Source organism: Capricornis sumatraensis, chromosome 10, assembly GCF_032405125.1.
Source record: "Capricornis sumatraensis isolate serow.1 chromosome 10, serow.2, whole genome shotgun sequence".
Lineage (NCBI taxonomy): Eukaryota > Metazoa > Chordata > Mammalia > Artiodactyla > Bovidae > Capricornis > Capricornis sumatraensis.
Genome location: NC_091078.1, coordinates 25328776 through 25572568, shown reverse-complemented (window position 1 = coordinate 25572568; position 243793 = coordinate 25328776). Strand labels below are relative to the sequence as shown.

Here is a 243793-nt window from a genome sequence, read left to right as displayed (position 1 = left end):
GAGGTTAGAGCCAAGGATCCAGGCCGCAAGGCCGTCCGGCGCGGGCAGGGGTCCCGGCAGCCCAGCCCCCGGAGCCGGGCAGCCCAGACTTGGCCTCGGCCAACGCGCCGCCGCCGCCTATCAGCGGAGCGTAGGGGCGGGGCTGGCTGGCTCCGCGGCGGCTCCGCAGGCGGGCGGGGAAGGGTGGGGGGGACCGACCGCCGCGCAGCTCCGGCCGCCGCGCGCAGACACCGGGCCCGGCTCCCGAGGGCGCCAGCGCGGCCCCGGGGAGTGCGAGGAGCCGGAGGGCGCGCGGCCTGCCGTTGGCCGCCTGGTCCGCCACCCTCGGGACCCACCCGCCCCCGACGTGGGGTCCAAGCCCCCGGGAAGATGGTGTCCTGGATCATCTCCAGAGCCGTGGTGTAAGTGTCGCTCACGGCGCCCCTCCGCCCCCACGCGAGGCCCGGGAGGCCGGGGGTGGCGGCAGGGGCCGGGAGGAGAAGGGAAGGCCCGGGCCTGGGCGGGGTGGGCTGGCCCGGCCTCGGGCCTGCCCGGGGTCTGGGAGCCCTCGGCCTCCTCACCCTAGTCCACGTCGCTGCGGGGCTCCCTGCGTCGGCCGAGGGCCCGGCTGCTGCGGTGCGGCCGGACTGCGTGCGGCTCGTCGGCCCTGCTCCCGCGGCGCTGGGTGGGCAGGCGCGCAGGGCAGGCGGCGCGCGCTCCCTGCTCCCTCTCCCCGCGCTGCGCGGCACCGCCCTGCGGGCCCGGGAGCGGCGCGCCTCGCGGCGGCGCCCTGCGCAGGCTCCGCAGAAGCTAAGCGCGGGAGGCTCGGCGATCCTCCTGAGGATTTCGTGGCAGCGCCGAGCCTTTGTATCGTGCGTTGCGGGTCTCCCAGGGCCGCTGATTGCCTCTCGGTCACGTGTGGTAGGAGGAGAGATTTGTCTAAAAATCCGAGACCGCTCCCAGCTCAGATCCCTAGGAAGGGTCTCAGTTGCCCCGAGATTTACAGCTTATCGAGAAAGGAGCTCATTATTGAATGGTGACACTCGCCTGCTCGAACGGATCCCAGAATTTGGCCCTGTCGTGGTGGATATATTTGCAAAGGGATTGAGAGATTGCAGGTGCCTGTTGCCTTTGTTCAGATTATCCATTCATTTCATTGTGCTTTTAGCACTAAGTTACAGGCCCATAAGAAAAAAATCCGTTGAGTTGTGGGGTTTACTCTGTAAAGGTTGGACTACAATTTAAACTGATTTCCTCCAATCCTTCCTGACTTAACCCCCACCTGGAACACGGGAAGTCACGAAGTAAACAGCAGTGACGTAGTTATAGCCAGGGGCCCATGTATTCATTAATCATGATCTCTGTAGGAGTATTATCTCTGTATCTTTCTGAAATGTTTTCAGGTGGCAGGCCTCTCCGATTAGCTTTATAATGTGGAAAAAAAGAACATTGCCAGATTGCTCATTTATTTCTCAGTCAGAATTAGCTAATTTTTCTGTTGTTTTGTGTTTTGGTTTCTTTTGGGTTTGTTTTGTTTTTTTCTTTGAGAGTGAATCAATCGCTTAGTAGCCCTGTTTAACTTTCTTTACAGTAGCATTCAAGATGTGTCATTTGATGGTCTGAATGCAGTTTTTTTCTTCCTCGGTATAGTTTTTAATTTTAAGCTTCAGAGGATTCATCTGTACAAAACTAAAATTCAAGAAATAATACCACACATGTCTTAAGGTTTTGTTTTTTACTTTTTTTTTTTTTTTTTGCCTTTTGGGGCTTTCTTTTGAGTCTTCGTTTTCATAACACAGACATAACTTTCCTAACCTAGTAGATGTCTATCAATTGTTGTGTCAGTGCCTGGAAAATCAAGTATCCAGTTAAGATATTGTCACGTTGTTTTGTTTTTGTTTTTATTCTCGGGGTTCCTTAACCAGTTCTTTGACAGAAAATTGTGAAGCACTCATTTAATTTACATTCATCAAAGTCAGATTTTTGTTTTTGATCATTAATTATGAGTATGAATGTCTTCTATGTGCTATCTAGAACACAAGGGTTAATAATGTATGACCAATCTTAATGGAACTGACGGTTGCAATACCAGATACCTGCAGGACAGGGTGAAGTCTTCTGAGTTACACCCAGAACTATAGGGTTTAGACAAGGAAAGGATTGCATCTGGTTGGAGAATCAGAAAAAGCAAGGGAGATTACATTTGAGATGGGCCTTCAAAGACGGACTAACTTTAGACAGCCAAAGATGAAAACGGAGAGGATTCCAGATAAACTGGTCACTGTGAGCCAAAGAACCGAGAAGGGAAAGCCCGGGTTACTGAGGACTTAGAGACGGGAGAGAGAGAAAGCTGGAAAGGTAGGCTGGGGCCCGTTTTCAAGGAATATTCGCACGGAGAAGTGATAATTATTATTAGGCAGCCATGGATTTGCTTTAGAAGATTCTGTGCCTTAGGTAAGATGGTTGTGAATGGTGAGACTTTGAAGATGGGAGACCCCTTAAGGAGTTCCCTAACTGGAGAGAGGATTAAAGCCTGCAGTGCTAGAATTTACAGAATTAAAAGTGCAAGGCAAAGGAAAGGGAGATAATAGTGAGGGAGAAAAGGTCATGAGAATGTATTTATCAAGTGTCAGGAAGTTTCTCTCTTGAGCCCTTGAACTATTAGCATATTAAAAAGCACACTTGCCAGGGAATATAAGCATCATTATATTTTGTCCCTCTGTTCCTCAGTTTCCCTTTCTCTAAGCACTGAACGTTTTCTACTCCCTTGATCACACGTAAGAGTAAGTACATGAAGGATCAACCCCAGGGTTTATACAAAGTTGGAAACCTTTTCACACTCGCAGATAGAATTTACTGCATTCTTTCTAATCCTCAGGAACAGCCAGCTAGTCCTGAACCTAAAGAAGGATCAGAGAGTTCTCTCCATATGAATCTTGGGCAATATGAACCTTGGGCGATATGAACAAGGAACACAAGGACCCTCTTTAACCTGAGCTCCCTGAGTGCGTGAGCACTTTCTCCCTAGCCCGGTGGCAGACCCTTACTAGGAAGAGCACCGACTTGGTAATCAGCCCTGGATGCCAGTTAATAGACCTGGGCAACATACTAAATCTGTGTTTCATCGTCTTAGAAATGATTATAATATTTACTACTTAAAACTGTTGTCAATATTTAATTTAACTAAAAAACACGAACTGTGCCTGACATTTGTTATGCGCTTGAACTTAGTATATAGATAGAGTTTTTTGTTTTTATGAGAGAGAGAAGTTAGATGGTGTAGCAAGAAATATCATTGGACTGTCGTCGTCTTTAATATTATCATTGAAAACCTGGAATTTAGAACTAGCTTTGGTTGTATTAACCAGATACATGACCTTTAGTCAGTTCTCACTGATTATAGACCTCTGTTTCTTACTCTGTAGAGGTAGAAGGATCTGGTAATCTCCAAAATGTTTTGTATAGCTGTAGCATTCTGTGATGCTGTAAGGATTTTCATTTTTTTCCAATCTGTTTAAAATTAGCTTGCTTTATTTTTACAGGCAAAATTGAAAGGTTAGTTAGCAATTATTAAGGGATAGTAATCTGAGACTACCAAATGATATTATATGTAATATAATACGTGATACCCATAACCTTCTAAAACATGATTCTTAGAGGTTGAGGGAAGTCCCATTTTTCTGATTTGTGTCTACAGCATACCTGGTCATTATGATCAGGACTGAACACAGATTGTCTGAATTCAAATATCAGCTGTGCCATTTAGTATTGGCTGTTGCTTACCCCATTGGATTAAATGTGTTCACATACATAATGTTCATTCTCCTCCATCAGGTAGATAGTAAGTTTTCAGTAATGTTAGTATGAGTTATTATGAGAACAAGAAAGAACATATTCACCTACAGTCTCAGCATACTGAACATTTATTTTCAGTTTACATTTTTCTTTGTCTTTCTGTGTAGGTTACATAGTGGTAATTAACAGTATAGTAAAAGTAATTTTTACACTGCCATTTATTGTTATATGATAAGCATCTCCTACATTGCCCTGAAATCTTATATCTTCCATTTGCTCAGGCCACTATTGATAATTTTCATAGCCATTCTTTGATCTTTTAATTACCCTTTTAGATCATTTCTAGTATTTCATTATCATGGGTAATGCTATAATGTAATTATAATGCTGAATTGGACATCATTTATGTATACTTTTTAAGTAAATATCCAAGAGGAGTATTTCTGAGTCAAAGGTTATAAATATTTTTGTGACTTTTGATGTCAATTTCCAAATTAGTATCCAAAAAATTATTAATACTTTACACTACCACCAGCAAGATGTGAGTACTGTCTCGATCACAGTGTAGCCAGATTGGGAAGGTTTAATTTTTTTTATGTTTTCCTGCGATTCATGGGGTCGCAAAGAGTCGGACACAACTGAGCAACTGAACTGAATGAATATAACATTGTTTTCTTCTGCATTTTTCTTATTAGCATTAATATTTGTCCTAATATTTATAATTATGTCATATACAAATAATCTATGCACTTTACCCATTAATCTCTTGGCTATTTAATAATTTACTAGTTTGTCTGAACTCCTTCGATTCAGTTCAGTTCAGTCCAGTCGCTCAGTCGTGTCCGACTCTCTGCAATCCCATGAACTGCAGCATGCCAGGCCTCCCTGTCCACCACCAACCCCCACAGTTCAAAGTCACATCTGTCGAGTCCGTGATGCCATCCAGCCATCTCATCCTCCGTCCTCCCCTTTTCCTCCTACCCCCAATCCCTCCCAGCATCAGAGTCTTTTCCAATGAGTCACCTCTTCGCATGAGGTGGCCACAGTACTCGAGCTTCAGCTTTAGCATCATTCCTTCCAGAGAACACCCAGGACTGATCTCCTTGCAGTCCAAGGGACCCTCAAGAGTCTTCTCCAACACCACAGTTCAAAAGCATCAATTCTTCGGTGCTCAGCTTTCTTCACAGTCCAACTCTCACATCCATACATGACCACTGGAAAAACCATAGCCTTGACTAGATGAACCTTTGTTGGCAAAGTAATGTCTCTCCTTTTTAACATGCTATCTACGTTGGTCATAACTTTCCTTCCAAGGAATAAGCGTCTTTTAATTTCATGGCTGCAGTCACCATCTGCAGTGATTTTGGAGCCCCAAAAAATAAAGTCTGACACTGTTTCCACTGTTTCCCCATCTATTTCCCATGAAGTGATGGGACCAGATGCCATGATCTTCGTTTTCTGAATGGTGAGCTTTAAGCCAACTGTTTCGCTCTCCTCTTTCACTCTTCATTACCTAATAAATTAACCTTAAGTCCTATATGATGCAAGTGCGTTTCAAAATCTAACTATACTTCTGTTTAGATATTTTAAATTATCCAGAGAGTTCATAGTTTTAATGCAGTTTAGAGTTCAACTTGTTCATTTTTTATTTTGTGATTTTTTCACTTCTAAATATAAAATATTTACTCCAAATATTTAATTAGTACTATTTTCTCGTATAGAATTTTTAGATAAATTTAGAAACTTCCCTTTAAAGTCCATAAATCTGCATTTCCCTTTTTATATCTTAACACATTTTAATTTTCCTTTTACTATAATTTTGTTATCTGGCAGTAGTAGTAAAACCTCAGTTCTCTTTCTTTAATTGGTCCTCTTCCATTGTATTTAGTGAGTATCTTTAGAGTCTAAATTACATACCTTAAAAACCATACTCCAGCGGTTGTTTCCAACATCATCCGTTTTCCCTCTCCACTTTATCTTTCTTGTCAGTATGCAAACATACTATTATTGCTCCCATCTTAAGGAAAAAAAAAACCTCTCTCTCAATCTGCTCTACTTTCCATCTCATTTACCTATTTCTCTTCCTCTCATTAAAGCAAAAAACTCAAAAGAACAGTCTACATACACCTTCACCACTCATCCTTTGGGTCGCTCTTGAACCCATACCAATTAGGCTCTGCCATCAACTCCTCCACTAAAATTACCCTTCCGTAGGTTGGCAGTGGCCTCCACAGGGCCGAAAGTGTCGGTCCTTTTCTGACTTATCAGCCGCTTTTGATACAATTGCTCTTCCTCTCCTTGAAATGCTTCCTTCACTTGGATTCCGAGAAACCTTGCTTGCATTGTTTTCATCTTAACACACTGGCCACTCCCTACTTGGTCTGCCTTGCCACATTCCTCCACATGCCCTGAATTATTAAAATTGATGTGTCCAGAGGCTAAGCCTTTTTCTTTTCTATCCACACTCCTTTGAGGGCTTTTGTTAATTTACACCTTCAACCCAGAGGTCTGCTAAACTCATGATCATATGTATTTTTAACTGCTTGAGTCTGCATGGAAACATCTGTTGGGTTGGCCAAAAAGTTTGTTCTGTGAAACATTACAGAAAAACCCAAACAAACTTTTTGACCAACCCAACAGAAGTCATCTTGAACTTAAGCTATCCAAAACTGAACCCCTGAATTGCCTTTTTGATCTGACTTTGGCAGCCTGCCCAGCTCAATTTTTGACAATTCAGTGCTTCATTAGTTCAGGCTAAAAAACTTGGCATCATCCTTGATTTTTCTTTTTCTATTGTTCTCTACATTGAATACTACAGTAAATCGCGTTGACTCCTTCAAGATCTATGCAGCATTCAGCCAATTCTCATCACCTTTACTTAACATTACTCTAGTCCAAGCCTGTTTCATTCCTGAAATGTATTATGATAGAAGCAACCTGCTTCTACTCTTTGTATGTATGTATATTTGTTAAGATTATGACAGGATTAATGAAAAACAGCTTGAGTAATTTTTAAATCATTGGGAACTTTGAGGGCAGTCACAGTTTACTAGTGATTTTTCTTCCTTTTGGTAGAATCTCAATAGTAGCTAAAATGACTGTTGTTGTTTATTTGCTAAGTCATGTCCAACTCTTTTGCGACCCTATGGACCGTAGCCCACTAGGCTCCTCTGTCCATGGGATTTCCCAGGCAAGAATACTGGCGTAGGTTGCCATTTCCTTCTCTAGGTGCTCTTCCTGACCCACGTGTACTGCATTACAGGCAGCTTCTTTACCACTGAGCTACCAGGGAATTCCAATGGCTAAAATAATTTCTTTCAATTAAGTTAAGGTAGATTTTAATAATTACTTTATTTACCAGTTTTGATGAGTTCATCATGTAAATAGCTTAAATGTTCCTGAGTGATGTCTAAAAGAATAGGATACTTTGCTTTTAGGTAATGAGAAATAAGGAAAATAGGAGCAATGATATTTTCAAAGAAATTTGAAAAGCTAAATATCTTAAACATGTAATTTTCTGTGAATGCCCTCCAACAGGTCATTTTTGCTGTCTTCCTTAATTAAGACAGAAAACACATCCTAAACGTTTGGGTCTTCTTTTCATCGCACAGGCCAAAACTTCCAACAAGATTCCTTTGTCAGCCTTCATTTCAGAAACAATTTGCTTTTGTTCACTTTTTGTCACTGCTGCTATATTAGCTATTTCTTTTTCCACTGGATTTTTTTTTTTTTAATTTTGTCCCTGCCACATGGCATTTGGGATCTTAGTTTCCCAACCAGGGATCGAATCTGTGCCACCTGCATTGGAAACACAGTGTCTTAACCACTGGACCTCCACTGTGGTTTTTTTTTTAAATAATTTTAGCACAGAGATTTTTATATTCTCTTTTTCTAGTATAGATTTAAATGTTTAAATAAACAATATATGTGCTTAGTCATTCAGTCATGTCTGACTCTTTGTGACCTCGTAAACTAGAGCCCACCAGGCTCCTCTGTCCATGGGGATTCTCCAGGCAAGAATACTGGAATGGGTTGACATGCCCTCTTCCAGAGGATCTTCCCAACCCAGGGATCAAACCCAGATCTCCCACATTGCTGGTAGATTCTTTACCATCTGAGCCATCAGGGAAGCCCAAATAACCTGTATATTACAATAATAATAGTATAAATGGGTAACTTAAATATCGTAAATATGATATTACTGTTTTGGTCATCACATGGAGAAGATTACTGCTGAGTCTCTGTTAGAGGAACATGAGCTTATTTCTGTCATTGGTCATGCATTTGCCTTAAACTGCCGCTTTTGTTGAAGTTAAATGACAAGTTAAAGATAAAAATTATTATAAGTGTCTTTATGTTTACAAAACTGTCTGTTAATAGGTTAAGCATAGTTATCCCTATTACTGAAGCAAATTTACCAGGTTCAGGTATGTTGGAATTAACAAAAGCCAATATAACTAAAATTCAGGTGAAACGTCCTACTAAGATACTACTGTGGTCAGAGATGACGGTTGCAGTTGGAATGGAATTATTTAACAATGGCTAGAGAGTATTTTAAGTAAAGATCAGACTAGCTAATGTTAAAATAGACAGCTCTTTATATTGATATTCAAAGTATTTACTATTTCACTGGAAAGTGAAAGTGAAGTCGCTCAGTTGTGTCCCACTCTTTGCGACCCCATGGACTGTAGCCTGCCAGGTTTCTCTGTCCGTGGGATTCTCCAGGCAAGAAAACTGGAGTGGGTTGCCATTTCCTGCTCCATATTTCACTGGAAGATCCTTTAAATATGTCAGAGTTTCTTAAGCTAGCACGGTTGAAATTTTGGACTGGATAGTTCTTTCTTGTAGGGGGCTGTCCTGTGCATTGTAGAAGGTTTAGCAGCATCCCTGGCCTCTAGTCACAAGATGCCAGTAGCACCTCCCACAGATAGAACAGCCAAAAATATCTCCAGATGTTGCGTGGTTCTATTGGAGTGATGCTATGCAAGATACAATGCCCTCAGCATCCCCATCTGAAAATGGCTTTGTTGTTTACTATTTCCTGCTTCTGTGGGAGAAAGTATAAGCCATAATGATATGGAAATTCATAAAGCATCTTGGGATATCTTTTAAGAATTTTCTAGATAAAATACTGTTGCTGATGATTCTCATATTTTTTATACTATTTCAGAATTAATTTCTATTTCAGAATGTACAGAGAATTTCCCCAAATTGATGACAATTGTTGGTGCAGCACACTTTGAAAATAATTTTTGTAATCTCTTATTCTGCATACCAACTCTCATAGTCCTTATTTTCTAAATTTATAAATGAAATGTGGTTTACAAATTCCAGTTTTCCTGGCCTCGAAGTTGTTGGCATACTGGGATTTGAATGCAGAGTCAAGGGTTACCAGCATGTTGCTTTCTTTACTATTAACAGTCTCATCAACTCTGCAAAAGCAGAACTACATAAAAAAAGAAAAATCATGAAAACAAAAGTCATAAGAAAAATCTAAACCCAATAGACTTGTGCTGGCCAGTAATTCAGAATTTAATTTCAGAATGTATTCAAATGTTTCACTGCAGAGAGCATTAAAATTTTCAAGTAATAATATACCCATTTTACCACTTTTTGAAAGAATTATTCTCACCCATAAGTAAACCCAAGTATTCAGCTGTGGAAAATTTCCTTAACCTTTTATGTCACATTTCTGAGTTATGTATTATATATAGTTTGCTATGACTTTTACAGCAAAGTACCACCAAGCTGGATAGCTTAAACAACAGAACATCATTGTGTCAACAGGGTTCTTCCTTCTGCGGGCTGATGGAGAGAGAATTTGTTGCATGTCTCTCTCCTAGCTTCTACCCTGATCTCTGCTTTCATCTTCATCTGGCATTCTCCTTTTGTGCCTGTTTCTGTGTCCAAATTTCCCATTTTTATAAGGATACAAGTCATATAGGATTAGAGCCCACCCTAATTACCTCATTTTAACTAGATTACCTCTGCAAAGACTCTGTCTCCAGATAAGGTCACCATATCTTTTAAGGGGGACACAATTCAACCCGTTAACAATCTCTTTTATAAAAACAGGAAAACTAGTATATGGCAAGGAATAATTTGAGGGATTGGATTAGAAAAGTAGGGGTAAACAAATCTAACAAAATAGCTGTCTATACATAATTTGAGTTGTCACATGAGAGAAGGAATACTGATTTTTCTACTTTAACTGTGAGATGCAAGGCTAGAGCAATAAATCGATGCTATAGGGAAAATAATTTTAATCAATGTAAGGGAAAACTCTGACACCTGGTGTTGTTCAGCATTGAGACTTTAGTGTCAGCATGAAAGGAAGAATAGAAAGCATGAAAGGAAGAATAGAAAGCTAGTTATGGATCTTGATTATATTATTTGTATGCTTCCTAGAGAGAATCATAGATAAATTACTGTGAAGCATTTTCTATTTAATAAAACTACCTAGATATTTAAATGAACACATTAACCTTGTATTGGGCTTCCCTGGTGACTCAGCTGGTAAAGAATCCGCCTGCAATGCAAGAGACCTGGGTTCAATCCCTGGGTTGGGAAGATCCCCTGGTGGAGGGAAAGGGTACCCACTCCAGCATTCTGGCCTAGAGAATTCCATGGACTCTAGTGCATGGGGTCGCAAAGAGTTAGACACAACTGAGCGACTAAGCATACACACACATTAACCTTGTATTACAACAAAATAAAGAATAATTAAGAAGCAGCATTGTTTGGCATTTACAAAACAGCGTGATTAGATACTGAATAAGAACTGAATAAGTTACATGCTAAAGCTTCTGCTGACATGACACTTTTTCATTATCAAACTGTAATCACCAATCTTAAGGGCTCCCAACCAAAAGAGTAAAGTGGATAAACTGACTTTAGTCTGGGGAGACACTATAATGCTGGTACCAAAACCAAAGAACACCAAAAAGAAAAAGAAAGTTACAAACCAATATACTTGATGAATATAGATTCAGAAGTTCTAAACAAAATATTAGCAAACTAAATCCAACAATACATAAAAAAGACCATACACTATGACCAAGTGGGATTCATCCCAAATTCATAACGATGGTTCAGTATATGCAATTCAGTGTAATACACCACATTCAGTTCAGTCGCTCAGTCGTGTCCAACTATTTGCAACCCCATGAATCGCAGCACGCCAGGCCTCCCTGTCCATCACCAACTCCCAGAGTTCACTCAAACTCACGTCCATCGAGTTGGTGATACCATCCAACCATCTCACCCTCTTGTCGTCCCATTCTCCTCCTGCCCCCAGTCCCTCCCAGCATCAGAGTCTTTTCCAATGAGTCAACTCTTCTCATGGGGTGGCCAAAGTACTGGAGTTTCAGCTTTAGCATCATTCCTTCCAAAGAAACCCCAGGGCTGATCTCCTTCAAAATGGACTGGTTGGATCTCCTTGCAGTCCAAGGGACTCTCAAGAGTCTTCTCCAACACCACAGTTCACAAGCATCAATTCTTTGGTGCTCAGCCTTCTTCACAGTTCAACCCTCACATCCATACATGACCACTGGAAAAACCATAGCCTTGACTAGACGGACCTTTGTTGATGATGTAATGTCTCCGCTTTTGAATATGCTATCTAGGTTGGTCATAACTTTCCTTCCAAGGAGTAAGCGTCTTTTAATTTCGTGGCTGCAGTCACCATCTGCAGTGAATTCGGAAGCCCAAAAAATAAAGTCTGACACTGTTTCCCCATCTATTTCCCATGAAGTGATGGGACCGGATGCCATGATCTTCGTTTTCTGAATGTTGAACTTTAAGCCAACTTTTTCACTCTCCTCTTTCACTTTCATCAAGAGGCTTTTTAGCTCCTCTTCACTTTCTGCCATAAGCATGGTATCATCTGCATATCTGAGGTGATTGATATTTCTCCCAGCAATCTTGATTCCAGCTTGTGTTTCTTCCAGCCCAGTGTTTCTCTTGATGTACTCTGCATATAAGTTAAATAAGCAGGGTGACAATATGCAGCCTTGACGTACTCCTTTTCCTATTTGGAACCAATCTGTTGTTTCTTGTCCAGTTCTAACTGTTGCTTCCTGACCTGCCTACAGATTTCTCAAGAGGCAGGTCAGGTGGTCTGGTATTCCCATCTCTCAGAATTTTCCACAGTTTATTGTGATCCACACAGTCAGAGGCTTTGGCATAGTCAGTAAAGCAGAAATAGATGTTTTTCTGGAACTCTCTTGCTTTTTTCCATGATCCAGCAGATGTTGGCAATTTGATTTCTGGTTCCTCTGCCTTTTCTAAAACCAACTTGAACATCAGGAAGTTCATGGTTCATGTATTGCTGAAGCCTGGCTTGGAGAATTTTGAGCATTAATTTACTAGCATGTGAGATGAGTGCAATTGTGTGGTAGTTTGAGCATTCTTTGGCATTGCCTTTCTTTGGGATTGGAATGAAAACTGACCTTTTCCAGTCCTGTGGCCACTGCTGAGTTGTCCAAATTTGCTGGCATATTGAGTGCAGCTCTTTCACAGCATCATCTTTCAGGATTTGAAACAGCTCAACTTGAATTCCATCACCTCCACTAGCTTTGTTCGTAGTGATGCTTCCTAAGGCCCACTTGACTTCACATTCCAGGATGTCTGGCTCTAGGTGAGTGATCACACCATCGTGATTATCCAGGTCGTGAAGATCTTTTTTGTACAGTTCCTCTGTGTTCTTGCCACCTCTTAATATCTTCTGCTTCTGTTAGGTCCATACCATTTCTGTCCTTTATTGCAAGCCCATCTTTGCATGAAATGTTCCCTGAGTATCTCTAGTTTTCTTGAAGAGATCTCTAGTCTTTCCCATTCTGTTCTTTTCCTCTATTTCTTTGCATTGATCACTGAGGAAGGCTTTCTTATCTCTTCTTGCTATTCTTTGGAACTCTGCATTCAGATGCTTATATCTTTCCTATTCTCCTTTGCCTTTTGCTTCTCTTCTTTTCACAGCTATTTGTAAGGCCTCCCCAGACAGCCATTGTGCTTTTTTGCATTTCTTTTCCATGGGGATGGTCTTGATCCCTGTCTCCTGTACAGTGTCAGGAACCTCATTCCATAGTTCATCAGGCACTCTATCTATCAGATCTAGGCCCTTAAATCTATTTCTCACTTCCACTGTATAATCATAAGGAATTTGATTTAGGTGTCAAATCTTACTGTGCTTTAAACTGAAATAACTCATCTCAAACAAAGATCACTTAAACATAGGTGGTAAGCCATTCTAAGAGTAATAGTTATAATAAAAAGAGACCTTGCTTACCTTGAATGACTGAGAAGTACCAAGAAAATGCTGAACATGATATAACCTATAAGCTAAAATTGTCACTGCCTATTTAAATATGTAAAGGAGAAGAGGGCGGCAGAGGATGAGATGGTTAAATAGCATCCCTGACTCAGTGGACTTGAATGTGAGCAAGCTCCGGGAGATAGTAGAGGACAGAGGACCTGGCTTGCTGCAGTCCCTGGGGTCGCAAAGAGTCAGACCTGACTTAGTGACTGAACAGCAAGAACAAGTCTAAACTGTGCTGAGAGGAGGAACTCTTTGGGGAAGGACAGCATTCCGTTTCTTCCTTTGAAGAATTCCGTTTGGCTCCCCAACTTCAAAGTCCGTCATTACTTCCCTTGTCCTCACTTTTATATTTTTCTCACCTTTTTGTCTGGTTGTAATCCTTTTCCCTCTCTCTCGATAGTGGTAAGGAGAAAATGGAATGGTCTCTGTTGTGTGCCGAGATACAATAATTTAAAAGGCTATAAATATCTATAGTCTCCAAACCAACAGAGAAAGGAGGTTAGAGGATTATAAAAGACCAGAATAAAAAGGACAGGAGGTGAGAGACACATGGACAAAAAAAGATAGTAGAAATGGGTTCAACTATATAGATAAAGATAATAAACATAAAAAGATTCTATTTTTTCTATTAAAAGGGACGGTAACAATGGAAAAAACCTATGAAGTTATAAAATGTGGTTGAAAGATGAAGGATCTAAATAAATGGATAGCTCTTATTAATGAATCAATATTAGTTGATGGTTATTAATTCTTCCAAAATAGAATTCCCTGGAATTCCAGGAAGAATTTGCTGTTTTTGCTTTCATGGAACTTGATAGACTAATCCATAGTTCATGGGGGAAGAACAGAAGCTCAGGAATCAGTAAGACAGCAACAAAAAACAAGGAAGGAAAACTTGTTGTATTACATTTCAAGATATATTTTAATGTTGTAGTAATTGGGACACTGTAGTATTGGTACAGTGCTTGACAGCACTTAAGGAAACTCAAGCAAGAATCCACAAACTAACCTGGCATATAAGGAAATCTGATATGACAGTATTCAAAATACTGATATGACAGTATTCAAAATCACTGGGCAAGGAAGGATAATTAGTGTTGAAAAGAGGAATGTGATTACAGCCTTCAGTTCAGTCGCTCAGATGTGTCCAACTCTTTGTGACTCCATGGACTGCAGCATGACAGGCTTCCCTGTCTATCACCAACTCCTAGAGCTTGCTCAAACTCATGCCCATTGAGTCGGTGATGTCATCCAACCATCTCATCCTCTATCATCCCCTTCTCCTCCTGCCTTCAATCTTTCCCAGCATCAGGGTCTTTTCAAATGAGTCAGGTGACCAAAGTATTGGAGTTTCAGCTTCAGCATCAGTCCTTCCAGTGAATATTCAGGACTGATTTCCTTTAGGATGGACTGGTTGGACCTCCTTACAGTCCAAGGGACTCTCACAAGTCTTCTCCAACACCACAGTTCAAAAACATCAATTCTTCGACCCTCAGCTTTCTTTATAGTCCAACTCTCACATCATACATGACTACTGGAAGAACCATAGCTTTGAATATCTGGACCTTTGTTGGCAAAGTAATATGTCTGCTTTTTAATATGCTGTCTAGGTTCATCATAACTTTTCTTCCAAGTAGCAAGCATCTTTTAATTTCATGGCTGCAGTGACTTTGGACCCCAAGAAAATAAAGTCTGTTATAGTTTCCATTGTTTCCCCACCTATTTGCCATGAAGTGATGGGACCAGATGCCATGATCTTAGTTTTCTGAAAGTTGAGTTTTAAGCCAGCTTTTTCACTGTCCTCTTTGACTTTCACCAAGAGGCTCTTTAGTTCCTCTTCACTTTCTGCCATAAGGATGGTATCATCTGCATATCTGAGGTTATTGATATTTTTCCCAGAAATCGTGATTCCAGCTTGTGCTTCATCCAGCCTGGCATTTTGCATGATGTACTCCGCATATAAGTTAAATAAGCAGGGTGACAATATACAGCCTTGATGTACTCCTTTCCCGATTTGGAACCAGTCTGTTGTTCCCTGTCCAGTTCCAACTGTTGCTTCTTGACCTACATATAGATTACTCAGGAGGCAGGTCAGGTGGTCTGGTATTCCCATCTCTTTCAGAATTTTCCATGATTTGTTGTGATCCACAGAGTCAAAGGCTTTGGCATAGTCAATAAAGCAGAAGTAGATGTTTTTCTGGAGCTCTCTTGCTTTTTCAATGATCCAACAAATGTTGGCAATTTGATCTCTGTTTCCTCTTCGTTTTGTAATCCAGCTTGAACATCTGGAAGTTCACAGTTCACATACTGTTAAAGCCTGGCTTGGAGAATTTTGAGTATTACTTTGCTAGCGTATGTGATGAGTGCAGTTGTGCGGTAGTTTGAGCATTCTTTGACATTGCCTTTCTTTGGGATTGGAGTGAAAACTGACCTTTTCCAGTCCTGTGGTCACTGCTGAGTTCTGCAAATTTACTGGCATATTGAGTGCAGCACTTTCACAGCATCATCTTTCAGGATTTGAAATAGCTCAACTGGAATTCCATCACCTCCACTAGCTCTGTTCTTAGTGATGCTTCCTAAGACCCACTTGACTTTGCATTCCAGGATGTCTGGCTCTAGGTGAGTGATCACACCATCATGATTATCTTGGTCGTGAAGCTCTTTTTTGTACAGTTCTTCTGTGTATTCTTGCCACGTCTTCTTAATATCTTCTGCTTCTGTTAGATCCATACCGTTTCTGTTCTTTATTGTGCCCATCTTTGCATGAAATATTCCCTGAGTATCTCTAGTTTTCTTGAAGAGATTTCTAATCTCTCCCATTCTACTGTTTTCCTCTATTTCTTTGCATTGATCACTGAGGAAGGCTTTCTTATCTCTCCTTACTGTTCTTTGAAACTGCATTCAGATGGGTATATCTTTCCTTTTATCCTTTGCCTTTAGCTTCTCCTCTTTTTCTCAGCTATTTGTAACGCCTCCCCAGACAGCCATTTTGCCTTTTTGCATTTCTTTTTCATAGGGATGGTCTTGATCACTGCCTCCTGTACACGTAAGACTACAGCCTTACTTCACAGCAAACTCAAAAATAAACTATCAGCGGATACTTGCTGAGATGTGAAAAGTAAAACATTTATGACATAACAATATAGGTGCTGCTATTACCCTCATTTTGCCTTTGAGAAATGTGAGGGTTAAGGACATGAGATAACTTGCCCAAGGTGATAACATACTAAGAGGCAGAGCTAAGTGGCAGTCTGGCTCTAGAACCAGACCTTAACCAACAGGCTATCCCACCTCCCTGAAATATAATGTCCATCTGTTACTTTTAAAATTTCACATCAGCATTTTTGGGGATAGAATTTACATATAATAATTTCAGTGACTTTTGTAAAATAATTTACTCTTGCATCACCACCCTTACACTCTTGCATCACCTCCCCTACCACCAATGCAAAGACTGATTTTACATTCTCAGCAATGGTAGCTGAATTTTCACTGCATTGGAAATAAATTTGTCTTTGCCAATCTATGTGGGAAAAAAAAAAAACAGCTAATTATATTAAATAAACTTCTCAGGATATGGAATTTTTAAAACTCAGTTTAGAAACTAATATTGCTATTTTTTAATTTCTCAATAGCTTGAAGCCAGGGAAGGAAGGTGTGATGGAAGAAGCCTGTACTAGAATTATGGCCCAACATAGGCAAAAATTGCAGACAGTTTTGTAATAGATGTAACTCACAAAGTATGATATTGGGATGGTGTAGAAATTCTTTAAAATCAATAAGAAATAGTCTAAAAGGAAGATGTACAGTTGAACCAGTAGCAAAGCCGGGAAAGCAGCATACAAAACTCATTAGTTTTCAAAGAAATGTAAATTAAGACCACATTGGAATTCCATTTCATGCTTTCTAGCTTGCAAAAATTAAGAAGTCTGAAAATACCAGGTGTTAGCAAGGATGGGTAGTGCAACGGGATCTTATATTTGTGATGCCAGTAAGAAAGTAAGATGCTTCAACTGTTTTGGAAAACAATTTGGCCCTAAGTCATAGTATTAATCATACCCTATAACCAGAAATTCTACAACTAGGTAGTATTTGGCATGGAAATCAGGAGACATTTGCAAGGATATTTATAGGAAAGTTCTTAAAGCAAAAATCTACCAAAGGAACTTCCCTGGTGGTCCAGTGGCCAAGACTCCACGCTCCCAATGCAGGGGACCCAGGTTTAATTCCTGGTCTGGAAACTTGGTTCCAAATGCCACAACTAGGAGTTTGTGTGCTGCAACTAAAAAATCTTGTGTTAATCGTATCACAGCTAAGACCCAGCGAACCAAATAAATACAGTTTTTTAAAAACCTACCAAGAATACTAATTTACATGGACATGAGAATGGGTAAATAAATCTTGGTCTGTTTACATAATGGAATATTACTCAGCAAGAAAAGTGAATGAGATACGTATTACAAGCATCAATATGGATGAATATTTGGAAAGCTAAAGTGTGTTCTTTTGGGGGGAAAGCCAGATATGATTGCTTTTAGTGTGATACCATTTTAAAGTGTCTAGCATGTGCCCTGCTCAGTCACTTCAATCATATCTGACTCTTTGCGACCGTTTGGAATGTAGCCCGCCAGGCTCCTTCATTCTTGGGGATTTTCCAGCCAAGAATACTGGAGTGGGTTGCCATGCCCTCCTCCAGGGAATCTTCCCAACGCAAGGATCTAACCAGCATCTCTGCATTGGCAGGCAGGTTCTTTACCACTAGCGCCACCTGAGAAGCCCAAAACTAAACAATATATAGAGATATATACATATATGGCAAGTCTGTTTTTCAAAAAAGAGAATAATAAACACAAATTTTAGGATAAGGGTTAACTCAGTAACCTGAGAGAAAGGGAGTCTGGGACAATTGTGTTGGTGGTATTCTACCTTGAAGCTGAATGACTGATTCACTTCATTATGCTCCTAACTTAGAACTATACGTCATATATTGTCTTTATAACAACTATTACATTTTTTAAAATGCTAAGGGAATTCCCTGGTGGTCCAGTGGTTAGGGCTCCACCCTTTCACTGCCAAGGACTCAAGTTCAGTTCCTGGTCCAGGAACTAAGATCCCACAAGCTGCGTGACACAGCCAAAAAAAAAAAATAGCATAATACTTACAGTGAGTCAGGACCAAGGTATCTACGGTAACTAAAGAGACAAGCTAAAGACAACACAGAGCAGATACCGACAGAAAGGAGATTCTGCCCCTGTCCCAGCCCATATGCTTCTGGCTGGTGTTGAGGCCAGTTTCAGTGCTAAGCCAGGCCCCAGATGGAGGGAGGGAGGGAACTGCACCTGTCATGAAGAATGTGTGAACAAAAGGCCAGAACCTCTGTGAAATCGCCAGGCAGGCTGTATCTAGTCCTTCCCTGCCCCCCCCCACCCCCAAAATTGGTATGAGTCCAGTGAACATGCCAAGTTCCTTATATATTCAAAGGATTTTTGAGCTTCTAAAAGTAGGTATGTAGACTTAAGAGGTTCCCCCCCAACACTATTTTCAGATAAAAGTATTTTTCTTGTCTGTCCATTTGATATATGGCTATAAAAAGTAATTTGGTGTCTAAAAAAAAAAATGTGCCAATCAATATGGCTTCACATAACTACTTCCAGATTAAGATAGACCTAAGAGTATTGATATCGAAATGTAGAATAATTTTCTTAACAGCTGCTGCTTTGTGTTCTTAATGATGTTACTTCTCTGTTTTGATAGTTTATCTGGTCAAAAAATGTTGCATTGCTTGAAGTTCCCTTATCCCTACACGAGAACAATACAGCTTTCGGTTACGTGTTTTAGAGGCGTTCTCCACTACCACACAGCAGAGACAATAGTCCTAGAATCTGGAGTGGGTTTGAACTTATCTATGGGCACTAACATGTAATATTCACATTTTTTATCATTGCGTCGCTCTGATTCCTTATGCATCCTGAGCGTTATTTATAGAAGAGGGGGAAATGGAAAATATTAGAGTTGTATGTTTTCCATGTGGTCAGCATTGCTCTGGTGGTGATCTGGCTGAAACATCTGTCACCCGCTGATGGCCAGGATTTATCTGGCTTGCTAGGCTGTCCCCTTGCTCCTTTGTCATTCATGTGCTGTGCTCACTTGTTCGATAGAGAAGGACATTCAGAGCCTTACAGCACCTCAGGAACCCTATGAGACATTCGCTTGTAGATATGTAGATTATGTGGAGATTTCTAGTTTGAAATTGCAAAGCAAATAAATCTACTAGATTTAACTGTAGAAATTATCCATATTCTTGCACTACCCCAGTAGTCACCCAGAAACATCAATAGGATTGCCAGCTAGTTTAACACTTGTTTTAAATGTGAAGAATGTTAGCCTCTTTGAGGAATCTTGGAGGATTTCATAAGAATGGTTTAAGAAGGGGAAATTAGAAAATGAATCAGCAATCAGCTTGTACAAGAAAAGGAGTACTGCCCAAAGCCCAAGTGCATACTGGTCGAATAAAGGAAGTGGGTGAGTTTGGAATGTTTCTTGTTAAAGATGACTGGAAAGCAACAAGGTTCTGCTGTATAGCGCAGGGAACTGTATTCAGTATCCTGTGATAAACCCTAGTGGAAGAGAATATGGAAAAGAATTACGTGTTTAAGTGAATCACTTTGTTGTACAGTAGAATTTAACAAATTGCAAATCAATTACACTTCAATAAAATAATTCATTTTTGAAAGACTGGAATTCATAGGATAAAATGGAACTTCTAATATAAACAAGAAAAGGTTTGGAAACTGAGATTTTTTTTTTAAAAAAGCATGTTAGTCTGCAAATGGGCTCGTAACTAAGTGACCATTTATTCCTTTTACTCCTAACCGGACTCTTGTTCTATTATTGTTTTGTCAGTCAGAGTCTTAAGTTTTGCTAGCATTTAATCCTTTAATAAAGGGACAAAATTTCCTAACATTACTCACTCTTTAAAAAGGAATTTTGTATGATGGGGTATTTTAAAATTACAGCTTTGTACCAGAAAAGCAACTCAACAGATTTACAAATGTTGAAAATTGATGACATCATTAAATTTGAGAAACGTGGTTGATAGTGATAACTCACCTCTTAAAATCTTAATAAAATGATTTTCACTAATACACGCACACTGCTATATGTAAGACAGATAGCCAACAAGGACATACTATATAGCACAGGGAACCCTACCCAATATTCTGTGATATGATATGAGATATGATGTAATAAGATATGAGCAAAGAACCTATTGACAGAAAAGATGAATATATGTATATGTATAAATGAATCACTTTGCTGTACACCTGAAACTAACAACATTTTAAATCAACTATACTTCAATAAAATTAAAATATTTAAAAATTTATTTTCACTGTAACTGAACACATGATAAATTGAGTATCTGTTTTCATATAGATGATTTATTTATTTATTTTTTATATAGATGATTTAGACTCTTCAGTTAAAATAAGATCTCACCAAGCACTATAGTAGTTTTAAAACACCTTTCCCAGAGCCCAGTCTCAAAGATTGTAATAATGGATCTGGGGTGGGGTTGGATATCCTTATTTTCTTAAAGCTCCCCAAGTGATTGGAATGTGCAACCAGGTTCAAAAACCATTATAGTAGAGGTTATGAGATAGAAAACCTAATTGTGATTTTTTTGAGAAATAGTGTCAGGAAACACAGAATTGAGCTACTGGAATACCATTGCCATTTTAGAACAAGGAAACAAAAATTGTAAAATATCCTTAGTTTAGTTTTCAATGATTTGATGATTTTGACAATCTGAGTACCTAGGAAATATCTGCAACATTAGTGGCCTATAAAAAAGTAATCTTTCCAAAGCTGGTCTTTTCAGATTGAGTTACAGAAGTATTAGAGGAAAGGAATGCAGTGGCAGGAATATCTGGATTTTATTACAGCATTGTCTGTCGTGCTTCAAGAAATTCAACTTGGAAATGCATTTCCTATTTCCAGTTAGTATGTGAATGAAGTCTACCAAACAGCAAAATATCACATTTGTCAGCTTGACTAAATTGCACATTTGCCTCAGCATGCACATCTATGCTGCCTTAAAAAGATCATCTGTAAGATTTGTCAGTATGGAGCTTCGTTTATTTTTAGTGAAACTCATATCGAAATCATTCCTTGCCTTTAAAAGTTTCCACAGCATTAATATCATATATTAGAATATGGTATACATCTTGGTTTTTAAAAAAAGGTATGCATGCTCAGTCGCTCAGTCGCGTCTGACTCTTTGTGACCCGATGGACTGTTTTTTTAAAAAAGAAAAACAGGTAATGAAAATCTGGAGAGGGTGAGAAGGAAGCATCCAAGCAGATTTAATCTTTCATAGCAACCTTTCATAGGGTTGAAATGCTAGCCTTTCCTAATCCTGTTCCTAAAGGATTAGTGTAGCCCCAACATTTCTAAGTTAAAATTTTATTTGTTCCTTCAGTTTTATTGTCTGTTAAATTTAAGCAAAATGTAATTTAGGGTTTTTACATTAAATTTCATGTATTTTAAGATTTCACTTTTGTATACTTTTCCTGTCACTCTTTCTCTAATAATAGTACAGAAAGATGTTTGGATTATCAGACATTATCACTAATTATTTCTGGTCAGTGGATCTGGGGCTGAGTTTTAGATTTCTACTTTCTTCTTTTTAGTAATGTTTGCATAATTAATATAAATCATTTCTACTAAAAACAGGTTTTTAATTGAAGCAGCGTTGATTTACGACCTCTCATGTTTCCATCATTATATTTCTTCTTCTGTCTATACTACAGCATGCTCACCACCAGAAATTTAATTTCCATCATATGGTTGACCTGTTTTAGCCATTTCGCCCTCCCCTTTCTTCGCCTCTGGTAACCTCTGCACTGTGCTCTGTATCTACATTATTTTTTTTGTTCATTTGTTTGTTTATTTGGGGGTTTTTGTTTTTTATATTTGACATGAGTGAAATCATACGGTGTTTGTCTTTGTCGTTACTTAGCATAATGCCTTTAAGGTCCATCGATGTCACATATGGCAAGATTTGATCTTTTGTTATGGCTTCTAAACATTTATTCTGTATCTTGGCTGTTGTAAGTAATGCTGTCCACCAACTCGTGGACCTAAAGTAAGGTCGCTTTAACAGTTTGATCCCCAAGTCTAACAGATTACTAACCCTAACCCATCTCCTTTAGGTAAGACCTCAGCTCCTCACTTCCATCTGTCTGGGCACATTCAAGGGCACAGGATGCTACACGTATAGTCAGAGCCACCAACTGCAGCCCTGCAATCCTCTTGCTCCAACTGATGCTGCCTTCCTCTGTGTCGTCTTATGCCCACCAGTGCCCCCCAGCCATGCACCAGGCAGATATGATTCTCCCTTGACTTCCAGTCTGTGCTCACTGCCACCAGGGCCGCCTGGAGTTGCTTGCTGCTTCCAGTTATCTATTGCTACATAACAAACCACCCCCAAAACTTAGTGACTTTAAAAACAAATAAGTTTTATCTCTCAGTTTTGTTCTACACAAAAAAGAACACAGGCTTTCCTTAACCTTTCTAAAGTTAAGATGATAGGGCAAGCTTCTTTTATTTGCAACAATGTTTTAAGCTGTTTCATGCATTAGAAGCTTTTTGGTGCATTGCAAATTTTTTTTCCAGTACTAGTGGACCTAAAGTCTTAAATGTAGTAGTGGGATAAAAAAGTTTGCAGGTGTCATCTTTAGTATTTAACCGACAGCTTTTTTCCTTGTATGCAAATCATACTTTATTTTTCTCCTTTTCTCTTAAACTGACTCAAGCTCTAGGATGATTTGATTAAGTTGACTCAGTTTGGTCAGTAAGAAAGTAAAATTGGTTCTAAGTTAAGAGGAGAATAGGCTATTTGTCGGTTTTTAGGTGATCGTGACTCATACTAGTAAAAGTAGCTAACTTTCAGTTTACTGAAAAGGTTGTCTTGATTGTTAAAGATTAAATTTCTCAAGAAACAATTTTACTTAATCAAGTTTAAACATTTGGGTGGAGAAGAGAGTGTGTTTTCTAGAAGTGATTTTCTCTGAGTGACAAATATGGGCACGCAGTTTGTTGTGATGCTATCTATATCTAGCAAACAATATTTGGAAGGGTTTCATTTTGTGAATCTTGTTTTTCTGTGGCTGATATGTATGTGTGTTTTTTAAAAAATACTCGAATTTGTCCAACTCCTCTTTTGTGCCTCTTCCCTGAGGAAAGCTCAGTGGTATTTAAAGTACAGTTCAGTACATTGCTCTGGAATCTAAAACAAAACGCTAGAGGAAAAACATAAAAGGTAAATCTTTGGCAATCAACCAATAAGAAAAACATTCCATGAAAACAAAAATTTAAAGAAGCAAATACATTTTAAATATGTTGAGAGGAGATGCTCTCCACAAAACTGAGATGAAGCAAACATAAGGAAAACAACCACCAATCCAAATGAACGTGACTTTGGGAAATATGGCCATTTTTGCATGTATTTTGACATTAAGACTTCCGCTACTGAAGGAAGACTTGTTACTGCTTTTTTGACTTTATGATTTAATAAACTGTGATTAAAAGATAACTTTGTGTGTCAAATGGAGAATTTAAATTGCTGATGAATGTTTAACTCAGTGATGATGACGTTCAGTCTACCAAAAGAAAATGCTACTGCTGTTATAATTTTCTAATCCTAAGTGGCCACTGCAGTTTTTTAAGGCCATGAAAGTGGAAAATTCTGAAAGAGATAGGCATACCAGACCACCTGACTTGCCTGTTAAGAAACGTGTGTGCAGGTCAGGAAGCAACAGTTAGAACTGGACATGGAACAACAGACTGGTTCCAAATAGGAAAAGGAGTATGTCAAGGCTGTCTATTGTCACCCTGCTTATTTAACTTCTTTGCGGAGTACATAATGGAGAAGGCAATGGCACCCCACTCCAGTACTCTTGCCTGGAAAACCCCATGGGCGGAGGAGCCTGGTAGGCTGCAGTCCATGGGGTCTCAAAAAGTCGGACACGACTGAGTGACTTCACTTTCACTTTTCACTTTCATGCATTGGAGAAGGAAATGGCAACCCACTCCAGTGTTCTTGCCTGGAGAATCCCAGGGACAGGGGAGCCTGGTGGGCTGCCATCTATGGGGTTGCACAGAGTCAGACAGCCTCTGTGAGAAGTTGGCATTTGAGCAAGGACTTGAAGGAGGTGAAGGTATTAGCCCCGCAGAAACTGAGCTTCCCAGGAAGGGAGTTGACCAGGTGCAAGCTCCAGACTGGGGCTGCCCAGCGCCGAGAGGCCAGTGTAGCTGATCAGACTGGGGCTCTGCCCAGCGCCCAGAGGCCACTTTGGCTGGGCCAGAGCAACAGTGCAGCCAGTTATGTAGACCATTGTCAACAAAACCAGAATTTACTCTTGAATGAGATGAGTTTTGACCAGAGGAACAAGATTTTATTTTAAAAGATCTCTCTATCATGGAGCATCTACTACTAGCGGGGCAAAAATGGAAGCTTGGAGACCAGTTAGGAGGCTCTTAATAAACCTGTGAAGGACGGGTGGTGCCTGGGACCAGGTTGGTAATAATCATCAGATTCTGGGTTGGTTTTGAAGATTATTAAATGCAGAGGTTTGTTTGACAGAGTGTGTATATTCAAACTGATGAAACTGGATGAGTCTACCTAAGGATTGAGTATATCTAGAGAAGAGAAGAAAGTTGACAGGTTATTCCTAAAATGTATGTGAAAATGCAAAGGGTGGACAGTCCTGAAATAGAAGAGCAAAGAATAGAAGAACCAAGTCGAATGACACATTTAATCGGATATTAATAGTAGGATGAGTTGAACAGATAAAGTTTATAAAGGTATAGCAATTAAGACAAGGTGGAATTAGAGCAAGGATGGACACATAGGCCAGTGAAAGAGCTTAGGGTCTAAAAAAAAGTCCTATACATCTATTTTGGGTACTTGTTTTATGACAAAAGGTAGTACTTACAGAGCAGTGAGGAAAGGTTGTTATCTACAATACTGTGGTGTTTCCATGCCAACTGGATATCCATATATCTATACAAACATAACCACTAACTCAGACCGACACAAAAATATTAATTCCAACCTGATAACAGAAAAAGTAAAACAGTAATATTTCTAGAACATAGTTTAGAAAAATGTCTTTGTGACTTTGTAATAAGGAAACTCAATCTTAAACAGAGCACAAAAAGTGTTAGTCATAAAGATATCTAATAATGATAAACTGAAACAGACTAAAATACTTTTTTTTAATCAAAAGACATCATTAAGACAGTTTAAAAAAAGACAAAGTGGGAGGAGAACATTCATAACGTATGAAAGTGAACATTGGTTCATATTCAGATGTACAAAGAAAACTGGACAAGAGACTTTACACCAAAAACAGGGAGGGAGACCCGTGCAAACAGCCAAGAAGCCTAGGAAAAGGTGCTCTGACTTCTCTTTCTGGAAGGTGGCAACGTGATGTGATGCAGAGCCACTATTTCTGTCCCCTTGGTGTATCTTTGTAAAAAGAACTGGAGCTTCCTGGATCTTTGTCTGTACTACTTTTGTACCAGTAGATCTTTAGGATTGAATAGGAATTGAGACTGTTCAAACTTTAATCTAAAATTTGATTGGCTATATGTCTAAGAAAAATACAGACAAATTCCTGAATGTGAGATTGCTACTATTATTTTAAGGAAAGCTCTCCTATCATAAGTATCCATAAGCATGAGTAACGTCAGGCAGACTCATGCATAACCTCTTTTTTAAGAATTAGATGCTTCAGCCTTCCTGCTAGAGCTTACAGGTATAAGAGGGGGCAGTCAGAAAAATGCAGACAAGGACACTAGCCTATCGTGAAAGAAACATGATTACAGGGGAAGAAAATGCACACAAAAAGCATATTTTAATGTTTAAAGTTGTTTTTTAAGATATAACCTAAAGGTAGAGGCTACCCTGTGTGGCAGTTATTGGTTGTCATAAGAGGAAGGTCCTCATCAGATGGCACTGGGATCCAAGGTAACCAGCATGTGTTTAGCAGGGACTGGAAGTGATAAGGATAGAAAAGCATCTGTGTTTAGAATGCTCCAATGAGCAATCAGCACTCTCCTGAGATGACCCTTTCCTGTTGCTAGGCACTCATTTCTGTTTCTGGAGTGGGTGGCAACATTATGTAATGCTGAACCACATTTCCATCCTCTTTATATATATCTTTGGGAAGAAGAATTAAAGCTTCCTAATGTTTTATTTTATACTATTAAGTTTTTAAGATTGAATAGAAATTGACATCATTCAAATTTGGCCTAAAATTTGAATGGCTGTACATTTCAAGGGGAAAATCTATTTCTGAATATAAGACTAATTTTAAGAAAAGCTCTTTTACCATAAGCATCAAATAATGTTAGGAACTCTCATGTATAATCAGTAGTTTAGGTGGCTGATTTACATAATTCGCATCACGTATAGGCAACTCCCACATCTCAACTTGTGTCCTCTGGCCCCAGAAATGCCTAAGAGACTGATTTCCTTTCTTCTTATAGACTGTTCTGACTGTCCATTTTAGAACAAAGCCTCTGAAAATTTAAAGAGCAATTTAGAGTTTCATTTTCAGTGGTCTGGTGGACAAAAATGTAACTGTGATGGGCACTCCCACTGAGAACATGAAAAAATGCTAGATAAAATATTTAATAACATTTCAAAATATACTATTGATGAAAGCTATTAGGACCCTGAATATTCTTATAAATAAAATGAAAATAAAACACCAGTTGGCAACATAATCAAAAACTTTATAACCATTCAGTATTATGTAAAGAAAATGCTATTGTTATATGGAATGGCTGGAAAATACAATGTTTAATAGTGATCTCCTCTACAAATCAAAATAAATGCCTTCTGTTTTTTTAAAAATACACCACCAAACTGACTCGGAAGTATGTTATTCAGAGGCCAAAAGCCCAGCAAGGTAAAGGGAACACTAAAGCTACCTTTCACTCACAGGCATTTCCTGAAACCGGATGACCTTGTTTTGGTTTTCCTGTTCTCATGGGGCATGTTAGGACAGGAAACGCTACCGAGGATTCATCCAATATAAGTCGTATAATAGCATAAAACTAGAAACCAAAGAACTATAAAGAACTGGGCCACATTCATTCCAAAGAAGAAAAAGAAAAGGCACAGGTAGAACAAATATAAAGTACAGAATAAGATTTAAACCCTAAATGCATCAGAATTGCAATAAACATTAATGGACTAGCAGTTCTAATTAAAGACAGATTATAGGTAGCATAACAGAACAGATCTAGTTACATATTTTCAAAGGGATGTATTTAAGCAAAAACATACATACTTAATCATTTGAGGAAAAAATACTTCATGAAAATACTGTTAATATGGCTTTCATTCTTTCTTACCTTCTTTTGTAAATGTATTTCACTGTTTTTTATTGAATAATGTTAATGCTACAGAACATTTAAGAATATAATAACCATCTATCTATAATACCCTTGACCTAGAATCATCTGTTGTTAACAGTTTGTAACGGTTGGTTTATATAGACACACACATACACACACACACACACACACGTGCATACACACATACTTACATGCGCACACACACACATATACATATATTATGCAATAGTAACAGCAGTGGAAGCACAGAGTCTTAACCACTGGACAACCAGGAAGGTCCCAAAGTTATAGAGATTTTAAACTGCGGTGGTTGCCAGGGTTTGGGGGTGTTAAATAGGCAAATCACAAGGGTTTTTATAGGGTAATAGAACTATTCCTTATGACCCTATAATGGTGGATTTATGACATTAGGCTTCCCTGGTGGCTTATACGGTAAAGAATCTGCCTGTAATGCAGGAGACTCAGGTTCATTCCTTGGGGTAGGGAAGATCCCCTGGAGAAGGGAATGGCTACCCACTGCAGTATTCTTGCCTAGAGAATTTCATGGACAGAGGAGCCTGGTGAGTTGCACTGTCAGAACCCATACAACTTTACAGCACCAAGAGTGAATCTTAATATATGCAAAATTTTTTAAAGCATTTTGGAGATTGAGGAATACAGGATGGAATGCAGAATATGACAGAACTATGTTACAAATACGTTAAACAACTTTGTTGAAGGGAGTGAAGGAAAAGGGTGAGGATTTAAGTAACTTTGGAAATTACTGGGAGCTATAAGGCTAAAGTAAAAAAGAACTGCATTTACCACTGTACTTGATTTAAACTGTATCCCATGAAGGTATGGGTTAACAGTTCTGAAATCACTATATACTGGAGTCGAACACTAAACTTTTCTCACTGTTGGAATGGCAGCTACAGATAAACAAGGTGAGAAAGCTGCATGATCCACGTAGCAAAGAGGAAAGATGAGGGAGGGGGGCATTACAGGCAAGAAGCACACACTCCAGGACAAGTAGAAATACAAGAGGCACGTTGAGGACACCATGTTGAAGCAGATGGTTTATATAAGGCAGTGGTTTTCAAGTTATGCTCTCTTGACCTCCCACGTGGGCTGGTTCACAAGAGGGCAAGGAGGCCAGCTATTGAAGTCTTTAAGTAAGTCAGTACAGTAAGTGTAAAGTCGCTCAGTTGTGTCTGACTCTTTGCAACCCCATGGACTGTAGCCTATCAGGCTCCTCCATCCATGGGATTTTCCAGGCAACAGTGCTGGAGTGGATTGCCATTTCCTTCTCCAGGGGATCTTCCTGACCCAGGAATCAAACCCGGGTCTCCCACACTGCAGGCAGACGCTTTACCGTCTGAGCCACCAGGGAAGCCACAGTGAGTGTAGGAAGTACAATTAGGAAGATTGATCTAACAGTGGAGCCAGAAGCTGTGTTGGGAAACCATTCTGTAGGTAGGTTGAGATGACATGAACATAAATGTATCTTCAGCCACTGGTTTGAAAATAAAAGCAGAGGATGAATGTGTGGATGCTCACCAAGGAAAAACCAGCATTACTGGGTTACAAATTAGATAGATGTTGTAGGAGGGGAAGGAGGAGTCAAAGATCCATACACTGATAGTAACGGGTAAGGAGGGTTGCAAGGTACAGAACATACAGTTATAAGTAAATCCTAGGATGTAATGCATAGCATGGTGATATAGTTTACAGTACTGTATTGCATATTTGAAAATTGTTAAGAGAGTAGGTTTTAAATGTTCTTACAGAAAATTCTTGTAACTGTGTATGGTGACGGATGTTAACTAGACTTATTGTGGTGACCATTTTCCAGTATATGCAAATATCAAGTCATGTCGTGCATTTGAGATTACTGTGTTAAATGTCATTTATGTTGTTGTTCAGTCACCAAGTCATGTCCGACTCTTCATGACCCCATGGACTGAATATCATTTATTCATCAGTTAAAAATAGAAATAAAGGGAAAGAATTAAGTTTTTTTTTTTTTTTTAAAAAAAAGGAAGGAAAAGAAACACTGTCTTGCTGCCACATATGGACAGATGCAGAGAGGTGAGCCAGTCCAGGCTGTCAACATAACAGGACTTCTTCATTGGCAACTCAGCATGAAAGGTCTTGTAAAGTCTTCAGTTTTACAGAAGATCTTCATCATAATTATAATTTATGAATAAAATGGGTATTTTTAAGTATTTTATTTATTCATTTATTTGGCATGCACGATCTTAGTTGCTTGACCAGGGATTGAACCCACACCCCTTGCAGTGGGAAGCACAGTCTTAACTGCTGGACCGCCAGAAAAGTCCCAAAACGGATGCTTTTAAAGCATTAAAAAAAGAACCTCATATTGAATTTAAATCCAGTGGTACTAGATTATATGGGAATATGGAAAATATGTTGAGTCCACATTCTAGAGGGAAATACAAAGTGGATTGAAGTGATTAAATTGAGTATGTAAACTTTAACTGCGGTGACTGACGGTGGGATTATACCTTAGGTTGGCAGTGAGGATGAACCCATAGCAGACCTGAGAGCTGTGTTCTTGTTTACACTTCAGGTCCTAAGGTCAGCTGCTTCCTTAGAAACCACTAAGCTGGAAAGCCTCTGTGCCTTGTAGAATGCCTGTGTTAACCTGAAAAACCGTAGGCTCTGTGGCACAGCTAAAAATCCCATACCCAGAGTCTGGGGACTGGCTTCTGGTGAAGTAACATTCTCAGGGTATAGTATTGTTAGGTAAGGCAGAGACTGTTAACGATGTGGTTTCCTGGTGGTGAAGATAAAATCCCCAGCAGAAGACTTGTTATTCCTCTGACCTGGTGACACGAGTCCCAAACCAATGGTTCAGCTTTGTGAAGGGTAAGAAAGTCACCAGGATTACAGCCCATCCCCCCAAATCCCCCCGCCAATAAAATAAACTCCATATGAACTAAACATATAGAGAGATACAAATATTTACTTGCTCTCAGCATAAGAAAGGCTTATCTGATATAAATGCAGACATTTAATACAAAGGTTCACAAATGTATAACATGTTCATATTAGCAAAATTCATCAACAAAATCAGTATTAGTTAAGACATAAAATAGACCCAAAAAAGGCCTAGAACCAACAATACTCCAGTTGTAATGAGCACACCCAGCACCTATATCTTGGTTTCAGATATATTTCTCTAGTAAAAGAAATGTATTCTTGGAGAAATAGGTAATTGGAGCACTCCTTGGAGAAACAGCTAATTCTAGGAATGAGACAAGAAATATACAAGATGAACCTTGACCATCTTTTAGTATCACACAATAACAAAATGTTCAAAAAACATAAAAATGAAAACAATGATGGGGGTGTATCAAAGGGACACAAAAGTCAACTAAAAGAGATCCCAGCGACCAAATCTAGAACAATTTGAGCAACAAAATAAAGTACTATTGTGTTAGAGCCCAAAATGTATAATAAATATCCATGAGTTCATACTGATATAAATGATGGTTTAATCAATGAATAGAAGAGAATAGAAAAATTTCCCATGCCGAAGAATCACAAATAATTTATGTAAATACTCTGCCCTCATAGAGGTGGAGCATAATTCTTCATTCCTTAAGTATATAGGCTGTATATAGTCATTTCCTTCCAAAAGGTATGGTATGGGAAGTGGGGCAGTGTTTTGGCAGGGAGTATTTAGTAACCTTACCTGATAATTTCTTCTACAGCCACATGATCCAGGTTGTCATCAGTGATAAGGGTTGATCATATGTACCCTTGATAATGTCAGGAAAACGACACATTATCTTTGTGGTATTCCTCCCCAAACCCCTACCCTGGTACCAGTTGAGGGAGATTATAAAAATTACTTGACCAGCAATCTTCAGAACTATCAAATCATAAAAAATAAGGTTTGGGAAACTTTTTGGGTTGCTTGGGGTGACATGGTGATTAAATGTCATGTCACAAATGGAGTGAGATTCCAGATGGTATCCTAAAATTTGTTGTTTAGTTGCTAAGTCATGTCTGACTCTGTGATCCCATGGACTGTTGCCCATCAGGCTCCTCTGTCCATAGGATTTCAGAAACTAAGCAAATCTGAGTAAAATATGAACTTTAATTAAATATAATGTATTGTTAATAGTTCATTAACTGTGCAAATGTACCATACTACTCTAAGATTTTTTTAATATAAATATATTTATTTTAATTGGAGGTTAATTACTTACACGTGTTCCTCATCCTGAACCCCCCCTCCCTGTTCCCTCCCCGTATCATCCCTCTGGGTCATCCCAGATACCAGCCCCAAGCATCCAGTATCATGCATTGAACCTGGGCTGGCGACTTATTTCATATATGATATTATACATGTATGGTACATGAGAACTGTCTGTTCTATCATTATAATTTTTTTGTAAATCTATAGTAAAATTAAATTTGTATTTTAAAAAAGTAAATTGAAGACATTATAACATTTTAGTCCTGATTACTGTGTCTCCTAAACAAGTGCATTCTTTTGTATAGCCACATGATTAATATCACCTAAGAAAATAACAATGATAAGATATTAACAGCTAAAGTACAGTCTGTATTCAAATTGCCCAAGTTGTTCTAATAATACCTTATGTAGCTGCATTGTTGTTTTACAAAGAACAACCAGAACAAAAATAACAACAGATTTCGATCAGGGATTACACATTGCATTTAACTGGCATTTTTTTTTTCTCTGTCTCCTTAACATAAAACAGTTCTCTCATGACAAGGAATTTTTAACAACCCTTTCTTTTCAATGGACATATCAGCTGTCCTTTGTTTAATCACTTGTGTTTTTTTCTTTTTAGGGAGCAAAAAGCTGTAAAGTCAGAATTGGTGGATTCTGTACCATTTCTCAAGAGTGGGAGTAGGATCATCCAAAAGTGCTGTCCTGAAACAGTGACATTTCCTGAGAGCCAGAGAGCTTGTTGGTGCCAAACTGTCAGGCTGGTTTCCTGCTATGAGTGATGTCAGGATTAAATGAGGCGGTGGTATAGTTCTTCTGGCACATGTTTGCTTTCTTTTTTCTGTTGATGAGTTGCCCAGGATAGTATAAAGTTCCCTCCTGTCTGATTTGCTTGTACTAAGAAAGTACTTAGACATCCTCTCATCAGCTGACCACCTCCAAGAGAACACAGAGACTATCTTTAGATGCTTTCACAATGTTTAATTTTTACGTTCTGGTGGTTCGATTTTTGAGTTCTGTTATTGATTATTTGTTAAACAAAATAAGGAGACCAAACCTTCTCTAAACCTCATTAAACAAAGAGTAACACTCAGGATGCCTATGAAAAGAGGGAAAGTTCTCAACATAAATAGAAAGATTGTTCTAGCTCTAAGGAGTGGCATGAGAAAAAGAAATTATTGAACTGGAAATAACAGGCCTATTAGATGTGAACAAGTGAAATGAAGGAAGTGGTTTAAGAAATATGAAAATAGACTGTTTTGATTTCCAAATCATCACACGTTTAGTTTTAATTAAAAAGCAATGGGGACTTCACAGTGGTATCCTTATTTCTGGAATATACAGTGCCTGTCACAAAGTATGCCATCGGTGCAATCTGTTTTTGTATAATGGAGACAAATTAACAGATTATTTGAAAGGAAAATAATTCAGTTCACTTTAGACTGGTTGGAGCCCAGGAGAGAGTTGCTCTGCTTGTTTGTGAGGGCACTGTAGATGACTGCAGTATGGATCACACAGCAGATATGAATGCGCAGTGGGAGGACTTGGCAGCAATTTTAAATCTGAGTTCAATTCAGGGAAGTTCACTTGGAGGTCAGGATAGAACCCATGTTTATGGCTTTTCTTACTCATCTCCTTTTTATTTGTGTAGAGGCGTGTACTTCAAGAGAGGAAGTTTTCTCAACATATTCAGAAGTGGTTTATGTGCGATTTTTCTTCACCAGAAGCCTTTTTTAAACTTTAGATTACAGCCAAACTCTCCTTATCTTTAATGTTGATGGGGCTAATGCTGAGCTTGGGTTTTAACAGATCCTGTGTTTAAGGGGCTAAATAAAGAAATAGTTTCTCTGAGCTGAGAGTTATTCAAGAGTCAGGGGTTGGTCAGATGATGTGAGTAATTCTTAACTCCATCAAGTATAGCCACTTAACAATTTTGATAGGAATGTAGAGCATGTGAATGTTGATTAAACATGTCAATATTCCTTTTGTAGACTTTGTACACAGTCAAAAAATGGGTCTCATTTCTCCAAAGAAGACATACAGATGCCCAACAGGAACATGAAAAGATGCTCAATGTCGCTAATTAGTAGAGAAATGCAAATCAAAACTACCCTGAGGTATTCCCTCACGCTGGTCAGAATGGCCATCATTACAATATCTACAAATAACAAATGCTGGCGAGAGGGTGTGGAGAAAAGGGAACCCTCCTACACGGTTGGTTGGAATGTAAATTCATACAGTTACTATTTGTGGAGAATAGTGTGAAGTTTCCTTAGAAAACTAGAAATAGAATTACCGTATGATCTGGCAATCTCACTCCTGGGCACGTATCCAGAAAAAACTATAATCCAAAAGGATACATGCACCCCTTTGTTCATGACAGCAGTATTTACATTAGCCAAGACATGGAAGCAACCTAAATGTCCATTGACAGGTGAATGGATAAAGAAGATGTGATACACATATACAATGAAATACTACTCAGCCATAAAAAAGAATGAAGTAATACCATTTGCACCAACATGGATGAACCAACAGATTACCGTACTGAGTGAAGTAAGTCCGACAGTTAAAGACAAATATTGTATCACTCACACGTGCAATCTAGAATTTGACACGGGTGAACTCATTTACAAACCAGAAACCGGCACACAGACCAGTGGTTACCAAAGGGAAAAGGGAGGAGGGGTAAATTAGGAATTTGGGATTAGCAAATACAAACTAGTGTTTATAAAATATAATATATAAATAAGGGCCTACTATATAGAACAGGGAACTAACTATATTCACTATCTTACAATAAACCATAATGGAAAATAATATGAAAAAGAATTATATACATGTATGTATGGGTATAAAAAACTGAATCACTTTGCTGTACAGCAGAAACTGGCACACTATAAATCAACTACACTTTAATAAAAATGTTACAAAATGGGTCTCAGATATCTTTTTATATGTGACAGTAAAACGTTAGTGGGTCACAATTCACAATTACTTAGATAACTTGTGAACATTGATTTTCATTCAACTACTGATGTTGAAGATATATGCTAGGGGTTACACACTGTATGAATTACAGAGTTTTTTGGTATAGAGCAAAGAACACAGGTTTTAAAATTGGAAGTTCTATATTTTGCTTTGGCTTCGATACTTGGTGGGTACTTTATTCATAATATCATTGGTTTCTGAGCCTTATCCATAGAGATAGAACAATAATACCTATCCTGTGTATGAGTTTCTTATTTGTAGTGACAATTAGAATGGAAAAATTAGACCTGGTAAACTGGGGAATGCTGTCGATTTTAGGAAACGTTGTCTTCTTTTAGTTATGTATGGCATTCTATACAGCACTGTCCACAGGAAGCCTGGTTCCTTGAGGGCCTCAAAAGCTGGTGATTCTCTAGGATATTCTGGTTTGAGTTCAGCATTATTTTTGAATATTTTTCTTTAGTCTGAGTCTACCACACAGTCGGCCTGGTAGTTGGAGGGTGAGGTGATGGCCAGGGGAGAGAAGAGGATGATGAAATACTAGTCTGATTTGCTGTGGATTGATTTCTTCCCTTTAGTGTTATCTTTAGGTTTCCTTTTAGAGTAGAAATTAGAGCTCTGAAGTAAAGTTAGAAGTTTAGCTCTGACGACATGAAAATTCCAAGCTTCATAGCTCTTGATGACTATAATTAAAACATGTATAAAGTCTTACAAAGGAATTTTTTTTTTTACTGTGTTTTTTTTTTTTCTCCTTGGCAGTTTTAAACTTGTATCACTGGTTAAAGTATTCAGGGTTGGGGCTTTTCTCATGGGCTTTTTATTCCTGATTGTAATTTTCATACTTTCTTTAAGACCACGTGTTTTACTAAGTGGGAATTCTCTACTAGAGAATTCTTAGCAACAGATCTTAAAATTTGTATAATACAAAGTTATGTATTATTTTGCGGTAATCATGCATGAACTTCTGCTACTTGATGGCTGTTTAAACGGTAGCATAATGACTCATTTAGCAAGGATATACACAGATACATGGGTTATCACTGGACCCTGTACCAGCGGTAATCATTTGGCCATAAACAGGCACAAATTTATTATTTTCAAGGATTTACTAATTTTTACCACTTTATATAACTTTCTCCTTATAATCTCTTATCATTTATTTTAGTGTTTAAGTAAGGACGGAGTTTGGCAAAAGTCAAGATAGCCTATAGTCATTTTCACATTACTTTTAAAAATACACTTTGACCTTAGCATATGAACTGCATATTGCTTAATCATAATCAGCTTTAATCCAAAACTAAAGTAACCTAATGTCGTCACACCTTAGTTTCTTGAATTCAGAAATTCAGATTCTTTGGCCCCACTTCCAAAGATTCTCATTCCCAGTTGTTCCTTGTATCTGGACAGATTTGGGAGCTTCTAAAGTGTTCTTGCCTGGAGAATCCCAGGAACAGGGGAGCCTGTTGGGCTGCTGTCTATGGGGTTGCACGGAGTCGGACACGACTGAAGCGACTTAGCAGCAGCAGCAGCAACAAACCATTTATAGAGAGCTTTTCAAATAGTTTAAGGGTTTAGGATTCCTCCGAGGATTCTACAATCAGTGAAACTAAATTGAATTCTCTAGGACAACTTAACGCATTTGCCTCATTTATTTGCATTCATCTCTTATTTTTTGATGATCCCAAGAAAGATTTCCTCTGAGGGGAAAAATACTACTTTGAAAAAATTCAGAAAACTACTGTTATAAACTAGATTGTTTCTAAAATTCCCTCTTGTTTAAGATGCTGATTTTATCCTAAAAACTCAGAGTCTGTGTTAATGTTAGAGACCTAATCTTCAAACAGAATTGAACTATGATAAAGGGCAAAATACATTTGCCCTCTTTATCTTGCATGAAGCCTTTTATAAATATAAACTTGGTTGCCAGAATAGCCTGCCTTTTTGTTTTCACTAAATTCTGTGAATTCTTTCTACATATAGTATTTCATTGTCCTCCTGATAGAAGCACACTATAGTTTCACTTGGCTAAAAGACATATAGGCAGTGGAGTGCTGGGAATGCTTAACAACGGGAGCAAAGGGACTGATTCATATCATTTACCAATTTCCATGATGTAAATACTCCCAACAATAATAGCCTGTTTCACACTACCAGTGTGATGTCACCAAGCGTGGAGCTGGGACGAGACACCCACAGTACTATTTCCACTGCACACATAGAATAGCCATAAATAACTTCAAGAGCATAGCAAAATTGAATAAGATAATTAGGAAATGAGAAGTTTGAGTATTTACCATTTTGACTGTTCATGTGTTTTCTATATTCAAATTAGTTGACCATAAGCTATTCTGGAAATTGTTTGCATGCTTCTTTGGTGAAACTGTTTCAAAATGGGAGATTTTTTACTTTACATTTTCTACTTTATTTTTTAGATTACCTATACATTTTAAACAACAACAAAAACAGTATTTAAAAAGAAGCCCTCCAAAATATTTTAACATGTGGCTAAGTTGGGGAACCACCTATGGTTCCCAAACTCAGCTACCCAAACTAAACAATGCCTTTTTGGTTCTCTGGTACCATAGAGCTGATTTCTGTGCTTAGTCGTTGTGACCAGTACATTTTGACTATTTGTTTATGCTCTGTTGTGTTTTTTCAAATTATCTGAGAAATCATTTGCCAAATGTATATGTTAGAAAAAAAAGAAAAATTAATTAAGACTAGGAAAAAATAGCAATCAAAACAGAAAATAAAAACCTGTGAATACAAGTACTGTATAAATATGCCAATCCTAAGGCTCATCATGATTGAACAACAAATTTTGCATTATCGGCTTCCTGGCAACTAGTCGGTAGGGAAAAAAGGAGCAATATAATTCTTATCAGATAGAAGGTAGGGCATCATTTTTTCAAAGAAAGCTAAGTACTGAATTCCAAGGTAAATCTCACATATGAGATTTAATATACAGGAATACCAATATAATACACAATGCTCTTAATACTATTCCCCTGTTATTTATAGTCATGGGTTTCATATGGCAGTTTCTTATACTGTACCTCAAGAAGAAACAAGAATGTATTATTAAAAAGTAATAATAATTCCGTTGAAGTGACTTTCCCTCAAAGAAGAGACGTGTGATGTTTAAGAACATAACCTGGTAGTTGAGCTTGATCCAAATTTAGGATGACACCACCTAGAGAAATAAAGGTTTAAAACAAGGATGGCCAAAAGCAAAAAGGAAGGGCAAGTTAAATCCACTTAGCATCTGTCCTTTGTTGTGAACTCATGTTGGTGCTGTGTTGACAAGTTTCCGAGACCAGGGTCGGCAGAAAAGAGTGGAGTGAATGCGTAGCAGTTTCTCTCTTGGTCACAGGAATGAACAGCTGGGAGACCTCCGCACGTTTACTATCCTTAGGCCAGGCTATTTTATGTTCATTTCACTGGTCTCAGTCTTCAGTGTAAAGTGAATTACAGGCAGATGGGGTTTGTTTATACTCTGTGATGAGGGCCTGGAATGTTTTATTTTGCATTGCTCTTTAAGACTGTACATGGTATCTTGTTAATTATGACTGACTCTCCATAACGAGCCTGGTACATCTGTCTTTCATCATTCTGATTTTCGATTCTATGTTTTGTTTCTTTAATATTAGCTATTCCATTTTAGTTAATCTCTCTTCTCATTGAGTTTCTCCTTTAATGTGATAGAACACTATAATTAACATTTTTTGTTTTTTGGGGAGCATGATTCTGAAAGCAGTGGAATAAGGAGAATTTGCCAACTGAGCAACCCCAGGTGCCAATGAGTATGGTCATATTACGTATTGGTGTTATATGGTTTATTACCAGCAATAAGCTGTTTATTATGCTTACTTTTAACAAACTACAGTTACAATTCTATTATTAGAGCAGTAACTTGTAATACAAAGACAATTCAGGGAAAATTAAGATAGTTCTGAAATTAAATGTTAGCATCATTAACTATAATATTTGGGGATGTTTTCCTCTAAGTATCAATTTATGTACCATGTGATTGTTCTAATCAATATATTATCTAAAAAACACAGTTCATCCACTGGAAAAAATGCCTACCGACTCTCCTACTGTATTTTACTTGTTTGACTTTTGTGTTATTACATAGTCCTTAAATGGGTATTTTATACATTCCTTAAAAGAATATAAATTATGTTACTTTTCCAAAGAGCAATTTGGCAATATATATCAAAGATCTTCAAAATCTCAGCCCCTTTGACTTAGCTATTCCACTTCTACGATATGTCATTAGGAAATAAACAGTGATTTTTAAGTGTGGATTTTGCAGCGAGAATGCCTGACTTTGAATGTAGCCAATAAACTTACAAGATATTTGACACTGGATTTTTTTAAAACTTCTATAAGGCTCAGTTTTTCCATTTATAAAATAGGTATGAAAATATCACCTATCTCTAGGTGTTAGTATGAGAACTAAGTTGAAATGATATCTCAAAAGTGTTTAATATCCTGCCTAATATAAAATGTTGATAAATAATTGCTATTAGTAGTCATTATAGAAAGACTTTTAAGGATAAAATTTATGTGCTCTAAGATATCAATTGATTATGTTTAAATTATGATATTTTATAACATAATTAGAACTTTTTTTTAATATTGGTCTTTAAAATGTTAAGATAATATTGTAATATTGTAAGATTATAGAGAAACTTGAAAAGATAATGCCAAAATGTTAAGACTGGATCACTGTTAATTTTTAAAACTACGTGATATATTCTCTGACATAAATCATACCAATGTTTTCTTAGGTCTCCCAAGGCACTAGAAATAAAAACAAAAATAAACAAGTGGGACCTAATCAAGCTTACAAACTTTTGCACAGCAATGGAAACCATAAACAAAATGAAAAGACAACTACAGACAGAGAAAATATTTGCAAACAGTGCAACAGACAAGGGCTTAATCTCCAAAATATAAAAACAGCTCATGTAACTCAACAACAACAACAACAAACAACCCAATCAAAAAAATGGGCAGAAGACCTAAATAAACATTCCTCCAAAGACATACATATGGCCAATAGGCACATGAGAAGATGCTCAACACCACTAATTATTAGAGAAATGAAAATCAAAATTACACACCTGTCAGAATGGCCATCATTAAAAAGTCTACAAATAAGTGCTGGAAAGGGTGTGGAGAAAAGGCAATCATCCTCCTTCAATGCTGGTGGCAATGTAAGTTGGTGCAGCCATGATGTAAAACAGTATGGAGCTTCCTCAGAAAGCTAAAAATAGAATTATCATATGATCCAGCAATCCCACTCCAGAGCATATACCCAGACAGAACTATAATTCAAAAAGATGCATGTACCCCTATGTTCATAGCAACAGTATTCACAATAGCCAAGACATGGAAACAACCTACATGTCCATCAACAGATGAATGGATAAAGATGTAGTGCGTACATACAAGGGAATACTATTCAACCATAACAAAGAACAAAATAGCATCATTTGCAACAACATGGGTACAACTGGAGATTATCATACTAAGTGAAGTAAGTCAGAAAGAGAAAGACAAATACTATATGGTATCACTTATGTGTGGAATTTAAAACATGACACAGATGAACCCATCCAGGAAACAGAAACAGACTCAGAGAGAACAAACCTGTGGCTACCAGGAGGTCGGGGTGGAGGAAGGATGGATTGTGAGTTATAGGTTAGCAGATGCCAACTATTATATATAGAATGGATAAACAAGAGCCTACCTTATAGCACAGTAAACTGTATTCAGTATCCTTGGATAAACCATAATGAAAAGGAATATGAAAAAGAATACATGTATCTGTATAACTGAGTCATTTTGCTATACTACAGCAATTCAGTTCAGTTCAGTCGCTCAGTCCTGTCCGACTCTTGGCAACCCCATGAATCGCAGCATACCAGGCCTCCCTGTCTATCACCATCTCCCAGAGTTCACTCAGGCTCACGTCCATCGAGTCAGTGATGCCATCCAGCCATCTCATCCTCTGTCGTCCTCTTCTCCTCCTGCCCCCAATCCCTCCCAGCATCAGAGTCTTTTCCAATGAGTCAACTCTTCGCATGAGGTGGCCAAAGTACTGGAATTTCAGCTTTAGCATCATTCCCTCCAAAGAACACCCAGGGCTGATCTCCTTCAGAATGGATTGGTTGGATCTCCTTGCAGTCCAAGGGACTCTCAAGAGTCTTCTCCAACACCACAGTTCAAAAGCATCAATTCTTCAGCACTCAGCTTTCTTCACAGTCCAACTCTCACATCCATACATGACCACTGGAAAAACCATATTCTTGACTAGACGGACCTTTGTTGGCAAAGTAATGTCTGCTTTTGAATATGCTATCTAGGTTGGTCATAACTTCCCTTCCAAGGAGTAAGCGTCTTTTAATTTCATGGCTGCAATCACCATCTGCAGTGATTTTGGAGCCCCCCAAAATAAAGTCTGACACTGTTTCCACTGTTTCTCCATCTGTTTCCCATGAAGTGATGGGACCAGATGCCATGATCTTAGTTTTCTGAATGTTGAGGTTTAAGCCAACTTTTTCACTCTCCTCTTTCACTTTCATCAAGAGGCTTTTTAGTTCCTCTTCACTTTGTGCCAAAAGGGTGGTGTCATCTGCATATCTGAGGTTATTGATATTTCTCCTGGCAATCTTGATTCCAGCTTGTGCTTCTTCCAGCCTATCGTTTCTCATGATGTACTCCGCATATACGTTAAATAAGCAGGGTGACAATAATTTTTTTTAATTGAAGTATAGTTGATTTACTACAGCAATTACAACATTGTAAATCAACTATACTTCAGTTAAAAAAAAAAACTAGCTGATAGAGGGATTTGTTTTATTAACACTATTCTTTTGTGTGTGGCTTTATTTTTCATTTTTTAAATTATTTATTTTCGGCTGTGCTGGTTCTTTGTTGCTAGAAGGTGTTTTCTCTAGCTGCGGCATGCAGAGGCTACTCTTCATTGCAGTGCCCGGACTTCTCATTGTGACGGCTTCTCTTGGTGCCGAGCCTGGACTCTAGGGCATGCAGGCTTCAGCAGTTCTGACACGTGGTTTCTGGGCTCTAGAGCACAGGCTTAGTAGTTGTGGCACACAGGCTTAGTTGCTCTGCGGCATGTGGAATCTTCCTGGATTCAGGGATCAAACCCGTGTCTGCTGCATTGGCAGGCAGATTCTTTACCACTGAGCCACCAAGGAAGCCCTTTCAGTGTTTTTAAAAGAATGACAAGAGTAATAAAAAAGGAAGTTTAAATCCTTGGAATTAGTGCTTTTGTAATTTGTTTAAATGTTAAATTGATCAGTTTTTTATTAAAATATTATTGATGCATTTTTAAAAGTTTGAAAGACTTTGATATATCAGGCTTGTGAAAAGTTTTGTAAAAATTGTAACAAATACATTTATAAAAGAAAGATGGTTTATTCAGTCATGGAATTTCTTGGTGATTTTTATTGTCTTTTTAGTGCTTTTGTATATCTTCCAAAAATTATGCAATAACTTCGTTTTTAGAATCTTAATCAGAAAAGTATTTAACCAGTTTTTATATGAATTGATCCTTAACTTTTATGCTTTGATGACATTAATTCTAGTATTGAGCGCACCCTTATTCATTGCTTCTTAGATTGCCCTTTGAACATGTAATTTTCAGACAATTTTGGTGGAAGTTGGATTGTGTCTTAACATCTGTCCAGAAGATAGCTATTTCAAGTATTTTTCATATATGAAAAATGATACAAGAACCATCCTCACTACTGCATTCCCATAAATTTTATTTCCTTTTTTAAGCAGTGTTTTTCAGCATAGTCAGTGTTCATATAGGCAACTTTACCTTAATGGGAGGAAAGGGTATTATGAGTATTTTGGCAAAGTTCTCGCCTCTTTAGGCAAAAATAAGATTAAGAGGAAATAAGCAACTATTTCTTCCTGCCTCTGTAACTGAAATGATATTCATATTTATAGGTCAACTTTATTTGTAGTAAATACTCCCTTTCTAAACTGTAAGTTTATCTTGTAGGTCGCCTGCTAAAATAAACTTTATTTGCTTTTGTACACTATGTGCTCATGCTTTGGCTTTATGCCTGACCTCCCAGGTTGCAAACATCTACAGTAGAGCCCAATATTAAAGGAAATGAACCCAAAAAATAACTGAGAAAATATTACAATGTTAGTAATAAATTATCCAGTATATTCTCATTGGAGCAATAAATTATAATATGAACAGTGGTGGTCTTTAAAAATTGTCCCACTATTCACTAAGACATTTAATCTTTTCCATGTTCCAAATGAAATACATTATTGGTTTCTACTCTTTACAACATTTAGGTGTTAGGGACATAATATTTGTTCATTTGACTGGTTCTGTTCAACACAGAGGTTAAAAAAATAAAGGCAAAACACCTGTATGGATAGCACCAACTAGCACCAAATCTTACTATATGTAAGAATATTATTTTCGAAGTCAGTTATGTATACATTAATACAAACAATCTAAAATAGAGTATGCTAAAGGAAAAACGAGTAATGCTAACAAATTCTAAAATTCACAATAAAAGTAATTTAGAAGTCTCTGGAAGAGGGTGGGATCCTGATGGGAAAAAGTTAATTAAGCCAGGAAAAAAAAAAAATAGAAGAAAGAAAGGCGAGGAGGGAGGGGAGGATAAGGAGGGAAGGAGACATTGCAGGCAGGAAGCACACACTCCAGGACTGAAGTAGAAATACAAGAGGCATATTAAGGAAACCATGTTGGAACAGATGATTCATATAAGGCAGTGGTTTTCCAAATTATGTTCTGATGAGTCCCCACATGGGCCGGTTGGCAAGCAGGTGACGAGGCCAGCTCCTAAAGTCTGTAAGCAAGGCAGTACAGCAGGTGTGTTAGGAAGACTGATCTGACAGTGGAGCCAGAAGCTGTGTCGGGAAAACCATTAAGTCAGATGAGATGGCACAAGTCCAGATGTATCACCGGCCACTGGTATATAAATAAAAGAGGATGGATGCATGGGTGCTCCCCGAGGAGACACCTGAGTGACAGATTGAATGTGTGATATAGCCGGGGAAGGAGAAGTAAAAGATTCATACACTGACAGTGATGGAGAAGTTCCTGTTGAATTTAAACCCAGCTACTAGTACTAGGTTGTATGAGAATATGGAAGACAATATGTTGATTGTGTCCCGGTTGTGAAAGGAAATACAAAGTAGACTGAAATGATTAACTTGAGTATGTAAACCTTTATCTGCGATGGCTGACGGTGGGATTATACCTTAGGTTGGCAGTGAGGATGAACCCATAGCAGACCTGAGAGCTGTGTTCTCGTTTACACCTCAGGTGCTAAGTCAGCTGATTGCTTAGAAACCACTAAGGTGGAAAGCCTCTGTTCCTTGTAAGGTGCCCGTGTTAAACTGAAACGCCCTAGGTTCTGTGGCACAGCCAGAAGTCTCATAGCCAGAGTCTGGGAATTGGCTTCTGGTGAGGTAGCATTCACAGGGTAGTAGTATTAGATAACGGAGAGTATTAACGATGCGGCTTTCGGTTGGTGAGGATAAAATCCCGAGCAGGAGAAGACTTGTTATTCCTCAGACCTGGTGACATGAGCCCCAAACGCATGGTTCAGCTTTCTGAAGGATGACTCACCAGGGATTTATAGCCCATCCCCCCTCCCTCAGATAAACTATAAATGCACTAAAAATCTGTCTTTCTCTATATCTCTCATATAAAGATATATTCACTTGCTCAGTCTAAGAATGCATATTTAAATGGAAACACTTATTTGAAAGTCCTTAAATTAGTATGTTATGGGCTGAATGGTGTCCCTCTCCCAAAACTTGTATGTTGAAGTCTTAACCTCCAATAATCTCAGAATGTGACTGTATTTGGAGATAAGATCTTTAAAGAGGCAAGTAAGCTAAAATGAGGTATTCAGAGTGGGCCGTAATCCAATATGACTGGTATTCTTACAAGAAGAAGAAGGGATTAGGACACACACACAGACCAAGGCATGATATGAGGACACAGTGAGAATGTGACCACCTGCAATCCAAGAGAAAGACCTCAGGAAAAAACTAAACTAGCCCACACCTTGACCTTGGACTTCCAGCCATCAGAACTGTGAGACGATAAACAGCTGTTGTTTTAACCATCCAGCCTGTGGTATTTTGTTATGGCAGCCCTGGCAAACATAATACATTATGTATTTGAGCAAACTTCATAAACAAAATCAAAAGATAATAACCTAGAAAGATATTGGCTAACATACAAAACACACAAGGGCCTTGAATCACCTACACTCCAGTAACAATGAGCACACTTAGCACTCAGATATTAAATACCAGACAGTCTTAAATACCACTGTCCAATAAAGGAAACCAAGGCTCCATGGAGAAGTGGCTGATTCTAGGAATGCAACAGGAATTATTACATGGTATGAGCCAGGTCCATTTTATAGTGCCAGAAAGTAATTAGTAATTGCTTAAAAAAACAGCCCCTCCCAATTATAGAGGTATATCAAAGGGACGCAGGAACTAACTGAAAGATCTCCCAACGTTCAAAGCTTTGGAGTAACAAATAGATTAAAACCTAAAAAGTGTAAAATAAACATACAAGTACATATTGATGTAAATATTGAAAATGGCTGGGGAATAATAGACAAATCTCCCATGCAGAAGAATTCCAAATAATTTATATGGCTACTCCACCCTCAAGGAGGTAGAGATCAGCTCCTCACTCAAGCATGGCCTGTGCATTGTGACTTCCTTCCCAAGACTACAGCATGGAAAGCAGTGCAGGGCGGGGAGGAACCTACAATGGCAAATCGAACAGACACTGCTTCAGCCTGGTGTTCAGGGCTGCCAAAACAGTGATAAGTCACGCTACTAGTATGTGCCCTTGATATAATATGATGTGATAGAACTGTGCTTCTGTGATTTTCCTCACCAAAACCCATACCATGTCTAATCATGAGAAAAACATCAGCAAATACCTGTCGAGCAGTTTCCTACAGTGTTCAGTTCAGCCGCTCAGTCGTGTCCAACTCTTTGCAACCCCATGGACTGCAGCACACCAGGCCTCTCTGTCCATCACCAACTCCCGGAGTTCACTCAAACTCATGTCCATTGAGTTGGTGATGCCATCCAACCATCACATCCTGTGTCATCCCCTTCTCCTCCTGCCTTCAGTCATTCCCAGCATCAGGGTCTTTTCAAATGAGTCAGCTCTTCCATCAGAATACATCAAAGTATTGGCATTTCAGCTCCAACATCAGTCTTTCCAATGAATATTCAGGACTGATTTCCTCTAGGATGGACTGGTTGGATTTCCCTGCAGTCCAGGGGACTCTCCAGAGTCTTCTCCAACATCACAGTTCAAAAGCATCAATTTTTGGAGCTCAGCTTTCTTTATAGTCCAACTCTCACATTCGTACATGACTACTGGAAAAACCATAGCCTTGACTACTTTGTTGGCAAAGTAATATCTCTGCTTTTTAATATGCTGTCTAGGTTGGTCATAACTTTCCTTCCAAGAAGTAAGCGTCTTTTTTAATTTCATGGCTGCAATCACCATCTGCAGTGATTTTGGAGCCCCCCAAAAATAAAGTCTGCCACTGTTTCCCCAATTTATCTGCCATGAAGTGATGGGACTGGATGCCATGATCTTAGTTTTCTGAATGTTGAACTTTAAGCCAACTTTTTCACTCTCCTCTTTTACTTTCATCAAGAGGCTCTTTAGTTCTTCACTTTCTGCCATAAGTCTGGAGTCATCTGCATATCTGAGGTTGTTGATATTTTTCCTGGCAATCTTGATTCCAGCTTGTGCTTCATCCAGTCCAGCGTTTCTCATGATGTACTCTGCATATAAGTTAAATAAGCAGGGTGACAATATACAGCCTTGATGTACTCCTTTTCCTATTTGGAACCAGTCTGTGGTTCCATGTCCAGTTCTAACTGTTGCTTCCTGACCTGAATACAGATTTCTCAAGAGGCAGGTCAGGTGGTCTGGTATTCCAACAGTGTAGTTGATCTGTATTCCTCAAAACTGTCCAGATCATTTCCCAAGGAGTCTGAGAAATTGTTACAGCCAAGAGTCCTAAGGAGGGAAGACAACTAGCTATAAATATGCTATCTTTAATGGGATCCTGGGACAGAAAAAGGATGCTAGGTAAAAACTGTAAGAAATCTGAATAAAGTACAGACTTTGTGAAAGTCACTCAGTCATGTCTGACTCTGTAACACAATGGACTATAACCCACGGACAGGCTCCTCTGTCCATGAAATTCTCCAGGCAAGAGTACTGGAATGGGTTTCCATGCCCTTCTCCAGGGGATCTTCCTAACTCAGGGATCAAACCCAGGTCTCCCACATTGCAGGCAGATTCTTTACCATCTGAGCCACCAGGGAAGCCTGGACTTTAGTTACTAATATAGTTTAAATGATTTATTAATTATGACAAATATACCATACTCTGATACAAGGTAGTATTAATAGGACTAACTCAGTGTAGGCTATTGGGAACTATCTATACTATCTTCTCAACTTTTCTGTAAAATAAAACTAGTCTAAAACTCTATTTTAAAATAAACCAAAAAGGAAAGTAGACAACAGAATATCATACACTTCATGTATCAGAAAACCAGTGAACACTTGGGAAAAAACTCATACTTAAACTGTTAAAACATATGAGATGATTATGTATCTCTTATTTAGCTGGCAAACTTTTTTAAAAAATCATGATACACACGATTGGCAATGTATAGGAATGTAAAGTAGAACTCCTTCTCTGCAGGGCATATTTGGTAATAGGCAAAAATGTCTATACTCTTTGAAGCAGCAACATCACAACCAAGAAGTGAATATCTGTATGCACAGAAATTTTTTTTGTATTATGTGCAATAATGCAAAGACATCTGGTACAAGCTGCTCAAGCTAATATGGGAAGCACTTCCTCTAAGTTTCCACACCCCACCTGGGAACTTCTTGGAAAAAAGTTTTTTAATGACTGGTCAACCTATCTATACCTGTGATCCAAGGATAAGAAAAATGGCCTAAAAATATGAGCTCTTTATTGACATAGAACAGGAAAGTGGACTGAAGTTCTCTTATGTCCAAGACTTTCTCCTATAATCAACATCCTGGGGCTGATCAAACTAAGACCCCTACTTCCCCAGAGGGACAATCCCTGCTGGGACCAATCTGCCCTTGTTATCAGGGCCAATTTGAGCACTATCTGGTCTAAATTTTGGCTATGAAACTATGACCACAGAAAAATACAATTTTTGACAGTGTGGTCACAATATTATTTAGACTACAGAGAAAGTTTGAAGAAAATTCCTTTTTAGAATTCTTGCCCGGAGGAAATAACTCCTCCTGTGCCTTAAGAAAGGCTTCCCAGATGGCACTAGGGGTAATGAACTTGCCTGCCAATGCAGGAGACACAGGAGACACTGGTTCGATCCCTAGGTTGGGAAGATTCCCTGGAGGAGGGCTGGCAACCTGCTCCAGTAGCCTTGCCTGGAGAATCCCTGTGGACAGAGGAGCCTGGCAGGCTACAGTCTATGGGGTCGCGAAGAGTCAAACATGACTGAGTGACTAAGTACAGCACAATAGCAGAAATCTGGAAATTAACCAAAAGCCTATAAATACGGGACTGTTTAAATAAACCATGCAAATATCAATATGGAATGTAGTGAAGATATCAATACTGTCGACTAATATTTGAAGAGAAAAATTCCATGATATTTTACGTGAAAATGCCAATGTGTACTGCATCATGTCATTTCTGTGTCTATACACACACACACACACACACACACACTCCTTGGATCTAGTGAAATAATTTAATGCTATCTGTTAGAATTAAATCCTGTTAGTAATTGTCATAAAGTGCTTTGAGTTATTTTAATATATATTATAATAAATATATCAAGTATTGTTTCACAGCACTGTCATAATTAGAAATCAGAGTGAAAGACCACTTTTTCCATTATCACAAATTGTGTGTGTGTATGGAAACATTATGTCTGTTTTAGGTTTGCATCCCATGGATAAAAAATGGGATTTGCATACAGTAAAGTGTTGCCTGTGGTAATTTCTGACTCATAGGCTGAGGACAATTTTTATTTTACTTTCTGCAATTTTGCACAAATTTTGCACAAATAATTCCATTTTCCAAAATGTTCAGGATCCACAGAATATTTTTTGTGGAATAAAAGATTTTAAATGGCCTTTTTTAAAATAAATCTTTTGTTCCTATAAGCCTGTGTAAAATATTGAAACTATCCTTTGGTTTTCAAAAAATATTTTTTTCCTTTGCTTTTCTGAGTGGCTTTAGTTTATACACCAATGTTTTGTATACATTTACACCGTCATGTGTTTTCCATGTACTGTCTACTTTTCTATCAGGTGAAATTTTCATGAGCTATTAAAACCATTGTTATGTTTGATTCATCTTCTTGCACTTTTTGCTTTTAGGTTGGTGTTTGGAATGCTTTATCCTGCATATTATTCATACAAAGCTGTGAAAACGAAAAACGTGAAGGAATATGTAAGTATAGTTTTGTGAGTGATCAATTCTAGTTGAATGTTTCCACTGTATACAATACTAGAAAAACATTATTTTAGAAACAGCTGGAATAATGTTTGGGGTTAAAAATGTTACATAAATGTGATGAAGTTCGTCTTTTTTTAAAACTAATTTTGAATATAATTCCAAAGTGAAGTTTCAAAAATAGTTTGCTGTCAGTTGGCATTTAAACAAGTATGATTCCCGAATGAGTCATTGCATCTCTAGTCAACCTCCAGTAAAATAAGAGGTTGGGAAATTGTCTGTTTTTCAGTCTTATAAATGTATAGGTTTACGTGGAATATCTCTATGGCCCCAGAATCTTTTCCTTCCTTCATAGGTGTTTGTCATCTTCTAATTGATTAAATATGTAGTCACCTTATGACTACTGACAGTTACAGTCTTTTTCTCTTCTTGAATCATGGTATGCTGTGATTTCCTCTTCAGTCATCAATCTTTCTTTTCTCTTTCACTTTCCTCTTCCCCATCTTTTAGCTGTTGTTTTTTTTTTTTTTTTTACTTTCACCAATTTTTAAATGTTTATTATAATAAATTCTTCAAATATTGTTTTATGGTACTGGCATACTTTAGTTTTTAGATACAAGCACTTTTCTTCAGTTAACAAGTGCTTCTCAAGCTACTTGTGATACAGGACCACTTTGGGTTTTGTGTTGTTTTTAATAATTTCCATTATGTCATAGACCAATACTTTTAAAAATAAATTTTAAAAGTAATCACTAGAAAAATCAAGTCAAATTCCAAAAACATACAAAATACTACCCAAACTTTTATTATTAGATGTAGTAGATCTGAAATTATTGTCAATTTTATATTTAAAGCAAAACAGTAACACTCCACAACCTTGCACTAGTCCACACACAACACTTTGCCTTATGGTGTCATATTTTAATTGAAATTCTGCTTTGAAAGATAAAAACAAGACTTGCTCTTCATTTCTAAACACCACAAAAATATATGCTAGGAGTATTCAACTTGCTACTAATTAACTGTACTGGCTGATACAATCCTCATTTGAAAAGTTTATGATAGTGTGATTACACAAGATTTTTTTTTTCTGAATCTACTTTATTGTATATTTGAAGTACAGGGTGATATGTTCCTCAGCTCTTACCTGTGAAGTATTATAAACCTAGAATAACCAATAACTGGTATATCTGAGTGTCTCTGTGTATATATCTGTGAAGTATTCTCACTCCCCTCCCAAATGTACAACGTTTTTGTTGGAAAAAAATTACAAATTGAAAATGAAGTTCTCATGAGGACCTTGTCAGCAGGCACACAAATGCCATTCCTTAAATAAAAGATAAGAATATAGGAAAAGGAAATATAAAAGTATGTATGTGTTAGTCGCTCAGTTGTGGCCAACTCTGCGACCCCACAGACTGTAGCCCACCAGGCTCCTCTGTCCATGGAATCCTCCAGGAGAGAATACTGGAGTGAGTTGCCACTTCCTTCTCCAGGGGATATTCCCAACCCAGAGATTGAACCCAGGCCTCCTGCATTGAAGGTGGATTTTTTACCATCTGAACTACTAGGGAAACCCATAAAAGTATAACAAATTACAATGAAAAGAGGCCCTTATGTGTAAATTAATGATAGAAGGGCAGGAAAAACAGTATTATTCAGGGATTGACCTAAGAACCATTATGACAATATTATTACATTTCTTACTATGCGTCAATTTAATTTTGTTAATGTTTTTAAGGACTTAGAAACATAGATTTTTACTCCCTTAATACAACACTCAATTTTACTACTGCATTATTCTATAAATTTGGTGTTAGTAAGAATGGTCTAATCCTCAAATTTTAATTCTGCTTCATAAATTAAAGTAACTTAACCTATGGAAGAGAATCCATTAACATTCTTATTCAAACTGTTGCAAAAACTTTAAGACTTGACATGTGCTTATATATTTATATATACACACCTACTACATACATACATATTTGGATATATACTTCACATATTGCCTTGGACATCTTTTTAGAGATTAACTCATAAAACAAGGAAAGAATTATCTGTACATAATTTTGCTACAGTATTATGACTCTGGAACAAGTGTCTTTAACCATCCCTTTGGGAATATCGGAATCATCAGTGATTGAAGGGAAACTGGGGAAGCAAAAAGGCAGGTGGCTGGAGTTGTTTTGATGATTACATGGTAATCAAATCTGCTTCACAAATTAAGCAAGAGCTAGAGTGAAACGGAAAAACAGGCACAGGCACTGAAACGAGAAAGGCAGGAATCTGCTTTTGACACGGAAGTATGACACTACTGTAAGACCTCCTGGGGACCAAAGCGTCTGCCATCAAGTCTGCTGGAGAGACTAAGCAGAGATATCATACTAGAAAAATAACATCTTAATGTTTATGTAATTTCTACCAATTTCAAAATACTTGTGTGTATTATTATTTCCAGTTGCTACTACAACAGTTGCCACACATTTACTGGCTTAAACCAAAGCCAGTCTCAGAAGTCAGAAATCTGAAATGGATCCACAGGCCTCATTCATTTGGGAAACTAGGGGAAAATCAGTTTCCTTACCTTTGCTAGCCTCTACAGGTGGCCCATACTCCTTGGCTTACGGCTGTATTCCTCCAGCTTCAAAGCCAGAAACATGGGACTGAGACCTCCTCAAGCTGGTATCTCTCTAGTTCTCCTGAGATAAAAGAAGGTTCTGAAGTCCTCTTCCCCTAAAAAAGACTCTCATGGCTACATTGGACTCCCCTGAGTAATCCAGGCTCCTCGCCCCATCTGAGGGTCAGCCGATTAGCCACCTGAATTCCATGTGCAGCCTGATTTCTCCTCTAACACGCAACCTGACATATTCACAGGTTCCAGGGATTAAGACAGGGCCATCTTTGGAGGAGGGAGATGTTATTCTTCTGCCTAATACAATATCTCAGTGGCCCTCACTCCAATTCCATAAAGTAGTAAGGGATATTGGACTATTACAGGCTCAGTGAAGTGAATTAACTTGCCCAGGGTCACATGAATCATTAAGGAGGAAAGGTATCAGATTAGAAAATAAATGAGGGTTTTTCTCACTTGAAAAGCAAAAAAATTGAAACAGCTTTCAGCAACAACCAGCAAATATGCCTGTGATTAATTCCAAGGTGGATCTTCAGAAACCCCACTTGTATGGATATTTTCCAAGTAGAGCAGTGAAATAGCTTAACCAGTACAAGGGCAGGACCCATAAGCATCTAAACCAACTGTAAAATGATTAAAGATAAAATGAGATGTTTTTGAAAGTTCTGTGTGATCTTGGCAGTTCTTTAAATATTTCCAGCATAAATTTATTTGTGACAAAAATTTTGAGTATCATTTTCTTAGTGAACCTCACCTAAACTTAAGTCATCCAGTTTTACCCCTGATTTATAGCAATTTTATCAAAACTCTCTTCTCACAGAGTTTTCTTGTAATCCCATCCAAATCTGTTTTTTATCTGGTAGTTTCTTAATAAAAGTAACTTTCTTAAAATTTCCCTGTTATATTCTTAATAGCCTTTTATACCATCTGTAATATATTTTTTGTATGTATTTGTGTTTATTTTCCCCACCAGATAAGCTCCAAAGAGAGTTTTGTTAATTGCTATATTCCTATACCTAGAACAGTACATGTTACATAGTAGGTACTCAATATTTTTTTAATGAGTAAAGAAGGAAGAAGAGTTGACTTCTAAGTATCTAACAAATCTTAAATGGTATTTACAAGAACATGTCCCTTTCTTCAGTGGATGGATCTAGTTTCTCAGCTTTGATTCTGCTCGTTAAGAAGTACACAGACCAGTCTGACTTATCCCTAAGTCCAGTTATTCTGTGATGTTTGGTTAATACCTAAATTCTACTGATATCTACTTCAAAATTATTCTCAGAAAGCAAACATTTTTGGTTAATTTACTTCTTCCCACCCTAACTGCTACCATTGTCTTTAAGGCTGCAAATATTGTAGATTGCACCTGATAAAACAGATGCTGTATTCAAATCAAAACAAATGGAAAGAGCTGTGTATTTTGGCAATCTTCCTCTCTTCCTTTGCCTATTTTTAAAACGGAGCTTTCCTAGGATATAATTTCCTGTATAGTGTGGCAGCTATGGCCTACTTAAAGTCTTTCAGTCTTGCAGTAATTGAAATGTAAACTTACTGAAGAATTAGTATGGTTTTGCAATTTTTTTCAAGCCTAGACCGTCTCACGACTTGAAAATGGAGTGTTTACTTCCAAGTTGTGTATAATTGCTGTAGCTTTTCTAGGAAACCAGTGTTCTTATTCTAAGAATGTTGGGGAAAGTGGCAATGAAAAGACTGGGCAACAGTGCTTAGAAATCACAGACGTTTGGTCCTGAGATTTACTGTGAGCAAGAACAAAGAACAGGGGAAACTCTGGGAGATTACTTTCTGAAAGGCCCTCCAAAACCCTGTTGACGTAGTTTTTGAAAGTGACCTAATTTTTGACTGAATATTTGGGTGATATGAAGCTGAACGAATATGCCACATGCTTGTCATTTGGTAAAATCTTAAGTTGCCTACTAGTTCTGTTTGTTAGAAATTTGTCTACCAGTTATAAAGGGGAAAAATGTAGTAAAGAAACTTTGTTGTCAAACGTGTTCCCCAGGCATCTTTTCATATTTTGGACTAAAAACACTCATTTGTTTGAAGGGTTTTAATGATTTGTGAAGTATGAAAATTTAACAAATTAAAGGGATTTTTTAAATTTTATCTATTTTTAATTGAAGGATAGTTGCTTTAAAATATTGTGTTGGTTTCTGCAATGCATCAAAAAGGGTTTTTTTTTAAATTTTTTGAAAATTAGTTTTATCAGGCTGCAATCCTGTTTATTTTTTATTGTGATCTACTTTTAATTTACTTTTTGTTTTTAATCAAAGCTTTACTTATTTATACTTTTAAAATCAGACAGTTGTCCAAGGCTTATTATGTAAAACAACAGTTCCCCACCTTCCTCATCTCTATTTCTAACTTTCAAGGAAACTACTTTCAGTTCTTTTATCCAAATCCATTAGTATTTATTTATACATCTAAATACATGCTTGTATGGCTGTTTCTTAATTTTTCAGATGTATCTCATCAGTTGAGTTCCTTCTGTTAGAGATGATTTATAAGTTACCCAATGTCTCTATATACTTGCATAATTTCCAGTATCATTAGAATGTAATTTGAGTTGGATCAGTATTCAGTATTTACATTATTGAGGCTAAATTAGAAAAAAGCAATAGAGTCTAGAGATAAAGAACTAGGTTGCTTGGCTTATCACCTTGGCCCTGTGCCTTACTAGCTGTATCTTTGAATGGGTTATTTTTTTGCCTCACTTTCCTGATCTGGAAAAAAAGTACAGTCGTGGTACTTGCCTCCTCAGGTGGTTGTGAGGATTATATGAGTTAATGCAACAAAGCATTTAAATCAGTGCCTGTTATATAAGGTTTTCAGCATGGAAACACCATTTGCATCTGATGTCTACAGTAGCCTGCCATGACCATTCTTTTTCTTCACAGTAATTTGTTATTCGTTATCTTGTTTTTCTGTTTTGTTTTGTTCGCTTATTTGGCATTCTCTGTTCTCCTTGCTTATTTAGACCCAAACTCTGTGATAGATGTGTGAATTTTCTCTCAGTGCATTCTCATCCATTAGATATTCCAGACTGACTCTTAGATGCTCAGGTTTCTTAATCTCCTGTTTTCCTCTTTCTTCTTTTACTTCCTCATTTTGATGCATGCCTTTCTTCCCAAGAAGGCTTTTTGAGAGGTGTTTTTTTTTTTTTTTTTTTTTTGAGATGAAAGTAGGCTGAAAGTATTTTCCTTCAGAATTTTGTCTTTTAACTTACTGTGTTGCTGTGCAGACATCTGGCACATTTGACGTTTGGCATCTTACCTGCTTGTGGGAATTTTCTGTGTCCCTGTAGTTTAAAAATTTCAAGATGACGTGCCTTGGTATAAGCCAGTTACAGTCAATTTTGCTAAACCTTCAGTCATCCCTTTTAATCCAAGAATGCTTTGTCCTTCAGCTCTGGGAAATTTGTTTAAAATTATTTCTTTAAGGATTTTCTCCACTTCATTTTCAATAATTGTTTTGATCTGGGGTTCCTTTTATTCAGTTAGAAAGCCACTTGGACTGATTCTCTAAATTTTCTGATCTTTTTTCTTCTCTTTCCCAACTCTTTTTTTTTTTTTTTTTTTTGCTGTATTTTATGATAGAGTTCCTCAATCTTCTCTTCTCTTCTGTGTTTAATTTCCAAGGGCTTCTTTTATTCTCTGAATGTCCCTTTTTCGATAGCGTCCTCTTCCTACTGTGTTTAAAATAGCTTCCCTTTTGTCTGAGGATATGAATGATCGCTCTTTAGATGTGTTCTTTCTACATTTCGGCCTCTGTTTTTCATGTATGATTTTTCTCAAAAGTTAGGTAATCCTCAGTTCTCTACTCATATTTGAATATTATAATGAAAAGCTAATTCAAAGTCCTGAACCCATGAAGAGGCTTGCTGACTGTGATCTTCACTACAAGGGGATTTAACTAGGCATTTTATTTGTTCCTAGGACTGCCATAAGGAAGTGCCACAAACTGAGTGTCTTAAAACAATAGAATTTTATTGTCTCGCTCTTTTGGGGCCAAGATATGGGCAGGGCCACTTTCCCTCTGAAACCTGTTGACGAGAATCCTTTCTTGCCTGTTCCTAGCTTCCAGTGGTTGGCAGGAAGCAGTCCTTCCAGTGGTTGGCAGGAAGCAGTCTTTGGTGATTCTTGCCTTTCAGGGGCAGCACTTCAGTCTCTGCCTCTGTTATCCCCATGATGTTCTCCCTCATGTGTCTTTGTCTCTGAGTCTCTTTTTTTTTCTCCTTTTAAAGACACCAGTCACATTGGATTAAGGGCTCACCATACCCCAAGATGACCTCATCCTAACTAATTATATCTTTAGTGACCCTGTTTCCAAGTGGGGTCACATTCTGAGGGTTAGAACTTTGTAGTACTCTTACCAGACTACTGTAACAAAATGCCACACAATGAATAGCTTAGGCCACGTAAAGTTTTTTCTCACAGTTCTCTGGCTGCAAGTTCAAGATGAAAGTCCCATCAGGGTTGGTTTTGGGGGAGGCCTCTTTGTAGCTTACAGACATTCTATCTGTGTCCTCATATGACCTTTTCTTTCTGCGTGCAGGGAGAGAGATTTCTTTAGGGTCTCTTACTCTTCTAATGAGGTGGGGACCCATCTGTTGAAGTGGAGCCCCATCCTTTGAAGTGGGACCTCATCCTTAGGACCTTTTGAATCTTCATCACCTCCTTAAAGTTTCTATCTCCAAATACCATTACTCTGGGGGTTAGTTAGCGCTTCAGCAAGCAAATTTTAGGGGAACACAGTCTATAACAGACTTCAGCATATCTTTCTGGGGAACACATCTCAACCCATCACAGTCATTTCAAATTATCAGTGTCTATATCTTCAGGTGTTTTCTTTTGTGCCAGGCAGATTGTTCCCAGAGAAGACTCTTCCATTCTGAAAGGCACTTGGTTGCTGGCATTCTCGTGGGAAAACAAGGATTGGGGCCCTCAAATACTCAATTTATTATCTGTTACTTAATCCCTGTTGGCCCTACTCAACTGCGCCAGAGATTTGCAAATCCAACCATCGCTTTTTCCAGAGAATAAGCCTCAGGGGGAGCAAGGGGTGTCACCAGACCGCGGAGTGGGAGGCCATCCAAGGATCTACCTGTCCTCGCAGTATCCCTACAGCCATCCTCCATTTGTCCTTTTTGGCCAAGAATTGTGTTACCAATTTTTGAACCTTTTGGAAGCTCTTCAGTGTAAACTTGGGTTGCTTCTCAACTTTTCCCACCGTCCACTTACTCTTCAGTTTTTTCAGCTCTTCTGGGTCAGTTACTACTCATCCATTTCTTTCCTGGGTCCAAAAATGTTGATGCTCTTTTCTATATTCTTCCTGACTTAAGTCTTTCTGAAAAATCACTTTTCTGTTATTTTAATGAGATTTGTAGTGGGGTTACAATTAAATGTGTGTATTCTGGGATCGCAAAGAGTTGGACACAACTGAGCGACTAAACATACACACACACATTCATTCTACTATATTTACCCATATTTCCAAATTGACTTTATGAATGGGATACTTGTGGTTGATTTATATTGTCATATCAGATAATACTTGTTTTACCATTAACATTGGTTTTTAAAATGTGTTCACATAGGAAATAGGTTTGAAGTAGTAATACATATTATTTTTTTCAATCCTTAACAATTTTAAAATTTAATTTTAGCTGACATGCAATGAATACACACTTATCTTGTCTTGAGTTATAGTTGTTGACAAATCAAGTTGTGATAAAATCAGTTTCTGTTTGGGACAGTTAAGAAGAATCGCTTGGGATAGTTCATTATTTTTTTAATATTTATTTATATTTTTTATTTCAGCTGTTTGGATATACATTGTAATATTCTACCATTTACCTTTTTTAATGTAAATTAATTTTTTAAATTGGAAGATAATTGCTTTACAATATTGTGTTGGTCATTATTCTTTAACGAAGTAAATCCACTTACATTTACTTAAAGTAGGTGATGAGTATGCTTTGTAAACTTAATTTTTTGTGTTGGGATTACTTATTGTATATATAATGCATGTTAGTATGTAATTTCACTGCCTGAAGTAATGGGTCCTATTGTAATCATCAAGTGACATACTCTTCCTATGTCTTCTAAAAATAATTTCTTCAGGATCATTACAGTGTATCCTCTTTAGGAAACAAATGTTAAATTTAAATTAAGATTTATATTATTGGGGTTAAATAAAAGCCTAACACAATTCCTTCTAAACTTTAAAAATGTAGATATTTCCCTGGAGGTCCAGTGGTTAGGACTCTGGGCTTCCATTGCAGGGGGCCTGGGCATGATCCCTGATAGGCCAAAAAAAAAAAAAGGCAGCTAAAATTTAATAATGTGAATTAGAGTACTCCTTGACCTTTACAAAGTAAAATGAAAGCATTCCCACAAGTTTCACACTAAGATGGAGCTAGCAACCACAGCTGTCCAATGCAAATGCTTCATAAAACATACACAAAGAAAAAATTTCTCCCAGTAACATTTAAACCTAAGAGGCTAAGTCAGGCTTTTGCTAATATCTAGGAAGAATTTTACCAACTGCAGTGCCAATGGAAATAGATTTCAAAAATCAGGGACAGAAACTGTTGTTTCCATTAAAGGAAATGTTGTTAAATAGTAAATTGGAGGGAGGCCTAGCCACCTCCACCCTAATCCCTAGTGATGGAACAGCTTAAAATCATAAAAGCTACAGCAACCAAAAACACCAAAAAACTCAGCTGCCACCATCCTCCGTGCTGCAGGAAAACCATGTTCAGAAGCAGCCAATTCTGCCTCCCCCACATCTGTTCACAAACCATAGCCTCACTACTTTGAAGAAACCTCCCCAATAAGTTCCAAAAGAAAGAAATAATAATTGAGTACATGAGAAATTCAAAAGTGCAGTACTAGGCAAATGCAAAAATAAAAATGACAGCAATATATTTATTACAATTTATATTCTTGAATATTAACAGTTTCGAGTGCAGTAGTGTAAACTATTTATTTATTTTGAACAAGCAGGAAGAAAAACGAAGCATTCAATTCACAAACTAACAAAAATATCAGAATTAACGGAATCTGTAAAGAAAGTAGGGTAAATAAAGCAATAAAAATGCAGAAGTAAAATAAAAACAAAATCAAGAGAATTTCAATATTTCTAAGAGTTGTTCCCTTGAGTAAATCTAACAAAAAGTACAGAGGAGAGTAGAAAAAAAAATTGATAAAATAAATAGGACAGGGTTTAAGTGACAGAAAATTAAATAATGGGGGGCTTTAAATGAATGCCTAACATAGTTCTTTCTAAAATTTTAGAGTAAATTTTTTTTAATTTAAAGATGGAATGTTTTCAAATAATGTAAGACATACTGAAAAAGTAAAAAAAAAAGTGTTAATAGCTCAGTAGTATCCGACTCTTTGCAACCCCATGGAGTGTAGCCTGCCAGGCTCCTCTGTCCATGGAATTCTCCAGACAGAATAGTGGAGTGGGTTGCCATTCCCTCCTCCAAGGGGATCTTCCCAACCCAAGGACTGAACCCAGACTCCTGCGTTACAAGCAGATGTTTTACCATTGAGCCACCAGGGAAACCCTGATCTTTCCTTTTCCTTTTTAGCTACTGTTTACATTATTTAAGCAGAGATGTTTCCTCTTTTGCACAATACAGGATCTACCTTTGGAGTGTTCACATATGTACATCATCTTTCTTTCTATTATGTAACTTTAGTAATATAGTGCTTCACCAGCTACAGCTATAATCGTCATATTGTCAGCCAGATTGCCATCACGCTGTGAAAGGTCCTCCTAAAAATATAAAAGCTAGAGCTGTTCCTGAAGACTTTAGCTAAGTAAGAAAAATAAAATCTGTCAGAAAACCTCATGTAATTTTAAAAGCTCACAAGTGGTATGTTACTTCAGAAATATAATAGATTGTAAAAAGATTGAAGATAGTTTGAATAACTATAAAAATATAAAATATATAGAATTATATAGACTGATCACTTTTCTTAAACCACAGATTCAGACTCTGCAGGTAAAATTGAGAAATTCATCAAAAGGTCTTGAAAAGTCACAGAAATAGATGGAGTTAAGTAATTTTATTTGAAAATATTATATTAACTTTCAAAGGTTTCCAACAGCATCTTTTAAATAAAGGTTTAACACTTCAATGTTATTGTATTATATTCTTCTTTAAAAGATTGTCAGAATAAATTATTAGAGCCAACTGGAAACGTCTTTGCCAATGATGTGATGTTTGAATATAATTTCAACCTGCCCATCAATGTTCTTCCTTTCTCTGCAGGAAGCAGATTTAGACATACTCTTAGGGAGAAAACTCTTAAGGGCACTTCCACCTTGGGCAGGGAGAGGGTTTCCATCCAGTGGTCTGTGTCCAGATAGCTCTGGACTCTAGGATGGGACATCCTGCATGAGACTTCTGGGCAGAAGAGCCTATAGGCTGCCCTACCCTGGGTACTTTACTCAAAGCTTTTGTCTTTTCAACTGCTAGCCATAAACAATGCCTCTGAGAAGTGGGCTAAAGCTCAGTTCCTTCTATTTTTTGAGGTTCTTATTTTAAAAAATGATGATGTGCCCAAACAGTGTTATGAAAACAAGGGCTTATTTTAATTGTTTATAGCGAACAAATTATCAAACTGAGTTCATCTTGCTTCCAAACCCGAGGCTCTTTTTACATTTTCTTCATGAATGATAGATACCACCTCCTTCTAACTGGTATTTTCAGAAAAAACACCGGGTACCTCCCACTGCAATCCTTGTCACACTTAGAGGAACACTAGAATCTCCCTGGGATCTTGTTTAAAATGCAGATTCTAATTAAGTAGTTCTGGCCTGGGTTTGAGATTCTGCATTTCAAGCAGGTGCCCAGATGCCGCCAGTGCTGCTGGTCTGCACACCGCAGTTCAGGTAGCAAGAATTTTGTGCATGTTCTCAACTCTGCTTACACATTACAAATTCATAGAGCTTGCCTTCGAGACACCTTGCTGCCCTCTCTCTTCCCCGAGATGATGGAGCCTCAGAATCTACATAATTGCTTTTAATTCCCAAGTAATTCTTATCCACAGCCAAACTGAAAAGCATTGACTAAGAGAGGTATCTTACTGTATTCTGAAAAGTGAATAATTACCACATTGTGCTTTTTTAAGTTTATGTAGGCAGATGGGCATAAAATAACAGACTGTTTTAGAAACATCTGTATGTAAATGGACTAATAACTTGGAATATATTATTAAAAAAATTAAAATTTCTGGTCATACCGTGTTGCACGTGGGATCTTAGTTTGACCAGGGAGCGAATCTGCGCCCCCTGCAGTGGAAGCTCACAGTCTTAACCACTGGAAAGTCCCAAAAAATAATGTTTTAATGAAGTTAAGCATATTATACCATTGGGGGGTAAGGGTTTTGAGTTGGGTGTTCTCCTAGTTTCCATACAGGACATTTCTACATCAGTGAAGTTTCTCTTTGTAATCATCTGCCTTTCTTCCTGTGTCATTCCTCCCACCTTTTTGTTCCCCCTCACTGTGTTACTCACGGTGATCATACTGTCCTGCCCACTGTACACATCCATCCGCTCCATACCCCAAGTATCCCATGCCCTGTAACTTGCCTGTCTCTCTTCACTCAAATGTGAACCTCAGTTCTGTATGTGAGGCTGACTGCACATGCTTTTGAAGGAAAATAATTTGATAGCACAGATTCACTTGTCAGTCATGACAGATGTATTACTCCTAGAGGTTTTTTTTTTCTTCCAGTCTTTGCTTCTCTAGAAGATGCTGTTTTCCCATGTAGTATTTAGGCTGCTTCTTACTGTTTGAATGATTATTGTATGTTGGACATATGCTGCCGCTGCCGCTGCTAAGTCTCTTCAGTCATGTCCGACTCTGTGCGACCCCATAGATGGCAGCCCACCAGGCTCCCCTGTCCCCGAGATTCTCCAGGCAAGAACGCTGGAGTGGGTTGCCATTTCCTTCTCCAGTGCATGAAAGTGAAAGGGAAGTTGCTCAGTCATGTCCAACTCTTAGCGACCCCATGGACTGCAGCCTACCAGGCTCTTCCATCCACGGGATTTTCCAGGCAAGAGTACTGGAGTGGGGTGCCATTGCCTTCTCCGTGACATTATTGAGCCTATAAAGAAAGCTACAACTTGTATAAAGAAAGTGGTATCTTTTACTTGAAGAAGGAAAGTTTTCATCTACTGTGTTAGTCATAATCTTGCCAGTCATCTGGAAAAAAGAGTATACCTTTCAGTGGCTTTATTAGTTCACGTGTGGAAATAGCAAGGTAGAATTGACTGCGTAAAGATTCATGAGAAACTAGGGGACCTAGGTGCCTAAGAAGTGGTGCCAGCCATTGGGAATGTCTCAGGTTGGAAATGCAGTGGCCCAAGACTTTGGGAACACTAAAGGAATAAAGAAGGTAAGATGACAGTTTAGTGTGGAAGCATGATAATTAGGAAAGCCATCTAACCCAGTTTACTCCTTTCTGTCTGCATAGGCTCTGTCCCATGCTAAAATCCACGAGAAATTCTGTGTGGTTCTATGAAAAGTGAACTGTGTCTCTATAAATATTTATTATTCCAAATGAATCAATAAGACTTCAAATAATTGAAAAAGTGAAGTGCGAATTATCAGCCAGTGTGGATGCAGAGTTATTTTGTACCAAGAGGTCCTTCTTTCCTAAATTCTGCTCCTCGGAACAATTCCCATAAGCAGTTCCTGCTTTATCTTCTTTTCAACACTCCTTTTAAATTAATTATCATCTAGCTTTTAAACATTTCTGTGTTTTTTCCTTCTCTCAAGTTCCTCAGACTTACATGGGATCAGGGATGAGATACATGGGGCTTCTGTGACTCAAGAGCACTGAGGGAAAACCAAGGTAATCTCGTGAAAGAGTGTCCATTTCTAGTTGCAGGCTGCCTCATTTTAATTCATTTTAACACAAAATACATCTGTATAATATGAGACTTTCCTCCTCAAAACAACAGGATATTCTGTGAGGTCTTTGGCAGTGATGTCTGGAAACTGCAGGTAAACCGTGATGCAAGTTCAGCATCTGAAAGTATTAATATAACTGACTCCCAAACATCCTAGTTCCTGGCAAGCTATAGAAAGCTAAGACAGCAAGGCCATGAGGGAGGAAGCACCCCAAAGCCAGGGAAATGCAAATCAATCCTAGTCTAACATACTTACCCCAATGCATGCTCCCTCTTTTTTAAGGAAAAAGTATTTCAACCAATGTCTGTATTCACTGTGGATTGAACTTCAACTAGCTTATTTTCAAGCATGCTTCTAACTTGGCACAGCTCTGGGAAAAATCCCATAATTGAGCCATCTGGGTTGGATAAAAAAGGGCGTTTTTCTATTTGATTTCTCACATTTTGTTCCTCTTTGTTTTTAATGGGGAAAAATCATTATGAAATAACCAAATTATTGCATAATGTTACTGAAACAAGAGAAACCTTTTCAACTTGATCCTGTTTCTAAAGAAAACTCTATTAGAAGTTCTCTCTGTTGTCTCTGAAATGTGGTGTAGAATGAATCTTTTGGGTGAGCTGACTTGAGGGAATAACTAATGGTCAGAAAATAAAGTTCTCTTTGGGTGGTCTGAAATTCAGCAGTGTTTATTTCTTCTCAGAAATAAAATCCTCGGCAAGGATTTTTTTCTCCCCCAGTGAAGCATATTTTAGCATTTTATGCTCTGGATTTACTTAGTGTGGTTATAATTGAAATCATTAGGCATATGTAGTTTTTCATTTTTTCTGAAAAACCAGCATTAATTGCCTATGATTCAAATAATCTGAAATTAAGAGACACTGGAAAGTTGTTTAATATCTGATAACTTTGAAAACAACTTTGATAAAATAGACTATGTTATATGTTATGAATTTCTCTTTGCAGTCTAGAGTTATTTGTTTGAATTTTTCATCAATTCAGACCTTAACTTTAAGAAACTGTTCAGTAAAAGCCTTCCTGTGTATTTCGTTTATTAGGTACAGGGATGGCTGGGTCCTAGGAACATGATGATGAACAAGACAGTTTCAGTCCCTATTGGTTGTTAAGAAGACTCTTGAGAGTCCCTTGAACTGCAAGGAGATCAAAGCAATCAACCTTAAAGGAAATCAGTCCTGAATATTCATTGGAAGGTCACATGCGGAAGCTGAAGCTCCAGTACTTTGGCTGCCTGATGTGTGGAGCCAACTCACTGGAAAAGACCCTGATGCTGAGAAAGATTGAAGGCAGGAGGAGAAGGGGGGCAACAGAGGATGAGATAGTTGGATAGCATCATCAACTCAATCGACACAAATTTGAGCCAACTCTGGGAGATAAAGGAGGACGGGGAGCCTGGCGTGCTGCAGTCCATGGGGTGGCAAAGAGTTGGACACGATTTAGCAACTGAACAACAACAACATTGGTCAAAAGGCAGAGGCAGACGTTATACAAACCTTTACACAGATACACTGCAAGGGAAAGTAGATTAAATATGTACAAAGATTATGTATGACCTTAGGACGGGGTGGAGGCAGTTAGGAAGGCTTTCCTTTGGATATGGAAAAATGTCATTCATACAAGGCAAATGAATAATATATAGTATATTAAAATATTACTAGTTGTATGCTGGATCAAATATTGTGCTGGTAATCACTTATTATCCATTTATATGTCTTCTTTTACTCATCCTTCCCATGAAAGCTGCTTCTGCATAGGAACGCCTTGTCATCCAGGTTTATGACTATATTGTGTCAAAGCATTTTGTTTGTAATAGCCCCAGAGTACTATGTGTCAAGTTAACATATCTTTTTTGCGTTGTGCAAAACCACAGGGCTGCTTATTGTCACGCTGTTTATTTAACTAATACACTGAGCACATCATGAAAAATGCCAGTCTGGATGAATCACAAGCTGGAATCAAGACTGGTGGGAGAAACATCAACAACTTCAGATATGTGGATGATGCCACTCTAATGGCAGAAAGTGAAGAGGAGCTAGAGGCACTAAAGAACCTCTTGATGAGGGTGAAGAAGGAGCGAAAAGGCTGGCTTAAAACTCAGTATGAAAAAAACTAAGGTCATAGCATCCAGCCCCATCCGTTCATGGCAAATAGAAGGGAAAAGGTGGAAGCAGTGACAGATTTCCGCTTCTTGGGCTCTAAAATCATTGCAGATGGTGACTGCAGTCATGAGATTAGAAGATGATTGCTTCTTGGTAGGAAAGCTATGACAAACCTAGACAGTGTGTTAAAAAGCAAAGACATCATTTTGCTGGCAAAGGTCCTGTGTAGTCAATGCTTTGGTCTTCCCAGTGGTCATGTACGGTTGTGAGAGCTGGACCTTAAACAGGGCAGAGCACCAAAGAATTGATGCTTTTGAACTGTGGTGCAAGGAGATCAAACCAGTCAGTCTTAAAGGAAATCAACCCTGAATACTCATTGGAAGGACTGATGCTGAAACTAGGGCTCCAATAATTTGGTCACCTGATGGGAACAGCTGACTCATTGGAAAAGGCCTGATGCTGAGAAAGATTGAAGGCAGAAGGAGAAGGGGACGACAGAGGATGAGATGGCTGGATGGTATCACCGAAGCAATGGACATGAACTTGAGCTAACTCCAGGAGATGGTGAGGGACAGGGAGGCCTGACCTGCAGTCCATGGGGTCTCAGAGTCGGACATGACCAGGCGATGGAACAACAAATACCATTTAACATACATTATTGTTAATGTCATTGTTATCATAATACCACAATGCTCATAGCATAGCAAGAATAAGTTATGTAAAGATACAATTTGAGAAAGATCCCTTTGAGTTAATATGCCCTCACCACAGTTCTCCATAACTCTTGTGAATGTACAGCAATGAGCCTCACATCAGAACAGGATATTCCTCAGTATAAATATACCAGTCCATTGCTCTCAACTTCTGTGATGGAAATCAGGAGGGTTATTTTAGTTATAGTTTACTTTTTATTTGCTTTATTTGGATATCCTGGGATCTAAATCAATTGCATTGCAAATTCTGTCTCAGGATATTGAATCATAAAAACTTGTTTTGTTGAAAAATATTTAAAAACCATGAAATGAGGCCTACTTTTCTTTTAGCATCAGGAATAGGTACATGCATACCTATTAAATGGAGCATGGCCTTTTGATAGTAAATTTAGCCTGTGAGTACATTCATTTTACAGTATTCACTCAGGCTTAAAATATCCTAATTCCTTTGAGAGAGTAAAGCAAGAACACTATCACATGACTGTCTGGGTTTGTGAAATGCTAAGTCTTACAAAAGCCTTCTGGATTTTGAGTAATAAAGCAAGTACTGGCTTGTTAAGTAGGATAATCTAATCCATGCACTATATAAACCAGAATGTAATTTTAGATACTGTGGTTTTATATCACAGATGACTCTGTTTTCGAAAGAACTTGCCAAACTATAAGAGTATATTTTCTTAGAAAATAAATTTATTTTGATATTTAAATGATTTTAACATTTCATTTGGATAATTTTTATTTGCAAATATTTTATTTTTTAAAAACATTCATCACATTTCTCTAGTTATGAAAAATATAGTAGGGAAAGTGTGTCCCAAGATTGATAAATGATTGCCATTTTATTGTGACCACTTCAAAAGAACTTTATTACAAAATAATTAGGAAAAAGAAGGAAATTATATTATTGCTCATAAGTTAGCCCAGGTCACTAATAATTTAATAAATATTTCTTAACATTTATTTTGTGCCAGGTACTGTAATAATCACTAGGTATACTCTTGGGAAAACAAAACCAAAGTCAGCAAAATAGGCCATTGAACAACTGTTTTTCATGTAGTCTTCCCACTGACTTTTATGCATTTTGCTCTCTGAATATTTTGGCTTACCACTCAGAATATAATTATTTTAAACTTTATGCATATTTCTAATGAGCATCTGTATCTGATTTCTTGGCCTACTGAAAGTACCAAGGGATTTCTGTAAGTCACATGTACTGACATTACAGACAATAACAAATTTATACAGGTAGAGGCCGCACTAGCCAAAGGATAATAAAAGTAATTTAAAATAATATTTCTCTGGCTTTGCCCTAGTCTGCTGCATGAGAACATCAATCTTGCCTATCTTCCAGTTTCTTCTCAAATACTTTTTTTTTTTTGGCTGCCCCAGGTCTTAATTGCAGTATGTGGGATCTAGTTCTCTGTGCAAGGATCAAACTCGAGCCCCCTGCATTAGGAGCTCAGAGTCTTAGCCACTGGACCACCAGGAAAATCCCCCCAATATTTCTGAGAGTCCCCTGGGGCTATCTCAGGCAGAGTTTCTTAAAATGATACTCCTCCATTTCCAGGTCATTGTGGTAGTAGCATCCATCAGTGCCAACCAGGGCATTACCGGTGTCACAGGTTGCAGCCAACAGTACTTTGACTGATGTCCACCTAATTCTGGAACCATGACTGTTTCAGTCCCCACAGAGGTTATAGGGTAACCTTTTATATTAGGGTAGGCTAAGCTTCTGTAATTATAAGTAAGCAGGTAAGTTGCTCACTCAGTCATGTCTGACTCTTTACAACCCTTGAACTGTAGTGCGCCGGGCTCCTCTGCCATGGAATTTCCCATACAAGAATCCTAGAGTGGGTTGCCATTTCCTACTCCAGGGGATCTTCCCAACCCAAGGATCAAACCTACATTTCTTGTGTCTCCTGCATTGGAGGCAGATTCTTAAGCTGAAACAAAAATGCAGTGGCAGAGGGAATATAAGACATATTTGTCTTTAGCATAACAGTCCCGGTTAGTGTTGACTTCATCAAGAAATGTTTCTCAAGCAACCGTGTAAGAAGAAATGGGGCTCTGCCCATCTGTAATATGAGGATTCCAAGGTTACTCTGCTCCCTGCCCTCCCAGCCACAGGGCGAAAGAAGAGCCTGTGGGGAGACGCACTCACTTCTCAAAAGCCTCAGCTAATATTCTGTTGGCGGGAACTGGACACGTGGCCCTACCTTTTTCAGAAATGGGCTGAGAAGCGCTAGCTCTGGCTGGGCGACTCCCCAGCCAGCCTCTGTTATTTGCCTTTTTATGAACAGCAAGCTGTCACCTCCACCCCGTCCTGTTTCACCATCCCAGACCTTTCATTGCAGCCACCTCTCTCTGATACCCAGAGAAGCCAAGGGCATCGCTGGTCACATAATCTATTCCATCTCTACCCTAGGCAGATCCCTATTCCATCCATATAAACAAATTTCATAAACCTTTACTACTCTTTTGAAATCCACTCTCCTTCCCACCCATCCCCAGCATTAAAAATAACCTGCCCTCCTACTCCAGAGTAAAGGCAGAGGTCCTCACCTATAGAACCACTTCAGCCTCTTCCCAACATGGCCACGCTCCTTTTGATTCTATCTCAGAGGAAGATACACCCCAGCTTCTTTCTTGATCTCACTCTTCTTTCTCATCTTATTCTTATCTATCTCATACAAGATCTCATTCCCATTAAGAATTCCTGCTTCCTCATAATTTGAATCTCATTATCTCTCCAGTAAAATGTTCAATCCTTGAGGCTATAAGCATGCTTTCATTTAGCCTCATGCTATTTTTTATTCCCCCCCCCCCCATTTTTCTTTTTCAACCAGGCCTCAAAAGACTCCTTTATATTCAATTGTCACGTCTTTACTTCTTGTCTAAGCTGTTTGCAGTCTTTACAGAAAGGAGCACGCTAAGCTCTGGGTGATTTCATATTCATTCAACAATTCATATATTTACTGAGCTCCTTCTCTGCAGATACAGAGGGTTGTGCAGAACAAAATAAAAGCTTTGTCCTCTTGGAATTTACATTTTAGTAAGGAAAGGCAAGAAAAGCATTTTAGTATTTGTTAGATGTGTCTGTGATACGTGCTAAAGAGAAAAATAAGTCATGATAAGGGAGTTAGAAGGACATTGTTATTTTAAACAGGGTAGTGAAGAAAGGGCTCTCAGATAAATATTTGAGCAGAGACCTGAGGGAAGTGAGAAAGCTATCCACATGGATAACTGAAGGAAGAGCATTTCAGACAGTGAGACAGCAAGTACTAAGGCCCTGAGGCAGAAACATTTCTGCACCCAGGAAGGATAGTAAAAGGGCCTGATATGACTGAAGCAGAACAGGGGAAGGAGGGACAGAGCAGATGAGGCCAGAGAGGCAGCTGGAGCCAGAACCACAGGGCCTGGTAGGCCAAGGTAAGAATTCTGATGGGGGCCAGCAGAGGAGTTTCAGCAGAGGAATGACCATGTAGTCCAATAGTCATGTCCGGATGTGAGAGTTGGGCCATGAGGAAGGCTGAGTGCTGAATAACTGATGCTTTTGAACTGTGGTGTTGGAGAAGACTCTTGAGAGTCCCTTGGACAACAAGAACATCGAATCAGTCAATCCTAAAGGAAATCAATCCTGAATATTCATGGGAAGGATGGATGCTGAAGCTGAAGTTCCAATAGTTTGGCCGCCTGATGGGATGAGCCAGCTCACTAGAAAAGGCCATAAAGCTGGGGAAGATTGAGGACAGGAGAAGGGGGCGACAGAGAATGAAATGGTTGGATGGCACCATCGACTCAACGGACATGAATCTGAGCAAACTCCAGGAGGTGGTAAAGAACAGGGAAGCCTGGTGTGTGCAGGTCATGGGTTCACAAAGAGTTGAACATGACTTAGTGACTGAACAATAACACAATGACCTGCTCTCTAAGGAGACACTCTGAGTGATATATGCAAAAAGACCCAGAAAAGCAGAATGATCACTTAGGACACTGTGAGAATAATCTGGACAGGAGATGATCATCCTCTGGACTGGTGAGGTGTCTGTGGAAGTAGTGAGGAATGATTTTTATTGCTAATATATTTCCAAGAGTTGAGAGGCTGCACAATGCTAGGACCTACCCCCAGCCCCTCCAGTGGAGTTTCTCCTCCACATCCCACCTTTCTTTGCCTTGCTTAGGGCCCAGGAGGCTGATCCATACAGGTTGCATCATTTCTGACTTCCCTTTGGGTTTGGCTCATGAGAGACTCCTGCAGAAAATCAGAAGGCTGGCTGAGCGTGAGGTCGGTCAGATTAGGGTTCTCCCAGCTTCCTCCCTGCCACCAGGGGTTGCTGTGAGTGTCCCCCTGAGACCACGCCTTGATGGTTACCCTGTTTGGATTCCAGTAAACCTGTCCCTGTCCACCCTTCTTCACACCAGGCAAGTAATGCCAGTTCTGCTGTCGCTAGCTCAATGGTGAACCACTATTCTTTACTGGTTTTCTTGAACTTCTTCCACAACTATATGAATAGTCCCTTCAATAAACTTTCCTCAAACGCTTGTGCTCTTGACTCATACTGGGAACTAGGGCGTCTAATGCAGTAAAAACAGCAGACCGTTTTGTTTATCACTGTTATTTACTTGTTCTTCTCTCCAGTAAAATGTTAAATCCTTGAGGACAGAAGCTGTTATGTTCCTGTTTCTAGTCCCATGATGTGAAGTAGGCAGAGCTTATTACAGCTGTGTCAATGAGTATTCTATGTGATGATCCCACCTGAGTCCTTAGGAATTATCTAAATTATGTTTTATTTGAAAGATGAACCAAAAGTAGGATGTGTGTGTGTGTGTGTATCCATGTTAGTGCTCATAAGCTCCACCTTGTTAGATAATTCAATTCCCTGGGGTCAAAAAGACGTTTAAGAAAAAGTTGAGTAAAGCTTTTTGAGTTGAGTAAAGAAAAAGCTTTCTTCTTCTTCTTTTTTTTTTTTTTCTATACAATATGTCCTTGTTGGTTATCCATTTTGAATATAGCAATGTGTACATGACCTTCCCAAACTCCCTAGTTATCCCTTCCCCCGCACCCCCGGCAACCATAAGTTCTTTTTCTAAGTCCGTGAGTCTCTTTCTGTATTATAAGTAAGTTCATTTGTATCATTTCTGTCTAGAGTCCACATGTAAGGGATGTCATCCGATATTTCTCCTCCTCTGACTGGCTTCACCCAGCGTGACACTCTCTAGGGCCCTCCGCGTTGCTGCAGATGGCGTCGTTGCATTCTTTGCAATGGCCGAGTGTGTTTGTAGCTCGTCTTCTTTATCCATTCCTCTGTCGATGGGCATTTCACTTGCTTCCGTGTCTTCGCTATTGTAAGCAGTGCAGCAGTGAACACTGGGGTGCGTGTATCCTTTCGGACCATATTTTCCTCTGGATATATGCCGGGAGTGGGATTGCGGGGTCATATGGTAGCTCTATTTTTAGTTTTTTAAGGAACCTCCATACTGTTCTCCATAGTGGCTGTACCAATTTAGATTCCCACCAACAGTGTAGGAGGGTTCCCTTCTCGCCACGCCTTCTCCACCATTTGTCTGGATTTTTTGAGTAGCTTTCTTATTCATTGTCCTCATGAAGAGATCTAAACGTTGGTTTGTTGATTTTATCAATTGTTTCTGAACTGAAAAGAAATAGAATTTGTTCCCACTTTCTTAACATAAACTTTTTTTCCTGTAACTTTAAAGGTGGATTATGATATATTACAGCTGCCTGTTAAGTTACTGACTTTTATTTGCATAACATTTTAATAGCACTTATTTCTATTAGATTTGGTTTCATACAGTCATGAGATTATCAGTTGGCATTGTTTTCCTACCAGTTTTTTGGTTTTAGTACTACATTTTGTTACTGATGTTTTCTGTCCATCTAAAGAATATTTTACCGTAACATATTTTTAATTATCATTTTGTGTATTGCTCTTTTCTTTCTTCCCTTCTTTTTGACCTTGACTTCATTCTGTTATTTTCTTTGGGCTAGACCTTAAAGAGTAGGCTGAGCAGCCTTGAGGTATAGTTTTAATAAAAGGTTTGCTGAGTAATCATTTGGTGTAAAATCCCAACCAAATCCATTAATAGGAAAAAGAAAGCAGTATCTTCTCAAGGTTAACTTTCTTCATACTTGCTCACATGAATAACACACACTCACTGCATTCATTTAATTATTAACTCAATTCAACTATTGTTAAGGTCCATATTTCTCATAAGGAAAACAAAAAAATACAGAAATTTATGAGAGCAGATTGTCAAAGAATATATTCGTTAAAGATAAATTAGAACTATGGAGTTTTGCTTATATAAAATTGAGCCAATACCACAGGAAAATGACCAGGAATACACTATTAATTGTATAGTTTGCTGTTTTTTAACTAAAAGGACACAGCATTCTTTCTCTTCTTTTCTCCTTTTAAAATTTTTGGCATTATTTAATATTCTCACAACCTAAATAAATATAGTCTTTTTTTTAGAGAGATAAACATTATATATGTGAAAGCACTTATATATTTGGTGGGTTTTAAAATGAATTTGAGGAACTTCTCTGATGATCCAGTGGCTAAGACTCGGTGCTGTCAATGCAAGGGGCACAGGTTCTATCCCTGGCCAAGGAACTAGATCCCACATGCTGCAACTGAGAGACCACATGGCACAACTAATACCCGGCACAGCCAAAAATTAGCAAATAAAAATAAGTAAAATGAATTTGAAAACTGGGTAAGTACTTGACTTTACTAAAGTCAAAGTGCTTTTGCAATGTATGGGACTCTAGCAGCTCAAGTCTGTTTGAGAACTAGTATTTCAGAGAGTATCACCAAACATTAACTACCCATACTATTCAACTCTGTTGGGTAAATTATGAGTCTTTGTGGAGTGTTGTTTTTCTTTCTTATCCATTTGGAAGATCACAGCCATAATGAGGGTTGTGAAATAGTAAAATGATGAAAATACAAAATAATGAAAAAATAACAAGCATTGACTTAAATCATTTATTTTTCTGAAAGTTTCCTAAACTTCCTATGAGAGAGACCAGTTAACTTAAGCTGCCACTTTCCCAGGAAAGAAGGTGGTAAGGTTTACACTGAAATCCTTGTGCTAAGTGCAAGAGGGAGAGAGAGAGAAATGAAATGATTGATCTGACAGCAACCTCTTGTTTGAAAATCTGCCTTTTTCAGGCTTCATTGTAGACTATGGCCCTGTGCCCATTTCCCAGCTCAGCCTCTTGCACAACTTACTTATTTTGGCCCTCAGTAAAAGGAGAGGAGTTTGCCGTGTTATTTATTTTTGAACTATGCCCCATGGAGCACTGGGATTTCTTAGAGTCTCCTCAAGAGTCCTACAGTGAGTAGAATGGAAGGACCAACAAGAGCAGGGTGTGTGTTTTTTTGTAATTGTTTTACAGTTGTTTTCAATAAAGCTTCAAAAAAACTTGATCACCTGCAGGGTCCCTTCTAGTCTTATAAAAGTGCACTGTTTTGTTTCCAGGCTTTTCCCTTTCATTTCTTTTTTAGAGGATAACCTTGTGAATACAGTTGAAAGGTAAAAGTACTAAATTAATGTTTGATTTGGAAAGGCTAAATGAATGAATTTGTGTGAGAGCCTCACTTTGCTTTTAAAAGAAGGGGGCAGCAAGAGAAAGCACATAGGATTTTAACCCTGGAAAAAAATCTCCATACTGGGACAAAAAGCTTGGAATTGGCAGCAGTGAGGGAGTAAAGTAACTCATGAAAAGTGAAAAACTGAAGGGAATATTTAGTCTTTTTTTTAAATTTGAGATGATAATCATAAATCAGTTTCATTGTAGATAATGTACTATTTTGGAGAAGGAAATGGCACCCCACTCCAGTACTCTTGCCTGGAAAACCCCATGGGCGGAGGAGCCTGGTAGGCTGCAGTCCATGGGGTCTCTAAGAGTCAGACACGACTGAGCGACTTCACTTTCACCTTTCACTTTCATGCATTGGAGAAGGAAATGGCAACCCACTCCAGTGTTCTTGCCTGGAGAATCCCAGGGACAGGGGAGCCTGGTGGGCTGCTGTCTCTGGGGTCGCGCAGAGTCAGACATGACTGAAGCGACTTAGCAGCAGCAGCAATGTGCTATTTGCTTCGGGCAGTTTTTTAAGCTCTTAAGTGAAGTAAACTGGGCTTCCCAGGTGGCTCAGTGGTAAAGTATCTGCATGCAGTGCAGGAGACACAGGAGACACGGGTTCACTCCCTGGGTTGGGAAGATCTCCTAAAGAAGGAAATGGGAACCCACTCCAGTATTCTTGCCTGGGAAATCCCATGAACAGAGGAGCCTGGCAGGCTATAGTCTGTGGGGTCACGAGTCAGACACGACTGACCAACAGTACACACACATACACACACACACACACACACAGCCACACACACACACACACAAGGTAAATTACTCTTCATATGTTACAACACATTGTTTCAAAAGTTATTCATGGCTGTTATTAATTGATTTTTCCAAACAGAAAACTGTTAAAGCTACCTGAATTATAGTTTCATATTTATAAAATACCCAAAGAAGCATCTGCATTAAAACTAAATAGGTCAATTTTTAAACTAATTATAGAGACCTAATTTTTTTTTTTTGTCATCTTATTGTGATGAGAATAGGGAAGTAGTGGTTATTCTTAGACCTCACGTTCAGCAATTCCTCATTCCTTTCTGTACATGATCAAATTGGATAATAGCACCAATTTGAGAGTCAGGCAGTCTGGATTCAAATTCTGGCTAAATGAACTTGAATACCTCTCTGTACTACCAGTTCCTTATAATTACATACTTATGTAGTCTGTTTCATAATGCTATTGTGGGGGATAAGTGAATTAATACATGTGATGCTCTTAGCACAGTCTCTGGGCTATAGTCGACATGATTTTTTGTGTTAGCGGTAATTATATTATTGAGAAAGCAGAGATTTTAACTCTTACCCAAAATCTAACCTATGTGAGTGATAAAAGAGTCTGTGTGCTTAGGGAGGTGGAAAGGAATAAATTTGTGAGAATGAGTTCAAGGAAAATGAATATGGCACCATTCTGTGAGAAGGATTGCTACAAAGACACAGAGTCTCAGGGACCTTATAGGATGCTCTAGTCCAGACAAGGGGTAAAAATATCCTGAACTACTCTCTTAGTCCATTCAGAGTGCTATAACATAGACAGACGAGTTTATAAACAACAGAAATTTATTCTCACCGTTCAGGAGGCTAAGACTTCTAAGATCAAAATCCGGGTAGATTCTGCATTTGATGAGGGCCCTCTTCCTGGTTGATAGATGGCCATCTTTTTGCCGTGTCACCAGTCACATTTGTGAGGACTCATGATCTAATAACCTCCCACATTTGGAGTTAGGAGTTCAAAGTATGAATTTTGAGGGAACATAAATACTTGGTTTATTGCATCAACTCTTACAGTATTAGAGTAGAAGAAGGAAAAGGATATGTAAAAGACTACAGGCTTACATTTAGGGAAGGAGGAAGAAGATACTAACCTTAGATTTTCAAAGTGGGTGACGAGCATTATGGATGTAGCAAATCCAGGATCAGTCTTTGGTTTCCAAAGACTGATATATTGAGAAATAAAGAATGCAAAATTTAAAAGACTAATAAAGATTAAATGCGTCCATATCATACTATATGGTTTCTATAATAATTAAACAGTTAATAGTCTTCATAAAGAAGCATGGAATAAGATCTTTTAAAGAATTTTCCTCCAGTTAAGAAAAATATGTCCTATGTTTTCATTTAGGTTCCTACATTATACTGTATTAAGCCTAGAGGTTTGTTATCCTTCAATTCTTGTATCCCAGGACAACTGATGTGGTGACGTGAGGAAGTCAGACATAAAACCTGTTGAGAATTAAACCATCGCCTTCTTCATTTAATCCAACATACTATGTATGATTGGAGAAGGACATGGCAATCCACTCCAGTACTATTGCCTGGAAAATCCCATGGACAGAGGAGCCTGGTAGGCTACAGTCCATAGGGTCACAAAGAGTCGGACACGACTGAGCGACTTCACTTTCACTTTCACTATATATGATCTATACGACTCTTCAGAGTCGCAAATAATTCTGGTCCGTTATTTCATAAGTATTTTTATCATTTGCAGGTTCGATGGATGATGTACTGGATCGTCTTTGCCCTGTATACTGTAATTGAAACAGTGGCAGATCAAACAGTCGCTTGGTAAGTTCTAGCACTGAGAAATATCCATAATGTAGACTCTTACCTGGTGTCTTCCGTTCTTATCCTGCTCTTGCTGTAAACGAAGAGATTTTTTTTTATATATAGATTTTTTAAATGCCTACTTCTTTATTTAGCTATGCCATGTCTTAGTTGCAGCATGTGAGATCTTTGCTGCCTCGCGGGGGATCCTTGCTTGTGACACGTGGGCTTAGTTGCTCTGTGGCATGTGGGATCTTAGTTCCCCAAACAGGGATCAAACTCGTGTCCCCTGCAGTGCCAGGAGGATTCTTAACCACTGGACCACCAAGGAGGTCCATCCCTAACTAGATGAATTTCCTCAGTCTACCTAATTATCCACTGTACCCTTTCCTTTACCTAGTTTCGCCACAAGGACATTTCCTTCCTTGTGGAATCCCCCACGTAAAGGCAGTCCATCCTCCCGCCCACATGCTGCTTCCTCCCGCCCTTCTCCCGCGCACGTCCCAGGATCTCGGAACAGAGAAAACTTGGTTGTCATTATCTTTCTTCCACACTCTGATGACTTCACACTATTTTTTCTTTATTACTATTTCCTAAGCAAACTCCCCTTTTGAAGCCCACAGCTTCTGGTTTTAGCACTTCCCTCCCACCCTTAAAATTCTCATCCACAAACATTCAAACTGGATGACATCAAGTCCACACGGCCACCACCCACTCCCAACACCAGCTCCTTGGCTGCCCTATTCCAAACAGCATGAGGCAGAATTGAAACATGTTTCTATCCTCAAGGATCGAACATTTTGCTGAGAAGTCATACTTAGTGGAACAACCTGAATCTCTTTGTGCTATATTTCAGTAATATATTTCCAACTATACCTTGCCATCACTTGGAGAAGTCATTTTTACAAACTATAAACTTTTCCTATCTCGCCACTATCTTCAACCACCCTACTGCACAAACCCCCAACTTAAATCAGCCCAACCACACTCCTCTTTTCTTTTTTACCCAGGCTACCAACTGAGCTGAAAAGAAATCAATCAGTTGCTCATATAGGTATCAATTTGAAAGTCACCATTCCTTTTACTTGCTTTTTGGTCAGTGGCTACTTCCATTCCCTCCTGTTTCTGTTTCAAATCTTTACTGTTCTCTGCTTTAACTGTCTTTCTGACTTTGTAAGTCTCATCATATTCTCATAGCATACTAGGTCACATTGGATGGCTCAGAAAAAATAGCAGTCATGAGACTTAAATGTTCTTCACAACCAGCTTTTATGTATCAACTTCTCTGTATCTGCATCCATCTTTCTCTTCCTCCTTCTGTCCCACAGTTCATTTATCTGTTATGTTTTGGTAAAGGGGTTTGGGAAGGGTTTTTTGTTTGTTTGTTTGTTTGTTTTTTAGTGGCAGAACAGATTCTAAACCATGCTAGGTTTCTTTAAGTGTCCATGTTCTCTATTTAAATGCATCTCTATTTTTCTGGTTGCAAATGTATATATATACACTATTAAAAAGTAAACAAGGTAGAAAAAGCTTGTCATGAGAGGAAAGTCCAGAGACTCCTCTGCAACTGCACTGTGCAGAAACCCTCCACCATCCATACAGTAGTCGGTCCTCACTGCCCCCTGCTCACCTGTCTCATCAGAAGAGCCCAGATTTTTTATCATGTCTCTCAGTAGTGCGTAGACCACAGGATGCTCGTTCCCTTGTGCTGTTTTACTTAACTTTTGCTATGGCAACAAAGCACCCTAAAAGCACAATGGGTTAAAAAACAAACATTCATTTCTTGCTCAGGCTACATGAAGACAAATGGTCAGCTGCCAGCCTTGCTGAGCTCAGCTCAGTTTTAAGTGTCTTCTTGTTCATGGACCAAGCCTGAAGAAGCAGATATTCTCATGACAGAAAGCAGAATTTGAACGCAAGAGGTTGGGGGGTGTTGAAGTGAGGGAGTCAAAGGACATTTAAAGCTTTTCTTTGCATTTAACATATATTGCACTCACATTCTGTTGCCCAGAGCAGGTCACATGACTAAACCCGCGTTCCTTGCTTGAGGAAGTGTAGTCAGCCTATGGGAGAAGATGCTGAAAAACCCAAGTGGGAAGGGGCACGGGTATATAACCCTAATTTCCAGGTTACCACAATGGCAATTCCATTCTCCTTTCAAGTGAACAATTTAGGTCTGTCAAGCGCTGCAATTCTGGCCAAATGAAATTGGAGGGGATGTTTTCTGGGAGCTCTAAGAGAAGGATGTGTGCATATGAGGTAACATTGCACACTTGGAGCTTATAAATGCTTAAAAACACACCTAACGCTTGGGAGGTGTGTCCTGCTAATGCCACGACAACTAGGCTCTGCAGACAGGGTGGGTACACCTTACTGTCCTGGTGAGATGCTTTTAATGACCTCTGCCAACAAAGGTCCGTCTAGTCAAGGCTGTGGTTTTTCCAGTGGTCATGTATGAAAGTGAGAGTTGGACTATAAAGAAAGCTGAGCACAGGAGAATTGATGCTTTGAACTGTGGTGTTGGAGAAGACTCTTGAGAGTCCCTTGGACTGCAAGGAGATCCAACCAGTCCATCCTAAAGGAGATCAGTCCTGGGTATTCATTGGAAGGACTGATGCTGAGGCTGAAACTCCCCAATACTTTGGCCACCTGATACGAAGAACTGACTCATTTGAAAAGACCCTGATGCTGGGAAAGATTGAAGGCAGGAGGAGAAGGGGATGACAGAGGATGAGATGGTTGGATGGCATCACCGACTCGATGGGCATCAGTTTGAGTGAACTCCAGGAGTTGGTGATGGACAGGGAGGCCTGGCATGCTGCAGTCCCTGGGGTCGCAAAGAGTTGGACACGACTGAGCAACTGAACTGAACCTGAACTGAATGACCTCTCTGAACTACTCCAGTTAGTTGGGCAGCTTGTCTGTCTTTACCTATAGAGAGCAATCTTGGAACTTCCTTGGCAGTCCAGTGGTTAAGACTCTTCCTTCCAATGCAAGGGATGCAGGTTTGATCCCTGGTCTAAGATCCAACATCTGTGGAGGTGCAGCCAAAAAGTAAACAGTTGTTTTGTTTTTTTTTTTAATTGTACATGAATGGAACAACTTTGAACTAGAAGTTGTGAATTGCTGCGAGGGGACAGGCTGCTCTGATCTGTATAATTAGATTAATTTGTCAGTTCAAACATAGTTGTTTTCCTAATCACATTTCTTACCTGTGAAAGCGTAACACAGTGACTGAACTTTAAAAAAAAATTGTGCGTGTGATTTCCTCATTGTCTGTAGTTTATTTTCACCAGCATCCTTTTCAAATATTTTCTTCTCAGGTTCCCCCTCTACTATGAGCTTAAGATTGCTTTTGTCATATGGCTACTCTCTCCTTATACCAGAGGAGCAAGTTTAATATACAGAAAATTCCTTCATCCACTACTTTCTTCAAAGGAAAGGGTAAGATGTATAAATTATTTCCACAAATCATTTGTTAGAAATGTGTTTCATCATCACATGTTGCATGCTATAAAATGAGTGAAACTGTTATATTAGGGGGGAAAGTCCTAGTTTTCAGCTTCTTGACATTCTTTTTAAATAAAATTAATATCTACGAACTTGATTTTTTTTTTCCCCAGGAAATTGACGATTATATTGTCCAAGCAAAAGAACGAGGCTATGAAACTATGGTAAACTTTGGGCGGCAAGGTTTAAATTTAGCAGCTACTGCTGCCGTCACTGCAGCAGTGAAGGTAATTTTTTATTTACCTCTTTTTTTAATCCAGTGTCACATTGCCAGTGAACAAAGTAGGGTGGCTTTTTATTTCAGGTCATTATAAATTTTGGCACAAATTTACCTTCTGTTTAGTTTTGTAATATTAGAAAACAACAAGTAGACTATTTTAAAGATATTTTAACACGTCTTCTATAATTGTTGGATATTTTGAACTCTTAATTGATGACAGAATGAGAGATAGTAAATAAAACATACTGGAAAAATGTCATTTTGTCGTAATCTTCCTACTTTATGACCTTAAAATAGTTTTGAGTAAATAACCTTTAGTAAAGATGACCATTCTTTCTTTCTCTGTCTTTGCTGTTTTTTTCCCTCTCTCTCTCCATGGCAATATCTTGGTAGGATTTCTGGCTTACTTCTGCACCCATACTTCAACCAATTTGAGGTAACTGATTATTCAAAATAAGGCATGAAAAATTTCTGTTCTTAAAACTTAAGATTTTACTTAGCCAATTACTAATGTCATGTGTTGTGTTTTGCAAGCCAAATTATCAAAGGAATGCCTTATGTGAAAATTCGCATTATGGCTTTTGGATTTCTTTGCATGTAGTAATTAGTGTGGTTGATTTTAAATCCCATGGCATTATTGGTTTTGGTGTGTAGTATGTGGAAAGAAAATAGGTTTCAGCTTCAGAAAGTTCTGAGTGTGACTTTCCGAATAACCATCAGCCTTTTACTTAACTTCTGCTTTGTGAGGATGGCAGGGAGGAGAAAATGAGGCAGAGCAGAACTCAAGTCCTGGTCTGCTGCGTAAGAAAGTAGAGGTTTTAAAGCGGTTGCCTGCAGGGCGATGGAGAGAGGGGACCAAAAGTTTCTTGCTTTCTTTGTTATAAAATTTAGCATTATTTAGCATCACAAATCAAGTACATGTTATTTATTTACACCCCAAAGAAGATGCTTTCTGAATTTTCTATACTTAAAAGCAACATTCAACTTGACTGTGTGGTAAAAAACTAAAAACTAAATTTCAACATCTAAACAATTTTTGATGTTGAAATTTAATTTTTAGACATTTTAGAGCACTGTTTTTAGGAAACATAGACGCACACAAATCTCATTTGCCCTCTTCACTTCAACACTTAAATATGGCTTATAATCCTACCTACTCTGTGAGACTTATAACTGTTTTGTGGGATATTTATTTTATTTTGACTTACTACTTCCAACCTCTACATGAGGAACCAGAAACCCCAACAGGATTATCTTTCCTCATTCCTTCATTTATTTTTATTTTATACATACTTTGCTGCCATTGGTATTTAACATCCTATATGTTTATTTAACAGATATTTAATGTATTGACCGTCTGGGTTTGTATTTAATGCCTACTGTATGGTAGGTGCTTGGGATGCAGCAATGAACAAAACAGATACAGTCCCTACCCTTTCAGGCCACTACTGTCAAGCTGAATATCTGTATCCACTAACTGAAAATTTTATCTCATATTTGGTTGCTTAGAGCCTACCCTTTGCCCTCCACTATAAAAAAAAAGCATTATCTAGTAATTCCCTGATGATCCAGTGGTGAGGATTTCATGCTTTCACTGCAAGGGCCAGAGTTCAATCCCTGGTCAGGGACCTAATATCCCAAAGCCTCAGGGTGCAGACAAAAAATAAATAAATAAAAAATAAAATAAGCATTATCTTACTGAAACACCTTTTTGTAGAAAGATTATAAAAGTGATCCCATACCTATATTTCTCTAACTTCTTTGTGATCTATTGCTTGTCTTTATTTATACATTTAACAAATTAAAACCACCTCCCCACTTCAGAGGCAGGAAACAGCATAAAAATTATCTAAGTTACCACTGCAGAACAAACCCACTGTAACTCGAATTCACTTTGGAACTCTCTCTTTTTTGCTTGTGATCTTGTGATCCTTTTGTTATCGAGTTCACTGTGTATAGTGAACTTGATATGATGAGGCAACCCTCATCATTCTCCCGATGAGCAGAGGAATGTTGGCATCAACCATACTGGATTTTATTCATTAGAAATGGTCATTAAATATGCTGAACACAGCATAATGTTAACACTATTTGCCTCAAGTTTTACTGTGCCTGCTTTAAGGTAGGGGAAATTAGTTTCATCTCTAGAGATGTCAAGGAAAGGCACTGACTGATGGAAGATTCACTGAACCAGACATTTCCTGCTGAAGAATAAATTGAAACCGAAATAGGAAATAGGTCAAGTTTAAGGAGAAACTGCAGGAAAGCTAATAGTAAGACTTGAGAATTATTAAACTTTTTTTTTTTTTTACAATATATGGTTTGTTAAAAATATCTTTCAGACTAAAAATACTGAACTCTCAGTGTGACCTTTAAAGACTGGCAATACCCCTGGCTAGGTTTCCCAAGTTGAACCGCCTGAGCATGTTAAAGATGAAACCAGGAATCTAATCAGAACATTTATTACACCGTAAAGCAATTTTCTGAAAATGTTACTCAGTTCTGTGACCTCATTACCCGGCATCTGTTCACAAGGTCAGTGTACAAGTTTATTTTGGCTGAGCAAAGCACAAACATATGAAGGAGCTTCAAGGATTTTGCTGAGGATGTTCAATGTCCCATAGCTTTCACATGAGAAATGCCGGCGGCTTTTGTACAGACGAGCAACGCTCCTGCTGAATGAAGGACAGATGAAGAAGAGAACTGTTAGTCGTATTAAGCACCTCTTAGGATTTTCTCTAGCAGCCTTTTCTTGGTGAATTCTTTAGCAGATATTATTTTTTAAAGAAATCAATTATCACAGAAATGAGAGCCTTACAGTTAAAATTTCTGAAATCTTATTGACTGTAAATAATGATGGCTAGGTCAGAAATCCTGACATCTTGCTGTCTGTTTTAATGGCTTTCTGTTTGTGAAAGAATTTGAGAAGATTCAGCTGCTTAGTATCATCTGTATAAAAAAGAGAGCCCTTCTTCAGACAATGGAGAAGAAAGATCTTTTTTTTTTTTCTCTCTGCAGTCTAGGCAAGCACAATGTTATAATGAAAGCTGAATTCTGTAGCAGTTGAGTTGTCAGCATTTTTTAGCCCTGATTCTGTCACTAATTAGCCATGAGATTTAGGGCAGTCATCTGCACTGATCTCTCCAAGTATCCATGTTCTTACATGTAAAATGAAGGGGTAAAAACTGACTTCTAAAACTCCTACTCGAAAATGATGGTTCTCAACTGGGGGCAATTTTGGTAATGTCTGGAGAGATTTTGGGTTGTCCCAACCGAGGCAGAGGTGCTGCTACTGGCATCTTAGGGAGAGGACAAGTATGTTGCTTACAGAATGGCTTCCCAACACACAAAAAAAATTATCTAGACCAAAATCACACTAATGCTAAGGTCGAGAAACTCTGCTGTGAAAGTATGGTAAGTCAGAAAAGGCTTAAAGGATATGTAAATATGTACAGGTAATTTGCGTGATGGGTTATAGATCATCTTTCTCTTTTACATTTTTCTCTGTTACAAACATTCTTCAATAAATATATATTGCTTTAATCTTAAAACCATGAAAATATAGTACTCACTTAATGAAAATGCAGTCCATTCTTGGCTTGATCAGATTGTGTTAAATATCTATAAGGACACGGCATTTCCCTAAAAACTGCAGACAATCCTTATTCTCAGTTATAATGTAGTAAGTCAAGAATCAATAAGAAATAGAGGTTAATGACTACTCATTATTGAACAGTGTCCTGAAAATTATTCCATAAAGAATTGGTGGTATGCTTATAAGATTACAAAGCATTGCTGATTATATTTTTTAATTCTTAATTTAAAAATTCTGAGGATAGGTTGAAGATTTTATACAAAGGTGATGATAAGCACAGTAAATTCCTCCATGAGGCTTCCCTGGTGGCTCAGCGGTAAAGAATCCACCTGCAGTACTGGGGATGCAGGTTCAATCCCTGGGTCAGGAAGATCCCCTGGAGTAGGAAATGGCAACCTACTCTAGTACACTTGCTTGGGAAATCCCATGGACAGAGGGGCCTAACAGCCTACAGTCCATAGAGTTGCAAAAGTCCATGGACACAACTGAATGGCTAAACAACAACATAGTAATTTTAATATAATGTTTAACCAGGAGACAAAATATTTAAACAAAGCAGAATGGTTGGGTATAAAGAGGTTAGAATGAGTCATACATCATGGTCCGTTTTTACAGATGCCATCCATAGGCTTGGATAGACATGCACATTTTCAGGTATCAGTGAGCTTCTGTGTGGGGCCAGCTGGGGAAGCTGCTTCTGGGCCAAAGCATTCTTTGCAGAGCTTGAACCCAGCCCTCCCACCCAGCCAACCTTACCACATTCTTAGTTTCTTAAACAGATGTTCTGGGCTTATCTAAATTCAAACCCTGAGACCTCTGAGCTCCCTGAAGACAGGAACACTTCGTCTAATGATGTAAAATGTTCTACAGAATACTTTTTAATTACTTTGACTTTTGTTTTCTCATCATAACCTTTCTGTTATTTTCTCTTTGATTTTTAGGACTAAATTTAACATACACTGTGTATATATAATTCTGTAGAGAATAGGATCTAAATGCAGGATATAGAATTACCTTGTGGTTAGTAACTCCCTTCCAACTTACTAAGACTGCTGTTTCCACACATATTTTCCTCCGCAAACTAGAACCTGTCTTCATTTTTCTTATACTTTTTAACTTAATAGTGTATAAACCAAGTGCAAGAAAATAAATCAAGCATTATTAATTTAAACAAATATAAATACCTTTTAGTATTATTTTTGATAAGTGGCTATAATTTCCTGCTTGTGCCCTCAAAATGTAGAAACAGATTTTCTTTTAATGATGGGAGTAAGGGATTTAGATATTGGAAAGATGATGAAGAAATAGGTCAGAAATTCTTATATTATGTTAACAATTAAAACTTCATTATACCCTCTGTGATGACTTCTGGGATGGCAGGGTGGTAGAAGGGAGGTTCAAGTTGGAGGGGATATATGTATACTTATAGCTGATTCACATTGTTGTACAGCAGAAATCAACACACTGTAAAGCAATTATCCTTCAATTAAAAAAAATTCACTATACCATCTATGACTAATTTTGTAATATAAAGAAATTTTTGAAAAAAAATAGAAATCACTCATCTGCCTAGACATTATACTGTTTTAATTTTTTAAATATTTATCCCTGTTTAACTATAACCATACTGCACACTTGCACCCGTATTTTACATGATTTAGAATTCTGAGGTGAAGGGGAGACATTTTCTCCTAACATTTTATTGCAAACATAATTCCCTTATTAATGGACTTTTTGTGCAGAATATATTAGAGGGAATAGCTCTGCCTTTAAATGCAATTATTTTATAGTGACATCTCTTCTTTAAAGTGGTCACATTGGATACTTATAATTTATGTAGTATTTTTGAAGTTCACAGTTGTATAATAGTTTCCTCCCATGTTATTTCTATTCTGGGGTCATTAGAAAACATACAGTGAAAAGAAATGGTTTGAAATGATTATTCAAAGTGATAATGGCTGTTGAAGTGCTGTGAGTCCCTAAGGAAGGTAACAGCCTCTTTTTGCTTTTCCCTATATGGTAGCTGGCCTTTTTTTTTTTTTGAGGATTGATAATACCAGGGCTAGAGGGCTGATTACTCAAGAGCTGCATTAAAATCCTGACTGTATATAGATCACACACATCTCGGTGTTGGTCCTGGCCCACCTTTTGTGTAACCCTGAAGCAACATCCTAGTGAATGGTGTAATCTACCCCAGTAGATACCCATGACCATACTTGTGGTTTGGTACTGAACCTCTCTATATAAACTCCACTGTTTATATTCAAACATGCTGCTATCTATAGAGAACTCTGTAGCAGTCATGAGTAATGAAGGAAAAAAAAGGCTTAAAAAGAATAGTTTACTTATTACATACTCAGTATCAGCCCCGTACCAGGTATACTCAGAGAACAGAAGAAGCCTAAGATTTGTCCCTCTCTTCTATTTTCTTAAAATCTTACCCCGAAGGCAAGATATATAAAGCACAGCCACGGAACTAACGTTAATGTGAGTTCATTTGTGAGATACACCCTAAGTAATTAGTTGATGATAATCATTAAAGATACTGAAGTCTGTGGATGATGTAAAGCTAGGCTGATTCAACAGCACTTTGACTTATTTGCATGCTGAGATGTACTTTCTTGAGTGGGAGAGTTTGGGGGTTAAGAATATAGGATATTATGGATGTGTATTACCATCTGTTTGGCAATGGCAAAAAAAAGTCAAGAATTGCTGAGAGGACAGAGAACTACAATTATCGGAACAGAGAAAATTACAATTCTGTGAAAACAAGGCATGTGTTTCAGACGAGCACTGGTCACTTCCTTTCAGTGTGTGTCTGAAGTCCTTTGTCATCCTCTAATAAATAAATGATGTCTGATAAAAAGAGAGTATAATAACTTAAACCTTGTCAAGAATGTTTAAAGATATGTGGAATCCAATTACTTTTATTGAGAATATAGATCCTTTCAGTGGCTCAGACAGTAAAGAATCCATCTGCAGTCAGGAGACCCTGGTTCAGTCCCTGGGTCGGGAAGATCCCCTGGAGAAAGGAATGGCAGCCCACTCCAGTATTCTTGCCTGATGAATTCCATGGACAGAGGAGCCTGGCAGGCTACAGTCTATGGTCGCAAAGAGTCAGACATGACTGAGCGACTAACACTTTGACTTTTCACTAGACCCTTTAATTATGCTTTTTCATAAGTCAAAGACTATGGTAGAAATTACAAAGCTCAAGTGGGATATGGAAATGGTGTTCAAGTTTGACATAATAGGATATCACTAAGAGAGCTAATCTAAGACTCATGAATCAAGACATTTTTCTTCAATGTAAAATACACATTAGCAGTAACATTGGGATGTTTGTAATGCCTTAGGCTTTGAAATTTAAAGATGAACCATTATGGATGAGTTTCTACAGTACCATTATAAGTAGAGGCAATCATAAATTCATATGTGTGGGAAGAAGAAATAATAAGTATAAAAAAACCTTTAGAAGAATATTTTTAATCCATCTATAAATAAGAAATGAGTCATCTGTATGCTATGCAAATTTTCAAAGTGGGTAAATTTAGAAATTATTTTTTTCTCTTTACAAAGCTTTATACTTTGGGAGGAAATGTAGTTATGTCTGAAAAGTTCAGAAATGTTCCTTTCAAAGCTGTGCAATGATGAAAAGCATTAAGCATTCTGCAGTGATGGAGATGCTCTCTACCTGCACTGTCACTAGCCACATGTGGCTGGTGAGCATTTGAAATGTAGCTCATGCAATTAAGGAGCTGAATTTCTTCTTTCTCTCAATTTTAGTTAACTTTAAATACCCACTTGTGCCTAGTGTTAAGTACCATATTGTTAAGGCTTTAAGTCAAATTTTGTAGTAGTAGGTATGCTTTGCCAGATGGTGAATTCATTAACTGAATATCATTTCATACTCAAGATTCTTTGGCTCTTAAACTTTTTTCTTGTGGTGTTCTAGGTAAAGCCATTACCATTCCTAACTTGACTTAGCTTTGAAACAGCATCTCTTTTACTTTAAAAAAGTTCTTATGAATCATAAATATAAGCCTCAAAGTGCTAGTTCTAGGAGAGAGCAGTATTATGGATGATGTTTATAGTCAGGATAAGCTCATGATACTTTATTTATTTATTTATTTTACATTTTCAAGTTAAATTTAAAGCAGAAATGTTTGGGAGTGAAATGTACTGATGTCTACAACTTGCTTTGAAATGTATTAAAAATTGATTGATGGTTGGATAGATGGTAAATTAGTGATAAACCAGATCCAGCAAAATATAAATGATATATGGGTATCCACTGTAGAAGTCTTTCAACTTCTCTGAAAGTTTCATTATGAAATGAATCAGCTTCATGATAAAATGTTGGGGGAAGTTAAAATGCAAAAATATTAAGTATTTTAAAATGCACCTTTTTTCTTGGATCTATCGCTTCTCTGTTAAACAGAGCCAAGGAGCAATAACTGAACGTTTGCGAAGTTTCAGTATGCATGACCTAACAGCCATTCAAGGTGATGAGCCTGTGGGACAAAGACCGTACCAACCTCTCCCAGAAACAAAAAAGAAAAGTAAACCAGGCTCCGGTGAAGCAGCAGGTGTGCTGGTTTCGTTTTCACGTATTCTGTCATAATTGGGATCTTGAGTCAAGATGGGTACCAGCTGTGTGAATTTGGGTAAACTAAATTTATCTTTAGTTTGGCATCACCAACTTGATGGACGTGAGTTTGATTAAGCTCCGGGAGTTGGTGATTGGCAGGGAAGCCTGGCGTGCTGCAGTCCATGGGGTCACAAAGAGTAAGACGTGATTGAGCGACTGAACTGAACTAAAATTTATCTTTAAGCTTCTGTTTTTGTTCTCTAAATAAGGCTAGTGCTTGCCTTTTGTTGACTCTGGAGAGAATCCCACTAAGAAAGTAGCAATAGCCCCACGTGCTGCCGTGAATTTCTAGACGCAGTGAATGTGGTCATCTGCCACCACCAGCACTAGTTCTGACCTGTGCTCTCCACTCTTGTTACTCAAACTGTGTAGCGACATCTGAAGAGTTTAAACCCTCTTTACTGTAAGTGCTGTGAACAAATAAGGATATTGAACCATAAGATGAAAAGTTTTAAGCAGTGACAGAAGAGCAGTTTGCAAATAAGATTACTCCAATGGAAAAATGTCTTGAAATTATGAATTATAGACCAAAAACCCACTTGTTCTAATATAAATTATAAGCATGTCATGGTTGATATGTTCTAAAACTTTAATAAACTGTGATCTTAGAAACATGCACACAAACAAAAAGACATGGTTCTTATAGTCTTTTTTTTTTTTTTCACATGTAAGAAAATTATAGTTCAAGGCTCAAGTGAGAACTAAGATCTTCAGGACATTTCTTATTAGTGTCTTATTAGGTCCATAAACTACAGGGCTACTGGATCTTTTTATTTTTTTCCAAGTAGAAGTTTTCTTTTGAAGTACACGAAAATCCTTCTTTATAATTAAAACCAACTTGAAAAGAATAGTTCCTTCTTATAAAGAAAAACTAATGAAATTTCTCCTAAGTTCTCCCTAGAATAACTTTAAAAAATTGGTGGCTATTATCTAAAAAGTAATAAGTGCTGGCCATTGAGTAAGGTACTAATGCCTTTCAGAATGAGTAAACTTTGAACCTTGAATCATCATCCTTAATACTTTAATAATGTAAAAGTGGCTCCTAATATAAGGCATTTTCTTAATAGGCATTTAAAAAAATTAGGTATACTGACTTTGAATATGGGATCTGCTATATATATTTTGCTGACTTGGACCAGTAATCTAAGTCCTTTGTCAGTAGCTGATTCATAATTATACCTTAAAATTGGTTAAGAACTATATTCCAATTATTTAAATGAAAACAGGATTATAAATTTGAAAATCTATGATACCATTTTTATGGGATCCATCTATTAAATTTAAAATGCTGTGACTAAAATATTTTAAGATAACAAGGTGCTAATTAGTTCTGTTAAATTTTAAACTGTGAATTAAAATAACAAGAAAGTTGGGAAACAAACACTCTCATACACTTTTTATGAATGTTTAATGTATAACAATCTTGTTGGATGACAGTCTAGTAACAGTTATCAAAATGTATTCTCTACCAGCAAGAAACTTCTAGGAATAGTCATAAAGAAATAATCAGGCAAGTGTTCAAAGACATAGGTACAAAGATATATGAATGTTCATTTTATTGATGTTTATGGTAACAAAATATTGGAACAAACCAAACTCCTAAGAGAATGGTTAAGCAAAGGCTATTAGCAGTGAAAAATAATAATGTCAGTTTATATTGATACTTATTGACATGAAAACATCCAGATTGAGAGGGAAAAACAACAATAATGAAACAGTGTGTTTGTTATGATCCTGTACCATAGAGGCACAATAGACAGATGGATGAAATGGATTAATATATGTAAATTTATTTTTAAGATTTATGTATGTAGAAGATAGTCTGAAAAGGTATTATGAAAATGCTAACAGCATTTAGCTCTGAGTTGTAGGATTCTAGTGATTTTTTAAAAATTAACCCATTACTCTTAAAATCCGAAATAAAACAACTCTTCTTCTCCTTTAATTAAGGTATTCATTTTCTTATATCTTGAATTTTTTTCTATTTTATTTACTTCTAAAATTCCTCAAGAAAGAAAGCAAGTTGGTAAGTTTTTCAGTGTGGGAATTACATTTACAACTATATTTACATAAGTCTGTTTACTAGTTCATGTAATCAATACATTTATCTCAGAACACAAATAAATTCAACTATTTGAAAAAGTAGTTCCCTCTTAAAAGCTAAATGGCTTGCTCTGAGCAGTTTGAGGCTGGCTGATCAAGAGAAGTCTTGCTTTGATGAAGTTATTCTAGTTCACATGTTGTCACTGTGGGGAAAAGAGCTACCTCCAAATGCTTTTTCGTAAGAAAATAGACACCTTGAACATGATGCTCACCTCCTTAGAAAGAACACCACATTCTCATAAGTGGAAATATTTTTTCTGCAAAGAAGCTGCCACTCTCGTGTTAGTTAAAAGAGCTTCATATTCATTTTCAATATACCAGCACATAAAGGGAGTTGTTTTGTCTTGTTTTCAATGCTTTATATATTTATTTAACCCTGAAGATGACTATGCAGGTTAAATATTTTTATCCTTATTTTGTAGATGAATAAACTGAGACCTAAGGAGATTAAATTACTTGTCAAAGACCACATACTCAATGACAGAAATGAAGTATCCAAGGTTTTTCATCTAATCCTCTCTCTTTTTACTTTATAAAGAGACTACAGTTAGTGAGACACTTGGGCTGGAACAAGGACTTCAAACAATCTAGCAGGAAGGGACCTGAGAAATGCTTTAGTCAAAGAAGGCCAGTAGATGACATCCCTTCGTGCCCATGGCAGACGTTGCTAATGGATTGCAGCACTTCCCATGCTGGCTCAGAATCACACTCAACATAGCACCCCAGACAGCTCTACTGGCTCAGGGTTGGCATTCATGTATTAATAGTAACCTATTCATCTCCTGCCTGCCTCAACACCTCACCGGATAAGAAAACTGAGGCCCAGAGAGGCAAGACTCACTCAAGTTCTTACAGTAATAGGTAGCAAGGTGCTCACTCATTTCTCTTCTCGTGAATCCAGGGCTTCTTCCAGCACGATAGCTAAGGCTTCCTTCTCCCAAGTCAGACCTTCCATGCTTCTGCACTTACATTAATATGTGGAAACTGCTTCAAACATGCCTGGTCTTTGCTAAATGTTGGATCAGTATTGGCTATTATTATTATAAAGGGGTGGGAGGGAAGAGAGACTTTAAATATACCAATTCTAAGATGTGCAAGCTATGAATAAAACCTGGTCAGTCTGCATAAGCATTTGCTTGTTTCCTAAAATGGTAACAGCACTGGGTTGAAGCTGGCCAAACAGCTGCAGCCTCAGGCCTCAGGGCCCCTGGCAACACAGACTTCTCATTCTTAGGTTCTTAGTCACTGCCCCTCAGGAATGTGCATGGACAGCACCATTCTGAGGACCTTGTCCAGTCTAGATTGATGATGGAAGACGGCTGACCTTAGCATACCTTTGTTTGCCAGCAGTACCCCACCAGCTTTACCTTGCCTGGGCTTGGCAGACTTACGCAGCCAGCTCACTGGGTTCCTGTTCAGATAGGGCATCTAGATTTGGGCTTTCCTCATAATCTCAGGTCTTCTCCTTTCCCAAAGACTTAAAAATTCTTGGACAACTCTGATTAATACTATTTCCACCATGCACATCAGAATTTTCATAATGCTTATTTTCAGACTTTTAAGTGAAATAGAAAATGCATGTTTTTAGTGAAGATATTTGATTTGACTCCTTTTTGGGGGGATGCAGTTTAGTCTTAATAACTTGCTAAGTTAAGCTGGTCAACTTCAGTTCAGTTCAGTTCAGTTCAGTCACTCAGTCGTGTCCGACTCTTTGCGACCCCATGAATTGCAGCACGCCAGGCCTCCCTGTCCATCACCAACTCCCGGAGTTCACTCAGAGTCACGTCCATCGAGTCAGTGATGCCATCCAGCCATCTCATCCTCGGTCGTCCCCTTCTCCTCCTGCCCCCAATCCCTCCCAGCATCAGAGTCTTTTCCAATGAGTCAACTCTTTGCATGAGGTGGCCAAAGTACTGGAGTTTCCGCTTTAGCATCATTCCCTCCAAAGAAATCCCAGGGTTGATCTCCTTCAGAATGGACTGGTTGGATCTCCTTGCAGTCCAAGGGACTCTCAAGAGTCTTCTCCAACACCACAGTTCAAAAGCATCAGTTCTTCGGTGCTCAGCCTTCTTGACAGTCCAACTCTCACATCCATACATGACTACTGAAAAAACCATAGCCTTGACTAGATGGACCTTAGTTGGCAAAGTAATGTCTCTGCTTTTGAATATAGTGTCTAGGTTGGTCCTAACTTTTCTTCCAAAGAGTAAGCATCATTTAATTTCATGGCTGCAGTCACCATCTGCAGTGATTTTGGAGCCCCCAAAAATAAAGTCTGACACTGTTTCCCCATCTATTTCCCATGGAGTGATGGGACCAGATGCCATGATCTTCGTTTTCTGAATGTTGAGCTTTAAGCCAGCTTTTTCACTCTCCTCTTTTACTTTCATCAAGAGGCTTTTAATTCCTCTTCACTTTCTGCCATAAGGGTGGTGTCATCTGCATATCTGAGGTGATTGATATTTCTCCCGGCAATCTTGATTCCAGCTTGTGTTTCTTCTAGTCCAGCGTTTCTCATGATGTACTCTGAATATAAGTTAAATAAGCAGGGTAACAATATATAGCCATGACGTACTCCTTTTCCTATTTGGAACCAGTCTGTTGTTCCATGTCCAGTTCTAACTGTTGCTTCCTAGCCTGCATACAGATTTCTTAAGAGGCAGGTCAGGTGGTCTGGTATTCCCATCTCTTTCAGGATTTCCCACAGTTTATTGTGATCCACACAGTCAAAGGCTTTGTCATAGTCAATAAAGCAGAAATAGATGTTTTTCTGGAACTCTCTTGCTTTTTCCATGATCTAGTGGATGTTGGCTATTTGATCTCTGGTTCCTCTGCCTTTTCTAAAACCAGCTTGAACATCAGGGAGTTCACGGTTCACGTATTGCTGAAGCCTGGCTTAGAGAATTTTGAGCATTAGTTTACTAGCATGTGAGATGAGTGCAATTGTGCGGTAGTTTGAGCATTCTTTGGCATTGCCCTTCTTTGGGATTGGAATGAAAACTGACCTTTTCCAGTCCTGTGGCCACTGCTGAGTTTTCCAAATTTGTTCACCTCCTAACAAATCCCAAGCTTGGCTACTTTCTGCTCAATCCTTGGACTCCATCATTTCTGACTTGTTGTATTGCAGTAACCTCCCTGCTTCCAATCTTATCCACTTATGATTCATTCTCTAAAGTACAAGAAGACTCTTACAAAGAACCAAAACATAATCATGTCACCCTCCTGCTTAAACTGCTTCAATGCCCTCTCCCCTTTGTTCGCTGATGAAGTCCTAACTCAGCAGCATGTGGTGTATTAGCTCCCCAGCCTTGGCATCCCACTGCTTCCTGTGCTGGGTGTCTAGAATCACGAGCCTTTCAGAATTCGGCTTGGCCACCACCTCCTACAAGCAGTCTTCCCTCACAACCCACTTCTGTCTGCTGTGTGCTCCTGGAGCACCTTGTCCTTGTCTTCTATTTATCACAGTCATTACAGTCGACTCTGTCTCCTCTACTGGACTGTGTATTTCTCATGATAGAAAAGGACAGTTATGTCTTTTTAACATTGTATCCCCCATAACTTAGTATACTGCCTCACACATAGTAGTATTTTAAAAATACTTGTGGGGACTTCCCTGGTGGTCTGTTAGCTAAGAATCTGCCTGCCAGGGCAGGGGACATGGGTTTGATCCTTGCTGTGGGAAGATTCCACAAGCCATGGGTCAACCAAGCTCATGTGCCACAGCAAGAGAAGCCACTGCAATGAGAAGCCCGTGTGCCCTGTGCACCGCAACTAGAGATTAGCCCCCGCTCTGCTGCAGCCAGAGAAAGCAGTGAAGACCCAGCACAGCCAAAAATAAACAAGTTTAAATGTAAAAATTATTTTTAAAACTTGTGCAATCTGTCACTTTTCCTGAAACAATAATTAGAAAACTAAGATATTTTTAGTTGAAATTAGGCAACAATAAGATGTGTGTATATATATATATATAATTATCATTTTGAGTGAAATTCCAATGCCTAATCATATAAAATGAGAGGTAATTAAAATCGCAAGGGCCATGTTTGCCTCATCTTTTACCTTAGAGAACTTTTTGATCACAGTTGTTTCCTTTCTGATTCTTTCCTTGATTCCTTATTCTGTGTTTTACCTTTGTTTTATTATATTGGGATTGGGAATATTATATAAGCAACAGCAATAGAGAAAAATCTAGAAATGGCAATCTAAAACAATTTTTTTCTGGTTTATATAGAAGTAATAAAAAATTTTTAATAAAAATTTGACAATTTTTTTAAGAAAGAAAAAGTGAAGAAATTTAAAATCGCTTAAAAGCTCACTTTCAACAGATATTATGGTTTCATTTTTGTTTTTCCTTCGTTTCTACATTTACATTTTTTCCACTTAATACTGCACCAGGGAGTTTTTCCCAGGACTGCTGACCCTACTTCCTCTCCTGGCCACACTGGCCTCCTCACAGCTCTTCCACAGAGTTATGCTTCCCCATGAGCCAGGGCCTTTGCATGTGCTATCGCTGGTGCCTAGCACACCCTTCCTCCAACTGCTGCGGGAAAGCAAAGGATCTTGGCCTATGTAATGACTGATTCTGCTTTCAGATCCTCCCTGATTTCTAGACTAGAAGTCTGGCAGCATAAAATTGGACTTCCTTAATATATAATTATGGAGAAGGAAATGGCAACCCACCCCCGTATTCTTGCCTGGAGAATCCCAGGGACAGAGGAGCCTGGTGGGCTGCTCTTAATATGTAATTTAAAATGCTTATCTTATTATGAGACCCGGAAGCTTAATCACAACTCTTCATAGTTTGCTTAGTGATGCTCAAGTTATTCATGTCCTGTGAGAGCAGATGCAAGAAGTCCATCTTTGCCCCCTCCTGAGCCTGAGACCATCCAAAGAAGGTAGCTGTGCTCCTTACTTTTATTAAAGTAGAATTTGAAACATAATGGGGCCTTGTAAACTCACTCCTGTCTTTTTTTCTTGTCTTTTTACTTCATCCAGTGGTTCTGGGGTCTTAGTTCTCTGACCAGGGCTGGAACCTGGGCCCTTGGCAGTGAAAGCCCAGAATCCTAACCATTGGACCACTAAGGAATTTCCTCACCCCAGTCTTTGTAATCTACTTACTATTCCCCAGTTGCCTTAGATTTAGGCCCCTCTCTTGCTCCATCCAAGCAATGGTTCTCAAAGTGTAGGCCCCAAACTAGCACCGTAAGCATCACCCAGGAACTTGTTAGAAATGTAATTTTTCATCCCAATCCCAGGCCCAGCAATGTGTGTATCAGTGGGTTCTCCGAGTGACTCTAATATGTGCTGGTAAGTTTGTGCATTAGCGTAAGTTTATTGAAATTCTAATAAGCTTTGAGAACCACTGCTTCAGGAATGGGAGGGAGTATTCTTGTCCCTGTATCCCATTCTCAGGGTGCTCTCAGAATTCCTGACAATAACCAGCTTGGCTGCCTGGTTATTTGCCTGCTGGTCAATGTTAAGTCCTCTTCGCTACACATAGCATCCTGCTAGCACACCCACATGAGCTCTTACTGACCTTCCTGGTGCTGGCTGTTTTCTTTGAACTAACATCAGTCATCATAGCCTGTGGTGTTTCTAATTACTGTAGCCTGACTGGCTGGATTTTATCTTAGCAGCTGCAACAGTGTTGGTTTAACTTCTCTATCACCTGGCCCCAGTGAGTTTATCTTGCCCAAAGTTCTATTCCCTTTGGGTCTTATATGACTCCTTAAGTGCACTCTACCATGTCTGGTCTTGACAAAAGGACCCTAAGTTCCTAATTAAAGTCAAAGGTACAAATGACAGACCAAAATACATTATTGCTTAGGTAGTTTAGAATTCACAAAAAGGAGAAAGGGCAGGAAGAGACTTTTCACTATGTATCTATTTATATTCTTTGATTTTTGAGCAAGATAACTGTTAACCTATTCAAAAATATTTTTAATTATTCTGAAAAATGCCTAGTAAGAATAGGAATTGCCAGGGGAAACTTCCTGGAAGAAATGAGCCTCATCTAGACTAGTGCAAGGGGGTGAAGATCAACGGCAAAGGGCAGGGAACTCATTACAAATGAAAAAAAGGAAAGGAGTAAGCCGACAAACGCAAACTGCAGAGAACTGTGGACAGACAGGGTGAAGAGGCGGTGCTGACTGGTATCCTTTAAGCAAAACATGCTGATTTTCACAACTCATCTAGGTTACGGAATTCCACTGAGAGACGGGGATGAGAAAACAGACGAAGAAGCAGAAGGGCCATATTCAGATGATGAGATGTTAACACACAAAGGGCTACGAAGATCACAAAGCATGAAATCTGTGAAAACCGTGAAAGGCCGAAAAGAGGTGAGTCAAGTGCAGAGCTGTTTTCCTAATGATTAGTGTTAAGAGATTTCCCTGCTGCATGCTCATTTAGGATATTAATGATCCCTTAATGAAAGATTCGAATGATACAGCACGGGTTATATTTAAAATTATTTATTCCGGTCAGATGAATTAAGATCTCTGGCAATTTAGAAAATGATAATAAATTCCTAGTCTTCCACTATAAATGGAAAATAGTATTCTCATGTAGCAAAATCAGACAATTAGTGGGAGTACCCAGTACCAGCCTTCACATATATACAAAGCAGCTAACAGTATCAAGTACATAGTTTTGTTTTAAACTGAATCTATGTAGCGTTTAAATAGTAAAAGTTTATTCATAATAATATATTTTCTTCGTGCTCAGAAAGCAGTGGAGGATTTCAATGAAGGCCTCAGATCATTGTGGGCAGTGTTCATGGACATGTACCAAATAAAGTATAAATAATAACAGTTTATGTTTTTATTTATCATTAGTGTTAATAATTTGTGCATATATGTAACACAATACCAACTACATTTTGGAATATATAGATAGTGCTGTCTTTTGAGTGCACACTTAGAGGACAGTTGATTCTTTATGTCAGAAAAGCTTAAAAATTATTACTATGATGATGATTATGAAGTCCTATCTAGTTTCAAAATCTGATTCATAATGATAACACATTTCTCTTTTCAGGTGCGGTATGGGTCACTAAAATACAAAGTAAAGAAGAGACCACAAGTGTATTTTTAGCCATGTGCACATCAAGTATCCACGTCAAATTATGCTAATACATCAACTTGTTTTTCTAACATCATATATTCAGGATTTATCCATTAAAACCATTCTTTAAATTATGGTGGTGATAGGGTTTACTTTCGTCAATTTAAATAGTTTTTCTTTAACAACTACTTCCAAATCTTGACTACTAAAGGTAGTTACGCAAAAATAGATAGATAGATAGATCAGAAATAAAAGAAAATTGTGTTATCTGTTGTCAGATTCTTCAAAACATTAAGTGCCTGGGATATAAGGTGAAACACAGATTCACAGTATACTTGAAAGATGGTTCAAGCGACATCAGCCTTTGTGATCTTGTATTGTGTTTACCTCCATTTCTGTTGAAACTATCACATGAGGATAGTATTTAATAGGCCTCTGATCCAGCAGTGATAGAACAAGGGTATAATATAAGATAAAATATGTTTTATATACTCCTCAAATTTTTACTTTGTTAATACTTCTAGTTTTTCCACCATCAACTGAAAGTTTTCAAGACAACTATTTGAAAACCAGGTATCTATATAGCACTTTCATTCCTGACTAGTTTTGCACACTTGAGAATTGTTTACTTATTTTACAACTATACATTTAAGTTTTATTAACACTGTCTTGACTGTCTTGACTGTCATTTGTCATATTCTGACTTGTCAAATTTATGCCTTGAATTATATCATCTCTTTTCCTGTGGGTTTCATTAGTTATATTCATTTAATTTTAATAATAAAAAATAGAGCTCAGTGTTCACTTTCAACTGTTTCTACATATCTTTCATACAGATGAGTTCTTTAAAATTTACCAGCTTCCCGTATTTAGTTCTACATTGTAGCTGAACTTCGCATGTTTTTGTTAACAGTGGTTTCATTTTCAGCTTTTAAAAATGGTAACTTTTGTGAAATGGAATCAGAGACCAGTATAGCAGGTAGATATCTTCTAATTCATGAAATTAACCAACAGCCAATCTATTCACAAGCTTGGCACTGCCACAGGCTGCTGATTTATAAATCTGGCATTGACTCTACCCATTTGAATCACTTCACTTCTGGCTGAGATAATTTCCTGAAGATCCATGCCAATGCAAAATACAAATGTTGTTAATCTTACATATTAGAAGTTATTAGAATAGATTTTAGAAAAATACCATGTTTTTAATCCAAGAGATTTTGAGTTACCAAACTTTGAAGCTTTTTAGGCATAGATAACTATGCATTATGAACCCCAAGTCAGTATATTTCTGATGATGATTTTAGTAACCAGTAATCAAAATTGTATCATTATACAATTCTGTATGATTATACTCTTTCATATAATTTACTTGATTATTCTGTTTACCCAAAAGAAAAAAAAAATGAGAGAGATTTGTGAGATCTTTGACCTTTCTGCCTTTCAAGAAATGAAGCCAGCTGGAAGTGTATATTCAGGACCCACTCTGAGTGTTGGTAAAGAACAAAATGTTTACTCAGGAGTACCTTACTATAATTCATACATTTCTCTTCATACAAGCCTTAAAATGTCTTCCAGATTATCTCACATTCTCAATAAGTAATACCATGTAAAAACGTCATTAAATTTATTTTCCCCCAAAGTTTAATTCTATGAGTATCTTCATCTATTTTAACCTTGACTAATTCAAAATTCCTATGAATTCTGGTTATAAAATCTGGAAGGGAGTTTAACATAGATTGCCTAGGAATGCTTGACTTCCCAATATAAATGCTTCATGTGCCATGCTTGCCTTTCCTACACAAGGGCAGTGTCATCGCAAATTGCCTAACAAAGTCATGTAAGTGACTTTGTATCAAAAACATTACTTTTGGGGGCTGATTTGCACCACTTTATTTTATTTAAGTCTAATTTCAGTCTGTCTGCAATGCAGGAGACCCGGGTTCGATCCCTGGGTTGGGAAGATGCCCTGGAGAAGGGAATGGCAACCCACTCCAGTACTCTTGCCTGAAAAATCCCATGGACTGAGGAGCCTGGTGGGATATAGTCCACCGGGTCGCAAAGAGTCGGACATGACTAAGCGACTTCACTTTTACTTTCACTTTTCAGTATTACACCTATGCTTTAATTATGGTAAACTCACAAATACTGTCCTAAATTGGAGAAATTATTTATCCCTCTATACTTCTAGAGTCAAGATGTTTAACCAAGAGCAACACTAGTTTCAAAGAGATAATGCAAATCTTTCTATTTAATCACATCTCAAAGCTTCCTCTGATACATTTGTTATAACCTTATATACAGTCAGTGTCATTTCACTGTTCTATCATTTCCTTTCTGTCCTTTCATTTCTTACATTTTGCTTCTTTTCTCTTCTGTGTGTTTTAGCATGCTTTCATCTGAATTTTGTATAATAAACTTGTACGTTTTTGTTTCTTTTAAGGTGGAACAGGTCATTTTTTTGTTTCTCTGCTTTTAAGTCTAATGCTTATAAAAGAGGTGTGTTTATCCCTAGACCACAGTGCCTTGCTCCCACCACCACCATTTGGTGTATGGGCATTAGATGCTGCACAAGCCTTTAGGGCACTATTTTGGTAGCTATTAAAGTTTATCCAGAAACTGTACCTGGTGTCTCAGTTTATTGTCATTCAACTTGTTCATGAATATTAACTATTTCCAGGGTTTGTTTAGAAGGAAGAATTGTTCTGTTCTTTAGTTTACTACATTTTTTTTCTGGTGTAAAAATGAGCCAGAAATAAGCCTTATTGCTAAGTAATTATTTAAACCCACATAATCCCTGTGTAAGATTCCCTCCACACACTTCACTATATGTATGTGGATTTGGATAGAAAATGATGTTGCCAGCATTACCAGTTTTAAATACTTGACTATACAGATTGATGGAATACAATTATTAAAGTGTTTTCAGGGAACTTAATCCATATGTCACCACCAAAGATTTCTACAGTGTTATAAGGTATGTAAATATTCCAAATTTCTGTAAACATTGGTTCGATAAGAGTTTTTCTTTTTTTTTTTTTTTGGTATAACACAGTTTGTACTCTGGAATGCTTGAACTTTTGTGTTATTAAAAATAATACAACACTATCTTAAATACTAATAGTTTGTATTTTTAATTGGAATGGGCTAATTCTTTTATCTGGAAAATAAGTTAATATGTACTGAAAAGCAATTTCCTATGTTTTCTTCTGTGTAAGTTGATTCATTTACAAAGCAATTTGGTAAATTTTGAAAAGGTTATTGTGGTATGTAGTGTGTGTTTCTTAGTAAACATCACTTAAGAATAAAGCTTTCTGAAAGGAAAGGACAACTTTTTATCTCTTAATGTTTTTAAGATTATTCTTTTGGTAGTTTCCTACAGATTTAATGTATATTAACCCTTTAAACATTGACCATGAATTAACATTTTCTCTTCTAACACCTTTTAAATCTATGTACTTTAATAGTTAAGAGAAAGCAGTTTTACAAGGTTTAATCTCTTTGTAAAAGCTATCTTTAGGCCCAGTATGAGGATAATTTTACAAATGTGTTTTTTGAAAACTTTAATATAAATAAACTCATTTTACTAGTGACAGTGATAACTTGTATTTTTTTTCTGTGTCAAGCGTGTATGTTAGGTTCCATGAAATGATATTATTTATTACTCAGTGTGTCTTAATTAAATAATAGACAATATATGCACACACTTAAGATTACAAATCATAGAGCAAATTATACAAATCATATACATGCTTCGAAATATTGCCATTTGCAACAATATGGATGGATCTAGAGGAAAAGGGAAAAAGCTTTCAGGGAAAGCTGAGTCTTGTATGGTATCGCTCATAGGTGGAATCCAAAAAATAATACAAATGAGTCTATATTCAAAACAGAAGCAGACTCACAGACATAGAAAACAAATTTATGGTTCCCAAAGGGGAAAGGGGGGACATAAATTAGGAATATGGGATTAACAGATACAAACTACTATGCATAAAATAGATAAGCAGAAGAACTTACTGTATGGTTCAGGGAGCTATATTCAATATCTTGTAATAACTTACAGTAGAAAATAATCTAAAACTATATATGTGTGTCTAACTGAAAAAAATCATACATTCTAGAATGTTCATCCATAGAATTACAAAAGAAATAACTAAAATTTGGATGTTAGAAAAAGAAGATGGGAAAAAACAACTAGTTCAGAAACCCTAGTTGTGGATTTATATTGTTAGCTGTCTCAGACACAAAATATAACACAAAATTCAATTTTATGTATCCTGGAAATGTTCTGGGGTTCCATCTGTTTTAAAATCAGATGTCTGTGTGCCTCACATTTAAGCTTTGGAGAGAAAGCCTGTGTTTAAGAAAGTTTCTTTGTGATACTTCATTATGATGTGTTCAAGTATTTCCAAATGGAGTTATATTTTCATTTTTATTAGAATATATATGCTTGTGATGATCCAAAGAAGTCAGAAATTTAAATAAAAATTCAAAGAACACAATGACTGTATAAATTACAGCATTTTTGTCAGTGTTTTATTCTCCTTTTTAGTAGTTCACTGTTCTTGAAAAAGAGATTCATGGAACAAAATTCATGTCAGACTGATTCATTGTTCTCTGAAAAACATTCTGCCCTTTTACCTACCCATCAATATTTTATCCTTGAAACACTCTCCTTATGGTCTCTTTTTGGTAGTGTTTTTAAAATTGCTTTTTATAAGAAGATGCTTTGAATTGAAAATTTAAAGCGCAAGATTGATAACTGTCCATAAGTGTAGGATAGACACTGTGTTCAAAAACGCAGGAAAAGTATCCTATTTACTCTTACTTTACCTGGCAATCCCAGTTAAGGACAAGGGGAAAGAATAAAAATAAATATATGTGGTACTTTGGCACTATGTGCAAATCAAATTTTAGCACAGTTTTTTTCATTCATAAATATTCTTTGAGTGTCTGTTGTGAATGGTAGCTCTGTTATGTTTCTGCACAATGCCTCATAACAGTTAATTTAAGGACAATAATTCTTGCTTTAAAAATAACAAATTCACTGTTACCAAATGTTTGGATTGAGTATTGTTTATGCTTTAATTTATCTTAGGCTATTGAGTACTTTGGTTTCTCTCAAAGCAGGTTTTGGTGTTATAGTTTTTGTTTTTTAAATTCTTGGTTCTCTTCTTTCCCTTACCTCTTACATCTGACACATTACTAAGTTATTTTGAGTCTCTCCAAAATATATATTGAATGTGAACATTAAACTCACCTCCCCTTCATTTTCCCTAGTTTAAGTCATCATCATCTCTCACCTGGAGTACTCAGGGCATAACTTTTATTTAAGGCAGCATTTCTTGAAACTTTACTAACATTTTTTGTAGCCTTGCGAATTTTTCAAGGTGACTTTTAACCTTGAGTTCCATAAACTGTCACAGTTGCGCATCTTTTCAACTGTATCTTTGAGAATTACAGAGAAGTTTGTGAAGAGAGAAGGAAGGTAAAGAGCAGGAACAGAAAGTTTTGCACGTCAACCTTGGAAGAGAAGGTTTTCTCTTCTAAGCACTGTTTAATGCTGAAATTTAGAAAAGGTGAGTGAAAAAAGTCAGTGAAGTCAGGTTAGAGTATCTGACTGATTTATTATGTGTTGGACAGTGCTATCTCAATGTATTGTGAAAGAGTTTGAAATAAAGGTGGAGATTTTTTTCTTCCTCAAAAATGTTAGGCTTAACTTGTTACTTTAAATTTGAGTGCTGTTACAGATCATGGTGGTGCCAGGAGTCAACAGTTGGTATCTATTGATCAGAGTTCTCCAGAGAAATGAAACCAGTAGTGAACCAGAGGAGGAGCCTATGGTCCTTGCACCCCCCACCACATCCTCTGCCTGCCTTTTGTCTGTGGACAACTTTAGTCAAAGAATAAGTTTAATCAGAGAAGTGAGAAATGTGGAAACAAAGGAAAACAGTCAAAGGAGACTAAATAGTAAGAATGTAGTCACTAAGCATGGCCAAGGACCTTTAGTTCTTTCTCAAGCGCTATAGATAATATTCTGAGCCATATCCTGTGAGCTGTCTTAGAGACACTGAAACCCCAGGTGGGAGAAGTTACCTACATGATGACTAGATTGTACCCAGGACATGAGCTGCCACAATTCCAAGAACTGGCCACAAAGAAATGGGAACAAGCAGACCCTGGAACTGAAGATTAACTACCTAAAACAACCAAGATGATGCTGGTCAGACCAACGATGACCAATCTGAAGATGACTGTTAGAGAAGACTGTGCTGTTTCTGCATGTAGCTCCCCCCCCCCCACCACCCCACCCACCCCCCTCTATAAAAGCTCTCATCCCCTGCTTGTCAGGGAGGGGTTGGGGGCAAAAGTGGGCCTCTGGACAAATGTCCACCACCGACCCAGTTGCCCACATCTGAAATAAAGCAAACTTTCCTTTCCACCAGCCTGGCCTGTTTCCTGGCTTTCAGGCAACAAGCAACAAGACCCCACAAACTCTTTCAGTAACAGTAATATGTGTGTGCATATCTATATGCATTGGGCTGGCCAAAAAGTTCCTTTGGGTTTTCCTGAACGATCTTAGGAAAAACCCAAATTAATTTTTTGGACAACCCCCACAAAAAAATAGAGAGATTTTAAGGGATTGGTTCATGTAATTGTGGAGGTTGGCAAGTTCAAAATCTACAGGGCAGGATGGCTGACTAGAAACCAAGAAAAGAGTTGATGTTGCAGCTCCAGTCCAAATGCATTCTGCAGGTAGAATTCTCTCTGAAGGCCTTCAGCTAGCTGGATGAGGGCCACCCACACTATGAGGGATTATATGCTTTACTTGAGGTCTACTGATTTAAGTGTTAATCTCATCGAAAAAATACCTTTGTTATGCCCAAATCGCGAAATCTCCCAGTGACCACCAGAGCCGATATCCGATGCAAAAGCAAGAGTTTTTATTACCAAGCTCAAGCTGGGGCTCCTACCATTACCGACACAGCGGCTATAAGGAGGAGCCCCAGGTTTTGGATTACATTGCTTATATAGGGAGTGTTCATGAAAAAAAGAATTTCTAGGTAGGGGGACGTCTGATTGTTCACTTTCTTTCGAAGAGTTGTGTGTTGGTTTCTGATTGGTCCCTATTACCTAGGTAGACCACAAGTTCCTGAACGCTAAGTCAGGAGATTCTGATCTGGGATCCGATTGGCTCGTGGGTGGTGGGGTGAGATCAGGGGATTTCCAAAGGCTCTTTTCCCGGAACCTTACAAAATGGAGTTTTTCTGTTAACAAAATGGAGTAGCTTAGGTTCTTCAACCTTCACAGGAACATCTAGACCAATGCTTGAGCAAATGTCCAAGTGCAGTGATGTTATCCATTGACACATAAAATTAACCATCATAGTATCCTTAAAATTAAGTTCCAAAGGAAACTATTTACCCTAAAATATAAAGTTGTTTTTCAGAGTCAACATATAAAATTCCCAAGTCTTGCACTTTGTTAGTTTATCTTACAAAGAAAGGGACTGTTGCAGCACATGCTTATTTGAAAGAGAGAAATTATGCCTCATGAGGCTTGTGATGCCCTGTGTGTTAGATTGTGATAAATAAGATTTATATATCACTTGTTTCCACACTTTGGGAAGTATGTCTGTTTTACAGATAGGGAAACCAAGACTCAACAGTGATCAAACCCAAGCACAATAATTGTAGCTTCAGATTCTTGTGTTGTTAATTCCATTATACTTGGTTATCCTGGCTACCACAGAATATTTAAACAGCTAAGGTAGAAATGGTTCTTACCATTTCTGCATTAGATAAAAATTTCAGGTTATCAGAAGATTAGAATGGATTGAAGTTTTTTGAGTAACGTAGTTAATAGTAGATTTGGCTCTTAGGGTAACTTCGGCAAGGAGAGAAAGGATGCTTTTGAATTGAACAGGAAAAAGACCACATTTACTATCAATTATTGGTTGAGACAAACAGGAAGAGATCTGAAGAGAGGATGTCGCCCAGCCGGGAGGCGTATCCACTCAGGAAGTGCTTTCCTTCCTCACCTTCCCACCAGCATTTGTTCTGCCACTTTCTCTCTTCAAACCACACCTTGTAAAGCCTTTTATGTGCTCTGTTCACAACAAAAATTTTCGTGTTTTAACTAATAAACCTAGGTTTTAACTAATAAAACAGAAAAGGGCCAAATGACTTTTTACACAGGAGATGAATTTCATTGTCTTTTCAGTAGAAAGCAAGTACGGTGGGATACATAGCAGGCAACAGTTTCCCTATGTTCTAGGAAAGTGGAACTGAATTATTGTTAGTTTACAAAACCTCGTATAAAATTAAAGTTTGCAGGGGGCTCCCAGGGAGGGAAATTAGACAAAGAAACGAAGATTTGGGGAACTCTTTATTTTGCTATATTGAGAAGGGGTCGCGAAGAGTCGGACACGACTGAGCTGAACTGAGAAGATAACCCATTTAAAAAGCCAAAGTTTTTAAAGTGTAATTTAACATTAAGCAACGTACAGAAGAGGCTGTGGTTGTTTACCTTAGAATAACAAATCCTAAAATTAGAAAAGAATATTGAAGAGGGGGGAACCTTAATTTTGTAAACTTATTACAATAAAAGGGGTGATTCAGAAAAGCAAGCATACATAATTGTCTTTAAAAGGAAATATATCTTCCCTAGTGCAAAGTAAAGTTATATGAGATCTGGTTGATATTTGACCTGACAGTCTCAAAGCCTATTAGACTGCAGCAAGTAATAATTGCTTCCTCATTTAGGTTAGACAATGAGTTCTCTCTGCAAGCTGCTCTCCTCTAAATAGATTGTCGAGAGTAATTGAAACAAGTTATACTGGGAAGTGGAGTGACCGATTCCTCAAAGTGTGAGAGCAGAGCTATGGTAACCTCTTAAGCCTGGCCTTCATCCTGTTCCTATTTAGGGAATCTGCAGGGCAGCCCGCGAGAGAGTGCAGTCTGCAGTTCGCCAGCTTTATTGTTTAGACTTGAAGGGAAGGTCATATGCCCTCTTTGACAGAGAGGTTTATGGTCTCTCTCTAATTAGCAGCACCCTCCACCAGACAGACTGTTGGCCACATTCCAAGAGCGGGGTTTGGTAGCTGCCACTGATGAAGGAGAAAACAAGGTTATTTACCCTGTGACTGTAATTCTTGGCACAAGTCCTCTCTTTAAACTCAGACATGTTTTCCTTTTGTTCCAACTTGCCTTTGGAATCTGAGTAGGACGTGAAGGGAAGAAAATGCGACTCTATATCAATATTTAGTAGTGTAAGCAACCCTATGTTGGCCTCGAATACTTTTTACTATTCTAGGGCTGCACGGTTCAACAACATCACTTACCACCACCACCTCCCAAAAAAGGCCACACATTCAGAGCGTTGCTAGTAAACGTAAATGCTTGAGCACATGCCCACACATAACCTCAGAAAAGGAAGTTTAATTTGCAACATCTATAAAATACCGACAGTTTTACATTAGGACACTTAAATCCCAGAGGTGAAGTGTGATTGGGTTTATCTCTCACTGGAGTGTTAAAAAGAGTCCCGGGATTATATCTGGCTCGTTCTGTTTTGCCGGTTCCGACGGACGGTGGGTTAAGCTGACAGAAATGCTTTTTGGTTGATTTAAACCAGATACTCCGACTATTTTTGTCCGGTTTGCAGGCGTTGCAGCACTGCAGAAGGCAACACTGCCCCCCTCGGCCGTCCGCCAACTGAGGGCGCAGGAGCCTGGTCTCCACCAGCTTTACCCGCGGCCATAAAAACCTTTCAAGTCCCCCTTATTATTCCAGGCACATTCCAAGGGAGTTGAGTCACAGGGTTCACTTGGCTTTTCTTCTACTCTGAACTGCTTGTACCAGGTGGAATACGACATTCAACTTCGGAAATGGAATCCATACCGGTCAAAGAGCGCTTTAGGGCAAACCCCAAATGCAAGCCTACTGTTAACTTCCGCACCTGGAGTTCCCTGGCTGTGCACCTGGCGTCCCATGGCCAGACCAGGATCGCGTCGTCAATACATCAGGGTTTTTTTGGGGGGAATCCCATGCTGCTGCTAAGTCGCTTCAGTCGTGTCCGACTCTGTGCGACCCCATAGACGGCAGCCCACCAGGCTCCTCTGTCCACGGGGGGAATCCCATAGAACTGCTCTATTTCCCTTGCCGGTTTGAGAAGCTCCGAAGGTTGCACGGCCGAGGGGCAGGGGCTGGGTTGGAAACTTTTCCTTTTGGCAGTACTTTTCGGGAGAGTTTGGAGGCCTAGGCGGGGAGCCCAGGGGGCTGAGGTTCCGACGGCTTTTAAGTCAGCTTCGAGGGAAAATTCCCAGCCCCTCCCACGCGTCCGCCCAGACTCGCCGGCCGCCAGGCCCGAGCGGCCCGCGGTGGGCGAGTGCGCACATCTGGCCGCCCAGAAGCCACATCTGGAACGTTAACTCCAGCACCCAGATGTTCACGGAGCTGGGGTAGTCCAAAAGCCCAAGAGGCGGGGCTACCGCGGCTGCGGCTCCTCCCTGTAGCCCAGACAACTGGGGTCCAGACTCGGGAGACGCCCCCGGCGGGGGAGAGCAGGGCGGGCCGCGGAGGCTGGAGTTTGGTGGGGTGGCTAAGGCCGCAGGCTGGGCTCCGGGTGCTGGAGCCGCGCTGAGGGGCTGGGGGAGCGGCGTTGGTATGATGGAGGCCGGCTGGGGTTGGGACGCGGAGAACGGCCAGTGCGCGGGGAGGTGGGGGGAGGAACTGCAGGGGCCGCGCCAGTGCCTCGCCCCGCCCCGTCACCGCGGCGGCCCCACTGCGTGGGATTTTACAACCCAAGGGCCCAGGAGGTGGCGGAGGAGGGCGGGGCCGGCGGGCGCGTTTCCTGGGGGGAGGGGCGCGCTGACCGTGCTGGGGACTGAGGGCGGGCTTCCCCCTCCTTCTTGCCTCAGGTCCGACACTAAGACTGGCGTTTTCTCCTGCGGAGCGACTAGCCTCTCTCTACCTGCTCTGCACCCTCCCGGCACGGAGAGCGGCGTCCTCGCCGGTGAGGTTAGCCAGGAAGATCGCTCCTCTTCCCCACTCCCCTCACCCACCCCTAACCAGGAGAGGGAGGAGCTACACGTCCCTCTATAGAGTTTTTCCGAAACCAGAGCTGCGTGCCGGCGGCTGAGCCCCTCTTGCGTTTGTTTGCACGCAGGAGTTTTGACGTCTCGCTAAGCAACGGTGTTTGCCAAGGAGTCCGGGCTGTTTCAGAGAGCTTGCGTCTGTTGGATGCTCCAGTTTGAACAAATCGTTTCCATTGATTTATTTAACCAAGGCGAGGGCAGGCCGTGTTCTTTTTTAAAAATTGTCCTTCATCCAGGTTGTCCTTACATTTTGACCTAAGGGTGTCATAACACCCCAGGTCGTTGCGTAAATGTTTTGTGACAATTTTTAAAACCAGAGGAGGAAATATCCTAAAGGAAAAGAAAATCACGACCTACAGGAAAATGATTTTAAAAGATGTTGGTCCTTTTCCACCTGTCATCCTCAGTCATTAAGTAGTCTCTACCGAAATAATATGTCCATTCGCAGCCTTCAACCCGAGGCAAATCTCCCTCCCCCTATTTCGAGCAAAGTACGAAAACAGGTCTTCTGGTCCCACCTTAGTCACCAGCTGAAACTGAGTCAGCTCTAGCGTTTCCTCTCCCAAGAGTTGCTGACTGAGAATAAACAAAAGCATACAAGATATTAAGTGTTCAGGGTACAGTGCTCTTCCATTGCTTTGTGGCAAGTTACTCTCCCTCATGGGCTTCCCTGATGGCTCAGCCGGTGAAGAGGCCTGTAATACGGGAGACAGGGGTTCAATCCCTGTGTGGGGAAGACAGCCGAGAGGAGGAAAGGGCAACCCACTCCAATATTCCTACTTGAACAACCCGAGCTACAGTCCATACGGTAGCAAAGAGTCGGACACAACAAAGTGACTTAATTACCCACGCACACTACCTCTTGGTGCCTCAGTTTCTCCATTCCTAAAATGTCACCTGTACCTATAGAATAGAGGTGGTGTAAAGATTTAGGGTTAATGAGATAGTGCAAACCAAGTGCTTAACACAAAGCGCAATGCATAGGAAAATCTCCATGGTGACTGTTATTATGTGTTAATAGGCTCTGTTTATTAATAAAATAAGAGTTAGGCAATGGCAGTGGGATCGCTCCTTCAGTTAGTTTTTCCACAACCTGCAAAAAAGGCGGATTTTTCTTTCTCTGACCGTGACTGACCTGACTTTTCAACAGAGGACGGAACTGGAACAGAAGGGGACCATGATTCTGACTGGATGAGAGAAGTGTGCCCTCTAGTGGGCCTCCTGTTATGTTAGCAGGGACGTCCCCCAGGAGAGGAGGAGGAAGGTGGGCCTTGTGGTCAGGGCGCTAATCCCACTTTCCCTCAAAATGTCTCCCATGCAGTTTTCTGTCATCAACTTCCTTGAGAAATATTTTCCGAATAATAATGCAGCTCTCCTCCCTTCTCGTCGCCCTGGATTCCTCTCCCTCACACTCTACATCCATCTATCAGCCACTCCTGTCAGCCCTAATTTATAGATGTGGATACATCACAAACCCCATACCTTCTTACTACCTGCTACACTAGCAACGGTCCAGGTATTATTTCTTAGCAAACGTACTGCAATAAGCTCCTAACTCCTCTCCCCACTTCCACTGCTTCACCCTACATTTCATTTTTCACCCGGGAACCAATCCTTTTAAAGTAAAAATGAAATATGCTCACTCTCCTCCTGCTCAAAATCTTCTAATTGTTTCCCATCACACTTGGAATAAAACCACACTCCTAGCAATGGCCCACGTGATTTGGCTCTTGTCTGATTCTCTTACCTCATCCTCTGTCACTTTCTTTTTGCTCATTCCTTCTCCAATCACATCAGTCTTCTCACTTTTCCTCAGAAAATGTCAAACCTGCTTCTGCTTCAAGATCTTTGCATTTACTGTTTCCATTGTCTTCAACCCTAAATCTTAGCATGGCTTTTCTCCTTACCTCATTCAGGTGTCTGCTCAAATGTCACCTAAGAAAAGACCTCTTGATTATCCCATCTAGTATAGATGCAACATAGTCATAATTTTTCTCTAGCCAATTACCCTAGTTTATTTTCCTTCATATCTCTTACCAAATGTCATAAATGCTTGCCTGTTTACTTATTGTTTGTGTTATCTCTGGAGTGTATGATGCATGCAGATAGGGACTTGGTTGATGCTGTTCATAATACAGTCAGGTAATCTCCAATCGAAAAGAGTATGTCTTATAAAAGGCACCTAATAAAACACTTGTTAAATGGATAGATAAAAAGAGTCTCATACCTGGAACAGCAGGGAGGCAATCAAGTTTCCCTCAATTAGTATAAGCCTAAAAAAGTTTCATGCCTCCCTAACTTCATGACTTTCTTCCTCAGTGGCTCCTGCTCCAGGATGAAACCTAACTAAGTGGACGTTAAACCTATATGCATGTAAGTATGTGAATCAGACCACACTCACCCGGTGGAGGAGGGATGGAGAAAGAGAAAAGGAAAAAAAAAAAAATGTAAATAGTGTGGTTAATTCTGTTTACCATTTAACTCAGCAAGTGCATGCACTGAAATAAACATGAGATGGAAGACATGAATCCGTACTCTCAGTTCCTCTGTGCTTCTCATCATATGATCAATATGCTGTGCTAGACATTTAAGGGCTTCCCTGATAGCTCAGTTGGTAAAGAATCCACCTGCAATGCAGGAGACCCCTATTCAATTCCTGGGTCCGGAAGATCCGCTGGAGAAGGGATAGGCTACCCAGTCCAGTATTCTTGGGCTTCCCTTGTGGCTCAGCTGGTAAAGAACCCGCCTGTAATGCAGGAGACCTGGGTTCAATCCCTGGGTTGGGAAGATCCCCTGGAGAAGGGAAAGGCTACTCACCCCAGTATTCTGGGGTGGAGAATTCCAGGAACTGTACAATCCATGTCACAAAGAGTTGGACACTACTGAGCCACTTTCACTTTTTAGGTATTTAAAGATAAGCTGATTGTCTGAACTGCATGGCCCTCAAATGCAAGGCAGTTGGGAAGAGAGTTTGAATCCACCACAGTAGTGTGTGGCCTTGGGCAAATCACTCACCCTTTGGTGCCTCAGTTTCCCGTCTGTGAAAAGGGCCAGTGATACTGCCTCCTGAATAGGATTGTTATAGGAATTAAATAAATAATATTTGTAAATTCTTAGAGCAGTGCTTGAAATCTAGTTAGCTATATATGAATATTTTTTAAGAAAACATCTCAAATGTTCGTACTTGACTTTCTTATTTCTCAATAACCTTATAATATAAGGTATTGCTCTACTCTGATTAGTACTGGCATTTTCATTATGGTTTTAGGCCAGTAATTTTCATTTTAGCATCAAGCACAGTAATTATTTTACAGCCATTTCTACTCTAGCATTTATGCTTAGGTATAAATTCCAATTAGGCCTAAATATCCCAAACTTTGCAAAAAAGAAATTGTACCTTCAGGGGTTCACTCATTCTATTATAGTTGAATAAAAGATGTTCCTTACTTTTTAGTTTTTTAAGCTTTTCTTGGCCATCTTTTCTATAACATAATATTGTTATTTGGGAACTGAGTGTCAGTCAACTCTACAGAAAAACAAATACCAGTGCTTTTCCTAAATGTGTGTGCCAAGTCATCCCTGAACCAGGGAAACTGGGCCAGATAATCTCTAGAAGGCTTTTTAGCTCTGTTTTTCTGTGGTTTTCATGAAAATAGCTCAGAAATGAGAGGTTTAGGACTTAGCACTATGTTAACTGTGCCTGGTTGATTTGTGAATCATGGACAACATAGATGGTTTAAACTCTACTGTATTATTTGAAACAGACTAGATTCATATTCAGATTCAACAAGAACAAAATCTGTTTGAATTGAAGACAGTATGTCAATACCTTTTCAGGCTCAACATTTTACCACTCTTTCCAAGGCCTCATTCACACATATCTGCATCAAGCCCTCTTAAGAAAGAACTGGGGCCTTCCCTGGTGGTCCAGTGGCTAAGACTCAAACTCCCAATGCAGGGGGCCCAGATTTCATCCCTCATCAGGAAACTTTATCCCACATGCTGCAACTAAAGTTCGAATGCTACAACTAAAAATATATATATATATAATATCATATAATTATATATATTATTTATATAATTACATACATATATATATATCCTGCATGTTGCAAGGAAGACTGAAGATCATGAGTGTCATTAACTAAGACCAGGAATAGCCAAACAAATAAGTAAGTATTATTTTTGAAAAAGATGGATTGGAAACCCCTCCTGCCAATGTTTGTTAAAATCTCCTTGAGATTACATATGATACATTACATATGATATTACATACATATTACATTACACATGATGCATGCCTCCTGTAGTCTATACCTTAGTTATAGTACCATCATTCATATATTCATCCCTTCAATAAATAGTGACTGAAGGCTTCATATATACTAGGAATTGCGTTAGGGCTGGCCACTTGATTATCCAAGTTAGAAATCTAGGAGTCAACTTAAATACACTCCTGACCCTTGCTCCCAACATATTAGATCAGCCACCAAACTTGTGTCAGTACTACCCTCTAAATATCTCTTGAATTTTTGTTCACCTCTCTATTCACTCCCCCTGTGATGATGTTGGTAAAGCCCGGCTAAGCCCAGCTACTGTAGAAAGCAGAGCATAAGGTATTCTAGCGAGGAGGGACCAGCCCTGCATGGTGGAGTGAGGGGGAAGAAGGGCTGAGGCTAGGGAAGTTGTAATTTGATGAGATGCACTGTATTACCACACTGGTTACTGTTGTAACCACCAAAAACAACTCAGCAGGCATGGGACTTCTCCACAAGAGAAAGAGGAGGGGATTGTAACTGCTGCCATGTCTCCTGGCTCCATTTGCCATTAGTGAATGTTTACTTCTCAGAGAGCTAACTGCCCCCAATTTCTAGGCTGGGTCATCTGACCACATGGTGGATTGTAGGAGGGCAGATCCCACGCTCAAGGTGTGATACTTCATCCAGTTTCAAAAGTAGAGCAGCAACTTGGCACAGATGAGGCTCTTATCAGACAGAGAGAAGAGACAGAGGATTTGAGAAGGAACACAAGGTTTGTGTCTTAATATAAGCGAAGACTTCCGCATTTTTACTTCAAATTCTTGTAACTGCCCACTGAGTAGACTTTGCACCTGTCACTTCTTCCCTTCTAATTCATTCTTCATGCACTACCTAGACTCTTCTTCCAGATCCAAATCTTTCATCAGCTTTCCCCAGTTTATACCATGGCATGTCGGGTTCCACTGTATCCCCTGGCCTGTTTATCAGTCTTCTTATTAAAGACAATTTTATCAAAAGACTCAGACAGTCAGTCCTCTCAAGCTTTCGTTAGCGTTTATTGGGGTTTTTTTCCTGACTTAAAAATTAAAACACTGATTTTGGAAAATAATAAAAGTCTAAAAAAGGAAATAAAAATCAATTACTTTTAAGGAGAAAACAACATTTTGGAGTACTGTCTGGCCATGTTTTATCTTGGCACACATGTGCATTTTTTAAATTCTCAGGCATATATTAAATAAAGTTATACTTCAATAATTACTACGCTGCAGTTTATATTCAACCAAAAATATATGTCAAGACCACTCAAATTGTTCAAGTTTACGGCAATTTCTCATTTCTTTGTTTTATTGTCCTGTTACTTAAGTATGCTTTGAAAATGTATGTCTACATTTCAGAAATAGAGCACATTAAAAAAGCCCTCTGGGGGAAAAAAACTTTCTGTAAACATACCTTCTTTCCAATATATTTTCCTGCTTTGTTTTGAATAAAATAGCTTAATAATAAATAATAAATTAATTAATCTAAAAATCATAATGTAACTAACTCTTAACATTTGTTCTGCTACACTGAGAAAGATAATTTAAGGCAATTATAATATGCTTGTTTCCACATCATGGCCTAAAACTTTATACAAAATTTGCCCTATATTAAGGACTTAACAAAAAATTATTTTATGATTCTGTTGTGTGTGCTCATTCTCTCAGTCGTGTCCAATGCTTTGTGATCCCATGGACTGTAGCCCACCAGCCTCCTCTGTCCATGGGATTTTTCAGACAAGAATATGGGAGCAGGTTGTCATTCCCTCCTCCAGGGGATCTTCATGACCCAGGGATCAAACCTCTGTTTCCTCCTTGACACGTGGATTCTTTACTACTGAGCCACCTGTGAAGCCCTGTATGATTCTATAAATACCAATAAAACACTTTAACTTTTTAAATCAATAAATTGGTATATTAGCATCACAAATTACTGTTTTTTCCTAACCTGTCAAGTATGGACTGTCCATAGCAGTTGATGAAAGTACTGTGTGTTTTTTAAAAAAATCACTGTCAAGCCTAGATCTTGAAAGCAATAGCAGAGAAAGTTAATCTTTAAAAATCATTAAGCTTCATTAAAACTGCATCAGCATATCCACACACACAAAAAGCTACTAAATAGTGAATGCTTGTGTAATTTATTTAAATTTTAAAAGTCTAAAATTTAAGAAACTATGAAATCAAATTGAATCCATATTAGTAAGAAAACCCTTATATGAGGTTTATTAGAGCAACAGAAACAATACCATCCTAACTTTTCTAAAACTTATTTTAAACCATCACTTCAACTGAATAAAGCTTTTAGAATGCAAATAACATCACACAAAAATGATCTTAGAAAAGTGTAGTTATAATTTTGAATATTGGAACATTAAATATTTAGTCTTTATTTAATAACTGAAGTCTTTATTCCTTGAGAACATATTAATATATTTCTAAATGAAAGACATCTCTTGTCTAATGACTTGTTAGAGAATGATTCATGGTTCATTAGATAAGCATTAGATTATTTTACTTCATTCAATTAGAAAAAAAAATCTGTATGTTGGCCATGTTTCATTTCACACATGATATTATTTTCTTAACCCTTCAATTTAAGGGTATAAATTATAGAAAGCAAAGCATAACATTCTCAACTAACGTTCCAATTATATTCAAATGACTCAAACTGTAAGCATTTTTAAAATCTGTTTTCAAAAGTATATTAAAACAAAACATAATCTGATTCACATTAACTACCAGCTCATGTATACTAAAGAATCAAGTTTTTTTAGTTACAAAAGCAGATTAAATTTTTTCCCTGCTCTTAGAAACAGAGTTCTGATGTACGTAATGAATCTAAGTCAGCATTCACAAAGGCTACCTGAAATTCTATCATCTTTCAGCCCAATGTCAGGTTAACCATAATTATGCAGAAACAATTCAAAATTAGAGTTTAAATGGAAGTGTCAGCAAGTCATAACATATCACCAAAGTCATAACTTTAGATATAATATCACAGATATTATACTGTTTCCCATCAAATACAACAGATGGCAATATACAACAGACAGAGTTTCCAGAAAACTAAAGCTATCACAGCTATAAATAAGCAATGCATTATATACTGGAACACAGCAAGGCCAAAGCATTAACGCTATTAAAAAGGGAATAAGATGTGAAACAAACGTCTCTAAAATATAAAACATAAGAGATCACAAACCAAAACATGTCACTTTGCATTTATTTATAAATCTGTTTTGATAATTACTTTTATAAAGAAAACATTTATTTCTACACTGTCTCAGGCAGTGATTCTTTTTTTCTGCCTCCCTGAATACGATGCACTCTTCAAACCCTTTTCCTGACTGGCATTGTCACATCAAGATTTCTCCTTGCTGCCGCCTCCTTCTTGCTTCTCGCCCAGCTTTTTGCGCTGGTTCCCTGCGGACCTGGTGCCGCTTTTGTGAAGCGGCTGCTGAGGAGACTCCAGCGCTAGCCGTGGCGGACGGAAAGGAACGAGTCAAGACTGAGAACAACGATCTATTAATTTGAAGGTGGCGGGGCAGGATGGTTCTGTGGTGCAGTTTAAGATTAAGAGGCATACACCTCTCAGTAAACTAATGAAGGCCTATTGTGAAAGACAGGGTTTGTCAATAAGGCAGATCAGATTCCGATTTGACCGGCAGCGAGAAAGACACACCTGCACAGTTGGAGAAGGAAGATGAAGATACAACTGATGTATTCCAGCAGCAGACAGGCGGTGTCTACTAAAAAGGGAACCTGCTGTTTTACTCCAGAACTCATTTCCTCCAGACCAAGAAGACATTCTCAGATAGAAAACTACAATTTGGTTCCACCACATACTGTACTACAAACTATACTACAGTATAGTTTCTCTATTCTTTCATTTTCCCCTTCCCCATTCCTTTATTGTATATAAAGTAACTGGTGTATGTGCACAAACATATTGCTTTTTAAAAAAACTAGATTGCCAGTGGTATGTTTTGATCGACATCAAATGGAGATGGGTTGGGGAAAATTACCGATTCTGTGAAAATACCCTCTTTTCTCCATTAGTGGCATGCCCATCAGCTCTTATTTTTCTATTCCAGTAAGCTGTTTTACTCTCACTGTTTAACAAAAAAAGAACAACATAAAAATTCTTGCATACCTTGTTTGATTGGCGAATTTTAATTTTTTATTTATCATTGTAAAACCAAGGACAATTTTATAACTTTTTTGTATTTAGCTGTTACTTTTTTGTAGTTTTTGTACGTAGCTGTCACATGTAGGTTGATTTATCTTTAAGTAGGGATAAATGGCTTCCTTTATGACTAGGCTGGTAAAGAATCCACCTGCTATGCGGGAGACCTGGAATAGATTCCTGTGTTGGGAAGATCCCCTGGAGAAGGGAAAGGCTACCCTCTCCAATATTTTGGCCTGGAGAATTCTGCCGACTGTATAGTCCCTGGGGTGGCAAAGAGTTGGACACGGCTGAGCAACTTTCACTTAAATTACTCTAAAAGAAATGAATCCTAGATAGTTTTCCATTCAAGTCAATTGTCTTGTTTAAATAAGCTTCTTGTTTAAAATGAAGAAAACAAACAAAAAAGATTTCTCCTTAAGAAACATTTAGCAGGCTCTTGAGTTCCTTCTTCCTCTGCCCAACTCAGGGCTTCTGCTAGCTAGCCTGTTTCTATCCTCAGGGGCCTGTCCTCCTAGGATGAAGCGGTGGGGGAGTGGGGGGACTTGAGCTTCTGTGTTGCCTGTTTACCACCAGCCACAGGCAGGCCTTGAGGGACGGGGCTGTTTCTGCGAATGCTTCTAAGCCATACAAAACTAATGGAGTTCCACCTTAGTTTTCTCTTAGTGTAGGAGAAGTCTTACACTTCTTGCTGCCTATTCCCAGAGGAGGCAGCCACAAACCCCACTGTTCTTAGTCCAGCCTAAATCTATCTGGATGTTTCTATCACCTCCTCACACAGACCACCCCAAAAGGGGTAGAGTATGGGCACCTGCATCCAACTTCCTTCTCCTAATCCCTCCTTTCATCTCCCCTCCCTAAACTGAAGCTTTCCCTAAACTTCCCTTTTGGACTGGGAGGCTCTGCTCTTACATCACGTCTTACTTCTGTGCAAGGTGACCTTTGCCCTTTCTCTTCCCTAGGGCCACAATGGTGGACTGGCTGCAAAGGAACACAATTTATGGGAGGAATAAAAAAAAAAAATACACATCAGTTCAGCATGTTCTAGATAACCTTCATTATGCTATGGTAAATGTTATCCAACATTGCTGATAACTACACAGTTTTCAAAGCACTTGCTTATCTGTTATCTCATTACTGTCATGTTACAACAGGATGATTGGGTTCCCAGAAAACAGACTCAGAGACAGAAATTTACATGCAGGAAGTTTCTGGGGGCGAGGGCTCTCAGCAACAGCATCGCAGGCGATTGAAGGAAACAAAACTAGGCAGATAAAGAGGTTGGACTGTGATGCGTGGAACAGAAGGTTTGGCCAGTCTCACACAGAGCTCTGGAGTTGGGATAGCACTTCATATTTTTACCAAATTGAGGCAAGAGGGCTTGTCCTTTACAGTCCTGAAATTACAGTCATTGCATATGAGCTGCTTCCTGGGAAGAGGATGTGACCTTGGGTAGGGCAGCTGCTTTTAGCTACAAGCAATCCTCTAGAGGGACTAAGATGAGAACTGTTAGCCCACGAGCCCCAGGCGGCTGGAGCATGAGAGCTGCAGCCCTGAAGCGGGGCTTGGGGAATCATCAGGGCATCCACTGTATTTTACCAAAAGCGAACCTGCTTCCTGCCCCTTCTCCATATTTTATGCATGGGACCCTGGGACACTGGGAGCATAACAAGATCAAGTTCTCAGAGCCAGTGAGTAACTTGCTGTGTTAGTGGCTCAGTCATGTCCAACTTTTTGTGACACCATGGACTGTAGCCCACCAGGCTCCGCTGTCCATGGAATTCTCCATGGATACTCAGTGAGTTGAATTCCTGTATCTTGCTGGTTGAGTTCCAGCAAGAATACTGGAATGGGCTGCCATTTCCTTCTCCAGGGGATCTTCCTGACTCAGAAATCGAACCCCCGTATCCTGCATTATAGGCAGATTCTTTACCATCTGAGCCACAAAGAAAGCCCAGTGAGTAACTGATATATTTTATTTGGCCTCCAAAATAATTCTATCAGGTGTAACTTGTTAACTTCCCTTTTGCTGGCTCTCTGTGCACCAATGTCAAACAAAATATGGAGACAGAGTTATGGAGAAGAAGGAAAGACTGACTTTATTTCTTTGCCAGGCAAAGGGGGAACACAGTAGGCTAGAGCCTCAGGAACTATGCCCCCTGCCCCACTCCTGGGGAGTGTGTGTGTGTGCGCACACATGCATACCCACACACACACTCAGTTGCATCTGACTCTTTGCGACCCCACGGACTCTAGCTCATGAGCCTCCTCTGTCCATGGGATTCTCCAGGCAAGAATACTGGAGTGGGTTGCCATTCCCTTCTCCAGGGGATCTTCCCGACCCAGGGATCAAGTCTGTGTCTCCTGCACAGCAGGTGATGTGGGCCACCCTTTACTACTGGGCCACCTGGGAAGCCCACCCCTGGGGAATAGTCTCCCTATGTAGTCAAGCCTTCTTATACTGTTTATAAGGTTCCAGATGAACCAAGAACTTCCAGATGTACAAGCTGGATTTAGAAAAGGCAGAGGAACCAGAGATCAAATTGCCAATATTCATTGGTTCATGGAGAAAGCAAGGGAATTCCAGAAAAACATCTACTTCTTCTTCACTGACTATGCTAAAGCCTTTGACTCTGCGGATCACAAAAACCGGAAAATTCTTAAATTGTTGGGAATACCAAACCACCTTACCTGCCTCCTGAGAAATCTGTATGCAGGTCAAGAAGCAACGGTTAGAACCAGACATGGAGCAAAGGACTAGTTCCAAATTGGGAAAGGAGCGCAACAAGGCTGTATACTGTTACCATGTTCATTTAACTTCTGGGAAGAGTACATTATGTGAAACGCTGGGCTGGATGAAGCAGAAGCTGGAATCAAGACTGGTATGCAGATGATACCACTCTAATGGCAGGAAGTAAAGAAGAACTAAAGAGCTTCTTGATGAGGGTGATAGAGGAGAATGAAAAAGCTGGCTTAAAACTCAACATTCAAAAAACTAAAATCATGACATACGGTTCCATCACTTCATGACAAACAAAAGGGGATAAAGTGGAAGCAGTGACAAATTTTATTTTCTTGGGCTCCAAAATTTGTGTAGACAGTAACTGCACCCAGGAAATTAAAAGATGCTTGCTCCTTGGAAGAAAAGCTATGATTTACCTAGACAGCCTATTAAAAAGCAGAGATATTACTTTGCCAACAAAGATCCGTGTAGTCAAAGCTATAGTTTTTCCACTAGTCATGTATGGATGTGAGAGTTGGACCATAAAGAAAGCTGAACACTGAAAAATTGATGCTTTTGACCTGCGGGTTATAGAAGACTCTAGAGAGTCCCTTGGACTGCAAGGAGATCAAACCAGTCAATCCTAAAGGAAATGGTCCTAATTATTCTTTGGAAGGACTGATGCTAAAGCTGAAACTCCAATATTTGGCCACCTGATGTGAAGGACTGACTCATTGGAAAAGACCCTGAGGCTGGGAAAGATTGAAGGCAGGAGGAGAAGGGGACGACAGAGGATGAGATGGTTGGACGCCATCACCGACTCAGTGGACATGAGTTTGAGCAAACTCCGGGAGATGCTGAAGGACAAGGAAGCCAGATGTGCTGCAGTCCATGGGTTGCAGAGTTGAACACCACTCAGTGGAGAAGGCAATGGCACCCCACTCCAGTTCTCTTGCCTGGAAGATCCCATGGATGGGGGAGCCTGGTAGGCTGCAGTCCATGGGGTTACTGAGAGTCGGGCACGACTGAGCGACTTCACTTTCAGTTTTCACTTTCATGCATTGGAGAAGGAAATGGCAACCCACTCCAGTGTTCTTGCTTGGAGAATCCCAGGGACAGGGGAGCCTGGTGGGCTGCCGTCTATGGGGTCGCACAGAGTTGGACACGACTGAAGCGACTTAACAGCAGCAGCAGCAGCAGTGACTGAACAACAGGAATGTGTAGTCAGGCAGGCTATGTGATAAGGATCAAGGCAGTAACAGTGTTACATTCTTCTTTCTTGGCAATTTCAAAAGGGTGGGGTTGCTGACAAGATTAGTGTGTTCAGGGTCTCAGGTGGTCTGTCTTCTAATCTTTTTTCTTTTTTATTATTTATTTATTTGGCTGCATCACGTCTTAGTCGTGGGCATATGGGATATTTAGTTGTGCGATGTGGGATCTACTTCCCTGACCAGGGATCAAACCTGGCCCCCCCATGAATTGAGAGCAGAGTCTTAGCTGCTCACCAGGAAGTCACCAGTCTCCTAATTTTGATCAGCTTCTCTGGTCCCTTTAATCTTCTCTCAGGCTGTTCTAACCTTGATTAGCAACTGTTCCAATCTGCTCTTTGGAACTCAGGGAAGATCATGGAGGCCAGAGTCTTGCCTACAAGAAATGGCAGGCAAAAGATGTCCCACAAGGCCCCACTCAGCATCATGCTTATGTACAAGGCCACTGAGATTCAGAAGTTTAAATGATTCCTTCAAGTATTCAAGGCCAGCAAATCATAGAACAAAAATCTAGATCATCTAACTCCATGTTTGTGCTTTCTGTATCTCACATACTGACTTGGTCCTGCCAAAGTTGCTGCGGATAAAGTAATTTTAGAACTGGAAGAGACTTTAGAAAGCAGTCTGACCCACTCATTTCTCAGAGAAGTAAAGTAATTTGGTAAATAGTTCAAGGAAATGAGCTAGTAAATAACCTCTCTGGGCCTCAGTTTTCTTATCTGTTAAATGCGATAAGCTGCCCACTTAAAACTGAGTGGTTTAAAGATTCAAATAAGATAATGGATGAAAAAGAAACTAGAAACTGATTAAAATGGTACAGGAGTGTCAGTGTTTAGCCATTTAAACACTATGTTGGGGGTAAGAAGGGACACAGCAGAGCCAAAGCAGTACAACAGTGTAACATTTTAAGTTGGGAGTATGTTTGCACAGAAAATGAGTTTATGATTTAATAAATTCTGCTAGTTCAGATTCCTGTTAAAGCTGGACAAGTCTCCAGAAAGAAAAAAAAAAAACCACTTTCTGGCAGGTTTTAATTAGAAGGGACATCCTAGGACGTATTTGCTGTGAATAATTCTGATTGATATTCAGAATTCAAAATTACAAAACTTCCTATTCTCAGATAAATAAAATAGCACAGCTTAGTTTGCTTTGGTGTAAAGGAAACACCAAAGTTCCTTCCTCTTAACTTTGGAACTGTTTGTGACATAAAAACAAAAGATCCAAAATATTTTTGTGCTTTGTTGTGTTACGCAGGCTGAGTTCCTGAAACACCACAATTAAACAAATTTAGGTTATTCTTTATCCACGAACAATCACAACTTCTGTTGTATCGGTTGTTAGCTTGGAGCTTGAAATTTAAGAGTTTGTGAGTTGATTGTTTTTTTTCTCTTCTGGAAAAGTTACAGGTGAATTAATTTTCCATGTTTTTAACATCACAAAATAGGAAGTTCTAGTCATAAAGGTGCTCAAAACAACAATAAGAACTCTATCTAAAAAGATAAAAGGACAAAACGGATGTTATCTATTACTGCATAACAAGTCACTCCAAAACTTAAAACAATAGTTGTGTGGTGTCTTTCACAATTTCTCTAGGTCAGGGAATCTTAAACGGTTTGGACGTGTGGTTCTGGCCTGCCGTATCTCTCAAGAGGTTGTACTGGGATGTCAGCCGAAGTCTTGAGAAGGCTTGACTGAGGGTGCGAGACCCACTTCCAAATGGCTGGTAAGGTGGTGCTTGTTGTTGGTAGGAGACCTCATTTCCTTTCCCGGTAAACTCTCCAGGGTCACTTCAGTGTTCTCAGAGTATGACAGCTGGCTCCCCCAGAGTGAGAAACCCAAGAGAACAAGGTGGAAGCTTCAATGCCATCATGACCTAGCTCTAGAAATCACTCATCTTTGCCTACTGGTAACGTGGATCAGTCCTCAGCCCTGATTCAGTGTGGGAGGAAACTACCCAAAGATGTAAATTCAAGGAGGTGAGGCTCATTAGAGATGATCTTGGAGAAGTTGATGGCTGATGTGTGAATTCCAGTCATTTACATTATCATAAATCAAACATGGGCTGAGAGAGAGGTTTGACAGCTCTCTTCACCTTTCTCCAGAGGAAGAGAAATGCCATGATAGTTCAAAGAGATTTGACATGGAAAATCCAAATCCTCCTAGGCTGTTTACACTGAGAGTTTCAGTCAGAGAGAGCTGAATGATCCATCAGGGGCTTCCCAGATGGTCAATGTAGGAGACACAAGAGACAAGGGTTCAATCCCTGAGTAGGAAATGGCAACCAACTCCAGTATTCTAGCCTGAAAAATTCCATGGACAGAGGAGCCTGGTGGGCTATGGTCCAGGGGGTCACAACAGAGTTTGAGTGACTGATCACGCACCCCAGGCACACACAAATGATTCGTCTGGTTGCCGTCTCCACCCTCTGAAATGGAGCTGATCCACCCTCAGAATTCCAAGCCAAGTGTTAAAACGGTTGTATGATTTAAAAGCATGTAGGCTCACCCAGCAAAGGGAAATATCAACTGTGGTGTCTATACTCAAGCACTCATGTAAGAGAAAAGGTTCTCTCCTATCTGATAGCTCAGCTCTGCTAGAGCCATCTTACCATTGGTACCTCTTATGTCAAAAGCTTTGAGTGGGTGCTGAGAGGACCACATGCTCAAAATATCTGACTCCCCAGACCCAAATTCCAACTCTAATCTCCAATTGGAAGGCAAATAGCTATCTTGATTATGTCATGTCTGAAACCGAGCTCATAATTTCCACCCCTCTAATACTCAAATCCTATTATTCTCCTCTTAATAAATGCTACCCCACCATCACCATCCACTCAGCAGGTCAGGCAAATAACCTGAAGAATGTCCTTGAATCCTCCTTTTCCTCAATCCCTAAATCCAATTCTTCAGTACATTTTATGAGTTCTTCTCCAAAATCTACCTCAAATTCTTCCACTCTTTTCCATCTCCACCACCAGCATCACCATGAGCCCTACAGCTCTAAACAAAGTCATCTTTAATGGAATGAAACATGAGTATTCTGACTGGGGACCTCATTCTCACCCTTGGGGTCTTCTTTCCATTTTCCACTCTCCCAAGAGTGTGATATGCTAGGAAGCCATCAGTCAAACACCATGTCACTGAGCAACTGACGTCTGAGATCAGAGAGAGCCTGCCTCCTTCCCAGTTTTAACCATAGAGCTCTGAAAGATGTACCACCAATGTCAACATCACATTTTACCTTGTACTCTCAGTTAGACTTGGAAATGGGGATATAGTCTCATTCTGTTTAGTTAGGATCACTGTAAGGCAAACCAGTGATCTTGGAGCGCTGAAGTAGGTTTAATTATATTTAATTATAGTTTACACATTACAATATTCATCTTAGTTTTTTATTGTGGGGTTTGGTGAGAAGTCATGTATGGATGTGTTTTGCAGGGCATTAACCTTTTAAACAAACTAAGCCTTAACCCCCATGGGATAGAAACCGCTGGTAGAGTGAGCCGTGTGAGTCCGGGTGGGAGTCAATCTGTAACATTTTAAGTAAAAAAAAGAAAGACAGCTCTGTGTGTATGACAAATAAAAAACCACATGAAAATGATGGCAAATCTAGACCTTACCAAACATAAACACGTGTTCTTTAAAGAAAAAGATTTAAGGGCATGTGACTTTATGCTTATTGTTTTGGGGGCTGCAGGGTCAGAGGGTCATCTTGACCAAGAAGACAGTGACATGAGTCATGAAAAATTCAAGTATGTCCACATTGCGGAGGAAGTGACATGTGTAGTCACTGAACTGCTGCTGCTGCTGCTGCTGCTGCTAAGTCGCTTCAGTCATGTCCAACTCTGTGCAACTCGATGAACTGCAGCCTGACAGGCTCTTCTGTCCTTGAGATTCTCCAGGCAAGAATACTGGAGTGGGTTGCCATGTCCTCCTCCAGCGGATTTTCCCAACTCAGAAATCAAACCTGTGTTTCTTACGTCTCCTATATTGGCAGGAGGGTTCTTTACCACTAGCTTCTTTACCACTATGAGCCTGGGAAACCTCATAGTAACTGAGAGAGGAACCTAAAAGCTTCTGGTGAAATATGAATTTTTCAGGCCTTTCTTGTCTCACTCTTTATTTGGAGTTCAAAGAAGATATTGATGGTTGAATTATCTCTCCATGGATTATATATATATATACAATTAGAGGTTATAGTTTTCTTATAACTAAAAATATGAGGATCATTTTCTGTTTTTTATAAACAGAAAAAGCCTGAAGCTAGGACCAGCTCTTTTGACCATATTAATAATGAAACTTCCCTTGGGTGGAATAAATGTAAACCGAACTTACACTAAATGAGTCATTGGAATGCTCTTACATTTTTCCTTCCAAATTTTGAATTTTCCTGTGTGAGTGTTAAGAAAGGCCATTGAAGTTGTTACCAAAGACTTATCCAAATCAGAGTATGATTCAGGGTTGCTGAAAATAATTTTTTTTTTCTGTTTGTGGTCCTTATTTATCCATTGATCTAAGTAAGATGTATAGTATAGTTTACTTTTAAACTCTCCTTTGAATTTTAAACTTTTACTTTTAAACTCTCCTTTAAATTCAGTGTGTATTCTGCTATTACAAAATGAAGGGATGATTATTTACCATGAACCCATAATGATGCCATGCTTCAGTGATGCCAATGCCCAAAGCTAAATCAACATCAGAGATCTTCCTCCTAGTTCAAAACACTGTGAATATTATCTAGAACTACTTCCAGATATATTTTAAAATTCTAAAACAACAACAAAAAAAGACTTCTCAAGTAATTCCACTTTACTTTAATCTTGGAGCTCTTTAACACACTTAAAGAAGTTTTTTTTTGGTTGCACTGGATCTTCATTGCTGAGTGTGGACTTTCTTTTGTTGCTTTGAGTGGGGGCTATTCTTTAGCTGCGGTGCACAGATTTCTCATTTGCAGTGGCTTCTCTTGTTGCAGCGTGTGAGCTCTAGAGCGAGGGGGCTTCAATAGTTGTGGCGTGTGACCTTAGATGCCCCATGCATGTGGGATCTTAGTTCGTGGACCAGGAATTGAACCTATGTTCCCTGCATGGGCAGGCAGATTCTTAACCACTGGACCACCAGGGAAGTCCCAAGAGAGTATTTACTCAAGTAAATATTATAATAACACTATTTGAACTTGTAAAAAAATTTGGGCATCACAGAGCCATGAGGTGAAAGGGCAGGAACCCTGTTTATTGCTTTTTGGCCTTGGTTGATTCAACTGGGAGATTTAAAAGAAGGCCCAAAGATGGTTTCTGCCAGCCCTAGACAAATTTCTGCTGCTTTCCCACTGGGTGCCCTATATATATTACAACACACTGACCACCTCTGAGTTTCATTTTGTCTTTTCAAAGCGGAAATGATACCACCAACCTCCCACAGTTGCTCTGAGACTTAAGCAAACTAATGAATGTGACAGCACACTGTACTGTGCAAATGTAAGCCATCATTAAACTCTTCTTGTGAAGATGAGTATTTTGGGGTAGGTGCTGCCTGTTAAATAAAATATATCACTGTATTTAAAAAAACAAATACATTCTCAAAAATGTTTTTTCAGTCTTTAAATTTTAGGTTGAGTGGTTAGATAGGTGACCTCTTTTTGAAGAATTATAAAAGGAAAATGGGGGCAGGCGTTGTCCCAGAGGGAGGACATATATGTATCCATACAGCTGATTCACTTCATTGTACAGTAGAAGCTAACACATTTAAAGCAATTATACTCCAATTAAAAAATGAAAAGAAAAAGGGAAAGTGTAATCAAAAATTCAAGGAAAAGAGGCATCTTAGGATTAAATTATTAGAGAACATAAAGAATCTTGAGTCTCAAAATATAAATCAGGAAGTATCTGAGCATTATGTGAATTGGTACATCTTGAAATGTCTTATTAGATGAAAGGAAAAGTGACAACCATATCTGATTTTTAGGAGCTTTGACATTATGTTTATATTTTGATTATTTGCTACTTACGATTTGCATAGGACAGTCTGAACACTGTCAATACTTTCCTCAGCAAACCAGGCAACAAATCACCTTGACTTAATACATGTAAAAAGAGAGCTCTACCCCAGGACTGGGCGGCCACTCTGCCAGGTGTTTTTTGCTTGCTGCAGCTTTTGCTCTACCTCATCCAACACAATACTTCTCTTAGGAGTGAGCCATGTCATTGCAGACTAGTCCAAGCCAGTTTTTTATTTCTCTCCCTCAATGTACTCTCCACTCATTCCAGCACTGTTTCACACACACGTGTATGGTGTGTTATTATAGGTGTGGTTTATGCTGACAGACAACATATACTGGTAAAGATCATCAAAGGATCCATGTCCCCAGCCTTGCATTTGCTCAGAAGATTGGCTGATGAATGTCAATGCATATGTTTTAAGTTAAAATAAAATGTTTAATGTATGTATCTTTTCAAAACTTGACCTCTTGCTTCAAATGACTTTTTTTATTGATTTTTTTTGGTCATGCTGTACAACATGTTGAATCTTAGTTCCCCAACTAGGGATTGAACCTGAATCCAGCCTTAACCACTGGACCACCAGGGAAGTCCCCAAATGATTTTTTTGTTGTTAATTAGATCAGTCCTGAGTGTTCATTGGAAGGACTGATGCTAAAGCTGAAACTCCAATACTTTGGCCACCTCATGCGAAGAGTTGACTCATTGGAAAAGACTCTGATGCTGGAAGGGATTGGGGGCAGGAGGAGAAGGGGACAACAGAGGATGAGATGGCTGGATGGCATCACCAACTTGATGTACATGAGTTTGAGTAAACTCCGGGAGTTGGTGATGGACAGGGAGGCCTGGCGTGCTGCGATTCATGGGGTCGCAAAGAGTCGGATACAACTGAGCAACTGAACTGAACTGAACTGATGCAACTACCAGTCCCAGTTGTGTCAAAAAAAGAAGGCTGCTGTGTGTTTTCCCCAGGGGCCAAATCTAGGACTGATAATCTCAATCATAGAGAGAGAGATGCTGATTCCATATAGATAAGGAATTTCTAATGGTCAAAACTGTCCCCCAAAATGCTTGGTTGGTTGATAATCCTGAAAGTGGAAGGTTTTCATCAGCAGCTGATACAATGTTTCTTAATACATATTCATAATCCTCTCACCTGTTCATTGACCTATTCATCAAAAAACGTATTAAGCACACACTACATGCTCAATATCTGTTTGATACAATGGGGTATTCCCTGGTGAGATCCCCAAGGATATACAGCTTACCTTAGAGGACTCCAGGTTGGACGATAAAGGGGATGGGATAAAGAGAAGCTGAACACACTAACTTGATTTTCTACTCAGAGTATAAAGGTCCATTTGAGGGCTTATTGGAAATGCAAACTTTCATGCCCCACTTTAATCAAAATCTTCATTTTAACAAGATCTCAAGGTGATCTTTGTTTGAAAAGCACTGTTCTAGGTTTCTTTCTAACTCTGAGATAATATGTTTCTGTGACTCTATAGCCTTCTATGCCAGTAATGAAAGATCTTTGGAAGAGTGACTTCGTAAGGTTTGGAGCCATGGCGTGGCTTTCCGATATGGCAACGTGCTTTAATGATGTCACCTCAGTCTACATGTTCATTTCCAGGGCAGTCTGGAAAAGACCTAGGTCCAAATGCCTTTTTCCTAGATCGGTCTACTGGAAGCGTCTGTGCTACATCTCTATTCTCATTCAGTAGGGCAGCATCTGCCTGACTTTGGGGGTCCACATGTTGTTACGGATTAAATCAAGTGAAGAAAGAAATCTTATTTACATGTGATTCATACTAATGTTGATGATGCTCTGATATTTTACACTTATTGTAGGAAACCTAGATTTTTCTTAGTAAAAGATGGAATCAATGGGACTTCCCTAGTGGTCCAGTGGCTAAGACTCTGAGCTCTCGATGCAGGGGGCCTGGGTTTGATCCCTGGTCAGGGAACAAGTTCCCTTATGCTGCAACTGAGACTAGGCACAGTCAAAAATAAAAACATTTTTTTCTTAAAAAATATGAAATCAAGTATATGAATGTATGCAATAATCATACCTCAGAAAGTGTCATCTTCTGCTAAACACCTCTCATCTGTCATCAAAAAAAAAAAAAAATCACATGCCTTCCATGGCCAACAGCTCTAAAAGTGACATACCTCAGTTCAGTTCAGTTCAGTCGCTCAGTCATGTCCGACTCTTTGCGACGCCATGAATCTCAGCACACCAGGCCTCCCTGTCCATTACCAACTCCCGGAGTTCACCCAAACTCATGTCCATTGAGTCGGTGATGCCATCCAGCCATCTCATCCTCGGTCGTCCCTTTCTCCTCCTGCCCCCAATCCCTCCCAGCATCAAAGTCTTTTCCAATGAGTCAGCTCTTCTCATGAGGTGGCCAAAGTACTGGAGTTTCAGCTTTAGCATCATTCCTTCCAAAGAAATCCTAGGGCTGATCTTCAGAATGGACTGGTTGGATCTCCTTGCAGTCCAAGGGACTCTCAAGGGTCTTCTCCAACACCACAGTTCAAAAGTTCAAAAATCACTTCATGGGAAATAGATGGGGAAACAGTGGAAACAGTGTCAGACTTTATTTTTTGGGCTCCAAAATCAATACAGATGGTGACTGCAGCCATGAAATAAAAAGACACTTATTCCTTGGAAGAAAAGCTATGACCAACCTAGACAGCATATTAAAAAGCAGAGACATTACTTTGCCAACAAAGGTCCATCTAGTCAAGGCTATGGTTTTTCCAGTAGTCCTGTATGGATGTGAGAGTTGGACTGTGAAGAAAGCTGAGCGCTGAAGAACTGACATACCTCAACCATTCCTCACTCTCATGCCATTGTCTCCCTTACATCTTCATGCTATTCATCTGCCCTTCTGTCAGTTACTAGAGCTTTATTCTGCGTTAGGTTCTTTGCGTGTGTAGATCTCTCTGCATAAATCTTTTCCTGGGTTTCAATGAGAGTTGCTGTTCATCCCTTGGGTTTCAGTTCAGGTATTACATTTTCAAAAGGTACTTCCCCAATTCCTCTACCTGCAGAAGGTCCCCACATTATTCCCTCTCTCAGTCCATAAGTACTTTCTTTGCTGTACTTCATTGATAATCTCTGTTTTTATTAGGTTTTTGACTTGTTTATTGTCCCTTTCCCCCTACTGGATTGGGAGGTCTGTGAGGGCAGAGACTCTATTTTGCTTTTCATAGCATAGTGCAGCTCATAGTAGGCTTGCAATCAATATTTGTTGAATGAATTAATGAACACAGTAAAGTTCCTTTTTTTTTTTTTTTTTTTTCTGCTGTGCTGGGTCATCCATATGACATGCAGGTTTCTCTATTTTGCGGTGCCCCATGGCCTGTGGGACCCTACATTTGACCAGGGATCAAACCTTTGTCTCCTGCATTGGAAGGCAGATTCTTAATCACCAGACCACCAGGGAAGTCCTCAAAAGTCACTGTTTTATTTTAAAGTTTCATCTGCCTCAAATGAAGCTGTAGGCAGTTATAATCACTTGCAGAAAAATGTCACAAACACAAAATAGAATAGCTTCAAACTTTGATCACAAAAGTAAGGTAATAATGAAAGATTAATATGATGAATTTTCTTTTTTAGGTTGGAATATCTCTTTTGTCATCTGTAACCTTGATATTACTCCAGCTATGTTAATTTTTTTCTATAGTGTAATTTTTTTCTATAAGTAGATGACATCATTTTTATCCAAGTTTTAAAATTCTTTAAATCTCTCACAGTGCTATTAATCAAACACAAAGCCTATAAAATTAGCCTGGTGTTGTTTTGTCCTTTGCTGATTTCCTGATTGTAATGCTCACCCTTGGCCCATGAGCACACTCATTCAGCAGAAAATCAGTTTATTTGAAGCGTAAGAGCATCAAAATATTTCTTTTTCTTGGTTAAATCAATTCCCCTTCTGCAGAGAAACAGTATAAATGGAGCTTATATGTCAAATAAACCTGTAGATACTATTTCTCTGAGTTCTTCAAATGCTGCCTAGTTCATCTCTGAAAAATAGAGTGGGTAACATGGAGGAGACAAATGTCAAATACAGATTCAATGAGCTGATCAGCCTGGTACATCCCTTGGCTGGCAGGGCTCATCTTTCCCTTCCTCTTCACTAAGTTATACATTTTTTGAGGCTTAAGATGTTGTCCTCTTCCATGGCGATGTTGCACACATACATGCTGACTGCCTGATTGATTTATAATATTAATAATTATGTGGCCTTCCCTGGTGGTCTAGTGGTTAAGACACCGAGCTTCCACTGCATGGGGCATGGGCTCCATCCTCGGTCGGAGAACTAAGATTCCACGTGCCGCATGGCCAATATATATGTATTACTCATTATACACATGAAGTGGTTTGAACTCCATGGAAGAGTGTTCCACATAATACAAACTATTTAGGATCCAAACACAATTAACAATTCTTCTCCAAGCAAAAAACTTCCATTCCATCTGCTTCACTGAGCAACATTAAGTAATGTATAATTGTTGCAACTAATACTCTATGTTGAGTGCATAACATATGCTAGGCATTGCTCCATATGATTCACATATATTATCTTATATAATACACTATTATAGCATGCTAGCCTTGAAATGCACGTGAAAGATCAAGTGTAGAGAATGGGCCATTATATAGAACTCTGTTGTTTGTTTTTTCCCTAGCCTTGTTGAAATATAATTGACCTATAACATTGTGTTAGCTTAAAGTGATGAGCTGATACACATATATATTGGGAAATGTTTATCACAGTAAGGTTAGTTAACCCATCCTTTACCTCACAAACATTTTGCTGTTGTTATAGTGAGAACTATAGTTCTATAGTGAGAGCTACATAGAACTTGATAGTTCTATATGTTAGAACTATATAGAACTATGATGAACACATCAACGTTCTACTCTCAAAGCAGTTTTCAAATATACGGCACATATTTTTAACTATAGTCATCATTCTATACATTAGATCCCTGGAAATTGTTCTAACATGAAGTTTCACCCTTTGACAAACATTTCCCTATTTTCCCCAACCCCCAGCCTCGGGCAACCACCATTCTACTCTGTTTTTGAGTTCAATGCTTTGAATCCACATTTAAGTGAGATCTTACAGTGCTTGTCTTTCTCTGACTTATTTCAGGTTGTATAGTGCCCTCAAGGTTCATCTCTGTTGTCGCAAATGGCAAGATTGTCTTCTTCTTTATAGCTGAATAATATCTCATTAGAGAAGGAAATGGCAACTCACTCCAGTTTTCTTGCCTGGAGAATCCCCACGGATAGTGGAGTTAGCGGGCCACAGTCCATGGGGTCACAAATAGTCAGACATGACCGATTGACTAAGCACAATATCCCATTGTCTATACAGATCACATTTTCTTTATTCATTCATCCTTCACACAGGTTGTTTTCATGTCTTGGTTATTGTAAATACTGTTGCAGTTAACACATGAGCATAGATATCTTTTTGAGATAATAATTTCATCTTATTTGGACATACACCCAAAAGAAAGATTGTTGAATCAAATGGTATTTCCATTTTTAACTTTTTAAGGAACTTTCATGCTGTTTTCCACAGTGGCTGCACCAGTTTGCATTCCTGCATGCACCAGGGTTTCCTTTTCTCCACATTCTCTTCAGTATTCGTTATCTCTTTGTCTTTTTGACAATAGCCATTCTGACAGATGTGAGGTGACATTTCATTATGGTTTTAATCTTCATTTCCCTCATGATTAATGATGCTGAGCACTTTTTCATGTACCTGTTGGTCATTTGCCTGTCTTATCTAAAAAACTGTCCACTAAGGTCCTATGCCCATTTTTAAACTGGATTTTCTTTTGCCATTATATAAATTCCATATATATCATTAGGTATGTATATGGTTTGACTTTTGTTAACACGTTTAACAAAAACATGGGTTTACCCTCCTTTCCTTAGGTCTTAGTGTTGGAAAACACCTAATGCCGTGTGAGCAGGAGAGAAATTTGCCTTTACTCCTTTTCTACCTCGTGCTATTATATTACAATGCCTATAATTTCCTGATGAGGAAGCTGAGGTTCAGAAATGTTTAGATCTCTCAGCTGGTGAATGTTAAAGTCAGGCTTAGGCTGTGGCTTATCTGATTTTGGAGTCCACAGTCTTCACAAATATTCTATAAACTCCCTCTAATGTTTATTTACATTTCTGGTAATTAGTTGTGGTTTCTTTTATTAGTCCCCAAAAGTAATGTTTACTTCCTAAATAATAAAATCAAGGAAATATCTGAAAGAACATTAGGATGAGAATCTAGGGACATGTGTTGTAACCAGCACTATCCTAAACGGACAAATGGGCTACAGTCCATGGGGTTGCAAAGAGTTGGATACGATTGAGTGAGAAACACACACACATATCCTAAATGGGATGAGCCTTGAAAAGTCGCCTAACTTTGATTCTTAATGAGGTATCTGGATAGAAGAATTCTATTTCATTCCAAGGCATTTACAAATACCTTCGGTGAAAAATAGAAAGGTCAACTTGTGGCTCTGTTATATTTCATCCATACAAATACCTATATTTCTTACTTGTTGTAAACACTATGTAGATGTTATTTTACCTTTGCTAAGTAATTGTAATTTTCTAAACCAATAATTTCAGAGAATAGTAATTTAGAATAAATTATCATAAAGGAAATATTTTACAAATGTACCCGTCACTCTTGATTGTTCATATCAATTATAAATAGTGCAGTATCATACATCTAGATAAGTAACCTAGATCAGGAGTTTTTAACCTGATTGCATACTGGAAATATCTGGATATGGAATGAAGGGTAGGAATACTTTTGAAAAAAATGTGATCTTAGAGCCTCAATAGACCAATTATATCAGAATCTCTGGGGTAGGGCCTCAGTGTCAATATTTTTTAAATGCCTCCTTCTCCATGATTTTAATGTATAGCTGGAATTTACAACTGCTGATGTAGAATAAATCATTGTTTGCTGCACTACAGTATCTGATCATTGCTCAACTGCTTTGTCAAGAGCCAACTAATTCGGTAATACAATGGCTTAATGTACAATCAACTTAATTCAAAAATAATGTTTCCTTATTCTAATAGTATCATTTGAACTCACAGAAGTTTTTCATCAGCAATCTTAAATTAGTCATTATAGTTTTTTATGGCTATATTCATCTTTGAATCCTTAATAATTATAGAAGTAGAAGTGCTCCCTATCTAGGTACTTGATATAGGTGAAAGGAAGATATGCATCTGGCTGTATGAAAAAAAGAAGTTGTGGATTTGGGATTTGAGTTTTGAAGTTCCCTTTTGAATTCTAATAAGCTGTCTTATTTTGAAATCTCTATCTTAAAACTAAAACAATAATATAACTTTATATTTTTCTCCCTAATTCTTCAACAATTCTTAAATGTCAGCATTTATTTCCACAGTGAAATAAATGGGACTCAGAGGTTTTTGTTAATTTCTCTCCAGAAAATTCAGTAATAAAACTTAAATTTATATTCACTGATACTGAAAATCTCTTATCACCAAAGGACTCTGAAAGTCATGATGAAACATAGCTAGTTCTAGATCAGGACGCAAAGGAGACTCAACTCTTTGGATGGCTGATTAAAGGAATTATCTCAAATTCTACAGTCATAACATTGGAACAGTTTTGATTGTAATTTATTTATTTACATAGCCATCTGCTCTCAAGCACTGGAGGAAAGAAGGTTATTATATAATGCACAGATGAACCTGCAATTCTTTGCACCAATACATTTGAAAGGGTTATTTAGGCCCTACCTTGCTGCCCAAGTTGACCCATTCTCTGTGTGCAGAGCCACTGGCCCTGGGCCATTGGTAGAGGCCAATCTCAGAGCCATCCACTTAGGCCTCTTTTTTTTTCCTAAGGAGTGGGAAACAAGGAAAAGGCTTCTCTAACCCTCCTTCAACCGTGAACCACCTGCCAGGACACATAGAGAACCCTCTCAGTGGGAGCCACAGCACTCAAGCATGGGGCAGTATCCATTATATCCACCCTATAAAATTCAAGGCCAGGACGGAGTCTTAGGAAGAAAAGGAAAAGACAGGTGTAACCAGTGTTGCTTAAGTCCTGCTGCTGCTTTTCATCCTTGACCTCTTATTTGCAACCTTACTGTGGATTACAGAATTAAATGTAAATCAAAACATCACCTCCTCAGACTTCACTGGCGGTCCAGTGGTTAAGAATCCACCTGCCAATGAAAGGGATGCAGGTTCGACTCCTGCTCTGGGAAGATTCCACATGCCAAGGGGCAACTAAGCCTGTATGCCACAACTACTGAGGCTGCAGGCTTCAGCTACTGAAGCCTGCAAGCCTAGAGCCCACACGCTGCAACAAAGAGTAGCTCCCACTCTCAGCAGCTAGAGAAAGCCCATATCCAGCAATGAAGACCCAGCACAGTTAAAAATAAAATTAATTAATAATGAATTAATGAAAATCTTAAAAAAATCCCCTTCTTAAAGAAGGAGGCGATGCCATCCAGTTCTGACTCTTCCTATATTGATGTGCTGTGCTGAGTTGCTCAGTTGTGTCTGACTCTGCCACTCCATGGGACTATAGCCCGCCAGGCTCCTCAGTTGGTGGAACTCTCCAGGCGAGAAGACTGGAGTGGGTTGCCATGCCCTTCTCCATCTATTATGTATGTATGTGTGTGTGTGTGTATATGTATGTATGTATATATATATATAGGCTCTGTGCTGCCCATCATTTCCTTCTTATGTGCCTGTATTGAGACATGGTTCCTAGATTTCAAAGTGTTCCCATGAGAGGCAGCAAAAAGATTTCTTCTGCAGTTCAGGGTGCTGCTGAGGGGGAGCACTCCCACTCCTGTAATCCAGTGGTCTTTTTCATGGTCAGTTTTTTTCTCCACTTGAATCTGAAGTAAGCTCTGATTAGAAAGCTGATCAAAAGCAGAATGGTGGAAAACCACTTCTGGAACTACAAGGTTACTTTTGTTAATTGTGAAAAGTCTTCATTGAAGGTCAGTGGAAGGGGGGGAAAAGGCAATCTCCTCATTGAAAGTTGTAACAATGACAGCCACTGCTGATTATGTTTGACTGCTAATAATGAATTTGCTTATTGTAATACTTCACAGACACTGTACTGAATTCATATACATGTATTAGCCTGCTTGTGGCAGGTGAGATAATGTGATTATCTTTTCTATATTCAGGGGAACTGAACCTGATCTTTTAATGAATAGATACGAGAATCTTGTGCTGTATTTCTATTCAAAGGAAATCTAAGTATATTGACTCAGATAATTGTTTTTGTTTCATGCATCAGATGTATTTTATATTTATCTTTTTAACAACATATATTTTTCTTGTTTTTTAGAATCATGCAAGAGGATTTTCTGTACAATTTTAAAGGGGCAATAAAGGCCAATATATTTTTTTAATTCCTATTTAATCTGGTTTCTAAGTGTTTCTAAAGAGCTTGCTTTTTAAACACGCTTTTATAAATTTGCATACTTTCTTTTCGGCAGTCATATCCTTCAAAGCAAGGACTATGTCACGAATGTCTTTTTTACCCTAGTAGTATTTTGGCACAATGGCATACACATAATAAGTTCACAATTAATATTTATTGGTTGGTTAATTTTATGTTACAAATAAGACATATTTTATTATAATAATGAGTTTTGATGCTTCCAGACCCTAGCAAACTTTTTGAAAAGAGTAGTTTTCTTTCTGTCTCAATTTTCCCACCTGTTATTCACTCTACATCCATTGAAAGGTAGTTCCTATCCTCACCAATCCACTGAAAAAGACTTTGATAAGATCCCTAGTGACTACCTAGTTGAAAATCCCAGTGGCTACTTTAAAAAAAAATTAATTTATTTATTTTAATTGGATGATAATTACTTTACAATATTGTGATGGTTTTTGCCATACATCAACATGAATTGGCCAGCAATGGCACCTCACTCCAGTACTCTAAAATCCCATGGATGGAGAAGCCTGGTAGGCTGCAGTCCATGGGGTCCCTAAGAGTCAGACATGACTGAGCGACTTCACTTTCTCTTTTCACCTTCATGCATTGGAGAAAGAAATGGCAACCCACTCCAGTGTCCTTGCCTGGAGAATCCCAGGGATGGGGGAGCCTGGTGGGCTGCCATCTATGGGGTCGCACAGAGTCGGACACGACTGAAGCGACTTAGCAGCAGCATACATGTGTAAGCAAGGTGAAAAGACAGCCCTCAGAAAGAAAGAAAATAATAGCAAATAAAACAACTATTGAACTATGAACAACTATTGTAACTATGAACTATGAACAACTATGAAACAACAAAAGAATTATTCTTCAAGGTACACAAGCAGCTCATGCAGCTCAACACCAGAAAAGTGAACAACCCATTCAAAAAATGGGCAAAAGACCTAAACAGACATTTCTCCAAAGAAGACATACAGATGGCTAATAAACACATGAAAAGATGCTCAACAACATTCACTATTGAAAGTGAAGTCGCTCAGTCATGTCTGACTCTTTGTGACCCCATGGGCTATAGCCTACCAGGCTCCTCTGTCCATGGGATTTTCCAGGCAGTAGTCCTGGAGTGGATTGCCATTTCCTTCTCCAGGGGATCTTCCCAACCCAGGGATCGAACCCAGGTCTCCTGCATTGTAGACAGACGCTTTACCGTCTGAGCCACCAGGGAAGTCGAGGTTATCGTCTCACACCGGTCAGAATGACCATCATCAAGAAGTCTATGAACAATACATGTTGGAGCAGGTGTGGAGAAAAGGGAACCCTCTTACACTGTTGGTGGAAATGCAAACTGGTATAACTACTACGGAGAACAGTGTGGAGATTCTTTAAAAAACTGGGAATAGAACTGCCATATGACCCAGCAATCCCATTGCTGGTCATACACCCCAAGGAAACCAGAATTGAAAGAGATGCATGTACCCCCAGCATTCATTGCAGCACTATTTACAGTAGCTAGGACAGGGAAGTAACCTAGATGCCCATTGGCAGATGAATGGATAAGGAAGTTGTGGTACATATACACAATGGAATATTACTCAGCTATAAAAAAAGAATGCATTTGAGTCAGTTCTAATGAGATGGATGAACCTGGAGCCTATTATACAGAGTAAAGTAAGTTAGAAAGAAAAATACAAATACTGTATATTTATGCACATATATGGAATTTATAAAGACAGTACTGAAGATCCTACGTGCAGGGCAGCAAAGGAGACGCAAATGTAAAGAACAGACTTTCGGACTCAGTGGGAGAAGGCGAGGGTGGAATGATTTGAGAGAATGGCAATAACACACATACATTACTGTATATAACATAGATGACCAGTGCAAGTTCAATGCGTGAAGCAGGGCTCCCAAAGCTGGTGCTCTGGGACAACTTGGAGGCGGGGTTGGTGGGGGGAGGTTGGCTATTTTTTAGTTGATAATTTCCTAGACCTCTCTGTGTATTCAGCAACTCTCTCATCAGTTGGTTCCATGTTATTTCATACTTCTCTTTCCTTCTCAGTGTCCCTTGCAGATTTCACTTTCTTTGCAGGAATACTGAGGTAGATTCATCTTAGTGGCACCTCTCTTCTTGTTCTACCCTTCTTCAGTGGGCACTAGCAGGACTTCAGTGTTATATGCTGGTGAATCTTAAATTTACCTATCCAAACAGACAAGGTTTTTCTGAGCTCTGAAGTCTGCTGCATTAGCACACAGGTTCTTTACCACTAGCACCACCTGGCAAACCCCTATAACATCTAAAACTAGCAACCAATTCATTATTTTAAAAACTAGTAATAGAAAGAAAGATTTAAGTGTTTGTCCTGCCTCTGCTTTATGAACTGTACTTCTGGGAATCTATATAGTAAATGAGGGAAAATTTTTTATTTTGGCTAATAAATGAAGGACCAATAGAATTATAATATCATCTTTATGCAATCCTTAATGATTTAATGAATCTACTTATTGATTGCCAATATCTACTTGCATGATAAAACAAGAGATAAACAGACATTAGTGTCTCCTAAGGGAAACACATCCTGTTCATCAAAACCCCTTGCCAAAGGCAATCTAATCTGAATAATTTTTAAACCTGTTAGACTCAACTTCCCTGGTGGCTCAGACGGTAAAGCGTCTGCCTACAGTGTGGGAGACCTGGGTTCGATCCCTGGGTCAGGAAGATCATCTGGAGAAGGAAATGGCAACCCACTCCAGTACTGTTAACTGGAAAATCCCATGGACGGAGGAGCCTGGTAGGCTACAATCCATGGAGTCGCAAAGAGTCGGAGACGACTGAGCGACTTCACTTCACTTTAAACTCAACTATCAATTTATAAGCAGAGAATGGAAGAACATGTTAAACAATACCATAAGGTTACAATAAACAAAATTCAATCTGTGTCTACAGGATAAATGACTTGGTTTCTTCAACAAATAAGTTATAAACCAAAGGGAGAAAAAAGAGATAGAGGGAAAGCCTAGAAAAAAATTTAAAAGACATAAGAAACATGTAGTGAACTATAATGAGTGAAATCTATATGGATCTTGATTCAAACAAGCTATTGAAAATTATTATGAGGCAGTTGGAATGTTGAACACTGTATATTTGATAGTATTAAATAATTATTATCAAATGTTTCAGGTATTAGAGAAGGAAATGGCAATCTACTCCAATATTCTTGCCTGGAGAATCCCAAGGACAGAGGAGCTTGGCAGGCTACAGTCCATAGGGTCGCAAAGAATGGGACATGACAGAGTGAACGTGTATGCATGTGTTAGGTGTGATAATATTATTTCAGTTATGTCTTTTTAAAAGACACATCTTTTAGAGATACATACTGAAATATTTATAGATGAAATGGTATGATGTCTAGAATTTGCTTCAAAATTATATGGAAGGAAGGAATTCAGTGGATGTAGTTGAAATAAGATAGGTTATGATTTAAAGATTCTTGAAGCTGAGTGATTGGGTAAAAGGATTCATGTAAATGTCCCATTATATAAAGTTTTCCTTTTTTGAGAGTCCTGAGTCTCTGACTCTAGTATAGAGCTCTTTCCACCACTCCATTGCACTGATCATGGAAAAATCAAGAACAATTCCAGAATTTTCTACATTTCTTTTTTAATTCAAAAGAGGTTCCCAAAACAAGAAGTAAAGACAGTGGTTAAAAATGTCAGCCCTTAGAGTTCATGAACCCTGTTTTCGCATCTGACTTTGCCAAGAAATTCCTATGTGGTCTTTGGTAAGATTAGATTTTCTGTCTTGATTTGGTTACCCTCCAAAAGTGGTCAGATGTCAAGGTCCACATTATGACTTGTCGGCAGCCCTTCCAGCCTAGGAAGGCTCTGCTGCTTCATAAAGATGATGCATAAAGGGAGCCTATTTTAGATGAAAATTTTGATTTTAAATAATTATTAATACAATGAGTTAGATGAAAATGTAAAATGAAAAACCAGAGGGAAAGAAAAGATGCTTTATATGAAAGACTGTTATGTTATATGAAAGACTGTTACAGCTTTATAATTAACAACTGTTCTTCACTGTAATATAAGACCTTATGATCGGGGTCCTCCACAACCACTTTTTTCTACATGTAGTTGTTCTTTCTGCTTGTTATTTGAAATATAGCAATATGAATGCATTCTACAGTGGTTCTAATCTGTGGTTAACATTAATTTTGTGTGTAAAGGCTGCTCGTACTTTTGAGATGTTTTCAATGCCAATATCCACATATAGCTTTGCAAACAAATGAAAAACGATGTTCATTTGATGCCGATTCTTTTTTTTTTTTTCTTGGTGTCTCTTGCCTCCTAAATAAATGAGGTGGTAAAATAAATGAAATAAACCTTCTCTTTCACCCACCTGGCATCAATTGTTTCCAGTTCCAATCATCTAGTCAGGGATAATTTGTCAGCCAAAGAGGTTGAGGGTCATCCCAGAATTCTCAGTTGCTTATGTAACAACCAGACAAAACCCTGCTGTATAGCTGTTCTTTCTTCATACCAACCTCTCCCATACATTTGGACAGACATGCTTTCTCAACCACAAACATATGCATCCTCTAATTTTCTTTCTCATATCTGTAAGTTATTTTGCCCAAGATATACTTATTCATCTGTTTCATATTTAGATTGCCTCCTGTAATATAATCTTTAGAATGCTGTCATAACTACTGGAAAATTTTTTTTAATAAAGAGAAAATTACTTGCTGGGTAATTATATAACAGCTGTTACATAGTCTACAGGAGGGAGGAGGAAAGGGAGGGAGAGATTTGAAAACAAAATGGATTTACCAGAAAGTTTTGAAACATTCACAGTTCACAAAAATTAATGGTGAATCTTGGGTTGAAATTTCTTGCTCTGGAATATTTATAGGAAATGTTGGCAGCTAAACAAGATGCAAATGATTTTCAGACTGAAAATTAGAATGTGAAGAAAAAGCGCAATGAGAATGTATATGTATGTGGAGGGGATACCTCAGAAATGCTCAAAACCAGCTGTTAATAGATTTTCTACTGGGTCTACCATAAGTGTGCAGAGACATACAGTATTAGAATGGACCTGGGATTATAAATGTCAGAAGTTCATAAATAATATTTGAAATTTAAAGCCCAAACATTCTTCATATTGTTCTCTATCATATAGCTTTTTCAAAAATAGACTCATACAAGTCATATCATAAGAATGAGGGCTTAGCTACCCTCCAAACTCTAGGGTCAAATGGTTAACTTAGCCAACCTGAACTTTGAATATTTATTTTTTAATTCACACACTACCAGAGAGCTTTGTATTTCAAAAAAGTTTTACTGAGAATCTTAGCTATTCCAATAAGAACATTCAAACATTTACTGCGGTTTTAAATAAAATATCTTAGGAACTACACTGTAAGACATGCTTTAAAAACTTTCGGAAGTTGTATGATTTTAATTAAGATAGAGGCAGATTCTGGATTAGTAGTCATTGAGTGGCAGAAATGGGCCAGATGCTCACCAGCCTCCTTTCCCCTTCCTGGATAAATAAGAAGACTCATGTCCCAATTCTGCTTGCAGTTGAGTTGGTTTTATTTGACTAGATCCTGGCCAATGGAAAGTGAAGGAAAGCAAATATACAGTTCTTCCAGACTTATCTTCAAAACATCCTGGTTGACTCTCTTTGCTTTCTCTCTTTACTTACTGGTTGAATAGATGGTCCAGCAGAGGAGTCCATGGAGGCGCTAAGAAATAGCAGAGCCAAAATGCAGAAGTATCCTAGGTTTTGAGACCCTGTCTGGAAGACAGCCTCCAAGGAGAGCTGTCCAATCTGCATTGTACTGGGCAGGGATGTAAGAAAGAAATTCTTTTAACTATTATAGATTGTGGGAATACTTTCACAATGTGAAGGATGGTACGTCAAATCGCCATGACATACGCTTTAAATGTCTTACAATTTTGTCAATTGTACTTCAGTCAATTGAGGGCAATTGAGGACTGAGCCCTGAACCAGTAAGACCTGACACTATCTTCAGGTAGATAGTATTAGAATTGAGAAAATAGAAATTTTTTATTATTAAGCCACTGAGACTTGGGAGGTGCATATCCTTAGCTTCTAATATTGATTACCTTGAGGAACATTGCATGTTGGCATTTGGTATACAATTCTCTTATTTACCAAGAGCCACTGTGCTCTTGGATACTAGAATTTCCTCTCAGTATTTCAGAGCAGTGAATTTTAACCCCATGATTTACCATTAATTTTAGGTTGTGGAAGTTTTGAAGCTTTCCAGTGTGTTCATTTTGCTTGCACTTATCCCTCTCATGAAGTGTGTAAGTAGCTCTATTTTATAATTACCAGGTGTGGATTTTTCTCTTTAGGGAAAGTTTCCGTGTTAGGAAAAACCCAGTTCTTCTGTACTTTTCCTTTACTCTCACACTGCTAACCATACTCACACCACTTCTGACACCAGATGTGTGGGGTTTTCTCCCCCACACCAAACAATTCTATTAACACAAAGCACAAAATCAGCTAGGTGTCCTACACTTGAGCTCAATTTTAACACCATCTACATGAAGATAGTGTCAGATCCTACTGGTTCAGGGTTCAGTCCTTAATTGCCCCCAGAAAGGAATGGCAACCCACTCTAGTATTCTTCCCTGAGAACTCCCATGGACTGAAGAGCCTGGTGGGCTGCAGTCCATGGGGTCGCAAAGAGCTGGACACCACTGAGCGACTCAAACTTTCTCTACACCTGAAATGCCAGTTTGTTTTGGTTGTTACTTGTGCTTCTAACCAATTGGCTCTAAGTTGGAGATTCCCACAACCTCTTTGTTGGGTTCAACTGATTTGCTACAGAGGCTCATAGAATTCAGGAAAACAATCAAACCAGTTTATTATAAAAGGATTTGATCAAGGATACAGATGAACACCCAGAAGTAAGAAATGCATAGGGCAAGGTGAGCAGGAAGGGTCTCGGAGCTTTTATGCTCACTCCAGGTACACCATTCTTCCAGCATCTTCATGCGTTCACCATAAGCTGTCCAAACCCTGTACTTTGGGGATTTTTATGAAGGTTTCTTCATGTAGGCATGATGGATCATTAACTCCATTTTCTGCCCCTCTTCCCTTTCTTGTGAATGGGTTCTAATCATGGCTTTGTCTTTCTGGTGATTGGTCTCTATTCAGGAGCCTGCCAAGAATCGACTTTTTAGAACAAAAGACACTGCTGTCGACCAGGAAATTTCAAGGGATATAGGAACTTTGTGTTAGGAACCAGGGTCACAATCAAATATTTGAACAAAAGAGACTCCTGGTGCTTTTATCACTTAGGAAATTACAAGAGTTTTAGGTTCCTGTGTCAGTAATCAGAAACAGAGACCTATATATATATATACATTTTTTTTCTATCATCTCACAGTTTCTAATAACTATAACAGCATCTTGTATCTACTCTTCCATTCTCAGCAAAGAGGGTTCAGGATTCATCAGCTCTCTATCGCCTGATCAGCACAGACTGTTTAAAGAACAGGTCTTGTAGCATGTGCTTGGAAATCCCAAGGCTGTCATCTGTTTCATCTACCATTACAAAACCTTAACAACAGAATCTCTGGGTTCTTCACCATTCCCACCATCGTCAATCTGTTGGCAAACCTACCTACAAATTCTTTTGTCCTTGAAACTGCTCTGTGTTGAACCAGTCTTTCTCAAACCAAATTCATCAGCAATTCAAAATCAATCTATTTTCCATGCTCCTCAATTTTCCTTACCCATGAATGTTGCCATTTAGCTTGAATACACAGTCTTGACCTTACCCAAAACCTTCTGGTTCTAGGGCACACTCCACCCGAGTAGAGCAATTAGAGTAACTTCGACAAGAAGAGGCATTCTCCCAGGGCTCAGTTCAGTTTAGTCGCTCAGTCATGTCCAACTCTTTGCAACCCCATGAATCGCAGCACGCCAGGCCTCCCTGTCCATCACCAACTCCAGGAGTTTACTCAAACTCATGTCCATTGAGTCGGTGATGCCATCCAGCCATCTCATCCTCTGTCGTCCCCTTCTCCTCCTGCCCCCAATCCCTCCCAGCATCAGAGTCTTTTCCAATGAGTCAACTCCTCACATGAGTTGGCCAAAGTATTGGAGTTTCAGCTTTAGCATCATTCCTTCCAAAGAACACCCAGGACTGATCTCCTTTAGAATGGACTGGTTGGATCTCCTTGCTTTCCAAGGGCTTCTCAAGAGTCTTCTCCAACACCACAGTGCAAAAGCATCAATTTTTAGGTGCTCAGCTTTCTTCACAGTCCAACTCTCACATCCATAAATGACCACTGGAAAAACCATAGCCTTAACTAGACGGACCTTTGTTGGCAAAGTAATGTCTCTGCTTTTGAATATGCTATCTAGGTTGGTCATAACTTTCCTTCCGAGGAGTAAGTGTCTTTTAATTTCATGGCTGCAATCACCATCTGCAGTGATTTTGGAGCCCCAAAAATAAAGTCTGACACTGTTTTCACTGTTTCCCCATCTATTTGCCATGAAGTGATGGGACCAGATGCCATGATCTTCGTTTTCTGAATGCTGAGCTTTAAGCCAACTTTTTCACTCTCCTCTTTCCCAGGGCTCAAACTTAACCCAAATCTCACACCTGCCCTGGATCCTGGCAAAAGTCTAAAACAGAGATTCCCAAAGTTTAGAATGCATTAGAATTACCTAGAGGATACTTGTTTAAAGCAGATTCCTGAACCTAATAGCTTCAGAATTTTAATGCATAAGGTTTTGGGTAGGCCTTAGGAATCTATATTTCTATGACACCCTTCAGGTTTAACTGTTCCTAATGATCCAAGGACCATACTTTGAGAAATGTAGATAGGGTGATGTTAGATATCAAGTGACATATTTAAGATACTCTGGGAAAAATGTTACTTTGTGTCAAAACAAAATCTACTAAAATAGATTTATGATACTCTCAGGATTTTGATGTTTGCTCCCTCCTTTCCTTATAACTCTGAATCTCCTACCTCGCTGACTCTTGACCTTGGTTTAAGATCTCTGAGCCATGACTCATGCCTTTTGTTATGTGTCCTTAGCTTTGCCTTTCAATGTTATTTCAGTCCTTAACGTTGTGCAAGGAAATCACCCAAAGTTCAGATTATTGAGGTGTGGGGTAAAAATCTTTCTCTCCCAGGCGCAACTGACACAGCATTTCTCAAGTTCCTTGTTGATGGAAAGAGCCATGGGATTAATTCTGGCTAATGAAATGGGAGCAGAAATGTTAATAACATATGTGGGATTCTTCAGTCTCTCCCACTTCTTCCACCGCTTCTTTCTGGCCATGTTTCAGATGGTGCAGCTATAAGCTGGTGGAGTTTTCATCTGCTCAAGTCCTTCAGGGACTATGTGGGGCAGAGCTTTTGATTCATATGGAACATGAGGTATGAGCAAGAAATAAACTTGTGTTGGGTTAATCCGCTGAGATTTGGGGGTGGTTTGTTATCACAGAGAAAACAAATCTGTTCTGACTAATTCTGACTAATTTGAAGCTATGTTGTGCTGGAACAGAGTTTGCCCAAGGCCACCTCTGTGCTTGCTTACTTAGTTGACAGCTGCTGACTGCATTAGAGAATTAAACACATACTGAGGCTGGCAATGTAATAAGTTGTCTTTATTTTGTGATAATGGTTCGATGAGCACCTAATAAATATGGTTAAGTAAATAAATCTTTAGTTCGAGATAGAAATATTCAGGGGAATTTTCTCAGCTCTTTGAATCTCACTGGTACAGAGCTGATAAATTATTTATCATTTATCCTTTTTTGGGGGGAGGCATACTATGCAACAACTTGGAGAATCTCATTTCCCCTACCAAGAGTCAAACCTGGGCCCACGGCAGTAAAAGTGCTGACTCCTACCCCTAAGCTCTGGACCAAGAGGGAATTCCCAAGCATTTTATCTTCTTTCTTTTTCTTGTAGCATTTATTTTTTACTGTATTTCAAGCACTCAAATACGAAGTTCATTTACACTGACTTTAATCTGAACAGAATTTTCTACATTTCTTCTGGGTCTTTGCTATTATGTAGATGCATAACCTTAATGTATTTGATAAGTTCAGGAAAACATTACAATTTGTCCCAATAAAATACATTAAAATGACTGAGTCACACATTTTAAAATTTAACTCCACTGAAAGAAAGAAAGAAAGAAAGAGAAGTCGCTCAGTTGTGTCCAACTCTTTGCGACCCCATGGACTGTAGCCTACCAGGGTTCTCTGTCCATGGGATTTTCCAGGCAAGGGTACTGGAGTGGGGTGCTATTTCCTTCTCCAAACTGAAGGTAGCATGAAATACAGAGGTAGTTACAGTTCTGAAGAGGCACGTAAATTTGTGCAGTGGATTTGTATTCTATGTGTCCTCTATAAAAACTTTCATTGTCCATATAAAGCAAGTTAGGTTGTCTAGAGAGTCCTTGTGGCCTCTACATAGATCCTGCTATAGTAATTCTGATTCTTGGCCCCAGTTCAGTTCAGTTCAGTTGCTCAGTCATGTCCGACTGTTTGCGACCCCATGGACTGCAGCACGCCAGGCTTCCCTGTCCATCACCAACTCCTCAAGCCTACTCAAACTTATGTCCATCATGTTGGTGATGCCATCCAACCATCTCATCCTCAGTCATCCCCTTCTCTTCCCACCTTCAATCTTTCCCTGCATCAGGGTCTTTTCAAATGAGTCCATTCTTCACATCAGGTGGCCAAAGTACTGGAGTTTCAGCTTCAGTGTCAGTCCTTCCAATGAATATTCAGGACTGATTTCCTTTAGGATAGACTGATTGGATCTCCTTGCAATCTTGGCCCCAGAGCAGGATGCAAAAACTGGCCATTTTCTTATATTTTCTCTAGCCCTTCCCCATTCCAAATGATTAGTTGCTTTTAAAGGTTTTTGTTTGGTTTGTTATTATTGTTTTGTTTTGTTTTTTGTTTCTGGCTTAGCTGTATGCACTCCTAGTCTGGCTGACATTCTGGGCTCTGATCCAGTTGAGTTTAATATTGTTTACTGTCAGAGTCTTCTTGGGAGATTGGTATTTTAATTAACAACATATTGATTTTAGATACTAGAAAATGTCATTTGACCCAAAATGTTTCTCCATTCTAAACCTTCTCAGCAGACTTCTTACTAAATCCTAGTCTCTCCCCCAAAAATGATGCCAATATATTTTGGGCATATTTACATTGTGGCTCAGATGGTAAAGTATCTGACTACAATGTGGGAGACCCAGGTTTGGTCCCTGAGTTGGGAAGATCCTCTGGAGAAAGAAATGGCAACCCATTCCAGTATTCTTGGCTGGAAAATTCCATGGATGGAGGAGCATGGTAGGCTATAGTCCATGGACTCTCAAAGAGTCGGACACGACTGTGCAACTTCACTTCACTTACATTGTTGAATGTAGTTTTTCTTATACAACTCAATCAATATATTTAGTTCATCTTGGCTAAAATATTCCTTACCATATTTGCTAGTTTTTTCCCTTTTCCTATGTTTTAATTCACTTATATCACCAAGAAGATCTTTAGCTCCAATAAAGATGGGATAATTGCTTTGAACATAATAGTTATTGTTAATAACCTGTAATGTTTTAAATCTTAACATGTTTATTAAGCTAATCTGGTGGTAACTGTAATTATTCATTAAGCTCCTGCATTGTGATCTCTCAGGGGTGCCCTTTGTAAATATCCCCTCCTTCTTAATATTTAGAATAGACAATTCTAACTAATAAATATCAAAATGGGGGGAAATGCATGGATGATCAGATCGTTGACTAAATCGGAGAAGAAAAGGCTCATATTGTCTGGGTTGGGTTCCCCAGTCCAGAAGAAGAACCTGAGATGAAGATTCAAGTTCAAGCAGTTAATTCAGGAGATCATCCTAGAAAACACCGAGAGGAAGAGGAGAAGTGAGACTGGAAAGGGAAAGACGCCAACAAAATGTAAGTTATGGAGCAATTTCTTCTGTGGGTAACTGGAGCTCCCGTCCCACTGGGGAACTCTGGGAAGGAATGGGGAACATTCTCCTGAATTCTCCCACCTAAGAGAGGCAATTGAGGTGTTTGTCCCTCAAGCTGGTTGAGGTTGCTCCTAGGGGTATTAAATCTCTGGCACTTTCGACTTGTCCTGCACAGCTTTCCACTGCTATGCAACCAGAGCAACACTCTCAGTGGTGGTGTAAGCAACCAGAGGCTGTAGAAGTGGACCCTGAGAGATGTGGGCGGGCCTCAGTGTCTGCTACTTGTAAGGGAAGGAGATCAGTTTCACTAATAATCAAATACACACAAATTAAAATAACAATGAAACACTATTTTGACATACTTTTGATATATTAGAATAAAAAGATTTTTTATTTTCCTCAAAGCAGAAGACATTAGAAAGCTGGCACTCACAGGCTACTGGTGAGGGTAAAAGTTACTATCATATTACTGCGAGGGCCATTTGGGATATGGATCAAACGCCTTAAAAATGTGCTTCTCTTTGATCCCAGGAACTCTGCTTCTAAGAATATATTCTGAGAGGATAATTACAGAAGTATGTAGTCTTCACAGAATCATTGGTTATAAAAATGAAATAACCAGAGAAATCTAAATGTCTAATAGTAAGTTATTGGTTGATCCCTAATTCATCCATCTAATCCATCCATCAGATGGAATACAGTGGAGTTCTGTGAACTGATGAAGTAGAAATGATTACCTGGAAATAATTTCACAATATACTTATAAGTGTTTAAATCAAATTCTCCTATCTGCTAGAATATGTATGAGTGTATTGTGTGCACATAAAAATTCTGGTGCATATAAAAGCACCTATTGGTGATTAGTAGGAATATAGGTTTTAATTTTTTTCCTCTTTTAAATATAGTTTTTGTAACTTCAGAGTTATTTATAATGGTATTATAATATCTTATAACAAAACTAAAATTATTTTTTAAAAGTGGACACATATGTAGTTTATGAAATTATTATATAAAGCCCCTTGGGTTGTAATAAGTAATACATCAAAAATGCCAGCTGTATAAAATAGATGTAGAACAGTAATTTATAAGGGAAAGCTACTTCTGTGACCTAAAAAACATAAGATATGTATCAGTCTAATTTTAGAGAAAAAAATTTTTTTTTGGAAAATTGCAATCAGATTCTTTCCTAGAAAAATTCCACAGTACTATCTCTTTTCTTTATACAAAAATATGGGTCATAGTAATTTTGTCTTGAGTAGAGTGGTAGCTCATTTAATTTCATAACTTGGAGGAAAAACATATCATAGAAGAAACCAAAATTACAAGTAGCCTATATTTAAAAGTTCATGTATATCCTGTAGCTATAAATGTGGAATATCAACAGAGAATATCTTTGCTCATAAGATCAAAAGGCTGTAGAAAATAATTATGAGCAAATGTCATGACTCTTACTTCCTAAAATGAGGGTTTCATATATTATCTAATTTATTTCTCACCAAAATCTCTTTGAGATTCAGTTCAGTTCAGTCACTCAGTTGCGTCTGACCCTTTACGACCCCATGAATTGCTGCACGCCAGCCTCCCTATCCAACACCAACTCCCGGAGTTCACTCAAACTCATGTCCATCGAGTCGGTGATGCCATCCAGCCATCTCATCTTCTGTCATCCCCTTCTCCGCCTGCCCCCAGTCCCTCCCAGCATCAGGGTCTTTTCCCATAAGTCAACTCTTTGCATGAGGTGGCCAAAATATTGGAGTTTCAGCTTCAGCATCAGTCCCTCCAATGAATACCCAGGACTGATCTCCTTTAGAATGGACTGGTTGGATCTCCTTGCAGTCCAAGGGCTTCGCAAGAGTCTTCTCCAACACCACAGTTCAAAAGCATCAATTCTTCGGTGCTCAGCTTTCTTCACAGTCCAACTCTCACATCCATACATGATCACTGGAAAAATCATAACCTTGATTCAGTTCAGTTCATTTCAGTCGCTCAGTCGTGTCCGACTCTTTGCGACCCCATGAATCGCAGCACGCCAGGCCTCCCTGTCCATCACCATCTCCCGGAGTTCATTCAGACTCACTTCCATCGAGTCCGTGATGCCATCCAGCCATCTCATCTTTGGTCGTCCCCTTCTCCTCTTGCCCCCAATCCCTCCCAGCATCAGAGTCTTTTCCAATGAGTCAACTCTACGCATGAGGTGGCCAAAGTACTGGAGCTTTAGGTTTAGCATCATTCCTTCCAAAGAAATCCCAGGGTTGATCTCCTTCAGAATGGACTGGTTGGATCTCCTTGCAGTCCAAGGGACTCTCAAGAGTCTTCTCCAACATCACAGTTCAAAAGCATCAACTCTTCGGCGCTCAGCCTTCTTCACAGTCCAACTCTCACATCCATAAATGACCACAGGAAAAACCATAGCCTTGACTAGATGGACCTTAGTCGGCAAATTATTATTATTATTATTATTATTGCTGTATCACAGATGAAGTACCTGAAGGCTTAAGAAGTTTTAACCAATTTTTTTCTGTCTCACCTGAAAAAGCATTCATTTTAGGAATCAGAGATTTTTCTGCCTCTTAAGTTGATTTACTTTCTTCTAACACTGTACAAATGACTTAGAGATACAAGCTTCTTGTCCCAGGCTCCTCTAGTTGAGTTATGCATGAGCCCATGTTCCCTCATAGATTAAATAAGCATAAGGAGTATGTATAGATTAGGGCAGTTTTCCCCAAACTATAGTGCATCAGAATCACTTGGAGGACTCACTTTTTGTTTTTTTAATAGAGATGTAATTGACATATAATGTTGTGCAAGTTTAAGGCATACTACGTGTTGATTTGATAATTGGAGGGCTTATTAAAGACAGATTGTTGGTTTCCAGCCCACAAATATTTGAATCAGTAGGTCTGGGGTGGAGTCTATGAATGTGCATTTCTAGCAAGTTCTCAGGTAATGGTGATGCTGCTGGTCCAGTGACCATTCTTTGAGAATCGCTGACTTAGGATTCATTAACTATCGCTACTCCTAGAGTTGGTTTTGTTTCTCTGTCTCTGGCATTTTAACCACAATTTAGATTATGAATTGTTTATATATATGTGTGTGTGCATGTATATATATTTGTGTCTATGCATAATATATATTTGAGCTCTTTTTTTGGGGTGTAGATCTACTTTTTATGATATTTTAAACTATCTCAGGTTTTCCCCAAATTATTCAAGTCTTTGTGATATTGTACCATTGGGTTGACATTACAAACAGTATCTCTAATATGAAAATTATTTGGGGTAATTATTGTAGGTAAGAGTGGTTTTCATAGTTATATTTTTGATTAAATAACATAAGCTGATGACCAACTTTCATTGTCTTCAGAAATTAAGAAACTAATGTTTGATGTGCCACTCACAATTGCACGTTGCATCCCGCTATTTTCTAGCTTTTCTATGTCATTCTATCTCATCTCTATCTATGAGAGATCAAATACTGTTGTTATGGAAACAGAAAACAAATACAGCAGAAGTGCCTGAAATATGTGTTACTTACTTGTTCCTCTCCCTTCCTCCAGATATCCTTGGAACTTGACAGTAATTGCACAATCTCTCTATGCTAGAAGAAATCTTAGTATCTGGATCACAGACTACAGACTCTAAGCTCAGCTGGTAAAGAATCCACCTGCAATGCAGGAGACCTGGTATGATCCCGGGGTTGGGAAGATCCTCTGGAGAAGGGCATGGCAACCCACTCCAGTATTCTGGCCTGGAGAATTCCATGGACTATTCCATGGGATCAAAAGAGTCTGACATGACTGAGCCACTTTCATTTTCACTTTTCAAGATTTATTAAGCACCTTCCTTGTGCCTGAACACTGTGCCAAGTTGCTAGGGACACAACAGTGATTAAGACCAAGCCCTCAAGAAACTGATAATTTTGACAAGCAATCAGAAAATTATATTTGTGTGGTAAGAGGTGGATCTGCCTGTGGATCCAACAGATCCAACAGATCAAAACAGAAATCCTCTTTGTTTGCCCTAAGTGCACGTTGCCCATTTCAACAGATAATCTCTTATCCTATTAAGTTAAGGACAAAGTTAATTTTATCCATACCATTCATTAACTTCTGTGTCATTTTGGCATTTACTTCTTTCAGACTCAAGGTTCTGAATCTTCTAATATTAAAAATATAAAAATAAACAATAGCTGCTGCTAATACTCTTAAAATGTGCTTAAGTGGGTTTTCACTGATTAGATATGAAATCTAAAGATTGATGTTGTTGCCTTTGGAGGCAGTTGTCCTCAGTGAGAGAAGATGAAACTGCTGTCAAGATTCAGGTTCAAGTAAAAATTTAAAGTGTTAGTCCCATCTGTCTCTTTTGTAACCCCATGGACTGTAGTCTACCAGGTTCCTCTGTCCAGGGAATTCTCCAGGCAAGATTACTGGAGGGGGTAGCCATTCCCTTCTCCTGCACTGCGGGTAGATTCTTTACAGTCTGAGCCACGAGCGAAGCCTTTCAGCAGTTAAACTGAAAGTCGCGTCTGACTCTTTGCGACCCCATGGACTATACAGTCCATGGAATTCTCCAGGCCAGAATACTGGAGTGGGTAGCCTTTCCCTTCTCCAGGGGATCTTCCCAATCCAGAGATCAAACCCAGGTCTCCCCCATTGCAGGCAGAGTCTTTACCAGCTGAGCCACAAGGAAAGCCCAGGAATACTGGAGTGGGTAGCCTATCCCTTCTCCAGTGGATCTTCCCGACCCAGGGATTGAACCAGGGTCTCCTGAATTGCAGGTGGATTCTTTACCAACTGAGCTATCAGGGAAGCTCAGGGTAAACAGCTGCAGGACCAGTCCCCAGGGATCTTCAGATTCAGATCAAGGACCAGAAACTTCTGATGCTTAGCCTTTAACTTTGAAAAAGAATCAGGGGAGAACATCCTGACAATTGGGCACAGCGATATGCTCTTTCTCAACAATGGGTTCCTCTTCCTGGATAATATGCCTTCTTTATTTCTAATTGTGGAGACCATTTGGCTATTTGAGCTCTCTGTTACTTCATTTTTCTCACGACACATGTTCTTTGTTTAGCTTCATTCTCTCTCATAGGGCTTTGGCTTGAAATAGCTCAGGAAGGGGATTTCATGTCTTGTAGTTATCTGATTTTAGAAATAGCCCTTTCATTTCTCACTGTAATTTTTAGCATAATACATTAGTCAAAGTTGTCTCATTTGTTTCCTCTTATTTCTGCATTTTCATGTTTTTTTTTTCTTTTTTGCCTATCTCCTGCATAGCGCCAAATAAAATTCCCACAAAAACCATATAATCTCAACAAATTAAAATCATAAAAATGTTAGGACAATATGGTACTTATTTCTAGGCTTTCTTCCCTAAAATATTAATACCTTAGGTTTATATTACAATTCAAGGCGCTGTTGCAGATATTTATCTTCCTATTATTCTTAGGAAGGAGAAACATTTATTATAATCCCAGTCTTGCAATGTGGAGAATGAATGCTTTGTCCAGAGTTGCAAAATTAGTGACAAAGTTAAACACAAAGGCTCTGGATTTTTTGGTTCTTAACCTAGTATCCTTTGTAGTAGATGCTGTTGCTGTAAAAACATGCTTTTATAACATAAAAATAGATATTTAAAAGAAGGATTATTTATAACATTGTTTATAGATTATGTTTTATTCTTGGCCAAAATTTATATAGGTTTTCTCTAACAATTTCAAATGAATTTTGGTTTTATTTTTTGAAAAATTGCAGTGAGATGAATTCTATGCAATGTTAAGTTTTGGCAGCATGACAGGCCCACCTTGGCAGATGTATAAAATACTTCTGAAGGTTTCTCCTTCACAGCTGTTTGCAGGTTGTTAAAATATTCACATGGAGTAAACCAAAGTTTGTATCTTCCCTGAGGTTGCTCTTTGTTTTCTAAAAACAAGGAGCAACATGGAAAGTTTGAACATGGCATATCACTCAGTCATATCTGACTCTTTGCAACCCTATGGACTATACAGTTCATGGAATTCTCCAGGCCAGAATACTGGAGTGGGTAACCTTTCCCTTCTCCAGGGCATCTTCCCAACCCAGGGATTGAACCCAGGTCTCCCAGATTGCAGGTAGATTCTATACCAGCTGAGCCACAAGGGAAGCCCGTATCTTGGAGCAGCCATGTTATATTTGAAACATGGAAAAAGATGACTCAAGTCAATAACTTTCCTACCCATCATCTTGCTCTACCACTGGGCCTGTGAACTTCAATCTACTCCTTTGAGATAAAAGATCTATTATTATCATTAAAAGAAAACCAAACCAAATGTTATCCAGTAGGGATGATGGATAAATATATTAGACAGTTAAGATTTTTAAATTAATCTATCCCATTTAATTTCTTCTGTGTGGGCTTTGTGGTTAAGGGGGTTAGTTAGAAATGAGGTCTAGTCAAGAGGCTAGAAGCGGCATGAATTCACTGAGTATCTGGGAATTGAGAAGGCTGAGGAAAACTAATAAGCGACTGACAAACACTCCTACTTTAGGCCATCCTGCACTATTCACAGAAGGTCAAACGATTTGTAAAATGAGCCCAGCAGAAGCTGGCATGAAAAATTAAAGTAGAATATTTTTACCTAACAGAAACTTTTCCAAAGAATACGGAAACACTGAATTCAAAAAGATACATGCATCCTTATGTCCATCATAGCATTATTCACAATAGCCAAGATGTGAAAACAAGCTGTCCATCAATAGATGAATGGTTAAAGATATAATACATATATATTGCACTGTATATATACAGTGAGTAATATTGCAATACTACTCAGCGTAATACTTCTCAGCCATAAAAAGATATTAATAAAATATTGCCAATTGTGAAAACATGGATGGATCTTGAGGGTATTCAGTTCAGTTCAGTTGCTCACTCATGTCCGACTCTTTGCGACCCCATGAACTGCAGTACACTAGGCTTCCCTGTCCATCACCAACTCCCAGAGTCCACCCAAACCCATGTCCATTGAGTCGGTGATGCCATCCAGCCATCTCATCCTCTGTCATCCCCTTCTCCTGCTCCCCTCAATCTTTCCCAGCATCAGGGTCTTTTCAAACGAGTCAGCTCTTTGTATCAGGTGGCCAAAGTATTGGAGTTTCAGCTTCAACATCAGTCCTTGCAATGAACACCCAGGACTGATCTCCTTTAGGATGGACTGGTTGGATCTCCTTGCAGTCCAAGGGACTCTCAAGAGTTGAGGGTATTATGCTAAGTGAAATAAGTAAGATGGAGAAACATAAACACTGTATGATTCTACTCATGTGTAAAATATTTTAAGAAACAAAGCAAAACAAACACATATATACAGAGAAGAGATTAGTGGTTACCAGAGGTTAAGGTGGAAGTGAGAAGGTGAAATAGGTAAAAGGGATCAACTGTATGGTGACAGATGGAACCTAAACTTTTGGTGATGAGCATGCTATGTCTACAAAAGTCAAATTTTAATGTTGTACACATGAAACTTATATAATGTGATAAACCAATGTTGTGTTTAGTCGCTAAGTCATGTCCTACTCTTCCCGGCTCCATGGACTGTAGCGCACCAAGCTCCTCTGTCCATGGAATTTCCAGGCAAGAATACTGGAGTGGGTGCCATTTCCTACTCCAGGGGATCTTCCTAACCCAGGGATTGAATCTGCATCTCTTGTGTCTCCTGCATTGGCAGGCAGATTCTTTACCACTAGCACCCCCTGGGAAGCCCAAACCAGTGTTGTTGTTATTGTTCAGTCAGCCAGTTGTGTCTGACCCTTTGCAACCCCACAGATTGCAGCACACCAGGCCTCCCTATCCCTCACCATCTCCAAGAGTTTGCAAAAGTTCATGTTCATTGCATCAATGATGCCATCCAGCCATCTCATCCTCTGATGACCTCGTCTCTTTCTGCCCTTGATCTTTCCCAGCACTGGGGACTTTTCGAGTGAGTCATCTGTTCACATCAGATGACCAAAATACTGGAACTTCAGCTCCAGCATCAGTCCTTCCAGTGAATATTCACAGCTGATCTCGCTTAAGATCTTCCCAACCCAGGGACTGAACCTGCATCTCTTGTGTCTCCTACATTGGCAGGCAGGTTCTTTACCAATAGCATCACCTGGGAAGCCCAAACCAGTGTTACCTCTGTAAAAAGCAAAACAGAAAATAACAGAAGCTGATAGATTGTAACTGACTTTATTTTGAAGCAAATAGAGTCTATTAGTCTGTGTTGTCATGGTGTGTAAGAACTTTAAATAGTTAATGATGAAATGAGGGACAGTGCAACACATAGAAAATGATGCTTTTATCAGAATGGATAATTGTAAATAAATTTTGGTAAAATAGAACCCCATCCTTCCCACAATCAATGCAATTTTTTCTACTCCATCTAAAATTTGGGCACAGTTACTTCAATATAATTCACTTCAATTCAAAGAGTTTGGGGCTATCCACTCTGTGATGGAGCACCAGGGCTTCAGAGACAGAGAGCAGCAGCTATTGCCCACCCCTAGAAGAACAGCCCTGCACCTCACAAAGCAGATTACAACTGAAGAAATCATATGCAACCTGTTTCAGAGAGAGACACAAAGTGCAGGAGTAACATTGCTTCTGTTTTCTTTAACTTGTAAAGAAAATATTACTGGTGTTTGCTACCTCTGCACTCTACTTAAAAAAAAGGAACAGATATATGTTTGGCCAATAAGCCTGAGAAAAGATGCCCAGTGCTATTATTATTATTAGTCATCAGGAAAATGTAAACAAAATATCACTACTCAGCCAGTAGAATGGCTAAAATGAAAAAGATGTAATACCAAGTGTTGGTAAGGATTTGGAGCAATTGAAACACTCATATACTCATCATACAACTCAGGAAATTCCAGTCCAGGACTTATACGTGAATGTCCCTACGAGCTTTATTCACGATGGCCCAAATATAAACATCCAGATGTTTATCATTAGGTAAATGGATGGAACATTTTTGTATATTGTCATTCAATGGAATCTATTGAGCAATAAAAAGGAATTAACTACTGATACATACCAAGAAAACAGATGGATCTCAAAAACATGCCTAACTAGTAAGACACAAAAGAGTACATAGTGTGTGATTCCATTTGTAAATAACAGTTACCATCAAAAGTAATCTATAATGGTAAAAAGCAGATAAATGGTTTCTTAAGGCTGACTTGTGGGGGTTCTTGGGGGAATTGACTGCAAAAGGGTAAAAGAAAATTTTTCTGTTTTTTAAAAAATAACTTTATTTATTTATTTGTTTTGGACTGCCCTGGGTTTTTGTTGCTGCACGTGGGCTTTCTCTAGTTGTGGCGAGAGCGGTGCTACTCTTTTTTGTGGTGCTTGGGCTCCAGGGCATGTAGGCTTCAGTAGTTGCGGAACATGGGGTCATTAGTTGTGGCCCCTGGGGGTTCTAGAGGACAAGCTCAATAGCTGTGGTGCATGGCCTTAGTTGCTCCTTGGCATGTGGGATCTTCCTGAATCAGGAGTGGAACCTGTGTCCCCTGTATCGGCAGGCAGATTATTACCCATTGTGCCACCAGGGAAGCCCAGGGAATTTCTTGAGATAATGGAAATACTGTACAGTTTGACTGGGGTGAGTATACGTGGGTACATACTTTTGCTGAAAATCATCAGCCAATGCATAGAACATGGTACATATTATTGCATAAAAATTAATACATCAATCAAGTGGATTGAAAAGAAAAATACTCAAAAAAAGAAAAATACTCGTATCTTTATGATTTATACACTAAAGTTACTTTTCAAAAGAAAACTTTTTCATAGAGGATCCAGATTAGCCTCAGCATGGTGCCCAGCAGTAAAACAGTGGAAATATCTATAGTTTAATGAAAAGTAGGCCACTGATGGCTTCCCCAGTGGTTCAGCGGTAAGGAATCTGCCTGCAATGGCCAGAGACACAGGAGACGCAGGTTTGATCCCTGGGTCAGGAAGATCCCCTAGAAGAGGGCATGGCAACCCACTCCAGTATTCTTGCCTGGAGAATCCCATGGACTGAGGAGCCTGGCGCACTACAGTCCATAGAGCCGCACGGTTGGATACAACTGAACAACTGAGCATGCACACATGCTTGCACGCAGGCAACTGATACTGCGGGAATCTTCTCTAGCGATTGCTACCGAGGCAACTCCTTCCCTGTCAAACACGGTATAAGCGTGATGACTCAGGAATTAAGCTGCAAGGATTTGATTCTAGCTCAATATCTGCTGACTGAGTGACCTTGGGAGAGTTACTTTCTCAAAGCATCAATTTTTTTCATGAATAAAATAGGGATAACAATGATCTCCGTGTTGTGGTGTGTGCAAAGATTAAACAAGACAGCATGTGTAAAGAGCTCAGGATATTGAAAATATTTCATAATGATTAGCTATTATTTTTGGCTTAACCCCCTACATGAATATGGAGATCCAGAGGAACAAAAACACAGGCCAGGAGCCACTCTGTGTAGATACACATGTATTTTTCCCCCTGGTTTTTGTTTTTCCCCAAAGTGTACATAAGGCTTTCATGAAAGGAATATTGTTCTCCATTCCCAGGAGAAAGATGGAGGCTGGGGATATTGGGTTGAACCTGAGAGACTGAACTAAGAGAAGGCACAAGGCTGAATTCTCAGCTGTTTCTAATGGTTTTGCAAAACAGATCAATTTAATGGCAAGCAGTTGCTTTCCAACCGTTTATCCTCCTCTCTCCACTGAGGCAGGAACGTTCTGGACCACACCAGGGACAGGTTAAAAAAAAGCCCCCACCAAATATTATCTCATGTTCACATTTAAAATCACAAATCAAGGATCTAAGAATTATTTGTATTCTGGTTTCAGATTCTAGTGTTTAAATTCAAACTTTCCAATATTTAAGATCCCATCAACACAATCAATAGAGAATGGTGTATGTTTGCAGACCGTGTTACTGCTAAGTTTTAAAATGCTTACCCTATTTCCTTTTTACTTGTACATTTACAAATTCTGCTTAGATTCTTGAAGTGAATGTAAGTGAATTTTTAAAATTTTCTATGGAAAAAAAGGGTAATAAGAAAATAATCTGGAAGATTCATTTATTCAGAAATACTTTCCCAGTAACTCAGCATTTACTAGGCATTTTGAATAGAATTTATTGGCAGAATTTTATTTTTTTTAATTTATTTGGCTGCATGGGGTCTCAGTTGCAGCATGCGGGATCTTCGTTGCCACGTGGAAGATCTAGTTCTCTGACCAGTGATCGAACCCAAGTCCTCTACATCGGGAACGCAGAGTCTTAACCATTGGACCACCAGCAAAGTCCATAATAGGTAGAATTTTAAAACTCTGGGATATAAAAACTGATTTTATTTTCTTTGATTTGAAAAATCTGGATGAGTTCTCAATTCTTGACGTGTTACAATGAGCGTGTAGTTACTATATACACTATTGTGCACATAAGTTTGCAAAAGAAAAAGACAGGGAAGTAACATCGCTTAAATGGAATGAACTTCCACAATTGAATCCCTTTTGGGGTGTGGGCTTCCTGAATGCTTAAATGGTGTGTTCCCATGATGATGTGGAAAAACAGAGACGATATTGAAACATCACCCGTGAGAATGTAAGTCTGAGTATAAAATTGCAGACACCTGTAGGAACAGTGAAAACGTGTGACACCGGTAGCCCAAACCAAGTGAAAAACTCAGGCTTTTCTTGGCAAACTGTATCTGATAGATGTATCTCATTAGTTAAGTGATAGCGTGAAAGAGAAGGCCTGAGCTAGTCTGAATGAACCAACCATGAAAAACTAAGATTTCCCCATTTTGTGACTTAAGAACAGATTTTTTTTTAAGATAAAAATATCTGGTTGATTGTTTTAAGCAATGTGTAAGTTTAGATCCTCTTGATTATGATGTGATTGGAGGAAGCTGTAAGAAATTGAAATGATTGGAATGTTTTCCGTAGGAAAAATACTAAACAGAATAACTGCATGTTTAGGGAAATAAGCCCCCTCCCCACTTACAGGGAAGCTTCATCCACATTCTCAGAACTCCCAATCAGAACTTTCCTGGTGGCTCAGATAGTAAGGAGTCTGTCTGTCTTCAGTGCAGGAGACAACGGGTTTGATCTCTGGGTCAGGAAGATCCCCCGGAGAAGAGATAAATACTCACTCCAGTATTAATCAAATGCCGTGGCAAGACATTTTCAGACTCAGAGCATTTATCTTCCCAAATAATTTCTTAGGAAGTTGTGGGATGTTATGTTGCACCAAAACAAATGAGGAAAAAGAGGAAGATACAGGATATGAAACTCAGGGGAATGGTGAAGGGACTCCCCAGGGTGATGGTGAAGGGAGTTCCCAGGATGACAACTGTATGTCAAGCTTAAAGTCCATACTAGAGTTGTGTGACTCAAGGGCATATCTGTCATTATTTATTCAACTTAAAAATGACTGGTGAGCCTGGTCCTGTGCTTATCTGTACTTGGCTTTCTTGGGTCACATATAGAGGAAATGCCGCCTCTTCTATTCCTGCTTGGGTCAACTGGGGACATTGGTTTGCCCCATATATAGGTTCCACTTGGCCCTGTTCCTATGAGCTGAAGTTTCGCCAAAGTAGGATTAGAAGCAGCATATTCCCACCTGAGGTCCAGTACCTGGCCCATACTCTGCCCTGCCAAATATCCCAACTGTGGTGAGCCCAGGATTTCTCAGGACTCAAGGTCTGACCTGCTGTCTACCCAAAGGGCTTTTATAACATCTCAGTGACGATAAATCCAGACTATGGACCCAGAATCATACTATAAGCATCCTTCTGTAAATTCCCCTTTTCCATTCAACATTGTCTTTGTGAAGTTTATTTATGTTGATGCACGTTGCTCTAGTTCATTTATTTTCACAGTTATGTAGTAGTCTACTGCTTTATTGTACTTTAACTTATTTATTTGGTATTTTGTCTGGACTTTTCACCTGTTTACTTTTTTGTTGTTACAAACAATGCTTCTATGATAATTTTTTGCACATGTCTCCCTATAAATGTATAAAAGAGTTTCTCTTTGGTATTTGCTTAGAGAAAGATTGCTAGATTATAGTGTTTGTGCATAACTTGAATATTTCAAAAGTTTCCTAAGTAATTTTCACCAATTTTTACTCCAACCAGCAATATATGTTTCTGGTACTCTACATTCTCACTAATACTTGGTTCTAGCAGACTTATTAAAGTTTGTTATTAATAATTAAATATGGTAAAATGATTTCTAATTGTTATCTTCATTTTCATTTGCATGTAACTGCTGAAGCTGAACATTCTCTCATGTCCATTCAAAATTCCTACTCTGACTTGCCTAGCCGTGCTTTTTGGACATTTTTCTATTTGCTTATTCATCTTTTCCTTTGGATTTGAGGAAGTAACTTATGTATTCTGAATAATAATCCTTTGACTACAAGCATTGAAAATATCTTTGCCCACAGTATAGCCTTCCTTTTCTCTTCTATTATAGTGTTCTTTTTTGTTAAATTTAAAAATATTAAATTATAATAGACACAAACAAAGTGCACAAATCTTAAAGATATATTTCACTAAATTTTTACAAACATAAATATATGGGCTTCCCAGTTGGCGCTAGTAGTAAAGAACCTGCTGGCCGATGCATGAGACATAAGAGATGCAGGTTTGATTCCTGGTGGGAAAGATCCCCTGGAGGAGGAAATGGCAACCCACTCCAGTATCCTTGCCTGGAGAATCCCATGGACAGAGGAGCCTGGCGGGCTACAGTCCATGGGATTGCAAAGAGTGGGACACAACTGAAGTGACTTAGCATGCACGTACATATAAATATATTATGCATTTTGATATATTTTAAAATGTCAAATTAATAAATCTTTTCTGTTATGGTTTGTGATTTAAGAAATCCTTTTCTAACCCAATGTCATAACCCATTCTCTTATTTTTCTCCTAAACATTTTAAAGTTTTATTTTTGTTTACATTTTATGGACATGTTTTCTGTATGTGTCTGTGTTTGTGTACATAGTTTGAAGTAGTTTGTAAATCAACCAGACTTCAATTTTTTAAATTGCTCATTTCTAAACAAAAAATACTTATAAAAAAGAAGTAGTGATCCAGTTTTTTTTCCATATGGATAACCATTTGTTTGAGCACTATTGAAGGCCATTGCTACCCTCTAAACCACAGATCGACCACTTTCTTGCACCAAGATTCTATGTATCAATGGGCTTAATTCTAGGCACACCAATGTGTCCCACAGGCCTCTGTCTAATTTTACCCCAATACCTACTCTCTTAATTACTGTAAACTTATCATAAAAATTAATACCGGGGAGAGCAAACACTGGTTTATGCTTTGTACCATAAGCTTCTAATTGGGCACTGAAGCATGAAAGCACTCAAGGGATTCTGCATTCTCAGGTTGGTAAGGGAGAAACCATGCAAGATTTGTGGTCACAGCATCTGGCCTCTGTTTTGCCTTATCTGGGTATGTGGCTTTGAGTAGGTCACACTCTGTCTGGGCCTCAACTTTCTCATCTTGAAACATGTAGATTTGACTCGCTCCCTAAGGTTCCTTCCAAGTCAGGAACTCCTGACTTTATCATACCTGTCTTGCCATATTTGCAACAACCTACCCCTTGTGCCCAATAAGCAGCAGTGTGCTATGGAATTTACCACTGGAAAAGAATGTCTCCAACCTATTACTTTTTGTGTCCTTGTGTTTGAGGACTAGTTTGTAATTTTTTTTCCCTTTAAAGTCTTTCAAAGCTTGTCAACTATCTGAGCTCAGAAGAGAAACAACCCTCATTGATTTCTCATAAATGTCACATCTGTTTTGTTCACACTTTTTAAAACAACTTGGTTTACATGGAGATTTTAGTTGGCCTCACTGAGACTGTAAAAATGCCTCTTCCTCTTTCAGAATGGGTTATTTCAAGTAGCGATATAAATGAAGATTGGCATGTAATTTAATCTTGGTCAGTTTGAACTAGAGCCAGAAGAAGAAACTTTCCTGCCCTTATAAAGCAACTTAATTTTATGGTGATGTGCTATAACTAGTGTGCTTTATTTTAAGAGCTTTATTCATTCATTTACATTTACAAAATAAATACTGAGTGGGTGGATATAATTATTCACAGTACTGAAGACTTGCTTAAAAATGAGGATTCACTATGGACTTCCTTTAAAATATTATTTATTAGAACATATCATTGAATGTATAGTAAGACAGGCGTGAAGTCAGGATTTTCTAGGTCGGAAGCAATTTTTGGAATCAGTTAAATCTCTATGTTTTAAGACAAGAAAGCCAAGTCTAGACAGAAGAAGAGCAATGTGTCCAAAGACTGAACTCAGGGGATCCTTTCTGCTCCAGAAAACTTTTTTATGTGAATTGAGATTTATCTATCTGCTTTTCTCATATTTTTAAATTACAATGTTCTACATATATTCAAGGACAAATCCAGGTTTTGTGGAGTCTAAAGTAATTCAATTGGGAGTGAGCACTTTTAGACAAGGACACAGAATATAAAATTAAGTATAAAATTAGTTATAAATATAAAATCACACATTCAAAATAGAAAATATATCACAATAACTTAATGAAGATTTAGAGATTCCAATCCCTTTCTCCTAAAATCTCTTTAGGCAATTTACCAGAAATACACATGGTAATTTCCAAGCACTCTGCCTTCCCTTCCCCACTTGGACACTCCACAACCTCTAACATTGGTAGCTTTGTCAGCTTCATGGAAAAGCCTCTTCTGCACAATACCACGCACATTATTATACTAATTTTAAGAGTAATCAACAAAGTAAGAAGCAGTACAGCACAGACAATAGAGGCATCTATATTTTGCTTTTATGTCATAACAAAAGACTGAAAGCACATTTGTTATCATGCCCAGTGGAATGCACGGAATTTAGCTCAAAATAGCATACAGAAAAATGATACCTTTTATTCATTGTCTGTCTCATGCCAGACTCTTGCTTTGTTTTTAGATGAGGAAACAGAGGCTTATAGGGAGATGTAGCTATCTGCATTCTATCACCCCAACCTTTCACCAATGATTCCAAAAATAAGTCTGTTACAAATGCTGTGAAGGGGGGCTGGTGCATAAGATGCAAAATGATAAATGAGGCCACTTCCGGATGATGGAGCTCAGAACCACAGAACATTTCCCCAAAGATACTAGACTCACATCCTTTTGGAAGTTTTCTTAACAAAAATAACAAACCACACAACTGGTCAGAGGTAGAGTTTGGGTTATTTCTCAACACTGTAGTTTGAAATACATTATATAACTGTAGCCTGTAATGTACCAGTGAGTGCCAATGTCAATATATTTCTTCTTATCTTATGATTTTATTCTATCAGTTAGTAGAATATATTAACATATTCACAACTTAATGGTTTCTAGGATATAATACTACATGTTTAACAATAAGCCACTTCAACACCCATTTTCAATACCTGTGGGATGAAAGATATTTACTTTTAAAAGAGCATATCTTATACACCTGGTAAATACAGTGAAAAGTGAGGTGAAAGTGTTAGTCACTCAGTCATGCCCATGTCCAGCTATTTGTGACCCCACCAGGCTCCTCTGTCTGTGGGATTCTCCAGGCAAGAATACTGGAGTGGGAAGCCAGACTTCAGCTTGGACTTCAGCCAAGGGATTTTCCTGACTTAGGGATCGAACCCAGATCTCCTACATTGCAGGCAGATCTTTTACCATTTGAGCCACAGCATAAATATTATCGTCCTCCTTTATGTACAGCTTTGCTTTCCACGGTTTCAGTCACCCCCATCAACTGGGGTCAGAAAATATTAAATGGAAAATTTCAAAAATAAACAGTGCAAAGTTTTGGGTTGTATGCTATATGGAGTAGTGTGATGAAATCTCCTATGGTCTTGCTTTGTACAGCCTGGGATCTTCATTGATTGGTCCTGACATCCAGCTGTCGGCATAAGTGTGGCCCGAGGATCCAGGATCACCAGAAGCAGATGACCCTCTTGCTGTAGCATCAGAAGGTCAGTAGTAGCCTAATGCTATGTCACAGTGCCTACGTCATCAACTTTACTGCATCTCATCACAGAGGTGTTTTATCATCTCACATGATCACAAGAAGGGTGAATATAGTACAATAAGATGTTTTGAGAGACCACATTCACAGAACTTTTATTGTAGTATGTTGATATAATTGTTCTATTTTATTATTTGTTCATGTTGTTAATCTCTTACTGTGCCTAATTTTTAAAGTAAACTTTGTCACAGGTATGTATATACTGTGTAGGAAAAAAACACGGTGTATCTAGGATTTGGTACTACCTGCAGTTTCAGGCATTCACTGGGCATCTTGGAATGCATCCCAGTAGGATGTGGGGGGCAGCAGTGTGTTAAGTGTACCAGAGCATGCTGTCTGACAGTTAAACTAGTCTTGTTACTGCCCTTGTAACCAACTACTTTTCTGTAACTTGAACTCTCTCCTTTGGATACAGGCTATGACATTCTTAGCTTCTTTCAATGTAGTGTTCTTGGCTACGAAATGAAAATGTTAGAACTCTGAAACAGTCTGATTTTTTTAAACAGAGGACTGATATATGAGAATGTTTATTTCAGCATTATTCATAGGGTGGGGAGGAATTGGAAGTAACTTCGGGAAACATATCGGGAGAATGAATAAGTAATTTGTGTTGCATAATTACCATGGGATGGTACTATTATAAGCGCCAAACTATATGTATATATTGCAATGCAGATAGATCTGAAAATACAGTATAGAGTGAAAAAAATATAGGAATGATCAGTTCTGTAGAATAATACCATTTATGGAAATAAAAAACATGTATTTTTAACACATAATAACAGTAAGTTTTTGACAAAGATAAGTGGATATTCAAATATGCATATTAAATACATCAAGGTGCTGCAGTGAGGGCTGGAACTGGGCATGGAGATCAAGGAAGAAAGAGTGTGGTGGTGGTGGAAAGAAGGGTCTTGCATGGACCAATGATTCTAGGGTACCATGAAATAAAAGATATAATTAACTCAATCCTGTGCACTTGAGATTAAAATTTCAAAGTTGTGGAATAGTCACTTTCTCAGGAAATACTATGAGCTTATAAAAGTAAACACTAAAAATACTGAAAATAGTATGAAATATAAATTTAACAAATACAAGAAGTATAAACCTTCTCATGTAAATTAAAAATTATTGATAAAGGACAGGTGAATTTAAGGAAACAATCAGGACTTTTATAATCAGGTCCTCCATTGACACACGTGAATGTAGGTTGAGTTTGAGTCTTGAATTTACAGGAAATCCACATGCAATGATTATGAGAGGTTAGATGTTCTCAGCATTGGACACTCCTCCAGCTTCTGTCCTCTTTCCTTCTTTCAGCCAGAGCTATCTTTGGCTTTACTTTCTCTGGCTTGCTTCTATAGCCAGTACTGGGCTTCCTCGTCCTTTGGCTGCTGTCTTGGCATGCACACTGTTGATATTTCTTCTAAAGAAGTAAATAGTTCTTGCTTTGACCACACGCAATGTAAGCTCACTTTCTCTGTCTCACACACACACACACACAATGACTAAAGCCAACCCTACAGTTAGTGGCTTAGGGGTGAAATTTAATACAAGGGTGAAAGAGGTGGTAAACATGACGAGGTGAACAAAAATGTTCCAGAGACTTCCAATAAGTTATTTGTTCCATAAAGAAAGGGATGACTAAGACCAAAACTTTTCTCCTATTCTGTATCTTATCTCTATTCTCATAGCCTAAATTTAAGTATTTAAGTTAATTCTTGTAGCTCAGCTGGTAAAGACTCTGCCTGCAATGTGGGAGACCTAGGTTCCATCCCTGGCTTGGGAAGATTCCCCTGGAGAAGGGAAAGGCTACCCATTCCAGTATTCTGGCCTGGAGAATTCCATGGATTGTATAGTCCATAGGGTCGCAAAGAGTCGGACACGATTGAGCGACTTTGACTCACTTAACTTTCACTATCTATTATATGTTTAATATTTTATCTAGAAAAAACTCCTAATGATCATAAACCCCATTACCAGGTAGAGTCTGAATTTTAAGCTCCCAGCAACTTTTTCTGTAATTGCAACTTAGTATCTATCTTTTGGCTCTAGATTTTTGTCTTTGTGTTTAGAGGCTTCCTAGGTGTTCTTGTCTGGAAAATCCCATGGACAGAGCAGCCTGAAAAGCTGCAGTCCATGGGGTCTGCAGTCCATGGGGTCGCTGAGGGTCGGACACAACTAAGCGACTTCACTTTCACTTTCCACTTTCATGCATTGGAGAAGGAAATGGCAACCCACTCCAGTGTTCTTGCCTGGAGAATCCCAGGGACAGGGGAGCCTGGTGGGCTGCCGTCTATGGGGTCGCACAGAGTTAGACACGACTGAAGTGACTTAGCAGCAGCAGCAGCAGGGTAAGCCAATTTTACTACATAGAAGTTCAAGATCATGTTTGTTGCTTAAATGTAAAGAATATGAAATATAACATTGCTATTTTGCTTATCTGGCATTCACAGGGAATGAAGACATTCAGACTAATGGACTTTGCAGATATCTCCAGGTTTTATTTTTAAAGGGCAAATAATATTATTTAAATTTTATGATTAGTAGTTTTGGTGTATTACTTTGGAAGAAAATATTTTACACTGAATTTTTCACTTTTTGGCTTTACTTCACAGGGTATGTTAGGTATCTGTTCTACTTTTATTGATGGTGGGTGTCATGAATAGTAATGAAGTGTTTGGTAGTGGCAGGTGTGGCAGTGTGGTGTGGTGGTTAGCAGCTAAACTGTCTGGGTTGAATCTTGGTTCTGCCAGTGACAAATTGTGTGGCCTTGGGTGAGTTATTTTACTTCCTTGCACTCTACTGGTTTATTATAATGATGAGGTGAGGTATTATGTACTGAACAGTTAGAACAGTGCCTGTCATGCAGTAAGCAATACTTCTGTGTTTGTTTAGCAAAAATATACTCCAGAAAGTGTGATTGAGGTGTATGTAAATCGCCTTGGACTGTTGTGGTTCTCACTTTAAAGTATGTTGGTGTTTTATGGTTTCTCTGCCTTCTCTCTTTCCGTTGGCTGCCAGTTGAGTTCATTTCTGCTACCTTCCTCCCTTATTAAGTGAATGTTTCTATTTTGTGGTGGCCTGAGAAATGAGGATATCAACTTATTAGAATTACATCTAAAATTAAGTTGGATGATTTGAAGATTGTTTTTATGAATCATGCATGTGATCATTAGTTCTTAGATGAAGAAACATCCATCTAACTTGCTCAGAAATGGTCCCTTTCCCTCCTTTCCCAATCAATTATGTCCTGAATAGTTGCTAAATGTTCTCTAGTTGATAGGATTTATCATAACAGCTTTCATTTTGTAAATATATTTTACACTGAGTATCACAGTTCTTTACTTTTCCCTCCCCACTTATACAAATGTATATATGAAGGAGCAATCATTCAGGGAGAGCATAGCATTTGTGGGGCCAAGGGCGAGAGGAACGGATATTGTGGCAAATGATGGCTGGACAGTTTCCTCTGCATGCCCCTGTTATTAATTATGGAGAACTTGCATAACTTTCTGCTAACTTCTGAACCAACATGGTTCCTTAAAGGTTTTTTTAACCTACCCTGTCTTTCCTATGTGAAAGTAGGTACATAATTCAAATTCCAATGATGTTGTATGAATTAAGGCAGAGCTATTAAAAACTCATGTAAATCATCACTAGATTGACTCTCCTCCTCTGGCTTCCACTCTCTGCTTTAAAAATACCCCAAACCAAAGAGCAAATAAACCATTTTTGGGGAGTGATTCTTCTTGGCCTTGTAGTGAATGGAAAAAGTGAATCTAAAAGCAGTCCTAAAGGTAGCCAAGAAGGCCTTAATTTAAGGCATGGTCATAAAATTTTAGAATTGGAAGGTGAAAGATGATTTGGTTTAATTTCTTGATTTTTAGATGAAAAAACAGGCCAGGAAAAGTTAAGCGACCTGGTAAAACTCACAAAGATGGAACTTGACATTTTAAATGCTTATGAGGCTACATCTTTCTTTTTTCCATGATATCTACTTTGCACCATGAGATGTATTGTAATTGCACCAGTATGATTTAATCTCAGTTGTAAGTGATTTAAACAAAACAACAACAGAAAAACCAAGCCTTAACTAATTTAAGAAAATGGGAAACATTATTGGTTCATATATTTAAGAGGTATGGGGGAGGTTTGATTTCAGGCATGGCATTATTTAGAAGCTCAAATAATGTCAACAGAACCCATTTTCTCGATTATGGATCTGCTTCACTGTTAGTCTCAAACAGAGGCTGCCTTTAAATTTGAACAACGGTGGCAGCAGCTCCAGACTCTATATCTGCTCAGATTCAAGTTCAATAGGAAAGAACCAGGAATCCCAGAAATCCCTATTGGCTGCTGGGGACCATGTGCCATGTAGCAATCACAGAGGCCAAGAGGAATGTGATACGTTTATTGGCTTAGCTCACATACAGTGAGAATGAGTATACAAATGATCTGAAAAGAGTTGATATAAACATGCCCCTATTGTTTTCTAACAAACGATTACACAGCATTTACTCTGCCAAGCTGTTCCAAGAACATTACAAAGATTAACCCATTTAATCATCTTAACAACCCAATGAGATAATTACTATCCTCATTTTAGAAATGAGAGCACCAAGTCATAGAGATGTTAAGTCATGTGTCCCAGGTTTATAACCTGTAGAACAGACACAACTCCAACCAAGGCAGTGTCACTCCCAAATACCTGCTTCTGTGTTCTGTGCACTGAGTGATTTAAATCTCTTTATCTAGTACAGCCATCTTCTTAACTACAACAGTTTACTAAGCTGAGACTATGATTTTTCTTCCTTCTGTTCAAGAGGAGGCTGATAGAAACCAGTGGTTTACAGAAGGCGGACTGGCAGGCCCTGAGGGTAGGGGCCGGTCTGCTCAGCATAGGTTACACCTAGTTCTCAGTGTCCTGGGCTTCCTTTTTTCAAGAGTCTTTTGGGCTCTTGCAGACTGTGTTCACGTGCGCATTACATTTGCTAATTCTGGGAACTGAGAAGATTTGCCAATAAGCTTCTTGGAGATGGATGACTTCTTAAATGTCAAATGCAACATTGAACCATTAAATTGTGCTGTTTAAAATGTCAGGAAAAACCATTATTTTTGCAGACGGAGCTTCAGTGCAGTCTGATTTCAAGTCTGTGAAATGACTCCTCTCTATGAGAAGAATCCTTCTTCTCTTATTTTAAGGTGTTGCTGTTGTTTTGTCCAGAGAAGTGTGGTCTAAAAGGTGGCTCTGGCCTCTAAGCCCAGTCTAACACAAGGAAATAGTTTGATTCCTCCAAGGCGCTTTAAGTCCCATACTTGCCTAGTCTTTCCAGAAACTGCATTGACAGCTAGCCACTGTCCTGCCCTCCTTCCTCTTTCTCCAGCCTCCTCCTCTAATAGCAGAGCTCCAAGTGAGGTTTCTTCCAGAATCCATTCCAGGTACACTGTTTTAATTTTTTTTCTTTGGGCCACCCCACGCAGCATGTGAGATCTTAGTTCTTGATCAGGGATTGAACCTGTGTCTCCTGCATTAGAAGAGACTGTACTTCCCACTAGGGAAGTCTTCTGGTGATACGCTTTTAAATCATTTTTCTGCAAAGCACAGTGGAGACTAGTAGAGTGGCACTTATTCCTCATTAGAATAGGAAAGCTGAGAGATTGAAAGGGGAGCAGCCTGCAAGTAGGTTCCAAATAATGACCAGTCCTAGTGGAGAGTTGAAGGTTTGGATCTATTTCTCCACCCCTGTCATTTTCATCCAGGTACTGTCCCATGGTTAGGAGTGTGAATTAAATCAACAAAAAGTAACCTGAAGTTTAGTATGTGTGGAACTGGGTCTCCTAACTGCCTTTGTTGTAGGGGGCATGGGAGGGGAAGGACTAATGCTCTCCCCATGGTCTGTGAACCTCCAGCCTCATAAAGTACTATTTTAGTACAGTCAGCCCCTCCTCTGCTTGCTTCCTCTCTCATCATGACCCAGCTTGATCATCTCAAAATTGCTAGGTTGTAGAGGATGACTCCCAATCCGTCTTTGTATACAAAATTATATGGTAAGGCCTACCACATAATTTATAAGATACACAATTAACTTGGGGAACAGGGAGTAAGTCTGTTTTGACATTGTAGGAGATTGCCATCTTGTGTCCTAACAAGACTCATGATGAGTAGATTATTTCACATGTTCTAGCTTCACATTTATAAAGCGCTTTGAACTATATGGCATGGAGCCTGAAGCACTGAAATGCATGTCAAAAGGTTGTTTTTAGCCTAACTCTAGAACCGTCTAGCTGAGTGATGCTGAACAAATCAAATCAAATTTCTGATCCTTTTTTTTTTTCTCTTATGGAATGGGGAGATAAACTAGATAATTTAAAAGATTTGCTTCCTGCTTGAACAATCAAATATAGATCTATGAAAACAAATGTTTAAAAAAATGTTAACAATTATTTTTTATCTTCACAGTCTCAGAAACTTAAATGAATATTTGTAACAGATAAGAACACTGAGACCCAGAGAGATTTATAGTCCATCCAACATCAAACAGGATCTTCAGAGAGATCCTATTCCCTTGCGCGATGCTTTGTCGGTGAGTCACTGACCTACATCACACAGGACATGCTGGCTCTTCCACTCTGGGAGCAGCACGGTAAAGTCAGTGGATACGAATAACTTGGTTCCCAGATCGCTCAGCTGGGAGATGATATTTGGAATGATGACTTCAAAACAATTCTGACCAAGCAAAGCATTAGTCAGCTTGGGAAAAACTTTATGACTTGGGAGGAACTTCTCAGGGAGGAGAGGTAACAGTATATTCTATTCATCCCAGGAGGACCATTTGCCATAAGTCAGCCAGGGAAGAATTTGTTTTGGACTCACACAGAGGAAAGGGAAGCAGTGAGGGAAAGCAGACCAGACTGCAAGTTAGGAGACTTCACGTCTAGTCTAGCTCTGCCAAATACTTAGCACAGGGCAAGAGACAGACCCTTTCGGCCCTTAACTTCTAGGTCTATGAAATGGGAGGATAGGAATAGATGGTCTTCAAATTCCTCTAAGTTCTGACATTTATTTTTCCTCTGTCACAACAGTGATTGGGAGGCTTCTCCTTAACTGCCGAGAAAAATCCTAAATTACCAGAATGATCTTTCTCTCCCCAAGATTTCCCTCTCCCCTGGTTCTGGGTTCCCTTTAGCTTATGAACATCTTCCTATAAAGAACCTAATCCAGGCTTGATTTGTATTATTGTACTTGTATTATGGTCTCCCTCCTCTCTTCTGTGGTGACTCTTTGCAAACAGATTCCAAGTCATTCATTTTAGGGTCTCCTATCAGTTCAGTTCAGTTGCTCAGTCGTGTCCGACTCTTTGCGACCCCATGAATCACAGCACGCCAGGCCTCCCTGTCCATCACCAACTCCCGGAGTTCGCTCAGACTCACGTCCAACGAGTCCGTGATGCCATCCAGCCATCTCATCCTCGGTCGTCCCCTTCTCCTCCTGCCCCAGTCCCTCCCAGCATCAGAGTCTTTTCCAATGAGTCAACTCTTTGCATGAGGTGGCCAAAGTACTGGAGTTTCAGCTTTAGCATCATTCCTTCCAAAGAAATCCCAGGGCTGATGTCCTTCAGAATGGACTGGTTGGATCTCCTTGCAGTCCAAGGGACTCTCAAGAGTCTTTTCCAACACCACAGTTCAAAAGCATCAATTCTTCGGCACTCTGCCTTCTTCACAGTCCAACTCTCACATCCATACGTGAAAACCGTAGCCTTGACTAGATGGACCTTAGTCAGCAAAGTAATATCTCTGCTTTTGAATATGCTATCTAGGTTGGTCATAACTTTTCTTCCAAGGAGTAAGCATCTTTTAATTTCATGGCTGCAGTCACCATCTGCAGTGATTTCGGAGCCCAAAAAAATAAAGTCTGACACTGTTTCCACTGTTTCCCCATCTATTTGCCATGAAGTGATGGGACTGGATGCCATGATCTTAGTTTTCTGAATGTTGAGTTTTAAGCCAACTTTTTCGCACTCCTCTTTCACTTTCATCAAGAGGCTCTTTAGCTTCTCTTCACTTTCTGCTATAAGGGTGGTGTCATCTGCATATCTGAGCTTATTGATATTTCTCCCAGCAATCTTGATTCCAGCTCGTGTTTCTTCCAGTCCATCGTTTCTCATGATGTACTCTGCATATAAGTTAAATAAGCAGGGTGACAATATACACCCTTGACATACTCCTTTTCCTATTTGGAATCAGTCTGTTGTTCCATGTCCAGTTCTAACTGTTGCTTCCTGACCTGCATACAGATTTCTCAAGAGGCAGGTCAGGTGGTCTGGTATTCCCATCTCTTTCAGAATTTTCCACAGTTTATTGTGATCCACATAGTCCAAGGCTTTGGCATAGTCCATAAAGCAGAAATAGATGTTTTTCTGGAACTCTCTTGCTTTTTCCATGATTCAGTGGATGTTGGCAATTTGATCTCTGGTTCCTCTGCCTTTTCTAAAACCAGCTTGAACATCAGGAAGTTCACGGTTCACGTATTGCTGAAGCCTGGCTTGCAGAATTTTGAGCATTACTTTACTAGCATGTGAGATGAGTGCAATTGTGCGGTAGTTTGAGCATTCTTTGGCATTGCCTTTCTTTGGAATTGGAATGAAAACTGACCTTTTCCAGTCCTGTGGCCACTGCTGAGTTTTCCAAATTTGCTGGCATATTGAGTGCAGCACTTTCACAGCATCATCTTTCAGGATTTGAAATAGCTCCACTGGAATTCTATCACCTCCACTAGCTTTGTTCGTAGTGATGCTTCCTAAGGCCCACTTGACTTCGCATTCCAGGATAGCAAATGCTACCTTGTCTTTTTCTTTGTTTTAGTATTTATTTGGCTATACTGGGTCTTAGCTGAGGCAAGTGGGATCTAGTTCCCTGATCAGGGATTGAACCCAGGGTCCCTGAATTGAGAGCTGGGCCACTAGGGAAATCCTATAGTGCCTGGTCTTTTGTTTAGTAGAATTACATATCCAGGAAGCTTCAAGTCTATGATTGCTCAATATTCTAAGTATTATTCCTCTCAAAATTTGAATGCTAATTATGTAATAATTTCTTGTATAACTTTCATGATAAGCTACTGATATGCAAGTACAGAGTTCCTTCACGAAAGTGTACAATTATTGGTTGACTAGCCTATACTGGTTTTTTTTTTTTTTCATTAAAGAATAGCAACTTATGTGTGCATATGATTTTATATATACATATATATTTTCTCCTGTACCAGTATATATATTTCATTGGGTTAAAGAGGGGAACAATTCTTTTATTTAAAAAAATTTTTTTTATGCTGGATCTCTGGTTGCAACTGTCTCCTAGTTTTTCCTAGTATTTGTTTATTTCAAAGCCGTTATCAGAACTGTAAAGATAAAAGGTCCCTTTAGGTCATCTGTGATCTAACCCCTTACTGTCAGTCAGTCAGTCAGTTCAGTCGCTCAGTCGTGTCCGACTCTTTGCGACCCCATGAATTACAGCACGCCAGGCCTCCCTGTCCATCACCAACTCCCGGAGTTCACTCAGACTCACGTCCATCAAATCAGTGTTGCCATCCAGCCATCTCATCCTCTGTTGTCCCCCTTCTCCTCCTGCCCCCAATCCCTCCCAGCATCAAAGTCTTCTAATGAGTCAACTCTTTGCATGAGGTGGCCAAAGTGCTGGAGTTTCAGCTTTAGCATCATTCCTTCCAAAGAAATCCCAGGGCTGATCTCCTTCAGAATGGACTGGTTGGATCTCTTCACAGTCCAAGGGACTCTCAAGAGTCTTTTCCAACACCACAGTTCAAAAGCATCAATTCTTCGGTGCTCAGCCATCTTCACAGTCCAACTCTCACATCCATACATGACCACAGGAAAAACCATAGCCTTGACTAGACGGACCTTAGTCGGCAAAGAAATGTCTCTGCTTTTGAAAACTGAGGCCCAGGCCCTCTCCCAACAGAGAGGTTAAGGTGTCCCTACTGGTCATAGCCAAGAGAGGGCTAGAGCAGATGGTCTTACTTCTCAGCCCAAGACTTGTTTCCCTGCTATAGGACAGTAATATTTACAGACATTTAACATAACACACATACATGTTTATATAAAAAGAAATATTTGTGTTTTGCTTACATTCTGTTACAGAAAGGTAGAGAAATTCAAGTATAAATTTCCCTCTTGAATGTCTCTGAAATGTGCATCTTTATGAATATTCTTCATTGGTTGAAGAAAATATTGCTAGGGAAGTACAAGCTGTATCCTGTTTCTTTAGAAGCCTTGTTCATGCTGTGCCAAGCAGATAGAGTACAAGTGCTGGTTAATAATTTACCGTATGCATTCATCTCCATTTCTCTTTGACTAAAATATTAATTCTCCATTGATCCTCATTATTTCCTTTTTGCTTGGGCAATATACAATGTGCAGAGAGTTTGATGAAAGGGTTATTTCCTAGGCTCATCGTGGCCCCCTGTACTCTGCTAGTAATTTACTGACTTTATTTACTTGCAGTGATGAGCACACCATATAGGAGATACCAGCTGCTCAGATTGTCTTGGGTGCCTTTTTTCTAGGGCAGAACAATGTAAAAAGCACAGCTGTTTTTCTAATTCAGTATGTGCAGCACGTGCCTGCATTTTTATTACATTTTTAATGGAACAATGCAGGTGAATATGGAATATAAAGAATCTCAGCCCAGTTTCTATTAATAAGTTGAATTTGTTTAAAAGTATCTTTGTTTGGAGGGTTTGTGTATGAATTCTGAAAAACAACAGGCTCTGGAAGATGGGACATAAAAGATTTGATTACTTAGAAATTGTATAGTTGAATAATTTGTATAATTTTTGTACATACAGATAAACTCAATACATGCATAATTAGTATTTGCATAACTTGTATAATTTTTCATGTTATAATCTTAAGAGATAGAAGAAATTTAGTATGGAAACCATCCTTTACTATGTATATTAAAGGAGAGAACCTACTTACATTTTGACATAAAAAGGATGTCAAACAGTGACTCATTTTTATTTACTATCAAATGCATTTTTGAATTTTTATTTGTCTGAGGATATCTCTTTTTTCAAAATGTGAGCATATTGCCTATACTGTGAAGCCAGAAGAGTGACCTAATTAAGGAGGAACAATCACTTTTCCTGCTTCCTCATTTGGCCACTTTTTCATTTCTTTTTTGTCCCTTTGTTCCATGAAGGGGACTGAGTGCATTGCTGTTCAGACCACAAGACCCCACCAGCTAGCTCCTTTCACCCCTTCTCTTTCTGACTTTCATCTATATCTTCCTCTTTTTTTTAGAAAAAAATAGAAACATTTCCGCTTTTATCTTCTCTCACTACCTCTTTAAATCTTCTGTTAATTTAAATGAACTTGAGAATTGCAAGAACTCTTGGCACAGCCAAGTTTGTGGGCTGAACAGCTTGCCCATTACATACCCTTAGTTTCTCATGGATGATGAGTCAATGAACTGTGGAGTACTTGGTGCTCATAACATACTGTAAGGGTGATAGATTCATACAAAATTGTTCCTACTTATCTGGTGGCCCAGTTTTTCCTGATACTTAATGAGATAAACCTTCTCTTTGAACAGTCAGTCATTTACGCAGTTCCTACATATTGGGGAGGGGGCAGGGAAGTCTTAGTAACTGTGTTCTACTCTTGAAAATTGTAGCTATATTTCTTGGCAAGTTACCACTTTAATGTATCAATCCTCTACTTATACATGCATCCATCAGGATCTAGCAAGGAAATTGGAAACCACTTTTAAGTATTCATAAGAGAAGAAATTCGATACAGAAATTGTTTACATGGGAGAAACTTGGAGCAAAACAGGTTTTTTAACGAGACAGAAGTGAAGGAGGCTGAGTTACAGGTAAGCCTGAGAAACCAGGGTCATCTAGCAGAGGCTGGAACCATGACAGCCCTGTCCAGCAGGAGCTGGAGCCAGAGAGGAGACCCATCAGTCACTTGAGAAACTGTCCAAGTTAGGGGAGCTGTGGCCTCGGGTTTCCCCTACTCCCCATCTCCTCCACGATCTCATGCCAGTACCTCCCACTAGCCAGTCTCTAAGGGCGGCCAGTAACGCTGGAGCTCGGGAAAGCAAACCGTGGAGATAAACCCCTCTTTGCTTGCAGTACAGATCAGAGTAGGACAGAGGCTGGGTAACACAGGGAAGGGAGAGGAGAAAGCATCATATAGTGAATAATCTCAGGACTCCCTCTTGAAGGTCACCATCTGACCCTAACTGAATTCTCTTGAACCTCAATAGAGGGGGAAAAAAACCTTCATGAAGGTTTACGAATCCAAGGGGGCAGGGATCACAGAATCTGAAAGTTATGTAGAGCCTGTCTGTGATTTTTGGAGAACCTGCTTAAGCTCCCTTCTCTTTGGGACTTTCTATTTATCTTTCTCTTTCCTCCCATACCCACCACTACTTCCTTGCTTAAACTTTCCCTGTGGTCACTAGTCAGAATTATATAGGTTTTCTGGGGAAAACCTCAACTCTTCTTCAGCTGGCTGACAGTTTTGGTTTGGGGTTAGAATAATTAAGTCAAGGATAATGTCTGCAGAAGAGTTGCTTAAGTCTCAGAAGTGGGATCAGGCCTTTGAACATCTGCACAGGAAGTGATCCCTGACTGCTATGGTGGGTTTTTGTTCCATGTGTCACTACATGTTGCCAAATATTTGAATTGTTTGGTTCATGTCTTTGCAAATCTAAATATAGATTTCTTTCTTTCTTTTTGGCTATACCATGTGATTTGTGGGCTCTTATTTCCCCAGTCAGAGATCAGACCTGGTACCCGGCAGTGAGAGCACACAGTCCTAACCACTGGACCTCCAGGGAATTCCCTAGATTTCTTGAAGACAAAAACTTTGTCCTATAGAATTTTACATCTCATAACATGATGCTACTCAAATATTAGGTTTTGCAATGTTTTTGATTGAAAGGTGACTGTCCCTAGATGGGGAAGATTAAGCTCTACTGTCTGCTGTTTTGGTTAAGTTACATAATCTCCAAGCCTCATGTTAAGGCTTTTAAAGATAAAAGTTTAAGTATAAAGAGCATGCTTCTATAACCTGTTGAATTACATCACAAGCAATTTGAGGGCAAGGCCAATATCTTGCAATATCTTTTATGTATAGCGTCTAGCACATTGTCTTGCAGAAATAAGATGCTCAATACATGTTTAATAAAGAAAGATCTGATTGAAAAATCAAAAATAAGATCACCCAATCTGCAATGTGAATAAGCTTTTAATGTTGACATTATTTAAAGTTTTTTATTTCTTTGTATTAAGTTTAGTTTTAAGAAAAAATGTTAGAAATCTAGTTATCAAGGACTGAAAACTCAAATGCCTGTCAAGGATCAAGCAAGTAATGAGAATTGAACCTGTTTAAGACAAAAGAGTATAGTGGGGATTGTGGAAAAGTGGTGATTATTTTTTAGTATTTAGTTATTTATTTGGCTATCCCAGGTCTTAGTTGCAGCATATGGGATCTAGTTCCCTGACCAGGGATTGAACCCATGCTTCCTGCGATGGAAGCTCAGAGTTTTATCCACTGGACACACCGAGAAGTGGTGATTACTGGAGACTTTTAAGTGACTACTCTAACGTGGGCAGCTGATGTTCTGTCCTGGCCAGTTGTCAAATGGAAGAGTGGCAGCAGTATTGTCAGAACTTCTGAATATGCTTGTGAAATTTCTATAGCCACGTTTGTGGTTATATTAGCCAGAGGACTCTGCTAAAAACAATGGCTACATCAAAAAAAGAGCTCATTGTAGACGTCCAGGTGTTCATAAGTTACCTTTTAAAGATTGTTTTGGCAATTGTCTCATGATTTTGGAGCTCTAACTGCCTCTGGCTTCCTTTCCAATTTTAACTGGAATACTTTATCAATGCAACTTTCTGTTGTATTCAGTTTAGTTGCAGAGGTAACTACAAAACAGAAAAGAGTGCTGCTAGTTATGGCTGAACTTTGACTTTCTAGATTATGTTCTACAGCAAACCTTTAAAAAAATACATGAGTGATAACAGATTTTCAACTAACCAACAAAGGATACAAAACATGTCCACAAAGGTTAGAGACCACAAAGGTTATGTTCAGATGTGGTCAGCTTGAAGAAAGGCAGCACCCTGTTGATGAGGCTAGGCTTACGAGTCCTTGTGGCCAAACGGCCAGTTAGTTTCATACACAAAACCCCTCTGTGTACCAGCAGAGAGCAGTGGTTCAAACAGGGCCACTTGAGTTTCATAAGATCAACTCCAAGTCGCAGTTGATTTGATGTTGAGGGGAGCTAATAAAGGTAATAAATGAGTCATTTTCCAACATGATATAACTAGAATTGGTTCTTGGCCCAGAAAGATGTGAGTCAGTTTAGTCCTGATTCAGTTCCCAGTCTGATGCACAGTGACTCACTTCCCTATGTGATGTCATGTTTGTTCCTTGTAAGATCTGACCTCCTCTTTGTTTTGTTGTATTAGGGTTAGCATTTTTTTAATAGAAGAAAATGAGAATATTGTAGAATAAGAAGAAATACTCCAAGGAATACTGAATCAGACAAATAAAGAAAGCCTTGATTTTCTCACGATGAGCCTGAAGGAGTAATTAAGCTTTAAATGTCTAAATTGTTGTTCCCATCTATTAGGATTGTTAATTTCCAAACAGCCTAGCTATTAGCCAACATTTGATTAAAAACATTTTGCATGCAAAAGGAGGAAAATTGGTATAACATCACTTCAATCATTTGGTAGATGTGTTTATACAAGGCAGCTGCATCTGAAAAAAGTTAACAGTAGATGGTCAGATGACAGAGGACAATGGATTAATCTTTCCAGAAAGATACATTAATTTATATACAGAAAGTAAGCCAAAAATGGCACCTTTGTTGTAGAATCCATGAGCATTTACAGAATGTGTAGAATTTTAAAAAAATACCGTAAAAAGGGCTTTTTGTGCTCATGTCAATTGTGAATGAAATTTAGTATTTATATCTTACACTGGGAGTCAATTTTGAAAGTGAAAGAGAAAAGCAACTGATGCATCGCAGATACCATAGAGTGAAATGAACCAACTTTGGTCTTTTCCTCAAGGCAGACCAAAAGCTTACCCTTGGCAGATAACCATACTGATAAAGTCAAAGCAGTATAAGTTAAAGTTGTTTCAACGAGAAGCAAACGAAATCCCTTTTGGCTAACTTAAGCTAAAAAAGAGGACATTCTAGATGATGGCTGAATCAAAGGAGTTGCCATATAACCAAGCCTCAGAGCACTTTGGGGGTCCTCAGGCAAGTTACTTCTGGATGTGCTAGGGCTCTGCCAACCTGCACCTCTGCTCCAATAGCCTTCTGTACCCTGTTCTCATTGTTCATGTTTGACATGCCCAGAAGAATAATCCATTAATTGGCCCACCTTGGCAGGTGTATCTCCCCTTGGATGAATCATCTCTGACAGAGGAGCAAGCTGCGTAATTCTCATTGGGAGAATTGTTATGAGCTGGCAGTCATCCCAACTTGTGTCTGCTACAGAGACCATTTGGTTTTTTCTCCTACTTCTTTCCCCTACAGCCCCAGTCATAACAATGTTTGTTTTTTTTAAAAAAATCTGTCCTGTAGATGAGTGCTTCTCAAAGTTGTATGTTCATATGATCACCTGGGAGTTCAGTTAAAGTGCAGATTCTGATGCATCTGAACTGGGGTACTACCTGAGATCCTGCATTTAGAGTCAGCTCCCAGCTGATTCTTGTCCATGGACCACACTTGCAGTAGCAAGGGTATTTTGGCTGCCTAAGTAATACCCATTCTCTCCTTTCGTTTTCCTAGTAGCTCAGAGGTCTTTATCCAAGTATTCAGGTCCACCCCTATACTGTGCATGTGTTGTAGGGAAAGCAGGACATACTGTTAGCTCTAGTGGTGGGTACCAATTGGCTTAAGTCAATCAATTATTCAACATTATTCCATGTCCTAGAATCTAGAAAAGTGGCTAGTGAGTAGTAGGTACTCAACATTTATTAAATGAATACATGCATTGATGTGAGCATAGATATATGACATGAGTTTATCCAGTTAAGATGAATTTCAGGACACTGGGTTGGAATGCTCATCTGCAAGCCCCTCTCACCCTTAGATGTGAATGCTCATGAGTTGATAGTGACTGGCAGCCTTCCTACTACTGTTAGGGAGTCAGTCTTGCAATGAGGCTGACCCTACAGAAGGCAGAGCAGAGACAGACAGAAATAGGCTGCTGATAACACATTGAAACACTGGGTTAACTACTCTGTATCCACTCCAACAGTCATTTGAATCAAAAATCCCCTTAACTGTTAAAGCCAATTTCAGTTAGGTTTTCTGCTACCACTTGAGTCCTAACTGACAGTGAATGGGGAGATGTCTTATTCCATTCCTAGGAAGTCCCATTTTGATGTAATGTGGATGCCTTTGTGGGTCACCATGGTCAGAAAGCATTTCATAACATCCGGTGGTGTGATTTAGAAAGACTTTCTTGTGGAGGTTTGCTGAGGAAGTGTCCACAGGGAGAGCAGAAGTCTGTGATCTCAGCCTCTCATCCATCAGTTGGGATGTGGAAGGTTTATGTTCTCGACCCAGGGCCCTACTTCCATGTTGCTTTCCAGATAGAGTGAGAGTGACTTATCAGTGGGGGTACAAACAGATTCAGGGGCACTAAGCAATCTGAGTTAGGTGTTTGGATATTTTCAGCTGTCCAGGAAAGCCAATTTTGCAGCTCTGGATCTTTGAGGCCTGCACGGAGGCCTGTAGTTTACCTGACTAGGGATGGGGAAGAAGCTATCAGTCCTATGAGTTTTGGGGCAGTCCATCCCATGGGAGAAGAAGGAGGCCCCTGCTGTAGTTGGTCTGTCTAGGCTGCTTAAAGTAACCTTCCAGAGTTATTTCTAGACAATTTTGCTTGTCACACTTACTAACCTTAACTCCTGACCTAGCCAGTCATTTAAAATCCTTGGCATGCTTTACCAGTCAGTTCAGGGTAAAGTCCAATGAGTTTGTTTTCGAAGACAGTCACCATCTGGCCTAACCTAACTCTTCAGTCTTTTTTTAAAATTTATTTTTGGCTATGCTGGGTCTTTGTTGCTGCTCAGGCTTTCTCTAGCTGCAGTGCATGGGTTTCTCATTGCCTAGGCACATGGTCTCAGCAGTTGTGGTTCATGGTCTTAGTTGCCCTGTGGCACGCGGGATCTTCCTGTACCAGGTATGGAACCCATGTCCCCAGGATTGGCAGGCAGATTCTTAACCACTGGACCACCAGAGAAGTCCTTCAGTCTTTCTTTTGTCACTTTTACATTATATCATAAACTCCAAGTGTACCAGACGACCTTCTTCACTCCTAACATTTCCTGTATTATTGCTTCTCTGTGCCGGGAAGACTTGCACACTATGCCTCTTCCTGGAATGCATATTGCTGTGCAGTCTGCCCATTAAATTTCCTCCTCATCAAAGCTTGCTCATCCTTTAAGGTTTCAGCTCAACTACTCCTCTCTCTGGGAAACATTCCCAGATCTTTAATCCACATACCCAGCATAATTAATCATCGCTGCCTTTGCATTCCCACAGCACTCAGCACACACTGTAGCTTATCACCTTGTTAAGCAACATAGCAGTGGCCTCCCCTGGATTATGAGTTTCCTGAGCACCAAGAGTTTGTTCTTATTTGTTCTTATAGCTTAAGCCCTACTGGGCTTCTGTCCCTGGGATGGATCCTGCTGGCCCCACTGTGGGATGCTGCCTTTTATTCTCCTTTTATTCTGCCCTTTATTCTCATTAGGGAGCTGCCTTATGGCTAAAGTTTACTAGGTTGTACAGGCCTCTCCCTGGTGATAAGAGAATCTAAAGATGGAGGAGGTGCAGCCTGTTAAAATGTTGCAATTTGTAACCAAGCCTGAAGAGGGCTAAACAAGTTTGGAAGGGGACAAAATTAGGAAGAGGTGAAGCTTAATCTTTCGGAAAAACTTCTCACATGGTCAGTGGGACCTGGGAGAATAGCCATTGACACAGAAGATGAGAATATGATCTAGTGTAGAAAAGGAACACTATAATAAATTTTTTTTAAAGTAATTATCCCTTTGACACTGCACTGGGTCTTTAGTTGCAACACAAGGGATCTTTAGCTGCAGTATGTGGGATCTAGTTCCCTGACCAGGCATCAAACCCAGGTGTCCTGTATCCAGAGTGAGAGTCTTAGCCACCGGACCACCAGGGATGTCCCCAGGAACAGTACTATAGTTTTTAAAACAAAAGATTTCTCTTTCTCTGACCTTTTCTTGATATGATTGTGTTGTTAACTTTATTACTGCAACTGAATCCCAAGGTATCAGGACGTACTCCAAACAGCTGTGAATGTGGCCTTTCACTGATTTGCCCCCACCACTTGGGCATATAGGGGTAAGGCTTCCTGTTTCCACAGTCATGGAGCCTGGGTTGTTCCAGTTAAAGTACTAGTGACAGGCACTTAAATTAGACCACACAGAGTTGAGGAAAATCATTGGCCCTTTCATTTTCATCAGGTCAACACACTTTAAATGTTTGTAGTTATACACTTTGACCTCTATGGGTTTCTGGAACAACAAAGCACTGTCCAGAATGATAAGACCCAGCAGGTGATGTGGCTTTTCTGAAAGTTTATTCAGTCACCTCAGGACACACCTAAAGGTAGGCTGATGCCAAAGTACACAGGCCACTGGGTGTGAGCCTGCCGGGAGCAGAGACTGGGAGGGCTAATGGAGCCGTTGGCATGGTGACAGACTGCAGGTCTGGTCTGGCCTGCATGACAGCTGCTCGTGTTCCCAGGACCAGAGCCAGCTGGTGGCTCACGGCAGTGGTTTCTGGGTCCTGGCTTCATTCCAAGACCAGCCCAAGCTCCTTAGCCTTGACCTGGCTGTGGCTTTGTTCTGTCTCCAAACTGTGGTTCCGCCCCCTGAGCCAGAAGCCTTTGCTCCCTAAACCATGCCCTTCTCCCAGCCTGACATACAGCCTGCTCTGGGCGGGCCTAGGGGCCAGAGGAAAGGGCCAGGCCTTTGAGGTTAAGCTTGGTCAGTCTAAGAACTTTTGTATAGTGGTTTCGCCCTCTCTGAAGTGGACTCAGTGGTACACTTCTGTGGTGCTGCCTGTGCATTGGGCTCCAAGAGTGGGTAGAGATCACAAAGGATGAAGCAAAAACCTGGCAGCATATTCCCCTAACCTTGGAACATACCAACAAGGCAGCTCAAAAACTGGACTTCACAACTGGCCTTGTTTCCACAAGAAGTGTCTCTTCAGCTCGGGGTCTCCTAAAGTGAAGCCAGGAATATCACAACATTCTCAAAATAAGATGGATTTTAATCTCTATCAGAACATTTCACAAACACTCCAAAGAAAAACCTCCATGATTTCAGTCTTTTGCCAAGTGAATCTAAATCATCTCCAGAATGTGTCTGTGTCTTTAGGATCAGAATGGGCGGTCTTGCTGTGCAAATCAGCTGCTGGTCCTCCCATAGCCCACTGCCATCCTAAACTCCTAAACTCCTCCCCTCCCATGTGGAGCTCTGAAATATGCTGTTAGGACAGTCTTTATTTGCCTGTTCCTCTCTCAGTTTCTGTCTAATTCTCCCAGATTGTGAGAGACACAATAAAGGGGAAATTTTTTTTTGTTTTTCAGTGCTTCCCTTTTACAAACTCTTTTTTTAGAAACCACAACCTCGGATCCCAGCAGAGGTTCCTGGGGGTTTTAAGAACATCAATCAGTTTCGCAGCTGGAGGCTGAGGCTTTCCTCAGGGAAGACTTTTTACAAAAAACAGATTGTACTTTGTCCTTGCCAGGGCAGACAAAGGTTTAAATTAAATATGCAGTAAGCTGCATTTGGCTGCTTGCCACAGCCTGGGGGAGGAGGAAGGGAGATCTTGTCCCTACTCTCCCCTTCTCTGTACGGTAGTTGTTTAATCCCCCCCACCCCCCCACCCCCCCACCAGTGAAAGGAGCCTGGAGTTAAGAGATGCTGGCTCAGAGTTAGGGTTTTCTGCAAGTTCACTGTATAACAAGTCACCTAGCCTCCTGAGACCTCAGTTTCCTCTTCTGTATAATGAAGATTTGGAGATGATCTGGAAAGGTCTTTTTCATACTGAACCTTCTAGTTCAGTTCAGTTCAGTCGCTCAGTCATGTCGGACTCTTTGCGACCCCATGAATTGCAGCATGCCAGGCCTCCCTGTCCATCACCAAACCAGGAGTTCACCCAAACGCATGTCCATCAAGTTATCTCCAAATTCTGCCACCTGGATTCCAACAAATGCCCCAAGCCTCAACTATGAGTAATGCATCTTCACTGGTCCTTGGGTGACTGAGGGGACCAGGCTCCTTTTTCCTTGGATCCAGGAACCAGGAATGTCATGTTATAAGAGAAAAGCCCAATAGGACCTGATAAATGGCAACTGACTCTGTCTCTCAGTTTTAGGGAGTAATAGAGAGTGGTGGGGGTTGTCATGAATTGAAGAGAAAGACCCTTCAAAAAGGACTGAAAAGAGAAAGTGTTAATCGTTCAGTTGTGTCTGACTCTTTGCGACCCATGGGCTATAGCCCATGAATGAATGCAGGGCAAAGGCTAATAGAGTTTTGCCAAGAGAACACAGCGGTCATAGCGAACACCCTCTTCCAACAACACGAGAGAAGACTCTACACATGGACATCACCAGATGGTCAATACTGAAATCAGATTGATTATATTCTTTGCAGCCAGAGATGGAGAAGCTCTATAGTCAGCAAAAACAAGACTGGGAGCTGACCCTGGCTCAGATCATGTACTGCTTATCACCAAATTCAGACTTAAATAGAAGAAAGTAGGGAAAACCACTAGACCATTCAGGTACAACCTAAATCAAATCCTTTATGATTATACAGTGGAAGTGAGAAATAGATTTAAGAGATTTGATCTGATAGAGTGCCTGAAGAACTATGAACGGAGGTTTGTGACATTGTACAAGAGACAAGGATCAAGACCGTCCCCAAGGAAAAAGAAATGCAAAAAAGCAAAATGGCTGTCTGAGGAGGCCTTACAAATAGTTGTGAAAAGAAGAGAAGTGAAAAGTAAAGGGGAAAAGGCAAGATATACCCATTTGAATGCAGAGTTCCAAAGAATATCAAGAAGAGATAAGAAAGCCTTCCTCAGTGATCAATGCAAAGAAATAGAGGAAAACAATAGAATGAGAAAGACTAGTGATCTCTTCAAGAAAGTTAGAGATACCAAGGGAACATTTAATGCAAAGATGGGCTCAATAAAGACAGAAATGGTATGGACCTAAGAGAAGCAGAAGATATTAAGAAGAGGTGGCAACAGTACACAGAACTACACAAAAAAGATCTTCATGACCCAGATAATCATGATGGTGTGATCACTCACCTAGAGCCAAACATCCTGGAATGCAAAGCCAAGTGGGCCTTAGGAAGCATCACTATGAACAAAGTAGTGGAGGTGATGGAATTCCCATTGAGCTATTTCAAATCCTAAGAGATGATGCTGTGAAAGTGCTGCACTCAATATGCTAGCAAATTTGGAAAGTTCATCGGTGGCCACAGGACTGGAAAAAGTCAGTTTTCATTTCAATCCCAAAGAAAGGCAATGCCAAAGAATGCTCAAACTACTGCATGATTGCTGTCATCTCACATGCTAGTAAAGTAATGCTCAAAATTCTCCAAGCCAGGCTTCAACAGTACAAGAACTGTGAACTTGCAGATGTTCAAGCTGGATTTAGAAAAGGCAGAGGAACCAGAGATCAAATTGCCAAGATCCACTGGATCATGGAAAAAGCAAGAGAGTTTCAGAAAAATATCTATTTCTGCTTTATGGACTATGCCAAAGCCTTTGACTCTGTGGATCACAATAAACTTGAAAATTCTGAAACAGATGGGAATATCAGACCACCTGACTTGCCTCTTGAGAAATCTGTATGCAGGTCAGGAAGCAACAGTTAGAACTGGACATGGAACAACACACTGGTTCCATATTGGGAAAAGAGTCCGTCAAGACTGTATATTGTTACCCTGCTTATTTAACTTATATGCAGAGTACATCATGCGAAATGCTGGGGTGGATGAATTACAAGCTAGAATCAAGATAGCTGGGAGAAATATCAATCACCTCAAATATGCAGATGACACCACCCTTATGGCAGAAAGCGAAGAAGAACTAAAGAACTTCTTGATGAAAGTGAAAGAGGAGAGTGAAAAAGTTGGCTTAAAACTCAACATTCAGAAAACTAAGATCATGGCATCCAGTCCTATCACTTCATGGCAAATAGATGGGGAAACAGTGGAAACAGTGACAGACTTTCTTTTTTTGGGCTCCAAAATCACTGCAGATGGTGACTGCAGCCATGAAATTGAAAGACACTTACTCTTTGGAAGAAAAGTTATGACCGACCTAGACAGCCTATTAAAAAGCAGAGACATTACTTTGCAACAAAGGTCTATCTAGTCAAAGCTATGGTTTTTCCAGTAGACATGTATGGATGTGAGAGTTGGACTATAAAGAAAGCTGAGCCCTGAAGAATTGATGCTTTTAAACTCTGGTGTTGGAGAAGACTTGAGAATCCCTTGGACTGCAAGGAGATCCAACCAGTCCATCCTAAAGGAAATCGGTCCTGAATTTTCATTGGAAGGACTAATGTTGAAGCTGAAACTCCAATGCTTTGGCCATCTGATGCGAAGAACTGACTCATTTGAAAAGACTCTGATGCTGGGAAAGATTGAAGGCAGGAGGAGAAAGGGACGAGAGAGGATGAGATGGTTGGATGGCATCACCAATTAATGGACATGAGTTTGAGTAAACTCTGGGAGTTGGTGATGGACAGGGAAGCCTGGCGTTCTGCAGTCCATGGGGTCGCAAAGAGTTGGACATGAGTAAGTGACTGAACTGAACTGGGCTGTAGACCACCAGGCTCCTCTGTCCTTGGAATTTTCTAGGTAAGAATATGGGAGTGGGTTGTCATTCCATTCTCCTGGGGATATTCCCAATCCAGAAACTGAACCCACGTCTCTTGCATTAGCCTTATCCTAAGTCACCTCAAACCAATGATTGCCATTTGGGATTGTGAGCCACTCTGGCAGCCAGTTCTTTATTTTGATATGAAACTTCTAAACATTTAAATATTGGCAACTAATTTAAAAAAATCTTGTGGGTCTCACAAAATAGACTAATAGGACTGTGGAGTAAATTCAGCTTGAAGAGGGTCAGTTTGCCAGGTTCACAGACTTTGAGAAGATAAGAATTTCTGTAGTCTCTATGTCACAAGCTATTCAGAGAATCTGTGCATTTAAAGCGTGTTGTAAGCTACAGAAAATACTATAGATCTGAATGATAGACCTTTAGGTTGTTCAATCATATTTTTCAATATAGAAAAGTTACACTGGAGGATAAGATTCAGGAAAATAATTTTACTCATATTCAGGCTGTCAATCAATTTTTGGCCTGGGAGTTAATGGTTCTGTTTTTTTTAAATTTGTTAGAAATAATTTCTAATGTCTCAGTTCAGTTTTGTTCAGTTGCTCAGTTGTGTCCGATTCTTTGTGACCCCATGAATCGCAGTACGCCAGACCTCCCTGTCCTTCACCAACTCCCGGAGTTCACTCAGTCTCACGTCCATTGAGTCAGTGATGCCATCCAGCCATCTCATCCTCTGTTGTCCCCTTCTCCTCCTGCCCCCAATCCCTCCCAGCATCAGAGTCTTTTCCAATGAGTCAACTCTTCGCATGAGGTGGCCAAAGTACTGGAGTTTCAGCTTTAGCATCATTCCTTCTAAAGAATACCCAGGACAGATCTCCTTTAGGATGGACTGGTTGGATCTCCTTGCAGTCCAAGGGATTCTCAAGAGTCTTCTCCAACACCACAGTTCAGAAGCATCAATTCTTCAGTGCTCAGCTTTCTTCACAGTCCAACTCTCACATCCATACATGACTACTGGAAAAACCTTAGCCTTGACTAGACGGACCTTAGTCTGCAAAGTAATGTCTCTGCTTTTCAATATGCTATCTAGGTTGGTCATAACTTTTCTTCCAAGGAGTAAGCATCTTTTAATTTCATGGCTGCAGTCACCATCTGCAGTGATTTTGGAGCCCTACTTCCATGTTAAAAAAAAATTTGACTTCATGTTTTTGGGGAAAACATTCTGTGTAATGGAAGACATATTCAAACTTCAGAATTGTAATTTGCCTCTGTGATAATGGTAGACTTGTGTGTTGTTATTATTAGCATAGTATTAATAAATAAGCATATCATTTTAGTATATAATTGAATATGTTAAGATTTGTATTGCAAAGGTAATATGGATTTTAGTTTTCTGTCATTTGGATACCTATGTGTTCCATAAAACTGTAACAATTGCAATAATAAGTCTGCTAAAGAGAAGTAAATGAGAGAAGTTTTATTTTCTTCATGTTAAAGTTAGGCATAGTCTTTTTATCTTGAGAGAGAGAGGATCAAACGCAAATGGGATTTAATCCCATTAGATTGTGCCAATAGAACATTCACTAAGTGGCTAGATTAACTTTTGCTATTTTCATTGTATAAGAAATGCAAATTTGAATTTGAAGAATGTATTTGAAATACATTCAATTATTCATCTACTATGCAAGTAACATATGAACAAAGTAATTTATTGGGAAACAAGACAAAATGATTTTTTTTGAAATGCCGTAACCTTACTAAGTAAAATAACTGAAGTGGCACCTAAATATAAAGGCATTTCCTTATTCATGGATAGATAATAATTCTCTTTTCAGTTTTTTTCTTTGATCTTAGTAAACTATTAACATAAGGACTTCATTTTTTTCTCATCTAGAGTTTGTGGCATTTTCTTACTTTGTATTTAAGCTTTTTATCTTTATGTCTAATGTGTACAGTAGGTCTCTTGGATTTGATCCATTAATTTATAGCTTCTGACATAATTTACAAATATATTTTGTAGTCTGAAGCTTTCACTTTTAGTATAAATTGAAGGACACAAGTAAATAGGATTTCTTTCTATAAGCAGAGTAACATGTGAAATATTTACCAAATGAGATGGCGCAAGTGTAATCTGAATGAACTCTGCCATGATTAGGAGAAACACCAGCTGTAAACAACTGTCCCAGACTTACTGGTTCTTTTTAACAACAAGTTGCAACTGTGTAATTATTATTGCTAGGATAATTATAGTATAGGGAAGCACTGTAATATTTGGCGGCTGTGCTAGTCTGGATAACTAACCACTAGCTGCCACAATAGACCAACTGTGAAGCCTCAGGGGCTTTACACAACAAAAAATGTCTTTCTTGTAAACACGAAGTGATGTAGTCAGCAGGGATTTCCTTTCACCTGGAGGCCCCAGGCCCATCATCTTGTGGTGCTGCTATATTAACATGTGGCTTCCAAAGTCACTGCACAAGGGATGGGAACACAGGAGGGATCCTCCTGGGTCTCACTGATTAACCTTGACCTAGAGGTGTTACCTGATACTTCCGCTCACCTTTCACTGGCCAGAACTAGACACATGGCTCCAACCTAACTATAAGGAAGGGTAGAAAATGGAGGGAAGCACATCAGTTGTTTTGTGAATCTGCAGCCCAAGTACTGATGGTGATTTCTATTTCATATCACACATCTATTTACCTGATGGTGCCTTGAGACCTTTGCTGCTGGCTCATAACCTGACTGTGAGTTCTTTGCTTCTCTAACTAGCTCTATCATACTCTCTCCAGTCTATTTATGGCTCAGATACACAAAAGGAATCATCTGACTGGCTTATTTATCATCATTGTCTATGGGGCCAGAGCCTTTGTTTAAAATCATATGAAACGCACTGGCCAGTCTGCAGATGACTACTCTTGATTATGTGCCGACACCTGTTTTATCCATCTGTGGAAAGGAGTTTGGAAATAAATTGCATAGGATTTTGGAGGCAAAATGAATAAATAAATTTGGTACAATTATTTTGAATAGTGAAAATTTTAAAACATATATAACATTGTTTTCATTGTTATTGTTATAATACCACAATAATTGCAAAATCAAAAGTTCTCAAGCTTTTGTAAAAAAACTACAGCTTTACGTTTTCCAAGCATATTCAAGTAGCTGTTATGTCAATCCATAAACTAAAGTGTATAGAAAAGTAACTTTGTTTTTTCAATAGCTGAATTTAATTTCTGTTTCATGTCTCTATTCCGTCAAGTGGGAGCAACTAAATTTTGTTAAATTTCAGGCCTCCCTTACCTGCCGAGGGTTGTATCTAAGATTGAAGGGGTTTATGTAGCATCATGGCATTGGAAGGTGCATAAGCTTGCCCTCTGTATAAATCCCCCCTAGCTTTCATGAGCTACTAACCATGATAGAGACCACCACTTATCTTATCTACAGAATTGATGTTTTTGAACTGTAGTGTTGGAGAAGACTCTTGAGAGTCCCTTGGACTGCAAGGAGATCTAACAAGTCCATCCTAAAGGAAATCAGTCCTGAATATTCATTGAAAAGACTGATGCTGAAGCTGAAACTCCATTACTTTGGCCACCTGATGTGAAGAACTGACTCTTTGAAAAGACCCTGATGCTGGGAAAGATTGAGGGCAGCAGGAGAAGGGGACGAGAGAGGATGAGATGGTTGGATGTCATCACTGCTCGATGGACATGAGTTTGAGTAAGCTCCAGGAGTTGGTGATAGACCGGGAGGCCTGGTGTGCTATAGTCCATGGGGTCGCAGAGAGTTGGACACAGCTGAGTAACTGTACTGAATGGAACCTGGCTCATGTAGGTCTCTGTGTGCTGCTAACATGCTAATGTTTCCTCACCCACTACATCATGAGAAGCTCTGTTTCTCGGCTTGTCTTACATTTATGCATCATTCTACCACCACAATACCACTTTGTGGGTGTGGGAACTCAGTGGGACTCTGAGGGGACCATGAACTAAGACACAGCGTGCAGATTTTCCACCTACTCCTATACATACTGAACACAGGAATGTGTAGAGTCCTGTAGCTCTCAGATTTCATCTGCAGAAGGGGCAGGGTCTTCTGCTCCAGAATTCTTAAGCAAAGTTAGGCATTTTATTTTTCCTCCTTCTGACCTCAAGCAGAGGGCTCAGATTAGGATGGGAGTAGATCAGACTTGGGCTTCCCAGGTGGTGCTAGTGGTCAAGAACCCCCCTGCCAATGCAGGAAACATAAGAGACACAGGTTTGATCCCTAGCTTAGGAAGATCCCCTGGAGGAGGGCATGGCAACCCACTCCAGTATGCTTGTCTGGGAAATCCGATAAACATGGTGGGCTATAGTCCATAGGGTCGCAAAAAGTTGGACACCATTGAAGCTACTTGGCACACACGCAGGATCTGATGCAGGGGCTCATCTCAGGGGCACACTAGTGTCTTGGTTTTTCTTTAAAATCTCCATACTCTTCCCCATCAGACAAATCTTTTTGAGAACTGGCAACACAGGAGGCTTTGTCCTAACACGTCAGGTTTCTTTCTAAACCTTTTTGCTTTAATGCTTGGCCTAAGCTTATAAAATTTTCTGGATTCTGCTGTGTCATTCTCTGAGACAATTAAGGCAGAACATCTCATGAAATGGAGAATGGTGATAACTACAATAGCGTAGATGGAGGAAAGTATCTGTTAATATTTGAGAATTTCATCTGTCATTTAGCTGGCAGTCAATAGTGCCAAATACTTGTCTTTTAGGAGTTTCTTCAGTCCATAAATAAGAGTTATTTGTCATTGTGCTGTGAAAAGTTCACTGGCTCAAGATTTAGAAGGATTATGTTCTAAGTCCTAGTTTTTTCCATTTCTTTGGAAGCATAACTTCTATGTCAATAGTAAGTGCAGTTCCAACTGTTTGTCTAGTTTATCTGTGGACTTTGATTCTGTTGATTGTGTAGCATTGGGAAACTGACCTAGATAGACTTTATGTTTCAGTTTTTACTATATATTCCCATAGCACTTGAACCTCAGATACAGGGACTTATGTGGTTTAATAATAATAGTTAATATTTAAGTAGCATTTCTAATCAGCAAGTATTATTTCTAGTGCTTTGCATGCACTAGTTCATTTGTTATTTATTTTTGAGATAGATACTGAGAAACAATCCAAAACAGAGATAAATTTAAACCTACACAGTCTAGTTCCAAGGTCAGTGCTCTTAATTACTGTGCTACACAGTCTCTTAAAATAGAGAATAATCTGAAGGAAAGAAATGGGAAATGTATTATTGTGTTAATTACTGGAGTACTTTCCTAGTTTGATTTATAAGCACCAGTCTTTCAAACGTAAACTATGATTCCATTCTGCCTAAATTCTGCATGTATTATCCAAAATTTCAGATATGCTGAGGGAGAGCTGAATGAATGCTAATATTACCATTATTAGTATTATTAAGCTATTATTTGTCTAAGGTGAATAATAAATACATTTATTTAAACTCCTCCTTTCAAAAACAGGTTTAGACCAGAGATCAACACAAGAAACTCTTTTAATTCACACCTGGAAATAATAATTCAAAAATAGAACTAACTGGATAATAATTAAGAAATAATTTCCCTTTTTTGGGGTTCTGCACATTAAGTTTACCCTGGTTAAACAGTGTAATTGAAATATAACTGCATGATAAAACCTTATTGCCATCTAGTGTCAGGAAGGAACACTGCAGCAATGTTGCCTTTTCGTTCCTCTTCTGTTGGCAGCTTCCTTTATTGATGTACCTAGATCAATATTGACCTGCACTCCCAGGTGGCACTGTTTGATTGATGGTAAAGACCATCGGCCATTGAGTCTGTGGCCTATTTTAATAATTTTATTTCAGAGTAATTCATTTCATTTCTTACTTCCAAAGCATGGTTTATTTTATGAGGATGCTCTCGGGGGACCGTAAGAATTTTTATCCAAGTTAGAAACAGTGTCTAGTTTAAATGTGCTCAGCGCTAAAAGATTTCTTTACTTTAGCTTCAAGATGCTAAACATGGGGAAAATCTTCATGACTTATATTTAAATTGTTATGAAATGTTTCAGACACTCAGAAGGACATAAAGAATAAAAATTTAGGAACCCACTGTATATGGCACCCTACTCCAGTCCTCTTGCCTGGAAAATCCCATGGACGGAGGAGCCTGGTAGGCTGGGGTCCATGGGGTCACGAAGAGTTGGACACGAGTGAGAGACTTCACTTTCGCTTTTCACTTTCATGCATTGGAGAGGGAAATGGCAACCCACTCCAGTGTTCTTGCCTGGAGAATCCCAGGGACGGGGGAGCCTGGTGGGCTGCCGTCTATGGGGTCACACAGAGTTGGACACGACTGAAGCGCTTTAGCAGCAGACATTCAGTGGAGAAGGAAATGGCAACCTACTCCAGTACTCTTGCCTGGAGAATCTCACGGACGGAGGAGCCCGGTGGGCTATAGTCCATGGGGTCACGAAGAGTCGGACATGAGTGACTGACTTAACTGTATTAAAGGTCTATTGCTATATAACAAGTTGCCTCAAAATGCAGCAGCTTAAACAGCAAATATCTGTTTTCTTACAGAGTTTATGCGGGTCAGGAGTCAGGGAGTAGCTTGACTGGATGGTTCAGGCTCAGGGTCTCTTAGAAGTACAGATAAACTGTATGCTGGGGTTGCAGTAATCTCAACCCTCTTAAGATTTCCAGGCCCACTTGGGGCTGGAAAATCTGCTTCAAGATCACTCACTCATGTTGGCAGGTTTCTGCTTCTGGCTGGCTGTTTGCCAGAGTCTCAGTTCTACAACGAGAACTTTTTTTTTTAACTGCCCACGGGCTTAGTTGCTCTGAGACATATGGGATCTTCCTGGACCAGAGATCAAACCCATGTCCCCTGCATTAGTAGGCAGATTCTTTACCACTGAGCTACCAGGAAGGCGTGGAGGGGGTCTTATCCTTCTGTTGTTTTCATAGGCACTAAACACAGAGTTCAGAGTCCATTGGAAAGGTGGCCGAGCATGATCGGCATGAACAGGCCTAAGATAGAGTCCAGGTCCTATGAATTCCTTCTTCAGAACCCTCATAGGACTTGCTTCTCCCAGACTCAGAAGTGGGATGGTGGCGGGGAGGGGATGGGAGGGTGGGAGTGAGGAAGAGTGAAGGAAGCCACAGTCTTTTTTTTGACCCTAATCTCAGAAGTAACTTTAACTTCTACCAGATTTTACTGGCCACACAAGCCAGCCTCAGTTCCAGGTGGCAGGGGACTACAAGAAGGTGTGAATAATGGGAGGCAGTCACCAGTGATCACTGGAGTCATCTTGACTGATGGCTGCTTGCTAGACCCGTCATCAAGCTTTTTTAGTTTTTCTAATTAGAGTATGATTGCTTTACATTATTGCGTTAGTTTCTGCTGTACAACGAAGTCAGTCACTTATATGTATCTATATATCCCCTTCCTCTTGGACCCCTAACCCCACCCCTTTAGGTCATCACAGAGCACCAGAGTTGAGCTCTGCCTACCTAAATGGTAATCATCATTCTGAATTTTATGTTTTTCAACACCATAAGTGTTTAATACTTGTCTTAGTCCATTCAGGATACTATTAATATAACAAAATACTACAGACTATGTGACTTTTTAAAACAGAAATTTGTTACTGGAAGCTGGAAGACTGAGATCAAAGTGCCAAGCATGGTCAAGCGAAGGCCAGCTTCAGGGTCGCAGACTTCTTATCTTTATATAGCAGAAAGGGACAAAGGAGCTCTCTTGTCCCCTTTTACAAGGCTAAGCTCATTTATGAGGGCTCAGCCTTCATGATCAAATCACCTCTCAAAGGCCCCACCTCCTAATATCACTGCATTGGCCATTAAGATTTCAACGTTTATTACTATATATGTATGAATCCATAAAGGATATACAGTAGGTATTTTCTTAAGCTTTGTAGAAGCGGTATTTTAACATAAACATCATTCTGTCACACTGCTCAACATGTTTTCTGAAATTTATCCATGTTGATACCTGAAATTCTAATTTTCCCTTTCACCCCTTTACAATATTTCTTGCATGCATATATTTTATTTTAAAATTCCCTCTACTGGACATTTAAGTGATTTTCTTTCCTTTTGTTATTCCTGCAATTATAATCTTTCTACTTGCCTCCTATATACTATAATTGTTGTTGTTTAGTCACAGAGTCATGTCCTACTCTTTTGCAACCCCATGGACTGTAGCCCGCCAGGCTCCTCTATCCATGGAATTTCTCAGGCAAGACTACTGGCGTGAGCTGCCATTTGCTTCTGCAGGGGATCTTCCTGACCCGGGGATCGACTCTGTGTCTCCTGCGTGGCAGGGAGATCCTTTACCACTGAGCCACCTGGGAAGCCAAATACTATAGTATTTATACCTAACAGTACTATACAGGTATTGCCAGCTTGAAGGATGTACATCATTTACCTAGTTTCTGGATGCTGCCAGATTTCTCACTCCTGGTTTTTCCTTCTGCTTCTCTTAAATTATCTCCGATTTTTCCCAGTGAAGATCATATCTTGTATATGTCCAAGTCCTTCAGTTCATCTCTCATTGCTCTAACTAAGTAAAGTTCATAATTTTAAAGTCTCTGTCTCTGTGTGCTGCATTACGGATAAGTTTTTCATTGGTATCTTCCAATTCACTAATTGTTTGGTGTGTCTGGACTAGTATTTTCCCGATTACTGCATTTTTAATTTCAGTGATTCTATTTTCACTTCTAAGATTTTAAATGGACTCTGTCTTACTTTCTCTTTGCTTTTTCTGTTTTGGTTTTTGCCTTACAAATTCTTGCTTCATAAGATAAAATGTATTCCATATTCAACTACTAAATATACTTATTTTCAAATTTTGTGAGACTCAAATATTAATTTGTTTTGGATTCCATTTACATTTGGATTACAGAAGTTTCGGCTATCTTTCTTTGCATATTTTTCATGGCTTTGGAACTTTGGTTTGTGGACACATTTTGAGGCACAGGTATACTTCTGAATAAAACATCTACTCTTTCTACTCTCATGAGGATGAGATGGGATCTGTGATTTATAGAAAGTAAAGCTTATTTTATAAGCTGACTATAAAGCTTTAATTAAGCTCCATGGAGAATTTCATTTTTTCACCCTTTCGTCATTAGTAAAGTTCTATTTCAGTGGGCCAGGCTTGTTGATGTTCACGAAAGTGATATGCGTCCATGTTTGGGCTAAAGTGTTTAAGGAGTAGCTCAGGACAGGCTGGTAGTAACTGCAGTACTTACTGAGAGATATCCAAGGGGAGTGGACTTTCCTGGTGGCTCAATGGTAGAATATCCTCCTGCCAATGCAGAAGACGGGTTTGATCCCCGATCCAGGAAGGTCCCCTGGAGAAGGAAGTGGCAGCCTACTCCAGAATTCTTGCCTGGGAAATCCCATGGACAGAGGAGTCTGGCGGGCTACAGTCCATGGGGTCACAACAAGTCAGACATGACTTAGCAACTGAACAACAACAACTCCAAGGGGAAGGTGAATCTTGGGACACTAGTGTTGTCTTTCTTAACCTTTTAAAATTATAGCTCCATCAGATAAGAAGATTTGGTTGATCTTTATTTTCTGTTGTTTCTATTATGAAAACAGATTGTGTGTTCTCCCACACTGCCCTCCCCTGCCTAATATAATATTATACGAAGATATGAAATAAACTTTCAAATTACGCTCACCAGTCTGAAGATTCAGACACATTTTTGCTTCTTCTTACTTGAGAATGACTGTCTGGGAACACAGTCTAGCTATTTCTTCCCACATTGAGGGTCTCTTTCCATTGCCAGTGTTGGGGGATCCAAGTTCTATTTTATTAAGGAAAGTAACAATTTTCCTTTTAGAGGCTGGAAACAACACACAATTCCTATCTCAAATTTTCAAACTTATTTTTTTAGAAAACGAACATGTATTATGTGTAATGTGTGTTATTACATAGTCACTGAAGGAATTTTAGAAAGTCTGGGAAAATAGAAGATGAAATGTATCTAGAAATCTATGTTTTACAATTAACTATTAATATTTTGATATATTATTTATATAGAAATCATTTTAAAGTAAATAATATCTACTGTTTTGATCTAGAAGTACATTGTGAATATTTAATATATCAACAAAGTATGTTTATAAAACATATTTTTAAATGCAAATTTTAATATCTGTAGATTTTAAAATATCTTAGCAAGATTTTCTCAGTTGCATTGAAGACTTACGGAGAGGACTGATCTATGTGTTATTCATATACTGATTCATTTCTTCAGTGCACATTTTAAGTTGCCAGTTTGTTCTAAGAACATTGCTCGAATCTGGGTGTACAGAGCCGAGTCAGATGTTTTCAGTTTCATTTTCACCTTCACAGGCTTAGAGGCCAGTTGTTGGGACAGATATGTTAGCAGGTTGGTAATGTAATGCACATAGTATAAGGCAGCACTGGATAAAATGGAGAACAGGGATTCCCTGTTTTATTACCAGGGAATCCCCTCTGTTGTGAAAGGCACTGATTTATGTACTCTCAAGAAAGAGAAAAAACCCAAGATGGAGAATCTGTAACGGAAGGAGTTCAGCCCCTTCAGCAGCAAAAGTCAGAAAATCCAAAAGGCTACATTCTCTTGGAAAAGGGCTTCCTAGGTGGCTCAGTGATAAAGGATCTGCCTGCCAATGCAGGAGACAGAGGAGACATGGGTTTGATCCCTGGGTTGGGAAGATGCTCTGGAGAAGGGTACAGCAACCCACTCTAGTATTCTTGCCTGGGAAATTCCATGGACAGAGGAACTTGGTGGGCTACAGTCCATGGGGTCACAAAGAGTCGGACATGATGGAGTGACTGAGCACGGAGGCATGCGAGAAGAGATCAGGCAGAAACCTTAAATATTTAAACCTGGTGCTGGGTGGAAGGAGAAAACTAAATTTCCCCTGAAAATGGGAACCACAAACAGGCTCTCATTTTGATTTGTGGTCTAAATTTGCTCTACCTATATGGGTCAAAAATTTCAAGGAGAGAATTTAAAGTGGTCTCAGTTTTGTATCGACCCATATGACTAGCAAAGATAAACTCAAATCCTTTCTAGAAAAACTTGACTTTCATCCAGACTGACATTAATTGATAAGACTCCATCAATAATAACTATATCTCAATTTTAGTGATGATATAATATGAAAAATAAACATCATAGAAACAATGAAACACAATTATTACTTGGGGAAGAACAGATCAATGTGTCTTAGCATTAAGCTTGTAGGCTTCCAAAACTATCTTGGAAAAAAATAGAGACAGCACTGATTGGAAGCAAATAATGGAAGGGAGTCCTCCATCTACTCTCTTAAAAAATTGTTTACTCATTTATTTATGTGGCTGCTCAGGGTCGTAGTTGTGGCGTGTAGGATCTTTGATCTTTAGCTGTGGCATGTGGGATCTTTAGTTGTGGCACGTGGGATCTAGTTCCCTGACCAGGGATTAACCTGGGCCCCTGCACTGGGAGTGGGGAGTCTTAGCCACTGGACCACCAGGGAAGTCCCCCTCCATCTGTTCTTTTGTCAACATTAGAAGTCCAAGACACACTGTTCCAAATGTTGCTACTTTTACATATCCCAGTGGCATCATGGCCAACCTAAGCTTCTCGAATTTAGGAGCGTAATTCTCACCATAAATATCCCAGTTCCTAGTCTACTGCTTGGTGCAAAGCATGTGTTTGTTTAGGTGGCCATAACAGCATACCATGGACTGGATGGCTTAAATAAAAGAAATTTATTTTCTTATAGTTTTGGAGGCTAGAAGTCCAAGGTCAAGGTGCCAGCAAGGTTTGTTTTTGGTGAAGCCTCTTTTGCTGGCTTGTAGATGGCTGCCTTTTGCTATGTCCTCACATGTGCTTCCCTTTGTGTGTGTATGGAGAGAGATAGCTCAAGTGCCTCTTTCTTATAAGGACATCAAATCCTACTGAATTCTGACTTTATTTATCCCTTATTGCCTCCCCCACCCCCCACCCAGCCAGAGCAGGCAGCATGTGGGATCTTAGTTCCTTGACCAGGGATTGAGTCTGTGTGCCTGCCCAGGGAGCATGGAGGCTTAACCACTGGACCACCAGGGAAGTCTCCCAGTTGCCTTTTTTAAAGGCCCTATCTCTGAATAATCACATTGGGAGTTCAGGCTTCAGCACATACATTTTGGTGGGGTGAGGTGGGGGACACAATTTAGTCCCTAACAACATGTCTTCAATAAGTATTTTAAATTAACATCACTTATTTCTATAGGTATCCCTCTTTCTGATGGTTATATTCCCTTAACATAACTTAGAACTGATCTTTTAGGTTTTTGTATGCCTGACTGAATTTTATATTTTCCTTCCCCTTGTGTATCCTTCTGAAGAATTGGTATCTCTGCTCTTTCAGGTATTCACCAATATTTCATAATTGAGAGTATATGCAACACAATTTCTAGAATGGCCAAAATGAAAAGACAGAAATAATCAAGTGTTGGCAAGGATATGGTGCAGCAGGAGTGCTCACACATTGGTGGGGGGAGTGCAAATTGGTACAACTACTTGGCAAACTCTTTGGCAACATATTAAAGCTAAACACATGCACATACAAAGAATAAAAAATAAGAAAAAAAAAAAACCCAAACACATGCATACCTATGACCCCAGAAAATTTACTCCTCAGTATTTATGCAACAGAAATAATACATCCATATGTTCATCAGAAGACACAGATGAAAATGTTCAGAGCAGTACTGTGCATAGTAGACCCAGACTAGAAATTACCTAAATGCCCATCAAAAATAGATGAATAAGCAAACTCTTGGTATAGTTCCTCAATGATGTCTTATACAGTGATGAAAATGAATGATCTGCCTCTATGGGCAGCCACACAGATGAATCTTATGATGGTAAGTGGAACATTACTTCCTGTGTTTGTAAGGGTACTAGCACAAATGAGTGGTGGAAGCGGTTCACCCCAGGTATAGGGAAATAAAGATGTGGATTGTGTGTAGAGAATTTAAAAACAATAATAAAACTGACTAACAGTCAGTTTTTCTTTTTTATTATCACCATGTGCTGTCATTCAAAGCATTGTAAATTATAAGATACTCCTTCCTTCCTGTTGAGGTAGACCATTTCTTTCCTCGCCTTCACCCACGGTTGCCCCATCACTGGAGTGAAAGAAGTCCATCATAAAACAGTATATACTATATACAAAAAACAGGCAAAACTGATCTATGCTGCTAGCAGTCAGGATAGTTTTTTATCTCTTTGGGGGCAGTGCCTGAAATGGAGCAGAAAAGGATTCTAACGGCTGGAAATATCCAGAATATTGGTTACAAGCATGTGTTCAATTTGTGAAAATTTGTAGAGCTGTTCTTTTATTATCTGTGTACTTCTCTGTATGTTTCAGTTCAGTTGCTCAGTCGTGTCCGACTCTTTGCGACCCCATGAGTTGCAGCACACCAGGCCTCCCTGTCCATCACCGACTCCCGGAGTTCACTCAGACTCACGTCCATCGAGTCAGTGATGCCATCCAGCCATCTCATCCTCTGTTATCCCCTTCTTTTCCTGCCCCCAATCCCTCCCAGCATCAGAGTCTTTTCCAATGAGTCAACTCTTCGCATGAGGTGGCCAAAGTACTGGAGTTTCAACTTTAGCATCATTCCTTCCAAAGAAATCCCAGGGCTGATCTCCTTCAGAATGGACTGGTTGGATCTCTGTATATTAGACTCCAATAAAATTTTTTTTTTAAACTACAGCTTACTCAGTTCAGTCAGTTCAGTCACTCCATTTTGTCCGACTCTTTGCGACCCCATGAATCGCAGCACACCAGGCCTCCCTGTCCATCACCAATTCCCGGAGTTAAGAGTTATCATTTTGCCCAGGAATGTATTTCTGGCTTGATTTTGGGAGGAAATCTTTCTGTCTGCTTTGATGGAAATTTCCATCAGGATCACTCTGTAGCCTGTGACATATATGTTTAGAATCGACTCCTGAAAACTCAGCACAGACATTTCTTGAGTGCTTGTGACATTGAATAGGTATGAGCTCCCTGTTCTAATGATAAAATAGAGGAGCTGCTTCTTTGGGCAAGAAGAGAAACTGTCTTATAAGGCACAAAACTAGACATTTACCTTGAAACACAGATGGCAGAAAACCTACATATCTCTCCTTTGCTGTTTCTGTGCAATGTGAATTCTTTTTGAGGTCACTGCCTTTGCAGAAGAGGCACGGTGTTGGAGCTGAGAAGAATGAGGGTGAATGAGTGGAGTAGATAGATGCCAAAAGAAGCTAAGAAAGAGCAAGAAAGAGGAGAGAAGACTTTGCTTCTTCTATCCCCATTAACCAGGGTAGATAAAGAGATTAAACAGAACCAAACCATCATTCATAGTCACTGAATAACAGAAAAGACATCACTCCAACAAAAAAAGTAGGAAGGATGTCACCTCAGGATAAAGGGTTCTTCTTAAAACTGAGTTAAGTTTCACTTTGTGAAAATCTACTTCATAACTTCTGGCATTTGAGAATGACCTCTGCTCTAGCCTATGGGTCAGCCAATTTTTTCCAGAAAGCATGATAAAATAAATATCTTTGGCTTTGGGGACCACACTCTGTCACACCTACTCAACACTACCATTGTAGCACTAAGCAGTAATGAACAATATATAAATGAATGGGTGTGCCTATGTGTCATAAAGCTTTTGGACACTAAAATTTTTGGACACAAATATTTTGAATTTTATATGATTCCTTGGGCCACAAATATTATTCTTGTTTTGATCCTCCCCCTCTTCTAACCACTTAAATTTAAGGCAAAAGCCATTTAATTTGTACAACTAAGCTGCAAAAAAATAAATGGTTGGCTGGATTTGTCCTGCAGGTCATAGATCAGATTCTGGAGCTTTATTCTGACATCTGTACCTTCATTCAAACTGTTTCCACTGCATGTCTTGTCCTCCTGCCTTTCTTTCACCCTTTGACCCTTTTCGACAGCTCTTCTACTGAATTCTGCCCAAGCCTTTTGGTGGATCTCCCTCACATGCTGACTTATAGTGTCTCTGCCTTTTGTCAGCTGGAAGACCTTGGGTAAATTATTTAACATCTCGTTGTCTTAGATTTCTCACCTGTTAGATGGAGATAATACTAGTATCTGCCTCATGGTATTGTGTATATGTGTGTGCATTAAATGAGATAGAGCATATATGAGGCTTTTCAGGTGGTGCTGGTGGTAAAGATCCCACCTGCCAATGCAGGAGACATGAGAGATGCTGGTTCAATCCCTGGGTCAGGAAGATCCCCTGGAGGAGGGCCTGACAATCTACTCCAGTATTCTTGCCTGGAGAATTCCCATGGAGAGAGGAGCCTGGCAGGCTTCAGTCTAAAGGGTCACAAAGAGTCAGACATTACTGAAGTGACTTAGCACAGCACACACAGTGTGTATAAAGCACTCAGCAGAGTATCAGATGTACTAAATGCTCATAAGTGTTATTTAAGTTATTTAATGTTACTTAGGTTAAGCACTTATGCTATTTGTGTTTTGTATGTAACAGTTTTGTTCCTTAATTTACAGCTTTCTAGTCTCTAATGTTTCTCTTGTGTTCTTGAAGTAATAGCCTAGGGTTCTGTTTAAAGCAGGTACCATAGATATTTACAATTAAATACTACATTTAAGAAAGGTAAAAATTTCTAGAAACAGTTATATGGAAGGTAGGAATCATAGTAGCAGTCCAGGCCATAACTAACTCCTGGAAATGAGGGAAGCTTGTATGGCATTCTCAGGCTCTCACTTTGGTGCCTCTTCAAATTCCCTTTCCTTAATAAGTGTGTGTTCAGTTGTGGAAAGGTTAAGCGCTCCTTGTGGGAAAGGCAGAGCTAGCTCCCTCAGCTCTTGCTCCTTATTAAGAATACTTCCCCTCTATCTCCAAACCTGCTTACTTCCCCCAACAAGTATAACTCAAGTCTAACTCACAGACCACCCCACGCAACATTACTGGGTATTTAACAGCCACCTTTACACTCTCCTGTGGGATCTTACTATTCCAAGTGACTTTTGAGTGTATTCCTCTCAACCACATATCACATTCTTCACAGAAGGAATTTTGATAAATATAGCATTCTCTGTCTGGTTCATTTTCTATGATAACTTAGTGCTTGCCTGCCTCTTAACCCAGCTCATTGATCAACTGTTATCAGCCTTTGCTCTGTAGGGACGCAAACTGCAGTATCTGTCTCGGATTGAGTCCTCTGGTTCAGCACAGGGAGAGAAGGATCATGGGCAGAGATGAAGGTGTTTCAGAAGATGTTCTGTGAGATATGGAGGTGAACTGCCATTTGGATGTTTAAGAAGGCCACTGGATTGGGTGAAAAAGGCAGTCTCTGCATTTCAGGATGGTTCTCCTGTACCTGAGAGCTTCCAGGGTGGGTACAAGTGTGCCACTCTGTCTGATGAGAGGAGACTGACAATGGGCTTCAGAGGGGATAAAAAGGTGCCCTCAAGCAAGTTTGCTCACAGAGAAGGCCTTGTCCACTGGGAATGAAACCTGGCAGTGGAGAAACAACTGATGTGGAAAATGTATGGGTACTAGGAACATGGAATTTGGTGTTAAGTGCTCTACCGCTTACTAATAATTATGGGCTACTTCTATGTCTAGAAATAGAGATGATACTCTATAGGGCTGTTGAAAAGATTAAGGTTAATACATGTAAAGCTTGTGGCAAGTGATGTTAAAATATCAGAAAGAGACATGGTCAGTAACATATGAGATATTTCTGGCAATGTGACCCCATTTGAATCTATAAAGAGTAAGTCTGGCATTTAGACACATGACTCACATATGTTTCCATGTGCCTTGGGTGGCCATGAAATTAACTCCCTCCCCCACTTTTATAAACCACATCCCTTTAATAGAAAACTGCAGCAAATCCATGCAATATGTGAAAAGGACCACTTATTTATTATCACTACATGTCAAAAACCATCTGGACCATTTTCTTGTAGCAGATGTTTGCCAAATTAACTTTGGAAACAGAGAATTCATGTAGGGTATTTCTGTTAGCACAATGAATGCAACTAGGACACATACAGATAAATTTTTCAAAACAATATTAAGCCATATTATAGTTAGATAAAAAACCATGGTGGCTGCATGCATTCTTAGAATTTGCCTTATGCTCAGGAAATGTCAATAACCTATCCTCGAACTTAAAAGAAATTCACGTAGAAATGATCTGAAATTCACAACAGCTTAAAACATTTGACTGTGAAGATTTAAGAACATTTATCTTGCTTGTGGGAATGGTAATTATTAAGTGTGAGAAATGGAATATTTCCTGCTGTATCAGTAAACAAAGGATGCCACAGTCATTGGTGATTGCAGACCTCCAGTGTGAGCCAGTGAGCATTCAGGAAACTCAGGATGTGAAACACAGGATATTGGCCCCAGAGAGCTGAGGTGCATATCAAAGGAATGATTTCAGTGAGCCCAGAATCTTGCATCTTCCCATAATAGAAAAGTGCTAAATTGTTTAACTTGAGCTATCTGGTTTTCATTTAATTCACAATAATCTTGTGACATTCAGACTACCTGCCTTTTGTTGCAAAACTTCTATATAAACTGTCTCTACCCCTCCATAGTAAAGAATCTGCCTGCAATGGAGGAGACCCCAGTTTGATTTCTGGGTTGGGAAGGTCCACAGGAGAAGGGATAGGCTACCCACTCCAGTATTTTTGTGCTTCCCTTGTGGCTCAGCTAGTAAAGAATCTGCCTGCAATGTGGGAGACCTGGGTTTGATCTCTGGGTTGGGAAGATCCCCTGGGGAAGGGAAAGGCTACCCACTCCAGTATTCTGGCCTGGAGAATTCCATGGACATGGGGTTGCAAAGAGTCAGACACAACTGAACGACTTTCACTTTCCCTTTTCAGCTCTCCTTGCCTTCTCTGAGCAGTTCTCTTAAGCGTCACTTGAGATGCTGCCTCCCAGGGTTGAAGTCCGAAAAATTCAAGCTGAATAAAATACGATTCTCAACTTCTAGGCTGTGAATATATTTAACTCTACGTCCAAGGTAAGAGAAACCCAAGTAAGATGGTAGGCACTGAGAGAGGGCATCAGAGGGCAGACAGACAGACATCACATCACAGACAACTAGCTAATCTGATTACATGGACCATAGCTTGTCTAACTCAATGAAACTAAACCATGCCATGTGGGGCCACCCAAGATGGACAGGTCATGGTGGAGAGGTCTGACAGAATGTGGTCCACTGAGAAGGGAATGGCAATCCACTTCAGTATTCTTGCCTTGAGAACCCCATGAACAGTATGAAAAGGCAAAAAGATAGGACACTGAAAGATGAACTCCCCAGGTCAGTAGGTGCCCAATATGTTACTGGAGATCTGTGGAGAAATAACTCCAGAAAGAATGAAGAGACGGAACCAAAGCAAAAACAACACCCAGTTGTGGATGTGACTGGTGATAGAAGCAAGGTCCAATACTAGAAAGTGCAATATTGTATAGGAACCTGGAATGCTAGGTCCATGAATCAAGGCAAATTGGAAGTGGTCATACAGGAGATGGCAAGAGTGAACATTGACATTCTAGAAATCAGTGAACTAAGATGAGCTGGAATGGGTGAATTTAATTCAGATGACCATTATATCTACTACTGTGGGCAGGAATACCTTAGAAGAAATAGAGTAGCCATCGTAGTCAACAAGAGTCTCAAATGAAGTACTAGGGTGTAATCTCAAGAACAACAGAATGATCTCTGTTGTTTCTAAGGCAAACCATTCAATATCACAGTAATCCAAGTCTATGCCCCGACCAGTAATGCTGAAGAAGCTGAAATTGAACAGTTCTATGAAGACCTACAAGACCTTCTAGAACTAACATCCAAAAAAGGTGTCCTTTTCATTATAGGGGACTGGAATGCAAAAGTAGGAAGTCAAGAAACACCTGGAGTAACAGGCAAATTTGGCCTTGGAGTACAAAATGAAGCAGGGCAAAGGCTAACAGAGTTGTGCAAAGAGAATACACTGGTCATAGTAAATACCCTCTTCCAACAACACAGGAGAAGGCTCTACACATGGACATCACCAGATAATCAATACCAAAATCAGATTGATTATATTCTTTGCAGCCAAAGATGGAGAAGCTCTATACAGTCAGCAAAAATAAGACTGGGAGCTGACTGTGGCTCAGGTCATGAACTCCTTATTGCCAAATTCAGACTTAAATTGAAGAAAGTGGGGAAAACCACTAGACCATTCAGGTATGACTTAAATCAAATCCCTTATAATTATACAGTGGAAGTGAGAAATAGATTTAAGGGACTAGATCTGATAGACAGAGTGCCCGATGAACTATGGACAGAGGTTTGTGACATTGTACAGGAGACAGGGATCAAGACCATCCCCAAGGGAAAAAAAAATGCAAAAAAGCAAAATGGCTGGCTTAGGAGGCCTTACAAATAGCTATGAAAAGAGAAGTGAAAAGCAAAGGAGAAAAGGAAAGATATACCCATTTGAATGCAGAGTTCCAAAGAATAGCAAGGAGACATAAGAAAGCCTTCCTCAGTGATCAATGTAGAGAAATAGAGGAAAAGAACAGAATGGGGAAGACTAGAGATCTCTTCAAGAAAATTAGAGATACCAAGGGAACATTTCATGCAAAGATGGGCTCGATAAAAGACAGAAATGGTATGGACCTAACAGAAGCAGACGATATTAAGAAGAGGTGGCAAGAATACACAGAAGAACTGTACAAAAAAGATCTTCATGACCCAGATAATCACAATGGCGTGATCACTCACCTAGAGCCAGACATCCTGGAATTCGAAGTCAAGTGGGCCTTAGGAAGCATCACTACGAACAAAGCTAGTGGAGGTGATGGAATTCTAGTTGAGCTGTTTCAAATCCTGAAAGATGATGCTGTGAAAGTGTTGCACTCAATATGCCAGCAAATTTGGAGAACTCAGCAGTGGCCACAGGACTGGAAAAGATCAGTTTTCATTCCAATCTCAAAGAAAGGCAATGCCAAAGAATGCTCAAACTACCGCACAATTGCACTCATCTCACATGCTAGTAAACTAATGCTCAAAATTCTCCAAGCCAGGCTTCAGCAATATGTGAACCCTGAGCTTCCAGATGTTCAAGCTGGTTTTAGAAAAGGCAGAGGAACCAGAGATCAAATTGCCAAGATCCACTGGATCATGAAAAAAGCAAGAGAATTCCAGGAAAACATCTATTTCTGCTTTATTGACTATGCCAAAGCCTTTGACTGTGTGGATCACAATAAACTGTGGAAAATTCTGAAAGAGATGGGAATACCAGACCACCTGACCTGCCTCTTGAGAAACCTGTATGCAGGTCAGGAAGCAACAGTTAGAACTGGACATGGAACAACAGACTGGTTCCAAATAGGAAACGGGGTATGTCAGGCTGTACATTGTCACCCTGCTTATTTAACTTATATGCAGAGTATATCATGAGAAATGCTGGACTAGAAGAAGCACAAGCTGGAGTCAAGATTGCCGGGAGAAATATCAATTACCTCAGATATGCAGATGACACTACCCTTATGGCAGAAAGTGAAGAAGAACTAAAGAGCCTCTTGATGAAAGTGAAAGAGGAGAGTGAAAAAGTTGGCTTAAAGCTCAACATTCCAAAAACTAAGATCATGGCAACCAATCCCATCACTTCATGGCAGATTGCTGGGGAAACAGTGGAAACAGTGGCTGCCTTTATTTTTGGGGGGGCTCCAAAATCACTGCAGATGATGATTGCAGCTATGCAATTAAAAGACACTTACTCCTTGGAAGATAAGTTATGACCAAACTAGACAGCATATTGAAAAGCAGAGACATTACTTTGTCAACAAAGGTCTGTCTAGTCAAGGCTATGGTTTTCCAGTGGTCATGTATGGATGTGAGCATTGGAATATAAAGAAAGCTGAGCTGAAGAATTGATGCTTTCCAACTGTGGTATTGGAGGAGTCTTGAGAGTCCCTTGGCCTGCAAGGAGATACAACCAGTCCATCCTAAAGGAGATCAATCCTGGGTGTTCACTGGAAGGACTGATGTTGAAGCTGAAACTCCAATACATTGGCCACCTGATGCGAAGAGCTAACTCATTTGAGAAGACCCTGATGATGGGAAAGATTGAGGGCAGGAGGGAAAGGGGACGACAGAGGATGAGATGGTTGGATGGCATCACCGACTCGATGGACGTGAGTTTGGATAAACTCCAGGAGTTGGTGATGGACAGGGAGGCCTGGCATGCTGCAGTTCATCGGGTTGCAAAGAATTGGACATGACTGAGCAACTGAACTGACTGACTAGTGTGATAATGTTATTTATAATAAACATTTATTAGTCATGTCCCAAACCTGACACTGTTGTTTAGTTGCTAAGTCATGTCTGACTCTTTTGCATGGACTCTAGCCCTTCAGCCTCCTCTGTCCTGGGATTTCCTAGACAAGAGTACTGGAGTGGGTTGCCATTTCCTTACCCAGGGATCAAACCCATATCTCCTGCTTGGCAGGCGGATTCTTTACCAATGAGCCATCAGGGAAATCTGGCACAGGAATCTTAAAACCCTTGGAATTTCCTGTGCAGAGAGCAATAAAAGTGTCTTTCGTTGTGTTAGTGAGGTGTATTTTTTGTTGTATTAGTGACCATTATATCTACTACTCTGGGCAAGAATCCCTTAGAAAAAATGGAGTAGCCTTCATAGTCAACAAAAGAGTCCCAAATGAAGTACTTGGGTGTAATCTCAAGAACAACAGAATGATCTCTGTTGTTTCTAAGGCAAACCATTCAATATCACAGTAATCCAAGTCTATGCCCCAAAGAGTAATGCTGAAGAAGCTGAAATTGAACAGTTCTATGAAGACCTACAAGATTTTCTAGAACTAACATCCAAAAAAGATGTCCTTTTCAACATAGGGTACTGGAATGCAAAAAATAGGAAGTCAAGCGATACCTGGAGTAACAGGCAAATTTGGCCTTGGAGTACAAAATGAAGCAGGGCAAAGGCTAACAGAGTTGTGCAAAGAGAACACACTGGTCATAGTAAATACCCTCTTCCAACAACACAGGAGAAGACTCTACACATGGACATCACCAGACAGTCAATACTGAAATCAGATTGATTATATTCTTTGCAGCCAAAGATGGAGAAGCTCTATACAGTCAGCAAAAACAAGACCGGGAGCTGACTGTGGCTCAGATCATGAACTGCTTATTGCCAAATTCAGACTTAGACTGCACAAAGTAGGGAAAACCACTAGGCCATTCAGGTTTTACCTAAATCAAATCCCTTACAGTTATACAATGAAAGTGACAAATAGATTCAAGGGATTAGATCTGATAGACAGAGTGCCTGAAGAACTATGGATGGAGGTTTGTGACATTGTACAGGAGGCAGTAATCAAGACTGTCCCCAAGAAAAAGAAACGCAAAAAGGCAAAATGGCTGTCTGGGGAGGCCTTACAAATAGCTGTGAAAAGAAGAGAAGTGAAAGGTGAAAGGAGAAAGGAAAGGAGAAAAGGAAAGATATACCCATCTGAATGCAGAGTTCCAAAGAATAGCAAGGAGAGATAGGAAGGCCTTCCTCAGTGATCGATGCAAAGAAATAGAGGAAAACAATAGAATGGGAAAGACTAGAGATTTCTTCAAGAAAATTAGAGATACGAAGGGAATATTTCATGCAAAGATGGGGACAATAAAGAACAGAAATGGCATGGACCTAACAGAAGCAGAAGGTATTAAGAAGAGGTGGTAAGGATACACAGAAGAAATGTATGAAAACAATCTTCATGACCCAGATAATCACAATGGTGTGATCACTCACCCAGAGCCAGACATTCTGGAATGCGAAGTCAAGTGGGCCTTAGGAAGCATCACTACGAACAAGCCAGTAGAGATGATGGAATCCCAGTGGAGCTATTTCAAATCCTAGATGATGTTGTGAAAGTGCGGCAGTCCATATGGCAGCAAATTTGGAAAACTCAGCAGTGGCCACAGGACTGGAAAAGGTCAGTTTTCACTCCAATCCCAAAGAAAGGCAATGCCAAAGAATGCTCAAACTACCATACCACTGCACTCATCTCATACACTAGCAAAGTAAGGCTCAAAATTCTTCAAGCCAAGCTTCAACAGTGCCTGAACTATGAACTTCCAGATGTTCCAGCTGGATTTAGAAAAGGCAGAGGAACCAGAGATCAAATTGCCAACATCAACTGGATCATTGAAAAAGCAAGAGAGTTCCAGAAAAACATTTATTTCTGCTTTATTGACTATGCCAAAGCCTTTGACTGTGTGGATCATGAGAAACTGTGGACAATTCTTAAAGAGATGGGCATATGAGACCACCTTACCTGCCTCCTGAGAAATCTGTATGCGAAATCTGTATTTTCAAGGTCAAGAAGCAACAATTAGAACTGGACATGGAAAAATGGACTGGTCCCAAATTGGGAAAGGAGTACGTCAAGGCTGTATATTGTCACCCTGCTTATTTAACTCATGGACATGGACATGAGTTTGAGCAAGCTGCGGGAGTTGGTGATGGACAGGGAAGCCTGGCATGCTGCACTCTGTGGGGTCGCAAAGAGTCGGACACGACTTTCTCCTAGGAGGAGAAAGGGTCTGGAGATTGAGCTCAGTCATCAATTTTCAATGACTTAATCAATCATGAAGACGTAATGAAGCCACCAAAAACCCCCAAAAGAGTGGAATTTGGCGTGCTTTTGAGTTGGTGAACATGGGGGCTCTGGGGAGAACCATGTGCTTGGCTGGAGAGGGCATGGAAGCTCCGTGTCCTTCCCATGTACCTTGCCCCAACTATGTATCTCTTCCATCTGGCTATTCCCCCCTTGATAATAAATTGGTAATCTAGTAAGTAAAACATTTCTCTGAATTCTGTGAACTGTTCTAGCAAATTAACTGAACCTAGAGAGGGGGTTACTGGAATATCCAGATTATAGCCAGTTGGTCAGAAGCACAGGTGACAATGTGAACTTGCATCTAAAGTAGGGTGGTGGTGGCAGCAGTCTTATAGGACTGAGCACTTAATCTGAGGAATCTGATGTTATCTCCCAGTAGTTAGTGTTAGGATTGAGTTAAACTGTAGGACACCCTGCTGGTGTTGGGGAGCTGCTTGGTGTGGGGAAAAAAATCCACACTGACATTGGGTGCCAAGTCTTATTAAGAAACAGAGTTACCTTCTATTGATTCATAATGAGTGTCTAATTCCTTTTCATTCACAAACAAGCTGTGCTAGTACCTGGGAATAAAAAGTCTATTAAGATTTACCCTCTGCATAAATTGTAGTACTATTGTTTTTGGATCTGTCTCCTAAGGCAAAGGCAACAAAAGCAAAAATTAACAAATGGGGTCTGATAAACCTTAAAAGCCTTTGCACAGCAAAAGAAACCATCATCAAAATGAGAAGGCAACCTATTGAATGCAAGAAAAGATTTGCAAGTGATACAACCAATAAGTGGTTAATCTTCAAAATACATAAACCACTCATACAACTCAACATCAAAAAACAAACAACCCAACTAAGAAATGGGCAGAAGACCTGAATATACATTTTTCTAAAGACATACAGATGGCTAACGGGCACATGAAAAGATGCTCAAAATTGCTAAATGCAAATCAAAACGAAAACGAGGTATCACCTCACACATCAGAATGGCTATCATCAAAAAGAACACAAATAACAAATGCTGGAGAGGATGTGGAGAAATGGAAATTCTTGTACACAGTTGGTGGGAATGTAAATTGGTGCAGCCACTGTGGAAAGAATATGGCAGTGTCTCAAAAAACTAAAAATAGAACTACTGTGTGTGCTCGTGTGCATGCTGTCATGTCTGACTCTTTTGCAACTCCACGGACTGTAGCCCTTCAGGCTCTTCTATCCAGGAGATTTTCCCAGCAAGAATACTGGAGTGGCTTGCCATTTCCTCCTCCAGGGGTTCTTCCCCACCCAGGGATTGAACTTGAGTCTCTGGTGTCTCCTGCAGTGGTAGGTAGATTCTTTACCATTGAGCCAGCTGGGGAGCCCAGAACTACCATTTGATCTAGCAATTCCATCCCTGGTTATATATCTGAAAACAAAAACATTAATTTGAAATGATATATGCTTACTAATGTTCATAGAAGCATTATTTACAATAGCCAAGATAGGTAGCAACCTAAATGTCCATCAACAGATGAATGGATAAGGAAGATGTGATACATATATACAATGGAATACTAGTTAGCTATATAAAGAATGAAATTTTGCCATTTGCAACAACACAGATGGACTTGGAGGGTAATTTGCTTAGTGAAATAAGTTGGACAGTGACAGACAAATAACTGTATAATATCACTTATGTGTGGAATTTAAAAAATGAAACAGATTCCCAGATAAGGACAAGTTAGGGGTAGAGGATTAAGAGTTACAAACTATGAGGATATATGGTACAGCACCGAGAATATAGCCAATATTTTCCCATAACTATATTCACTTTAAAAATAGTGAATTATTATATTGTACACCTGAAATGTATACTATACATCAATAAAAAAAAAAGACAGGAAAAAAAATAGAACTAGCTTCTGTCCTCAAGGATCTTTTAGTTTAATTGGGAATCAGGTAAAGTAACACATCGGGTTACTTTAAGATTTAAGGTTAAGATTCAGATGTGCCTCCTGTTTTGTGGAAGTCCAGACCAAGGGACCAGGGAGTGGAACTTGAAAGATGAAGGAAAGTTTGCAAAGCAAAAAACAGGCTGGGGGTAGGACGGAACATCATCAGCAATTTATCTGTGTTTTTGTCATCAACACAGACAAGACAGGATAATTATGACTATAAAATCTAATAGCTTTAAAAATGTTAATCTCTAATGTTTTCAACAGGCTTGTGTTAGCTTGAGACTTAATGTACCTTAAAATCCAGTATTTGCCTACCATAAATAAAGTCACATGATGGTAGACCATGAAAGGATATTAAACATCTTAAGTTCCTTTCCAGTATTAAAAATCTCTTTTTAAAATATGAAAATGGGACTTCCTTGGTGGTCCAGTGGCTAAGAGTCTGTACTTACAGTGCAGGGGGCTGGAGTTCAATTATTGGTCAGGGAACTAGATCCCACATGCTACAACTAAGACCCCTTGCAGCCAAATAAATAAAAATAAATATTTAAAAAACCCAAATTTATCTTTTTATAGAACATGTGGATCAGCAAAAGCTGAGAAAAAAATCATCTTTAACCCGCTTGTAAACTGTCAGGACTGTTTTGTGGCTCAATACTTGTAAATGCCTGAGATTATTCTCTTGAGGTAAATGAGGAGTCACTCCAAGATAGGAACTGCAGACTTAAAGAAAATGCCCATTTCAGGGCTTTTCGCTCAAACCGACGAATACAAGAAGACAGCATTTACTTCTGGAAGCCTGAGTTCTGGAGTCTCAAGTTTTCTTCAGAGTCCACCATTACGAGCTCTGAGACATGGCATGTTTCCAACCTTCCTAAGCTTTGGCTTTTTTGGCCAACGGGCAATTGCCCACAGAGCCAGGTGATCAACGGACTTCATTTGGCGGCAGCTGTGAAGACCGACCCAGGCAGCTGGAGGCGTGAAGAGCTCGCTTCCGGGAGACGGCGGGCATCCTGAGGCGCTAACATGGTGCCCGGCTGAGGCGAGGCGGAAAGCAGGTACAGAGATCTGGCCACCAGTCTTCCCTGGCAGAGAGCACTCCAGTAAGACCCCGAATATGTGTCAAATGAGAGGCCTGCGCCTCAGGCTGAAGTTCCGGGACAAGCAGAGGCGCCTCCTCCACACAAAGTCTGGGTGCCCAGCGGGTGCTCCGTGCTGGGCCCCGGGTCAGGCAAACCCGGGTTTGCTCAGGTCCCTGCAGTCTTCTGGGTCTTTGGCACATGAGCCCCAGTTGATTTTCAAAGCTAGACATTTTGGGGGCTCATCTTTCAGGTGCAGTTCTTATAGGCTGGGGTTCATTTAAATCCTTTGCTCCTCAGAGGTGTTCTGGGTGCTGTTTCCTTCTGACTGAGGGTCTCTGGCCGAATGCGGGATGCGGGGAGGGGAGTGGGCCTGTGTCCCAACATTTCCCACACGCTTGCTGTGGACTTCTGCTTTGCCCCGTGTGTAGAAGTTGCTCAGTTTTAAGGTTTTTTTCCAGCGGAAGTTCTTCCATTTGTATCAGTGTGTGTGTTGTCATCTTGAAGCTGATTTTTAAAAGGAAGCAGTTAGTCACATATATATTTTTCAACAATGTCTAAAGTAAATTAATATTTCTGTCTTCTTCCTGAATAAGATGAATAATTTTAGAATTCTTTGACTTCCTTTAAATATTTCTTCCGTGGTCTGCTTTGAGTAGCTTTTCCATCTTCTGTGCTATTTTTATCTAGTATTTTAATTCCATTTTGTTTTCCATACAAAAAAGTTATCATCATGTATTTATTTTTTAAAAAGTAAACTTTTTTTAAAGCAATTTTAGGTTCATGGCAAAATTGAGTGGAAAGTACTTGGAGTTCTCATATACCTCATGCCCCCATCCTCATTATTTTTATAGTCAATTCTTGCTTAAATTTACCAATGGGTTTTCTGGTTTTTTTTTTGTGTCCATGCATCCCGTGCCTTCATTCTGCATTTATTTTCATTAATGTGAAGTGAACCTCAATTCTAATTTCTAGAAATGCAAAATAATTGTATACATACTTTTTCAGGGGTGAAAAACTTTTGTTTGTTGGGTCTGTGGACTGACTTAGTCATTAGAGTTCCTTTTTTTTTTTTTTTTTCCTTCCCCATGTTCTTGGTGAGGGACGTCATCTTCATGGACACTGTTTCTTTTGAGAGTTCCATGCATGCCTGGGGTAGGAGACATCCCAGGAGACATGTTTTCAGTTTGCCTCTGTCCATGTTCAGTAGCACTCATGAGTCCCCAGTTATTTTTGTTGTAAATAGTTTTGGACTTAAAGAAGAGTTGCAAAGATAGTCCAGGAAGCTCTCATATACCCTTCACCCAACTTCTATTACTGTAGCCCTTAGTGAGCCTATGTTTGGCCTTCAGTAATTTGTTAAACATTTCTAACTAAATTCTCCTTAGTGGCTTCTGTGGTGTCAGGTGTTTGTCCCAGTTTAAGGCCTGGGTCCTGTTTCTTCCTTGTGGATGCCTGTCTTTCCTCAGATTCTGTGTTGGTTATTGGCTCTGGGACCTCAGTTTTCTGATTTCATAAAAAATTGTTACTTTGCAGTTTCTTTTAGCTTGTTCCTTGTTTAAGTATAGGTGTGATGCTTTCCAACACTATGTCTTCAAGTGGAACCAGTTTTGGGGTTTAGTTTTTTCTTCCATATTTCTGTACTTCTCAGGTGATGCGAATTTGGGAACTACACAGGCAGTCAGCATAGTTTTGGTGCTGCTGGTGCAGTTAGCTATTGGTTGGTTTCCGGGTGCCTCAGACAGTAAAGAATCTGCCTGCAATGCAGGAGACCCAGGTTCAATCCCTGGGTGGGGAAGATCTTCTGGAGAAGGGCATGGCAACCTGCTCTAGTATTCTGGCCTGGAAAATCCCATGGACAGAGGAGCCTGGTGGGCTACAGTCCATTGGGTTGCAAAGAGCCGAACACGACTGAGCAACTAACATTTTCATTTTTCACTGGTTGCAATCCTAGGTTAGTAAGCAGAGATTCTTTGGTTTCTGTTTATGGACAGGTAGGTGGGTTTTGTTTTTTTTAATTTATTTGTTTTATTTTTGGTTCTGCCTTTGTAGAAAATAGTGATTCCTAGTGACTCCATGGTGGGGGGGGGGGGGTTCCCCTGAAGATAGAAATTTCTTAGTGTTTTTTGTTTTGTAACTTCTGTGGAGTGCCTATACACCTCTATGACACTTTCCATATAGTCTGTCCTACATGTGATTATCTTCTATTTTATCCTGCTTGTTTGTTTTGTGTATTTTAGATTGGATGCACTTTGAATAAAGAGGACATAATTTCTACTTTTGTATACCATGTTAGTGCAGAGAATATTTTTTCATTCAGCAAGTATTTTCTGATCCCCTTCTGGGTGCCAGGGTCTAATCTAGGAGCTGGGTGTACAGTAGGGAGCAAGCAGAGAAGTTCCCAACTTTTTAGTATTGTGAGGAGTGAGAGACAAAATAAATATGTGTAATTACCAACTATGGTAAAGAAAAGTACAGGGTGCTCTGAGGCCTAATTTTTGGTGGGAGGTTAGAAGGATTTCCGGAGAAGGCAACGGCAACCCACTCCAGTACTCTTGCCTGGATAATCCCTTGGATGGAGGAGCCTGGTAGGCTACAGTCCATGGGGTCGCTAGGAGTCAGACACGACTGAGCGACTTCACTTTCACTTTTCACTTCCATGCATTGGAGAAGGAAATGGCAACCCACTCCAGTGTTCTTGCCTGGAAAATCCCAGGGATGGTGGAACCTGGTGGGCTGCCGTCTGTGGGGTCGCACAGAGTCAGACATGACTGAAGCGACTTAGCAGTAGCAGCAGTAGAGGGATTTCTCTGAGGGAAGGAACTTGTTTGATTTTTAGCCACACCATGCAACTTTTGGGATCTTAGTTCCCCGACCAGGGATTGAACTTGGGCCCTATGCAGTGAAAGTGTGGAATCCTAGCCACTGGACTGCCAGGGAATTCCCAGGAGAAACTTTTAAATTGAGACTTCATGGTGAAGAAGAGTTAGGTAAAGAGTGGGAGGGAACAGCATCACAGACAGAGACAAGTATATGCTAAAATATTTTGGTGGCAAAGAGTGTGGCGCATTCACAGAACAGAGCAGTCAGTGAGGCTGGATGGAGTGAGGTGGAGAGTTGCATGAAATGAGCTAAAGGAGTGGTCAGAAGCTGGAAGGTACAGGGTCTTGGAGGAGTTGGTATTTCATTGTAGTCTTGGCAGCCATGGCAGGGTTTTGATCTAGCTTACATGAGCAGAGGACTGATTATAAGGGACAGAGGATGGGAATAAGCAGGTAATCCGGGCAGTCCAGGCAAGAGAAAACAGTGGCCAAGACAAGGGTAGTAGTAACAGGAATCAAAGAAAGGATTCGAAATACAGTCTGGCTGTGGGAGGGGCAGGATGATGCTCTGTTTGGGGAGGGATGATTGGGATGGGGAGGAAAGTAACAACAAATCTTTTCCAGTTGAGTTATTCATTTCCTTCTAAACGAGGGAAGAAAATGGTGATGTGAGTCTGTGTTTTTTTTTTTTTTTTTGGTGGGGGGTGCTTTCACTGAGCAGACACCTGCTTTACAGCTATATAAGTCTGGTTTGTTCCAGCTGCTGTATTCCATCTATGTTCTGTCTTGGTCTAGTGAGATTTTCCTTCTCAATGGGATTGTTATTTGATTGGGGGTGCGTTGAGGATAGGGGAAGGACTATGTTGCTTCTGTCTCCTCTGTCCATGGGATTCTCCAGGCAAGAATACTGGAGTGGGTTACCATTCCCTTTTCAAGGGGATCTTCCCAACCTAGGGATCAAACTTACATCTTTTATGTTTCCTGCACTGGCAGGCGGATTCTTTACCACTAGTACCACCTGGAAAACCCACATAAAATTCAACACAGTCCTTGGCTTGATGCTAAAAGTCATTTTTGAAATACATTTCCTTTGAGCACTTTGTTTCTTCAGTTGGACGAGAGGGATTTTACTTTCATTTGGACTTAACCCATCTTTCAGTTTTTAGTCCATTGGTAAACTATGGCGCACTTGGCATGTTGATGGTCAATTTTTCCTCTGCTCTTTAATTTCAGTCTGCAGTAGAATCAAATTGCTGGACCAGCACACAGCCAAGCACTTTATCCAAGCCTGCTGTTTGTGAGGTGAGCTACTGAGGAGCACACTGAAGCACTTTGCAGATGTGTTTTTCTCTTTTGCCTCTGTGGTAAGACATTTTCCTAGCTGTGCTTCACATTTTTCCCATTCCAGTTTTGAAATTTCCACATGGGGTTTAGCCACTGGGTGAAGTGCTCTCAGATTCTGTGCTCACCATCATGCTGGCTTCAGCCATAAGACCATATCTTTCTGTTTTTCTGAGCTTGGGTTTACCGCCCCACTGGCTGGCCTCTGCCTTGATTCTTTCCCAGTATTTTATGGCTGTAACGTATGGGCTTTCCCTTTCGACAGTTCTCTGTCCTCAGGGAAGCGCTCTGTCTTGTCTGTTCTGTGGTTTTTGATTTTGACTCTGTTGCTTCCCAGCTGTGATTATTGCAGCTTGAATCACAGTGCCCCAGAGCAGGGACTATTTTTCTTCACTTTTGCCTGTTTCTGTCTTCCTCTGTTCTGACATTGTTTCAGACATAGTTTTTAATTCAGTAGAATTTTTCTCATGATTCTGTTTCTTAGTTGCTGATTCCAGTCTGTCTCTTTAAAATAAAGCCAATTTTGTCGATTTCTTTCGTTCTTTCTTTCCATTTGGCAATGGGGAGATTGCCATTGCTCTTGACAGCTGCTTTCCAATATGTCATTACTCAGCCTGGGAAGTAATTTTAGAATGTTGTGTGCCCCTGACTGTGGAACAGTGTGTTACCAATGGCCTGAGGGTGGCGGATCTGAAGGTGGGGATGACCTGGAGGAGAATCTGTGATATTTACACAATGCCTTGCAGTTCACAAGGGACCTTTAAATCTGTGATCTTTTTTGGTACTCATAATAAGCCTGAGAGGGTCGCAGGGCATTATAATTTCCTGTTTAATTTTTTATTTTTTTAAATTTCCTGTTTTAAAGTCAAAGAACTTGAAAATCACAAAGTGAAGTGTTTTGGCAATGTTGCCTAGCTAGAAGGTGATGGAACCAGTGCTCTTTAGACTACAGGATCTTGTCTTTTCAATATCATTTATTATTATTATTTTTAATATTTGTCTATTTATTTATTTGGCTGCCTTGGGTCCCATTTGTGGCATACGGGATTGTTGGTGCACCGTGTGAGGTCTTACGCTGGGGAAAGCAGGCTGTCCAGTGTGGCTCATGGGCCCAGTTGCTCTGCACACATGAGATCTCCATTCCCAGACCAGGGACTGAACTCACATTCCCTGCATTATAAGACAGGTTCCTAACCACAGGTTCCTAACCAGGAGACTCCCTTCAATATCATTTAAATACCCTGAATGGACAGGGTAGATTTCAGGCACAATTGGATATAAGAACTCAAAACAACATTATCAGGAATGAGTCTTTGGCTCTTGGCTCTGCCTTCCTCTGAGTTGACTTTCTCTTTATCCAGGTTCTTCCCTTGGGGGGCCATGTGGCTTCCAGTAGCTCCAGGCTAATATCTTCCAATATAAGGGGAAGGAGAACATGCCTCTCCTGCAGAAAAACAGCAGTTTGCTTTGCATTGCCCTTAAATGAGTTTTATGTTTATTTCTGAGCCAGTTACCGTGGTTAGAGGAGTGTGGTGCTGACTGGGCAGGCCTGAGTCACAGGACCTTGCCTGCTGGTAGAGTTGCTATTAAATGGGCTTAAATCATGTGACAGGAGAATGGGAGGGAAGGGGTTCCCCATAAGAAAACTGAGGTGTTGTTACCAGAATAAAGTGAATGCATGGGACTTCTCTGGTGGTTCAGTGGTTAAAAGTCTGCGATGCAATGCAGAGGACATGGATTTGATTCCTGGTGGGGGAACTAGGATCCCACATGCCTCGGAGCAACTAAGCCTTCGTGCTACAACTGGAGAGTCTGTGTCCCGCAGTGAAAGATGCCTCATGAGGCAATGAAGATCTCTTGTGCCACAAGCAAGACTCAATGAAGCCAAATAGACATAAAGATTTTTTAAAAAAGTGTATACATGCTGAGTGGGCTTCCCTGGTAGCTTAGACGGTAGAGTCCACCTACAATGCAGGAGACACAGGTTTCATCCCTGGGTCAGGAAGATCCCCTGAAGAAGGGGATGGCTACTCACTCCAGTATTTTTGCCTGGAGGATTCCACAGACAGAGGAGCCTGGCGGGCTACAGTCCATGGGGTTGCAAAGAATCAGACACGACTGAGCTACTAACACACACACACACACACACACACACACACAAATGCTGAGTAGACATGACATGAGATGTCCTGTGATATTTCCCATTTGCTCCTCAGATCCATTTGCTCCTCCTCCTCTTCTCACTTCTCTGCTCTATGTTCCAAGGGTCTAACCTTGTATAAAGTGCACTGATGGACTCCCTTTCCCTCAAGTTTCCAATTATGTTTGCCCAATGGAATGCTCTGGCAGGAGATCAGAGTCAAGGAGAAGAGGTAGGGAAGAGTGTTTATTTTACCAACTCATTCCTGTGAGGCTACCATCTGAAGCTGAAGGTCACAGGTCCTGCCAGGCAATCCTCTTTACTTTGCTTGCTCCATATCTAGGTTCTGTTAACTGTTTTCCCTGTTTCTTCAATACCCTGGGGTATTGTACAATCCCTTTTACTTTCCCTACCCTCTACTCCCACTTCTGTAAATGGTCCTTTCATTAATCTGTCCATATTTTACTAAATTTGGGTGTGCCATATCTTTCCTGCTAGGGCCCGGTTGACCTCTACAGGCAGGAAAGTAAAAATTTAATCCGTGGCACATGAAAAATCATTTGGACCATTTGTGGTATTGGGTTAGGAGTTGAGAAGGTATAGTGGGCTATGAAAACTATGATCAGTGTAGGTATGAAGGACGACCACAGAAAAAAGGGAGGAGTATTTTTTTGTGATTTTATTCAAATCAGAGTGGTTAGAAGTTGCTAACAATTTGTGCTGTCTAAAAATGAAGTGCGCTGCCTTACAGGCAATGAGTTCACCGTCATTGATGGTATTTATATGGACTGCTCTTGTGACACCCAATTTTCAGGATTTTTTTTTTTGAAAGGGAATTCCTTCCTCAGAGAGTCAGTGGATTAAATGGTCTTAAGCTGACTTATTTGAAAAGACCCTGATGCTGGGAAAGACTGAGGGCAGAAGGAGAAGGGGGTGACAGAGGAATAGATGGTTGGATGGCATCACCATCTCAATGGACATGAGTTTCAGCAAACTCTGGGAGATAGCAAAGGACAGGGAAGCCTGGCATGTTGTAGTCCATGGGGTTGCAAAGAGTCAGACACGACTTAGCAACTGAACAACAACAACAAAATGATCTACAGAGTCCTTCTACAGTTCAATTCATGCAGGAATAGAATTTCCAGAGGAAATTTTCATTTTTTTCTGTCCTTTGGATACCCACTGCTTTCTCACTGCCTGGCAGACTTCTTGGTGTTGAGACCAGAGGCTGTGGGTACCCCTGCATTGATCAGTTTGCACTGATCTCCTGGATCATCCTAGTTCCTAGCATCCCCCAACACCCTCTGGTGTGAATGTCAGGAATCAGACGTGGTGAGTTATGTTTTGTTATCTTGTCAGTTACATGTTAAAGACAATAAAAATCCTCACCCAAGATTTTATCATCACAAACTGGCAAATGTACCCAAGTGGACACTTTGGGGAGGTAACTGCTGAGGCTCAATAGTAAAGGTACCATGTTGTCCCAAAGAAATCAGCTACTGCTCCTAGAGAAGTAAGATTACATGGGCATCAGGAATTCACCATATGATGAGTATTGGTACTAACTTAAAATCTGACATGATGATCATAATCTCCTTATATGTTTCTGTGTTCAAAAATTGAATTAAAAATCTCTTCTAAGGTTTTATAGGTTTATCAAGACCTTTCTCCTCTAGTTTTATTTTGTTTAGAAGGAATATGTTTCCTTAGAGACAAATTCTGCTACCCTGCAGGTTTTTATGAACTAATTATATCAGCTGGGACTGGTTACAAGTGACACACTGATCTGGTCAACTTAGTTTAATAAGTGGAGCTTACATCTGAAGAACCAGGCTTGGAAAGGACAATTTGCAGAGCAGCAGGAATCAGGAATCTTGGAAGGATACTGTTGCAGGTACAAATCAGTTCTCACTAAATTTCTGGCCATGAGTTGTGATATTACAGGTGTGAAATTCTGGGAAAGGAGTCCTAATGGGCCATTTGGGTCTCAAGCCTATCTTTGGTTAGAGGAGGGTAGGGCACCTTGATTGAAAGTCCTACCAAAACCACACACGGGGGAAGAGGCAACCTGCCTGGAAGTTGGAAAAATGGAAACTGTTTTCCACAAAGCTACTCTTACAGCAATTTGAGAAATTATCACATGAAACAAAGATTGAAACAGGTGTTACAATAGTTCTGTGATTGTATAGCCAATCCTAGAAAAGTGGATTATAGTTAATATGGAAAAAGTGCCAACACATAGACATGTATTTAAGAAATATCCACTGAGAGAAATACTATTTCAAAGCATTGTGATTTCATTGTTCCTCTCACTCGTGGTTTTAGGATTATCTATGGGACAATGAGCTATTGCCAATACAGTGTGGGTTTAGAGAAGGGTTGACAAACTTTTATTTTGTAGTGGGCTACCTCATAAGTATTTTAGATTTTGGAGACCATACAGTCTCTATTCAACTCTGCCACTGCAGTGTGAAAACAGCCATAATATGAAAGTAAATGGGCGTGGCTATGTTCCCAAAAGTTTACATTTACAAAAACAAGCAGTGGTGAAATTTGGCCCACAGATTACACTTGGCGGAGCCCTGGTCTAGAGGGATATTTTTATTGACTATGGTAGCTTGATGGAGCCCAATCAAAGTCTGACTGCAGGCTCAATGTGAATGAGTAGTTTGTGTTGCAGCTGAGTCCTTAAGCATGTTATGATGGGCTGTGGAAGACATGTCTGGTGCGGAGGAAAACACAAGGGCCTTTACATCAGGTGGCCTGAGTTCATATCCTTGCTCAATCACTCTGTAATTGAGGGCAAGCTACTAGATCTTCCTGAGTCTCCAGCAATGTAATTAGAACCCTACTTGAAGTAAAAGTGAAAGTTACTCAGTTGTGTCTGACTCTTTGCGACCCCATGGGTATAGTCCGTGGAATTCTCTAGGCCAGAATACTGGAGTGGGTAGCCTTTCACTTCTCCAGGGGATCTTCCCAACCCAGGGATCAAACCCAGGTCTCCCACATTGCAGACAAATTTTTCACCAGCTGAGCCACAAGGGAAGCCCAGAACCTAACTTATTTATTTACGCTTTCCATATGACTTTAGGAAGGGAGGAGAGAGGAAACAGAGTGTTCAGTGAATATTATGTGTCAAACTCCATGCTGAATATTTTTCATATATTACTTCATTGCTTATTTCATGGGTAGAAGGGTAAAGAAGTCGTTCCCCTTGGTTTCTTTACAATCCTCTTTCCACCCTGGCTGCCTTAGAGCTGGGCAGCCTCCCTTCTAGAAACTGGATGGTTCTGAAGTGTATTGACAAGCAAGAGTTCCTATGCAGGGGCTGTCAATCAGGCCCTGGGATAACACTTTAGGAACATGGGGATTTTCAGAAACATGATAATTTTACGTGTTTGAAGGACTAAGCACCTTCTGCTGCATGGACCCAGAGGACAGAAGTAGAAGCAGTAAGCAGCCAAAAAAGGCATGAAGGCGTGAAGCCAAAAAAGGTGAAGAGGGGAGTTTCCTATTGCTAGAGGTACACAAGCAGAGGGGTTCTGGCATGTTGGAGAGGGAATAAGATCTGGAGAGGGCTGTAGATCAGGCCCTCCAACTCAGGAGTCCTTTCGGAGCCTGTGGAAGTTCAGAATAGACAGGTTCGTGCACCAGTCCCCAGCCTTTTGGGCACCAGAGACCAGTTTTGTGGAAGACAATTTTTCCATGGCCGGGGGAGGGAGGATGGTTTCTGGAATGATTTAAATGCATTATATTTACTGTGCACTTTATTTCTATTATTACTATATCAGCTCTACCTCAGATCATCAGGCATTAGATCATAGGTTGAGGACTCCTGGATTATTCTTTGAGCTGTTCCTGAAGATATGTTGCCCTAAATATTAGCAATAGTCTACCCCTAGCTCTGGACAGGCTCTTTTCCATGATTGAAGAGTAATTAACATCCTTCTCTGGGGAAGGATATTAGTAGATAACATTTATTGAGCACTTAGAATGTGGCAGGCACTCATAGATGCACTGCAAACATTCTGTCTTCTCAAAGTTGCTTTAAGAGGTAGATGCTCATGGTTATGTCATTTTAGAGATGAACCAACTGAAGTCAAAGGAGGTTATATACAGTTACCTAAGACCACGTGGGTAACTCCAGAGCCCACTCTTAATCCCAAAATAAAATCCCACTTTTATTCAAAATTAAATAATTAGAGGGAGAGAAGCCATTCTGGTATGACATTGGGCTGTATTAGTGCTCCTAATGATACTGACATAAATTTGCATTTGACAAGAAAATTGTATTTCAGGAGCTGAACATTTGAAAATTTAATGAAGACAAATGGCCTCTGTTAGCAAAATTAAATAGTAATGTTTGAGATGCTGGTATCCAGTTTGGGGTTGCCCTCTCGGGGTAGGGAGCTTTCAAGTTTAGTTCTGGCTGTGACTGTTCTTTATCTGCGTTATAACCTTGAGTCAAAATATATGTAGGGTGTTCACTGCAGATTCTGCTTTTGTGGAGGCCATTAAGAAAGTGTCTCATCCTGGTAACTGGGGTAGGAAGGGGAGGAAGGGATTACACCAGCAAGTTCAAAAGAAGTCCTAAGACATGCATGCAATTGTGTTAAAAAAAAAATGCAAAAATTTATTTAGACAGCTGGCTTGGGAGAGAATGGTCTTTGTTTGGGGAAACTGCTTAATCAGCCCTCTAGTATAGAAGGCGAGGGCTGGAAGAATGGTCTGGATGGCAGCATCTGGGAGAGGAGTTCAGGCCCTTTGGACTGATTCTCTAAAAGATGTGTTGACCATAGCTGACAGGTAGGTGGCATGTACATAGTCTCTTAACCCCCACTTCCCCTTCCTGGGAATAAGGCCACAGTGGGCTGGCTTGCTCTGCTAACATCTGACACATGCCGGGCTGAATGTTTGGCTTTACCATGTAAGGCTGTGCTAGAGATGTTAATTTTAACCTGATTTTCCTTGGATGTGAATGCTGAAAAGCTGAGGAAGGGGTGTCTGACAGTGATTTGCTACAGGCCTGGAAACATTTTAGTTATGTGATTCAAGAGAAAAAAATAAAACCACAGAGAACACAGTTGGAGCTTCTATCCTGGAAAGCACAGTCCCCAAACAACCCCAGGCTGCTGCTAGCTCCAGTTCTGTGGTGTGACCTTGGGCGAGGCATGTAGGTTGTCTCTCTGAGTCTATGTTTCCCATTTGTAAAATAAGGGCAGTTGGACTGAATGATCTCTCAGGTCAGCCCATCATGCTGAAAATTATGTGAGTCCTCAATATTTCTTTCTCGGTATTGAAGTGTTTATTCATTTTAAAAATTCTCTACTAATTTTAGAAGATATTGCAATTCAAGGAGAAGAGTAGTGACATGATACTGGAAAAAAAAATCTATGTATTTTCAGAATTAAAAAAAAATGTAAATTCTATATGTCTGTGTGTTTCTTGCTCCCTCTTCTGTCCAAACTCTAGTTTACTCTGGGCATTTTCATATTTTGAAGACCATTGTATAAGCTGACTTCCTTACTGTTTGAAATCTGTGCTATTATAATTGTTGATATTTCCTGTCTCCTTTTAAAATTGAGGTGTACATGCGATCCCAAACATGACAATGTATGGCAAAACCAATACAGTATTATAAAGTAAAATAAAGTTAAAAAAAAAAATTGAGGTGAAATTCAAATAACATAAAATTAATCATTTTCAGCTGTATAGTTCAGCGGCATTTAGCACATTCATAATGTTTTACAAACATTTAATACCTTTATCTAGTTCCAGAACATTTTCCTTGCCCACAAATAAAACCCTACACCCATGAAGTAGTTACTGTCTATTCCTTCCTCCCCTTAGTCCCTGGAAACCATCAGTCTGCTCTCTATCTCTATGGGTTTACATTTTATGGATATTTCATATAAATGGAATCATACATGTAACCTTTTGTGACTGACTTCTTTCACTTGGCAAAATGTTTTTGAAGTTCATCAGCATCATAGCATGTATCAATACTGCATTCCTTTATATGGCTGAATACTATTCCTTTTCATTGTATGTATGTACAATGATTTATCTATCCATTCATTAGTTGATAGATACTTGTTTCTATCTTTTAGCTATTGTGAACAATGCTACTGTGAACATACGTGTACAAGTATTTGAATACCTGTTTTCAATCTTTTTGGGTGTATATCTAGGAGTGAAATTGCTATGGTAATTCTGTGTTTAACTTTTTGAGAAACTGCATATTTTCCACCACTGCACCACTTTACATGCCCACCAACAATGTATGAGGGTTCCAATTTCTCTACATTCTCATCATGCTTGTTGTTTTTCATTTTTTTTTTTGAGTATAACTATCTTAGTAGATATGAAGTGGTATCTCATTGTGGTTTTGATTCTTACTTTTAGGAGATCACAAGATCCCACCACTGCAACCCAGTACAGGAATGAATAGATACCAGGCAAATCCTTTGGTAAAATTAATTTGAAGCTTCAATCTGTTCTGTATCCCTGGCCACTTAGTTTCATGCCTGTCTCAATCTTGTTCCTAGGGTACAGCTCTGTGCCTTTCTGTGAAAATGTCTTTTATTGACCCTTTATTTGTCCTTAACAGAAAATACTTTAAAAATCATATGCAGAAGAGGGTATGAAAGCCAAGAGTCAAGGAGGGAAATGTTTTGGTTTTGGTGAACATTCACTGAAATATACTGAATTCTTTTCTCTGGGGTACATTTTAGGTGAGATGTTTAATTACTCCTGGTTCTATGTGGAATTGAGAGTTGAGAGCATCTTCTTGGACAGACATCTTCTGGAGATACAATTGTTTCAAACATTTGGTCTCTTACAGGGATACTTGAAGCTTTTTTTTTTTTAATAATTAAAAAAATTAGTGTATTTATTTGTTCTTGTCTATGCTGAATATTCACTGTTTCGTGGGCTCTTTTCTACTTGTGTTGAGAGGGGGGCTACTACCCTGTAGTTGTGGTGCTTGGACTTCTCATTGTGGTGGCCTCTTTTTTTTCCTTAATTTTAATTTTGTTTAACATTAAAAGCATTTTGTTTTGCAGTATGGCCGATTAACAATGTTGTGGTGGTTTAAGGTGAACACAGAAGGAACTCAACTGCACGTATGCATGTATCCATTCTCCCCTGAAACTCCCTTCCATATAGCCTGGCACATAATATTGAGCAGAGTTCCATGGGCTATACATTAGGTCTTTGTTGATTATCCATTTTAAATATAGCAGTGTGTACATGGGAAAGACTAGAGATCTCTTCAAGAAAATTAGAGATACCAAGAGAACATTTCATGCAAAGATGGGCACAATAAAGGACAGAAATGGTATGGACCTAACAGAAGCGGAAGATATTAAGAAAAGGTGGCAAGAATACACAGAAGAACTATGTAAAAATGATCTTCACGACCCAGATAACCATGATGGTGTGATCACTCACCTAGAGCCAGACATCCTGGAATTTGAAGTCAAGTGGGCCTTAGGAAGCATTACTACGAACAAAGCTAGCAGAGGTGATGGAATTCCAGTTGAGCTATTTCAAATCCTAAAAGATGATGGTGTGAAAGTGCTGTACTCCATATGCCAGCAAATTTGGAAAACTCATCAGTGGCCACAAGACTGGAAAAATTCAGTTTTCATTCCAATCCCAAAGAAAGGCAATGCCAAACAATGTTCAAACTACGCACAATTTCACTCATCTTACACACTAGCAAAGTAATGCTCAAAATTCTCCAAGCCAGGCTTCAACAGTACCTGAACCGTGAACTTCCAGATGTTCACACTGGATTTAGAAAAGCCAGAGAAACCAGATATCAAATTACCAACATCTGCTGGATCATCAAAAAAGCAAGAGAGTTCCAGAAAAACATCTGCTTTATTGACTATGACAAAGCCTTTGACTGTGTGGATCACAACAAACTGTGAAAAATTCTTAAAGAGATGGGACTACCAGACCACCTGACCTGCCCCCTGAGAAATCTGTATGCAGTTCAAGAAGCAACAGTTAGAACTGGACACAGAACAACAGACTGGTTCCAAATTGGGAAAGGAGTACGTCAAGGCTGTATATTGTCATCCTGTTTATTTAACATATATGCAGAGTACATCATGTAAAATACTGGGCTGGATGAAGCACAAGCTGGAATCAAGATTGCTGGGAGAAATATCAATAATCTCAGATATGCAGAGGACAAAACCTTTATGGCAGAAAGCGAAGAAGAACTAAAGAGCCTCTTGTTGAAAGTGAAAGAGGAGAGAGAAAAAGTTGGGTTAAAACTCAACATTCAGAAAACTAAGATAATTACATTTGGTCCATCACTACATGGCAAATAGACGGGGAAACAATGAAAACAATGACAGACTTTATTTTTGCGGGCTCCAAAATTGCTGCAGGTGGTGATTGCAGCCATGAAATTAAAAGATGCTTGCTCCTTGGAAGAAAAGCTGTGAGCAACCTAGACAGCATATTGAAAAGCAGAGACATTACTTTGCAAACAAAGATCTGTCTAGTCACAGCTATAGTTTTTCCAGTAGTCATGTATAGATGTGAGAATTGGACTATAAGGAAAGCTGAGTGCTGAAGAATTGATGCTTTTGAACTGTGGTATTGGAAAAGACTCTTAAGAGTTCCTTGGACTGCAAGGAGATCCAAACAGTCAATCCTAAAGGAAATCAGTCCTGAATATTCGTTGGTGACTGACGCTGAAGCTGAAACTCCAATACTTTGGCCACCTGACTCGAACAACTGACTCATTGAAAAGACTGTGATGCTGGGAAAGATTGAAGGTTGAGAGGCGAAGGGGATGACAGAGGATGAGATGGTTGGATGGCATCACCGACTCAGTGGACATGATGAGTTTGAATAAGCTCTGGGAGTTGGTGATGGACAGGGAAGCCTGGCGTTCTGCAGTCCATGGGGTCGCAAAGAGTCGGACGTGGCTGAGTAACTGAACTGAACTGTGTACACGACCTTCCAAAAATCCCTAACTATTCCTTCCCCCTGGCAAACACAGGTCATTTTCTAAGTCTGTAAGTGTCTTTCTGTTTTGTAAGTAAGTTTGTTTGTATCATTTCTTTTCAGATTCCACATATAAGGGATACTATATATTTCTCCTTCTCTGTCTGACTTACTTCACTCAGTATGTTGCTCTCTAGGTTCCTCTATGTTGATGCAAATGGCATTATTTCATTTTTTAAATGGCTGGGTAATATGCCGTTGTATATATGTACATCTTCCTTATCCATTCCTCTGTCAATGAACATTTAGGTTGTTTCCATGTCTTGGCTCTTGTAAACAGTGCAGCAATGAACATTGGGGTGCATGTATCTTTTTGTACCATGTGTTTCTCTGGATATATGCCCAGGAGTGGGATTGCAGGGTCATGGTAGCTCTATGTTTAGTTATTTAAGGAACCCCCATACTGTTCTCCATAGTGGCTGTACCAGTTTACATTCGTGTGGTGGCCTCTCTTGTTTTGGAGCATGGGGTTGCAGGCTTCAGTAGTTATGGTGTGTGGGCTCAGTAGTTGTGGCTCGAAGGCTCCAGAGCACAGGCTCAGTAGTTTTGGTGCATGGGCTTTGTTCCTTCACTGCATGTGGGATCTTCCCAGATCAGGGATCAAACATGTTTCTTCTACACTGGCAGGCAGTTCTGTACTGCTGAGCCACTAGCGAAGCCTTGAAGCTACTTTTGGTACTTCTTTCAAAGGGTATTCTCTATGCTCATCAACCTAAGACGTGCTGCTTCTGCAGAGGATGCCTTAACATTTCTAACTGTAGTAGTTCCATCTTAAGGGAACTGTACTCAGTGGTTCATCAGCCTAGAGAGAAGGGTAAACACCTTCCCCTTCTGAATTCCAGATTTACATGTGGCGTAATCAGTGAGGTCTGGCAGGCTGGCAGATGGCTAAGGTTAGCAGGGATTAGTTCTTTCCCACTGCCATCTGAGTGACCTTTCATATCAGGAATTTCTTCTCTTTTCTCATATATCATTTCTCTTGCCAGTCAGTCAAGGCCAAGGTCAATATTTTTTATGGACACTCCGCTTTGAAAAAAATTGATGAGAGGAGGCTTCTCTAGTTTCTGTGGTAAATGAGATTTACCTACTATCTACTACAAAATGAAGCATTGAGTTAATACTTACTTACAAACTGGAAATAAGACAAAAAGATGGGTAATATGTCCTTTTAACATCATCTAGGCACATAGTTTAGCAGATCCACTCAAGGAGTATTTAGGCAGAAAAATATACTCTGTTCATCCTAACCATTATTATTCATTGAAGTCTCTCATGTTAACATATAGATTTGGCAAATAATTTCTGTCCAATAGAAAAGATAGCCACAAAGATTATTACTTTTTGTTCTTCTAGGTCATTAGCCAGTTTTGTATTTAACCTAGTGATCTTGTTCTAATGTTCCAAATACTTACGAAAATCTAGATCCTGAAAATGCTCTTTGAGTGAGCTTTACCATCTTAATGGTTCCCTAATTAATTAACAAATTGAATAACCTCTTTGACACACATTCATCTGATATTTGGATGAGAATCATGTTTTTAGCTTTTTGAAAATTATGTTTCGACAAGTGTTTCAGATGATTTTACTGGAAACCCAGGGGAGGATGGAATTGGGTCAAAGCTAGCTTCAGTAGGGACTTCCTGGTGGTTCAGTGGTTAAGATCCCATGCTTTCAGTGCAGGGGATGTAAGCTTGATTCCTGGTCCAGGAACTAAGATCCCATATGCCACGTGGCAATGCAAAAAAGCTAGCATCAGTAAAGTGATTATGTCCCATGAAGACTGCCATTATGGCTTTCCCAGACGAGATGATTGCAGATCCATTTGCTGTGTCTAGCTGAGCAATGCAGATTTGGGGGGTTGGGGGGAGGCATCTGACTCCTTTCACTTGAAGGCTATGTCTTAGGGTGTTTCAAAGCCTTACCTTCCATTGTGTAGGTGCGTGTGTGTGTGCTCAATCGTGTCTAACTCTTTGTGACCCCATGGATTGTGGCTTGCCAGGCTCCTCTCTGTTCGTGGGATTTTTCAAGCAAGAATACTGAAATGGGTTGCCATTTCCTCCTCCAGGGGATCTTCCCAACCCAGGGATCAAAGCTGTGTCTCCTTTATCTCTTGCATTAGCAGGCGAATTCTTTACCACTGAGCCACCTGGAAAGCCCCTGCCTTCCACTGCCAATGTTAATTCTGCCCAACATTGAGACTTCTGCTTCTGGCTTCTCTGTGCTCTTCCAGGACTTCAGTATTCTTTCTATTCCCAACCTAGATAGACAATTGGCAAGCCCTTTCTCTCTCAACTTCTTTTAATCTTCCTCTCTTGAGTGTGAGACTTCTATACTTAGGAGTTCTAAAAGCTAGATTTTCAAGCCACTCAGTACTTGTTGACACTCCTTTCTCCTGTGTCTGTGAGGCACACATGTGATCTGGCTGGAGAAGAAACGCTAGGGAAGAATTTTTTTTTTTACGAGAGCAACTTGTGAGTTCTAAAGTAAAAACTTGGCTTCAGACTGAGTTGAGTTTTTTCTCATCTTTGGGAATGAGTGATCCTGTGTGCTCAATGATATCACTGCTGTGCTTGCTGTCATCAGTTCCTTAGGCTATTTAATCTCTTGGTCACTCATCAGCAGCTTGGGCTGTTCCATTTTTCCTTTGATGTGTATATCTTCCCACAGTTCAAACCAGGATTTTCTGGACTCATTTTGATATTCCTTCTTCTTTTCCCACCCCTGAGAGTCTTACTCCTCTTTCTTTTAGTTCAGAGTTAGTTTGTGTGTCATCTTCTCTATGCTTTTTGGGTGGAATGAGCTCTTGAGAGCCAGATTATCCTGTCTTGATTTAGGCTGAGGAAAGATACATTTCATTTGGAGGGCTTCTTTCTTGCCTTTCTATTCTTCTCTATTCTCATAATGTCTTCCCTGAGGCATCTCATTTCTCTCAGTTTATGGAATTCCAGGGGAGGCCAGGGCTGAACAGCTCTATACCCAGAGTTTCTGTCTGTCCCAGGTCAGCTCAGCTTTCCCCTCCAGCCATATAACCACACTGATGACACTCTGGGAGAACGCCAAAGTCCTCAGTTGTCCATCTTGGGGTCAAAGGTATCAGAAGGTCTGCTCTGCCCAGGCCTGTTAGAGTCTGAAGGAAGCTGTGACCTCACCTCTGTTTCTCAGATTATCAGGATTTTTGTAATGGGCTTCTCAGCCTCAGATGGTAAAGAATCTGCCTGCAATGTAGGAGACCTGAGTTCAATCTCTTTGGGTTAGGAAAATCTCCTGGAGAAGGGAATGGCGCCTAATCCAGTACTCTTGCCTGGAGAATCCCATGGACAGAGGAGTCTGGTGGGCTACAGTCCACGGGGTCGCAAAGAGTCAGACACGACTAAGTGACTAACACTTTCACTTTCTCAGGGGGAGCAGGACACTGTCTTTACGCCTCCCCAGAAGTGCTTTTTATACTCTGCCATGGGATGTGTTTCTGTAAGCTTTATAGATCCCCCACAATGCCTAGAATAGTTGCAAAAAGATGTTGCTCAATCTGTGTTTGATGAATAAATGAATGAATCAAATTAGTGGGATTTATTTTGGCACTTGAGTTCCGCTTTGGTTTGAGCCCAGATTGGTTCACGTATAGCATTTCCATAGATCTAGCTTTGCAGCCTTCATTATTGAAAATGTTATTGTAATAGTAATTTAAGTAATTTCATAAAAAAATATAGATGCTGATATAAATATAGATGCCTGTATAATTAAAAGCTGGGGTCTTCTGTTTTTAACATTTTGCAAAACCCAGTTTCTATCTGTTTTGAGAAAAGGCCAGACATGGAAGGTCTGCTAGGCTCATGTCAGACCAGGACAGTACTAACAACTTAGCCACTGTTTGTGGTTGAACCGGTAGAAGGAGGTCAACTGTGGCGTTTTGATGTTGCATCCCTGACTGAAGACTAATTAATGTTATTAAATGGTTAGATTACTTAATACAAAAGAAGAATAGAATCTTCCTTACATTGACTGACTGCACATTGAGAGTCAGTTTCTTTCTGTATGCAGACTGAAGAAAGATTATTTTAATTTTTAAGACTTCTTTCTTGCCTTTCTACTCCTTATTCTGTTCTCAAGCTGTTGTTGACAGGATCTAGGTTTTCCCAAATGGGACAACTTGAAACACAAATGAACTCATGCTCAAATGAAATATATGAGAGAAGAGAACAGCTCTCAAATGTATTTTGGTGATTAGCCATCAAGCCAGGAGAGAAAGGGCAGCAGTTGGCTGGAAATCATCCGTATGAAATCTGCATTCATTTAGCATCCTTCTTTATCCATATGTCACTTTCCTGTTTTAATCGAAAAAGTAAAACAAGTAAACACTTTTAAGCATGCATTTTTTTGAGGGGGAAAAGATTTAGTCTTAAGATTATGCACAGTATTCATACAAGATAATTTTGAAATATTTTCGAAGCAAATGAAATTAGATAGTTGCAAATCCTTTACAGACTGAAGTGATGTGCACAAATAAATAAAATGAAGAGAGGTTTCTCTAGTCATCTTTGGGAGATAAAAAGAGTACGTTTAGAGGGATTGAATGAGTAACACTTTTATGAGAGGTTTATGAAACACTGCAGCTTTTAATCTGGATGCTGATGTACTTGGAAAAGAGAAAAGATGTCACCAAGAGAAAAGATGGAACAAAATATGACTCATATTATTTTTTGTCTTTTTTTTTAGTTTAAATAAATTGAATAAAAAACTTTATTGTGAATAACTGTGACTCATAGTGTGCTAAAGAGCCTACAGAGGTTATTTTGTCCAGTCTCTATTTTATACAAAGAAAATTGGTGCTTAGAGACATTGAGCAACAATGTCACCCAGTAACTTAATGGCACATCCCGGGGTTGAATCTAGTCTCCTCTTAAATAAACCAATATTCCAGTAGTGTTATGACTCCCCAGCCCCCGTTTACCTAGGTAAAGGTTTGGGAGAATCCAAAATGCTCCAGTTGAAGACATAGAGAATTGCAGAATAATTTGCAATCCCTGACCTTGCTTTGCAGTTGTGGAGTGTGCAGCTCATTTTATTTAAAATATACTAGTCTCTAATGGATAGTTTTATGGCAGACTTATATTTTAAAATTTTTGTGTTAGACCTTTGGAAAGGAGGGGAAGTTCCCAAGGTCAATGCAGTTTCCTTGGATAGGCTTTGGCTGTAATTAAAATTTTCAGACTCTATTCTGCATTAAGATCCATGTGAAACCAGGGCGTTTTAGCTTCATTATCCCACTATTTTGGTAGTTAAAAATTTGAACATTTATTTGATTATCCTGGCACATATCTCTGTGAACATATATCTAGTTGACAAATATTATTGTATTTAGTTCTTTCTGAAAGTTTTTTTAAGCTCTTTGCTTTTTTTTATTTTATAAAGCTTTGTTTGTATCTCCTGCATATTTACCAATTTTTGCTGACCATTTGTTGCCTAACCTTTTTTATTTTATCCTTTTGGCTAAATGAATAGATTTTATTCTATATAGTCCTCTGACCCTTTTCAGACTTTGCTATTTGATTTTGAATGGGCAGAGATTTTCTCTATGGATTAATTCATTTTTAATTGCGGTAAAACAGAGACAAAATTTAACATTTTACCTATTTTTAAGTGTACAATTCAGTGGCATTAAGTACATTCACAGTTTATGCAATGTTGTGTAGCTTGTAATGGTTAATCATCTTCAGAACTTTTTCATCATCCCACACAGAAATTCTGTGCCCATTAAATAACAATTTCCTATTCTTCTCTCCCCTCAGTCCTTGGTAACTCCTATTTTACTTTCTGGATCCATGAATTTGACTAGTCTAGGCACCTCATCTCAGTGGAGTCATACAATATTTGTCCTTTTGTGATTGGCTTATTTCTCTTAACCCAATTTTTTTTTCTTTTAAAATTAATTTGATTGGAGTATAGTTGCTTTACAGTGTTGTGTTAGTTGCTGCTGTACAGCTCAATGAATCAGCCATACACATACATATATCCCCTCCATTTTGGACTTCTTTCCCATTCAGGTCACCACAGTGAATTAAGCAGAGTTCCCTGTGCTGTACAATATGTTCTCCTTAGTTGTCTATTTTATACATAGTATCAGTAGTGTATATCTGTCAGTCCTAATCTCCCCTTTCCTTCTTGGTATCCATATATTTGTTCTCTACATCCGTGTCTTTATTTCTTTATGTCTTTTATTAATTAGTATTTGTTTATTTTTATTAAACTATTGTTGATTTACAGTATTGTGTTTGTTTCAGGTATATAGCGTCAGATTCTTTTTCTTTTAGAGGTTATTACAAAATATCAAATATAGTTCCCTGTGTGATACAGTGAATCCTTGTTCATCCATTTTGTATAGTAGTTTGTATCTGTTAATCGCATACTCCTACTTTATCCTTCCCCCCTCCTCACTTTCCTTTTTCATAACTGTAAGTGTTTTATATGTCTATAAGTCTCTTTCTGTTTAGCACAATATTTTTAAGGTTCATGTGTATTGTAGCCTGTTTCAGAATTTTATTCGTTTTTTAAGGCTACTTAGTACTTTATTTTGTGTGTATGTGTATATATGTATCTATATATCCCCAGGTGGCTCCATGGTAAAGAATCCACCTGCCAATGCAGGAGACACAGGAGTAGAGGGTTTGATCCCTGGGCTGGGCACATCCTCAGAAGTAGGGAATGGCAACCCACTCCAGTATTCTTGCCTGAAAAATTCCATGGAAAGAGGAGCCTGGTGGGCTACAGTCCATGGGGTCACAAAGAGTTGGACAAAACTGAGCAACTGAGCACACACAGGAACATTAGCTACAGGTGTCTCTTTGAGTCCCAGCTTTTGATTCTTTCCACCTAGAAGTGAAATTGTTGGGTCATATGATAATTCTATTTTAACTTTTTGAGTTAAACACCAAACTGTTTTCCACCACTGCACTGTTTTATATTCCTAACAGCAGTAAACAGGGATTCCAATTTCTCCATACCCTCACCTACACTTGTTATTTTCCTTTCCATTTTTTTTTTTTGATAAATAGCCATCCTAATGGGCATGGAATGGTATCTCGTTGTGGTTTTAATATGCATTTCCCTAAGACTAGTGATGTTCAGATCTTTTCATGTGCTTGTTGGCTGTTTTATATCTTTTTTGGAGAAGTGTTTTCTCCAGTCCTTTGCCCACTGTTCTGGATCAGGTTGCTTATATTTTTGTTGTTGAGTTATAGGAGTTCTTCAAGCATTCTTGATAGTAATCCCTTATCAGATGTAATTATTTACAAATATTTTCTCATTCTATGGGCTGTCTTTTCACTCTCTTGATAGTGTCCTTTGTAGAAAAGTTTTTAATTTTGCTGAAGTCCAGTTTACTTTTTCTTTTGTTGTCTGTGTGAGGCTTACAGCGTGTTAAGCATCAGGTAGGCTGGTAACTGTATTTCAGCTGTGAGGTCAGGTGTACAAGGATGGTGGTGCCTGGGTCTCCACAGCTGCGATCATCAGCCGTAGATACTTGGTTCCACCTCGACCAGGGAGCACCTCTTACCAACCCTGTAGAGATGGCTGCTTAAAACCTGGCAGAGGACAAACAGGCCCTTCTCAGATCGATAACCCAATTGTATCACCGTGCAGACCAGAAGTCACATGCCATAAAGCTGACAAGATATGTCAGTGTGGACCAGGCTGAGTGTAAGCCAGTGCTGGAGAGGCAACTGCAGCACTGTGGCTGCGACCTGCATCTTAATCCTGGCTGGGCTATTTACTAGCTGTGTGATTATTCAATTCTCTGTGCCTTTTTTATCGTGGGTAATATGGGAATAGGTTTGCCAAAATTCGTGAGTTCATACACATTAAGTGATTGGAGTAGTGCTTGAAGCACTTCTCCACATTGTCTTTCTATGTTTATTAACTCCGATTGCTTTCTCTTGGGTTTATTCTCATGTACATCTCCAAGTGATGATGAGATGACTCCCCTACTCTGCCCCTGCAGCTGCTGGCTAGCATAATCCTTAGAGACTCTCAGAGTCTCCCCATCTCTAGTTTAATGGTGGGATACTGACTGGTCCTATTGGTTATATGCCTGCCTCTTAGACCAGTCTCCATAATGAGTGTGACAACTTTTGGGTTGCATGCTCCTTCCTGTGACCTCCACAGAAGGGATATATGTATACAAATGTATAAATGCCTGCACTTTCCATTCATGACTAAAAAGATGCATTTAAAATTTTGAGAGGAAGTATTTTTCCCTAGTCTGCTTATTAATTTAAAAAATCCAGTTATTTGACTGCAACTGGTCTTAGTTGCAGCTCGAGGGTGGGATCTTCAATCTTTGTTTGTGGTGTGCAGACTCTTAGTTGTGTCATGTGGGGTTTAGTTCCCGGACCAGGGATTGAACTCAGGCCCCCTGCATTGTGAGCATGGAGTCTTAACCACTTAACCACCAGCTTATTAATTTACAGGTTGTTTAGACTACCTTAACTTCACCTGTTAGTCTTCAATTCTACTGGAGATGTTTTATATAAAATTAATAGCGGTCATTAGGCATTGTTTTAGGTGCCAGCATAGTGACATTAAGGCTTCCCAGGTAGCGCTAGTGGTAAATAACCCACCCGCCAATGCAGGAGATGCAAGAGACTTGGGTTCGATTCCTGGGTCAGGAAGATCCCCTGGAGGAGGGCATGGCAATGTACTCTGGTATTCTTACCTGGAGAATTCCATGGACAGAGGAGCCTGCTGGCCTACAGTCCATAGGGTCTCAAAGAGTCGCACTTGACTGAAACAACTTAGCATGCACATATAGTGACATTAAAATGAAGGCTGCGTATGAGCTCTACCAGCTCAGCTTCTAAATTTAAGGGCTGAGGCTAGGTCAGCTTCTGGATGGCTTTCTCAGGTCACTGGACTCACTCATTCACTGGGATCCTATTGCCACCCATGTGTTGGGGTTTAATCTGACAGAAGAATAGTAGGTAATTTCATGAGATCTGTGTTTTGACTCTCCATTGTCATACAAAATGTGTGATTTCTTATTTTGTCACAAAGCAAATATGACTGTGATTGGTTTTGCACTTGATGTAGCTTTTCTAGTATATTATATTTCACACTGAATCATGTTTGGGACAGTTAGAAAAATCAAAATGGCTTTAGAAGTTTTATTCTGATTATAAAAATGATAAAGGCTCACTGTAAACAATTCAAGAAGTATGGGAAAGTATAAAGATGAAAGAAAAATGGCCTCCAAATCTGTCACCCAGAGATAAATACTGTTAACATTTTGACAAATATCCTTCTGGATATCCTTCTGGGCATTTCTCTGTGCATATATATTGTTACCTGTCTAAAAATGCAAGAATGAAGGCTGCATTTCCTCAAGTGCCTTCTGGAGCCCTTTGAAATGCTGGTATGATATATTGAGCATTTTCTATATGGACTCCTTAAAACAATGAAAAACAGTATTTGTCCACATATTTATTGATCTGTATATTTTTTTTCCTGTAGAAGCTACTGGGCTTCTTACAGAAGGATTGGCATATCAGTCTGATTTTCTAATTCCTTAATTTCTGCCTTTTTCCTCTTGTAAGTCCTTCTTGTTTTCCTTGGGCTTTTGTTGTTCTTTTTCTAACTTCTGAGTCATACATTATGGCAACCTAAGTTGAGTCCTGTTTTCTGACCCTCCTTTAACCACCGGAAGAAACTCAAGAGTTCACACTAAATAAACATCTCTCTGTTTTGATAACTCTTTAACTTGGAGTAGAGAGACAATGGGAAGGGCTGGTGACCTTTTCACATAGCTGGCTGTAACAGATGGGATTGCCATTTACTTGTGTTTTGGAAGTTCAAGGCAAATAACCATAGCATCTGGGATGAGATCAGTTAAATTTAAGAATGGAAGAAAATTTGGGTCTTTATACAAGATGAAGATGTAACAGTTCGCTCTAAATGTCACCACCGAAGGAAATGTTACCCTCTGCATAAACTTAGCAGTGCCGGCTCACCCAGCAGGCTTAACAAAATTTAGTGTGGATTGTAGACTGAAGGGCCTGATGTGCTTAACAGAGTTTGGTGATTCCTATTACAACAGGATGTTTCTGGAAATGATATTTCCTCTGTTGATGTACTTAGTGTGGCTGGTCTTTTCAGCCTGAGGTCCCCAAATCTCCAGCATAAAACCTGCCCTTCTAGGAGGACCAAGAGTTCAGACTGGAGTCAGGATCTGTGCTCAGTCACTATGAGCTGTGACCTTGTTGAGTCTCCTGCATTTCTGAGCCTTAGTCTCCTCTCCCAGAGTACAAGACTGATACAAAAGTTAAATTGGCTAATGCATGGAATACAGCACTGATTTTCGAACTATCGAATGTGGGCATTGGCCAGTTGTACGAGGCACAGGTCACAGTGCTGAAGAGGGTCCTAGAAGCATCCTTTTATGTTTTTAGTTCTTGAAGAAAGGGGACATGGGAAGTTCTAGCAAGGGGAGCTCAGATAATCAGGGCAGTGGGGGCCTCTTAAGTGTGCTCAGCATAATGGCTGCTTGATAATGGATGAGATAGTATTTTAATATTCATTTAAATAAGAGTTTTTGATGTGGACATCTTAAAAGTCTTTATTAAGTTTGTTATAGCGCTGCTTCTGTTTTATGTCTTGGTTTTTTGGCCCTGAGGCATGTGGAATCTTAGCTCCTCCACCAGGGATCTAACCCGCACCCTCTTATTCTGGAAGGGGAAGTCTTAACCCCTAGACCTCCAGGGAAGCCCTTTTCATATTTTAATAGCTAGTGGTTCAGCCTGTAAAAAAGCACTTAGTCTGGTATACAGTGAGCATTAAGTACATGTAAGTTATGGTGGTCCCAGTTATTATTTAAAAACTAGTGAACATGATGATGACTATACATATTCCTGCCCACAGAGTTGTGCTCTCATTGTTATACTTCTTGAAGGATGGTCATGAGTTATAAATAAGGAATATGGTCCAACATAGCTCTTTTTATTTATTTTTTTTTGCCAGTGCCATTTCTTATTTAGTCTTCGGTGTCTATCAGGATCCTTTTTATCACCATGTTAGCGCTCCCTCTGAGGATCACTTCTCATTGACAGGAATCACTGAATATTCAGTTCCTCGGATGTGCTCAGCACTATGTTAGCACGTGGGCTCTGGTCTTTATCCTCAGAGTCCTGAAAAACCTCTTTGATGGCTTCCTTTGATTCTTTTAAAGCCTTCGGTGGCTCCCAATAAACTCTGGATTCTCCGTCAAAATCCCCAGTGCTATCCTCCGGCACTCTTCATATTACCAGACATTTTCATGCTAGACAGAATGTTCCACATTGTATTTTATTTATTTATGGCCGTGCTAGGTCTTTGGTGCAGCACACAGACTGTTGCTGCGAGCTGGCTTTCTCCAGTTGCAGTGAGCAGGGGCTGTTCTCTAGTTGCGGTGCATGGGCTTCTCATCGTGGTGGCTTCTGTTGTTTCGGAGCATGGGCTCTAGGGTGCGTAGGCTTCAGTAGCTGTGGTGCACAGGCTTAGCTGCCCAGCAGCATATGGGATCTTAGTTCCTGGACCAGGGATGGAACCCGTGTCTCTTGCATTGGCAGGTGAATTCTTAACCACCGGCTCAGCAGGGGAGTCCCAGTCCCACATTCTTGACTAATGAGACTATTTGTCCCTCTTCTCCAACCAATTAGGTAACTTCCTGCCTCTTTGACTCTTATAATTTGTCCATGTGGCATATCTTCCCCCCTCAGTCTTCACCTGCCTGGCCTCCTCATGTTTCCTGAAAATGCCATGAGAGTTTCTGATCTTTGCTCAAGCTGCTTTCTCTATAGAATACTTTTCTCCAAGCCTCTCTGTCATGTCTCCCCTTCTTCTAACTCCCCCAACCTTGTAATTATATCCTCTATAGAATTTTTTGGCATTGTTATTTGCACCGTTAATTTGATACCTGATATTACTTTGGTTTTACATCTTTTGAAAACTTAGGTCCTACATAATTTCCATAATTGTATTATATGCTCCTGGAAGGTGCTTTGCATCTGTACATCAAGCATCCATAACAAGAATGCAATAAATATTTGTGGATAGTAGTGATGATGAATCCACTGTTAGTTCTGAGTAGGGGATTTACATGTCCAATGCAAGGGAGGCAGGAGAGATTTTGCAGCAATGTACAGAATGAATAGGTTTAAGAGAATGTGGAAAATAAGAGACCAGCTAAAAGTCTGTTGAAGTAATTCATGCCAGGGCAAAGGTATGGCACTGGGAATGAGGAGGATGAAACCAATCTTAGAGACGTTTGTAAGAGAAAACCTGCAAGATAACAGTACAGATTCTGTTCAAGGGATGAAAAGTAGACTCAGAAATAAGTCCCAAGGTCTTTTGTTTATAGAACAAAAAAGTGACAGATAACTGAGGAAAATTTAGATGCAGAGATAGTTTTGCTTTGTACATGTTGAATATGAGAGGGCTCACAGACAAGTAAGAGCTGCAGAATAGAGTTAAAAATTGTAGGTAAGGACTTCCTTGGTGGACCGGTGGTCAAGACTCTGCCTTCCAAAACAGGGGATGGGAGTTCAGTCCCTATTTGGGGAACTAAGATCTCACATGTTGCAACCTGTGGCAAAACAAACAAACAAAAACCCACCATATGTAGTGGTAAGGCCATTCAGAGAAAGAATTAATAGAAAACTAGGTGGCACTAGTGGTAAGGAACCCGCCTGCCGATGCAGGAGACATAAGAGACGTGGGTTCAATCCTTGGGTGGGGAAGGTCCCTTGGAGGAGGGCATGGCAACCCACTCCAGTATTCTTGCCTGGAAAACCCCATGGACAGAGGAGCCTGGCGGGCTACAGCCCATAGGGTCACAAAGAGTTGGACATGACGGAGGCGACTTAGCATGCATGCATACAAAGAAGAGAAGTCCAGGGACCAAGCCAAAGGTCAGTCAAGAACTGGACACTGAAGAGAGAGAAGGGGCTGGGAGAAGACATGGGAAGAGGCTGAATCTAGAAAGCACGGTGTCATGGAAACCAGCAGAGGATAGTGTGAAGAAGCTTGGGCAGTCAGATTCTATTCGTACTTGTGGAAAATGAGGAATAGCAGACTGAGAAAAGACAGAACCTGGGGTGGGGATTCACCTGTTTGTGGTGGGGGGAAGAGCTTTAGTAGGACAGAAGCTGGCCTATGAGGAAAGGATAGATATGAATGAAAGGAAACTGATTAAAAAAAATATTTATTTGGTTGTGCTGTGTCTTAGTTGTGGCACATGGGATCTTTTTATTGAGGCATGTAGGATCTAGTTCCTTGATCAGGGATCAAAGCCAGGTCTCCTGCACTGGGAGCATAGAGTCTTAGCTACTAGACCTCCAGAGAAGTCCCTAGAGGAAACTGATTTAAACCACAGTCTTAACTAGTTATTGCCGATAAAAGGGAAATGTATTGAGAGCATGGAGGAATATTGCATGGAACCTGGGGTTAGGTTCTGCAGCCAGGCTGTGTGAGAGTCTGGGGCAGGAACTTCACAGCCAATGGTCAGCTTCCTTCTTTGTTCTCTCCACAGTATTTCTTTAAGTACT

At 39.4% G+C, this 243793-nt stretch overlaps 1 protein-coding gene and 1 pseudogene across 1 annotated transcript; both read left to right on the top strand.

Moving 5' to 3' along the window:
- The first annotated feature begins 253 nt into the window (after positions 1-253).
- Positions 254-100572, top strand: REEP3 (receptor accessory protein 3). The gene is made up of 8 exons (XM_068981602.1): positions 254-401; positions 49218-49290; positions 75852-75928; positions 79231-79351; positions 79531-79644; positions 87674-87821; positions 96182-96327; positions 97025-100572. The coding sequence occupies exons 1-8, from the start codon at positions 370-372 to the stop codon at positions 97079-97081; spliced, it is 768 nt and encodes a 255-aa protein (XP_068837703.1). The 5' UTR covers positions 254-369; the 3' UTR covers positions 97082-100572.
- Positions 100573-115767: 15195 nt separating this feature from the next.
- Positions 115768-116199, top strand: LOC138087329 (small ubiquitin-related modifier 2 pseudogene; annotated as a pseudogene).
- Positions 116200-243793: the final 127594 nt, after the last annotated feature.

Bases quoted from the DNA above. Each gene is read 5' to 3' on its own strand.
- REEP3 (XM_068981602.1), top strand. From the start codon at position 370: ATGGTGTCCTGGATCATCTCCAGAGCCGTGGT. The intron at 75,929-79,230 runs GTAAGTTCTAGC...TTTTCTTCTCAG, and splicing joins GCAGATCAAACAGTCGCTTG to GTTCCCCCTCTACTATGAGC. The intron at 87,822-96,181 runs GTGTGCTGGTTT...CAACTCATCTAG, and splicing joins AGGCTCCGGTGAAGCAGCAG to GTTACGGAATTCCACTGAGA.